The sequence below is a fragment of the Podarcis pityusensis genome, assembly GCF_964106645.2.
Source record: "Podarcis pityusensis genome assembly, chromosome: 2".
NCBI classification, from domain to species: domain Eukaryota; kingdom Metazoa; phylum Chordata; class Lepidosauria; order Squamata; family Lacertidae; genus Podarcis; species Podarcis pityusensis.
Genome location: NC_138029.1, coordinates 124,645,579 through 124,928,601, shown reverse-complemented (window position 1 = coordinate 124,928,601; position 283,023 = coordinate 124,645,579). Strand labels below are relative to the sequence as shown.

Below are 283,023 nucleotides of genomic sequence, written 5' to 3'. Positions count from 1 at the left end.
AGTAAAAACATAATAGGGGAAAAAACCATACCAATTTAAAATACAGGTTAAAATGCAATTTAAAATACAGCCACATTTTTAAAGTAGCCCACAGATCAAAACCATAAGAGGAGGCAAACACAATGGTCAGTCTGAGTCCAAACCAAAGGCCAGGTGGAACAGCTCTGTCTTGCAGGCCCTGCGGAAAGATGTCAAATCCCGCAGGGCCCTAGTCTCTTGTGACAGAGCGTTGCACCACGTCGGGGCCAGTACTGAAAAGGCCCTGGCCCTACTTGAGACCAATCTAACCATCTTGCGACTTGGGACCTCCAAAATGTTGTTATTTGTGGACCTTAAGGTCCTCCACGGGGCATACCAGGAGAGGCAGTCCTGTAGGTACGTGGGTCCTGGGCCGCAATTAAAACAATGCATGTCATGCTGCCATTCCTATAATACTAGTTTAACCAACTCATTTCCGGGTTTGAAATGGTCATAATCCAAAATGTTCATCAACCAGGCTGTTCGTAACCTGAGGTACACTGTACAAAGCCATTTATACATTACTAACTATTGTGATACGCTACCTTGATTACTTTACTACATGAAAGTACAACTTTACATTAAAACACCAGATCATCACATACATGGGACGCATTTAAATTTGATTTCCACCTATAGGAGCCTGTTCATTAGAAGGAAGAAATGAACCCTTGAGAGAGCCAGTGTGGTGTAGTGGTTAAGAGCGGTGGTTCGTAATCTGGTGAACCGGGTTCGCGTCTCCGCTCCTCCACACGCAGCTGCTGGGTGACCTTGGGCCAGTCACGCTTCTCTGAAGTCTCTCAGCCTCACTCACCTCACACAGTGTTTGTTGTGGGGGAGGAAGGGAAAGGAGAATGTTAGCCGCTTTGAGACTCCTTAGGGTAGTGATAAAGCGGGATATCAAATCCAAACTCCTCCTCCTCCTCCTCTTGTTGAGGATAAATCTTTCTACACTCCATACATCTAAATGGTTCCTTCCATATAAGTCCGTAAACATTTTGTAAGTACTCCATTAAACAGAAGCAGTTTCTGCACTCCTGGAATTTAAATGTTTCTTCCTTTGTGAGTCCATTGATGCTTTGTAAGGTGTCCACTCTGACTGAAGTTCTTTCCACTCTCCATACATTTAAATGGTTTCTCACCTGTGAGTCTGTTAATGTACTCTTAGTTTCCTTTAGACTGAAGCTCTTTCCACACTTCATACATTTGCTGTATAAGGTTTCTCCCCTGTGTGAGTCCTTTGATGTTTTCTTAGCATTCCGCTGTGACAGAAGCTCCTTCCACACTCCATACATTTAAATGATTTTTCTCCCGTGCAAGTCTGTTGATGTACTCTTAGAGTTTGACTCTGACTGAAGCTCTTTCCACACTCCATACATTTAAATGGTTTCTCCCCTGTGTGCGTTCGATGATGTAAAGTCAGACGATAACCTGAACAAAAGCTTTTTCCACATTCCAAACATTTACAAGGTCTCTCACCCGTGTGAGTTTGATGATGTCTATTAAGTGATGAACTCTGACTGAAACTTTTTCCACACTCCATACATTTAAATGGTTTCTCCCCTGTGTGACTCCGTAGATGTTTTCTAAGGTTTCCATTATGTGTGAAGCTCTTTCCGCAGTCCATACATTTAAATGGTTTCTCCCCTGTGTGAGTTCTATGATGTAAAGTCAGATGATCACTTGAACGAAAGCTCTTTCCACATTCCATACATTCATATGGTTTCTTCCCTGTGTGAGTCTGTAGATGTTGTCTAAGGTTTCCATTATGTGTGAAGCTCTTTCCGCAGTCCATACATTGAAATGGTTTCTTCTTTGTATGAGCCTGTAGATGTTGTCTAAGGTTTCCATTATTTGTGAAGCTCTTTCCACATTCAATACATTTAAATGGTTTCTTCTTTGTATGAGCCTGTAGATGCAGGGTAAGGTTTCCATTATGTGTGAAGCTCTTTCCACATTCGATACATTTAAATGGTTTCTCCCCTGTATGAGCCTGTAGATGTTGTCTAAAGTTTCCATTATGTGTGAAGCTCTTTCCGCAGTCCATACATTTAAATGGTTTATCCCCAGCGTGAGTCCGTAGATGATTTCTAAGGTTTCCAATATGTCTGAAGCTCTTTCCGCAGTCCATACATTTAAATGGTTTCTCCCCTGTGTGGGTCCGCTGATGGTTGCTAAGGATTCCATTATGTGTGAAGCTCTTTCCGCAGTCCATACATTTAAATGGTTTCTCCCCTGTGTGGGTCCGTTGATGGTTGCTAAGGTTACCATTATGTGTGAAGCTCTTTCCACATTGCATACATTTGTAGCGTTTTTCACCCATGTGAGTTTGATGATGTCTATTAAGTGATAAACTCTTACGGAAGCTTTTTCCACACTCCATACATTTAAATGGTTTCTCCCCTGTGTGAATCTGTAGATGTTTTCTAAGGGTTCCATTACGTGTGAAGCTCTTTCCGCAGTCCATACATTTAAATGGTTTCTCCCCTGTGTGAGTTTGATGATGTAAATTCAGATGACCACCTGAACGAAAGCTCTTTCCACATTCCATACATTTAAATGGTTTCTCCCCTGTGTGAGTCCGTAGATGGCTATTTAGGTTTCTATTATGTGTGAAGCTCTTTCCGCAGTCCATACATTTAAATGGTTTCTCCCCTGTGTGAGTCCGTAGATGCTTGCTTAGCATTATGCTATGACAGAAGCTCTTTCCACACTCTATACATTTAAATGGTTTTTCTGTTGCGTGAATCCTTTGATGTACAGTAAGTTGTCTACTCATACTGCATCTCCATCCACACTGCATACATTTGTAGGGTTTCTCACTCATGTGAGTTAGACGATGTAAAGTAAGAGATGAAGTTTGTCTGAAGCTCTTTCCACACTCCATACCTTTAAACGGTTTCCCCACTCTGTGAGTTTATTGATGTGAGTTTATTAACTGTACACATGGACTGAAGCACATTCCACATTCACCACATTTAAATGGTCTCTTCGTATTTCCAAATGAAATTACAGATGACACACTGTCTTCTCCATAACCTGCTTGGAAATGAGAGGGGAGGAAAACCCCTGTTAGTATTTCAAGGAAGAGAACAAAGACTGTAACACACATCAAATGCAATTAGCACCTTCTCTTATTTCAACCTATTGTACATTCCTCCCTGTCTTCTTTATGTTCCAAATTTTAAGCAAATGAGGGGAAACAATGCCAAATAATAGGAATGCATCATCAACCTTCCATAATACTAAATCATCATTAATAAAGTAGTTTCATCTAAGAATACAGTTGTGGGATTGCCTTTTTAAATAAGGACCTGCCTCACAGGAAAGGGAGTTGTTCTTCCACGAACGTGCCCTCCATTTCTCAGAATCAGAGTTGCTAATGACATTTTTCATTCTCCGTGTAATATTATTCCACCTCTGGGGCACATTTTAGCCCTTTGGACCTCTGGATATTTATCAATCACCCCCACAGTCCATTGGGCCCCAGGAGGTGCAACTGTCAGTGTTTGTAAAAAGCAAAAAAAAGGAGGTAAGGGTTCTGACCTCCCTTTGTCTCTTCAGCCTGGTCCTCGGACCCTTGTCGGCACAAAAGAGTCCATGAGAATATCCTTGCAGAGTTTTATTCTTAAAAGTCTTTGTTCAAAAGCAACCGAACAACTATACACACTAGCACTAACCAACCCAAACACCAGCAACCAAACTAACATTTCTCACTCTATATATACAACTTGGTGCAAGCCGCTGAGTCATGCTGACCCAGCTTTATTTGCATTAAAGAAACAGCGGCCATTTTAGCCGTGACACCCCTTCTGTTTCTTAAATGCGAAAAACCCCAACAGAAACAATACATACATACAATACATACATACACTATATACATAAACCCAGTTTTGTCATCAATTCATTATGACATGTTGCTGGCAAAGGCTTGGTAAACAAATCAGCAATATTATCTTGTGATTGACAATACTCCAGTTTGATTACCCCATTGTGTACACCATCTCTCACATTCGCATGACGGATAGCAATACGTTTTGATGCGGATTTCATTATTTCCGAGCCCGCTAATGCAATGCACGATTGGCTATCTTCATACTCTTGGATAGGCAAATCTACTTTACAATCTAGATCTTTTAGTATCTGTATAAACCATATGATTTCATTGCATGCTATCGACAGGCTCCCATATTCTGCCTCACAGGATGAGGTTGCAACAAATCCTTGTTTCTTTGACCTCCATTCAGTTATGGAATTGGCAAACATCATAACCATTCCACTTGTAGATTTTCTAGTAGCTACACAGCTTCCCCAGTTCACATCAAAAAATACTTCTAGTTTTTCATCTTGTGTACTAGATATCTTTAAACATACATTTAATGTCCCCTTTAGGTATCTGATAAGCCTTTTCAAAGCACACCAATCGGCAGTACTGGGTTTAGATACACGTTGGCTCAGAACATTTGTAGCACGTGCAATGTCTGACCTTGACCACTGGCTTAAATACAACAGTGATCCTATTTTTGAGTGATACAACTCAAGCTGATCAAATTCATCATCACACACTGTCTTTGGGAAATCTGGTGTCATGGGAGTCTGAACTGGCTTGCAGTTTTCCATGCCAAACTGCTCTATCAAATGAAGAATTTTCTCTTTCTGGGTTAATAGAAAGCTTCCATCAGCTTCCTGCCTTACTTCTACTTCCAAGTAATTGCTTACAGGCCCCAAGGCTTTAAGCTTAAACCTCTTTTCCAGTTGACTTGTGAGCTTCTGGATCTCATCTGTGGAACTCCCTGCTACAAGCAAATCATCAACAAAGACTAAGAGCATTAGATATTTGTTGCCTGTCCCCCTGGTGTACAGGCATGGATCAGCCACATTCCTTTTAAAACCAAGTTTTACAAGGGCTTCATTTAAACACTGGTTCCAACACCTTCCATTTTGTTTGAGACCATAAACAGCCTTTCTCAAACGCCAGACTGCACCATTCTCCTCTTCAAAACCAGGGGGTTGTCTCATTAACACTTCATGGTCTAAATTTGCATGCAGATATGCAGCATCAACATCAAAATGGTGCACTGCTAGTTGTCTTACAGCAGCAATAGAGAGCATTAAATGAAAAGTTTCACTCTTTGCAGTGGGAGAAAACACTTCATCATAACTCTCCACTTTTATCTGAGTGAACCCTCTGGCTACTAATCTGGCTCGAAAACGTGGTTCCCCAGATGCAAGGGTTTTCCTTTTGTAAACCCACTTGCATGACACCACTCTGCCACTTGGAGGCGGCATTATGACCTCAAACACTTTGTTACGTTTAAGAGTCCATTTCTTCTTTCATAGCTTGTTCCCACAAAGCACGTTCTTCAGGGGGTAAGTCTAAGACTTCATTATAACTTTGTGGTTCCACACAACTCACATTGCATACTCTCACTCCTCCTAGGGTCAAATGCTGAGAAGGTACACCCTTGTTTGAACGCTGGGAGCGCCTAGGCACAACTACTTCTCTCCCCCCCCCTTATCTCTGGCTCTTCTTCCTCTTCCTCTAGAGAAGATTATCTATTGCCACATCCTTTGGGGAAATCTGTGCCTCCTCCTCCTCATCCTGCTCCTGCGTTTCCAATGGCTGAGAAGAAGCCTCTTCTCTTACTTGCAGGGGCAGTAGGCAATCTGGGTTGGCATGGATCGCAGTCCATCTGTCCTGGTCAGCAAAGTCTGCACTTCGTGACAGAACCACGCGTCCTGGGCATAAATTGAAGCACCACCCTTTGCCATAGGACTGATATCCCACAAACCGCAGTTTCTGTGCTCTAGCGCCCCCCTTTCTGGTGCTGAGCTTTGGGAATATTTACATGTGCCCAAGAACCCCAGTTATGGAGCATTGCCCACTCTGGTTCTTTCCCAAACAACAGACGATAAGGAATATATTTTATAGAGCTAGACCAGGTTCTATTAATCAAAAAGTTCGCTGTAAGGAGAGCCTCGCCCCACAGCCTATGGTTGTGGCCCAATCCTGCATCCACTAGCAGGCAGTCCTTTACTGACTGTATTACAGCCCCACGTCTTTCACACAGACCATTTTCAGCAGGGCTATAAGGGTTAGTCAAACGATGAGTGATCCCCTTACGCCGCAACCATGCCCCAAATTGTTTGTTCAGAAATTCTTCACCCCTATCTGTTTGCAACTGCACAACAGGGCGAGCAAAGAGCTTTTCAGCTTGGGCAACCCATTCTCTGAATGTGGGGAAACACTCAGATTTCTGCTTTAACAAAAACAACCAACTAAAACGTGATTTATCATCTATTACCAGAAAAGCATATCTGGCGACCCCTTCAGTCTTCTGTGGAAAAGTGCCTATCACATCACAATGGACAAGTTCTAAAACTTCTAGATACTCTGTCACTTTTAGAAGCCACAGGCTTCCTCTTAGATTTGGCCATTTTACATACATTGCAATCTAGGAAACAGTTACAGCTATTTACTTTTAGGTTCTTGCACACCTTTTGCATTTCTGAAAGCAAACGGAAATTGGCGTGACCCAGTTTTCTGTTCAGTTCATGTACACACCCCTTATGAACTGGCAAATTATCCTGAACCACCTGGGCTGCTTTAACAGGCTTGTCCTGCATTACATATAACCCATTTTCCAACTTTGTATGGCCACATACCTGAGTTCCATTCTTTATCAGACAACCATCCCGTGTGAAGTTAACACTATATCCTGCATTAATCAAACAGCTTACAGACAGTAAACAATAGTCCAAACTACTGACAAACAGAGTCTCTGGTAGAGTAATGTTCAAGCACTGCAGGAAACATGTTCCCTGGCCATCAATCTTGCTTCTACGACCATCAGCAAGATAGTCTTTCCCATCAGCTGGCTTCCCCAGGGTCTTAAAGTCCTCCTGACTGTTGCAGATAATCCTGCTGCTCCCGGAGTCCAGCAACCATGTTCCTCGATGTATCTTCCTCTCCTCCTGAGAAAATGCAGACACAAACTGAGCAGAACGCGTGTTCTTCACTGAAGAGAACCCCTTCTGCTTACGTTTCTGCGTCGATTGCTGTCTCTGTTCCACGTTGTCTCCTGGAAGTCTAGCCCTGCATTGACGTTGGAGATGCCCGGGTTGGTTGCATCTATAACACCTCCTCACCGCCATGGCCAAGTCCAAACCTTGGTGTTGCTCCATGGACAGATTCTGCTGCTGGCCCCCTTGGCTATAACTCCTCCGCTCTTGGAGTTCAGCTTGTTTATCTGACCTTCTTTCTGCTTCTTCAGTCAATCTGCCAACCACATATACTCAAGGGTCAGATCTCGGGGACGCATACTCTCCATGCTGTTAATCACGGGCAACCAGCTTTCAGGCAAACTTGAAAGGATAATGTAGGTTTGGTCAGTCTCATCATAATGCTTACCTCTCTGTTGTAGTTGAAGAAACAGAGATTTCAGCGTTTGAAGATGAGTTGCCAAACTCTCACCTTCCCTCATAACAGTCCTGAACAGCCTTCTGGTCAGAGAAATTATAGTTCCAGCAGTTTCTCTGACTTGCCCTTAATAAATTACAGCACTCAAATGTTGGAATGAATCCACGACAGACGAGTGGCAGGTGTCATATGAGAGGCGTCTGCCGGGGCAAGCCCCGGGAACTCTCTTTTATTGAATATTACAAACATTGCCACAGGTGTGCTTGTGGCTGATTGGTTGATACAAACACAAAGCAACTTGTTGCTGATTGGTTAACATAGGTACAAGGCGGGAATTACATATAACCATTTATCACTGATAGATTAAAGGCTGGGAAACGGAGCTGGAACTAGACAGGCATGAAACCTCCTAATTAAATTATAACTAAAGATTAATATAACATGACTAAAACAATTACTAATGATTGATTATAACATGAAAGAGTATAATAATCGAGTTCCGTAGATGTGGTCAGCTATGCATTAAGAACAGATCATATTGTTTGTTCATGAACTTGAAATGAACTGAAGAATGAGAGAATGTCTTGGTGTGTTTGGAACAGGTTTGTACAGTGTGTGCAGAAGCAGAAGCGAGACTTCCCAGAATGCAAGAGAAAAGAAGCAATAGTTCCCATAGTAAGACTTCCCACAATGCCACAGTTATGTGCGGTAAGAGAACTGCAGAAAGAGAACTTCCCTTTACTCAAATGCTGTGCTGGCATTTGCTACATGCAATAACTGAGAGTTGCTCAAACATAGCACGAGCCCTTTCATCCAGCCATTTTTTCTCAGCAGAGTCAGTTCTCAAAACCTCAGTTTCAACACAGTCCCATAGTCCATCTCTCCTTAACAACTGCTGCATTTTAATTGACCAACTCAGCCAGTTGTTTTCTGAAAGAAGTTCAAAAGGGATGCCTCCCCCAATATTTACAACTTGGGAAGCCTGGAAATCTGCCATCTCTGCTGGTGCTTGCTGAGCCCCTTCTGTGGTGTCTCCAGCAATCTCTCCTGACTCTCTCTTTAGAGTCCAACTGGATGGTCCTGGCTGGCACTCACCGGCTTCTAGCTGCTGCCTCTGTTGACCTTCAGGTCCCGCCTGGCTCTGCAACTGGTGTAGCCGCTACTGTGGTGCTCTAGCAGTTCAAACTTCCAGTAGCCGAAGTAGAGTGCTTTCCTTAGCCTCAGATCCTAGCCGCTCCGGCGTCACTGCAGACAGTTACAGCTTGCCACCAACTGCTCCAACGCACAGCCACTGGCTCCATACACCACCAGGACTCGCCAGCTCCCTGCTGAGATGCTGTCAGTCGTTTTTGCACTCTGCACATGCTCAGAAACACTGGGCCCATAACCTATCAGTGTTTGTAAAAAGCAAAAAAGGAGGAAAGGGTTCTGACCTCCCTTTGTCTCCTCAGCCTGGTCCTTGGACCCTTGTCGGCACAAAAGAGTCCCTTGCAGAGTTTTATTCTTAAAAGTCTTTGTTAAAAAGCGACTGAACAACTATACACACCAGCACTAACCAACCAACCCAAACACCAGCAACCAAACTAACATTTCTCACTCTATATATACAACTTGGTGCAGGCCGCTGAGTCATGCTGACCCAGCTTTATTCGCATTAAAGAAACAGCAGCCATTTTAGCCGTGGCAGCAACCATATTGGGAGACCCAGGGTTCAGGTTTTTCTAGGGACTGTAGCCTGGAACTAGTGAGAAGGCTTGGCGCTTGGAATAAACTGAAGGTGTGCTCAGGTAGGCTAATGTCCTTGGAGCTGGACCTCCATCTGTCAGCCTTGCAGTGCAGAGGGAGAGCTGGAGATGCAGGAAAAGGCTGTTGGAGCCTGGCTGCTGGAATCCCAGATTGAAACACTCACCCCAATTTTTATTTATTAGATTTAGAAACCACCCTTCTAAGTTTGAGTGTGAGGGGGAGGCCAGGAGTCCTGTCTCATGCTGTGTGTAGGAGCAAGAGACATGGATGGCGAGGGAGCTGCTGCAGTGACCAGCAACACCTGTGCCATGTTTGTCCTCCTGCCTGAGAATGCGCAGAATTACACCTGCAGCAGATGCAGGAAGAGAAGGAACAGCAAGCTGAGGTCCGCCTATCTGCCCTACGAGCTCCTGAGCAAGATGAGGGATTTCTTGAAAGAGAGCAGAGTGGATGGTCCTGGGACAGCAACACAGGTGGGGTTGGCCACAGGCAGGAGGAAGATCGCTGGTTGCAGGAAACGAAAACCTGGAGGAATGCGGTACAGAGAAACGGGGCTGTTAGGAACCCTGATGTGTCACTCGAGCTGCAAAATCAATTCTGGGACAGAGGAGCAAGATGCAGACCTCAGAACACACCAAGGTGGCTGTGGAAGGGGCAGGGTATGGAGCAATTCCTACCACTCCCCAGAGGAGGAAGAGGGATGTGATGGTGGTACGTGACTTCCTACTAAGGGGGACAGAGGCAGCAGTGTGTGGAGGTAACAGGATCAGTGTTAGAAACTCATATATATAAGCTAGGTGCCAAATGTCTTGTTAAATCAAGGTTACAGCCGCCCAAAATTGAATGTCTAGGAGTCATGAGAAGAGAAGACTCCCTGGAAAAGACCCTGATGTTGGGAAAGATGGAGGGCACAAGGAGAAGGGGACGACAGAGGAAGAGATGGTTGGACAGTGTTGTCGAAGCTACCAGCATGAGTTTGACCAAACTGCGGGAGGCAGTGGAAGACAGGAGTGCCTGGCATGCTCTGGTAGAATCATATAATCATAGAGTTGGAAGAGACCACAAGGGCCATCGAGTCCAACCCCCTGCCAAGCAGGAAACACCATCAGAGCACTCCTGACATATGGTTGTCAAGCCTCTGCTTAAAGACCTCCAAAGAAGGAGACTCCACCACACTCCTTGGCAGCAAATTCCACTGTCAAACAGCTCTTACTGTCAGGAAGTTCTTCCTAATGTTTAGGTGGAATCTTCTTTCTTGTAGTATGGATCCATTGCTCCGTGTCCGCTTCTCTGGAGCAGCAGAAAACAACCTTTCTCCCTCCTCTATGTGACATCCTTTTATATATTTGAACATGGCTATCATATCACCCCTTAACCTCCTCTTCTCCAGGCTAAACATGCCCAGCTCCCTTAGCCGTTCCTCATAAGGCATCGTTTCCAGGCCTTTGACCATTTTGGTTGCCCTCCTCTAAACACGTTCCAGTTTGTCAGTGTCCTTCTTGAACTGTGGTGCCCAGAACTGGACACAGTACTCCAGGTGAGGTCTGATCAGAGCAGAATACAGTGACACTATTACTTCCCTTGATCTAGATGCTATACTCCTATTGATGCAGCCCAGAATTGCATTGGCTTTTTTAGCTGCCGCGTCACACTGTTGGCTCATGTCAAGTTTGTGGTCAACCAAGACTCCTAGATCCTTTTCACATGTACTGCTCTCAAGCCAGGTGTCACCCATCTTGTATTTGTGCCTCTCATTGTTTTTGCCCAAGTGCAATACTTTACATTTCTCCCTGTTAAAATTCATCTTGTTTGTTTTGGCCCAGTTCTCTAATCTGTCAAGGTCATTTTGAAGTGTGATCCTGTCCTCTGGGGTGTTAGCCACCCCTCCCAGTTTGGTGTCATCCGCAAATTTGATCAGGATGCCCTTGAGTCCATCATCCAAGTCGTTGATAAAGATGTTGAATAAGACCGGGCCCAAGACAGAACCCTGTGGCACCCCACTAGTCACTCTTCTCCAGGATGAAGAGGAACCATTGATGAGCACCCTTTGGGTTCGGTCAGTCAGCCAGTTACAAATCCACTGAGTGGTAGCATAGTCAAGACCGCATTTTACCAGCTTCTTTACAAGAATATCATGGGGCACCTTGTCAAATGCCTTGCTGAAATCAAGGTAGGCTACATCCACTGCATTCCCTTCATCTACCAGGCTTGTAATTCTGTCAAAAAACGAGATCAGGTTAGTCTGACATGACTTATTTTTCAGAAATCCATGCTGACTATTGGTGATCACAGCATTCCTTTCTAGGAGCTCACAGACTGTTTGCTTAATGATCTGCTCCAGAATCTTCCCTGGTATTGATGTCAGACTGACTGGGCGGTAATTATTTGGGTCCTCTCTTTTCCCCTTTTTGAAAATAGGGACAACATTTGCCCTCCTCCAGTCTGCCGGGACTTCGCCTGTTCTCCAGGAATTCTCAAAGATGACTGCCAGTGGTTCTGAGATCACATCTGCCAGTTCTTTTAATACTCTTGGATGCAGTTCATCTGGCCCTGGAGACTTGAATACATCTAAACTAGCCAAGTATTCTTGTACTATCTCCTTAGTTATTCTGGGCTGTGTTTCCTATGCTGAATCATTTGCTCCAAATTCTTCAGGTCGGGCATTGTTTTCTTTATCGGAGAAGACTGAGGCAAAGAAGGCATTGAGGAGTTCAGCCCTTTCTGTGTCCCCTGTTTGCATTTCACCATCTTCTCCTCTGAGTGACCCCACTGTTTCTTTGTTCTTCCTTTTGTTACAAACATACCCATAAAGGCCTTTTTTGTTGCTTTTAACCTCTCTAGCAAGCCTGAGTTCATTCTGTGCTTTAGCTTTTCTGACTTTGTGTCTACACGTGCTGGCTATTTGTTTGAATTCCTCTTTGGTGGTTCCCCCCTTTTCCATTTTTTGTACACATTCTTTTTTAATCTTAACTCAGTTAAAAGTTCTTTAGATAGCCACCCTGGCTTCTTTAGGCACCTTCCATGTTTCCGTCTCATTGGTATTGCCTGAAGTTGTGCTTTTACTATCTCCCTCTTAACAAACTCCCAGCCATCATGAACTCCCTTTCCTTTTAGTATTACTGTCCATGGGATCTCACCCAGCACTTCCCTAAGTTTTATGAAGTCGGCTTTCTTAAAGTCAAGAAATTGAGTCCTAGTATGCTTGGCTGCTCCTTTCCGCTGTATAGTAAACTTCAGAAGAGCATGATCACTCACGTCTAATGATCCTTCCACTTCTACCCCACTAACCAGGTCATCAACATTGGTTAGGACCAGATCTAAAATGGCTGTTCCTCTTGTTGCTTCTCCCACTTTCTGGACAATAAAGTTGTCTGCAAGGCCAGTGAGGAATCTGTTTGACCTTATGCTCTTGGCTGAGTTTGACAACCAACAAATATCCGGGTAATTGAAGTCCCCCATTACTACTATCTCCCTTCCTTTTGCATGCTTGGCCATCTGTTCCAGGAAAGCATCATCTATGTCCTCCGTTTGGCTTGGGGATCTATAGTAAACTCCCACAATGAGTAAAAAAAATCCTTCCAGTAGCACCTTTAAGACCAACTAAGTTAGTTCTTGGTATGAGCTTTCGTGTGCAAGCACACTTCTTCAGATACACACTTCAGTGTGTATCTGAAGAAGTGTGCTTGCACACGAAAGCTCATACCAAGAACTAACTTAGTTGGTCTTAAAGGTGCTACTGGAAGGATTTTTTTTATTTTGACTATGGCAGACCAACACGGCTACCTATCTGTAACTGGCCCCACAATGAGGTCACTGTTATTCTTCTCTCCCTTAATTTTGACCCAAATGCTCTCACTTTGGCTTTGAGGTTCTAAATCTTGGATCTCTTCAGAGGTATACACATCCCTGACATATAACGCCACTCCTCCTCCTTTCTTGTCTGGTCTGTTTCTCTGAAATAGATTGTATCCCCCCATTATTACATTCCAATCGTGGGACTTATCCCACCAGGTTTCAGTGATGCCTATTATGTCATATTTAGTTTGCTGTACCAAGAGCTCAAGCTCATCTTGTTTATTTCCCATGCTTTGCGCATTAGTGTACAGACATTGAAGTCCATTAATCATTCCCCCGTGACTCTTATTTAAGGATTTTTTCCTCCCACCACTAGGTCTGCGTGCTGTTTGCTCCATTTGGTCTATGACATTTGGATGATCATCTTCATCAATTGATAGACTCCTACCTTCAGGAGCACTGTCTCCCTCCCCCACATTAGTCAGTTTAAAGCCCTCCTGATGAGGTTTCTGAGATTTTTGGCAAAAACATTTCTCCCAACCGTTGTGAGGTGCAGCCCATCGCTTGCCAGAAGTCCATCTTCAAGAAACTGCAGTCCGTGATCTAAGAATCCAAACCGTTCCTGTTTACACCATTTGCGAAGCCAGCTGTTCACGTCCACTATTTTTCCCTCTCTCCCTGGGCCACGTCGTTCAACTGGGAGGACAGATGAGATGACAATTTGTGCATTTAATTGCTTCAATTTCCTGCCCAGAGCCTCGTAGTCTCTTTTGATCTTCTGGAGGCTATTGCTTGCAGTGTCATTGGTTCCCACATGAACCAAGAGTAGGGGGTATTTGTCAGTGGGTTTTATGATTCCTTGCAGTCATTCAGTTACATCTTGGATCTTAGCCCCGGGGAGACAGCACACTTCCCGAGACATCTTGTCAGGCCCACAGATCACTGCTTCTGTTCCCCTCAGTAGGGAATCCCCTATCACCACTACACGCCTCTTCTTAGGTTTGGTCGGGGTTCTTCCATGAGCTGTCCGTTCCAAGGTCGCCTGCACATTCCCTGACGACTGACTTTGCTGCTCGTCTTCATATACCTGATCGACTGTAATGAGGGAGAGATCCTCAAATGGAGTCTGCTCTTCATCTTCCATGCTAGGGGAGAGGACCTCAAAGCGACTGTGTATTTCTAAACAATCAGAGCGAACCCTGGGCCTCCTACTTCTTTGAGTCACATTTCTCCATATATCTGGCTCCTGTGTTGGTGAACTAGCCTCCTTCTCAGGGGAGTCCCCTGTCTTCTCCTTGGTGGAGATGGTGTGCTCTGTTGCTTCCAAGAAGAGCTCCAGCTCTCTAATTCTTTGGAGCGTAGCTACACGTTCCTCCAGTTGCTGGACTTTGTCTTCTAAGAGGGCAATCAACATTCAATTGCTGCAGGTAAATCTGCAACCTTTGGCAAGATGGCAAACATTGCGCAGGAACCGCAGGCGACTGCAGCTGTTCCCTCCCCCTCCATCTTGAGAACGTGTCGTTGGGGGTGGCTACAGCAGTCCTCCATCATAAAAAGCGTGAAGACAGGACAAATAACTCCCCCCCCAAAAAACCTAGGTCTCCCCCAACAAACGTTTGAGACTAGCTCCCCTAAATCTAAAAGATGGATCAAACTGCGCGCGCCATTAGGCGTGCGCCGCTGCCCTGCAAGCTCTGATAAGCTCCTCCCACAGCTAATCACCTGCCTCAACAGAAACCCTGCCCCCTCTGACCTTTGCACAGGGAGAGCAGCTAATCAGCCACAAAGAAACACACACACAAGAAAACCCTTTTTGCACCTTCTTCAGCTGCTGCCCTGCAAGGGGGTCATGAAGAGTCGGACACAACTAAACGACTAAACAACAACAACAGTTGCCATTTGGGGTAGGATGGCTCTAAAGTCTTATTTTTCAAATGATGGACAGATTGTGATTGATTCTCAGTTAAACATCTGGCTAGTTCAAAGGACAACCTTGTGCTAGGTTTAAGAACTTCTGAGAACTTAAAGAAGAAATGTCCTTTGATCCAGGGACAGTACACATAGATATTGGCCTATTCTGCCTTCTTTTTCTTAATGGTGACACAGACCATTCATAATGAAAGATGATTCTTCACAACAAGTGTGAGAGGGCAGTGAAGACAAGAGACGTCAGTTCACTATCACATTGTTCACTGCTGCTGTTCATTGGATCAGTGATTTTGTTTAAATGAGCTACACATACTGTAGGGTCTCATTGCATACTGAAAGGACATCCCCCTCAATTTTTCCTGCTCAGTGTTTTTCTTTTTTTGGTTTTGGGCAAGGAGATGAGCTCAGACTCATCCTACCAGAGTCTCTCGTTTGTCAAATAAGTAAAGCATAAGTGTTATTGATGCTATTATGTTACTGTAAAAATCTTCAAAAAAGTTCATCTTGTGAAGAAGCAAAGACAACACAAACCTGGGAGTCTCTGTAGATTTTGCATAGTTATTTTAAGGTGGGGGCAGAGAGAATTTAGCGTGCTGCAAGGGAAGTGGGGGGACCGGAATCCTCTCCTGAAGACCCCCCCTCGCTCGACTTGAAGGAGACCCTACTCCTCTCTCCTGCGCTTTTGCCCCCTTTCACCCCTAGCCCTGCGCGCCGAATCTTTTCCTAGCGCCCCAATCTCTCCATCCAGAGGGGCCTCGCAAGACCAGCAGGGAGGCGGGGAAAGAGGTGGGACAGGACGGGTCTCCATCCATAATTCTTTCGGTTCCCTCAACCCTTCCGCGGACTCCCTCACTCCGTCTCTACCACCAAAAGGGACCCACCCGGGGCACCCCGGACAGGCCGCAAGTCCCGAGGGATTTCTGCAAGGGCGAAACCCGAATGAAGCCCTGTATATCAGCCAGCCCTGCTTGGGGGTGGGGGCGCTGCGGTCACCCGCCTCCTCCCCTCTTGATGGGCATTGCATTTCAATTCCCGCAAGGGCGCCCAAACGGGTGGGGAGCAGTTGAGCGTCTCTTGGCCGTCCCGGACCAGTAACACGGTGCAATGCAAACCCTGCAGCTGTTGAGTCCCCACTTTGCAGCCGGATTGCATAGATCCGGGCCCCCTCGATGGGTTCTAGGAAAGGAGCGTTTTTGGAGAGAGCGTCTCTCATCATTCCCCCCCCCCCGCAACCGCCAATTACCTCTTCCCTAACACGCCGCATCTTTACCTCTTTGTTCTCTCCTGGCCATCCGCCTCCCCTGCTCCCTGCTCCGATTTCGTTTCCTGCAATATAATGGGGAGGTGGGAGTTGTCTACCGACGCCCCTCTTCCCCTTTCCAAAATCTTCCGCTTCTCCAGCGGCTGCTTTTGCCCCCTTGCCTGGGAACATCCGACACGTTTTCGAAGGAGGGGGGGGGGAGGCCTCGCAATTTCAGTCGCAGAGCAGCCCCCGCTTGTGTAAGGAGGGGAACCGGAGGTGACGTCACGAGAAGTGTGACAATTTTGCCATTTCCTTAGCTGAACACACGCACGCACACACACACGCGCACGCGCGCGCGCCAAGGGCGCAGATGCACCCTGCAGGCGGATCCACAAGAAGGCGGTTTTCTCCTTACTGGGACCAGAGGCGAGACACGCACCCCCGATCCCGTACATGCCCCAAGTCAGGCTTTTACCTTATGCACCTTCACCTGGAAACAAATTTCATGGCTTCCGTCTGAGAAAATGCACATCAAACTACAAAGCTAGGACACACGACCAATGCAAGCTGCTGCGATTAGTTCTGCGTAAATACAGTTTTTTGTTTTGTTTTGTTAAAGCATCAAACTACCTGCCCCCCCCAGCTCCGGCAGCGGCTATGACGAAATGAATAGAGGTCCGGGAAAAGAGAACCAATCAGAAGAGCCGGAACGAAGAGGCGAACCAATCAGGTGAGCCGGAAGCTGGGAAACCCATTGAAGAAGTTGCGGCTTGGTCATTCAGCTTTTTCTGTTGAGCTGCCGCTTCCGTATTCCGCAGCCTGAGGCTCCCACTTCAGTCAGCCTGATGGTTCCGGATTAAAAGTTCGCTGGGGAAGTTGGGAGAAATTACCTGGAGAGGAGGAGAAAGAGGTGCAAGATATTTATGGGTGGTTTGCTTTTACTCTCCCTGAATCTACAAACGGGGCAGCTAGGAGGGGAAGGGAGGAGGGAGGGAAATGAGATTTCTTGGGGGAGGGGGACGAGGAAGAGCCCCCCCTTTCTCTCTGGGAAGCAGTATTGGGGGTTGGGATCAAGGCAATCCAGATTAAAAGTGGTGGTGGTGGGTCTCCTGCCCAGCAAATCTTGCATTCCAAGATTCTCTTTGAAGTGCGGAGATCTGGGCAGCCCAGCTTTTGATGCACTGCCTTGCTGCACATGGGGGAGCGGGGCCAAAATTTAATGCCCCCCCCTCCCGCCGTTCCAAGGTGGATGTCTGGTGGGTGCCATAGCAGTTTATGGTTTTTTGAAAGGGTACCTTGTCACAGTACTTTTTCCAGCTAAGGCTTAACTGCCTTTGCCAGTTTTTCTGACTTTCTGTTTCTATCTGCAAATGTTCCAGACTTTCTGTTGAGTTGTTGAGCAGCAAATAAAGAAAATGTGATTAGTTCTTCATATCTCAGATTAGCATTGTCTTCTTTAAAAATGGCTAACAATACCAAGGGGTGGCACTGTGGGTGAAACCACAGAGCCTAGGACTTGCCGATCAGAAGGTCGGCGGTTCGAATCTCCGCAATGGGGTGAGCTCCCGTTGCTCAGTCCCAGCTCCTGCCAACCTAGCAGTTCGAAAGCACGTCAAAGTGCAAGTAGATAAATAGGTACCGCTCCGGCGGGAAGGTAAACGGTGTTTCCGTGCGCTGCTCTGGTTTGCCAGAAGCGGCTAAGTCATGCTGGCCACATAACCCGGAAGTTGTACGCCGGCTCCCTCGGCCAATAAAGCGAGATGAGCACCGCAACCCCAGAGTCAGCCACGACTGGACCTAATGGTCAGGGGTCCCTTTACCTTTACCTTTAACAATACCAAACTTCAGGTAGATAGGATGTTTAGTTTTCACTATATGTGTGTGTGTGTGTGTGTGTGTGTAAAGGGACCCCTGACAATTAAGTCCAGTTGTGAACAACTCTGGGGTTGCAGCGCTCATCTCGCTTTACAGGCCAAGGGAGCTGGCGTTTGTCCACTTCCGCAGACAGTTTTTCCTGGTCATGTGGCGAGCATGACTAAGCTGCTTCTGGCGAAACCAGAGCAGGAAACACTGTTTGCCTTCCCACCGGAGCGGTACCTATTTATCTTCTTCCACTGTGTGCTTTCGAACTGCTAGGTTGGCAGGAGCAGGGACCGAACAATGGGAGCTCACCCCGTCGTGGGGATTCGAACCGCTAACCTTTCGTTCGGAAAGCCCAAGCGGCACAGTGGTTTAACCCACAGCACCACGCACATTCCTAGATAGATAGATAATCTGTGTTTGGATTCTGCATTAGTATTTGTGATTAGAATTTCAACTGGAGTTTATGGACCTAGAGGCATATGCAGTAACTTTTGGGTTCGTTAGAAAATGTGTAGATAATTCCAGATGTTGCCTAGCTTTACTTAATATTTGTTCCCTGGTCAAAGGTATACTATCTGTGTAAATGTCTCCCACCCTACATAAATCCGTTTTTCTCCATTGTTCTCATTAGAGAGCTGCTCCCTGCTTTGAAGTTCATTGTGGCAACAGCGGAGTCCTGGAAGTTGCCCAGTTTCACCTCCTTGTCCTCTGTCTCTTCCAAAGGCAGCACAATGGCCTCAGAGGCACCATCGCTTGCACTGTCTCTTCTTAAAGATGGAGTGAAAAGAGGAGCCTGGCATCTTCCTCAGGTAGGGAAAGAGCAACAGGAGCAGGGAGGAGGGAAGAGGCACAGATGGGACAACCCAGCCTCCCTCTGTGTTGAGTGGGGATGATGGGGATCTAAGAGAAGCTCTGTTTTCTTCCTCTTCCTCTTCCAGGCCCTCTTGACCTTTGAGGAGGTGGCTGTGTTTTTCACGGAGGAGGAGTGGGCTCTGCTGGATCCTGGCCAAAGAGCTCTGCACAAGGAAGTCATGGAGGAGAATTATGAGATGGTGGCCTCTCTAGGTAAGGATGCATTTTTTATGCCTCTTGGCTGCTAGACGTTGGAGGTGTGAATCTCCTGTTTGAGCCATTTATTCATGCTGTGTAGGAACAACATACCTTGTACGGATAGCCTGCTGGATCAGCCCAGTGGCCCATTTCATCCAGCATCCTGTTGCCTGTGGGAAGCCAGCAGGATTTGAGCATAGAAGCATCACTCCCCTCCTGTGGTTTCCAGAAACCACTGCCTCCGACTGTGGAAGCAGAGTAGAGCCATCTTGGCTAGTGGCCATTGGTGGACCTCTCCTCCTCAATGAATTTAGAGCATTAGCAATTTCCCATCTGACTTCTTTGTAAACTCTCAGGCGGATGCCGCGTGGACCTGGAGTTTTATCTGTTTTAATTTTGTCTATTTGACCGAGAACTTCATATCTCACCACCACTATCCATCTTATCCAGCTTGGCCTCAAGGGAGATTAATAATAATAATAATAATAATAATAATAATAATAATAATAATCCCCTCTCTCCTGACTGGTTTCCCCAGCCACTCTGGGCAGCTTCCAACACATATAAAAACATAATACAGTGGTGCCTTGATTCTCGAACATAATCCGTTCCAGGAGTACCTTCGACTCCCAAAACCATTCGAAAACCAAGGTGCAGCTTCCGATTGGCTGCAGGAGCTTCCTGCACTCAAGCGGAAGCTCGTCAGAGTTTGGCTTCCGAAAAACGTTCGCAAACCAGAACATTTAACAATTTACCTGTGTAAAACATAAAACATGAAAAGGCTTCCCTATACAGGGCTGCCTTCAGGTTATAAGGGAAAATGCTTTTTAAATTGCATCTTAACCTGTCTTTTAAATTGGTTTTCCCCCCCCTATTATGTTTTTACTGTAATTTTACTGGTGTTAGCTGCCCTGAGCCCGGCTCTTGCCAGGGAGGGCGGGGTATAAATATATATATTTTTTAAAAAATATTATTATTAAATATTTTGTTTTTTGTTTGTTTGCAAGAGTGGGGTGCCCTGGCCTCCTTGCCCTCCTGCAGAGCTCACGTGTCTGTCTTACTCGGAGCTAAGAAGTTCGTCTGCCCAGGCTCCCTCTGGCTGACAGAGTGCCCTTCTTGGCTGCCTAGTTCCGCATTTAAAGTCCTAGCTACTTCCTTCTAGCTATTGCCTTCTAGCTTACTTTCCATAAGACTCCTGAAATAAGAGCTAACTAGTTACTTTTCTATTTACTGGCATCGGAACACTTTTCAAAGTACCACTTACCCTGTAGTTCCTTACTTTACTTTAGTGTGGGTCTGTGGCAAATTGTTGTCAGGAGCCGGAATCAGGAGGAGGTCAGCAATAAAACACCCAGTGTCAGTGAAGTTATCCCTTTATTCAAAGAACCCCAAACAGTGCAGGCCTAGTGGTCACTCTTCCCAGTAGGTCTTGCCCCAATGAGGCAGGTGCGAGGACTGATGTTCCCTGCCTTCCCACTGCTCTCTAAGGCCCTCCCCTGGTTCTTTCCCCAGCAGCCTAAGGCTCCTTCGTCTTGTCTCTCTTTGCTTCACCCTCTTCATTCCTCTGTGTGTTCTGGGAGATCAGTGGGGAGATGAGCTGGTCAAAGCAGGAGGGGGAGCTTCCCTGGCTTCTTATCCAGGTTGCCTCTACTTTGCTTCTTGATATCGGCCTCTGCTTTCGCCTCCCAAGGCTGGACTGCTCTCTTCCACAGCCTCCTCCTGCTCACCAAACCCTCCTCAGCTTCCAACACCTCCTGCTCCCGGACTGCTCCCTCTTTTCCTTCTGAAAGCCCCTCGTCATCCCACCACCAATCCCCTGGCTCTGAGCCTTCTTCCCCAGGGGTTCCCCCCCCACCTCATGCCTCTCACTATTCCTCTGCATCCAGCCAGTCCATGTTGATTGTCAAGGCTCTCTCTCTTTAGGTGGTTGATAGGGGTCCTTCTTTTACTCTTTAGATAAAGATTTTTGCAGATTTGCTGTCTGAAGCAACATTCACAAGGTGTGTATGTTCACATAAACACACCTTGTGACAGTGGGGACCATGCGGCCCCCTCCTACTCATTCCGTGCATCTTTATAGGATCTGAATACATACAGTGGAACCTCGAGTTACGTTGCCTTTGGACTACGTAAACTTGGGTTGTGCACTGCAGGAAACCCGGAACTACTGGAATGGGTTATTTCTGGGTTTCGTCGCTCACGCATTCACAGAAGCACTAAACTGCACCGCGTGTGTGCGCAGACGCAGCACTTTGAGTTGTGAAAGTTTTATGTTATGGATGGGCCTCTGGAACGGATCCCGTCCGTAACACGAGGTACCACTGTAATCCGAATCTATGACCTCAAAGGCGAGAGAATAGATTAATTTGAAATGGCCGGTTGTGCCCCAAAGTAGCTAATATTATCTCTTTCCTTGACAGAATCAGACCTCAATTCCTGTTGGGAAGAAAGACAAGGTCCATTTCTCCAGAATCCCAAAGAAGGGGAGATGTCAGCAGGTAGGTACTTAGATGTGTCGTGGGGCCCTCCAGGAAGTGAGGGAGAAGCCGGATGCCAGCATGGTGTGGTGGTTAAGAGCGGTGGACTTGTGATCTAGTGAACCGGGTTCGCTTCCCCGCTCCTCCACATGCAGCTGCTGGGTGACCCTGGGCTAGTCACACGTCTCTGAAGTCTCTCAGCCTCACTCACCACACACAGTGTTTGTTGTGGGGAAAGAAGGGAAAGGAGATTGTTAGCCGCTTTGAGACTCCTTAGGGTAGTGATAAAGCAGGATATCAAATCCAAACTCTTCTTTTTTATGTCCTGCTTCTTATCAGCATTCCTTTGGCCCCTGGGGGCTCTTGGAGTAAACAGGCCAGCGAGACAAATGTGGTTTTCAATGCCTTTCCATTGGGCCTTGGGACTCTCTCCTCCCCAGGCCCTGACCCTTGTTGACCAGTGCTGCTTCACATCCTCCTCGAGTCCTTTTTCCTGGCTGGGTTGTTTCCTTGAAATGGGGCTTCTTCCTTGCCTGGATGGGAGGAGAGAGAAGGGTGTGTAGAAAACGTGCTCCTGTCCAGAGCTGACATTTGCATCCATTGATACACCCATGTCTGCCTCTGGCCCCACAAAGTGTGAATATGCGGCTCTCAAGCTGTAAAAAGTTGCTCACGCCTGAGAGAGACCATTGGTCTGATCCAGCAGCCCTTTTCTAAAGAGTAGAGTCGGCCTCTAGGTTGAGGTTTCCTTTCCGCATTGCTAGTATATGCCCCAAATTAAAATAGCCTCCGCGGTGCCTCTGAACTGAGGTCAATGTACAGTGAGATCCTCTTCACAAGTGCCAGAGCGATTCTGCTGGGTTCACATGGCCCTCTGCTTTCCCTCAGCAGGACAATTAAGACTTTGCCTTTCCCTTATTTTGGCAAGAGAGCCATGGCAGCCGTAGTGCTAGGAGTGTTTGGGTATTTTGTATTCCAAATTAACTCTTTGAAACCATTTCCCAAACCAGACTTCATCACTTGGGAGAATGGAGAAGATCCAGTTGGATGGGGCTCTGGGAAAGTGGAGAGATCAGCAGACACAGCTCTGCTTAGTGACAGCATGTGGAACAGGAAGGGACTTGTTGTCTTGAAACTGTTGCATATTCAGAAGCTAACTTCAGATTCAGTTGGGTAGGAAGAAAAGGAGGGGGGGGGGACATACTTGAAAACTGTAAAATCAGAGAAGCAGAGAACTGGGCTTGATCCATGATTCTGCCTTGCAATTTGAACAATATTTTCTTTTTCTCCTTCCCTCAAATCAGGTAACTGGCAGAAGAGTGAGAATTATGGTGAGCCATCCGTAGTGTCATTAGAAAATGTGGAGAGTGAAACAGCGGACGAGATATTTGTAAATCAACAATCACCCCCAAAGCATGTAGAAAACATGTTGAAAAATGGGGAAAGCACACCTTCCACTACTCAGGACATTAGTGTTCATGTACCCTTGAATTCACAGGAGGAATGCACAGGAAGCAGCAATGTGGAGTGTGAACAGAGGTTCAGTCATAGTGGAAGGCTTAGTTTACATCAGAGAACCCAAACAGGGGAGAAAGCGTTTCAATGCACGGAGTGTGGAAAGAGCCTCAGTAGTGCTGGTAACCTTGTCAAGCATAAAAAAATCCATGCGGGGGAGAGACCCTTTAAATGCATGGAGTGTGGAAAGAGCTTCAGCCAGAGCGGAAACCTTATGGCACATCAAAGAATCCACACTGGGGAGAAACCATATAAATGTATGTTGTGTGGTAGGAGTTTCAGTCTCAATCACCATCTTACTTTACATCTAAGAACCCACACTGGGGAGAGACCTTACAAATGTATGGAGTGTGGAAAGAGCTATTGCCAGAGTGGACACCTTGCTGCACATAAAATAATGCACACGTGGGCAAAACAGTTTAAATGCATGGAGTGCGACAAGAGTTTTCTCAGAAAATTTGACCTTACTGTGCATCACAGAACCCACACAGGAGTGAAACCTTACACATGTATGGATTGTGGAAAGAGCTTTTGCCAGAGTGGACACCTTGCTGCACATGAAAGAATGCACATGTGGGCAGAACAGTTTAAATGCATGGTGTGCAGCAAGGGTTTTCTCAGAAAATTTGACCTTACTGTGCATCAGAGAACCCACACAGGAGTGAAACCTTTTAAATGTATGGAGTGTGGAAAGAGCTTTTCCCAGAGAGGACACCTTGCTTCACATCGAAGAATCCATACAGGGGAGAAACCCTTTAAATGTTTGGAGTGTGGAAAGAGCTTTCACAGGAACTGTGACCTTACTGCACATCGGAGAACCCACACAGGAGTGAAACCTTACAAATGTATGGAGTGTGGAAAGAGCTTTAGCCAGAGTGGAAACCTTAATGCACATCAAAGAACCCACACAGAAAAACCCACCCTTTAAATGTTTGGAGTGTGGAAACAGCTTTAGTCACAATTACCACCTTACTTTACATAAAAGAACCGATGCCAAGGAGAAACCGTATCAATGTATAGCGAGTGGAGAAAGCTTTGGAGGGAGTGATGGCCTGACTGTGCATCTGGGAACCCATGCCGTGGGTAAACCCTCTATAAGTGAATGTGAAAAAAGCTGCAGTAGGAGCAGCAAACGTATTTCATGTAAGGGAATTATTTGCTGTTTTGTTTTCCCCTTAAACTGAGGGTTAATTGGATGCTGTTGGAGCTCCTTGGCCTGGGGTGGGAGCTCCAAGTTTGAATCCAAAGGAAGTCAAATTGGGTAGGAGAGGCAGACGGTTTGATGCTCACCACCCAGCCAAGGCACGTGGCCCCAATCCACAGGTCGTTCGCCTCCTTCATCAAATTCTTTCGGTTTAGTGACCTGACCTGATTGGAGTGATTTGCCTAAAATCTTTTGTGTGTTGATGCCCGAAAAATTTGGGGCTCATTTTAGAGCAAGTCCCTTAACCTGAGTTCCTTCACTGGGTCCCCCGTCAGAGTGAAAAGTAAAATGGAAGGCAACCAAAATCCGAAGCAAATTGGACTGTTAAGCCTTTGATTGTTTATTTGTCGTGACAAATATTCAGCCTCTATAAAAGCAAAGGAAGGAGAACCTCGTGACTAAGGGTGTCCTGCCTTTTAAAGGTTTACAGTTCCCGCGAAACAGCAAGGAATCCCACCGCACAAACGTCAGTGATAGGTAGGTAAATGTCAAAGAGGCATCACGGAATTAGGAGGGGTTGCAATATGTCAATCGGAACATTTGGGAATTGCGGGTCTTACACCTTTCCAGGCAGAATTTACACGAAGCATTGTTACTGCAAGCCGCATTGGGATGGCAACAAGAGCAACCCGTGTTCTATTCATCGGACAGACGCAGGCAGACATTTGCCATTATATCTCATCCATCGCCTCCATCCAGAGGGAGAAACTTTGTCCTGGGATTCTTCCCCCTGCATGACTCTGTGCTTCGGAGATTATGATGAGAGAGAGACTTCCCACAACGCAGGAGTGTCTGTGTGATTCTAGAAGTCTGTTACAAAGAATAAATCATTTACGAACCCTTTTACACCGTGTTTCTTTCATCTATATACAATTTCCCTAGTAAAGCGAGCTTAATCATTTGTTTCCGCTTTATATGGTAAGTATTATCTCTAACAAAATGCATTTCAATAGGGACAAATGTAAGGTTTTGCACAAAAATAGGATTGGGGGGCATCTGGCTTTCTGGCAGTACATGCGAAAAGGGTTTGGGCGTCTTGGTGGACCACAGTCTTAACATGAATCAACACTGTGATGCAGCAGCAGAAAAAGAGAATGATATTCTAGGCTGCATCAACAGAAGTCTAGTGTCCAGATCAGGGGAGCCGACTTGGTTCCAGTGCACACAACATGACGTCATGATGTCACACACACACACACACACACACGGCCTTGGAACTGGACTTCCAGTAGCACCAGGTTCCAAGGGCTCGCAAGGCCTCAGACAGCATCTCCAAGGTTTCACGAGACCAAGGCAGTCCAAGGGTGTTTTGACCTTGAAGCACAATGAGCTCATTCCAGCTGCATCTCTGTCCCCAGGGAAACCTTGGAACCTTTCCAGGCACACTAGAAAAAAACTAGAATATTTATGTTAGCTTCTATGGCTTCTGCACCTCAGAAACGGCATTATACCTTACAGATATATCATCCAGACCATCATTTAGTGTGGGAACCTTGGATTTATACAGTGGTACCTCGGGTTATATACGTTTCAGGTTACAGACTCTGCTAACCCAGAAATAGTACCTCGGGTTAAGAACTTTGCTTCAGGATGAGAACAGAAATTGTGCAGCAGCGGTGCGGCGGCAGCCGAAGGCCCCATTAGCTAAAGTGGTGCTTCAGGTTAAGAACAGTTTCAGGTTAAGAATGGACCTCCAGAACAGTGGCGTAGCGTGGGGGGTGCAGGGGGGGCCGGCCGCACCGGGCGCAACATCTGGGGGGGCGCACTCGCAGCTCTCTGCCCCCTGCTAAAATCCACGGGTTAGGGGGCGCAAATTACTTGCCTTGCCCCGGGTGCTGACAACCCACACTACGCCACTGCTCCAGAACAAATTAAGTACTTAACCCGAGGTACCACTGTATAGTGAATACATGAGAATGAAACTGCCCTGCTCCAGCTGATCTCTCCATGATCTCCCGTGGGCTAGAGACAGAGGGGACTCGTCTCTATCCAGGACTCTTTCGCTTCCCTTAACCCTTCCGTGGACTCCCTCGCTCTGTCTCTACCGTTTATCAGCCAGCCCTTATCGAATTACAACAAGAAGGCGCCCTACTCCCAGAGACGTATAGATGTTTAAAAGCTTGGCCTAATTTTGCAGCTGCCCCTTACTTAACTAACATCACTAACGAAGCCTATAGATGGGCTTTCTCTAGAGCCCGCTTTGAGACAATGCCCTCAGCAGTGCTGTACGGCAAATTGACGCGGGTTCCAATGCATGCGCGTCTCTGCCCTTGTATGTCTAATAAGGTAGAATCTGTCACACACATTCTTCTATCTTGCGAATTCTATAGTGAAGAACGAGTTCAACTTATTTTACCGCTTCTATCAAAATTTATACCCCTTCAATATTATTTGGAATCCTCCCCTGAAATTCTTCGAAAATACCTCCTGGAAGATTCCTCAAGCTCAATATCATATGAGGTGGCTAAATTTTGCACTTTAGTAATTAAGAAGCGTAAATCTCTTCTGTTGAATGGCACACTGCGAAGTTCCCTTGTGTAACCTTTTTTCTTTTCTGAAGTTGTTGCTGATTTCTTGTTGTCTGATCTTGTGGTGTTTAGTGTCACTGGCTTTGGCCGCAATAAACTTGAACTTGAATCAGCCAGCCCTACTTGGGGGTGGGGGCGCTGTGGTCACACCCCCCTTGACAGGCATTGCATTTCAATTCCCGCAAAAGTGCCCAAAGGGGTGCGGAGCAGTTAAGTGTCTCTTTGCCCGTCCTGGACCAGTAACAATTTGTGTGTGAGAGCGCGCACTTCAAAGGAGATGGCGCAATGCAAACCCTGAAGGTGTTGAGTCCCCACTTTGCAGCCAGATTGCATGGATCCGGGCCCCCTCGATGGGTCCTAGGAAAGGAGCGTTTTTGGGGAGAGCGTCTCTAATCATTCCCCCCCCCCGCACCCGCCAATTACCTCTTCCCTAACACGCCGCATCTTTACCTTGGTTCTCTCCTGGCCATCCGCCTTCCCGCTCCCTGCTCTGATTTCATTTCATGTAATAAACATCTGACATGTTTTCAAAAGGGGGTGGGGGTGGGACTCTCGCAATTTCAGTCGCAGAGCAGCCCCTGCCTGTGTAAGGAGGGGAACTGGAAGTGACATCACTAGAAAAGTGACAATTTTGCCATTTCCTTAGCTGAGCACACACAAACACGTGCCAAGGGTCGGATCCACAAGAAGGCGGTTTTCTCCTTACTGGGACCAGAGGCGAGACACGCACCCCGATCCTGTACATGCCCCAAGTCAGGCTTTCACCTTATGCACTTTCACCTGGAAACAAATTTCATGGCTTCTGTCTGAGAAAATGCACATCAAACTACAAAGCTAGGACACACAACCAATGCAAGCTGCTGCGATTAAAAAGGTAAAGGGACCCCTGACCATTAGGTTCAGTCGTGGACGACTCTGGGGTTGCAGCGCTCATCTTGCTTTATTGTCCGAGGGAGCCGGCGTACAGCTTCTGGGTCATGGGGCCAGCATGACTAAGCCGCTTCTGGCGAACCAGAGCAGCGCCCAGAAACGCCATTTACCTTCCCACCGGAGCGGTACCTATTTATCTACTTGCACTTTGACGTGCTTTCAAACTGCTAGGTTGGCAGGAGCAGGGACCTAGCAATGGGAGCTCACGCCGTTGCGGGGATTCGAACCACTGACCTTCTGATCGGCAGGTCCTAGGCTCTGTGGTTTAACCCACAGCGCCTCCCGCGTCCCACATTACTTGTGAATAGGCTATGCTTAATCCAGGTATAGAGCTACAAGCACTCTGCTTTATTTTGAAATCTGTTCAACCTGGAGTGGTGGTGTTTTTTGGGGGAGGGGCTTTTTTTGGCCTCCTACCTTTTATTCGAAATAAAGCTTCACAATCCTGAACAGCTCTTCAGTTTGTCCTGTCAATGAAACTCTTTTGAGTACCAACATTTAGTCTGCTCACAAGCACATCAAATATCAACGTAAAGGTTGTCTAGATCAAAACAGCTGGATGTATAGCCTTCATCTTAGAACCATTGCTCTTAGGGTGTTTGCATAATTTGTATTATTAAAACGGAAAGGGGTTAAACCATCACAAGAAGTGTTGAAACTTTGGGAGGTTGGATAGTTATAATGGAATGGTCTTGGTGGTGGGGTACACATTTTTATTCCTATTAACGTATGATCATTTGTTAATTTAAGAAAGAACTATTGCTTTTTGACCTATATTGCCTTTTCACCTATAGAGGTTTCCCTAGAAATCAGATTTCCTTTGATCTAAAAGAAATTTCCCTCTGGGAAATTGTAAAGATAAGCAATCGTTTTGGATGCCTATTATAAAGGTCTCCTCTTCAGAGGAGAGATGGGCCACAGGTATTGCCAAACAGGGTCTTCTCTTGCTGAGAGATTCAGGTTTGCATTGAGCTTACAGATGAGCTGAGATTTAAGAAGGGCATGAATAAGAGACGGATTTGTAGCTGGTTGGCTCACTGAAGCCTAAGAGCGTCAGGGAAAATAACTTTCCACTTTGGCAGTGGATTGGACTCTCTCAGGTGGTGGACTCTCCTTGAAGGGAGATTTTCAAGAAGAAATTGGGTGTGGCCACCTGTCTGGGATTCTTCGGCTGCCATCCAACAGAGGAAGGCGCTGCTTTGAAGACCCTAACAGGGGTCAGCAAACTTTTTCAGCAGGGGCCAGTCCACTGTCCCTCAGACCTTGTGGGGGGCCAGACTATATTTTGGGAAAAAATATATGAATGAATTCCTATGCCCCACAAATAACCCAGAGATGCATTTTAAATAAAAGGGCACATTCTACTCATGTAAAAACACCAGGCAGGCCCCACAAACAACCCAGAGATGCATTTTAAATAAAAGCACACATTCTACTAATGTAAAAACATGCTGATTCCTGGACCATCAGCGGGCCGGATTTAGAAGGTGATTGGGCTGGATCCGGCCCCCAGGCCCTAGTTGCCTACTAGGGCCTTTAGAGCAGTGCCTTCCTGTGTTCAGATGGGAACCGGAGGTGACACCATAATAAAAAGGTATTTTGGGCCGTTTTAAAAAGCATCAAAAAACCAGCACCTCTCCAGGGAGGCAGCAGGGGACGCGAAATGAGTGGGAGCTCTGGAAAAGAACCAAGCAGAACAACTGGAAGAAGGATGCGTTGGCAAAACCAGCTTGAGGATTGGGATTGCAATTTATGTGGGGAGAACTTCCCCACTCTTCACTTAGTCAAGAATGAGGCAGGCGTTGTAACATCAGTGATTTCATAGAATCATGGTCCCTGCTACCCATGTGCATTTGCACAGTAATAACAGGAACTTCCATGCAAATCCTCAAGACTCCTCTGGAAAAATAGAACAATTTGCACAGCTCTACAATGGGGAATAAGGGACGCGAGTGGCGCTGTGGGTTAAACCACAGAGCCTAGGACTTGCCGATCAGAAGGTCGGCTGTTCAAATCCCCGCGATGGAGTGAGCTCCTGTTGCTCGGTCCCTGCTCCTGCCAACCCAGCGGTTCAAAAGCACGTCAAAGTGCAAGTAGATAAATAGGTACCGCTCCGGCGGGAAGGTAAACGGCATTTCTGTTTGCTGATCTGGTTCGCCAGAAGCGGCTTAGTCCTGCTGGCCAATGACCCGGAAGCTGTACGCCGGCTCCCTCGGCTAATAAAGCGAGATGAGCGCCGCAACCCCAGAGTCGGCCCCTAATGGTCAGGGGTCCCTTTACCTTTACAATGGGGAATAGACTGTTTAGTTTAGATTAGGAATCCTTTCTGGGCACTATGCTGCCTCATCCCTTGTCACAAACGACTAGTCCAGACTTCCTGCAAGCATAGAAACGTTGCTTACTTGCAGGGATCCTGTGTCCTTCAGTGCAACATCAAATGCAGGTACACCTCCATCTTAGAGGGAAAAGTTATCCTCAAGAGACTCTCTGTGTGTCTCCAACCTTGCAACCTGAGGAGGGGGAGAGAAGGGAGGAGAAAGGGGTCACAGCCAATCAGAGCCAACCTACAATTTCAGGAAGCCCCGTGGTTCTTGACCCCTTAATTACTGGTAAAACAGGAACAGCTTCGTTTTCCAGCATCATTCCACAAACAATACGGAATACGTTAAAATAGCAATAATAAGTAGCAGTAGTAGCTGTTGTTGCTGCTGCTCTTGTTGTTGACAACTCTTTAATAGCAGAAACAAGGTCTGGTCCTGGGAACCAGGACTAAGGGGCACGGCAACTCTTCTGGGTAGGTCTTGCCCCTATGAGGCTGTTGCAGAGGCTGCACATCTGGTGGCCCTTTGCGGTTCTACTGAGAACTAAGCCCTGCAGAGTTTGTGGGGGACGCAGACTGATCAGGGTCCGCGGCAGAGACCCTTAGGAAGGAACAAAACGGGGGAGGTGAAGTAGGGAAGAGGAGACGCTTTTGCAGTAAATTGTGATAAATTCCTCACCACCAGCTCCAAACATAGGAAGCTGCCTTATTGTGAGCCAGACCCCCTGGATCACTATTGTTGACACCGACTGGCTGCAATGTCTCTCCGGGGATTCAGAGGGATGGAGTCTGCTTCAGGAGTCTGAAGATTGGACCTGGGACCTTCTGCGTGCAAGAAGGTGCTCTGCCCCTGAGCTGCAACCCCTTCCTTTATTTTAAATAATATTTTCATTGATTTTCACAGTAACCAACACCACAAAGAGTAAATATCAAAGTAGAAAATTTAACAACAACAACAAAACCCTCTTTACATATTCAGTATCAAATCCAAGTGTGGGACTACTTGAACCCCCTGACTTGCCTCCACTCCTGGTTCCATTGTTACCCTTATTAATTTATGCATGTCCATATTACCTTGTTTCTCTATTTGCTTCCAATTTTATACGCCTTCGTAACATTACAAGTGTTTCTAAAACCATGCTAATGTATTTAATTGATTTGGTTGGCATGCATATTTATTCATGAAATTGGTCTATAATTTTTTACCTCCTGCAAGTCTGTCCTTTGCTTTGGAATTCAAGTGGTGAGGGCCTTTTTCCAAGTATTTGGTAATCTGTCCTGCATTTAGTATTTCATTCATCACATTTTGTAATGGTTGAATTAAATAATTTTGCAATCTTTTATTATAGATAATATAGCCCATTTGGACCAGGTGACTTTCCCACCAACTGCCAAACTATTTGGCCTTATCTACACTTATATACCTCAAGTAAATTATATAATAATAGAAAGAAATGGATATGTGAGAAGACAGAATGACTCAAAAGGAGTCTGAATATCAGCCTTTTACCTAGACTGTTTGGTATAAATCAAAGTAAATCAGCCGAAGACTTTCAGTTCCAATTAATTCAGAAGAATATGAAGAATATGAATAGGAAAAAACCAAACACTTAGTCCCATTTGTTAATTTCCAGTGTCCAACAGAGATAAATTTTGATAGTTCAATGAACTTCCATATAAATCCAAAATGTTCTTGCCGGAATGAAGTTATAATCCACATGTATAAATTGTTAATGACTTCCCATATTGTTAGTAAAGACAGTTGTTGTTGTTTAGTTATTTAGTTGTTTAGTCGTGTCCGACTCTTCGTGACTCCATGGACCAGAGCATGCCAGGCACTCCTGTCTTCCACTGCCTCCTGCAGTTTGGTCAGACTCATGCTGGTAGCTTCGAGAACACTGTCCAACCATCTTGTCCTCTGTCGTCCCCTTCTCCTTGTGCCCTCCATCTTTCCCAACATCAGGGTCTTTTCCAGGGAGTCTTCTCTTTTCATGAGATACCCAAAGTACTGGAGCCTCAGCTTCAGGATCTGTCCTTCCAGTGAGCACTCAGGGCTACCAATGTATCGTTGGTATTTAAAGAAAAGGTAAAAAAAAGCAGAGACATCACCTTGCCAACAAAGGTCCGTATAGTTAAAGCCATGGTTTTCCCAGTAGTGATGTATGGAAGTGAGAGCTGGACCATAAAGAAGGCTGATCACCGAAGAATTGATGCTTTTGAATTCTGGTGCTGGAGGAGACTCTTGAGAGTCCCATGGACTGCAAGAAGATCAAACCTCTCCATTCTTAAGGAAATCAGCCCTGAGTGCTCACTGGAAGGACAGATCGTGAAGCTGAGGCTCCAATACTTTGGCCACCTCATGAGAAGAGAAGACTCCCTGGAAAAGACCCTGATGTTGGGAAAGATGGAGGGCCCAAGGAGAAGGGGACGACAGAGGACGAGATGGTTGGACAGTGTTCTCGAAGCTACCAGCATGAGTCTGACCAAACTGCGGGAGGCAGTGGAAGACAGGAGTGCCTGGCGTGCTCTGGTCCATGGGGTCACGAAGTCGGACACGACTAAATGACTAAACAACATCAACAAAGGGACCCCTGACCATTAGGTCCAGTCATGACCGACTCTGGGGTTGCAGTACTCATCTCGTTTTATTGCCTGAGGGAGCTGGCGTACAGCTTCCGGGTCATGTGGCGAACCAGAGCAGTGCATGGAAACGCCATTTACATTCCCGCCGCAGCGGTACCTATTTATCTACTTGCACTTTGACATGCTTTCGAACTGCTAGGTTGGCTGGAGCAGGGACCAAGCAATGGGAGCTCACCCCGTCACAGGGATTCAAACTGCCAACCCTCTGACCGGCAGGTCCTAGGTTCAGTAAATCAGCAAAAATATATAAAACAGGGTCCAATATGTGTTGGAAATGTAAGGAAAAAGAAGGCACTTTTATCATATGTGGTGGACATGTAAGGTAGTAAAAGAATTTTGGGAAATGATATATAATGAATCGAAAAAATGTTTAAACAACTTTTTCTAAAACCCCTGAAGCCTTTCTTTTAGGAATTCTAGGTGCCAAAATTTCAAAGCAACAAAAAAGACTATGTATGCGAAGACAGCTGCACGAATGTTATTGGCCCAGAGATGGAAAGAAAATAAAGTCCCGACCGAGAAGAATAGCAGATGAAGTTGATGGATTATGCCGAAATGGCAAAAATGACCAGAAGAATTAGAAATCAGGAACAGTAAACTTTAATAAGGAATGGGGAAAATTTACAAACTATACTAAAAACCATTGTAAAAAGCTAAAATTGTTTCTAGGATTGGAATAAACTTGTAGTTTCATGGTGCACTTTGGGCATAATAGAGATGTAAAAGATTTGGATTATTATAAAAGATGCAGGAGGAAATGATTTACAATAGGACCAACAAAGGGGAGGAGGGAAGATATCTGATATTAAATTTATCTTATGAAAAACCACACACACACACTTTCCACACCGTACAATACAGTGGTGCCTCGCAAGACGAAAAGAATCCGTTCCGCGAGTCTCTTCGTCTTGCGGGTTTTTTCGTCTTGCGAAGCAAGCCCACTAGCAGTTTAGCGGATTAGCGCTACAGTATTAGCGGCTTAGCGGATCAGCTGATAAGCGGCTTAGCGATCAGCTGTTAAGCGGCTTAACGATCAGCTGATAAGCGTCTTAACGATCAGCTGATAAGCGGCTTAGCGATCAGCTGTTAAGCGGCTTAGCCGATCATCTGATAAGCGGTTTAGCGGCTTGGGAAAAAGGGGGGGGGAAAGGAAAAAAACCCCGCAGGAACTCACAAGACATTTTCGTCTTGCGAAGCAAGCACATAGGAAATTCGTTTTGCGAAGCACCTCCAAAACGGAAAACCCTTTCGTCTAGCGGGTTTTCCGTCTTGCGAGGCATTCGTCTTGCGGGGCACCACTGTATATTGGTTTTTCCATTGTGTGAGTTTGTTGATGTATTCTAAGGATATCATTGCAACTATAGGTCTTTTCACACTCAATACATTGGAATGGTCTTCACCTTGTATGAGTCTGTTGATGCGATGTAAGCTTATCTTTACGACTGAAGGTCTTTCCACACTCCGTACATTTAAATGGTTTCTCCCCTGTGTGAGTTCGTTGGTGTAATCTAAGCTTATTGCTTCTTCTGAAGGTCTTTCCACATTCTATACATTTATATGGTTTTTCTCCTGTGTGGATTCGATGGTGAATATTAAGTGCTGAACCTGTACTGAAAGTCTTTCCACACTCCATACATTTATATGATTTTTCTCCTATATGAATTCGTTTATGTTTTCCAAGGCCTCTCTTTTCATGGAAACACTTTCCACACTCCATGCATTTATATGGTCTTTCCCCCATGTGTGTTCGTTGATGTAACTTAAGGTATGCATTCTGGGTATAACTGTTTCCACACACCATACATTTAAACGGCTTTTCTCCTGTGTGAGTCTGTTTATGTCTTCTTAAATTTTGCCTATCAGTGAAGCTCTTTCCACACTGTATACATTCAAATGGTTTTTCTCCTGTGTGAATTCGTTGGTGTCTTCTAAGGTTATTACTCAGACCAAAGCTCTTTCCACACTCTATACATTTAAATGGCTTTTCCCCTGTGTGAGTTACTTGATGACTTTGAAGGGTACTGTTTTGAATGAAGCTCTTTCCACACTCCATACATTTATATGGCCTTTCCCCTCTGTGAGATACCACATGTATTCTGAGGTATCCCCTATTAGTGAAGTTCTTTCCACACTCCATACATTTAAATGGCTTTTCTCCTGTGTGAGTTTGTCGGTGTCTTTGAAGGGCACCCTTTCGCCTGAAGCTGTTTCCACACTCCAAGCATTGATAGGGTTTCTCCCCTGTGTGAGTTCGTTGATGACTTTGAAGGGCACCCTTTTGCCTGAAGCTGTCTCCACACTCCAAGCATTGATAGGGTTTCTCCCCTGTGTGAGTTCGTTGATGACTTTGAAGGGCACCCTTTTGCCTGAAGCTGTCTCCACACTCCAAACACTGATAGGGTTTCTCCCCTGTGTGAGTTCGTTGATGACTTTGAAGGGTACCCTTTTTACTGAAGCTGTTTCCACACTCCAAACATTTATAGGGTTTCTCCCCTGTGTGAGTTCGTTGATGACTTCGAAGGGTACCTATTTGCCTGAAGCTGTTTCCACACTCCAAACATTTATAGGGTTTCTCCCCTGTGTGAGTTCGTTGATGTACCTTTAGGTTTCTACTATCATTGAAGCTCTTTCCACATTCCATGCATTTAAATGGTTTCCCCCCTCTGTGAGTTCGTTTGTGAATTCTAAGCTTTTCTCTATGACTGAAGCTCTTTCCACTCTCCATACATTCATATCGTTTCCCCCCTGTATGAGTTTGTAGATGATTTCTAAGCTTTCCAGTATCCATAAAGCTCCTTGCACATTCCAACAGTTTCGTTGTTATTACCGGTGAAATTACAGGTCCTGCAGAGTTCTGTCTGTCATCTCCACCTGCTTCAGAGCGAGGAGAAAGAAATTCCTATTAGGGTTTCAAGGATAAGGAGGAAGGAAGTTAACATACACAAAGCTCAGTCAGCACTTTCTCTTACTGAAACATCTCCTAGATTCTCCCTTACCAGCTTTACCTTACAATCTAAACTGGTAAGTTACATGCCATTATTATCTCGTTACTAATTTGCTGCATCCCCTTCATGGATTGCCGTGACGAAGGGGCTTGAATAACTCAGAGTAGCTATGAGCTATGCCGTGCAGGGCCACCCAAGATGGACAGGTCATAGTGGAGAGTTTTGACCAAACGTGATCCACCTGGAGCAGGAACTGGCAAGCCACTCCAGTATCCCTGCCAAGAAAACTCAACGGACAAAGACAACAGGCATATAAAAGTTATGACGCTGGAAGATAAGCCCCTCAGGTCGGAAGGCGTCCAACATGCTACTGAGGAAGAGCGGAGGACAAGTACAAGTAGATTCAGAGCTGATGAAGCGGCTGGGCCAAAGCCAAACGGTCACTCAGTTGCGGATATGCCTGGAAGCGAAAGGAAAGTCCAATGCTGTAAAGAAAAATATTCCATAGGAACCTGGAATGTAAGAACCATGAACCTTGGTAAGTTGGATGTGGTCAAAAATGAGATGGCAAGAATAAATATTGACATTCTGGGCATCAGTGAACTAAAATGAACGGGAATGGCCGAATTCAGTTCGGATGACCATCATTATCTACTACTGTGGGCAAGAATCCCGTAAAAGAAATGGAGTGGCCCTCATAGTCAACAAAAGAGTGGCGAGAGCTGTACTGGGATGCAATCTCAAAAATGATAGAATGATCTCGATACGAATCCAAGGCAGACCTTTTAACATCACAGTAATCCAAGTTTATGCACCAACTACTGGTGCTGAAGAAACTGAAATTGACCAATTCTATAAAGACTTACAACACCTTATAGAAATGACACCAAAGAAGGATGTTCTTCTCATTATAGGGGATTGGAATGCTAAAGTAGGGAGTCAAGAGATAAAAGGAACAACTGGCAAGTTTGGCCTTGGAGTTCAAAACGAAGCAGAGCAAAGGCTAATAGAGTTCTGCCAAGAGAACAAGCTGGTCATCACAAACACTCTTTTCCAACAACACAAGAGGCGACTCTACACATGGACATCACCAGATGGGCAGCATCGAAATCAGATTGATTATATTCTCTGCAGCCAAAGATGGAGAAGCTCTATACAGTCAGCAAAAACAAGACCTGGAGCTGACTGTGGCTCAGATCATCAGTTTCTTATAGCAAAATTCAAGCTTAATCTGAAGAAAGTAGGAAAAACCACTGGGCCGGTAAGATAAAATCTAAATCAAATCCCTTATGAATATACAGTGGAAGTGAGGAACAGGTTTAAGGATTTAGATTTGGTGGACAGAGTGCCTGAAGAACTATGGATGGAGGCTCGTAACATTATACAGGAGGCAGCAACGAAAACCATCCCAATGAAAAGGAAATGCAAGAAAGCAAAGTGGCTGTACAACGAGGCCTTACAAATAGCGGGGGAGAAGAAGAAGAAGGAGAAGAAGAAGAAGAAGAGGAGGAGGAGGAGTTTGGATTTGATATCCCGCATTATCACTACCCAAAGGAGTCTCAAAGCAGCTAACATTCTCCTTTCCCTTCCTCCCCCACAACAAACACTCTGTGAGGTGAGTGGGGCTGAGAGACTTCTCTGAAGTGTGACTAGCCCAAGGTCACCCAGCAGCTGCATGTGGAGGAGCGGGGAAGTGAACCTGGTTCACCAGACTACGAGTCCACCGCAAGCAAAATGCGAGGGAGATAGTGAAAGATACAGGACATCAAGAAGAGGTGGCAAGAATAGACAGAGGAATTATACCAGAAAGATATGGATGTCTCGTACACCCCAGGTAGTGTGACCTTGAGCCAGACATCCTGGAGAGTGAAGTCAAATGGGCCTTAGAAAGCACTGCTAATAACAAGGCCAGTGGAAGTGATGATAATCCAGCTGAACTATTTAAAAATTTAAAAGATGATGCTGTTAAGGTGCTACACAAAATATGCCAACAAATTTTGAAAACTCAGCAGTGGCCAGAGGATTGGAGAAGATCAGTGTACACCCCAATCCCAAGGAAGGGCAGTGCCAAAGAATGCTCCAGCTACTGCACAATTGCACTCATTTCACATGCTAGCAAAGTTATGCTTAAAATTCTACAAGGCAGGCTTAAGAAGTATGTGGACCGGGAACTCCCACAAGTGCAAGCGGGATTTCGAAGGGGCAGAGGAACCAGAGACCAAATTGCAAACATGCGCTGGATTATGGAGAAAGCTAGAGAGTTCCAGAAAGACATCTACTTCTGCTTCATTGACTATGCAAAAGCCTTTGACTGTGTCGACCGCAGCAAACTATGGCAAGTTCTTAAAGAAATGGGAGTGCCTGATCACCTCATCTGTCTCCTGAGAAATCTCTATGTGGGACAAGAAGCTACAGTTAGAACTGGATATGGAACAACTGATTGGTTCAAAATTGGGAAAGGAGTACGACAAGGCTGTATATTGTCTCCCTGCTTATTTAACTTATATGCAGAATTCATCATGCGAAAGGCTGTGCTGGATGAATCCCAGGCCGGAATTAAGATTGCCAGAAGAAATATCAACAATCTCAGATATGCAGATGACACAACCTTGAGGGCAGAAAGTGAGGAGGAATTAAAGAACCTTTTAATGAGGGTGAAAGAGGAGAGCGCAAAATATGGTCTGAAGCTCAACATCAAAAAAACGAAGATCATGGCCACTGGGCCCATCATCTCCTGGCAAATAGATGGGGAAGAAATGGAGGCAGTGAGAGATTTTACTTTCTTGGGCTCTATGATCACTGCAGATGGTGACAGCAGCCACAAAATTAAAAGACACCTGCTTCTTCGGAGAAAAGCAATGACAAACCCAGACAACATCTTAAAAAGCAGAGACATCACCTTGCCAACAAAGGTTTGTATAGTAAAACCACTACTGGTTTTCCCAGTAGTGATGTATGGAAGTGAGAGCTGGACCATTAAGAAGGCTGATCGCCGAAGAATTGATGCTTTTGAATTCTGGTGCTGGAGGAGACTCTTGAGAGTCCCATGGACGGCAAGAAGATCAAACCTATTAATTCTGAAGGAAATCAGCCCTGAGTGCTCACTGGAAGGACAGATTGTGAAGCTGAGGCTCCAATACTTTGGCCACCTCATGAGAAGAGAAGACTCCCTGGAAAAGACCCTGATGTTGGGAAAAATTGAGGGCACAAGAAGAAGGGGACAACAGAGGATGAGATGGTTGGAGAACGTTCTTGAAGCTACCAGCATGAGTCTGACCAAACTGTGGGAGGCAGTGGAAGACAGGAGTGCCTGGCGTGCTCTGGTCCATGGGGTCACGAAGAGTCGGACACGACTAAACAACAACAACAACAAATGCAACAAACCACTTTGCAGTTTTCTTTTTAAAAAAATATTAAATAAATAAAATATAAATATAAATAAAACAACACAAGCCAAAACACAATCCATCCTGTAGATTTAAGTATCTGTCCACAGTCACCTACTTGTTATCGGAGGCCCCAAATCCACATTCCTTTGTAAGAAAATATGAAATAAAGTCAAACCATTTTTGCTGGCAACTCCCCCAAAAAACCACCAGTGTGTGTGACAAGAAATTTGCCACACCGGGTACCACCCGGCATTCCTACGCTTCTGTATATAAAGTAAATAACTGAATATAATAACTTTCTAGAAAAAAACAATAGTGGTAGAAATGCTTGAAATATACATTATAAATAGTTACTGGATTTGTCACTGTCAATGAATCATGCTGTACAAAAAACTTGTAAAACCTGAATTCCCCTTTCTTCTTCCTGTTAGGAACCTCCTGCCTTTTCTCTCCTCTCCCACTTTTCCTATTGCCAGGGAGGTTCCCCACTTCCAACATCCATCCATCCATCCATCCATCCATGTCCTCTTCTCCCCTCCCCTCGAACTCACCAGATCTCTCTGAGGGTCCTGGGAGAAAACACCCAGAGGTTGTGGGGAGGGATGCAGGAGACAGCCGAACCAGGTCAACCGTCCACCTTCCTCCTTCCATCCTTGATAGGATTGCAAGATCTGACTCTTGGATCCTTAGAAGCCTAAAGAAGAAGCGGATTCCTGGGAGATAGAAGCAAATGGAGACTCAGAGCCCCTGCAGGGATTTTCCTTTCAGAGGGGAAGCCCCCTCCCCATCTGTGCTTCTCCCACCCGCAGCTTCCATGGTAGAAGGGGGGTACCTTCCTCCCGAACCCCACCTTGCAAGGAAAGTGGAGCCATGTCTGAAAGAGGATCTTCTTCACAACTGTATTAAAAACTTTCCTTTCCTGTCCACCTTTTCTCCCTGTCATCCTCTGGCGTTGCAGGCTCCTTCCATTTTTCCTTCTGCTTCCCCCCTCAATTCCCCCCGCCCCCAGGTTACAGAAAGGACTTGCAGCTCAGGGGCAGAGCATCTTCTTGTAGGCAGAATGTCCCAGGTTCAATCCTCAAAGGTAGGCCTGAAACAGACTCCATCCCTCTGAAACCCCAGAGAACCACTGCTACCAATCCGGGTCCTGACCCAGGGGGTGTTTCTCAGCATCAGACCAAAGCTTCTCCTCTTCCCAGTTTTAAAGCCTTCCCTCCTTCACTTCCCCACAGACTCTGCCCCCCCCCAACTCCACAGTGGTTACTTCTCAGTAGAACTGCAAAGAGCTGCGCTGCAGATTCCTCCGACCAGATTTGCAGCCTCTGCAACTGCCTCATAGGGGGGGAAAGAAATACCCAGAAGAGTTGTTGCGCCCATTAGACCTGGCTCCCCGGACCAGGCCTTGTTTCTGCTACTAAAGAGTTAACAACAATTTTAACTTCACCTATTTCGTGTCATTTTTTGCTGGCTGGCTCTCTGACAAATTCTATGATTCCATGAATCCAGCTTCTAGGGAGGGAAACGGGGGTGGGGGTGGGAATAGGGCTCCCCCCCTCCCGCTTTATGGATGCCTCTTAAAGGAGGCTGCTGAGCGGGAAGCAAATGTCAAGGTAGCGCCGCAGCCTCTCCGGCGCTGAAGACGCACACAGTTTCCCCCCCAAAACCGTGTCTCTGCCCCCTGCCAATGCTGTGCTTCCCTCCCCCAGGGATGCCTCCATTCCTCCCTCAGCCCCCCCAACTTCCTCTGCCCTCCTCCCTGAGTCTCCCCTGCGCCCAAAGGCCCCCCCTTTGGCACGGCTCACCCCTCGCCCTGCGCTGCGCGCCCTGCCTCTCCAAAGCGCACCGTCTGGAGGGACTACCCAAGACGAGTAGGGGAGAGGGAAGTGATGGAAGGGGGTGGGTCTCTATCCACGGCTCTCGTTCTCTCGCTTCCTTTAACCCTTACATGGACTCCCAATGTCAGTCTCTCCGGCAAATGTGACTCACCGAAGGGGTGGGGGTGGGGACCGGGCTATGCGGCGGCGACACTTCGGGTTCTTTTTGGAAAGCGCTCGCCCCTAGAGCTACGATCGCAAAGCAGCCCCTACCGGTGTTTGGATAGAAACAGGACGTGACGTCTCAAGAAAAACAAAGGTTTTGTTGGGTTTGTTTCATCAGAGCTGAACACATACACGCATACTGATACTCTCTCTCTCTCTCTCTCTCTCTCTCTCTCTCTCTCTCTCTCTCTCTCTCTCTCTCTCTCACACACACACACACACAGAGCAACCATGCGCTGCAGCCTGAACCACAATAAGCGCTAGTACACTAGTGGGACCACGAGTGAGATGTGCATCTCAATCCTATACAATTCTATGTGCAAGTGCTCCAAGTAAGCCTTTAACTTTTTGAACTTTGAACTAGAAACAAATCTCATTGCAAGCATCTGGGTTCACTTCTCAGACAATGCTGTTTTTGTTAAGTTGTGGGTGAACATATCAGATGACACAGCGATTCTTCAAACAGCTCTTGTTTATTCACAGGCCAGAACAGAACTGAACTGAAGGGTTTAGCCAGCCTGCTTATATAGAGCTCCACTAGAACACAACAGTTACCATTTTCTGTAACTATCCAATCACTGAATGTCACTTTCGATCCCTTATTTGCATATGTGGACCTGAGTGAAAACTATCTACAGTATCTCCCTGCTGGCCCAGGGTGAGAATTTCAGTAAATAACAGTTTATTATTATTATTATTATTATTATTATTATTATTATACCACCCTATACCTGAAGGTCTCCAGGTGGTTCACAGAAAAGATCACAACATATATAATCAAAATAAAACCAGCAACCCAATAGCACCCTCCAGAAAAGAGCCACATTTTAAAAGGGTATAGGATGCAGACCAGGACATTCATCCATCAACCTCTGAGGGATGATTTAGAGAGGATTGGGTCAAGCATCACTTTCCCTGCATGTGTGTGCCAGAGCTACACCTCAACCTTCCTCGGGGTTGAAGGTACACACAGTAGGCAATATGGGCGCCATAAAGATTCAGTCAAGTGTAGACCTTGACTTGACAGGCATAAAAGCTTATCGGTAGCAAATATGCACAGACATTCACCATTGCTATCCATGGTCAAGGCATGCTTAGAGCCCAACAAGAGTCCAAGACTCTCTCTCTGCTTCTCTCAGCGCAAGGCGCAAGCAAGAGACTCACAACAACTTACAGCAAGTTACCCAGAACCGTTGTTACACACTGCGCATGCCCAAAGAACAGTTCCTGCAGAAAATGTCCTTGCATAGACAAAACAATTTCAGCCTTCTGTTGCTTCTTGAAACTTCTTCTCTGTTTCTAGAAGAAATGATTCCCTTTTACACAGGGAGAATATCCAACATGTACAACTGCACCCTAACTCTACATGTCAGAGGTTTCCAGGCTGGAGAGCAAAAGGAGCCCGTAGAGAAGGGGGAGGAGGGTGGGGTGTCAGTGGACAACAGCCCTCCCCCATCTTTATACTGCAGTGAATTGGAATAGCGAAAGAGGAGGCAGAAGGGCAAAGAACAAAGAAGTAAAAATGCATTGTGGGTAATTCAGGGATAAATGTGTATTATGTACTGGCTCAATGGGAAAACTCAATTCATTTAGGACCCAGGGAAGTGAGGTTTAAGGGGAGGGGTGAGTGAGCCCACCATAATCAGGTCTGCAGGGCCTTCCGAAGAGTGTCAGAGAACCATCTCAATCACAATGCCTACCCACCCCATAGTGGGATCAAGGCCAGACAAGACAAAGGGGTGTTTTGACTTGATTCAGGGACCCTTCCTTTGCACTGTGATGAAGTAAGTGTGGAAAACTATATTTGAGTGACAGGGGCATGCCTGGGTCTCAGGTTCTACCTGAGAACACACCTTTTCTGTGACATACCTATGATGTCTTGATGATGTTTCTGGAAATGTATTATGGAAAACTTTGGAAAAATGCGAAATACTGATGTAACCATTGTTTGGAGCTTTTATCTGCTTCTTCTGTGTGGTAGTTTGAAGTCTTGTTGGAACAATAAAGATCAGGCCTACTAGCTGCTGTTTTGCTTCTATCTCTTGACTCCTTCCTGAGGCGCTTAGAAGCCTAAAGAAGATGCGGTTTCCTGGAAGAAAGAAGCAAAGGGAGACTCAGAGCCCCTGCAGGGATTTTCCTTTCGGAGGGGAAGCCCCCTCCCCATCTGTGCTTCTCCCACCCGCAGCTTCCATGGTAGAAGAGGGGTACCTTCCTCCCGAACCCCACCTTGCAAGGAAAGTGGAGTCATGCTTGAAAGAGGATCTTCTTCATAACAGTATAAAAAGCATTCCTTTCCTTTCCTGTCCACCTTTTCTCCCTGCCATCCTCTGGCATTGTAGGATCCCTCCATTTCTCCTGCTTCCCACTCCAACCCCCCAGCCCCATAGAGGAAGGGGCTGTAGCTTAGACAGAGCAACTGCCTACATGCAGACGGTCTGAGGTAATCAGCAGAGGGTCTGTCTCAATATAATGCAGCCTTGTTTGTTTGGAGCTGGTGTTGAAGAATTTATAACAATTTACTGCCAAACGTTCTCCTCTTCTCAGTTTTGAAGTCTTCCCTCCTCACCTCCCAGCCACCCCTTCCTTCCTTCCTTCCTTCCTTCCTTCCTTCCTTCCTTCCTTCATCTACCCTGCTATGGAGCCTGATCAGAGTCTGTGCCCCGCAGCCCCCCACTGTTTTAATGTCAATCAACTTTTTTTGGGGGGGGCGTGGGCCTCTCAAATATTTTATTTGAGCAGGGGGTGACGGGACCTTGGCGACTAGGAGCTGGCTCCTATGTCTCTTCTCCCCCCTTCTCCCCTGGGAGTCTCCCCTGAACCCAGAACGACTTCCAAGGAAGTCTTTTTGGGGTGGGGTGGGGGTGGGGTGTCTCTTCGTGCTTTTCCTCCCAGCCCCCCCCCCCAAACCCCACGCTGCATTTTTTACCTATTTGCTCTTTCTGCCCACCCCTCCCCTTGCTCGCTATTTTGGTTTCCTGCAATGTAAAGATCCGGGAGTGGGTGGGGGCTGTTGTCCACTGACAGCGACACTTTGGGTTCTTTTCCGAATGCAGCGCCAGCTCCGGTCGTAGAGCAGCTCAATAAATTTTTAATAAATTAAAAAGCATCAAGAGACCAGCGCCTCTCAGCACTGGAAGCAGAGGACATGAAATGAATGGAAGCCTCAGAAAAGCACCGACTTGAGCAGGGGTCAGCAAACTTTTTCAGCAGGGGGCCAGTCCACAGTCCCTCAGACCTTGTGGGGGGCCGGACTATATTTTGAAGAGAAAAAAAATGACCGAATTCCTATGCCCCACAAATGACCCAGAGATGCATTTTAAATAAAAGGGCACATTCCACTCATGTAAAAACACACTGATTCCCGGACTGTCCGCGGGCCGGATTTAGAAGGGGATTGGGCCAGATCTGGGCCCCGGGCCTTAGTTTACCTACTCATGGACTTGAGTGTCAGGATTGTAATTGATGAGGGGAGAACTAGCCCCCTTTTGACATAGCCAAGAATGAGGCAGAATGATTTCATAGAATCACGGTCCCTGCTACCCATGTGTGTTCACACAGTAATAACGGGAACTTCCATGCAAATCCTTGAGGCTTGGCTTTCGCTTCAAGGCTCCCCCGGAAAAATAGAACAATTTGCACAGCTCTACAGTGGGCAATAAAGGGACGCGGGTGGCGCTGTGGGTTAAACCACAGAACCTAGGACTTTCCGATCAGAATGTTGGCGGTTCGAATCCCCGCGACGGGGTGAGCTTCCGTTGCTCGGTCCCTGCTCCTGCCAACCTAGCAGTTCGAAAGCATGTCAAAGTGCAAGTAGATAAATAGGTACCGCTCCGGCGGGAAGGTAAACGGCATTTCCGTGCGCTGCTCTGGTTCGCCAGAAGCGGCTTAGTCATGCTGGCCACATGACCTGGAAGCTGTACGCCGGCTCCCTCGGCCAATAAAGCGAGATGAGCGCCTCAACCCCAGAGTCGGTTAGGACTGGACCTAATGGTCAGGGGTCCCTTTACCTTTACAGTGGGCAATATGACTGTTTAGTCTAGATTACGAATCCTTTCTGGGTACCATCCTGGCTCTACCCTTTTCCAGACTTCCTGGAAGCATAGAAATGTTGTTTACTTGCAGGAAACCTGTGTCCTTCAATGAAGCATGAAATGCAGACAGAGGTACTATGTGCTTGGCTGAGGATCCAAGCACACAGGCACACTTGCATCTTAGAGGGGAAATGTAGAAGTTATCCTGAAGAGGCTCTCTCTGTGTGTCCTAGCCTTGCAACCTGAGGATTGGTGGGGAGGGAGGCGGGGAGAAAGGAGGAGAAAGGGTTGAGATGTACAGACTCCCTCTGTGTGAAACCCCCGAGAGCCATTGCTGCCAGTCCAGGTAGGCAGCACTAACCCAGGCAGACTGATGGTGTGACTCTGAATAGTGCAGCACCCCACGTTTGGAGCCCCCAGTCTCCCATGCAGAGGCGCTTCAGCTTCTCTTACACATGGGGCAGGGGCGGGGACAGGAATCCAGCTTCCAGGGAGCAAGGCCCTTTCGACCTGGCCTGGGGGGCAGGACCCACACTCACCAGCCCTACTGAAGAGGCTCCTCATAAGGCTGGAGGAACATCACCCGGCTATTGTTTTATTGATTTATTGATCTTATTGCATTTATTGATCTTATTGCAGAGAGGCGGAGGGTTTGGGGCTCTGTTTAACAGCCAACCCTCCTCGGGGATGGGGGCCTTCCCATTTCAACTCCCTCAAAGGCCACCCAAGGGGTGCAGGGCAGCTGAGCATCGCCTGATCCTCAACGAGAAAGAAACACGTGTGCGTGTGTGACGGCATTTGTTTAGTCGTTTAGTCGTGTCCGACTCTTCGTGACCCCATGGACGCTAGGCACTCCTGTCTTCCACTGCCTCCCGCAGTTTGGTCAGACTCATGCTGGTCGCTTCGAGAACACTGTCCAACCATCTCGTCCTCTGTCATCCCCTTCTCCTTGTGTCCTCCATCTTTCCCAACATCAGGGTCTTTTCCAGGGAGTCTTCTCTTCTCATGAGGTGGCCAAAGTACTGGAGCCTCAGCTTCAGGATCTGTCCTTCCAGATGGCATAGTTGTCAACTTTCCCCTTTTCTTGCAAGGAGTCCTATTCGGAATAAGGGAATAAGGGAAAAGGGAATAAGGGAAAAGTTGACAGCTATGGTGTGATGGGGCTTCAAAGGAGATGCTGCATTGCAAGCCCTGCAGATGCCGCTGGATTGCATGGAAATGGGCACCTCATGGTGGATCCCAGGAATGGCGCTTATGGGAAGCATGGGGTGACTTTACCCTTTTCTTCCTTGCCCCTCCCCTCCCTCACCCCTCCCCTGCTTTCCATCTCACTGCTGGCATCTGTCATGGCTGCTTTAGTTGAGTTTCCTGCATTGCGGAACTCTATTAGTCTTTGATTCTCTGAAGCTGACCAGTGGTCCCTCCACCTCTAAGCTAACATACAGCGGCTCTCCAGGGTCTCCCTGCCTGGATCTGCCATTGGGGATTGACCCCTGGGACCCTCCTGCACCCAAGGCAGTTTCTCTAACCACTGAGCTGGAAGAACATCGCTCACAGGTGTTAAGCGCGCCATTCCCACACTTAAGGCTGACCAGAAGGACAGGGAAGTTGTGGAAGGCATGTTAATACTGTGTTTTAATTTGTTGGAAGCTGCCCAGAGCGGCTGGGGCACATGGGCGGCACAGAAATAATAAATAATTCTTATTCCTATAATCTGATTTTCTCTTTGTTTCCTTGTACACACATGCACACCATAGGTGCCAACTCCCCCTGGGGGCCTGAGCCACCCACAAAATTCCCCATGAAGGTGGTGGGCACCCACAAAATTCAGTGCCAGGGCCATGTGCGCTGCATGGCACCCACGGCCCCAGGCATTCATGGTTGCGGGGTCAAGTTGGCACTCCTGATGCACACAAACACACACACGGAACTTGGAAGGAGGAACAGAGGAAATGCTTGCATGCATTTGATAGGCTGCTGCTCGTATCTGTAGGTCTTTATGCAGAACTTGGATTTTAGGACGCTCCATGTGCCACCCTCATGTGCCAGCCATGGTAGCTTTAACGTTTCACACGGCTCCAGAAATAAATAACTTTGAAACTTTGAATTACTGAAAGAGCACTTTCACTACAATTGCAATTGCTAGGGCTGCCCTGCCCCCTCTTGGTGTTGCCATGAATTACAGGGACCTCCACAGACTCTCCAACTGGACAGAAGGGCTATTCAATGCAACTATAAAAGCCTTGAAAGTAATTAACCAAGAAATGTCCAATATTCGTGAGGTTTCCCTGCAGAACCGCTATGCTTTGGACACCATTTTGGCCTCCAAGGGAGGGGTGTGTGGGTTAGTGTTATCACACTGCTGTATGTATATAAAAGATTATAATCTTAGTATTTCCACAACTATTAATGAAATGGAAGCCATGGTTAAACAAAATCCGATCTCACATCCTCCCATTCCTGACCCTTGGGAATGGCTTTTTTCCTGGCTTCCCGATGGATTTTGGTTTCGTCATTTATTGCTAATAGGCTTAGGATTGGTTATAGGATTTGTGTGTATTTGTTGTTGCATACAATGTGTTCCCTCGCTGATCACCCAATGTATGGGGTGGTGGTCTTCGCGACGCACTTCCTTAGGTGTCCCCCGCCGAGCATATGTTGCCAGATACACGCGCTTTCGCAATGAAATTTATGACTCTGATTAAATAAAATAAAAAAGGAGGGCATGTGGGGATGCAATAAAAAAATAGCACCCTTGTGCAAGATTGTGCAAGAGGAAGCATCTGCTGACTTGTTCCCCCACACGCCTGGGTCAGTGTCGCGCTGCCTAACCGCAAAGCTTACGCGGCTGTCATGCTGTCTGGTAGAGAAGTTATTCTAAGAAATGCAAACCCTAGCTGTTTTCCACCCGAGTGCTACACGTGTATATGCAACATGATGTAATGTGCGCAAGGCTAATAAACATGCAAGGCTGCTGGGGGAGAGAGCTCACTCCTTGCTTAAACCTTCACCCATGACTCTTCGTCATTTTTCCTCCGCACCTGGTGGGCTGGTTTCCCGACATAGTACCTTGGTTCTCAAATGCCTTGGCAATCAAATACCTTGGTTCCCAAATGTCAAAAACTCGGAAGTAAGTGTTCCGGTTTTCGAACGTTTTTCAGAAGTTGAAAGTCCGATGCGGCTGTCGGCTATTGTTTTTGGGGTGCCTGCACCAATCAGAAGCTGTGCCTTGGTTTTTGAACATTTCAGAAGTCAAACGGACTTCCAGAACAGATTAAGTTTGAGAACCAAGGTACCCAGGGCCATCTGTACCCGGGGGTTCAGGGCACCCGGGCGCCAAATTCTGGGGGGTGCCAGGCACCTGCTGCTGAAACTGCCTAAGCTCTGCTTGGCACGGGCTGTGTTGGCGAGAGGACAGAGGAGCCCTTTCTCATAGGATGTCTGGATAACTTTATCCTTGATACTTTAGAGTTGAAGAGTACCAGGCAGTCACCTGGAAAAAAATTATTTTCTGCATATGGTGATTTAACCCTGAATGCATAGCTTTATCCACTTCAGCTGGTTGCAACAACTCTAACATGGTTGCAAGCGCCTCCGTTATTTTCCCATCTGAAGCAGATATTTTTCTTTTAAAGGGCATCCGTCTGAAATTTATAGTCCTTTCTCTTCTTCAAGAGTCTTACTGGAATCTCTTGTAGGACAGAGGAGCAAATGAGCTGAGGACGAGGTGGCCTTTGGCGTGCCCGAGGTGTCACCACGGTTTTGTGACATAAATGGTGTCAGAAGTGGAATCCGAGGATGAGTGATATATACGTGTTGAAGGACGAGTAAATAGAGGCACGGGGAGTGAATGCTGAGGGGATGCTCTCAGCCAGGTTTTGTAAAAAGGAGAATATTGCAGCAATCTCTTTTTGATCTGGAGTTATAAAATGGAGTCTCTCCTTCACTAGATACCTCCCATGTGACTAATGTTAGCCAATCACATGAGAACTACTAGAGAACTCTCTAGAATTCAGTTACCAACCAATCAAATTTAAAACACATAGTAATGCATACAAGCATTTCTCGGTAGTTTTTGTTGGCTGCATATTCTATTATTCCACCCATTTTCGTCTCAAATCTTCCTTTATTTAATGTTATCTGCTGCTCATATGTTCATTCTTACTTGTAGGTTATATTGACTATTATACCCTCTAAGATACTCTTCAAAGCACTTCCACTCATCTCTCTTCCGTGATTCATCCTTATTTCTTAGTTTCACAGTCATAGTTACTAATTTTGTGAATTATATCAATTTATTCTGCCAAATTTCTTCCATGGGTATCTCTTTTTTCTTTCCAGTTGTGTATAAAAAGAGATTGAGTGTCTTTTTCGGGATTTCATCACTTGTTATCCCTAACAGATATGCCTCTTTGGGGAAATGTGATCTTAAGAATCTTTTTAAATTTTGTATGAATAATCTCCCAGCATTCTCTAGCATATTTACACAACCACCACATTTACACAACCACCACATCCCTCTACCTCGTGGCACTTCCAGCATCGATTTGAGAGGGGCAAAATTGCACTCAGCTGCCTAATTTGGGTTTGTGGGGACAGCTCCTGTTGTTTTAAAGAATTTGAAGTTAGGGTCACCACTCTGAAGGTGTAAGTTTTATCAGACAGAGATGTCAAATGACAGGCAGCTTCTTCAGCTATCATACAGATTCTAGATTTAGAGTTTGCATGCTAGTTAGACAATAACATAAGACACCAGAATTTGATTAGAAAATGAGGTTTTATTATCAGAGTCCTTGATACAGAAAAGAAATCTAAACAGCAACAGATATGATTGAAACAGCAAGACCACAAAGCTGCTTCCAGAAAACTGGACCTCTCCCCAGATTCAGCTATTTCTGAAGAGGAGACAACCTATTTGCCTAAAAACACCTGCTTGTATACTATAAAATTGCCTCTGCCAAGCACACTTTGTAATGTCAACCTGTTAAACATTTCCTTTGGTTAGCGTTGATTCCAGGGCATATTTCCAGAAGGTCCTTAGCATCTGCACCCCAAATTCTGTTGGTGGTGCAAAACCTAAGCCCATTTCCCATTTCTTCATGACCTAGGATTTCAACTGTACACCTAAGGCAAATCTTAGTCTGGTCAGCAGAATCATTAATGATCAGTACTGGGGGGGGCGGAATCAACGTTCATTGTGGATGCATCAGTTAGGAGTTGGTCAGAGAAAGGAGGCATGGGAGTCATTGGTTGGAATGAATCTACACAAAATGCTAATGGTCATTTTTCAGTCCTACTATGTGTATCCGTTTTCCTTATATAATACTATTATTATTATTATTATTATTATTATTATTATTATTATTATTTAAAAAGTCATTCCCTTTGGAGCCTTTTGGGAAATAATAAGCCTGGGTTCCAGGTTTTTTCTTTTTAAATTCCCAATTATTTAACATCTGTAGTGCTAAGAATTAAATGCAATGTTTAGTCTTTTGTCTTCAGGTGCTCCTTCATGTTCAGATCAGGCCTCAATATAATAATGTAGCACTTGGGAATGAAGATGCAGCCCAGAAGCCCAGCACTGGAGGCCAAGATGGAGAAGACCTGAACGGCCACCATATACTTCCCCTTGGTGCTCAGGTAGGTGGGGACAAAGGACACCCAAACACTGCAGAAGACCAGCATGCTGAAGGTGATCAGCTTGGCTTCATTGAAGGCCCCAGGCAGCTTCCTGACCAGGAAAGCCACTGTAAGGCAGATGGCAGCCAGGAAGCCCATGTAGCTGAGGGCAGTGTAAAACATGGCAACAGACCCTTCATTGCATTGCAAGGTAATCTCTCCAGGCTGGGAGTGCTTGTCAGAGTCTGGGGATGGGGGAAAGATCCCCAGCCAAGTGGCGCAGATAAGAACTTGTACACTGGAACAGGAAATGACAATGGAGTTGGCTAAACCCTTCCCCAACCATTTCCTCACCCTACTCCCTGGCTTTGTGGCCAGGAAGGCCAGCACCACAGCAATGGTTTTTGCCAGGATGGAGGAGACGGCAACTGAGAAAATGATGCTGAAGGCTGTTTGTCGCAGAAGGCAGGTCATTTTTGTTGGCTGGCCGATGAAGAGGAAGGAGGACGAAAAGGAGAGAAGGAGCGAGATGAGAAGGGTGTAGGAGAGATCCCGGTTGTTGGCTTTGACTATTGGGGTTTCCTTGTATTTAATGAATATTCCAAACACAAGGCCAGTAGTTAAGGATAAGAAGAGGGCAAAGGATGTTAGGAGGCTCCCCAGAGATTCTTCATAGGACAGGAACACGATTATTTTGGGGACACATTGATCTCGCTCCTTGTTTGGATGCTGATCTTCTGGACATTTGATGCATTCCTTGGCATCTGCATAGAGAAAGAGACTTCAATATCCTTATAGCATTAATACATCTACAGCAGTCTGAATGTTGTCACAATTGTGGGGAATGGTTGCAATATGGGAGAGATCAGGGAAGAACACTGTGTTGTTGGGAAGGAGAGAGATGCAGTGGTTAAGGATAAGAAAACACCAAAGGATGTCGTGAGGATTCCCAAATGCTCTTTATAGGCTAGGAAGGGAATAACCTTGGAAACACATTGATCTTTGTCATTGTTTAGATGCTGATCTTCGGGACCTTTAGTGCAATGTCCTGCATCTGAGAAGGAGAGCGACTCCAGGGTTATTGACATCAAGCTTACATCTACAACTATCTTTGCTGTATTACATTCGATGGTATTTGTGTCAGAAAACAGGAAGGAGCAGAAGCGATAGCAAGAGGAAGATATCTACTGGTAGAGGATATGCTTTGTACACAGAAGCCTATATCTGACATAAATTTAGACCTACTTGCACCCATTTCAACTGGTGTACCCTGAACATTGCACAATAGGATTCCTTCTACAAATTTGATTTACGTTTTTCATATCTGCCCCAAAGTGCAGCCCCAAAGTGTGGAGGATTCACTGTGCATGATAAAGACTAGAACATGTCTTTAAAGACTGACCTGTTCCCCAACCACATATAGAGCAGAGGTTTAAACCCTTCACAGAAAATGTAAACAAATTCAAAATAAAGCCGGAACAGGCAAGAGCTTTTGTCTTCCCAGGATTCAGACTCAGGTTATTGGCTCTCATCCTGTCCACCACTATCTTAAGGCACCCATCCAGAAGAACCGGAAGAAGAAAACCTCATTCATGACAAGACCCCGGGCCCCACAGTTCCCTTATATGATAAACACACATGGACATAAATAATTTAGGTTAATGGGCTAATCGGATCCTTTTAACAGGATACCCTTATCGAGGAGGGGCAGGCAGAGGCTACAACCTCCCCTCCCATCACAAAGGCCTACCCAATGCCTAACCTTACAAAATTGTGACGATTGCTACACGGTAGGCGAAAACCAAATGGCTGGTGCCAATTTGCCAAGTGAAACAATTCCTACCCCGCCCCATCAATATGGCAGTCGACATATGTCCATAGCAAGGTCGCTGTCATAGCAACGCATAAAAACAGGGCAGGTGGGCTGGGCGAGATCCGGCGAGGAGGCAAAAAGAGGCCACCCCCTGGCTGCGCGACAGTTTAAATGGCCTACTGCCATGCTCCCAGCCATGGCGATTGGATGGCCAGGGGCGTGACGTGGCTGGGAATCCCCATGATGTGGGTGGCATCCTCCATCCCCAAGCCGGGTCACTGGGGGTTCCGGATGCTGGTCCGCAACACTCCCCCCCCCCCCAGGGAAGGGGAACGGATATATGAAAACCACAGACAAACAAAGCACAGTACAACAGCATCAACATTCAGCAGACTGGAGAGAAGCATTGATAATGGCATGGCCATCATTAAAACTACCAGCGCATTGTACAAACTGAAATAATAAATTTTTAAATGTAAAAAAATCTCAGAACCAAGCAAAGGGCACCAGCATTCTAGAGAGCAAGTCGTTAAACCAGACAATGCGCTGGACTGGTTGAACAGCTAAAGATTTGTTCGCCTGATGCTGGAATCACATCACAGCTAGCGGCAGCTGAGGCTCCCTGGAAAGGCCATCCCATTCACTGTTGTTACCACTTTGTACTTGCTTTATGAACACAATTTTATGTTCTTCTCTGCCATGGTATTTCCCCCCTCCCCCTTTAACATCAGGCTTACAGGGGTTTTTTGTTCGTTTTGTGTTTTGCAAACAAAACAAATGGAATACCTTCCTGAGTCGAGATGGTCCCTTCTGCGCATGGAGTGCAAGCATAGCAACAAACTGGCTTTCCTTCCTGAGTCTCCTTGGCGTATCCAGCATGGCAGCTTTTGGTGCACCTGGAGCGAGGAACGGTCTGTCCAGAAAGAGATGGAGCGTCACAGGAAAAGAATTAGAAGTATTTGCAGTTGGTGGTATACATTCAAAGATTTGTGCTTCAGACACCGTGAAAACCTTGCTGGGCAGCCTCTTTCAAATGTTCTGGGCCAGCCATGGCAGAACCTGTCCTTAATCCCCGCAAACAGGGCAGGTTGGGGGAGCTAAACACTCATTGGCGGCTGCTGATATGGGAAGGTTCCTTTGTACAGTGCAGCCCTGTAGATCAGGGATGGAGAACCTGCGACTATTTAGATCTTGCTGGGCTACAGCTCCCATTATCCCAGGCCATGACTGTGTTAGAATTCCTGATCTCTGATTACAGTCATGGGATTTTTGTTTTTCACATGACGTGATATGTTTTGACACCACAGAGTGGGAAGTGACAGGATGTTTGTGTTACTATGTTCCGTGAAGTGGGACTATTGACTTTTGTTCTTTTTCTCTTTGCTGTCTGATGCTAGAGAGAGAGGGAGCCATGTTGCAGTGCTCCGTGTGTGTTTATATGTAAATAAAGTAGATTAGACAACATGCTGAGTTGCTGGGGTCTGTCATGTGAAATGCGCAAACTCTGCGGATCCCTAAGTGTGCCGGTGTCGGTTGGCATCGGTCGCTGTGATGTTCGGACTGAAGAAAGCTTATGAAGCTCCCGAACGATTGACCAGGAGGGAGAGAACATGCCAGTCGGGCATGTGTCTCTGCCAGAGTCCTGCTCGAGTGTAGGCTGAACTCCTGACAGACTGTACTGGCAGGGGCTGATGAGCGTTTGAGTCCTACAACATCTGGTTCCTCATCCCTGCTGTATGTGTTTACATTGCATCCCAGCATGCTCAAATTACTTGGAATCATAGAATCATAGAATCATAGAGTTGGAAGAGACCACAAGGGCCATCGAGTCCAACCCCCTGCCAAGCAGGAAACACCATCAGAGCACTCCTGACATATGGTTGTCAAGCCTCTGCTTAAAGACCTCCAAAGAAGGAGACTCCACCACACTCCTTGGCAGCAAATTCCACTGTCGAATAGCTCTTACTGTCAGGAAGTTCTTCCCAATGTTTAGGTGGAATCTTCTTTCTTGTAGTTTGGATCCATTGCTCCGTGTCCGCTTCTCTGGAGCAGCAGAAAACAACCTTTCTCCCTCCTCTATGTGACATCCTTTTATATATTTGAACATGGCTATCATATCACCCCTTAACCTCCTCTTCTCCAGGCTAAACATGCCCAGCTCCCTTAGCCGTTCCTCATAAGGCATCGTTTCCAGGCCTTTGACCATTTTGGTTGCCCTCCTCTGGACACGTTCCAGTTTGTCAGTGTCCTTCTTGAACTGTGGTGCCCAGAACCGGACACAGTACTCCAGGTGAGGAACTGGACACAGTACTCCAGGTGAGGTCTGACCAGAGCAGAATACAGTGGCACTATTACTTCCCTTGATCTAGATGCTATACTCCTATTGATGCAGCCCAGAATTGCATTGGCTTTTTTAGCTGCCGCGTCACACTGTTGGCTCATGTCAAGTTTGTGGTCAACCAAGACTCCTAGATCCTTTTCACATGTACTGCTCTCAAGCCAGGTGTCACCCATCTTGTATTTGTGCCTCTCATTTTTTTTGCCCAAGTGCAATACTTTACATTTCTCCCTGTTAAAATCCATCTTGTTTGTTTTGGCCCAGTTCTCTAATCTGTGAGCTTGACACATGTCACAGATTTGACTTGAGCTTGACACATGTCACAGACAATAAAATGATACACATCTCCCCAACCTTCTTAAACCTCTCGGGCCATGAAATAGCATCTGGGTTAATGGTGAACTTCAGGTTTGAGGATGTGCATCCCTCCATACTTCCAATCTTCACTCTGCCACGAGACTTATTGGGAAACTGCACCCAATTGATGATGTCAAAGCTGGCTGGCAGCTCCCGACTCTCATCCAAACATTGCCCCTCGATGGAGGTATTAGTCATCTGGACTTCTCTTAAGAAAGGGTGAAGCTGAAAGGACAGGAGAAAGAGCAACATGTGTGGTAGGTAAGACAAATTCACAGAGAACAGTGCTATCGATAGCTACTAGCCATGGTTAGCTAGCTAGCTAGAAACTTTATTTGCATTAGCCAATAGCAATAAAGTAAAATATACTGGAAATCGAGCTAAACAGTTAGCTTTAGCCACAGATAAAACATGTGAGCCAGTAGGCTTTCTTTTGATTAAAAGAAAAAGGGAAACCTGAGGAATGTTAGAAAGTTAATCACATAATAGATCTTACTCTAATTGCCCCTGCTAAAAATATTATTTTTACAGTTATACTAAAATTAAACTAATCCCCAGCCCCATCTAAACATTTATCCTACCACCCAACAGAGCAAAAACAAAAACAGAAATTTAAAATACCACAGGTTAAAAACTATTTTAAAACATTGAAAAGCATTTTCGACATTTGCCCCAACCCCAGAGTTTGTTTCAGTGAGTCTGGGCTTCTTCAGGACTCGCAACAGGGCAATATTCAAAAAATATTGTTAGTAGCAGTGACTACATTATTACATGAGCACTGTTCCACAGCATTTGATATTTTCATTTATAGACATTCATTCAAAATAAGATGGGGTATGTACTCTTTTTCATTACTGTTTGTATTATAGTTTATATTTTTTGTAAAGTGATATGTCATGCAATTGTCTGTAAAATTTACTCGCTTCATTTAAAGATTTGCAGAGACTTTGAGATGAAAGATTTCATTTTGTACTTGTTATGGTTTGAAGGAATTCTATAAAGATTGTCTACTACGTATGTACATGGTCATCATGTTGCCTAGACATTACTGGCGTTCTCTTTGCAACACAGGGGTTTGTTTGTTTGGTTGGTTGGTTGGTTGGTTGGTTGGTTACTCCCAGGAGTCTAAAGCAGAGCAGGTGAGCCTGGTCCCCACTCTCTAGGCCAGGTGGAAAAAAGTATTGTAGGGAGTGGCCTTCAGCACTCACAGCAGGCTGCTTCATATTGGGACTAGCGCACAACTCATCTGGACTCCTACATATTTCTATTAGAAGTAACCCTCACTGAATTCAATGAGCTTACTCCCATGTAAGTGCATATAGTACTGCAGCCATAGTGGCTGATCATGGTTGCTGCTGTTTTCTGCTGTCACAGCTTAGTAACTTCCTTCTCTTCAGCATTTTAAGGCTGGCTACTCATTATCATTACAGGTGTAAGCTCAGTTCTATGTTCATTTCATTTTTGAAAGAGAGCATATTCCACTGTTAGGCAAAATGAGATTGGCTACTCAAAGTGATAGATTTGGGGCACTACTGAAGAGAAATACCTGCCAAGGGTGCAGCCTCTGATGTTCCAGCCCACGTCCTCCACCCACCCTCAAGATCTGTCTGGATCTCGATGAATGAGCCATGTTCAAGGCCCGAACCACTGCTTGGACACTGTTGTACGTGCTGTAGCTGTCCTGGGAGAAAACTCTCTCAAACTCCTCCTGCTGCAAACTCTCCAGCTTTTCTCCCTCTGTGCATCTTGTCCAGCCTTTCACAGACAACACACGCTTTGAATATGAACAATGAAATGCTCTTTTCCAAAATCGTTCAAGAACAGGCGAGAACGGATTATAGTAGTCATATTTCATCCTTATGCGGGTCTTCATTACAAAGGACAAGGAACCCCAGAGGTAACGGAAATCAACAAACAAGTACATGTTGATGTCCCAGAAAGTTGTTGTGATCCAGAGCTTTGACCCAGCGTGTATTGTTTCAAGTAGGGTTTGCCAAATTGCAATCAGATCAAATTCGTGTTGAGAGTCTGCATAGTAAACAAGTACGCTAACTTGTCTCCACACGTCACGGGATTCTCTTTTGAGTAACTCATAGTACGGCATCATCCTGAGGACTCTCTTTGAAACGGCAACACAAATTCCATTGTGGGTCAGCAGAGGTTTCAAGGCGCTCATGAACCTCTCTCCATTGTCAGTGTCTGGAGCGACGAGACCAACCCATGTCCACTGGAAGTGCAGGAGCAACTGGACAATCCCCAAGCACTGCGCCTCTTCTTTTGGGACCATCCGGTAGACAAAAGGGAACTGAGTTTTATAATCGAGAAGAAAGCCGTAACTGACCTAGTGAAGAAGGGGGAAAAGATGGATGATACCTTTCCAGGACAATGATCAAATACTTGTTAATCTGGAGTTACTAACATGTATCAGCAACCTCCAAGGGGACTCTGTGGTGTGCTTGTCAGTGAGTGCCAGTCTACTCAAGCCACTGTGCCCAGCATCCCCAACACAGTGCTTTACTTTCCCCCATAGGACTGAATGGTGATCTTTACTCCAAAGCAAGTGATGAACAGAGATGCTCAGCATCAATATACTTCGGTCAGGGTTGTTTAGCAGCACAGTCTTACATATATATAGGAGAGAGAAAGAGGCAAGTATACCCAATGGGGTGCGCAGGTGTTGAGTTGCACCTAACATTGGGGGGCCCGTCTCACATGCATGATGTCAGATGCGTGGCTCACAATGTGCATGCCGCCCCTCCTAATCCAGCCAGGCCAACTCAACCCGCCATCCCCCACCCATCGCCCAGCACCCGCTGCCTTACTTTCATTTGCAGCTGCCACCACAAGGCTGAGACCACCTTGGTGAGGTCTCCTTCTCCTTCTCCTTCTCTTCCTCCATGAGGTCCAAGGAGGCACCTGAGAACATTTTGAGATCTCCAGCACTCCTTCCTGGAAGGCACCCTGGTGACCCCCAAAGGGACACGCTGGGCCAAGACACCTTGCCCTGCCGTGTCTCTGACATTGTGGGGGCTGGGGACCCTGCCAAAAGATATTGAGGGGACACCTCAGCCCCCTGGAGCTGCCACGGCTGCTTGAGAGCAGCTCCTCTATGAAGAAAGGGACCTTTTAGTTTGGAGAAGAGGCAAAGAAAAGGAGACACATATAATTTTTGGAAGATTCAGGACAGATCAAAGAAGGAACTTCTTCACAGAGTGCATAGTTTAACTTGGATGGTTTTAAAAGGCAATGTTCTGCCTCCACTGTTCAAGACAGTATGCACTGAATATCAGTTGTGGTGAGTCACGTCTGGAGAGTGTTATTGCAGTCAAGTTCTGCTTGTGAGCTTCCCATTGGGACAGCAGGTTGGCAACTGTGAAAATAGGATGCTGAATTAGATTGGCCTAATCCAGGCAATTCTTAAATGTTGTTAATTGCAAAATAATGGCAATGTAATAGACAGATTCAGGGGAGTTGTTACAGGTAAAGTTTCCTTCAGAAAAATGGAAGTCTTGCTCCAAATAGGAGAACAAAAAGGAACATAAACTTCGGCAAAATAAATGTTGCAAGTCACCAAAGGATCTCTAGAATTATACACAGTTGATTTTCTCCCAATCCATCATACCTGTGGGATTTTGTAGATGCCTGACACGGTTGAAATCTGGCTGAAGATGTCAGAATTAGCACGTTCAAGAACTGCCAACAGGTTGTTCCGTCTTCCGCAATTGTAGTTCGGAATATTGATTTCCCCACCAGCCAGCAGGTCTAGTATGACATCAGAAGTGATTCTGCTATTACAATAGTTCTCATAGATGTTGTAGCCCAGGGTGATGTTGGGTAAAATCCTAGAATCCTGATTGATTTTCTGAATGGTGAAGAAGAAGGACAACATATGCCAGTACCTTCTGAATTCAAACCTGCAATACAGCAAGTATTTATAGTTTACCCTGAGATCAAAATGACACTTAATTCAGGCAATATTTCCAATTACAAAACAGCAAATTAAAAAAACAACAGTAAATTTAATTCATGTTGGACTTTGGTATATATATATATATATATATATATATATATATATATATATTGCTGCAGAGTGCAGAAATAAGTGGTTTGGCAAGACTGCTGGTTGAAATAAAAAAAGGAACATTATGAGTATATGCTTGCCTGCAGCCATCACCACAAAAGGTCCAAAATGAAGGTCCAACACTGACTGGAGAAGGAAGAAGGAAGGAGGAAGGAGGAAGGAGGAAGGAGGAAGGAGGAAGAAGGAAGTAAAACCTGAGAGAAAGTAATCTGCATGGAGTTACTTAAGAAGGAATTGGAGAGGGAAGAATACCGTATTTTTCGCTCTATAACACGCACCAGACCATAACACGCACGTAGTTTTTAGAGGAGGAAAACAAGAAAAAAATAGTAAAAAATTCTTTCCTGTAGCACCTTAAAGACCAACTAAGTTAGTTCTTGGTATAAGCTTTCGTGTGCATGCACACTTCTTCAGATACACTGAAACAGAAGTTTCAGTGTATCTGAAGAAGTGTGCATGCACACGAAAGCTTATACCAAGAACTAACTTAGTTGGTCTTTAAGGTGCTACAGGAAAGAATTTTTTACTTCGACTATGGCAGACCAACACGGCTACCCATCTGTAACAAGAAAAAAATATTCTAAACAAAACAGTGGATGTATGATTTTTGTGGTTCATGCTGTGGCCACAGACATGTGATCTGACGGTGAGTTTGGGGTAGCCCAATGCAAAAATCCTGAGGATCCATGTGGATCCATGCTAAAGTCGCCCTAAAGTCGCAGGGGTGCTGGGGGAGTGAACGGGAAGCAAGAGAAGGAGAACGATCCCTCTCACACAAACACACACACACAGAGTATCAATCCTAAAGTCGCAGGGGCGCTGGAAGTCAAAGGGGCGCTGGGGGAGTGAACGGGAAGCGAGAGAAGGAGAACGATGCCTCACACACACACACAGACACACAGAGTATCAATCCTAAAGTCGCAGGGGCACTGGGAGAGCGCAGGGGCGCTGGGAGAGCGAACAGGAAGTAGTAGGAGGAGAACGATAGCTCAAGCACACACACACACAGCCCCTACAGTTGCTAATCCAAAATCGGACAGCAAAAAACTGCAGACAGGGACAGAGAGCACGGGGTTGTTTTAAAGCGGCCAACACCGCTCTGCTTCTCTCCCTCCTCCCTGGTTTGGCTCGCTGACAGGAGCCGCTTACACCCGCTTTGCTGTTTCAAAGCGAGCCACGGACTGCTCACGACTGCAGCAGATTCCCCCTCCATCCATAGGCATTCGCTCCATAACACGCACAGACATTTCCCCTTACTTTCTAGGAGGAAAAAACTGTGTGTTATGGAGCGAAAATTACGGTAGATTGTCTTTCTGCGTACCAACCCCCAGTGGTTTAGGTAACTTACTGGATGCATTGCACCTTTGCTCTCAACAATTTTAAAACACAGGTGACAACTACCACAATTGTAAGCTGTAGGATTAACAGTTCTTAAACAGTTCAGATAGAAGAGTTTGGATTTGATATCCCGCTTTATCACCACCCTAAGGAGTCTCAAAGCGGCTAACATTCTCCTTTCCCTTCCTCCCCCACAGCAAACACTCTGTGAAGTGAGTGGGGCTGAGAGACTTCAGAGAAGTGTGACTAGCCCAAGGTCACCCAGCAGCTGCATGTGGAGGAGTGGAGACGCGAACCCAGTTCACCAGATTACGAATCTACCACTCTTAACCACAACACCACACTGGCTTTCTAATATCCAAGTTGAAGCCTGTCTGTGAAATTAAACCAATGTTGGTGGCTGTGGGACCTCAGAGGACAGGGCTTTTCACAATGCAGAGATAATCATTTGCACAGTGGATTTTGTCCTACTTTCTATAGAAAAGCTGCAACTCGGTGCTCTCTCAGGAACATTTACTCCCATTCTATTAAGAAGCTTTGTGGGAGGAGAAAGAGGGGAGGCTGAACCTTCATTTAGATGCTAGATAAACCACATCGTCACATAATATGTTATATCAAGCTGTTCAAAATGAGCCCTCTGGCTGGAGAACCCCAACGGGGCGCAGTTGTGTTCATGGGGCCCATCAAAGGGCAATTCAAATCCAAAGTTGGGAGAGTGTTTGACTAGAAGTTTGGGATTGCCAGGTAGCAAGGAACATCAGGTGAAGGAGTGTGAAATCAAGCAGCGTATAGTTTCTTACTCAGAAATCCTTGTTAAGGGGGGGCTGGAGAAAATGTATGGTTTAATTCCAGCACCTTTTGGACATATGACGCCCCCAATGAGGTAGTCTCCTGGCCTGTAATAATTCCATGGGTCACTTTCATCCCTGATCAAATTCAATGGGCATTTTGCCTTCAGCATCCCACAAACTGCCTGGGGCATTGGCAGCAGCAGGAGCAGTAGGAGCAGCAATATCATTCTGAATCTGCCTGCAACAGTTGCCTCCCTTCTGACAGCAATAATTTTAGATATACAAATCGAGTCCTGATATTGAAAGGTACCAATAGTAAACCTCACCCACTTGTCCCTACCTGCTCCAAATATCAGTGGTAAATGATATATTTCTGAAACTGTTCCTCCTTCAGGCTTAGTGCAAGAACTTGCCTCATTGCCCTTAATTATGGTGTTTTCAGCCATTGGGGAAATCCTTGGTAAGAAGAATGGTGTGAATCACTGTAATTTTAATAATTATAAGGAAGAAGAATCGCCCAGCCCTTTGGTCCATCTGCTTGTGTGAAGGAAAATGTTCAGAACTGGAGGAAAACGTGTCTTTTGGAACTCACTTGGGGCAGAGAGGGAGGGCAGGTGGCATTGACAAGCTTTCCATGAGAAACATCTTTGGAATTGCTAGGACCAAAATTTCCTCCCTCCCTTCCTGTATACAAAGAATGCAAAGCAGTTGTCACACTGCAATTCATGTGGCTGCCAGTAGGTGGCCAGGTGAATGAGAAAGCAGAGCAGGTGCCCAGGCAAGCTGTTTCTTTCTTTTTTTTAATTTTTTAAATTAATTTTCCTTCAATAAAACAAACAACAATAAGCAACAATAGCCTAAATTAGACAACATAAACTAGCCATTACAATTTTTCAATAATTACAACATCTTATTAATGTCCCTATTATCTACGCATGTTGACCTCCCTCCCTCCCGATTTCGGGCTTCTTGGTAAATCTTCCTTTTTTGCAGTTTCGTGGTTAATACAACACACGTCGTAAGATTTATGTGATACCTGCTGTGGTTTTTAGATTTCTGAAATTTCCTTCAATGTATGTTATAAATTTGTTCCAATCACTAATAAACTTTGTACCTTTTTGGAATCTAATTTTTTGTGTCATTTTTGCTAATTCGACATATTCAAATAGTTTTATTTGCCAATCTTTAACGGTTGGGATGTCTGGGTTCTTCCATTTTTGTGCTATTAATATTCTAGCAGCCACTGTCGCATATTGGAATAGTGTCTGATCTTCTTTTTTAATTTCGTCCCCAATTATTCCCAGTAGGAAGGCTTCCATTTTTTAAGAGAAGGTATATTTGAGTATTTTTTAAAAATCATTATATGTGAGTTCCCAAAACTTTTTAATTTCTTCACAAGCCCACCACATGTGGCAGAAATTCCCTTTTTTAATCTTACATTTCCAGCATATTTTATTTCCCATTTTATACATTTTTTCTAATTTCACCGGCAAGCTGTTTCAAGGAGTATGGCAGGTCCTTAATTTACATCAGAGAATCTATACAATATATTTGCCTAGAGTGTGGGAAGAGCATCCATAACCTAATGATGTCACCAGTGCTTTTTTCAAGAAAAATAGGTGCTGGAACTCACCATGAAGTTGTTACAGTAAGTCGCCAGACGACTCCGGGCAGCCATGAACAGATGCTGGTGCATCTGGTTCTGGAGCAAATCAATTAAATGCACCCCACCTCCCTTGTTTTCTTAGATTCAGGCAGATGGTTAGGGCAGCTTGGAAGGGCCCCGTGTGCACGCAATGATAGAGGTCTGGCTGGTAAGCTTAAAGCCTACTGCTGCTAAACGGGAGGGAGAGTGAAGAAAAGGAAATATTAATTGATCCCATCCTGTAGCTTGACTACTCATCGCTAGGAGAAGCTAGGAACTAGGTGGATTCACAGATATAATAAAAGCGTAGGCTCGTGCACTCTGGCCAGCTTCCGTTTAAATGTTGTTTAGGCTTCTCAGAAGTATGTAAAGGCATGCCCACCTGAAAGGACTGAGGTGACTGGGAGCGGCCACCGAAACAATATAACACCGGTCCTGAAAGACCTACATTGGCTCCCAGTACATTTCCAAGCACAATTCAGAGTGTTGGTGCTGACCTTTAAAACCCTAAATGGCCTCGGCCCAGTATACCTGAAGGAGCATCTCCACCCCCATTGTTCTGCCTGGACACCAAGGTCCAGCTCCGAGGGCCTTCTGGCAGTTCCCTCACTGTGAGGTTACAGGGAACCAGGTATAGGGCCTTCTCAGTGGTGGTGCCCACCCTGTGGAATGCCCTCCCATCAGATGTCAAGGAAATGAACAACTATCTGACTTCTAGAAGACATCTGAAGGCAGCACTGTTTAGGGAAGTTTTTAATGTTTGATGTTTTATTGTGTTTTTAATATTCTGTTGGGAGATGCCCAGAGTGGCTGGGGAAATGGGTGGGGTATAAATAAATTATTATTACTATTATTATTATTATTATACCGGAACTGCACTCTGCAGTGCTCCAGCTGTATAAAAGCCACTGGAAAGAAATCATACAAATGCTCACAGTGTAGAATGTGTTTCAGTCACAGCTCTAGCCTTAGTGAACATCCAAAAGTCCACACAAGAATCAAGCCATATATATTGTTATAAGTTTTGGGTGCCAGATTCTAACGTTTCTAAAAGTTAGAAATTAATAAGTGCTTGAGTGCCAGATGTTGGATGTAGCAGTGTAAAAACGCAGGTTAAATCAGTTTTTCCTGACTAGAAAATCCCCTGTGGAGAAGAACCAACATCTAGAACAACAAAAGAAGGCAATAGGAAATTAACAAAATAGTTACTCTGTGCCAGACAGCGGAGGAGTGTGAGGCCGCTGATGAGCAGAGTCACAGGCTGGGTTTAGGATTTCAGTCCAGTAATATTCCATATTATTCCATAATGTTCAATATTCAATATTCCATAATATTCAATATTACTGGTGCTAAGAATCAAATATTATGTTTAGCTTATTGTTTTCAAGTGCTCCTTCATGTTCAGATCTGGCCTCAGTAAAATAATGTAGCACTTGGGGATGAAGATGCAGCCCAGAAGCCCAGCACTGGAGGCCAAGATGGAGAAAACCTGAACGGCTACCATGTACTTCCCCTTGGTGCTCAGGTAGGTGGGCACAAAGGACACCCAAACACTGCAGAAAACCAGCATGCTGAAGGTGATCAGCTTGGCCTCATTGAAGGCCCCAGGCAGCTTCCTGGCCAGGAAAGCCACTGTGAAGCACATGGCAGCCAGGAAGCCCATGTAGCCAAGGGCACCATAAAACATAGCAACAGACCCTTCATTGCATTGCAGGATGATCTGTCCTGGTTGGGAGTAAATGTCAGCTTCTGGAAAGGGTGGAGAAAATCCCAGCCAGATGGCACAAACAGCAACTTGTACACTGGAACAGGAAATGACAATGGAGTTGGACAAACGTTCTCCAAGCCATCCCCTCACCCTGTTCCCTGGCTTGGTGGCCAGGAAGGCCAGCACCACAGTGATGGTTTTTGCCAAGAGTGAAGAGACAGCAACAGAGAAGATGATGCTGAAGGCTGTTTGACGGAGAAGGCAGGTTATTTTTCTTGGTTGTCCAATGAAGAGGAAGGAGGACAAAAATGAGAGAAGGAGGGAGATGATGAGGATGTTGGAGAGATCCCTGTTATTGGCTTTGACTATGGGAGTTTCCTTGTACTTAACCAAGATTCCAAACACAATGGCTGTGGTGAAGGATAAGAAGAGGGCAAAGGAAGCCAGGAGGCTCCCCAGAGATTCTTCATAGGACAGGAAGGTGACTACTTTGGGGACACATTGATCTCGCTCCTTGTTTGGATGCTGATCTTCTGGACATTTGGTGCATTCTTTGGTATCTGCATAGAGGAAAATAGACATCAGTATCCTAATATCAGGGATATGCCTACAGGAGTCTGAATGCTGCTGCAATTGTGGGAAAAGGTGGACATATGGGAGAGATCAAGAAGAACACTGTTTTGTTGGGCAGGAGAGAGACGAAAGTTCTCAATCTATGGTCTCCTTCCCAAAAGAGGATCTTATGAAAGGCTGGGGATTTAACAATTGGGAACATATGCAAGGCAGACTGCAATCTGCTCAGCAGCTGATGTGTGGTGTATGCATGTATTGGTTAAGAAGTGGAAAGCTGTTTCCAACCAGTGGAAACTGCCTTCCCCTACCAGTGACGCTCTTTGAACCTCCCAAAACTAGAGAGGCATTCCATTCATGGTGCATTCCATTAATGTGTCGCCATTACAAGCATCATGTTTGGACTGGCTCAAATATCTGCCCCATCCTCCCATTAAAGGCCCTTTCCTCTGAGATCCTCTCCTACCTTCCAGAGTAGAGATTGTCCCTTCTGAGCAGGGAGCACAATCATAGCAGCACACTGGTTTTCCTTCCTGAACCTTCTTGGCATATCCAGGGTGACAGCTCTCTGTGCATCTTGAGCGGGGTGTGTTCTGGGCATAAATAGAAGGAATATCAAGGAAAAAGTGATGTAACTGCAACAGAACTGAATAAACTACAATGCCAGGATAACAATAAGAGCAAATAAGAGCGTGGAAACAACAAGCATAAAGCACTCATATGAACAGAAGCAATAACACAATTCCTCACACTGCTGCCTTGGCATCTGCTCTTTTGTTGCACAGTTGTGAAATATGGACAAAATATGTCACTAAATGGGCCACCCTGAGGTTAGCTGTTTTCATGCTGTCCTCTTGATCTACTGAAGGGATGGGGAATAACTTATTGTACCCCAGCTTTGCCCAACCATGTGCCTCTCAGATATTTTTGTCCAATGCTGGACTGGGGGGCGGGGAATGGGAATTGTAGTCCAAAATATCTGGAGGGCACCAAGTTAGGGAAAGCTGTTCTACGTTGCTTTGTGAAGTCTGCTATTACTGTGACAACTTATACCTTCTTAAGGGCAGGCTCCATTAAATTTTATGGGATTTCATTCCAGGGAAGTATCTATAATATTGCCATCAAAGTCTCCTATGTACTATTGAAAAAGTGATTGGCGCTTAGCAGATATGGTTAATGAAATGACACATGTAATCTCCCCATACCTTGTTAAACGGCAAGGGCCATACAATTGCTTCTGGGTTAATGGCGATCTTCAGATTTGAGGACTTCTGTCTCTCTACACTCCCAATTTTCACTCTAGCCTTAGAGTTATTAGGAAACAGCACCCAGTTAATGATATCGAAGTCAACAGCCAGTGCCCCATTCTCATCCAAGTACTGTCCATCAGTCGAAGTATTAGAAGACGGATGGACTTCTTTCAAGAATGAATGAAGCTAGGAAGACAAAGGAAACTCCAGTACTGAGAGAACATGCAACCATGTGTGATATTTCATCCCTGCTTACTCTGAATCCTAATCTCATCTGAATAAGGACTAGGGAATCTGTGATAGATTTTTAGGTCCCTGTATTCTTTTTCAGTCTTTGGGAGAGGGGGATTATCAAAGTCAAAATAATTACATATATTGTTTAAGTTTTTGGGAAAATATGTAAAGAATGATTAAAGGAAGAACGCTAAGTTCACAAAGAACAATAGTCACCTTCCTATTGCAGGGTCCTCTTTTTGTATATCAAAAAATCTCAAGGGAAACTGTGTAAAGATCACTAGCAAATGGGCATTAGTAGCCCTGGAAATCAATGATCATAAGGAAGCTTGGAGATGGAAAGTGCTGGTTGGAGACTCCTTCCATTTGTCACAGGGCTGTATCAGAAAAAAAGCAGTTTTGGAGCTGTGTGGTTGAAATTGTAAGACGGAAGCTTGCAAGCATATTGATTTCTAATGATCATCTAGAATGGTTGTGTTTGCATCACTGAAGTAATTCATGTTTTCTGAGTTAAATCTAGCCACAATCTACCATTAACATTTTGTAAAAAGTCAGCCCTTATATTGATATTAGATTCTGATTCCACATGTGTTCACCTTTCAAAACTGCAATAATAATAATAATAATAATTTATTATTTATACCCCGCCCATCTGGCTGGGTTTCCCCAGCCACTCTGGGCGGCTTCCAAAAGAATATTAAAATACAGTGATACATCAAACATTAAAAGCTTCCCTAAACAGGGCTGCCTTCAGATGTCTTCTAAAAGTCTGGTAGTTGTTGTTCTCTTTGACATCTGGTGGGAGGGCGTTCCACAGGGAGGGCGCCACTACCGAGAAGGCCCTCTGCCTGGTTCCCTGTAACTTGGCTTCTCGTAGTGAGGGAACCGCCAGAAGGCCCTCGGTGCTGGACCTCAGTGTCCGGGTAGAACGATGGAGGTGGAGACGCTCCTTCAGGTATACTGGACCGAGGCCGTTTAGGGCTTTAAAGGTCAGCACCAACACTTTGAATTGTGCTCGGAAACGTACTGGGAGCCAATGTAGGTCTTTCAAGACCGGTGTTATATGGTCTCGGCGGCCGTTCCCAGTCACCAGTCTGGCTGCTGCATTCTGGATTAGTTGTAGTTTCCGGGTCACCTTCAAAGGTAGCCCCACGTAGAGCGCATTGCAGTAGTCCAAGCGGGAGATAACCAGAGCATGCACCACTCTGGCAAGGCAGTCCGCGGGCAGATAGGGTCTCAGCCTACGTACCAGATGGAGCTGGTACACAGCTGCCCTGGACACGGATTTAACCTGTGCCTCCATGGACAGCTGTGAGTCCAAAATGACTCCCAGGCTGCGCACCTGGTCCTTCAGGGGCACGGTTACCCCATTCAGGACCAGGGAATCCCCCACACCTGCCCGCCTCCTGTCCCCCAGAAACAGTACTTTTGTCTTGTCAGGATTCAATCTCAATCTGTTTGCCGCCATCCATCCTCCAACCGCCTCCAGACACTCACACAGGACCGTCACCGCCTTCACTGGTTCTGATTTGAAAGAGAGGTAGAGCTGGGTATCATCCGCATACTGATGAACACCCAGCCCAAACCCCCTGATGATCTCTCCCAGCGGCTGCATGTAGATGTTGAAAAGCATGGGGGAGAGGACAGAACCCTGAGGCACCCCACAAGTGAGAGCCCAGGGGTCTGAACACTCATCCCCCACCACCACTTTCTGAACACGGCCCAGGAGGAAGGAGCGGAACCACTGTATGACAGTGCCCCCAGCTCCCAGCCCCTCAAGACGGTCCAGAAGGATGTTATGGTCGATGGTATCAAACGCCGCTGAGAGATCCAGCAGAACTAGGAAACAGCTCTCACCTTTGTCCCTAGCCCGCCGGAGATCATCAACCAGTGCGACCAAGGCAGTTTCAGTCCCGTGATGAGGCCTGAATCCCGATTGGAAGGGATCCAAATGGTCCGCTTCTTCCAGGCGTGCCTGGAGTTGTTCAGCAACCACTCGCTCAATCACCTTGCCCAAGAATGGAAGATTTGAGACTGGGCGATAGTTGGCCATCGTGGCCGCATCTAAAGATGGTTTTTTAAGAAGCGGTTTAATAACCACCTCTTTCAGCGGGTCTGGGAAGGCTCCCTCACGGAGGGAAGCATTCACCACCCCACGAAGCCCATCGCCCAGCCCTTCCCGGCTAGCTTTTATAAGCCAGGATGGGCAAGGATCAAGGAGACAGGTGGTTGGTTTCACTCGTCCAAGCAGCCTGTCCACATCCTCGGAGGTAACAGATTGGAATTGATCCCACGCAATTTGACTAGACAGGACTCTAGCACTCTCCCGCCCCGGCCCTGCTCCCACGGTGGCGTCTACCTCTTCCCGAATCTGAGCGACTTTATCTGCAAAAAACTTTGCAAAATCATTGCAGGAGATCATGTGGCCCGTACTGGGCCCCGATGTAGCAGGTGGTTCCGCTAAATTGCGGACCACCTGAAAAAGTCTCCTGCTGCTGTTTTCTGCAGATGCAATAGAGGCGGCGAAGAAAGCCTTCTTCGCCGTCGCTACCGCCACTTGGTAGGCTCGACACTGAGCTCTAACCTGTGTCCGGTCAGCTTCAGAATGGGTCATCCGCCACCGGCGCTCTAGCCGTCTCAACGATTGTTTCATTGCCCTCAGATCCGTGGAAAACCACGGGGCTGTCCGGGCTCCATGCAATCGGAGAGGGCGCTTCGGAGCCAAACAGTCAATAGCCCTGGTTAACTCTGCATTCCAGCGGGCCACCAGGGAATCAGCTGAAAGGCCATCAACATGGGATAAAGCATCCCCTACCACTCTCTGGAAACCATTTGGATCCATTAAGTGGCGGGGGCGGACCATCCGAATCGGTCCCACCTCCCTGCAGAGGGGAAGGGTCGCGGCGAAGTCAAGTTGCACCAGGAAGTGGTCTGACCATGGCACTTCTTTTGTTTCGCTTTTACTTAGTGTCAGAACACCAACATCCATGGAGGTAAACACCAGGTCCAAGGCATGTCCGCGGCTATGGGTTGGGCCAAACTTATTCAGGGACAGCCCCATGGAGGCCATGCTTTCCACGAAGTCCCGAGCGGCCCCTTGTAAGGTCGTGTCGGCATGGATATTAAAATCCCCTAGGACAACCAAACTAGGTGTCTCCAGGAGAACATCCGCCACGACCTGAAGCAGCTCGGGCAGGGAATCCTTGGTGCAGCGGGGAGGTCGGTACACCAAAAGGAATCCTGTACTGCCCCTATTGCCCAACTTCCAGAACATGCACTCAGAGAACTGGGTCTTCCCAATAGGACGCCTGGTGCAAACTAATGACTTCCTAAAAATCACTGCAACCCCCCCTCCCCGCCCACAAGGCCTGGGTTGCTGTGCGTAAGAGAAACCTGGTGGACAAGCAGCGGCAAGAACAGGCCCATCTGCTTCACCCAACCAAGTCTCTGTTACACAAGCCAGGTCAAATCCTCCATCCATGATCAAGTCATGGATGGCAGTGGTCTTATGAATCATTGACCTGGCATTGCACAGCAGCACCTTCAGGCTATGTGGGTATCCCTTGCTGATTCTAGTATCCGTCCGGATAGGACCAGACCCGGAGGCAGGGATAGTCCTCAGACAACGACTAAACCTGCCTCCTCTGTAATGACATGGTCTGGTCTTAGCGTAACTCCTCCTCCTACCCGTGATCACTGAGATCGGTTGTCCCAGCGCATCCCCCTCTGTGGAACATACCCCAGCCATTTTGTTGCCTGGGACCCACTCCCCGGCAGCCCTAACCCTTCCCCTTAAGAACAAAATAAGACCTTAAAACAATAAAAAACCCCAGAAAACAAAAAACAATACAAATGAAAAACTATAAAAATTACAAATCCATTAAAATCAAACAAATTCCCAACTAAACATCCATCCCACCCCCATCCCCGTCCCCACATATACAAAAAATAAAAAGAAAAGGAAAGGGAACATTTTAAAACATTTTAAAAAGAACTCTGCGCCCCTCCGGATCCCCCTGGGCCGCAGCAGCAGTGACAGCAACCGTCCCTGTGAGTCCTTCAGGCCCCGCCCTGGGCCAGGTGGTGAGTGGCAGGAAGGAGCAGGGCCCTCAGACACCCACACAGGAGAGTCCTCCTGGGCAGCAGACGCAGCAGCAATGATTCGCAGCCTTTGGTTTTTTTAATTTCTGAGGAGCACATGGTTTGAAGCTGATGATAAGTGGATCACTGCTGAGTCAGGGCATTGTTCCAATTAGTTCTACACTGCTCTCTATGTTGTGCTACCTTTGGTGGCGCTCTGTGGGCTGCCCATGGTGCAGAATGCTGCCTGCAAATCACTGGGCATAGTTCAATTGCCGGAGCACCTGGTTTCCATGCAGAAGGTCTCAAGTTCCATCCTTGACTGCAACTCTGTGGAGGGTTGGGAAAGATTTCCTTCCAGACCCTACTGAGAACCACTGCCAGTCCACTGGGCAAGAGATTTTGGTTACAATACAGAGTTTTCTTCATGGGAAAAGTTACGGAAAGAGGATTTGAAGTTTGTAGCCTGCTGTTCATTGAAAGAAATTTATATGAAAATGATGTACTGCTGGTATCTGACACCTAGTAAAATTGCAAAAATGTATAGAACCTGCTCAAATTTGTGCTGGAAATGTAAAAGGAAAGAGGTACGTTTTATCATATGTGGCGGTCATGTGGGGTGGTAAAAGCTTTCTGGGAAATGATATGTAATGAGTTGAAAAAAATGTTTAAGATAACTTTTGTTAAAAAACCAGAGGCTTTTTTGTTAGGCATTATAGGTGCAGAAATACTAAAAGAAAACAAAAGACTGTTTATGTATGCAATAACAGCAGCAAGGATGCTTCTTGCCCAGAGATGGAAAGAAGAAGAAGCACTGACCAGAGAAGAGTGGCAGACCAAGCTGATGGAATATGCAGAAATGGCAAGATAGACAGGAAAGATCAGAAATCAAGAAGACCAAGTATTTTTAAAAGACTGGAATAACCTTTTAACATATTTGAGAGATCACTGTAAACAGTTGAAATAATTGGCAGGACTACAAGGACATTTGTAATGTTAACATGGATTTTGGATACTATGATTACATAACAGATTGTTGTTGTTTAGTCATTTAGTCATGTCCGACTCTTCATGACCCCATGGACCAGAGCATGCCAGGCACATAACAGATAGGTTACAGTAAAAGATGCAGGGATAAAATTTAGAATTGGAACCCACTGAGAAAAGGAAGAAGATCTCAAGGTTTGAAAGAACCCTTTTCCTTTCTAAGGTGTGAAAATGTTATGTTTACGGTGTAGAATTTTTATAACACACACACACACACACACACACACACACACACGAGTACCACTGCAATGTAGAGGAAACTAAGGTAGATAAACCAATGGTATAACTCCTATGTTTCTGCTGATAATGAGTGTAGACAATACGGAACTACATGGATTATTCCTCTGATTGGTATAAGGCTGCTTCCCATGTTCCTATCGTGATGATTCCAGAGCTGTGATAATGAACTGCAGTTTGAAAAGGACATACCTGCCATGGCTGTAGCCTTTGACGTTCCAACCTTCCTCTTCCTCCTCCCATTGACATGCGCTGTGATCTGGATGAATATGCTTCATTTATAGCTTGAGCCACGGCTAGGATACTGAAGTAGTTGACATAGCTGTCTTGGCATAGGACTCTTTCAACCTCTTCCTGAGGTAGTACCGTCAGATTCTCCTTCTCCCTGCATTTTTCCCAACCCCTCACGGACAAGGGATGTTTTGAATATGAGCAATCAAACGCATTGTTCCAATGCTTTTCACTAGCAGAGGTTATTGGCTCACAGTAGTTATTTCTCCCCCTTTTTGGGGTCTTCATTACAAAGGACAAGGAGCCATGGGCATACTGGAAGGATTTAGTTTCATACAACAAGATTGTGTCCTGAAGAGCTGTGGCTATCCAGACTTTCTGCCCAATTTTCACCCTTTCAAGTAAGGTTTGTACCTCTAGGATTATAAAAAGTCCATATTGAGAGTCTGTAGAGTAGACAAATACATTGACTTGTCTCCAAATGGCAGGTGGTTCATGGGGTATCCACAACCAAGTTTGTTGTACTACTCTTTGTGTGAAAGCAACACAAATTTCCCTTTTGATCATCAGAGGTGTCAAGGTACCCAGGAATCTTTCTCCATTGTCATTATCTGGAGCAAAGAGGCCGACCCACGTCCATCTGAAATACTGGAGGAGTTGGATAATCCCCAGGTATTGAGTTTCTAGGTTTGGGGCCATCCGGTAGACGAAAGGGGAATGGACTTTATCATGAAGAATGAAGCCGTAACTGAGCTGCTGAGGAAAGCAAAAGAGACTGATGTGCTGTTTTTCAGGGCCAAGATCATATACTTCTATGTGAAAGATGATGACACATTTTATTAGGGCAAACATGAAAATTTTATGTAATTTTGTAAACAGTTTACAAAGGTGCAATACAAAAAAATCAAGATGGTAGAAGTATAAAGTCATACTTCAATTAATATGCCTTCTGAAATAATAATAAAAAACCCCTCAGTAGTTCCTGGAAAGGGGTCTGTCTGAGCTCAACTGGAAGGGTATTTCCTAAAATTAGGATACAAGCTGAGCCTCTTTCCGTTATTCCCCCCAACAGGGTAAAAGGGATTATGTTATAAGGGATTAGGCAGTTCCACAGGCATCCTGGACCCAAATTGTTTACTTATTTAGCTGCTCTAACAGCTATACACTACTTGATTGTAAAACAAACCCTCAGATTGGTTTATGAAAGATAAAACAGTAAAATCAAGAAGATTTTGCAACCATATTTTAAATATACAAAAACAGAAACGCTAAAACAGATTAATATTATGTCAATTTTCTAAGCATCATTGCAGGCTTGTCAAAACATGAATATTTTTAGCACGTGCCAAAGAGAGTACAGTGAGGTATCTGGTTGATCTCAATAGGCAGGCAGTTCCAGCAGCCAGTGCAGATCTCTGAACTCGGGTGCTATATGCTGACAAGGCCTCACTCCTGTCAGCAATCATGCTGCAGCATTGTGAGCTAACCGCAGCTTCTGGATCAAGCGTGAGGGAAGACCCACATAGAGAGCATCGCAGTAATCCAATCTTGAAATAACCCAATGCATGAACTACTGTGGTAAAGGCTGTTCCAGTCCAGGAATGGCCATATCTGCAGAACCAGTCACAGTTGGTATAAGGCACTTCTAGCCACCGAAGCTGCCTGACCCTCCAGCGAGACAGGTGGATTCAGAAGCACTCCAAAACTGTAAACCTGCTCCTTCGGGGAGAACATAACCCTGTCCAGGTGTCAGGGACTGGGCAGATGAGGAGGAGCGGTGGAGATCGTTGCCCCAAGAAGCTTCCAGTCAGGAGGCAGATGAAGAGAGTATGGACCCAGGTCTGTGGTGGTGGCAGATGGGGAACATCCCAGAAGAAGAAAAGAGCTGCAAAATAATGGATAGTGAAGAACAGGAGCAAGGTGGCAGGTGTACTAGCCCTGAACAGAGACAGGAATCAGATGCATTAGAAACAGTACAGCAGCCAGTTGACGTGATGTCCCTTGAGAGTCAACAGCTCAATCTTTGAAGAAGTACATTCCATGGTCTCCGTGTATTTCTGTTTACTACTGATATAAGTACTGAAAAGAAGCTCTGTGTGTGTCTGGTTTCACTAGGCCAAGTGAGTTGTTTGAAGTCTTCATCATGACACCTGAGGGTAGGCAATTGACCAATTTCTTGGAAATGGGAGCTACTCACCAGAAGTGCCTCCATCTTGCTGGGATTCAAGCTCTGCTTGTTTTTCCTCATTTACTTCATCACTGTGCCCACACATCAAAAGCTGATGAGAAGATAACTAGAACCAGAATAAGCTCTGCCTTAAGTGACACTGTACAAACATCAGTTCCTTCCCTGCTACCCGCATTCAGAACAAAAAAGAGGATGTTCTCAGCACAATAAAATGGGGGAAAAGGCTGAAAATAACATCCAACCAACCAACCAACCAACCAACCAACCCATTCATTCATTTATTCATTCATTCATAAATAAATAAAATGAGGGAAAGGGTCATAGCCCAGTGGTAGAATATCAGTTTCACATGCAGAAGATCACTTTATTTAAGAAAATATTTCTATATGACTCTTCACTTCATGAAAAGCAGTGTTTCAATTAGGTGTATAAAGTAAGCAATACAGTCAGTTGCATTAAGGTAAGCATAACCTGTTCTTTTACGAGATGGCAAATGTTTCCAGGTGTGCTTGACTTGAACCTAATTCTTACTTGTGGGGTTTTGTATATGCCCAACATGCTTGCAATGTGCGTGGAGATGTCAGATTCACCCCCTTCAAGAACCGCCAGCAGCTTTCTCCATCTTCCACACTTGTAGTTTGGAATGTTGATTTTCCCACCAGCAAGGAGGTCTGTCAGGGCATCAGCAGTTGTTCTTCCATCAAAATAGGTATCATAGATGCTGTAGCCCAGGGTAATGTTGGGTAAGAGACTCGGGTCCTGATTAATCTCTTGAACTGTAAGTGAGAAGGAAAGAATGTGCCAGACCCTTCTAGTCATCCAGCTGCAAAAAAGTGTGTCATAAAGTGTGTCAAAAGTGTGTCACCCATGGTGCAGTGAAAATGATAGTCACATACATTTTGTTACTAGATGAAGGAGGCTGGGAAGTAGGGCAGCATTGGGTGGTGACCCCTTAGGGCACCCAAACAATTTTGTAGTTATTAGCTGCCACTGTGTCAAAAGAACACTCCAGGCATTATCTTTCTCACAAATCTGGTCCCCAAATAATGGTTTGCATGTTTGTAGTGGGGTGTGGGAAGAGTAACCCTTCACATCAGACAGGAAGTCTTAGGGATGTTGGGCTCTGCTGAGCACTACCAAAAATGTCTCCTGAGCCAAACTTAGCCCCACAGGCTGCATTCAAGTGCTGTAAACATTTACAGTTTCCAGTTGCATAGTTTGCGTTTAGCCAGGGGGAAACAATTGTGCAGTTCCTGCTGAAAATGGTTCCCTCCAACTATTTTTGAACCCAGCTATAAAGGAGGATACATTGGGCAATAGATATTGGTTATAATATAGATATGAAAGCATTGCAGCAATTGTGGAATATGGATATAAAATCTACAGCATGCTATGGTTTAAGAGAAAACTATAAGAGGGCGTATTTTGCTTTTCTTGAACATTATGCTTCTACTCAGATTTTCAAATTGCATTTGATCCCATTGACTGAGACGTTCCCCCCATCTTCAAACAAAAAACAGGCAATAGTAATTTATCAGGGGTACCTGAAAATAGGGGGTTGACCCTTGTAGAGCAAGAGAATTGGAGAGTAATTTAGGAAGGAGAAATATGCCAATACACCATTACTTACTTCAGAAATGCGCTTACTGGGGTGCTGGAAAAGCTAAACGGAAGTTGACTTCCAATTAATCTTGAAGATATGACTCCACTAATGAGGAGGTCTCCTTGCCGGTGATAATTCACAGCCAGATTTTTATCCTCAATCAGATTCAGTGGACATTTTGCCCTCTGCTGCATTTCGTAGGTTGCAAGAGGCAGCAATAAAAGCAGTGTTATCATTCTGTGGTCTGCCTGCTACACTTCCCTTCTGACCGTTCCTCTCAACGCAAGTCACTAATTAGAAACACCCCCTCAAATTCTTGCAAGACAGAGGCTTCATTGACTTGACAAAGGCAAGGTTGTTCAGCTCTGGCTTCAGAGCTAAAAAGAGACTGAAGGGAAGGGTGATAGCTCAGTGGTGGAGCATCTCTTTTCCACCCAGAAGGTGCCAGGATCCACCTCTGCTAACTGCTCCAGGTAGGACTGAGGATGTTCTTGACCTGGAGAGCTGCTGCCAGCCAGAAGATAGCACTGAGCTAGAAGGCAGCTTCCTATTGATTACGCTCCACAATGACCTATCTCCTGCGCCCTATCACCTGCCCTATATCTTGACTGCATGGATTCTGTGGCACGCAATATATTTTATACATCAAACAATATATTTTATACACCAAACTTTTCAAGCACAGTGGAGTAATAACCTCCTGCTGCCCTTAATTGTGATGTTTGCATTGTTGTTCCCAAAGGTAACATTTGAAGATTATTTGATTATGGGAAGGATAATAATAGATCACTGTTGTTCTGATGATTGTAAGGGGAAGAAACTTATGGGAGCAGGTGGAGAACAGGAGAAAAACATGTTGACTCAGGAATCTGACATGGTTCAAGGAGGAAGAAAGTGCTGTATGATGGACAGCAGAAGAGCCCTGAAGGTGGATCAGGCCTAAGGCCTATAAAGTCCAGTATCCCGTTCTCAAAATGGGCAACCACCTGCCCCAAACAGAAGCCCATAAGCTGGAGATGAAAGCGCAGCAGCACTTTCTCTACACGTGTTTCCCAACAACTGGTAGTCAGAGCATCCTGTCTCCAATATTGGAAGGGGAAACATTTCTTCAATTGCCAGGAGCTATTGTCGAATGAAATTCCTCTCCTAGTCCCCCTCAATTTTTCTCAACCAAGTAGCCCAATTTAGGGTTTGGGTGGGCAAGGTCTTGTTGTCGTCATTGTGAAGAATTTTAATTTAGGGTCATTCCTCTGACAGTATGAGGATAATCAAACAGAGATTTCTGACTGCAGACAGCTCCTTCCAGCTGTGCTACAGACTCTAGATTGGTGAGTGGTTTGCCAGCTGTTAAGACTATACAGGAAGGCACCAGAAATAGGTAATAGAAGGATATTTTATTTCAAGAATCAGAGTCCTAATACAGAAAATAAATCTGCAGGTAGGTGTGACCAGAAAATAGGGGGGGTGCCTGTAACAGCCCGACTCCCTGTTAAAGGACTCAGAGCCCCTCAAGTTCATGTTAGGTCAAAGAAAAATGAGCTGAGGCAAGATCCTGTGAAAGCAAGGCAGATCTTTATTATTCTGTTGCAACAGAAGTTCCCCTACCAGCTTTGATAGGAGGTGAGGACCCAGGACAAAGATGTGCAAGAACTTCTAAAGGTTTTAGAAATTGCCTGGTCCCTTAGCCGAGGACCACCCAAGAAAGCATCATACACATGTCACAGTAAACGGTGTTCTACAACAGAAATGTGAGAGTAAGGCTTGTCTCAGAAGAAGATGCTCTATTGACATGTCTGCTCTGCTTAACAGATACCTGCCAGACTGGTTTTGCATAGAAGCAGGCCTCTTCATTCCAAATAGTTTATTTATTTATAGGATTTACATGAGAAAGTGAACTATTTGAAAAGGTCCTTGCCAAGAATGCTGTTTTTGTTTCAAACACTGCAAATTTTGGACAAAATGGACTGTTTCAAGAAGTGGCAGAGAGATATCTCTAGATTTGTCTGGCAGGGCAAGAAGCCTCGTATAAAATTTAAGATATTAACTGATGCTAAAGAAAGAGGTGGATTTGCCCTGCCAGACTTAAAACTTTATTATGAATCAGCCACTTTTTGTTGGCTGAGAGAATGGATGCTTCTTGAAAACACGGATGTTTTGGATTTGGAAGGTTTCAATAATGTATTTGGTTGGCATGCATATTTGTGGTATGATAAGGTTAAAGCACACAAAGCGTTCAAAAACCATATTGTAAGAAAAGCACTGTTTAATGTTTGGATAAGATATAAGGATTTGTTAGAAAATAAAACCCCAAGATGGTTGTCACCAATGGAAGCAAAGGCTCAGAAAAAACTCAATATGGAGGCCAAATGGCCGAAGTATTGGGAAATTTTGGAACAAGAGGGTGACAGATTAAAACTGCAGAGCTTTGAAAAACTAAAAAACAGAGTACGAGATTGGCTCCATTACTATCAAATAATGGAGGCATATAACTTGGATAAAAAACTAGGCTTCCAGGTGGAAAAATCAAAGTTGGAAACAGAATTGTTAGACCCTAAAGTTAAGAATTTGTCAAGAATGTATAACTTGCTGTTGAAATGGAATACTCAAGATGAAATGGTGAAATCTGCTATGATTAAATGGGCACAAGATGTTGGACATAATATTATGATGGCTGACTGGGAACAGTTATGGACCACTGGTATGAAGTTTACGGCATGTAATGCCTTAAAGGAGAATTTAATGAAAATGATTTATAGGTGGTACATAACACCAGTCAAGCTTGCAAAAATATACCATCTGCCCGATAACAAATGTTGGAAATGTAATGAAACTGAAGGTACATTCTTTCACCTTTGGTGGACATGCCCAAAGATTAAGGCATTCTGGGAGATGATCTATAATGAAATGAAAAAGGTATTTAAATATACCTTCCTGAAGAAACCAGAGGCCTTTCTCCTGGGCATGGTCGGCCAATTGGTGTCAAAGAAGGATAGAACTTTCTTTATGTACGCTACAACAGCAGCAAGAATACTTATTGCAAAGCATTGGAAGACACAAGATCTACCCACAAGGGAAGAATGGCAGATGAAGCTGATGGACTACATGGAACTGGCGGAAATGACTGGCAGAATCCGAGACCAGGGAGAAGAGTCGGTGGGAGAAGATTGGAAAAAATTTAAAGTATACTTACAGAAACATTGTAAAATTAATGAGTGTTAGAAGGATGCTGGAATGAAGCTATATGGTTTTAGTAGAAATGTAACAAAGAATTAAGTAAAAGCTGATTGATAACGGGTTAAAATGAAAAAATGTAAGGTTAGGCCGTTAAGATAAATTATAGAACAAAAATTGAGAAAGATGGGAAGAATTTGCTGAAATAGTGAATTGAACTAGAATACAAAAAAAGGGAGGTGCGAGGAGGTTGATGAAACAAGTAAAGGAAAGGTAAAGATATGGAATATTGGATGTGTGTTTTAGTTTTTTGGGGGGTTTGTTTCTTTTTGCTGTATTGTTGTATTGCTTTTCTATGGTTTTTTTCTTTTTTATTGTTGTCGTTTTCCTTTTTTCTGTAATTTTTAAACTTTTAATAAATATCATTTAAAAAAAAAGAAAAAGAAAAGGTCCTTTCCCCCCAAGACACTTCCTTCTACTGCAGAGAAACATTTGGGGTCATTTAAGGGACCCCTACACCGTTTCTGAATCCAGTTTATGTAGCTATGTTTGTGTGCCCACTCTATATATTTATGAACATTTGTTTTATTATTTGGACACCTTAGAATTAGGGAGGATGGGCAGTATGCTATGGTAGATTCTCGTGTAACGTAAGAGAAAAAGGGATTAATATAAACTGGCACATGCAAAGCTGCAAATATGTTTCCAGATTCTGCCCAGGTTCATTTATTTCTGAAGGGGAGAGAACCTCTTCACGCAAAAAGCTCCAGGTTCTGCTGCCTTTGTCCAGCATCATTTGTGATGTCGAACTGTTCAGATTCCCTTCGGTTAGCATAGATTCCAGGACATACCTACACGAGGTCATTATCACATACATCCCACATTCTGCCTGTTAAGTTGTGGGCGAACATAGCAGACGACACAGTGATTCTTCAAACAGCTCTTCTTTATTCAGATGTCAGAACAGAACTGAGCTGAGGGGCTCAGTCAGCCTGCTTATATAGAGCTCCAGAACAATGTAACTGTTGCCATTTTCTAAAACTATCCAATCACTGAACGTCACTTTTCGATCCTTCATTTGCATAACTATCTACAGTATCCCCCTGCTGGCCCAGGGTGAGAACTTCAGTACATAACACTGCCCAAAACTTTAGCCACGTTCCCCTTTCTTTATGTCTGACTTTACTTCTCCTGAGACTACTCATCTCCTTTCTATCTAAAATCAAGGTCCACATCCTGTCCAAAACCAAAACTTTCAGTCACATCTTTCCATGTATTAAGTTTTCTCCCAGCCTTGCACTTTTATTCCTCATCAAGATCCATTTGCTGAAAATATTTATCTTCCGCAAACTCTTTGTAAATGAGCATCAACTTTGCAGGTTCCCAGAAGACCTTATACCTGTGTCCTTGATGGTGAGCGAGGAGAGACTTTGTGCTGGTCATCAGGCAATGGTGTTTCCACTGCTTTGCGTTACCCTCCAGCCCTAGGAGCCTTCATGAGGGAGCTGTTTCCAGAGGAAGAACTGTGAGGGGGGAGAGATTTGTCTGTCATCCTACAGTGCTTGGTTTCACCTGTGCTGTCACACCTCCAGCCCAAGGAACCTGCAGATTGGAGTTGCTACCATAGGCATTATGTGTCTGTGTCTTTTAATGGACTGAATAGAATGATAGATTTTGGGGTGAGGGGAATTAAAGAGTGCTTTGCATTTTTTGAGTTGCTATTATGTTACTGTTGTTAATATTGTTTTATAAATTATAAATGCTATAGTACTTTGTGAATCCTATAATATAATATTTTTAAGGTGTTTTGTTAACAGTGTTTTATAAATTGTAATTGATTTACTGATTATTAGTAATGGTTTCGCCAATGAGCTGTAATTGTTATACCAATGAATTGTTCATTATTCTCTGTAAGTCTATATTTGTGATGTTCTATTACACTATTGTTTGTTGTTGTTGTTGAACTATGTTGCATACACAAACAATTAGAACAAAACTTACAGTCGTCAAACTGATTAAGTAGATAAAAGAAGAATCAATAATTAATAAGGAAAAGTAAAATCATAATATAGAAGAAGAAAAAAAGAAAGGAGAAGTATGGAAGAGAAGAAAAAGAGAAAAAAGGGAAGAAAACGGGGGGGGGGAATGTGTGTGTGTGTGTATCTAGGATAACAGTAAATCATTCATTGTTAGACTAATATTTTACAAAGAAGAAGAAGAGTTTGGATTTGATATCCCGCCTTTCACTCCCCTTCAGGAGTCTCAAAGCGGCTAACATTCTCCTTTCCCTTCCTCCCCCACAACAAACACTCTGTGAAGTGAGTGGGGCTGAGAGACTTCAAAGAAGTGTGACGGGCCCGAGGTCACCCAGCAGCTGCATGTGGAGGAGCAGGGAAGCGAACCCGGTTCACCAGAGTACGAGTCTATCGCTCTTAACCACTACACCACACTGGCTCTCGACGAACAGATTCTTAAATTAAAACACAGAGAACCACATACAAAGCTACCTACAAAACAACAAATAAAGACTTCTGCCAATACCGCAACAGTTCATTGTTCTTAGTAAAGATACTTTCCTGTATTTCAATTGATTCCTCATCTTGGTATCAGGACTTTATTGCTTTTGCAGTGTTATTCTAGGCACAACCAGATCTTAGGTGCTGAACCTTGATTCATCAGGTAGTTGTTTAAATGATCCCATTCCTTCTTAACTATTTTATTAGATTTGTCTCTTAAGACATCTGCTAGCTTCGCGAATTCCAAGTACTCAGTCAGCTTGCATAACCATTCTTCTTTTGTGTCTATTGTTATTGTTATTCTGTTGTTATTTATTGTCTATAAACTGCTCTGCGATTCAATCTAATAAAGAGTGGCATAGAAATGTAATTAATCAAATCAAATGTAGCTGTCTTAATGTGACTTTATTCTAATTTATCTAAGTTTATTTAGTATTTTAGCAATTCAGTTTGCAACTTCTAAAGCAGCTTATGCAATTCAGCTCAGAGTAATGAGCAGTTTAACTCAAGAGAAAGGAGCCTGGCACAAGAATGATCTCAAACAACAATGCGGATCTCTACAGTTGCTGTTACTGAAGAACGAGGTATCAGAACCTGTTAGAGGTCTTCTGAATATAATCCAGAGATCCACCAGTAGATGTTTACCTGCTTTCCATTACATGTGAGGCTAAGGGAACCATGGTAAGCACACTATTGGATCTTTGCCTCACCATTTACATGGCTAGCTGCACAGTGCAGTCAATATTCTGGTGTGGACTTCTAACTCTACGGTTCCATGATATCCCTAGACCTAATAATCAAATATCATATTTAGCTTTTTCTGGTCTTTCTCATGTTCAGATCTGGCCTCAGTATAATAATGTAGCATTTGGGAAGGAAGATGCAGCCCAGAAGCCCAGCACTGGAGGCCAAGATAGAGAAGACCTGCACTGCTACCATGAATTTCCCCTTGGTGCTCAGGTAGGTGGGAACAAAGGACACCCAAACACTGCAGAAGACCAGCATGCTGAAGGTGATCAGCTTGGCTTCATTGAAGTTTCCAGGCAGGTTCCTGGCTAAAAAAGCCACCATAAAACAGATGGCAGCCTGGAAGCCCATGTAGCCCAGGGCACCATAAAACATGGCCACAGACCCTTCATTGCATTGCAGGATAATCTCTGCAGGCTGGGAGTGCATGTCAGACTCTGGGAATGGGGGAGAGGTACTCAGCCAGGTGGTGCAGATGAGAATTTGGACACTGGAACAGGAAATGACAACAGCATTGGCCAGACTTTCCCCCAGCCATCTCATCGCCCTGCTCCCTGGCTTAGTGGCCAGGAAGGCCAGCACCACAGTGATGGTTTTTGCCAAGACGGAAGAGACAGCAACTGAGAAGATGATGCCAAAGGCTGTTTGGCGCAAAAGGCAGGTCCCTTTTCTTGGCTGGCCAATGAAGAGGAAGGAGGACAAAAATGAGAGAAGGAGGGAGATGAGGAGGATGTAGGAGAGATCCCTATTGTTGGCTTTGACTATGGGAGTGGCTTTGTATTTAATAAAGATTTCTAACACAAAAACTGTGGCTAAGGATATGAGGATGGCAAAGGAAGCTAGGATGCTCCCCAAAGGTTCTTCATAGGACAGGAAGGTGATTGTTTTGGGTACACATTGATTTTTGTCTTTCTTTGGATGCTGATCTTTTGAACATTTGGTGCATTTGGCAGTATCTGCAGAGAGAAAAAGAGACTTCAGTATCCTAACAGCAGTTGTAAACCAAGCTAGGCATATGGGGAAGGTAGGCATATGGGAGAGATAAAAAAAGAACAGTTTTGTTGGGAAAGAGAGAAGCAAAAGTTCACTGGCAAAAACATCTCGATCCATGGTCTCATCCACCAAAATAGATCATGTGGAGCATGGCTAGAAAAGCTTGGCCTGTGAGATATTTCAGAAGCGCTTCTATTAAGTGTAAACTGGTGCTGGGAACCTCTGGCCACTGGATTAAACTTAGCTCAGCAGGTCACCCCATTTGGTGATGCCACTTTTTGAGTTGTGTGATGGGTAGGGCCTCAAAGGCATAATTGTCAGCTGATGACCTGTGCATGTGTGCATTGGTCAAAGAGGTGGACATGCTTTCCCCCCGTTAAAACTGCTTATCCCTCCTAGTGCTGCTCTTTGAACCTCCAAAAACCTGAGAGGCATTTCACTCATGGGATGCCATTACAAACATCATGCTTAGGCTGGCTCGAACCTTTGCCCCATCCTCCCAGGTAAGACGGTTTTTCCTGAGGTCTTGGCCTACCTTCCTGAGTGGAGATGGTCCCTTCTGAGCAGGGAGTGCAATCATAGCAGCAGGGGGGCTTCCCTTCCTGAATCTTCTTGACATATCCAGGGTGACAGCTCTGTGAGCATCTTGAATGAGGCATGGTCTAGGCAGAAATTGAGGAAGGAGAATCAATGAGAAACGATTAGGAGCATTTGTGCTTTTGGAAACAGATCGCAGTGTTTTGGCAAGATTGTGGAAAACATATATTTGCTTCCAATGGCCATAAGTGACCCCAGGCCCTATTTTGGCAGGTGATTAATAATTGCCAGTTCTGATTAATATTTGTGGGTGGGTGCAGGGTGTCCCTGTTAGAATTCCTGCTACTTGATTTCAGTCATAGGATTGTTGTCTATCACATGACGGTATATGTTTTGACACCACAGTGTGGGAAGTGACGAAGACAGGATGTTTGTGTTACTGTGTTCCGTGAAATGGGACTATTGTCCTTTGTTCTTTTTCTCTTTGCTGTCTGATGCTAGAGAGAGAGGGAGCCATGTTGCAGTGCTCAATGTGTGTTTATATGTAAATAAAGTAGATTAGCCAAAATGCTGAGTTGCTGAGGTCTGTCACGCGAAATGCACAAACTCTGCAGATCCCTAAGTGTGCCAGTGTTGGTTGGCATTGGTCACTGTGATGTTCGGGCAGAAGAAAGCTTTTGAAGCTCCCGAACAATCGGCCAGGAGGGAGAGAACATGCCAGTTGGGCATGTGTCTCTACCAGGATCCTACTCGAGTGTAGGCTGAACTCCTGACAGTCCCTACAGGAAATACATGCTGTCCTCTGGATATTCTGAACAGATTGGGAAGGCCTTACATTTGGGAAACTATTTGACTGTGCTTAGGAAAGTCTCCTATTCACTGTGAAATCTTATACATACTCAAGAGGCTGTTCCATTCATCTCAATGACTTTGTTCGAGGGAAGTACAGTGGTACCTCGGTTTAAGAACAGTCCTGTTTATGAACTATTTGGTGTATGAACTCCACAAAACCGGTTTCATAGCTTTACCTTGGTCTAAGGACGAATTTGAACAGTGGAAGAGCACCAGCGGCGGAAGGCCTCATTAGGGAAAGCGCACCTTGGTTTAAGAACAGTTTCGGTTTAAGAATGGACTACCAGAATGGATTAAGTTCGTAAACCGATGTACCACTGTATCAGTAAAATCACAGTCAAAGTCTCATATGTGCAATTCAACAAGCTATTAGAGCCTAGCAGATGTCACAAGTAATAAAATGACATATCATTTCTCCATACCTTGTTAAAGGCCAGGGGCCAGACAATTGCTTTTCGGTTGATGGTCAACTTTACCTCTGAGGATGCCTGTTTCTCTACTTCCCCAATCTTCACTCTACCATGAGAGGTATTGGGAAACAGCACCCAATTCACAATATCGAAGTCAATGGCCAATGCCCCATTCTCATTCAAGTACTGTCCATCAGGTGAAGTATTAGAATAGAGATGCACTTCTTTCAAGAATGGATGAAGCTACAACGACAGAGGAAACTCCAGCACTAAGAGAACATGAAAACATTTGGGATAATTCACTTTCCCTGTCTGTCAGTCAATATAGACAATGCTACTTGTTAGACCAATATAGACAATGCTACTTGTGAGACCAATGGTCTGACTCATTTTAAGGCAGCTTCCTATGTTCCTAATATGGTGATTCCAGAGCTGGGACAATGAACAGGAAAAGGACATACCTGCCATGGCTGAATCTTTTGAAGTCCCAACAGGTCTCCTCCACCCATCAGTGACATCCGCTTTGATCTGGATGAATATGCTGCATGTAAGGCCTGAGCAACGGCTAGGATACTGATGTAATGAACATAGCTATCTTGGGAATGAACCTGTTCAATAAATTCCTGCTGGATCATCACATTCTCTGTCTCCCTGCATCTTGTCCAACCTCTCACAGACAAGGCATGTTTGGAATATGAACATTCAAATTCTTCTTGCCAAAGATCCAAAACAGAAGGGAATATTGGTTCGGAGTCGTCCATTTTCATCTTTTTTTTGGTCTTCATTACAAAGGACAAAGAACCATGGGCATACCGGAAGGATTCCGTCTCATAGAACAAGACTGTGTTCTCAAGAGCGGTGATTATCCAGACTTTCCCCCCAGTTTCTATCCTTTCAAGCAAGGTTTGTACCTCCATGATTGTGAAAAGTCCATATTGAGAGTCTGTACAGTAAACAAAGACATTGACTTGTCTCCACATGGCAGGGGCTTCATGGGGTAACCACAGCCAGGTTTGTAGTAGTACTCTTTTTGTGAAGGCAACACAGATTTCCCTTTTGATCATTAGGGATGTCAAGATACTCAGGAACCTTTCTCCATTGTCATTGTCTGGAGCAAAGAGACCAACCCACGTCCACCTGAAATGCAGGAGGAGTTGGATAATTCCCAGGTACTGAGTTTCTTCCTTTGAGACCATCTGGTAGATAAAAGGGGACTGGACTTTATCATGAAGAACAAAGCCATAACTGAGCTGTTGAAGAAAAGAAACTGGTGTTTTGTTTCTCAGGACAAAGATTGGATACCTCTGTGTGAATCAAATCAAATCAAATATGATGAAACATTTAATTAGTATAAGCTTCAATGTTTTTTGAAATTTCATATATATGCAATTTATTTATCACCTAATGGCAATTGTCTCTCTGCAGTTTAGAGAAATACAATAGAACAAAATTATGAATGCAAAAGTCTAAAATCACACTTCCATTAAAATGCATCCTGCAATACTATAAAGCCTTCAGAAGGACTGGGAGGTCAGTCTACCATGACACCCAGAGGGGTTTCTACATCATGCACAGCTCCTCCATATTGAAATCTTATGAAAAATTAGAGTTGTGTGTTATCAGCATGGACTGCAGCATTAGGACTGTTTTCCAATGGTCCCTTTTGAATATAACCACCTCATCTCCAATATCTTTTTCTGAACTTATTTCCAATTCTATAATACATTTGGTCATTTGATTGCCCTTTTTACCCATTGCTGTCTTTTTATTTGTATATATTGCTTGTTTTATGTTGCCATTGCTGTTGGCTAATGCGAATAAAGTTTAACCTGTACACTGTTTGAGGTGTGTCAAAAACCAATGTACACAGTCTTCCAAAGGCAGCAGCCCCATAGGTCTGTATAACTATATTATGAGATTGACAGTTTTATTTTTAATTCCTTTCCTGATGGTGTACTTAGCATGGAATTTGCTTTTACATGACAAATGCTGAAGAGGCAACATATTCATTGATCTATCTACCAAGACCCTGTGGTCTCATTTCTGTTCAGTCAATGCCAGTTCAGAACCCAGAAGCAAACATGTGAAATTAAGGCTGATTTCCCCCTCAGCGTGCATAAATTCACACTTGTTTATATTGAATTGCATGTGCCTTTTTATCTGGAGAAGTTATTTGGAGCTCTTCACAATCTGCTTTTGGTTTAACAATCTAGAACAATTCAGTATGATCAGAAAACTTGGCCATCTCCCTCTTCACTCCTAAATCATATCAGTCTTGAGGTACTCCACATTCAACATCCCTCTGTTTGGAGAAATTCCATTCACCTAGTTGCTGGGTGGCAGTTGTGGCACCATGCGGCTCATTACTGGTGTCATGCCATTTCAGTCTCCATTAGCCAGAGGTTGTTTGCTGGAGACAGATTCACAAATCCATTCTCTTCAGTAGCTTCAAACAAAGGGCACACACCCAAACATGGATATCTCCCAGATTAACATAGGCATGGACCTCTAATACTATCTTTTTCATGTGATTGAACCAGTAGACATACACATACAGTTCCATGATACAACCCCATTAATGATTAACCTAGCAAGCTCTTCTTCAGCTTCAGTGGAAATTTCCAACCATGCCTCGTGGTATACAATACAGGCACACTATAAATTTAGTTCCCATTTCAATGTACAGTGGTACCTAGGTTTACGAACTTAACGTTCTGAAAATCTGTTCTTAAACCGAATCCATTATTAAACCAAGGAGTGCTTTCCCTATTGAGGCCTCCCACTGAAGGTGCTGTTTCACCATTCGGCTTCTGTTCGTAAACCAAGGTAAAGTTTGCAAACCGGAACACTGCTTCCGGTTTTGCGGAGTTCGTAAACTGAATAGTTCGCAAACAGAACTGTTCAGAAACCAAGGTACCACTGTACATTAAACAATTTTATTTAACAGTTCCTGGAGCTGTAAGAAGAGGTAGCAGCCTCGTGGAACAGTGAAGGAAACCTTTCCCGTGCCAAGCTCAATAACAGCACTTGAAAGCGCCAATTTCCGGTAGGGCAAAATTTATGTAGCAACGTGCTACAGAGGCTGCAACTGGTTGGGGGGCAGGGAGCAATAAAATAAATTGCACTAAGCTAAGCATACCTTGCTTTTCTTATGAAATGGCAAATGTTGCTGGGTATGTTTGACTTGAGCCCAGTTCTTACCTGTGGTATCTTGTAGAAGCCCGACATGCTTGCAATGTGCATGGAGATGTCGGTTTCACCCCCTTCAATAATAGCTAGAAGGTTTCCCCGTCTTCCGCAGCTGTAGTTTGGAATGTTGATTTTCCCACCAGCAAAGAGGTCTGTCAAAGCATCAGTAGTTATTCTTCCATCAAAATAGGTATCATAGATGCTGTAGCCCAGGGTGATGTTGGGTAAGAGCCTGGGGTTACGATTGATCTCCTGAGCAGTAAGTGAGAAGGAAAGAACGTGGCAGTTCCTCACATCCATCCAGCTGCAAAAAGGTGTGTCACATAGTCACCCACCATTCAGTGAAAATGAGTTGCGTACTTGTTTGTATAAATCAAGGCAAACGTGAAAGGAGGCCAGAAAGTAGGACAACGTGGGGCTGAGGTGTACCAGTAATAGCGTCTGCAGTACCTTTACAAAGGAGGAGGATGGAGGCCCATGTTCTGGTAACGTCCTTGGCCCTCTGACCAGTTCTGTGGCTACTAGCTGCCCCTGTATCAAAAGATCACTCTAGACATTATATATCTCACAAAAACTGGTCCCCCAATCATGGTTTGCATGTTTGTAGTGCTATTTGGGAAGAGCAACCACTCACACCAGCCAAAAAGACTTACGGCTGTTCAGCTCTGCTGAGCACCTCAGAAAATGTCCCCAGAGCCAATCTTAGCGCACAGGATGCATTTCAGCTGTCTAAGGATAGCAGGCATCTGCAGTTTGAAGTTGCATAGGTTATGTTGTGCCTGGGGGAAATAATTGTTCAGTTCCTACCGAAGATGGTTTGCTCCAATTATCATTGCACAAATCTATAAAGGAACAGCCTGCCATACCCTGTCTTCATTCTCCTGGTAAGGGTAGTGAGTCAAACCTGGGAAACTAATTCTGTGGATAAACATCTAGAAGATTATTGTATATTGAGAGTAGGAAACTTCCCATTATTCATGCCAAGGGCCATGGTCAGAGCATTCGAATTTCCACAATGTTTCACGAGAGACAACGAGACAACTACAGAAAAGCTGCGACGTAAACACCCTTCACAGCTTTTTAGCTTATAGAAAACACATTATAGAAAACACATTTAGCTTATAGAAAGCACATTGATACACTGCTTTTCACCAAGTAAAGTGCCGTACAGAAAACTTTAATAAACAAATGGAACAAATAACAGGTCTCCATCCAATGGTATTATTGTTTAGACCTCCAGGAAAAATAGACAGACGGATGCCTGCAATACTCCTACTCAGAGATAATTGCATTCTCCGGCAGCCTTGGAAGCAGCCTTCGACTTACTGGTTTTCCGCCAGCTCACATCCAGTTGTATTTCTATTTCTACTACCTTTTATTATCTTTTAAGCACTGCTATTTTAAAAGACTCATAACGATGGGCCAAGGCAAACGCCTAAGGGATTGTGACGAGGCTCTGCCCTCCCCAAGAGCCAAACAATTAAAAATCGACCCCCCCGTGTCTGACAAACGGAGTGACCCCATTGAACTCTGCTATAGGGTGAAAACTCAGAACCGTTTCTACCCTCTAATGTCTCCAGAAACAACGTCAACACCAGAGGAATTATTTTTACCTCAGACTAAAACTGCGGACGGCAAGCTTGGAGGAAGAGGGAGTGTCCCATTGAGGGTGGTGCAGGACGCTGGAACTGAGGACTGCGCAAGACAAGAACAACATGAACATCTCCATCTTGTGGTCAGAACCCTTAATTGTATATTCAAGAAGATTGATGTGCTAGCCTCCCAGTTATGTAACCTCGAACAGAAAATGGATAACTTCTGGTCAAAGTTTAAACCAACTGTAGATACGGGGGAATTGAAGTGCCAGAGGTCCTTGCCTTCTACCAAAAAAAGAAGTGTGATCCCTAAATATAAACCAAATCCTGCACTGAAACATCAAGCATTGTCCCTGCAACCTAAGAAAATCTGCCTAAACATCGGGGCAGGGTCACCAAGGTGGCTTACTCTGAGTGGGGTTAAAAAGCACCTAAGCAATCTCCTAAACATAGAAATCTCACAATGCGATCTCATTGCAGTATTACCTTTGAACCAGCACCTCGGGCAACAGAAAGTGATGCTTGCGTTTTACTCTCCAAGGATCCCTTCAGCTATCATCAGGCAGAAACCACTCTTGGCAAGGTACGATATCATCCCAACAAGAGTTTTTATGGATAGCATGATCCACCCCCTCCTACTTGTTGGTCACGGTACGGAGTGGACTCTGTCGGAGAGGTCGGGCGTACCTCGGGACATCGAGCCTCCTCTCCCGGAGGATATCCATCCGCACCGAAACTGGACTCACCCTACGTCCCCACGAGCTCTAAAGAAACCCACTGGCGCAAGTAATTCTCTGACCCCGCTGGAGGAAAGAGAGCTTTTAGCCACCTTTGGCGACCTTCCACCGAGAGAACAACAAGAAATAATTGATAGACTAGAAGTACTTAATCATCAGCTCATACATGTCCAGAAGAACAGAAAAGTCCTGCCCACTTTTCAGGATAACTCTGCCAGCTTTTCGGAGTCGTGGTTTAAGGAAGCAGGAAGTCTTCCATACCTTAGTCCAGCTCCTAAACCCATGCCTCCCCCACTTGTGGGCAAAACCCACCGACGCTTGGCAGACCCAGGTTTTGCCTCTCAAGTTGGCCCCTCATCCCAACTCTTGATAAATTTTGACTCGCCCTCCAAGAGTCCCCCGCTGAGGAGTGTAACTCAGAGTTCCTTCCACCAAAACAACTCCTTACCATCTAATCCATCAATGCCGGAACTGGAGTCCTCATACTCCCCTGAGCGGCATAGACCCGACATACAAACGGTACCAGTACGCCGAACATCCCCTGTACCTTTGCCAGCATCAGGTCAGGGGAGTGTCCCACCTACATCAAAAAATGGCCCGGATTTGATTGAAGACCCGACCGGACATATAAACCAAATGGTTTCATCGGCGACCTATAGACCTTGCGGTGGGGCAGTCTCAGCAAATCCTGTGGAGTTCCCCACTGACCCGTTTTGTCGCCCCAGTCAGAATACCTCACTACCAACTTCAAGACTAGGTACCTTCAGCAGGTGCCTGCTATGCAAAGTAAAATAACTGACTTTTTCGCGGGGTCTGCCTTGCCTCCAAAGGACTCACATCCCTCCCCGAAATGACAGCGAATTGGTTACAACAGGAACTCCCCCCTATCAGTCCTCAGCTGGAACATTGCGGGCTGGAGGGGGGAAAAACTTGACCCAGAATTCTTGGAGTATATTAACCTGTTTCATATCATCTTGTTCCAAGAATCGTGGGAAGTAGAGAGAATTGATCTAAATGGCTTTGAGCTTCTAGAACTCCCTGCCTGCCCCTCCCTGAAAGGAGGCCGCCCTAAAGGGGGCCTAATAATAGGCATCTCCCTCAACTTACATTCTAAATTTACTCTGATTGCGGGGGGAAAGATCTCACTTCTAGTTACAAATGTTTACTTGCCACCCGGGGGTTCTTCCTCCGAACTGGGCTCTAAATGGGGCTCGCTAGAAGAGCATTTGCTCTCATGCTATGTCAAGTTTCCTAACATCCCGGCCATAATAGGTGGCGATTTTAATGCCCGCACAGCAGCAAATTGGGACTCGCTGACCAAAGCCAAATGGTGGGTTACCCCAAACCTTGATAATTATGATCTGGAACATATCATGAGGAGAACTTCTAAAGACCAACGAGTTAATGAGGCTGGAGTATTCCTCTACCAAATGGCCATCCGTTTAAATCTGGTCCCCCTAAATGGCACATGCCTCCCTGATATTCCAGGGGATTTCACTCACCTGAGTGTTAAATCAAACAGCGTCCTCGATTACCTGCTGGTCTCCAGTGATCTACTTAAGTGTATTTCCACCTTTAAGATCGAGAATGTACAATCTAGTGATCATCTTCCCCTTGTAGCCAAGCTTTCCCTGAATTGGCAGTCGGAGGCCTATAGACATGCGACCCAGATGGTAACCAACGTATCTCTCCAAGTAAGAGGAATCAAATGGTCGGAGACCCAGGCTCAAAGGTATCAGGAATTCTTTCAAAAAGAAATCCTCGGGCCCCATCCCTACATAGGCTCTGCCTCAGACGAGCATAGCATAGTGTTGAAACGCTTCCACCATCATACGACTGATCTTACGTCCTTCTTCAGGTTACCACCCAAAATATTAAATCGAAACGAGTATACTTACGGTGCCCCCTGGTATAACTCTCAGTGCAAACAAGCAAGACAGCGCCTTCGTGCTATATATAATGTATATAAGACCTCCGATGCATCTACTCTGCCAGCTAGTTATGCACAAGCCAAGCAAGTTTACAAACGCACGCAGAAAATTGCCAAACGTGAGTGGCAACATAATCGCTGGCAGGCCTTGATTACTGCTTCAAAATCACATAGATCCAGGGAATTCTGGTCTCTGATTAACAGAAGGGTGAGGAAATACCCAAGGGCAGTCATCCCTGCACCGACATGGGAATTGTTCCTGAAGAAATGTTTCTCACAGGCAGATGCTCCCTCCGACCATCTGATGCATCTGTTTTCCCACCTACCTATTTGGCCTCCCACCGATCCTGACGAAATAGCCAAGCTAATAGCCCAGCTGAAATCGGGCAAAGCCCCAGGGCCCGACCTGATCCCTGCTGAAGCCATCAAACTACACCCAAAATGGTGGGCTGGCATCTTGGCCAAAACCTTCGACGCAATCAACGCTTCTGGTCTCATCCCCAAAATATGGAAGGAGGCCATTATAGTACCAATTCATAAAAAAGGTTCTCCAATGGAGCCGGAAAATTACCGTAACATCAGCCTCCTTTCGATCATAGGGAAAATTTATGCCAGCTTTTTGCTGACGAAACTATTGCGATGGGTAGATGAGACCAACCAGATTGGCCACGAACAAGCAGGGTTCAGAATTAAACGCTCTACAACTGATCATGCGATAGTTCTTTACCATCTGGCATGGAAGTACTCCTCCCCTCCCCGGGGCTACCTGTGTGCTGCCTTCTTAGATCTTAAGGCAGCCTTTGACAGCGTTCCTAGAAATATTCTTTGGGAGAAACTTGCGAAACAGGGCATCGATAGAAGACTCTTATGGCTTATAAGTCAGCTCCATGAAGGTACCCTTGCCAGAGTGAGACTTACTCCTGCGGGCGACCTCACAAATTCGATACCAATAAACAAGGGAGTGCACCAAGGATGTATATTGGCTCCCTGCCTATTCAATCTATTCATCAGCGACATGCGAGCACCCCTAGTCAACTCATCTCCAAGTACACATGCGCCTAGACTAGCGGATTACCGCTGTCCACTCCTTTTATATGCGGACGACGCGGTAATTCTATCTTATACACGTGTTGGACTAACCAGAGCTCTGAAGATCTTTGCCACGTATTGTCAACTCAATCAATTAACCATCAATCATGCTAAATCTAAGATTCTGATTTTCGCCAGAAGTCGGAGATTATACGAATGGAAGCTTGGTGGAGCAAAAATAGAGCAAGTCCTAAAATTTCAATACCTAGGAGTTATTTTTCAATACAATTTGGGGTGGAAAGCACATATTCAACACCTACTTAACAAGGCCAAAACTCTGTCATATGCGCTCCTCCGATTTTTCTTTTCGGATGGAGCTTTGCATGTTCCCTCGGCCCTAAAGGTGTTCAAGGCAAAAGTGGTTCCCGTGCTTGCTTATGCTGCCCTGCTCTGGGCCGTGATGACAGACCTTGCTCCTCTTGAGACTCTGCAAAACCAATTCCTACGTCGGCTCCTAATGCTCCCCCTGTGCGTAAGCAACGCAGCCATGCGACTAGAATTGAAGATCGCATCCTTAGAAACTTGCCTGTGGAAGCAAGTCTTCAATTATTGGTTATCATTGTGGCATAGATTACCAGACCATTATCTTGTCCAATGCTTATGGCGAGATGAATTCTCCAGCCTTTGGACTAGTAGAATTCATGCCAAACTCCTGAGTTATGGAATCTCTCCCTTAGATTCCCTAAAACTAGATCAAATCACTGCTCAAAGACTGATCCGCCAAAGACTGGATGACATCGATTTACAGCGAAATTATACGCTGGGGGGAGGTGTTTGTTCGCCCCAGAACATTGGTATCACTTTAACTTACTGCGTTCCATCATACCTCTCCTCCCTTTCGACTGTTACCCATAGGCTGGCCTTCACCAAAGCGAGGTTTAACGTTTTTCCCTCCAATGTCCTGAGACATAGATTCTCAAAGGGCCAAGCCTCCGCCATGTGCGAATGTGATAAGGAGACGCCGGAGTCGCTTCAGCACATTATGTTCACTTGCCCCTTATTCAAGGTGCCACGGGCAAATTTGTTGGGATCAATCATACAGAAACTAGAGGGTACCCCACCAAAATTCCACCTTGCCCAAATCTTGCAGGATAAGGATACCCATACAACCTTGAAAGTGGCTAGGTTCCTGGTCGCTGTCCTTACCCAAAAGCGTTGCCAAGGAGCACCACAAGCTAATTAAGGCGTAGTATGCCATTCCATCTTATACTATTTTACTGTTATAGTAGTGTTTTAGCGGCTGTTCTTTCCCACGTGCACAGGCTGTTATTTATGTCTTGTTTTTATCTGTATGGGCCTACGGCCGTAATAAATTATTATTATTATTATTATTATAACTCCTACTCAGATTTTCCAGCTGTATTTGATTCCAGTGGATGAGATGCTCCCTTAATCTTCAAACAACAAATATAGTGATTTATCAGCACAGCAAGGGAAGTGGAGAGTAGTTTAGGAAGAAGGAATACAGTGGTACCTTGGGTTACATACGCTTCAGGTTACAGACTCTGCTACCCCAGAAATATTGCTTCAGGTTAAGAACTTTGCTTCAGGATGAGAACAGAAATCGTGCTCTGGCGGCGTGGCGGCAGCAGGAGGCCCCATTAGCTAAAGTGGTGCTTCAGGCTAAGAACAGTTTCAGGTTAAGTACAGACCTCCGGAACGAATTAAGTACTTAACCCGAGGTATCACTGTATGGCAATACACCATTACTTACTTCTCAAAATCGCTTACTGGGGTGCTGGAAAAGCTAAAGGGAAGTTGATTTCCAATTAATCTTGAAGATACAATTCCACTAATGAGGTGATCTCCTTGCCGGTGATAATTAACAGTCAGATTTCTATCTCTGATCAGATTCAGTGGACATTTTGCCCTCTGCTGCATCCCCTGTGTTGCTAGAGGCAACGAAACAAGCAGCGGTATAATAATCATCATCATTTTGGGTCTGCCTGCTACTCTTTTCTTGTGACTGTTCCAGTCCACACAAGCCGCTACTTAGAAGAAACCCCAAATATTTGCAAGACAGAGGCTTCAGCGACTTGACAAATACAAGGGGTGTTCAGCTCTGCCCAAATTAGGATTGAAGGGAAGGGCCATAGCTCAGTGATGGAGCATCTTTTTCCCACCCAGAAGGTGTCAGGTTCAGTCTCTGCTACCTGATAACAGGTAGAGCTGAGGATGTCCTCTACCTGGAGAGATGCTGCCAGTCAGTAGATGGTACTGAGCTAGAAGGCAGCTTCCTATGTTTTGATTGGGTTTTATACTTTCTCCTTCAAATGCTCTATATCTTGGCCCCAAGGTATTTTATACATCAGACTTTTCAAGCATAGTTGAATAAACAACCTCCTGCAGCCCTTAATTGTGAAGTTGACATTATTGTTCCCCAAGGCAATATGTGAAGGGGTGTGGAACTATTTCTTGGACTCTGCAGAGAATAAGAATAAATCACTGTGGTTCTGATAAATGTAAGGCGGTAAATATCTCTTCTGAAACCTTTATGGGAGCAGCTGCATAGAAGAAGAAGAAGAAGAAGAAGAAGAAGAAGAAGAAGAAGAAGAAGAAGAAGAAGAAAGTTTACTCAATACATGGTTCAAGGATTGGCTGATCTTTATTGACGCTAGATCAGGTCAAATTTATATAACACTTTAGTGTAAATAGACCCTCCCAGTGGTTTATAAAAAGTAACAAAAATTATAAATTTTCAATAAAAGACAATGTTGAAAACAGCTATTTTAAATATTCAAAATATTATAAAATAAACAATGAAGCTAGCAATAGATAAAAACACTTGCCAACTTCCACATATCTGAACCCTGAATAAAAATGGTTTCCCCAGGGACAAAAAAAGAGACTCCAGTAAAGATTTCAATAGGCAGGGAGTGGCAAAATGTATGGGCTGTCAAATTAAATTATTATCAGTACAGAATGAGTATTAAGTGGTAACAGTGCCAGTTCTACAAACTGAATCAGTTGAGTGGACGTATACAAAGTGAGGCAATTCCACAAGTCAACTGGTGCCGAGATCTTAGGATTTTTTTTTGTAACACTTTGCATTTGGTCCAGTAAGAAACCAGCAAACCACTAAAGGGCTGGATCAACACTGATCTAAAAAAAGCTAAGAAAAACAAGTTATATAGCTCTCAGTTCAATTTTGCATTGACTGCTGTACAGAGCCCCCTGGTCACATTTTTATAACACATTTATAACGTTATAACTCACCAGTCTAAATTAGCCCTAGATCTGAGGATAGAATTATTATAAGCTGACAAGGTCTTACTCCTGACAGTCACTTCTGAACTGACTGCTTTCTGAATCAGACACAAAGGAAGACCTACATAGAGTTCATTGCAGTAATCCAGTCTTGAACTCAAGGCTGTGCGCTGCCTGATGCTATGTGCTCGATATGTTAGACTAAAGACCATGTGAGACAGTCCAAGGGTTGCCATGGAGGTCCCAATGTGGATCCATGGCAACCTCTACATGATTATGGTCCTCCAACATCATGCCAGAGACCACCTTAGCCAAGAGAGAATGGCAATAGTCATTTATAGTGCATTTTTCTAGTCTGCTTCTGACCCTTGTAAGCTGCCAACTCTGGCCTGGCTCCCCAGTAGCTGAAGAAGCAGCTCTTGGCTTGGAGACCACCACCGCTTCCTTCAAGTTTGTGTCCCATACTTTGGGGAGCATGTCACTTCCAAGTCTCAGAGACAAATCATTCTTTAGTTGAATTCCACTGGAATTAGGGTGACCACCTTTCTTGACAGATCAACAGGCAAACATTAAGCAAACATTTGAATCCACCTTCTCCAGTTCAAAGCAGCCTCTATGGCCAAGGGTCAGGAGGATCAGGAAGGTAGCGTTGGGTAACACCTTGCAGGAGTCAGGTTGGGGAAGCTTGTATAGTATGTTTTGCAGATCCCTGAAGCAGTTGTATGACTGCAGCTGCGTTCACTTTACAGATTAAATAGCTTTATAGCACATGTTGATTTCCCCTCTTTTTCCTTGGTTTGTCCATTAACCGTTCAAATTATTGATTGCTGAAAATTTAGGGGCCGTAGGTGGCAAAGTCCCAAAGACACCAGTAATCAACCATTTGAACCCCCAACAGAAAGAGTCCAACTTTTATACACATTATGAGATTTCTATACAATAATCAACTGTTCTCTGTTAAACAACTAAAATTAATTTTGTCAAACCTTAACACATACTAGATTTATTTTAATTAAATTCATAGTTTTATTATAAAAGAACATGCAAAAACACAAGCTCTAATACCCTTAACACAATCTGAATATTGATTAAGTATAATGAGTAGAGAGGGGAAAGGATTCTGGTTCTCAATTGTACTGTAGATTATGGAAACTTGCATATCTATGAAACCCCTTTAAAATATATGGAACTAGATGTTGGTACACAAATTCTTCCCAAGGATTGGAATAAACCTGGGAAATCATGACCCATACCGTCTGACATCTCTTCAATTCAAATAGGGATGTCCTAAGAAAAAGTGGGACATTCTGGGATTTTCCGGCTTCTGTAAATTCTGGACTGTCCCTTGAAATTTTTGTTTCTCTGCGAATGGCCCGGTCCTCTAACACTCTGCACTTCAATCAGGAGAAAGACGCACTTGCAGAGCTCAGGCGATGCTGGATTTCAGCATTAATGTTGGCCCTTGTGGAAAGATAACTGCCTAGGTAGTAGAAGTGGTTGACATTTTTCAAAGTTATGCCATTGAGTTGGATTTGTGGCGCTACAGAGGGGTTATTTTGTACTTGTTGGTGCAGCACTTTGGTTTTTTTGATGTTGAGTGATAGGACAAGCTTTTCGTAAGCTTCTGCAAAGATACTTAGGATGGTTTGGAGGTCATCCTCTGAGCGTGCACACACGACATTGTCATCAGCATACTGAAGCTCTATTACGGAAGTTACGGTAACCTTAGAATCATAGAATCATAGAATCATAGAGTTGGAAGAGACCACAAGGGCCATCGAGTCCAACCCCCTGCCAAGCAGGAAACACCATCAGAGCACTCCTGACATATGGTTGTCAAGCCTCTGCTTAAAGACCTCCAAAGAAGGAGACTCCACCACACTCCTTGGCAGCAAATTCCACTGTCAAACAGCTCTTACTGTCAGGAAGTTCTTCCTAATGTTTAGGTGGAATCTTCTTTCTTGTAGTTTGGATCCATTGCTCCGTGTCCGCTTCTCTGGAGCAGCAGAAAACAACCTTTCTCCCTCCTCTATATGACATCCTTTTATATATTTGAACATGGCTATCATATCACCCCTTAACCTCCTCTTCTCCAGGCTAAACATGCCCAGCTCTCTTAGCCGTTCCTCATAAGGCATCGTTTCCAGGCCTTTGACCATTTTGGTTGCCCTCCTCTGGACACGTTCCAGTTTGTCAGTGTCCTTCTTAACTGTGGTGCCCAGTACTGGACACAGTACTCCAGGTGAGGTCTGACCAGAGCAGAATACAGTGGCACTATTACTTCCCTTGATCTAGATGCTATACTCCTATTGATGCAGCCCAGAATTGCATTGGCTTTTTAAGCTGCCGCGTCACACTGTTGGCTCATGTCAAGTTTGTGGTCAACCAAGACTCCTAGATCCTTTTCACATGCACTGCTCTCAAGCCAGGTGTCACCCATCTTGTATTTGTGCCTCTACCTTACTCTTTGCTTTCAGCCTGCTCAGATTGAAGAGCTTTCCATCTGTTCGATATATGATTTCTACTCTGGTGGGGAGTTTCCCTTCCACAAAGTGTAGGATCATGGCAATGAAAATAATGAATAGAGTTGGGGCAATAACACAACCCTGTTTAACACCTGATCCCACTGTAAATGGTTCACTTTGAAAGCCATTGTTATCTGCTACTTTTGTTGACATATTATCATGGAGGAGCTGAATGATGTTTACAAATTTATCTGGGCAGCCAATTTTCAGAAGGACAGTTCACAGGGCATTACGATTTACAGTGTCGAAAGCCTTAGTCAGATCAATAAACGTCATATACAGGGGTTGGTTTTGCTCTCTGCATTTTTCTTGAAGCTGTCGAGCGGTGAAAATCATGTCCACTGTCCCCCTAGAAGGCCAAAAACCATTTTAGGATTCAGGAAGGGTCATCTTGGATATTGTTAAGAGACAGTTTGCTAAGATCCTTGCAAGAATTTTGCTGGCCACAGCTAATAGAGAGATGCCTCGATAGTTTCCACAATCAGTTCTGTCACCTTTTTAAAAGAGATTTATAATTTTGGCATCCCTAAATCCTGCTGGGATCTCTTCTCTTTCCCAGATTTTTTTGATGAGCTTGTGAAGTTGTTGTGTAAGTTCAATTCCACCCACTTTGAAGATTTCGGCAGGTATCTCATCAGATCCACTGGCTTTGTTGTTTTTTATTTGGTTAATAGCTGTACACAACTCTCCCAGATTTGGATATACTGCAAGCGGGTTACAAACATCTCGGGTTACAAACACTTCAGGTTACAAACTCCGCAAACCAGGAAGTAGTACCTCGGGTTACAAACTTTGCCTCAGGATGAGAATGGAAATCGCGCAGCAGCGGCGCGGTGGCAGCAAGAGGCCCCATTAGGGAAAGCACGCCTCAGGTTAAATACTGTTTCAGGTTAAGAATGGACCTCCGGAACATATGTTTTGCAGGTCCCTGAGTGATTTGCATGACTTGAACTGTGTCCACTTTCCAAAATAAATCTGTTTATAGCACATTTTCACTTCCTTTCCTTCACTTGGAATAATCAACAGGTGCGTCTATTACAGGTTCATATTATTATTAATTTTTATCATTATCATTATTTAAATTTGTTGGTCACTTTATCTTGCCCAGGGTAAAGCAACTTACAGCTAAACATACAGACTGTGAGAAGAGGATACCATACTTGATGGGCCTTCTGGACTCTTCAGGTCTCAATAAAGTTCACCCAAAGTCAACTTTTTCCCTCTGTGATCCATGTTAATCTATTGAGTCAACATGTTTTTCTCCTGAACTGCACCTATTCCCATAAGCTTTCAGGTGGGAGATTGCTTCCCTGAACAATTAACAAACCACACCGATCTATTCTTGACCCTTATTCTTAACATTTCCAGAGTCAAAGAGTTCTCCTCGCACACCCTTCAAATGGTGCCTTTAGGAACAAAAACGCAAACATCCCAATCAGGGGCATCAGGTGGTTATTTGCCTGAAAGGCTTTGTGTATAAAATATATTGTGTGCCACAGAGTCCTTGGGGGCAAGATGTAGGCAGGCAAATGGCCTGACATTCTCAGCCTTAGCTGGGACAGTTAGCAGAGATTCAACCTAGCATCTTCTGAGTTGCAAAACACATGCTGTACCACTGAGCTGTGGTTTTTCACCTTTCACTCTAGAGACAGAACTGTATTTGTCAAGCAACTGCAATTGCTTGCAACAGTCTTGCAACAGTTTAGGGTTTCTTCCAATTAGTTGGAAGTGTAGCAGACAGACCCAGAATGATACCGCTGCTGCTGCTGCCTCTTGCAACCTACGGGATGCAGCAGAGGACAAAATGCCCACTGAATCTGAACAGGGATCAAAATTCTCCTGTGAATTTTTACAACTCAGGACATCACCTCATTGGTGGAGTAATATCTTTAAGTTTCATTACCGACGAAATTTCCTTCACCTTTTCCAGCCCACCCTTAAGTAAGGTTCACTTGTAAGTAATGACTTATTGATGTATTTTTGTTTCCTGCCCACTCTCCAATTCTCTTGATCTATCTCAGTCAGTCTTTTCCCCCCTGGATTCCCTGATAAAGGGTTTTGCTTTTAAACCTGTGAGATGAAACTGACTGAAGGTAAGACGGTCTCTCTTGGGGGCCTGAGCAAGAATGGTGTTGCTGTGGGGTCCTGTGATTTATTTCATTTATTAATTAAAAGATTTCTTTGCATCCTTCCACTTCTTGAAAAGTAGCATTTCAATGCCTTTTGACTTTTAATAACAGTAAAAGATTTCAGTCAGACTTGCTCAAGTGTATTATATAAGATAGAAAAATATGTGAGGTATGTTTGTTGCAGTAAGAAAAAAAAGGAAATTGATTCTCTCATTGTCTCTCACGGAGCACTGGAGCATGAAAATTGGGAAGTTGCCCACACTCAACTGGAAATAATATTCTAGAGGAGAGATTGGTTCTCTCACAGAGAAAAGTGAATAAGGCAACTCTCCTTCCACAGTAGCAACAACACCATCTATATAAACTGCAAACTTCAAATGTCCACTCTGCTTATTTTTTTTTTTTAATAAAATTTTTATTAGGGTTTTCAAAAGGTTTTTTAGACAAACACAAAAACATACAGACACAACACACAACACACACGTAACACATATAATTTTAAAATCTTAGTTTCTTAACCACTTTCCCGGACTTCCCCCACCTCCCCTTCTTGCATCCCTATTCCAATAATTAACTCAGCAAGTTCTTGTCCCCAAATTTTCCCTTATTAACATTTTACTTAAATTATCTTAATTTATCGAATTTAAACTTCTAAACCTCATTTTAATACATAACATTTACCCCTTTTTCTAAGGTCGACCCAAGTTCCCTTTCACGAGTTTCCCAATTTTTATAATTGTTACCCACTCTGCTTAGGCCAGTCTAATGCAGTCTGTGGAAGCAATTTGGCTCTGTGGACTTTGTCTCTGGTGCCCTACAGAACCCAACTTCACAAAGACTCTTAGCTGCTGTGAAGAGCTACTCTTCCCGTGCCTCCCTTAGAAACATGCAAACCATTATCAGAGTCCAATTTTTGTGAGCTATGCAATGCAAGGAGAGGTGCTTGGAAAAAGTGGCAACTGCTAACCATGGGAACTGATGGGTTGGCCAAAGAGGTCTCTAGAAAAGGGGCTGGTTTGTGTTCTTGTCTTCCCTCCATCCTCCTCCTTTCCAAAGATACTGTGGAAACTGATATTGGTAGACCTCTGCCCCACTTTGCCCTTCATATTAGCTTCCTTTCATATTTGTCTTGATTTACACAAAAAAGAATGTAACGATCATTTTCATTGTGACACACTTTTTACAGTTGGATGAGTGGGAGAGTCTGGCAGATTCTTTCCTTCTTGCTTGCCACTCAAGAAATCAATCAGAACCCGAGTATCTTACCCAACATCACTCTGGGCTACAGCATCTATGATACCTATTTTGATAGAAGAACAACTTCTGATGCTCTGATAGACCTCCTTGCTGGTGGGAAAATCAATATCCCAAACTACAACTGTGGAAGGTGGAAAAAGCTGATGGCTGTTTTTGAAGGGGGTGAATCTGACATCTCCATGCACATTGCAAGTTTGTCAGGCATCTACAAGATCCCACAGGTAAGAACTGGGTTTGGGTCAAACACACTTGGCAATATTTGCTGCCTCATGGAAAAGCAATTATTATTATTATTATTATTATGTTGTTGTTGTTGTTGTTGTTGTTGTTGTTGTTGTTGTTGTTTAGTCGTTTAGTCGTGTCCGACTCTTCATGACCCCATGGACCAGAGCACACCAGGCACTCCTGTCTTCCACTGCCTCCCGCAGTTTGGTCAAACTCATGCTGCTAGCTTCGAGAACACTGTCCAACCATCTCGTCCTCTGTCGTCCCCTTTTCCTTGTGCCCTCCATCTTTCCCAACATCAGGGTCTTTTCCAGGGAGTCTTGTCTTCTCATGAGGTAGCCAAAGTATTGGAGCCTCAGCTTCACGATCTGTCCTTCCAGTGAGCAATCAGGGCTGATTTCCTTAAGAATGGATAGGTTTGATCTTCTTGCAGTCTATGGGACTCTCAAGAGTACATCTGTCAAATTCAGGTTCTTTGTCATATTGCAAAAAGTTGCTGGTAATCTGCCTTCTTTAGTATCTTTCCCCCCTAATTGTTCTGTCCATGTCAAGTGAAATTACACTATTTAAATCCCCCATTTCTGATCAGCAAATTCAAGTTAATCAGTTTCCTTTAAAAAAAAAAAAAAAGAATTCTGCCTTTTTCATTTGGGGTATAAATTCCAATTAAAAGAAGTTTTTCACCTTGTACTGCAATCTGCACTACACTCTTCCTAGATCATCTTTTAAGATTAATTTAGGCTCAATTTTTGGTTTTACAAAAATGACAACACCTCTCTGTTTTGATTTGTCTGCTGTGATGAACTCTATTCCCAAATTTTTATTAATTAGGACTCTTCTATGCCTTTTTGCAATATGGGTCTCTTGTAAGCATATTACATCTGAGTTCTCTTTTACCATTATATGTTCAATTTTATATCTTTTTGTTTTATTATTCAAACCATTTACATTCCAACTGCACATTTTTAAATCTGCTCTTTGTTTCCCTTTCCTGTTTTGTTTTTTCCTAAAGTCTTGTCTTTTCTTTGTCTTGATTATCTAAAATATCTAATTCCTCCCTGTTCCCCCCCACACCTGTTGCTCTCTCTTCCACACCTCTGGTCACTCCTCACAGTTCGGGTGGTATGCGTGTGTTGTCAAAATCTCTGCCATATCTTAACCAAAATTCTTGCACCTGCTTCTCACTTGTCAGTCTACGTCTTTGTTTCCTGTATGTAAAAGAGATTCCTTCTGGGAACTCCAGTCTGATTTTTATGTTTATTCTGGTTAAGGCGCTTGTCAGAAATTTTTATTTCTGGTGTTTTTGCAAAAGACGTGGGGGACCATTTTGTTCATATACACCGGGTTTCCATCAACCTGGAGTTGCCTACCCTGGCAACACTTTTTGAGGGGGCGCCCTGAACCCTCTGCAAACTCCGGGCTGATCGGATGATCGGCACTGCACTGCTTTTCAAGTTGGCAGGAAACTGGAAGTCACATCATACACAACTTTGAAACATTGCTTTCCGTGAAGTGAAAAGCCATATAGAATTTTTTAAATAAATAAATGGGTATTTTCTGCATGTGAAATAAATGCTTGACTACTGAGCATTGATTGATTGCAAGAGGCCATCGCTGGAGGAGGAACTACCCCTCACTGATTTACAGCAGCCAACCTGGACACTGGAGTTCTGGGTAGGGTAGGGAATTAAAAAGAAAAAGACTATATAAAAAAACTATTTTATTTCAAAGAAAAAGAAACCTTCTGAGATTGCACTAACTAAATTTGTCATCATTTGCATAGAAGTATCCAGTCTGGGTCCTGAAAAACAAAGCATCCATTTCTTTTCATTTACTTTCCAGTTCAGTTATGGCTTTGTTCTTCATGATAAAGTCCAGTCCCCTTTTGTCTACCAAATGGCTCCCAAGGAAGAAATTCAATACCAAGGAGTGGTGCAACTCCTCCTGCATTTCAGGTGGACATGGGTCGGCCTCTTTGTTCCAGACAATGACAATGGAGAAAGGTTCCTGAGTACCTTGACACCTCTGATGATGGAAAAGGAAATCTGTGTTGCCTTCGCAAAAAGAGTAGTACATAAAACTTGGCTGTGGGCACCCCAAGAACCACCTGCCATGTGGAGACAAGTCAATGTATTTGTTTACTCTGCAGACTCTCAGTATGGACTTTTTATAATCATAGAGGTACAATCCTTACTGGAAAGGATACAAACTGAGGGGAAAGTCTGGATAACCACAGGTCTTCAGAACAAAATGTTGTTACTTGATGACGCCTGCTTTCAATATGCCCATGGCTCTTTGTCCTTTGTAATGAAGACCAAAAAAAGGATGAAAAAGGACTACTATTGGCCAACGTCTTCAGCCAGTCTAAGCTATTCGAGAAAAGCATTTGATTGTTCATATCCAAAACATGCCTTATCTGTGAGGGGTTTGACAAAGTGCAGGGAGAAGGAGAATCTGGAGATGTTGCCCCAAGAAGAGAATGAAAGAATCCTGTCCCAAGACAGCTACGTGAATTACTTTAGTATCCAAACTGTGGCGCAGGCCTTGAGCGCTGCATATTCTTCCAGGTCAAAGAGGATGTCGATTGTGGGTGGAGGAGGCAGCTTGGACCTTCCAAGGCTAGAGCCATGGCAGGTATGTCCTTTTCCTTTTGCAACCTGCAATTTGTTGTCCCAGCTCTGGAATCACCATGATAGGATCATGGGGAAACTGTCTTGCACTGAGTCAGACCATTGGCCTCTCTAGCTTAGCACTGTCTACATTGACTGACTAGCAGTGGTTCTCTACTGTTTCTGGAAGGGTATCTTTCCCCGCTCTCCTCACCCTGGAGATGCAATTGGGGATTGAAGCTGGGACCTTTGGTGTGCAAAAAAAGATGCTCTGAGAATTGGGCTACCCTTCTTCACTCATCAATTTGCATTCAGAGTTAAGCATTGCAGTGATGCATTTTATTCATTTATTCATACAAATTTATAAGCCACCCTTCATCACATCAACATGATCCCAGGGTGTTTTTCATGCAAATGCAATGAAAAGAAAATACAATACAATGTTAAAATAATACAATAACTTTTTTTCACCTGCTGGCAGAAATGAGTGTTTTTCCGATCCAGGTTCCTAGGGGACAGGAATCTTCCTAGAGTTGAAGGTGGGACACAACAGAAATGGCCCATCATTGTACAGGAAGCCAGGTTCACAGATTCAGTGCTATATTCCTGCAGACTTGCAGACAGCAACCTACAGACAGACTTCAAAGTCAGCTCAACATAGAGAGAGCTGTAGAGCTAGTTGGAACAAAACTCAGATTCAGAAATTCAGAAATTATCTACTTATTATCAGCCTCATACACTGCATAGCGTGGCAATTCAGAAAGGTTCCCAAATCAGGGCAGTTTTGAAATGTCACAATATGCAGAATCTAGATCTAATATGGATATTGGAGCTGACTTTTTACAGAATTTAATAAGCAGGCTAGGACTAGAGGAAAATACTTCAGTGAAGAAGAAGAAGAGTTTGGATTTGATATGCTGCTTGATCACTACCTGAAGGAGTCTCAAAGTGGCTAACATTCTCCTTTCCCTTCCTCTCCCACAACAAACACTCTGTGAGGTGAGTGGGGCTGAGAGACTTCAAAGAAATGTGACTAACCCAAGGTCACCCAGCAGCTGCATGTGGAGGAGCGGAGACACGAACCCGGTTCCCCAGATTACGAGTCTACCGCTCTTAACCACTACACCACACTCATGCAAGCACTACCATTTTAGACTATCATTAATCAATATGCTTGCAAACTTTTAATAAAGCCATCTTCGTCATTCTTTACATATTTTCTAAACACTATATTCAACCTTTCCTAATATATGTAATTATGCTAACTTTGGTCATCCTCAAAATTCTGAAGCAGAATGCGGGGACCTAACAATCTAGAATGGTCACTACAAGTCCAGATGAGAGAGACAGTGGTTCTTGTTCAGAGAAGTTTAGAAAGCAGAGTAAGAAGGGCTGAACATGGTTTGATGTTCTCTCGGTGCTGGAGACTCCTCTGTCATTACAGCTTCATCCATTCTTGAAAGAAGCCCAGTTCTATTCTAACACTTCAGTTGACGGACAGTACTTGGATGAGAATGGGGCACTGACCATTGACTTTGATATTGTGAATCTGGTGCTGTTTCCTAATAACTCTCTTGCTAGAGTGAAAATTGGAAGAATAGAGAGACAAGGGTCCTCAAATCTGAAGTTCACCATTAACCCAGAAGCAATTGTCTGGCCCAAGCTATTTAAGAAGGTAGGAGAAATGTTATGTTATTAACTATGACATCTGCTATGCTCTAACACCATTTTGAATAGTACATAGAAGCATAGAATCTTAGAATTGTAGAGTTGGAAGGGACCCTAATGATCATCTAGTCCAGCCCCCTGCAATTCAGGAATCTCAACTGAAACATCCATGACAGATATAATAATAATAATAATAATAATAATAATAATAATAATAATAATTTTTATTTATACCCTGTCCTCCCCAGCCAAGGCCGGGCTCAGGGTGGCTAACAAGCAATAATAAAAACAAGTTGAATGAATACGACTTAAAAACAAGGTTAAAATACAACATTAAAATATTGAAAAATTAAAGTATTAAAATGCACCCTCAACACAGGAGGAAAAAGAAGAAAGAAATGACCATCCAAGCTGTTTAAAAACCTCCAAGGAATGAGAACCCACCACCTTGACCAGTTGATAGGCACCTGGGTCTTCTTTTTTCTCATTTTTGAAGATGGGGGCAACATTTGCCCGCCTCCAGTTTGCAGGGACCTCACCTGTTATCCTAGAATTCTCAAAGATTATAGACAAAGGCTCTGAGGTTACATCTGAAAACTCTTCTAGAACCATTGGATGCAGCTCATCAGGCCCTGAAGACGTGAATTCATTTAAAGTAGCTACATGGTCCCAAACCATTTCTTTTCCTATCTTGGACTTGCATCATTTATTATTATGTTATCACCAGGTTGGGTGCTGCTTTCCTTCTGAGTGAAGACAGGAGCAAAGTAGGTGTTGTGCAGTTACACCTTCTCTGTCACCCAACAGCATTTCTCCATTTTCTCCTCACAGAGGACCTACTACTTGCTTGTTTTTCCTCTTGCTTCAAACATTGCAGAATTTTTTTTTTTATTAAAAAGAATAGCTTTAACTTCTCTTGCAAGCCTGACCTCATTCTGTGCTTTGGCTCACCTGACCTACTTATTGCCGACATTATCACTCAAGAGGACCCTTCTGAAGACTCCTTCCAGTTCCTACAGAATATATTGAACCATTGCCCCTTCCGACTGTTTTGCTTCCTGTCTAGCAGCCCTCCCATTCACCAACTTCAGACTTATTGAATCAGCTCCAGCCTCTTCCTGTATTGAAAGACTGTCTCTGTGTCTGTTCGTGCCTGTTGAAGCCTCCTGAGAGCTTTGACTGTGTTTCAGCCTGCTCTCAGTTGCTCCCTTGGCAACAGGCATTCCAAGGGGCGGGGGAGTTGGAGCTGTCCATTGTTCAGCCTGCGTCAATTCTAAACCTCTCTGTTCTGCATCTGGCTGTAAAGTTCCACTTGGAGCTGGCTCATTCCTGACAGATATTGGGCTAGTTGAAGCCTCCCATGACTACTATATCCTTTTTGAATGTTTGGTCATCTGCTCTTGAAAGGCATCACCTAATTCTCCAGTCTAGCTTGGAAGTCTAAATCAGACTCCCACAGTAAGGTCATGGTTATTTCCCTGTCCTATGATCTGTGTCCAAAGGCAGAAATATTACTAATATTTTCTCCTTAGTGCTCAATCTTCTCTTTATACCTAGGCTGTGCCTCGCTCAAGATGCACAGAGAGCTGTCTCCCAGGATATGCCAAGAAGATTCAGGAAGGAAAACCAGTGTGCTGCTATGATTGTGCTCCTTGCTCAGAAGGGACAATCTCCACTGTGGAAGGTAGGAGAGGATCTCAGAGGAAAGGGCCTTTGATGGGAGGATGGGGCAAATGTTTGTACCAACCCAAACATGATGCTACCAATAACACCCCATAAATGAAATGACATTCCCAGAGAGGTTTCACCTGTTGCCAGCCTGCAATGTTTCCCCAGAAGCAGGAAAATTTATTTGCCCACCAGCTCACACATGTAGAATCATTCTGGATTTTTTTTTTAAAATCACCTCCAATGTTGCAGGGAGTCATGTCAGTGAATCTGGTCCTGGGAGCTATTTTGATGGGTGAGGGACAAGTGCACAAGACAGTCAGTATTGGGTTCACCAAATGTGTGACCTCAGGAGGCTTATTGGTCTGCCATGGAGTCAGTCGGCACTATTGCCAGTGAGAGGACCTGCCTATTTCTCAGAGGTCTCCAGCAGTTCAGGAATGGTGGTGGTGATGAAAAATTATACTACCTCAAGTTCCTTGGAGGAATAAGATCCAAATGTAATATGCGATTTTTTATAATAAAATATATAATATAATAAAATGAAGTTGGGCTTCACACATATGCTTCTCAATACTGGGACATGACAAGAAGCTGCATTTATACTGAGTCAACCCATTGATCCCTTTAACCGGTCTTCATGCTAGATCTTCATTTCCCAGGCCAAAAGTAGCAGCTGGGTGCTGCTGCCAATTTGTCAGTCACCTGATGCAATAGCGATGTCAGCTGAATTCATGCTTTAAAGCCCTGAGTGTCAGCAATTCAACGCACAGTGAGAGGCTGTCTGAAAATTCTTTGCAAGCAGCTTCAAACTGCTCCATAATCCTCTGGTGCTTAGGGCTCCAAAAAGTAGCACATTGGCATTTGAAAGAGACTTCCCAACAAACCCCACACTGTTACTTGAACATGTAATTTTTCAAGGTTTCAATAACTACATTGAGAAGGAGAAGTCGTTTCCAATGGATGGAAACCACTTCCGCCTACTTAACCAATACATGCTCACAATACATCACCTGATGGGTGGATTGCAATGCACCTTGCTTAAGCTTCTAATTGATCCCTTGAAGCCTCACCCATCTGACATCTTACAAAAATAGTATCACCCAATGAGGAGACATGCTGGGCCACATTTGACCTAGTGGTCTGATGTTCTGATTCCCTGGTCTGAAACATCTCACACAGAAAGTTTTTCTAGCTATGCTGCACAAGATGATTTTGTGGGAATGAGTCACTGGATTAAGATTTTTCTAGCAGTGAACATTTGCCTCTCTTCTTCCCAACAAAACAGTGTTCTTTCGTGATCTCTCCCTTCTGCCTACTTTTACTTCACAACTGAAACAACATTCAAACCATTGTAGGTGTGTGACTGATATTAGGAATGATGTTAGGATACTGAAGTGTGTTTTTCTCTACGCAGATGCTAAGGAATGCAAAAATTGTCCAAAAGATCAGCATCCAAACAAGGACCAAGATCAATGTATCCCAAAAGTAATCACCTTCCTCTCCTATGAAGAATCTTTAGGCAGTCTCCTGGCTTCCTTTGCCCTCTTCTTATCCTTAACCACAGGCTTTGGGTTAGGAATCTTCATTAAATACAAAGAAACTCCAATAGTCAAAGCCAATAACAGGGATATCTCCTACATCCTCCTTATCTCTCTCCTGCTCTCCTTTCTGTCCTCCTTCCTCTTCATCGGCCAGCCAAGAAAAGCAACCTGCCTTCTCCGACAAACAGCCTTTAGCACAATCTATTCAGTTGCTGTCTCTTCTGTTCTGGCAAAAACCATCACGGTGGTGTTGGCCTTCTTGGCCACTAAGCCGGGGAACAGGGTGAGGAGATGGCTAGGGAAGGGTTTGGCCAACTCCATTGTCATTTCCTGTTCCATTGTACAAGTTCTCATCTGCATCCTATGGCTGGGACTGTCTCCCCCATTCCCTGACTCTGATATGCACTCCCAGCCTGCAGAGATTATCCTGCAATGCAATGAAGGGTCTGTTGCCATGTTTTACGGTGCTCTTGGCTACATGGGCTTCCTGGCTGCCATCTGCTTCACGGTGGCTTTCCTAGCCAGGAAGCTGCCTGGAAACTTCAATGAAGCCAAGATGATCACCTTCAGCATGCTGGTCTTCTGCAGTGTTTGGGTGTCCTTTGTTCCCACCTACCTGAGCACCAAGGGGAAGTACATGGTAGCCGTGCAGGTCTTCTCTATCCTGGCCTCCAGTGCTGGGCTTCTGGGCTGCATCTTCATTCCCAAGTGCTACATTATTATACTGAGGCCTGATCTGAACATGAAGGAGCACCTGACAAGAAAAAACTAAGCATGGCATTGTATTCTTAGCTCTAGGGATGTCATGGAATCATAGAAATGTAGACATATTATTATCCAGAAGGTTCCAGTGAGTGCCAAAAATATTGGGTGTCTGTATATATATTCAAACACTTTCCAGATAAGGCTGGAGAAGGTGATTCTTAGCCTGAGATCTGAGATCTTGGGGAACCCCTACTTGTCACTGTAGATGAAGGTGGTGCAATGAAGGCGTATTCTCACTCAGCAGAAGGGACAGTTATGAGCTTATAAATGCTCAGCAGTAATTATTTATTTGGTAAAGTGTTTCCTTCCTACCACCTCACAAAACATTAGGCCAGTTTACATTTTTAAGAGTTGAGTAACATCCGGAGGGAGTCAGGCTGAGGAAGCTAATAGCATACGGCTTTGAGTAATGATTTGTAGATCCTGGAAGTGTTTGTATGACCTGAACTGTGTTCACTTGACAAAATAAGTTTGTTTGTAGCTTATACTGTTTCTAGGTTGCATATCAGCTTGTCATGAATGTGTAGTATGAATGTTAGGCCCAAAAGAAAATGGAGAATTCGTAATGCATGATATGCTGACAAGCGAAGCGAGAAACCAGTTTTATCAAAGAGGAATGTATGGCTGTGGTGTTGTTTACTGAAAGCAAAAAGCCCAGGACAAAACAGGGCGGAACTGGCAATGGGCCACGGACATGAGATAAAGGTCCGGAACATACTGTCTGTCGTACATACTGTACGACTGTGAAGGGTTTTTTTTTATGATGGTCCAGGAGGCGAGCAGGAGGAGAGAGGTGGAGATAGCTCTTCTGCAGACAACCCATGGATGGCAATGAGAAAGAAGACTATATAAAGGACCCTTTTGCATGCCCTCAGTGCTGCTGGGATTAGCGCTACAACTCGACACACATAGCTCTTGCGTGAGGCTTGATCAACCCACACAGAGGGCCCTTGTGAGTACGGATAAATGAATGTGAGTGTGAATGTTTGATCCTCTTGGTACCAATGTATTAATGTATACTTGACTATATGAAATAAATGTTACATGAAAGCTGTGCAAACCCAGAACTGGTCTCCAACATGTCTTGTTGAAAGTCCTATAGCATACGGGATATAACTTGTCTCTCTGGATTGCAAAAGAACAAAGTTACCACAGTATGGTGACAATCTCAGTGATCAGAGTAATTCACAATCAACAAGCAGGTTAATGCAGATTGGGCACTTCGTTGATCTTACAAAAGGATGATTACGGTTAGGATTATTTATTGCTGGTTATTTTGGGACCACACAGCCTTTTCAGCTGTCAATGATTTGAACCCCTACTATATCTTAACGCACATGTTTGCTTGTTTTAAAAATCCTGTGTTTTTTTCTTTCTATTAATCTATATCTGTCCCTTGGTAGTATCCCACCAAAACATCTACAGTAATATATTCCGGAATCTATGCTAACCAATGAGAATGTTGAACATCACAAAGGGTGCTTGGCAAAGGCAATATGAAAGTATATAAAGAGGTCTTTTTAGACCAAGAGGTTTTATCCTTGTCGGAAGCAGTTGTTTCGAGGGAGAAGCCCCATTCTCTGGATACATCATTGCTGATGTATATATTGATTTCTATTGCTCTTATCTTTTGATTTATTTAAGTATTAGGGACTCTGATTCTTTTTCAAAAAAATCTCTTCGTTAACCTATTTTTGTGTGTCTTCTGGTATAGTCTAACTAGCTGGCAAACCTTTCACCAGACTGAGTCCTGATAACAGGAAGCTACAATTTGCAATCAAGCTGATTAATCTCACACTTTTAGAAAGCTGACCTTAAATTGAAATCCTTCACAACAATCAAAAGGCCTACCCTCATCCTACTCCTCTCCTAAATTATGCTGCTGAGATACCGTAAATAAAACTTTAGCAGGGAACCATATTGAGGTTATTAATATTGTGCATATGGAAGCAGTTGGATGAATAAAAATTAGCTATTTTTGAAACTCTTGAGAGTCCCATGGACTGCAAGAAGATCAAACCTATCCATTCTTAAGGAAATCACCCTGAGTGCTCACTGGAAGGACAGATCGTGAAGCTGAGGCTCCAATACTGTGGCCACCTCATGAGAAGACAAGACTCCCTGGAAAAGACCCTGATGTTGGGAAAGATGGAGGGCACAAGGAGAAGGAAACGACAGAGGATGAGATGGTTGGACAGTGTTCTTGATGCTACCAACATGAGTTTGACCAAACTGCGGGAGGCAGTGGAAGACAGGAGTGCCTGGCGTGCTCTGGTCCATGGGGTCACGAAGAGTCGGACACAATTAAACGATTAAACAACAACAACATACAGAGTAAGGCAATTCCACAAGTCAACTGCTGACAAGCTCTTAGGATTTTTTGTAACACCTTGCATTTGGTCCAGTAACAAACCAGCAACCGCTAAAGGGTTGGATCTACACTGATCTAAAAAAAGCTAAGAAAAACAAGTTATGCAGCTTTCAGTTCAATTTTCCTCGTGTTGCGTAACCTCCAGGTTACAGAATCTTTGAGTTATGGCTGCGGCAAACCCGGAAGTGTATACTTCTGGGTTTCACCGCTCGCGCATGCACAGAAGTGCTCTGCGTGCACGGCACCCCAAAATGAATTAAATCCGTAACCAGAGGTACCACTGTAATCCAATCTTGTACTCATGGCTGTGCCCTGCCTGATGTGACCATTTGAGACAGCCCAACGGTTGCCATGGAGGCCATGAAGTCCCAGTTTGGCTCTATGGCAACCTCTACATGATTATGGTCCTCCAACATCATGCCAGAGATCATCTTGGCCAGGAGAGTCCCTGGCCAATAAGGGGATCAATAAACCAGCAGCATCCCCTGTCTATCTGTCCTGCCCAGATAGAGGTTTTGAAGTTTTGTGGTAAAGGGGATAATAATTCTATGGACACTAGTGGCATCACACTGTCCTTTAACCCCATGGTCAAGCCTATACTGAGTATCCAGATGAGATCAGTTGTGTTAGGTCAGGCTCATTCAGTTTACACATCCAGTTTTCAGCAATGCAGCCCAGATCAGCAGCCACTGTATCCATGATTAAGTTGTGGATTAATATGGTCTTTCTATGACCTGGCATTCAAGAACAGCACAGCTACATCTGTAGGGGTCACCTAACAACTCTCAGAACCTTAAACAAACAAACAAACAAACAAACAAACAAACAAACAAACAAACAAACAAACTACTGTTTTCAGGATTCTTTGGAGAAAGTAATGAGTGTTGGCCAAAGAATGCTTTCAATGTATGGTGCGGAAGTGACTGTGTCCTGTGCCAAAGTGAAGCATTGGGACAGACACAATGTTGAGCTCCTTTGCACTAGGGGTGCAGGTATTTCATTTTGTGTGGCTTGATTTTTAGTTTTGAATGTTCACTCACCGCCATGTTCAACTATCTTTTTTCATCAGAAGGTTGCAAAATAAAACAAAGGGTTTTATTAGCATCATAGAATTGTAGGGTTGGAAGGGACCCCAAGAGTCATCTAGTCCAACCCCCCACAATGCAGGAAACTCAGCTACAGCATCCAGGTCAGGTGGCCATCCAACCTCTGCTTAAAAACCTCCAGGAAGGAGAGTCCGCAACTTCCAGAGGGAGAACGCTCCACTTTTGGACTGGATAATTTTTATTTCAAAAATTGTTGTCGTTTAGTCGTTTCCAACTGTTCGTGACCCCATGGACCAGAGCACGCCAGGCACTCCTGTCTTCCACTGCCTCCAACAGTTGTAGCTTCATGTTGGTAGTTTGCAGAATCAGGGTTCAGATATGTAGAAGTTAGCATGTGCTTTTATCTATCTTTAGCTTCATTGTTTATTTTACAATATTTTGAATATTTAAAATAGCTGTTTTCAACATTGTCTTTTATTAAATTATTATTTTTGTTACTTTTTATAAACCACTGGGAGGGTCTATTTACACTAAGGTGTTATGTAAATTTGACCTGATCTAGCGTCAATAAAGATCAGCCAATCCTTGAACCATGTATTGAGTAAACTTTCTTCTTCTTCTTCTTCTATGCAGCTGCTCCCATAAAGCAGCTTCAGAAGAGATATTTACCGCCTTACATTTATCAGAACCACAGTGATTTATTCTTATTCTCTGCAGAGTCCTAGAGATAGTTCCACACCCCTTCACATATTGCCTTGGGGAACAATAATGTCAACTTCACAATTAAGGGCTGCAGGAGGTTGTTTATTCAACTATGCTTGAAAAGTCTGATGTATAAAATACCTTGGGGCCAAGATATAGAGCATTTGAAGGAGAAAGTATAAAACCCAATCAAAACATAGGAAGCTGCCTTCTAGCTCAGTACCATCTACTGACTGGCAGCATCTCTCCAGGTAGCTCTACCTGTTATCAGGTAGCAGAGACTGAACCTGACACCTTCTGGGTGGGAAAAAGATGCTCCATCACTGAGCTATGGCCCTTCCCTTCAATCCTAATTTGGGCAGAGCTGAACACCCCTTGTATTTGTCAAGTCGCTGAAGCCTCTGTCTTGCAGTTTTTTTGGGTTTCTTCTAATTAGCAGCTTCTATGGACAGGAACAGTCACAAGGAAGAGTAGCAGGCAGACCCAAAATGATGATGATGATGATTATACCGCTGCTTGTTTTGTTGCCTCTAGCAACGCATGGGATGCAGCAGAAGGCAAAATGTCCACTGAATCTTATCAAGGATAGAAATTTGGCTGTAAATTATTACCAGGAGGGAGACCACCTCATTAGTGGAATTATATCTTCAAGATTAATTGGAAGTCAACCTCCCTTCAGCTTTTCCAGCACCCCAGTAAGCGATTTTCAGAAGTAAGTAATGGTGTATAGCCATATTCCTTCTTCCTAAATACTCTCCACTTCTCTTGCCATACTGATAAATCACTATATTTGTTGTTTGAAGATTAAGGGAGCATCTCACCCACAGGAATCAAATACAACTAGAACATCTGAGTAGGAGTATTGCTGGCATCCGTCTGTCTGTCAACAAACACCACCTTTGTTCTTAAACCTGTGAGATGAAAGTGACTGAAGCTAGGATGAATTCTTCCTGGCAGTCTAAACAATAATGCCATTGGATGGAGACCTGTTATTTGTTCCATTGGTTTATTAAAAGTTTTCTGTACATCACTTTACTTGGTGAAAAGCAGTGTTTCAATGTGCTTTACACTATAATTTAAGTATTAAAAAAAATAAGTCATGCTCTCTAAAATAAACTTATTTTCTATAAGCTAAAAAAGGTGTGTTAATGTTGCAGATTTTCTGTAGTTATCTCATTGTCTCTCATGAAACATTGTGGAAGCCTGAATGCTCAGGCCACGTCACTTTGCATGAATAATGGGAAGGCTCCTACTCTCAATCTGCAATAATCTTCTAGACGTTTATCCACAGAATTACTGTCCTAGGTTTGACTCACTACCAGTTTTTGTGAGATATATAATTCCTAGAGTGATCTTTTGATACACTGACAGCTAGTAGCCACAGAACTGGTCAGATGGCTAAGGAGGTTACCAGGACATGGGCCTCCATCCTCCTCCTTTGCAAAGATACTACAGATGCTATTACTGCTACAGTAATAGCATCCCCAAATCAGCCCCACATTGCCCTACTTACTGGTCTTCTTTCAAGTTTGCCTTAATTTATTTATACAAACAACTTTGTGACTCATTTTCACTGAATGGTGGATGACTATGTGACACACGTTTCTGTAGTTTGATGAATGGGAGGAACTGGCACGTTCTTTCCTTCTCACTTACTGTTCAGGAGATCAATCGTAACCCCAGGCTCTTACCCAACATCACCCTGGGCTACAGCATCTATGATACCTATTTTGATGGAAGAATAACTACTGATGCTTTGACAGACCTGCTTGCTGGTGGGAAAATCAACATTCCAAACTACAGCTGCGGAAGACGGGGAAACCTTCTAGCTATTATTGAAGGGGGTGAAACCGATATCTCCATGCACATTGCAAGCATGTCGGGCATCTACAAGATACCACAGGTAAGAACTGGGTTCAAGTCAAACATACCCAGCAACATTTTCCATTTCATAAGAAAAGCAAGGTATGCGTAGCTTAGGGCAATTTATTTTATTGCTCCCTGCCCCCCAACCAGTTGCAGCCTCTGTGGCACGCTGCTACATAAATTTTGCCCTGCCAGAAATTGGCACTTTCAAGTGTCTTAGTGATATTGAGCTTGACATGGGAAAGGTTTCCTCCGCTGTTCCATGAGGCTGCTACCTCTTCTTACAGCTCCAGGAACTGTTAAATAAAATTGTTTAATGTACATTGAAATGGGAACTAAATTTGTAGTGTGACTATTGTATACCGTGTGGCATGGTTGGAAATTTCCACTGAAGCTGAAGAAGAGCTTGCTAGGTTAATCATTAATGGGGTTATATCATGAAACTGTATGTGTATGTCTACTGGTTCAGTCACATGAAAAAGATAGTATTAGAGGTCCATGCCTATGTAAATCTGGGAGACATCCATGTTTGGGTGTGTGCCCTTTGTTTGAAACTACTGAAGAGAATGGATGTGTGAATCTGTCTCCAGCAAACAACCTCTGGCTAATGGAGACTGAAATGGCATGACACCAGCAATGAGCCGCATGGCGCCACAACTGCCACCCAGCAACTAGGTGAATGGAATTTCTCCAAACAGAGGGATGTTGAATGTGGAGTACCTCAAGAATTGGTATCAGGACTGATCTGAATTTAGGAGTGAACAGTGAGATGGCCAAGTTTTCGGATCATACTAAATTGTTCTAGATTGTTAAACCAAAAACAGATTGTGAAGAGCTCCAAATAACTCCAAATAAAAAGGCATATGCAATTCAATGTAAACAAGTGTGAATTCATGCACGCTGAGGGGGGAAACAACCTTAATTTCACATGTTTGCTCCTGGGTTCTGAACTGGCATTGACTGAACAGAAATGAGACCACGGGGTCTTAGTAGATAGGTCAGTGAAGATGTTGACTCAATGCACAGCAGTCATGTAAAAGCAAATTCCATGCTAAGTACACCATCAGGAAAGGAATTTAAAATAAACCTGTCAATCTCATAATATAGTTATACAGACCTATGGGGCCACTGCCTTTGGAAGACTGTGTACATTGGTTTTTGACACACCTCAAACAGTGTATTATAGAATTGGAAAAAGTTCAGAAAAAGATGTTGGAGATGCAGTGGTCATATTCAAAAGGGACCATTGGAAAACAGTCCTAATGCTGCAGTCCATGCTGATAACACACAACTCTAATTTTTCATAGGATTTCAATATGGAGGAGCTGTGCATGATGTAGAAACCCCTCTGGGTGTCGTGGTAGACTGACCTCCCAGTCCTACTGAAGGCTTTATAGTATTGCAGGATGCATTTTAATTTTGTTTGATTTTAGACTTTTGCATTCATAATTTTGTTCTATTGTGTTTTTCTAAACTGCTTAGAGACAATTGCCATTAGTTGATAAATACATTGCATATATATGAAATCTCAAAAAAACATTGAGGCTTATGCTAATTAAATATTTCAACATATTTAATTTAATTTAATTTAATTTAATTTAATTTAATTTAATTCACATAGAGGTATCCAATCTTTGTCCTGAGAAACAAAACACCAGTTTCTTTTCTTCAACAGCTCAGTTATGGCTTTGTTCTTCATGATAAAGTCCAGTCCCCTTTCATCTACCAGATGGTCTCAAAGGAAGAAACTCAGTACCTGGGAATTATCCAACTCCTCCTGCATTTCAGGTGGACGTGGGTTGGTCTCTTTGCTCCAGACAATGACAATGGAGAAAGGTTCCTGAGTATCTTGACATCCCTAATGATCAAAAGGGAAATCTGTGTTGCCTTCACAAAAAGAGTACTACTACAAACCTGGCTGTGGTTACCCCATGAAGCCCCTGCCACGTGGAGACAAGTCAATGTCTTTGTTTACTGTACAGACTCTCAATATGGACTTTTCACAATCATGGAGGTACAAACCTTGCTTGAAAGGATAGAAACTGGGGGGAAAGTCTGGATAATCACCGCTCTTGAGAACACAGTCTTGTTCTATGAGACGGAATCCTTCCGGTATGCCCATGGTTCTTTGTCCTTTGTAATGAAGACCAAAACAAGGACAAAAAAGGACGACTCCAAACCAATATTCCCTTCTTTTTTGGCTCTTTGGCAAGAAGAATTTGAATGTTCATATTCCAAACATGCCATGTCTGTGAGAGGTTGGACAAGATGCAGGGAGACGGAGAATGTGATGATCCAGCAGGAATTTATTGAACAGGTTCATTCCCAAGATAGCTATGTTCATTACTTCAGTATCCTAGCCGTTGCTCAGGCCTTGCATGCAGCATATTCATCCAGATCAAAGCGGATGTCACTGATGGGTGGAGGAGACCTGTTGGGACTTCAAAAGATTCAGCCATGGCAGGTATGTCCTTTTCCTTTCGCAAACTACTGTTCATTGTCCCAGCTCTGGAATCACCATATTAGGAACATAGGAAGCTGCCTTAAAATGAGTCAGACCATTGGTCTCACAAGTAGCATTGTCTATATTGGTCTAACAAGTATATTGACTGACAGGGGAAGTGAATTATCCAAAATGCTTTCATGTTTTCTTAGTGCTGGAGTTTCCTCTGTCGTTGTAGCTTCATCCATTCTTGAAAGAAGTGCATCTCTATTCTAATACTTCACCTGATGGACAGTACTTGAATGAGAATGGGGCATTGGCCATTGACTTCGATATTGTGAATTGGGTGCTGTTTCCTAATACCTCTCATGGTAGAGTGAAGATTGGGGAAGTAGAGAAACAGGCGTCCTCAGAGGTAAAGTTGACCATCAACCGAGAAGCAATTGTCTGGCCCCTGGCCTTTAACAAGGTATGGAGAAATGATATGTCATTTTATTACTTGTGACATCTGCTAGGCTCTAATAGCTTGTTGAATTGCACATATGAGACTTTGACTGTGATTTTACTGATACAGTGGTACATCAGTTTACGAACTTAATCCATTCTGATAGTCCGTTCTTAAACCGAAACTGTTCTTAAACCAAGGTGCGCTTTCCCTAATGAGGCCTTCCGCCGCTGGTGCTCTTCCACTGTTCAAATTCGTCCTTAGACCGAGGTAAAGCTATGAAACCGGTTTTGTGGAGTTCATACACCAAATAGTTCATAAACAGGACTGTTCTTAAACCGAGGTACCACTGTACTTCCCTCGAACAAAGTCATTGAGATGAATGGAACAGCCTCTTGAGTATGTATAAGATTTCACAGTGAATAGGAGACTTTCCTAAGCACAGTCAAATAGTTTCCCAAATGTAAGGCCTTCCCAATCTGTTCAGAATATCCAGAGGACAGCATGTATTTCCTGTAGGGACTGTCAGGAGTTCAGCCTACACTCGAGTAGGATCCTGGTAGAGACACATGCCCAACTGGCATGTTCTCTCCCTCCTGGCCGATCGTTTGGGAGCTTCAAAAGCTTTCTTCTGCCCGAACATCACAGTGACCAATGCCAACCAACACTGGCACACTTAGGGATCTGCAGAGTTTGTGCATTTCGCGTGACAGACCTCAGCAACTCAGCATTTTGGCTAATCTACTTTATTTACATTTAAACACACACGGAGCACTGCAACATGGCTCCCTCTCTCTCTAGCATCAGACAGCAAAGAGAAAAAGAACAAAGGACAATAGTCCCATTTCACGGAACACAGTAACACAAACATCCTGTCTTCGTCACTTCCCACACTGTGGTGTCAAAACATATACCGTCATGTGATAGACAACAATCCTATGACTGAAATCAAGTAGCAGGAATTCTAACAGGGACACCCTGCACCCACTCACAAATATTAATCAGAGCTGGCAATTATTAATCACCTGCCAAAATAGGGCCTGGGGTCACTTATGGCCATTGGAAGCAAATATATGTTTTCCACAATCTTGCCAAAACACTGCGATCTGTTTCCAAAAGCACAAATGCTCCTGATCGTTTCTCATTGATTCTCCTTCCTCAATTTCTGCCTAGACCATGCCTCATTCAAGATGCTCACAGAGCTGTCACCCTGGATATGTCAAGAAGATTCAGGAAGGGAAGCCCCCCTGCTGCTATGATTGCACTCCCTGCTCAGAAGGGACCATCTCCACTCAGGAAGGTAGGCCAAGACCTCAGGAAAAACCGTCTTACCTGGGAGGATGGGGCAAAGGTTTGAGCCAGCCTAAGCATGATGTTTGTAATGGCATCCCATGAGTGAAATGCCTCTCAGGTTTTTGGAGGTTCAAAGAGCAGCACTAGGAGGGATGAGCAGTTTTAACGGGGGGAAAGCATGTCCACCTCTTTGACCAATGCACACATGCACAGGTCATCAGTTGACAATTATGCCTTTGAGGCCCTACCCATCACACAACTCAAAAAGTGGCATCACCAAATGGGGTGACCTGCTGAGCTAAGTTTAATCCAGTGGCCAGAGGTTCCCAGCACCAGTTTACACTTAATAGAAGCGCTTCTGAAATATCTCACAGGCCAAGCTTTTCTAGCCATGCTCCACATGATCTATTTTGGTGGATGAGACCATGGATCGAGATGTTTTTGCCAGTGAACTTTTGCTTCTCTCTTTCCCAACAAAACTGTGCTCTTTTTTTATCTCTCCCATATGCCTACCTTCCCCATATGCCTAGCTTGGTTTACAACTGCTGTTAGGATACTGAAGTCTCTTTTTCTCTCTGCAGATACTGCCAAATGCACCAAATGTTCAAAAGATCAGCATCCAAACAAAGACAAAAATCAATGTGTACCCAAAATAATCACCTTCCTGTCCTATGAAGAACCTTTGGGGAGCATCCTAGCTTCCTTTGCCATCCTCATATCCTTAGCCACAGTTTTTGTGTTAGAAATCTTTATTAAATACAAAGCCACTCCCATAGTCAAAGCCAACAATAGGGATCTCTCCTACATCCTCCTCATCTCCCTCCTTCTCTCATTTTTGTCCTCCTTCCTCTTCATTGGCCAGCCAAGAAAAGGGACCTGCCTTTTGCGCCAAACAGTCTTTGGCATCATCTTCTCAGTTGCTGTCTCTTCCGTCTTGGCAAAAACCATCACTGTGGTGCTGGCCTTCCTGGCCACTAAGCCAGGAAGCAGGGCGAGGAGATGGCTGGGGAAGTGTTTGGCCAACTCCATTGTCATTTCCTGTTCCAGTGTGCAAGTTCTCATCTGCACGATCTGGCTGGGGACATCTCCTCCTTTCCCTGACTCTGACAAGCACTCCCAACCTGGGGAGATCATCCTGCAATGCAATGAAGGGTCTGTGGCCATGTTTTGTGGTTCCCTCAGCTACATGGGCTTCCTGGCTGCCATCTGCTTCACAGTGGCTTTCCTAGCCAGAAAGCTTCCAGGATCCTTCAATGAAGCCAAGCTGATCACCTTCAGCATGCTGGTCTTCTGCAGTGTTTGGGTGTCCTTTGTCCCCACCTACCTGAGCACCAAGGGGAAATTCATGGTAGCCGTGCAGGTTTTCTCCATCTTGGCCTCCAGTGCTGGGCTTCTAGGATGCATCTTCCTTCCCAAATGCTACATTATTATACTGAGGCCTGATCTGAACATGAGAAAGACCAGAAACAGCTAAATATGATATTTGATTGTTAGCTCTAGGGATATCATGGAACTGTAGAGTTAGAAGTCCACAGCAGAATATTGGCTGCAATGTGCAACTAGCCATGTATATGGTGAGGCAAAGATCCAATTGTGTGCTTACCATGGTTGCCTTAGCCTCACATGTGATGGAAAGCAGGTAAACATCTACTGGATAATATTCAGAAGACCTCTAAGAAGTTCTGATACCTGGTTCTTCAACAACAGCAACTGTGGAGATATGCATTGTTGCTTGAGATCATTCCTGTGACAGCCTCTTCTCTCTTGAGTTAAACTGCTCATTACTCTGAGCTGAATTGCATAAGCTGCTTTAGAAGTTGCAAACTGAATTGCTAAAATACTAAATAAACTTAGCTAAATTAGAATAAAGTCGCATTTAGACAGCTACATTTGATTTGATTAATTATATTTCTATGCCCCTCTTTGTTCGAATGAATCGCAGGGCAGCTTATAAACAATAAATAACAATAGTTTAATAGAACATCACAAATATAGAATTATAGGGAATAGTGAACAATTCATTTGTAAAACAATTACAGCTCGTTGGTGAAACCATTACTAATAATCAGTAAATCAAGTACAATTTATAAAACACTGTTAACAAAACACCTAAAAATATTATATTATAGGATTCACAAGACACATAATGCCTATGTCAGCAACTCCATTCTGAAGGTTCCTTGGGCTGGAGGTGTGGCAGCACAGGTGAAACCAAGCACTGCATGATGGCAGACAAATCTCTCCCCCCTCACAGTTCTTCCTCTGGAAACAGCTCCCTCATGAAGGCTCCTAGGGCTGGAGGGTAAGGCAAGGCAGTGGAAACACCATTGCCTGATGACCAGCACAAAGTCTCTCCTCGCTCACCATCAAGGACATAGGTATAAGGTCTTATGGGAATCTGCAAAGTTGATGCTCATTTACAAAGAGTTTGCGGAAGATAAATATTTTCAGCAAATGGATCTTGATGAGGAATAAAAGTGCAAGGCTGGGAGAAAATTTAATACATGGAAGGACGTGACTGAAACGGTTTTGGACAGGATGTGGACCTTGATTTTAGATAGAAAGGAGATGAGTAGTCTCAGGAGAAGTAAAGGTGTGAGAGTCAGACATAAAGAAAGGGGAACGTGGCTAAAGTTTTGGGCAGTGTTATGTACTGAAGTTCTCACCCTGGGCCAGCAGGGGGATACTGTAGATAGTTATGCAAATGAAGGATCGAAAAGTGACGTTCAGTGATTGGATAGTTTGTATGCAAATGAAGGATCGAAAAGTGACGTTCAGTGATTGGATAGTTTTAGAAAATGGCAACAGTTACATTGTTCTGGAGCTCTATATAAGCAGGCTGACTGAGCCCCTCAGCTCAGTTCTGTTCTGACATCTGAATAAAGAAGAGCTGTTTGAAGAATCACTGTGTCGTCTGCTATGTTCGCCCACAACTTAACAGGCAGAATGTGGGATGTATGTGATAATGACCTCGTGTAGGTATGTTCTGGAATCTATGCTAACCGAAGGGAATCTGAACAAAATAAAAAAATCCTTCCAGTAGCACCTTTAAGACCAACTAAGTTAGTTCTTGGTATGAGCTTTCGTGTGCAAGCACACTTCTTCAGATACACTGAAACAGAAGTTGCCAGATCCTTCTATATAGTGAGAAGGTGGGGAGGGGTATTACTCAGAAGGGTGGTGGGAATTGGAGATTGGCAGATAGCTGAGATGAGCCTGCTGACGACTCTTAACGACTGTAATAGGTCTTACAGGAAAAGGCAGGGGGTGAGAAGGTGAGAAATGGCTTAGTCATGTATAATGGGATAAGAATCCAATGTCTTTGTTCAAACCAGGTTTCTCCATGGTTTTAAGTTTGGTAATGAGTTGCAATTCAGCAGCTTCTCTTTCCAGTCTATTTCTGAAATTCCTTTGTAGTAAAACAGTTACTTTGAGATCTTGTATAGAATGTCCTGGGAGATTGAAGTGTTCTCCTACTGGTTTCTCTGTTTTGTGATTCTTGATGTCAGATTTATGTCCATTTATTCTTTGGCGTAAGGTTTGGCCTGTTTGTCCAATATAGAGAGCTGAAGGACACTGTTGGCATTTGATGCCATACACAATGTTAGATGATGAGCAATTGAATAGTCCCGAGATGGTATGTGTGATGTTGTTGGGGCCGGTAATGGTGTTGTCCGGGTGTATGTGGCAGCAAAGTTGGCATCTGGGTTTATTGCAGGCTCTGGTGCCAGTGTCCGTGTTAAGTCTGGTTGTAGTATTATTGTGGGTTAGGAGTTGTTTAAGATTGGGTGGCTGTCTGTAGGCAATGAAAGGTCTTCCTCCCAGAGCTTGAGAAAGAGAACTGTCATTGTCCAGGAGAGGTTGTAGATCTCTGATGATGTGTTGTACTGTTTTAACTTGGGAGCTGTATGTGATGACTAGAGGTGTTCTGTTATTTTCTTTTTTGGGTCTGTCTTGCAGCAAGTTCTCTCTGGGTATAAGTCTGGCTCTGTTGATCTGTTGTCTAACTTCATCTGCTGGGTATTTTAGTTCTGAAAAGGTTTGCTGTAGATCTCTTAGGTGAGAGTCTCTGTCTGTAGAATTGGAACAGATGCGGCTGTAACGTAGTGCCTGGCTATATACAATGGACTGTTTGGTATGTTTGGGATGGTAGCTAGAGGCATGTAGATATGTTTGTCGGTCAGTTGGTTTACGGTATAAGGTGGTGTCTATGCACCCATCCTGTATTTTTATAGTAGTGTCCAAAAAATGTATTTCTTGCATAGATTGATTCATTGTAAGGTTGATTGTGGGGTGAAAATCATTAAATTTCTGGTGAAAGGTGTCCAGGGTCTGTTGACCATGTGTCCAGATGATAAAAATATCGTCAATGTATCGTAGGTACAAGAGAGGTTTGAGTGGGTAGGAGTTTAGGAAACGTTGTTCTAAATCTGCCATGAAGATGTTGGCATACTGTGGGGCCATGCGGGTGCCCATTGCTGTGCCGCTGATCTGAAGGAACAGGTCATCACCGAATTTGAAGTTGTTGTGGGTAAGGACAAATTGGCAGAGTTTGGTGGCAAGGTCCGCTGTGGTTTTATCTGGAATGGTGTTCCTTATAGCTTGTAAACCATCGTTGTGTGGGATGTTGGTATACAGAGATTCCACATCCATAGTAGCTAGTATAGTATTGTTGGGAAGATTATTTAAAGATTGTATTTTCCTCAGAAAATCTGTGGTGTCACGTACATAGCTGGGAGCACTGATGGCATATGGTTTCAGAACAGAGTCCATATAACCGGAGACACCCACTGTAATAGTGCCAATACCTGAAATGATGGGGCCTCCTGGATTTCCTGGTTTGTGTATTTTAGGTAGAAGATAGAAAGTTCCTGGTCGAGGTTCTGTTGGTGTGTTGGTGAGGATCTGTTCTTGGATGTGTGGGGGTAGCTCCTTAACAATCTTGTTCAGTTCTTTCTTGTATTCTTGTGTGGGGTCTGAGTCCAATTTTGTGTAAAAGGCGGTATTGGAAAGTTGTTTGTGAGCCTCCTGAATGTAGTCAGTTTTGTTCATGATGACGACAGCTCCACCTTTGTCTGCTTCTTTAATTATAATGTCTGGGTTGTTTCTGAGATTATCTATGGCTCTCCTTTCAGCATGGTTTAGATTTTGTTGTAAGCGATGGTGTTTTCTGGTCACATCTGTTTGGATTCTGTGGCGGAAGCAGTCAATGTACAAGTCCAGTGTGGTATTGCGTCCGTCAGGAGGGGTCCATGTGGAGTCCCTTTTTGTGTAACACTTTTTCGGAGGTAGTTGGTGGTCAGTGTTCTGTTGGGAGGGTGGTTGTTGTTCTCCAGTGGGTTGAGAGGTGTTGTGTTGTGAAGTTGTTGTTTGTTCTGATTTGTCTTGTTGTTGTGTGTGTTGAAAATACTCCTTCAGGCGTAAACGGCGGAAAAATGCTTCCAAGTCCCCGTAGAACTGAATCATGTGTGGGGATTTGGCAGGGCAGAATGACAGTCCACGTGAAAGGACTGATTCCTCGGCTGGGCTGAGTGCTTGCTGTGAGAGATTGACAATATTGTTGATCTTGTTTTGATTAGTAGCCTGTAGGTTGGAAAGGTTAGAGAGTTTCTTGTTTTTCTGTTTTTTCAGTAGCTCCAGTTGAGAGTGGTAAATATTTTGTTTTTCCTTTTGGAACTCTTGCCAAGCTTGGTGGTTCCTGATAGAGTTGTCTAATACAAGGAGTTCCTCCTTTATTAGCTTCTGTTTAGAGTAGAGAATGCTGATCAGATGTTTGAGCAGTTTCTTAGAGAAAGTGTTGCATAGTTTTCTTGCATATTCAGTGGGATACGTGGATTGTAGAGGGTTCTTAATTCTAAGACCCTTGGGTATAATGTCCAGGTTCTTGCATTTAGTAAGAAAGAAGATATCAGTCTGTACCTGTGCAAGTTTCTTGGTGAGGTTGATGGACTTCCATTTCATGCGGCTCAATGTGTTGCCTTCCATGGTTCCAGTTACAGATAGGTAGCCGTGTTGGTCTGCCATAGTCAAAATAAAAAAATCCTTCCAGTAGCACCTTTAAGACCAACTAAGTTAGTTCTTGGTATGAGCTTTCGTGTGCAAGCACACTTCTTCAGATACACTGAAACAGAAGTTGCCAGATCCTTCTATATAGTGAGAAGGTGGGGAGGGGTATTACTCAGAAGGGTGGTGGGAATTGGAGATTGGCAGATAGCTGAGATGAGCCTGCTGACGACTCTTAACGACTGTAATAGGTCTTACAGGAAAAGGCAGGGGGTGAGAAGGTGAGAAATGGCTTAGTCATGTATAATGGGATAAGAATCCAATGTCTTTGTTCAAACCAGGTTTCTCCATGGTTTTAAGTTTGGTAATGAGTTGCAATTCAGCAGCTTCTCTTTCCAGTCTATTTCTGAAATTCCTTTGTAGTAAAACAGTTACTTTGAGATCTTGTATAGAATGTCCTGGGAGATTGAAGTGTTCTCCTACTGGTTTCTCTGTTTTGTGATTCTTGATGTCAGATTTATGTCCATTTATTCTTTGGCGTAAGGTTTGGCCTGTTTGTCCAATATAGAGAGCTGAAGGACCTGGTTTGAACAAAGATATAGAGATATAGAGAGCTGAAGGACCTGGTTTATAGAGAGCTGAAGGACCTGGTTTGAACAAAGACATTGGATTCTTATCCCATTATACATGACTAAGCCATTTCTCACCTTCTCACCCCCTGCCTTTTCCTGTAAGACCTATTACAGTCGTTAAGAGTCGTCAGCAGGCTCATCTCAGCTATCTGCCAATCTCCAATTCCCACCACCCTTCTGAGTAATACCCCTCCCCACCTTCTCACTATATAGAAGGATCTGGCAACTTCTGTTTCAGTGTATCTGAAGAAGTGTGCTTGCACACGAAAGCTCATACCAAGAACTAACTTAGTTGGTCTTAAAGGTGCTACTGGAAGGATTTTTTTATTTTGACTATGGCAGACCAACACGGCTACCTATCTGTAACTGGAATCTGAACAGTTCGACATCACAAACGATGCTGGACAAAGGCAACAGAACCTGGAGCTTTTTGCGTGAAGAGGTTCTCTCCCCTTCAGAAATAAATGAACATGGGCAGAATCTGGAAACGTCTTTGCAGCTTTGCATGTGCCAGTTTATATTAATCCCTTTTTCTCTTACGTTGCACAAGAATCTACCATAGCATACTGCCATCTCCTCTAATTCCAAGGTGTCCAAATAATAAAATAAATGTTCATAAATATACAGAGTGGGCACACAAACATAGCTACATTAACCGGATTCAGAAACGGTGCAGGGCTCCCTTAAATGACCCCAAATGTTTCTCTGCAGTGGAAGGAAGTGTCTTGGGGGATAAAGGATCTTTCCAAATAGTTCACTTTCTCATGTAAATCCTATAAATAAATAAACTATTTGGAATGAACATCAAAAAAACGAAGATCATGGCCACTAGGCCCATCACCTCCTGGCAAATAGAAGGGGAAGAAATGGAGGCAGTGAGAGATTTTACTTTCTTGGGCTCCATGATCACTGCAGATGGTGACAGCAGTCACAAAATTAAAAGACGCCTGCTCCTTGGGAGAAAGGCAATGGCAAACCTAGACAGCATCTTAAAAAGCAGAGACATCACCTTGCCAACAAAGGTCCGTATAGTTAAAGCCATGGTTTTCCCAGTAGTGATGTATGGAAGCGAGAGCTGGACCATAAAGAAGGCTGATCGCCGAAGAATTGATGCTTTTGAATTATGGTGCTGGAGGAGACTCTTGAGAGTCCCATAGACTGCAAGAAGATCAAACGCATCCATTCTTAAGGAAATCAGCCCTGAGTGCTCACTGGAAGGACAGATCGTGAAGCTGAGGCTCCAATACTTTGGCCACCTCATGAGAAGAGAAGACTCCCTGGAAAAGACCCTGATGTTGGGAAAGATTGAGGGCACAAGGAGAAGGGGACGACAGAGGACGAGATGGTTGGACAGTGTTCTCGAAGCTACAAACACGAGTCTGACCAAACTGCAGGAGGCAGTGGAAGACAGAAGTGCTTGGCGTGCTCTGGTCCATGGAGTCACGAAGAATCGGACATGACTAAACGACTAAACAACAACATTTGGAATGAAGAGACCTGCTCCTATGCAAAACCAGTCTGGCAGGTATCTGTTAAGCAGAGCAGACATGTCAATAGAGCATCTTCTTCTGAGACAAGCCATACTCTCACATTTCTGTTGTAGAACACCGCTTTCTGTGATACATTTATGATGCTTCCTTGGGTGGTCCTTGGCTAAGGGACCAGGCAATTTCTAAAACCTTTAGAAGTTCTTGCACATCTTTGTCCTGGGTCCTCACCTCCTATCAAAGCTGGTAGGGGAACTTCTGTTGCAACAGAATAATAAAGATCTGCCTTGCTTTCACAGGATCTTGACTCAGCTCATTTTTCTCTGACCTATCACAAACTTGAGGGGCTCTGAGTCCTTTAATGGTGAGTCGGGCTGTTAAAGACACACCCTTCTTTTCTGGTCACACTGACCTGCAGATTTATTTTCTGTATTAGGACTCTGATTCTTGAAATAAAATATCCTTCTATTACCTATTTCTGGAGCCTTCCTGTATAGTCTTAACAGCTGGCAAACCACTCACCAGTCTAGAATTTGTAGAACAGCTAGAAGGAGCTGTTTGCAGTTAGACATCTCTGTTTGATTATCCTCACACTATCAGAGGGATGACCCTAAATTAAAATTCTTCACAATGACGACAACAAGACCTTGCCCACCCAAACCCTAAATTGGGCTACTTGGTTGAGAAAAATTGAGGGGGACTAGGAGAAGAATTTCATTCGACAATAGCTACTGGCAATTGAAGAAATGTTTCCCCTTCCAATATTGGAGAGAGGATGCTCTGAGTACCAGTTGTTGGGGAACACGTGTAGAGAAAGTGCTGCTGCACTCATCTCCAGCTTATGGGCTTCTGTTTGGGGCAGGTGGTTGCCAATTTTGAGAACGGGATACTGGACTTGATAGGCCTTAGGCCTGATCCAGCTTCAGGGCTCTTCTGATGTCCATCATACAGCACTTTCTTCCTCCTTGAACCATGTCAGATTCCTGAGTCAACATGTTTTTCTCCTGTTCTCCACCTGCTCCCATAAGTTTCTTCCCCTTACAATCATCAGAACAACAGTGATCTATTATTATCCTTCCCATAATCAAATAATCTTCAAATGTTACCTTTGGGAACAACAATGCAAACATCACAATTAAGGGCAGCAGGAGGTTATTTACTCCACTGTGCTTGAAAAGTTTGATGTATAAAATATATTGTTTGATGTATAAAATATATTGCGTGCCACAGAATCCATGCAGTCAAGATATAGGGCAGGTGAAAGGGCGCAGGAGATAGGTCATTGTGGAGCGTAATCAATAGGAAGCTGCCTTCTAGCTCAGTGCTATCTTCTGGCTGGCAGCAGCTCTCCAGGTCAAGAACATCCTCAGTCCTACCTGGAGCAGTTAGCAGAGGTGGACCCTGGCACCTTCTGGGTCAGGTATGTCCAAAGTCCGTTTCGGGGCCTGATCTGGCCCGCTGGTTGGTTTAATCTGGCTCCTGTGGCAGTTTATCTGGGAAGTAATAGTGCCACTGTATTCTGCTCTGGTCAGACCTCACCTGGAGTACTGTGTCCAGTTCTGGGCACCACAGTTCAAGAAGGACACTGACAAACTGGAACGTGTCCAGAGGAGGGCAACCAAAATGGTCAAAGGCCTGGAAACGATGCCTTATGAGGAACGGCTAAGGGAGCTGGGCATGTTTAGCCTGGAGAAGAGGAGGTTAAGGGGTGATATGATAGCCATGTTCAAATATATAAAAGGATGTCACATAGAGGAGGGAGAAAGGTTGTTTTCTGCTGCTCCAGAGAAGCGGACATGGAGCAATGGATCCAAACTACAAGAAAGAAGATTCCACCTAAACATTAGGAAGAACTTCCTGACAGTAAGAGCTGTTCGACAGTGGAATTTGCTGCCAAGGAGTGTGGTGGAGTCTCCTTCTTTGGAGGTCTTTAAGCAGAGGCTTGACAACCATATGTCAGGAGTGCTCTGATGGTGTTTCCTGCTTGGCAGGGGGTTGGACTCGATGGCCCTTGTGGTCTCTTCCAACTCTATGATTCTATCTCCTGTTTATCCTAAAACAAAGCTCAACAAACTCAACCCTAAAAAAAGGTCAACCACAAAGGTCGGCCCTTTGGTCGGCCCTCCACTTCGTCCAATCTGGCCCTCTTTGAAAAAAGTTTGGACACCACTGTTCTGGGTGCAAAAAAAGATGCTCCACCACAGAAGCTATGACCCTTCACCTCATTCCCCTTTTGGCTTTGAAGCCAGAGCTGAACAACCCCATATTTGTGAAGTCAGCGAAGCCTCTGTCTTACAAGAATTTGGGTGTTTTTTCCCCTAATTAGTGGCTTGTGCTGAGAGGAATAGTCAGAAGGGAAGTGTAGTAGGCCGACCACAGAAATGTAGCAGAGGGCAAAATGTCCACTGAATTTGATTGAGGATAAAAATTTGATTGAGGATAAAAATCCATAGCTTTTAATGTTTCCCCTTTTTAAAGGGAAATTCCCTTATTCTGAATAGGATTCCTCGCAAGAAAAGGGGAAAGTTGACAGCTATGTAAACATCTGGCTGTGAATTATCACCAGCAAGGAGATCACCTCATTAGTGGAGTCATATCTTCAAGATTAATTGGAAGTCAACTTCCCTTTAGTTTTGGAAGGGGCCGCGAGGGTCATTGTATTCATCCCCCTGAAATGCAGGAACCACATCTTAATAATCCCTGACAGATGGTCATTAAGACTGCACCTGGGACTTCCTTCTGCATGCAAAGCATTGCATCTGAGGCCTTCTGCATGTGAAGCAACTGCTCTGAGAGCCAGTGTGGTGTAGTGGTTAAGAGCGGTAGTCTCGTAATCTGGGGAACCAGGTTCGCGTCTCCGCTCCTCCACATGCAGCTGCTGGGTGACCTTGGGCCAGTCACACTTCTTTGAAGTCTCTCAGCCCCACTCACCTCACAGAGTGTTTGTTGTGGGGGAGGAAGGGAAAGGAGAATGTTAGCCACTTTGTGACTCCTTAAAGGGAGTGAAAGGCGGGATATCAAATCCAAACTCTTCTTCTTCTTCTTCTTCTTCTTCTTCTTCTGCCACTGAGCTTCGCTCCCTCAAAGCAAAGCCTAACCTTGTCCATTGGCCCCCACTTTTTGAAAAAAGGTACGCATTGTAAAGACACCGGACCACCCCATACCCACTGGCATTTCTCCGAATAGAGACGTCCTATTCAACAGTAGGGTTTCCATATGTCTGGAATTTCTCAGACATTGAAATTAAAATACTTTATTGTCACTTGTACAACTTGTATACAGTGAGATTACACGAGCACCCCCCACTCAGCTCTCTTAGTCTTAATTCTCCTCGTTTACTGAAACACACACACACCAAACCCGAAAGTCAGTTGCCCTGTTATCTTTCCATTCAGCAGCCTAATAGCCCACGGATAGAAGCTGTTCTTTACCCTGTTGGTGCGACTAACCATGCTTCTATATGTTTTGCCTGAGGGCAGGAGATCAAGAAAATGCCAGCCAGGGTGTGAATCACCCCTGAGAATTTTCCTCACTCTCCTGAGGCAACATTCTTCCGCTATTTCATCCAACGAATTCACGGGACAGCCCACAATATCTTGTGCTGTATTCACCACCCTCTGTAGGCACTTCCTATCGGTTGATGTCAAACCAGCATACCACACCGTGATGCAGTATGAAAGGACACTTTCTATTGTGGATTGGTAGAAGGAGATCATCAAATGTTGATTGACATACCCATGATACTGTAGTTCGAAGCAGTGGATGGGTGAAAATCGGCAAAATGTCCCATGTCGGCAGTGCCATTTTTGCAGATTTTGCTAAAAGATAGCTCAAAATAGCTCAAAAACTGCATTATTATTATTATTGCAAAATATGTTCAAAAACTTTGGGCAAAACTAAAGAAAAAGCTTGACTGCTTTTGTGTCCGGATTTTCCCTTTTTGAAATATGGCCACCTAATCATCATCATCATCTTCCAACATATATAAAAAACATAATAAAACATTAAACAGCTTTGCTATACAGGGCTGCCTTTCAGATGTTACTTATTTCTTTGGTTCAGGGATCACATAACTCCCTTCAAAATTTATCCAATGGATATAGGGACGTCATATGGAAAACATGGACGTTCCGGGATTAAATGAGAAACCAGGATGGCTTCTGTAAATCCAGAGGTGTCCCTTGAAAACCCTAACCCCCTATAATATTATTGTAAGTTGCTGCTCTGAACCCCTTCCACCCTCTTTTCCCCAGGGGGGGCCTTTTCAGAAGTAAGGTGTGCGTTTCCTCTTTCGCTGCTGGGGATTGAACCTGTGACCGTCTCACCAAATAAATGGCAATACAGAGCTTCTCTGACACCCTAGGAAAACAGGTCTTCCCCAGAATTGGGAAGGGCATTTCTGTTTGCAGGGAGGGGGAGGCGGATCTCCTGCCACTCCCCCTCCCTTTGGGCCAATGAGCTCCGTTTCCTAAAGAGGCAGGAAGTGTGGGGGGGGGGGTTGACGGGGGAAGTAGAAGCAAAGTTGGAGGGGAGGGGTCTCCATGCACAACCCCGGAAGGGAAGCGGACTTGGAGAAGAGGAGAAAGAGGTGCCGCATTTTGGGGGGTTATTTGGGGAGGGGGGGTGGGAGACGGATTTGCTTTCCCTCCCCCTGAATCTGCAAACAGGGCAGCAGGGAAAGGAAGCGGGAGGATTGAGGGGAGAAAGGAAAGCAGGAAGGGGATCCGTCCTTTCCCTGTGAGAATCGGCGGGGGGGGGGGCGGAATGGAGGGCATCCTGTTGCAAAGTGGGGTCCCCCCCCCAAACAGGGTTTGCATTGCAAGATCTTCTCTGAAGCGCAGAGATCCTGGCAGCCGCCCATGGTGGGGGGAGGGGGGCGGCGAAGACACTTGAGACGAATCACAAAAGGCCCCCCCCCCCAGTGCAACTTAACTACAAGGGGATTTGCAGCCCCACCCTCTGCATGTTGACTCAGCAGCCAGTCCTCCTCCGTTCAAAGGGGGGGGGGGCAGCCCCATTCCACCTAGTGATGCTCCTCTCTGCTTAACACCCTCCATTTCCCTTCTCACGGCTGCCCCCTCCTGCCCCCCATCGCTCCCCCCGCGCCCTGCCTCCTGCGTCAGGGAGCCGGTTTGGAGGGGAGGGGAGGGGGAGGGCTGAGCTCCTCCAGGACCCTGACCTGCCCCCCTCTGAAATGTGCGGCTGAAGCCCCTGCCTCAGTGGGGCGGAGATCGGGAGGGCAAGCAGGTGAGAGGAAGTCTGTTTTGGTGCAGTGGAAGCAGCTGGAGAACAGAGTCGCCTCTGGGTTGAGGGAGATTTGGAGTGGAGGGGTGAGAGATGGACAATGTCAAGGGAAATTGGCCTCCGGAGCTTCCTGAGTAAGAAAGAGGCTGATCTGAGAAGGAAGGGGGGTCCCCCCCCAGCTCCCCTTTCAGAAATCCTAGTCTGGCAGGCTGGAAGGCTTTGGCACAATGATTACAACCAGTTTAGTGTTTGGAACAGGGGTGGAGACTGTTCTCCAGCCTGAGGGCCACATTCGCTCCTGAGCAGCCTTCCAGGGTCCACTTTCCATTGATGGGCAGGGCCAGAGGACAGAGTTTGTGGAGCTATGGGGCTGACTCTGAGCTTTGTCCAGGAGCTGCCTGCCTTCCAGGGATTTTTTCCAGCCACACAAAAATACCTCAGGAGGCAGCTGGGAAGCCTTGGAAAGAGGGTGTGGCACTGGGGAAGTTCCTGAGGGCCAGAAAGAGAAAGAGGGGGGACTTGAAGGCCAATTTAGCCCCAGGGTCTGAGGTTCCACACCCTGCAGTTCAGGTGCTGGGCTTACACCAAGGAGACCCAGTCTCACATCCCCATGCTCTGGGAGGATGCCTCATCCTGTACTTCCTCACAGTGTAGGGGAGATAAAAGGTATATACACAAACACACACACGTTCCTAAGAGAAAGGACTAGGGGGCCATAAGCCACTGAACTTCCTATTTCTGTCCCCTAAACTACAGTCCATGTTAGCGCTCTAAATATTTCCATCTGCTCCCCTTGGAGGGAGCTTCTGCACCCTGGTGCCCTCCAGGTGTTGCTTTTCTTCCAACTGCAGATTTAGGAGTTTCCCTTATTTTCTATACAGTATTCTAAATGTATCAAAGGGTCAGAAACTGGTTTCCTGGATGGCTGTTTGGAGGAAAGGAAAAGCGAGGTCTGCAGAGGTACTGACCGTAATGCGTTCTGTGAAGCTTCATTAAGAGTTTGGGATTTGATCCTAGAACTTTTCAATCCGAAGCTGAATGTCCCCTAAAGACTGAGGCAGCTTCTATTATTATAAAGTTCCTGTAGAAAGGATTATATCCTTCCAGTTCCTTGCCTTGCACTTCCTGGAACAGACCCACAGGAGATCTGGTCCCTGGTTTACTTCCTTTAGTGTTTGTGTGTGTGTGTGTATATATAATGGTGTGAGTTAATATGCATGTCAACCAAACCTATTCTCCTGACCTTCAAGGTCTAATATATCTAATATATTCTCTAAGACAGCATAAGCAGGACGCCTCATAATATAATATAATCGTAAATCTGGCAGGGAGAAGCCGCCCCTATCTTTGGTATCCGTTAGTAATTTCTATTTCATTGTAAATATTAATGCTATCTGTGTAAATGTGTCCCACCCTAAATAAATCTGCCTTTCTGTAAACTGCCCTGAGAGCTCAGGGTATAGGGCGGTATATAGAATCTAATAATAATAATAATAATAATAATAATATTTTTTGCATTGTTATCCCTGTGTTGAAGTGCATCGTGGGAACAGCTGAGAGAGTCCCAAAAGTCACTGGTTTATGATTCCTCCTCCTCCTCCGTCTTTTCCACTGGCAACGCAATGGTCTCTGATACACCCTCTGAACGGTCTCTTCTTAAAGATGGAGTGGAAAGAGGAGCCAGGCAGCTTCCTCAGGTAGGAAAAGAGCAACGGGAGCAGGGAGGAGGGAAGAGGCACAGATGGGACCACCCAGCTTCCCTCTGTGTTGAGTGGGGATTATGGGGATCTAAGAGCAGCTCTGTCTTCTTCCTCTTCTTCTTCCAGGCCCTCTTGACCTTTGAGGAGGTGGCTGTGTTTTTCACGGAGGAGGAATGGGCTCTGCTGGATCCTGGCCAACGAGCTCTGCACAAGGAAGTCATGGAGGAGAATTATGAGATGGTGGCCTCTCTAGGTAAGGGCAGATTTTTATCTCTCTTGGCTGTTAGATGTTGGAGGTGTGAATCTGCTATTTGAACCATTTATTCATGCTGTGTCTTCTACTTTGGTGACCCCTCGTAGCCGAGTAAGATTGTCATCCATGAACACGGTCTTAATGGTGTGTCCGTAAGGGACTGTGGAGTCCAATTCTGGATCCACACATCCTTCCACAGTAGGGACATAGGTTTCCAGGCAGGAGTTAATTACAGTGAGGGTTTGCCAAATGTACTTTCCTCTTAGTTTGTTTGTCCCTTTCGTCCGGAGTTTGTGTTTCTTCAAAGTCCATTACACCTTTGGTAAAGGATATTTTCCAACTGGAGCACTCGCAGGCCAGTGTTTCCCAATTTTCTGTGCTTATACTGCATTTCTTTAGATTTGGCTTGAGAGCATATTTAAACCTCTTTCATTGTCCTTCGGTATTTCTCTTTCCATTCTTAAATTGGGAATAGAGTAATTGCTTTGGAAGATGATAATCAGGCATCCGAACAACATGACCAGCCCACCGAAGTTGATGTTGAAGATTGTAGTTTATATCAATGCTGTACTTTTGTCAGTAGACAACTGTTCATAAACTGATATTGTGGTATGAATTCCCCGCAAAAACCTATGTAGAATCTACAAAGAGAGTCACAGGCATGGGCCTTCCTGGTCCGTGTTATTTATTAGCTTTTAATGGGCCACCAAATACTTTGCTGTCTTTGTTTCCCAAGATTAATATTTTTGAATATTTTTACAGCCACATATGACATAAACAACATTTCTGCTTTACTTATTCCACATAGCAGAGACTCTGATACCCAAGTCTGAGCTCATCTCCTCGCTTGGAACAGAAAAATACAGGGATGTTGTCCTGGACCAATTGAGTGGTACATACCTCCACTTTGCTGTGAGGCTGTGCCTTTGTATGTCTCCTTTCAGTGTGTACAAATATAAAAAGAGCCCTTTTGGATCAGAACGAGGGCCCATTTTCTCCAGCACCTTGGTGCAGGTTTAGGTGATGTGAACAGTTTCCTGGAATGTATCAGTGAGATATTACAGATCAGGGAGGAAGGAGAAAACTGAATACAGAGTCGTAGCAATTTCACAAGAGGGGGAAGATGGGGAAAGTGTGTCCCTTCAGAGGTTGCTGCACTACAACTCCCATCATCCCTGGTCATTGGACTTCTTTACTTGGGTTGATGCTACTTAGAGTCCAACCACATCTGGAGGGCCATAGATGCCTCGCCTCAGCACAGAAGGTATCTCTTGGTGCTCAGTGTTACATGGGAGTTGAAGGTAGAACTGGATACTAAGGTTTCTGGAGATTATTTTCAGATTTCCTTTTCTTTTCCAAAAATTTGGATCATAGGAGAGGGAGGAATGCTGGAGGTGTTAAAATAAGAGAAAGTGCTGACTGGTCTTGCTGTATCTTAAGTTCTCTTTTTGTTTTTCTTGAATACCTAACAATATCCCCCCCCCCCCACTTTAAACCAGGTGATGGAGAAGGCAATCAGAATTTTGAGGGGCCGTCTGTAAAGTACTTCAGCGTGAGTGAACACCTTAGTACACAACTACAAACTAACACAGAGGAGAAACCCTTTAAATTTATGGAGTGTGGGAAGGGTTTCATTGAGAATGGAGGTCTTACAAGACATCAACGAACTCACACAGGGGAGAAACCATTTCAATGTATGGACTCTAGGAAGAGCTTCAGGGATATGGGAAAACTTACAAGACATCAACGAACTCACACAGGGGAGAAACCATTTCAATGTATGGACTGTAGGAAGAGCTTCAGGGATATGGGAAAACTTACAAGACATCAACGAACTCACACAGAGGAGAAACCATTTAAATGTATGGAGTGTGGTAAGGGTTTCATTGGCAGTGGAGCTCTTAGAGTACATCAACGAATTCACACCGGGGAGAAACCATATAAATGTGTGGAGTGTGGAATGAGCTTCTGTCATAGGGAATCCCTTAATATGCATCAGAGAAATCACACAGGGGAGAAACCATTTATGTGTATGGAGTGTGGGAAGGTTTTCAGTCAAAGGGGAAAACTTACCGTACATCAACGGACTCACACAGGGGAGAGACCATTTCAATGTATGGAGTGTTTGAAGGGTTTCATTGACAGTGGAACTCTTACAAGACATCAACGAATTCATACTGGGGAGAAACCATTCAAATGTGTGGAGTGTGGAATGAGCTTCCGTCATAAGGAAACGCTTACCGTACATCAACGGAATCACACAGGGGAGAAACCATTTCAATGTATGGAGTGTGGGAAGGTTTTCACTCAAAGGAGGAAACTTACTGTACATCAACGGAATCACACAGGGGAGAAACCATTTCATTGTATGGAGTGCGGAATGAGCTTCAGTGAAAATGGAAGCCTTACCCGACATCAACGAACTCACACGGGGGAGAAACCATTTAAATGTATGGAGTGTGGGAAGGGTTTCAGTCAGTGTTCACAACTTACTATACATTGAAGAACTCACACAGGGGAGAAACCATATAAATGTTTGGAGTGTGGGAAGGGTTTCAGTGAAGGGGGGAGACTCATTGTGCACCGACAAAGTCACACCGGGGAGAAACCATTTAAATGTATGGAGTGTGGGAAGGGTTTCATTGAGAGAGGAGCTCTTACAAAACATCAACGAACTCACACAGGTGAGAAACCATTTAAATGCATAGAGTGTGGGAAGGGTTTCATTGATAGAGGAGCTCTTACAAAACATCAACGAACTCACACAGGCGAGAAACCATTTAAATGTTTGAAATGTGGGAAGAGCTTCTGTCAGACTGGAGCTCTTACAACACACCTACGAACTCACAAAGGCGAGAAACCATTTAAATGTATGGAGTGCGGAAGGAGCTTCAGTCAGAATGCAAACCTTACTATACATCAACGAACTCACACAGGCGAGAAACCATTTAAATGCTTGGAATGTGGGAAGAGCTTCAGTCAGAATGGAGCTCTTACAGCACATCTACGAACTCACACAGGTGAGAAACCATTTAAATGTTTGGTATGTGGGAAGAGCTTCAGTCAGAATGGAGCTCTTACAGCACATCTACGAACTCACACAGGCGAGAAACCATATAAATGTTTGGAATGTGGGAAGAGATTCAGTCGGAATGGAGTTCTTACAACACATCTACAAACTCACACAAGCGAGACACCATTTAAATATTTGGAGTGTGGGAAGGGTTTCAGTCAAGGGGAAAACTTACTGTGTGAGGCTGAAAAGGTGTTTTTCATAAACTCTGTATGAATAAAGTAATTATGTTAGTATTAAGGGTGTTCTTTCAAAATAGTTGTTTTTGAGTTTCCCAGGGTATCAAACAACAGCATTGATGTACGGTTGACGCTGTTCTTTCAGTTATGAAACAGATGCTTGTTTTATATTTTGACAAGAATATGAAGGGTGCCTTTTATGAAGGATGCCATTCTTATGTAACATTTATATGTAACTAATGTAACATTTATATGTAATGAATGACACAATATTAATACTAATGTTCAGATATATAGTTAATTTCTTAAAGAATATATGTGGTTTAGTGAAATGTCTTTATTCAATCATAGGAATAGTCAATCAGGGATAGTCTGTGAGGACCACAAGTGATCTCATGGTATAATTGATGATATATTTAGTATGCTTAATGGTATGAATGGAGGATATGAATGGAGAAGTGTCTGAAGTGAGTGAGATCAGATGGCACTATGACTCTGAAGACAAGATAAAGAAATGATTCAATGGAAGATGAAGAATTATTGAGTTAGCCAGTGGACCAGGCGAAATCAGGATGGACAAAAATAATTGGGTGAAAATATGACATAAGCAGGATGACAGCATGTCTGGGTGAAGTAGGACAACCTGAAAACTAAAAATATGATTGATTGATGAATGAGTGATGAATGAATGAGTCCTTATTGCTTATTACTTGTTAATCAATAAAGATTGGTAATCTGAAGAGAATTGTATCATTTTATCTTTCTTGAAAACACTATGATAAAGGTGAAAAGGGACTTAACTCTGTTTTCGTTACACCTGTACATCAACGGACTCACACAGGGGAGAAACCATATAAATGGAGTGTGGGAAGGGTTTCAGTCAAGGGGGAAAACTTACTGTACATCAACAGCCTCACGCGGGAGAAACTATAGAAACGGAGTGTGAAGAGTGCTTCATTTGTAGTAGGAAACTCAATGTGTACTGACAAAGTCACACCGGGAGAAACCATTTAAATGTAAGAATTGTGGGAAGGGCTTCAGTGAAGGTAGAAAACTTACAAGACATCTACAAACTCATACAGAGGAGAAACCATTTAAATGTATGGATTGTGGGAAGGGTTTCATTCAGCGTGGAACTCTTACAAGACATCAACGAACTCACATGGGTGAGAAACCATTTAAATGAATGGAGTGTGGGAAGTGCTTCAATTATAACGGAGTTATTAATAAACACCTATGGACTCTCACAGGGAAGAACCCATTTAGTTTTATGGAGTGTGCCAAGTTTTCCCCACTGAGTTCACTTTGTCCCTCATATCAACAAACTCATATAGGGAAAAATCCATTGTAAATGCATGGAGTGTATTTGATGTTCTGATGTTTGTGTGGAAAGTTGTACATATATGTATTAAAGCAATGAAGGTAATGTCTCCTAATAGCAAGTATAATGAAAGAATGTACCATTAGGTGTTTGTAGAACATAACTCTGGAGGGGTCATTTTGAGTGAACATGTGCTGAGAGTCACTTGATATCTGATCTTTGGCAGAGAGAGTTGGGAATGGAGAGTTGTGAAAAGTGGAGCACGCAGGATTGGCTCTAGAATCATAGAAGTGTGGAGTTGAAAGGGACTCCAGGGTCTTCTAGTCCAACTCCCTGTTATAAGAACAGCAGCACAAAACCCATTTTTCTAATTGCAATAAAGGAACAATGAAAACACAGAAATACTGGAAAGTCATCTCCAAAGCACCCTATGTTGTTTATATTTTATGAATTCATTGTTTTACAATACCTTCATGTTCATGGCTACATTAATGGCAAAGTGGATAAAATCCCTGGTGGCAGCCGGAATAAAGGAGGTGCCGCGGGGAAGAACCAATCTGGGGAGGGAAGGTGGCACAGGGAAATGTGGGCATTGCCAGTGGTTTCAGGAGGACCGCCTGAGGGAAGCCTGAATGTGGGATATGAAGCTGTCAGTCAAGTCCAACATTCTGAGAGGACTAACTGCCTCTATGTGGCAGGCAGTTTTGTCCGCTGGTCAGTTGCTGCAAGGAGTGTTAAGTGGTAGCTGCTCGGATGCAGTCTTCTCATGAGTCACTACTATCTAGTATATAGTTTATCTGTTATGTAACCGAAGACTGCCTTCAGGAACAACTCTGTCAACCTGAATAAATCTGTTAGTAAAGTAGTTTATGTTAATATGATTCAGATTCATGTGTGCTTTCTTTAAGAGGGACAGAAAGGGATTATTTTTTATGGGCTTAGCAGAAATGTTATAAGGAGTTAAGCATATATAAGTATTTTAGTTTTAATGGAAAAGAAGGTTAAAGAATACGTTATTTACAATATCACAGAAAATGGAGAAAGATGGAAAGGATTTGCTGAAACAATTAATAGAAGTGGAATACAAAAAGGGAGGTGAGAGGAGGTCGAGGAAACAAGGGAATGAAAGATAGAGTATGGAAAAGAGATGATGTATGTTTTTAAATTGTTTTTGTTTTGTTTCATTTAGGGTTAAGGTTAGGGAGTGGGGTTTGTTTAGTTTAGTTTAATGTGTTTAGTTTTGAGTTTAGGTTGTGTTTTGTATTGTCTATATATTGTATTGTATTGTTTTGTTTTTTTCTTTTTGCTTTTCTCCTTTGGTTTTTTCCCCTGTTTTTTTCTTTCTTGTTTTTTCTCTCTTTTTGTAATCTATAATAGTAATAAACATTATTTAAAAAAAAGAAAAGAAAGGGATTATCAACCAGGAAGGTATAATTATAGATAGGACTCAAACAAGTTAGCAACCCGCTTGTCCCTGCATAAACTCAAACAGGGGCTCGTTTAAACTCTGCTAAATTATATAAACGTTCCCACACTGAAGGGACTTGCCCTGCCTCTTTCCACCTGGCTTGGGGCTTCATAGTTTTCTGTTTGTTTCTATTGTTTTATATACCGGTAGTTTGTATCTGGTTCTTAAGGGGAGAGGGTCAGGGCAGCTGGGGAGTGGGTCCCAGCCAGCAGAATTGCTGGGGCAGGGTCCACGGGTGGGGGGGATGTGCTGGGACACCCAATCTCAGTGATGGAGGAGTTATGCTAAGACCAGACCATGTCATTACTGAGGAGGCAGGTTTAGTTGTTGTTTGAAGACAATCCCTGCCTCCGGGTCTGGTCTTGACCAGATGGATACCAGAAACAACAAGGTAGATCCACATGAACTGAAGTTGCTGCTGTGCAATCCCAGGTCAGTGATTTATAAGACCACTTCCATCCATGATCAAGTAATGGATGGAGCACTTGCCCTGGCATGTGTGACCGAGACTTGGTTGGATGAAGCAGATAGGCATGTCCTTCCCACTGCTTGTCTACCAGGTTTCTCGTACGCACGCAACCCAGGTCATGTGGGCGGGGAGAGGGAGTTGCAGTGATTTTTAGGAAGTCACTAGCTTGCATCAGGTGTCCTACTGGGAAGACTCAGTTCTCTGAGTGCATGTTCTGGAAGTTGGGCAATAGGGGCAGTACAGGATTCCTTTTGGTGTATTGGATGTTCTCCTGGAGACACCTAGCTTGGTTGTCCTACCTAGGGGATTTTAACATCCATGCCAACACGACCTTACAAGGGGCCGCTCGGGACTTCATGGAAAACTTGGCCTCCATGGGGCTGTCACTGAATAAGTTTGGCCCAACTCATAGTCACGGACATGCCTTAGACCTGGTGTTCACCTCTATTGACATGGGTGATCTGACACTAAGTAAAAGCGAAACTAAAGAAGTGCCATGGTCAGATCACTTCCTAGTGCAACTGGACTTCTCCTCAACCCTTCCCCTCTGCAGGGAGGTGGGACCAATTCGGTCCCCCCCCCCCCCGCCACTTAACGGATCCAAATGGTTTACAGAGAGTGGTAGGGGATGCTTTATCTCATGTTGATAGCCTTCCAGATGATTCCTTGGTGGCCCGCTGGAATGCGGAGTTAACCAGGGCTATTGACTGTCTGGCTCTGAAGTGCCCTCTCTGATTGCATTAATCCCGGACAGCGCTGTGGTTTTCCCCGGAGCTGAGGGCGATGAAACAATCACTGAGACGGCTGGAGCGCCAGTGGTGGAAAACCCATTTTGAATGTGACCGGGTTAGAGCTCAACATTGAGCCTACCAAGTGGCGATAGTAACGGCGAAGAGGACTTTCTTCACCGCCTCTATCGTATCTGCAGAAAATAGCAGCAGGAGACTCTTTCAGGTGGTTCGCAATTTAACGGAACCACTTTTGCCACTGGGGCCTGGTAAAGACCCCAATATCTTTTGCAATGATTTTGCAAAGTTTTTCGCAGATAAAGTGCTCAGATGCGGAAAGAGGTAGACTCCACAATGGGAGCAGGGCCAGGGCGGGAGAGTGCTAGAGTCCTGTCTAGCCTTGTTACATGGGATCAGTTCCAATCTGTTACCTCCGAGGATGTGGACAGGCTGCTTGGACAAGTGAAACCGACCACCTGTCTCCTTGATCCTTGCCCATCCTGGCTGATAAAAGCGAGCCAGGAAGGGCTGGGCGATGGGCCAGATTGTGTCAAAGGTGTCTTTTTTGGAGATAACTTTGATTAGACACTAATGGCATGTGAGGCATTATGACAGAGTAATGGTCCAGATGTTATTGATCCAAACCTCTATTGTTATTTTAGAGGTTTCCTTCCATCATGGGCTGTGAACAGAAAGGAAATTAATTCTTTAGTTTGAAGCATAGAATATGGGGTCAAATATGGTTATAATAAGGTAAGTGCTGAATAAGGACAGATAGATTGTTTAGAGATTTTGGAGGTCAGATAAAAAGCTCTTCCCCAGATGTCATGGACCATGGTACACCCCCACCAAACGCGAAAGTAGGAATCCGAGACCTTCGGCATGCAAAGAAACTGCTCTACCACTCAGTTGCACCCCCCCCCATACTATAACAAAGTCTAAGTTTCTCCATCAGCTCCCTCTTTTTTTAAAAAAGGTACCCATTGTAATGACACTGGACCACCATTTAGGGTTGTCTTGTTACTGTTCTAAACCCCTTCCCAGGAGGAGGCTTTTTAGAAACTGGGGGGGGGGGGGGGTGTCGTTTTTCGCTACTGCTGCCAGAAATTGAACCCATGAATTTCTCACTAAATAAACGGGAACATAGAGCTTGCCTGCTAGGAAGGGCATTTCTGTTTGCAGGGAGGGGGAGGCGGATCTCCTGCCCCTCCCCCTCCCTCTGGTCAATGAGCTCCGCTTCCTAGAAAGGCAGGGAAGTTTTTTTTTGGGGGGGGGAGGCAATTTGGAGGGGAGGGGTCTCCATCCTCATTCGCGGAAGAGAAGCGGGCTTGGAGAAGAGGAGAAAGAGGTGTCGCATATTTGGGGGTTATTGGGGGGTGGGGGTGTTGTGGGAGAAGGATTTGCTTTCCCTCCCCCTGAATCTACAAATGGCAGCTGGGAAAGGAGGCGGGAGGATGGGGGGGGGGGACAATGAAAGGAAAGCAGGGAGAGGCTTCGCCCTTTCTCTGTGGGAATGGGGGGTGGGCGAGATGCAGACCACCTGGCTACAAAGAGGGGTCTCTCCCCCCCCAACAGGGTTTGCATTGCAAGACCCTTTTCGAAGCGCAGCGAAGAAGAAGAAGAAGAAGAGTTTGGATTTGATATCCCGCCTTTCACTCCCCTTCAGGAGTCTCAAAGCGGCTAACATTCTCCTTTCCCTTCCTCCCCCACAACAAACACTCTGTGAGGTGAGTGGGGCTGAGAGACTTCACAGAAGTGTGACTGGCCCAAGGTCACCCAGCAGCTGCATGTGGAGGAGCGGAGACGCGAACCCAGTTCACCAGATTACGAATCTACCACTCTTAACCACAACACCACACTGGCTCTCGACACTTGAGACGAACCAGAAAAGGGTGCCCCCCCCCCAGTGGAACTTAATTACAAAGGGATTTGCAGCCCCACCCTGGGCATGTTGACTCAGCAGTCAGTCCTTCTCCGTTCAAAGGGGGGCAGCCCCATTTCACCTAGTGATGCTCCTCTCTGTTTAACACCCTCCATCTCCCTTCTCACTGCTGACCCCCCATCGCTCCCCCCAGGCTCCGCCTCCTGCGTCAGGGAGGCGGTCTGGACGGGAGGAGGGGGTTAGCTTCTCCAGGACCCTGACCTGCCCCCCTCCGAAATCTGCTGCTGAGGCCCCTGCCTCAGTGGGTCGGAGATCGTGAGGGCAAGCAGGGGAGAGGAAGTCTGGTGCAGTGGAAGCAGCTGGAGAGAGGGAGATTTCGAGTGGGGGGGGGTGAGAGATGGACAGTGTCACGGGAAATCGGCCTCCGGGTGGGAGATCTGGCCTGTCTTGCAGGATTGGCCCAGCGCAGAGGTGCTGAGGGACTTTCTCTGCCGGTGCTGCCAGCCTCGCTCCTGCCTGGCCTCATCCCCATCCACGTTGCCAGGAGGGCCTTTATAATACTGTAGGTGATCTAAAACCCACCACCTGGGCAATGCTCACACAAGAACCCTGCAAGGCGGGCCAGGATGACAGCCAGATTGATGAGCAGGGCAGAGGACAGAGTTGGTCAGGCTATGGGGCTGACTCTGAGCCTTGTCCAGGAGCTGCCTGCCTTCCAGGGATTTTTCCCAGCCCCACAAAAAAAAACCTCAGGAGGCAGCTGGGAAGCGTTGGAAAGAGGGTGTGGTGCTGGGGAAATTCCTGACGGCCAGAGAGAGAGAGAGAGAAAGGATTTGAGGGCCAATTTAGCCCCAGGGTCTGAGGTTCCCCACCCTGCAGTTCGGGTGCTGGGCTTCCACCAGGGAGACCCAGTCTCCCATCCCCCTGCTCAGGAGGGATGCCCTGTGCCCAGTTCGGACCCCCTGATTATTTCTCCTCCTGTCCATCCTCCCAGTGTAGGGAAGATAAAAGGGGACACACAGAGAGAGAGAGAGGGGGGTGTTCCTAAGAGGAAGGACTAGGGGGCCATAAGCCACTAACTTCCTATTTCTGTCCCCTAAACTACAGTCCATGTTAGCGCATGGAGTGCTCTAAATATTTCCTCTCCCCTTGGATGGAGCTTCTGCACCCTGGTGCCCTCCAGGTGTTGGTTTTCCTCTGACTGCAAATACTGCCCATTATTTAGGAGTTTCCCTTATTTTCTTTATTCTAAATGTACCAAAAGGTCAGACTGTTTGGGGGAAAGGAACAGTGAGGTCTGCAGAGGTACTGACCGTAACACTTTCTGCGAAGCTTCATTCAGAGTTTGGGATTTGAAGCTGAATGTCCCCTAAAGACTGAGGCAGCTTATAGTATTATAAAGTATAAAGGGATTACATCCTTCCAGTTCCCTGCCTTTGAAATTAGAATCTTTGCGTACTAGTTTATTAGTATTGATATTTGCAGTTTGTAACAGGTATGCTATCTGTGTATATGTATCCCACCCTAATTAAATCCATCTTTCTGTGAACCGCCCTGAGACCTCCGGGTATAGGGTGGTATATAAATTTAATTAATAACTATTATTATTATTATTATTATTTCTTCATTGTTCTCCTAAAAGGGCTGCTCCCTGCATTGAAGAGCATCGTTGCAACAGCTGAGAGAGTCCTGGAAGTGGCCCAGTTTACGCCTCCTCCTCCTCCGTCCTTTCCACTGCCAGCGCAATGGCCTTCGAGACAACTTCTGAACAGTCTCTTCTTAAAGGTGGAGTGGAAAGAGGAGCCAGGCAGCTTCCTCAGGTAGGGAAAGAGCAACGGGAGCAGGGAGGAGGGAAGAGGCACAGATGGGACCACCCAGCTTCCCTCTGTGTTGAGTGGGGATTATGGGGATCTAAGAGCAGCTCTGTCTTCTTCCTCCTCTTCTTCCAGGCCCTCTTGACCTTTGAGGAGGTGGCTGTGTTTTTCACGGAGGAGGAATGGGCTCTGCTGGATCCTGGCCAACGAGCTCTGCACAAGGAAGTCATGGAGGAGAATTATGAGATGGTGGCCTCTCTAGGTAAGGGCAGATTTTTATTCCTCCTGGCTGTCTGACGTTGAAGTTGCGAAACTACTGTTTGAGCCATTTATTCATGCCGTGTCTTCCTCTTTGGCAAATCCTCGTAGCCGAATAAGATTGTCTTCCATGAACATGGTCTTAACAGTGTGTCTGTTAGTGACTGTAGAGTCCAATTCTGGATCCACACATCGTTCCACAGTGGGGACATAGGTTTCCAGGCAGGAGTGAGGGTTTGCCAAACCTACTTTCCTCTTAGCTTGTTTCTCCCTTTCATCCAGTGTGGTGTAGTGGTTAAGAGCGGTAGACTTGTAATCTGGTGAACCGGGTTCGCGTCTCCGCTCCTCCACCTGCAGCTGCTGGGTGACCTTGGGCTAGTCACACTTCTTTGAAGTCTCTCAGCCTCACTCACCTCACAGAGTGTTTGTTGTGGGGGAGGAAGGTAAAGGAGAATGTTAGCCGCTTTGAGACTCCTTCGGGTAGTGATAAAGTGGGATATCATATCCAAACTCTTCTTCATCCTGAGTTGGTGCTCCTTCAAAGTCCATGATGCCTTGGTAATGGCTATTCTGCAATTGGATGATGATGATGATGATGATGATAATTTATTTATTTCCCACCCATCTGCCCGGGTTTCCCCAGCCACTCTGGGCAGCTCCCAACAAAATATTAAAAATAGAATCAAACATTAAAAACTTCCCTAAACAGGGCTGCCTTCAGATGTCTTCTAAAAGTCAGATAGTTGTTTATTTCCTTGACATCTGATGGGAGGGTGTTCGACCGGGCGGGCGCCGCTACCAAGAAGGCCCCCTGTCTGGTTCCCTGTAACCTCACATCTCACAGTGAGGGAGCACTCGCAGGCCAGTGTTTCCCAATTTTCTGTGCTTATACTGCATTTTTAAGATTTGCCTTGAGAGCATCTTTAAACTTCTTTTGTTGTCCACCGCCATATCAATTTCCATTCTTAAACTGGGAATAGAGTGGTTTCTTTGGAAGACGACAATCAGGCATCCGAACAACATGAGCAGTCCAATGAAGTTGATGTTGAAGATTGTACTTTATAGCAACACTGTACTTTCGTCAGTAGGTAACTCTTCATAAGCTGATATTGTGGTATGAATTCACACAAAAAAACCTATGCATAATATACAAAGAGATTCACATGGTAAAAATGGTGGCATGAGCCTTCCTGGTCGGTGTCATTTATTAGCTTTTAATGGGCCACCAGATACTTTGCTGTTTTTCTTTCAAAAGATTAAAATTTTTGAATATTTTTTTAGTAACATATAACATAACCAACACTTCTGTTTTACTTATTCCACATAGCAGAGACTCTGATACTCAAGTCTGAGCTCATCTCCTCACTTCGAACAGAAAAATACAGGGATGTTGTCATGGACCAATTGAGAGGTACATACTTCCACTTTGCTGTGAGGCTATACCTTTGTATGTCTCCTTTCAGTGTTTACAGATATAAAAAGATCCCTTTTGCATCAGAATGAGGGGCCATCATTTCCAGCATCCTGGTGCAGGTTTAGGTGATGTGTGTTAGAATTCCTGCTGCAAGATTGCAGACATAGGATTGTTGTCTATCACATGACGGTATATGTTTTGACTCCACAGAGTGGGAAGTGACAGAGACAGGATGTTTGTGTTACTGTGTTCCGTGAAGTGGGACTATTGTCCTTTGTTCTTTTTGTCTTTGCTGTCTGATGCTAGAGAGAGAGGGAGCCATGTTGCAGTGCTCCGTGTGCGTTTATATGTAAATAAAGTAGATTAGCCAAAATGCTGAGTTGCTGGGGTTCTGTCACAAGCGGCGCAAACTCTGCGGATCTCTAAGTGTGCCGGTGTCAGTTGGCATCGGTCGCTGTGATGTTCGGGCAAAAGAAAGCTTTTGAAGCTCCTGAACAATTGACCAGGAGGGAGGGAACATGCCAGTTGGACATGTGTCTCTGGCAGGGTCCTACTCGAGTGTAGGCTGAACTCCTGACAATGCATACAGCTGGTTGGAATGTATCAGCGAGATATTACAGATCAGGGAGGAAGGAGAAAACTGAATACAGAGGCGTAGCATTTTCACAGGAGTAGGAAGATGGAAAAAGTGTGTCCCTTCAGATGTTGCTGCACTACAACTCCCATCATCCCTGGTCATTGGCCATCTTTACTTGGGTTGATGAGTCCAACCACATCTTGACAGCCATAGATGCCTCATCTCAGCATAGAAGGTTTCTCTTGGTGCTCAGTGTTACATGGGATTTGAAGGTAGAACTGGATACGAAGGGTTCTTGATATTATTTTCAGATTTCCTTTTCTAAAATGTGGTACAAGGGGGGGAGGAATGCTGGATTTGTTGAAATAAGAGAAAGTGCGGATTGGTCTTGCTGCGTGTTAATTTCTCTTGTTTTCTTCCTTGAAGACCTAACAATATTTTCTTTCCCCCAACTTTCAACCAGGTAATGTAGAAGACAATCAGAATTATGAGGTGCCACCTGTGAAATACTTTAGTGTGAGTGAACACCTTAGCACACATCTACAAACTAACACAGGGGAGAAACCATTCAGATGTATGGAGTGCGGAAAGAGCTTCAGACAGTCTTCAAACCTTACTAGACATCAACAGATTCACACAGGGGAGAAACCATTTAAATGCATGGAATGTGGAAAGAGCTTCAGACAGTATTTACACCTTACTGTACATCAACGAATTCACACAGGGCAGAAACCATTTAGATGTATGGAGTGTGGGAAGGGTTTCATTAGGAGGGCAAGCCTTACTCAACATAAACGGACTCACACAGGGGAGAAACCATTTAGGTGTATGGAGTGTGGAAAGAGCTTCAGGCAGAGTAATAACCTTACCAAACATCAACAAACTCACACAGGGGAAAAACCATATAAATGTTTGGTGTGTGGAAAGAGCTACACTGAAAATCGGTCACTTGCAAAACATCAACAAACCCACACAGAGGAGAAACCATATAGATGTATGGAGTGTGGGAAGGGTTTCATTAGGAGGGCAAGCCTTACTCAACATAAACGGACTCACACAGGGGAGAAACCATTTAGGTGTATGGAGTGTGGAAAGAGCTTCAGGCAGAGTAATAACCTTACCAAACATCAACAAACTCACACAGGGGAGAAACCATATAAGTGTTTGGCGTGTGGAAAGAGCTACACTGTAAGTGGGTCACTTGCAAAACATCAACAAACCCACACAGAGGAGAAACCATATAGATGTATGGAGTGTGGGAAGGATTTCAGTGAAGCTGGAAAACTTAAAAGACATCACCGAACTCACACAGGGGAGAAACTATATAGATGTATGGAGTGTGGAAAGAGCTTCCGGCAGAGTAATAACCTTACCAAACATCAACAAATTCACACACGGGAGAAAGCATATAAATGTTTGGCGTGTGGAAAGAGCTACACTAAAAGTGCGTACCTTGCAAAACATCAACAAACCCACACAGAAGAGAAACCATATAGATGTATGGAGTGTGGGAAGGGTTTTAGTGAGGGTGGAAAACTTACAAGACATCACCGAACTCACACAGGGGAGAAACCATATAGATGTATGGAGTGTGGGAAGGGTTTCCGTGAAGGTGGAAAACTTACAAGACATCACCGAACTCACACAGGGGAGAAACCCTTTAGATGTACAGAGTGTGGAAAGAGCTTTATTCACAATGGAGCACTTATTGTACATCTACGAACTCACACAGGGGAGAAACCCTTTAGATGCATGGAGTGTGGAAAGAGCTTCAGTCAGAAAGGAAACCTTAAAAAACATCAACAAACACACAGGGGAGAAACCATATGAATGTATGGATTGTGGAAAGTGCTTCAGTAAGAGCATAACTCTTAGAAAACATCAACGATCTCACAGAGAAGCAATGGTTTAAATGTTTGAAGTGTGGAAAGTGTTTCAGTTATAATGGAGTTCTTAATAATTACTTGCAGACTCACATAGGGGAGAACCCATGGAGATGTCAAGTTTTCCCCACAGAATTCACTTTGTCCCTCATATCCACAAACTCTCATAGGGGGAAATCCATTCTAAATGCACGGAGAATATTTGATGTTCTGGTGTTTGTATGGAGTGTTGTGCATATATGTATTAAAGCAACAAAGGTAGTGTCTCATAATAGTAAGTATAATGAAAGAGATAATGTACTGTTATGGATGTGTAGAATTTGACTCTGGAGTGCTCATTGTGAGTGAGCATGTGCTGAGAGTCCATTGATATTTGATCTCTGGCAGACAGAGCTAGGAATGGAGAGTTGTGAAAAGTGGAGCACGACAGTGGTGTTTAGGAAGCAGGATTGGCTCTGCAGTCCTAGATCTGTAGAATTGAAAGGGACTTCGGCCTTCTAGTGCAACTCCCTGTTATCAGAGCAGCAGCATAAAACCCATTTTTATAATTGCAATAAAGGAACAATGAAAACACAGAGAGGCTGAAACCATCTTCATGCAGAAAGTAATCTTTAAAGCATCATATATTGCTTAATCTTGGCTACGACATGGGGGAATGTGGGCATTGCCAGTGTTTATATTTAATTTATTTATTTATTTATTTATTTATACATACATACATAGATACCCTGCCCATCTGGCTGGGTTTCCCCAGCCACTGTGGCGGCTTCCAACAAAAGATTAAAAATACATTAAAACATCTGTCATTAAAAACTTCCCTAAACAGGGCTGCCTTCAGATGTCTTCTAAACTTCAGATAGTTGTTTATTTCCTTGACATCTGATGGGAGGGTGTTCCATAGGGCAGGCACCACTTCCGAGAAGGCCCTCTGCCTGTTTCCTGTAACCTCACTTCTTTGCAGGGATGGAACCGCCAGAAGGCCCTCGGCGCTGGACCTCAGTGTCCGGGTTGAATGATGGGAGTAGAGACGGTCCTTCAGGTATACTGGACCGAGGCCGTTTAGGGCTTTAAAGGTCAGCACCAACACTTTGAATTGTGCTTGGAAACATGCTGAGAACCAATTCAGGTCTTTCGGGGGGTCATTTGCCTGTGGGGAAAGAAATCTCTGTGCCCACATAATTGGCCCTGTTTCAGAAATCAGGTAGTATAGGAGGCCACACTAGTCATGTTAGACTGGTGGGGAAGAATAGGCCTATGAGCGGCAAACAAATTTAGTCCTCTTTATGTTGTGGTAAATCATCTTCAGCAAGGGTCCAGATTGACAACATTCTCAGCCGAATGCCTCTTAGAAATAGGTTAATGATTTTGTATGAACTTTAAAACTTGGAATGGCCAATCTAATAGCAGCTACCACAACTGATGACTTATGATCTTACTGACTGGATAGTTTGTTGGTCTGTGTGGTGCTCTGAGTCCTGAGAGTTGTTTGGAGTTTGTTAAGAGAGAACTGGTTAAGATCCGTATCTGTTCCTGTATACAGTAACTTGTAGAGTCCGCTGTAAATAATAAACACATCTAAGTAACCAAGTTACCATTAGCAGCGTCTTGTTCCTGCTTCGTCCATCCTGCCTGCAACTGATTGCTTTCTGGAACTCTGCATATGCTCTGCTAAGGTCCTGCAACAGGTCAAAGTTGCAAAACACCAATAGGAATCACATCTTAATAATCCCTGACATGGTCATTAAGATATGAAGACTGCACCTGGGACTTCCTTCTGCATGCAAAGCATTGCATCTGAGGCCTTCTGTATGTGAAGCAACTGCTCTGCCACTGAGCTTCACCCCCTCAAAGCAAAGCCTAACTTTGTCCATTGGCCCCCACTTTTTGAAAAGTACGCATTGTAAAGACACCGGACCACCCCATACCCACCGCAATTTCTCCAAATAGGGACGTCCTATTCAACAGTAGGGTTTCCATATGTCTAGAATTTCTCAGACATACCCAGGATACTGTAGTTGGAAGCAGTGGCTGGGTGAAAATTGGCAAAATGTCCCATGTCGGCAGTGCCATTTTTGCTGATTTTGCTAAAAGATAGCTCAAAAACTGCATTATATTTTTTTTGCAAAATAAGTTCAAAAACTTTGGGAAAAACTAAAGAAAAAGCTGGACTGATTTTGTGTCTGGATCTTCACTTTTTGAAATATGGCCACCTAATCATCATCAACATCTTCCAACATACATATATAAAAACATAATAAAACATTAAACAGCTTCGCTATACAGGGCTGCCTTTCAGATGTTACTTATCTCTTTGGTTCAGGGGTCGCATTTCTCCCTCCAAAATTTAACCAATGGATATAGGGACAACCTATGGAAAACATGGACGTTCCAGGATTAAATGAGAAGCCAGGATGGCTTCTGTAAATCCAGAGGTGTCCCTGGAAAACAAGGACGCTTGGTGGCACTCGTGGGGAGGGGTCTGTGCACCCTATAATATTATTGTAAGTTGCTGCTCCGAACCCTTCCACCCTCTTTTGCCCAGGGGGGGCCTTTTCAGAAGTAAGGTGTGCGTTTCCTCTTTCGCTGCCAGGGATTAAACCCGTGACCATCTCAGCAAATAAATGGCAATATAGAGCTTCTCGGCCACCCTAGGAAAACAGGTCTTCCCCGGAATTAGGACGGATAGATTGTTCAGTGATTTTGGAGGTCAGATAAAAAAACTTTCCCCCAGAAGACATGGACCACGGTACACCCCCACCAAATGGAACGTGTCCAGAGGAGGGCAACCAAAATGGTCAAAGGCCTGGAAACGATGCCTTATGAGGAACGGCTAAGGGAGCTGGGCATGTTTAGCCTGGAGAAGAGGAGGTTAACGGGTGATATGATAGCCATGTTCAAATATATAAAAGGATGTCACATAGAGGAGGGAGAAAGGTGGTTTCTGCTGCTCCAGAGAAGCGGACACGGAGCAATGGATCCAAACTACAAGAAAGAAGATTCCACCTAAACATTAGGAAGAACTTCCTGACAGTAAGAGCTGTTCGACAGTGGAATTGGCTGCCAAGGAGTGTGGTGGAGTCTCCTTCTTTGGAGGTCTTTAAGCAGAGGCTTGACAACCATATGTCAGGAGTGCTCTGATGGTTTTTCCTGCTTGGCAGGGGGTTGGACTCGATGGCCCTTGGGGTCTATTCCAACTCTATGATTATATGAAATGTGAAAATAGGAATCCAAGACCTTCTGCATGCAAAGCAACTGCTCTACCACTGAGCTGCAACCCGCCCGCCCCCCAATAACAAAGCCTAACTTTCTCCATCAGCTCCTGGTTTTTTAGAAAAGGTACCCATTGACACTGGACCAGCCTTTAGGGTTGTCATAAGTTACGGCTCTAAACCCCTTCCCAGCCGGAGGCTTTTCGCCTTTCGCTACCGCTCGCAGGAACTGAAGGCATTGATTTCTCACTAAACACTGTAAATGGGAATATACTGTACAGTAGATATTGCTGGCTGGGAAGGGAATTTCTCTTTGAAGGGAGCGGGAGGCGGATCTCCTGCCACTCATCCCTCCCTCTGGGCCAATGAGCTCCGTTTCCTAGAGAGGCAGGAAGTGGGTTTTTTTTGGGGGGGGACTAGAAGCAAAGTTGGAGGGGAGGGATCTCCATGCACAGCCCCGGAAGAGAAAGAGGCCCGCAGAGGAGGATGAAGAGGTACCACGTATTTTGGGGGGCGGGGGGGGGGCGCGATTTGGGGTTGGGGGTCGGCTGCAGAATTTGCATTTCCTCCCCCTGAATCTATAAACAGAGCAGCTGGGAAAGGAGAGTGGGGGGGGAGGGGAGAGCAGGGAAGGGCTCCCCACTTTTCCTCTGAGAATCAGTGGGGGGGGGGCGTGATGCAGGCCATCCTGTTGCAAAGTGGGGTCCCCCTCCCCAAACAGGGTTTGCATTGCAAGATCCTTTTTGAAGCGCAGAGATCCAGGCAGCCGCCCATGGTGGGGGGAGGGGGGGCGAAGACGCTTGAGACGAACCAGAAAAGGGTGCCCCCCCCAGTGCAACTTAACTACAAAGGGATTTGCAGCCCCACCCTGTGCATGTTGACTCAGAAGTCAGTCTTCCTCCGTTCAAAGGGGGGGGGGCAGCCCCATTCCAACTAGTGATGCTCCTCTCTGCTTAACAGCTTCCATCTCCCTTCTCACTGCTGCCCCCCATCGCTCCCCCCAGGCTCTGCCTCCTGCGTCAGGGAGCCGGTCTGGGCGGGAGGGGAGGGGCAGAGCTCCTCCAGGACCCTGATCTGCCCCCCTCCGAAATCTGCTGCTGAAGCCCCTGCCTCAGTGGGGCGGAGATCGGGAGGGCAAGCAGGGTAGAGGAAGTCTGCTTTGGTGCAGTGGAAGCAGCTGGAGAATCGAGTCGCCTCTGGATTGGGAGAGAGGGAGGAGATTTTGAGATGGACAGTGTCAAGGAAAATCAGCCTCTGGAGCTTCCTTAGTAAGAACGGGCTGATGTGAGAAGGAAGGGGGAGACCCCCCAGCTCCCCTTTCAGAAATCCTAGTTTGGCCTGTTGATATTGCTTTGGCATAAAGTAAAGAGTCATGTTGGGTTTCCCATGTTGGGACAATTTGCTATGCTGCTTTTGTGCCCCAAAACTGGAGGGAAGAGCCACATTTTCCATTTCCTGAAGTATGAAAAAGGACCTTGTCGGTTTCCCTCCTGCTTGGCAAGGGAACTGGGCCCATGGATGGCAGGATTTGAAACTAATCCAGGTCTCAGGAGCCCTTTAAAAACCTTCAAGGCAAAGATTGGAGGAATTAAAGAAATGCCCCCTCCCCAGCTGGACTTGAGGGGAAGAGGGGGGGGATGAGATTAATCCCCCCCCTGCAGATTTTGATGCTGTTACTTTCCAAAAAGAGGCTTCTCCAGATATCCTCTTACGACTTTTTTGGGAAGGAGAATCAAAGCCCCCAGGGGTGGGGAGATCTGGCCTGTCTTGCAGGATTGGCCCAGCGCAGAGGTGCTGAGGGACTTTCTCTGCCGTTTCTGGCAGCCTCACTCCTGCCTAGCCTTGTCCCCATCCAGGTTGCCAGGAGGGTCTTCTAACACTATAGGTGATCTAAAGCCCAATTCCGGGTATAGGGCGGTATATAAATTCAAATAATAATAATAATAATAATAATAATAATAATTTATGCATTGTTCTCCTGAAAGAGCTGCTCCCTGCTTTGAATTGCTTCATGGCAACAGCTGAGTCCTGGAAGTGGCCTAGTTTCTGCCTCCTTGTCCTCCATCTCTCCCACAGGCAGCGCAATGGCCTCAGAGGCACCGTTTGGACCATCCCTTCTTAAAGATGGAGTGGAAAGAGGAGCCAGGCAGCTTCCTCAGGTAGGGAAAGAGCAACGGGAGCAGGGAGGAGGGAAGAGCCACAGATGGGACCACCCAGCCTCCCTCTGTGTTGAGTGGGGATGATGGGGATCTAAGAGCAGCTCTGTCTTCTTCCTCTTCTTCTTCCAGGCCCTCTTGACCTTTGAGGAGGTGGCTGTGTTTTTCACGGAGGAGGAGTGGGCTCTGCTGGATCCTGGCCAACGAGCTCTGCACACGGAAGTCATGGAGGAGAATTATGAGATGGTGGCCTCTTTAGGTAAGGGCAGATTTGTATCCCTCTTGGCTGGTAGACATTGAAAGGGTGAATCTCCTGTTTGAGCCATTTATTCATGCCATGAAGGAGCAACATAGGAATTAGGCCAGTGACCCATCTAGTCGAGCATCCTGTTCTCACACTGGCAAAACCAAATGCCTCTGGGAAACCAACAAGCAGGATTCGAACACAAGAGCACTCTTGCCTCCTGTAGTTTCCAGTATTTAGGAACATTGCTGTCTTCTGACTGTGGAGGCATTGCAGTGGGAAGGTAAACGGCGTTTCCGTGCGCTGCTCTGGTTCACCAGAAGCGGCTTAGTCATGCTGGCCACATGACCCGGAAGCTGTACGCCGGCTCCCTCGGCCAATAAAGCGAGATGAGCGCCACAACCCCAGAGTCAGTCACGACTGGACCTAATGGTCAGGGGTACCTTTACCTTTACTTATGATGTAAATAGCACTTCTGTTTCACTTATTCCACATAGGAGAGATACTCAAGTCTGAGCTCATCTCGCCAGAAACAGAAATACATGGAGATGTTGTCCTGGACCAATTGAGAGGTATGTCCTTCCACTTTGTTGTGAGGCTGTATCTTTGTGTATCTCATTTCAGTGTGTAGGAATATAAAAAGAGCCCATCAGGATGAGGGCCCCTCTTTTCCTGCATCCTGTTCTCAGAGAGACTCTCAAGGAGAAACCCACCAGCAGGGCCGGAGGGCAACAGCAGTCTCTTGACTCACGAATTTTCTCTTAAGCAATAACATGCTGTAAATTTTATATCCATATTCCATAATTGTGATAGTTGTTCCCCAAACCCCCACTTCATATCCTTTTTAAATATTTCATTCAAATGATATCGTAACCATGTTGTCAACATTCCTGGTAAATCCTTCAACCCTTTTAATTTAAATTCTCCACCCACCACTCTTAATAAATAAGTCACCCAACTTTCCGCCATAGTTTTATTTTCACCACTATGGCTTCCAAAGGTGAAAGTCAAAGTGGTGTTTTAGCTCCCAATAAATTTCTATATATGTCCCATATTCCAGGGACCTCCAACTTCCAAGAGACTGCAATCTACTCACGGTATAAAAATACTGGCAGTGATCTACTCATTGTTAGAGTTGTTGAGCTTTTTTTGGGAATATGATAAAAAAAATACCTACTTTCCCCTTTCATTTCCAGCAGATACCTAATTCAGTTTTGTACATCTTAGCTAAATTGCTCGGTGTCAGATACCACCTGTACATCACTTTCATAAAATTCTTCTTCAGTGTGCAACATGCTGTAAATTTTAAATCTCTTCCATATTTCTCCCAAGCACTTATCTCTATATTATGGCCTGTATCTCTTGCCCAGTGAATCATAGCTGGTTTTACCTGTTCATCCTGTTCTCATAACAAATAGAATTGAGTTGTGATCAGAAATAGTCCTTGGTCGTCTTTAAAAAAATTGTTACGGGTAAAAACCATGTTTATATGCATTACCACATTGATCTTTTTAGTTTATCACTGGTTATAAACTCTTCAACAAATATTTTGGTTACTAATACTCCGGTGTGTCAACTTGCAACATGTGTCTCCTGCAATAAGAGACTATTTTCTGGGATTATTTCCTTTCCTTAAAATGTGGTATATAGGAGAGGGGAGATTGTTGGAGGTGTTGAAATAAGAGAAGGTGCTGATTGGTCTTGCTGTGTATTCTCTTGTTCTGTTCCTTGAAATCCTAACAATATTTTCTTATCCCCCACTTAAAACCAGGTCATGGAGAAGGCAATCAGAATTCTGAGGGACTATCTGTTAAGTACATCTGTGTGAGTGAACACCTTAGCACAAATCTACAAAATAACACAGAGGAGAAACCCTTTAAATGTATGGAGTGTGGAAAGAGCTTCAGTAAAAATGGAAATCTTACTGCACATCAACGAATTCACACAGGGGAGAAACCATTTAGATGTATGGAGTGTGGGAAGTGCTTCAGTGAAAGCGGTAATCTTACTGTGCATCAACGAACTCACACGGGTGAGAAACCATTTAAATGTATGGAGTGTGGAAAGAGCTTTCGTGAAAATGGAAAACTTATTATACATCAACGAACTCACACCGGTGAGAAACCCTTTAGATGTACGGAGTGTGGGCAGAGCTTCAGTCAGAATGGAACTCTTACAACACATCTACAAATTCACACAGGGGAGAAACCTTTTAAATGTATGGAATGTGGGCAGAGCTTCAGTCGGAATAGAACTCTTACAGCACATCTACGAATTCACACAGGGGAGAAACCCTTTAAATGTACAGAGTGTGGGCAGAGCTTCAGTCACAATGGACGCCTTACTCTACATCAACGAACCCATACAGGGGAGAAACCATTTAGATGTTTGGAGTGTGGGAAGTGCTTCAGTCAGTGTTCACACCTAACTCTACATCAACGAACTCATACAGGAGAGAAACCATTTAAATGTATGGAGTGTGGGCAGAGCTTCAGTTCGTGTTCACAACTTACTCTACATCAACGAACTCATACAGGGGAGAAACCATTTAAATGTATGGAGTGTGGGCAGAGCTTCAGTCGGTGTTCACAGCTTACCCTGCACCAACGAACTCATACAGGGGAGAAACCATATAAATGTTTGGAGTGTGGAACGAGCTTCATTTGTAGTTCAAGACTCACTGTGCACCAGCAAAGTCACACCGGGGAGAAACCATTTACATGTTTGGAGTGTGGGAAGTGCTTCAGTCAGTGTTCACACCTTACTATACATCAACGATCTCACACAGGGGAGAAACCATTTAAATGTATGGATTGTGGAAAGTGCTTCAGTCATAGTGGATCTCTTGCAAAGCATCAACAAATTCACACAGGGGAGAAACCATTTAAGTGTATGGAGTGTGGAAAGAACTTCAGACAGTGTTCACACCTTACTAGACATAAACGAACTCACACAGGGGAGAAACCATTTAAATGTATGGATTGTGGGAAATGCTTCAGTCATAGTGGAGGTCTTACAAGACATCTACAAACTCACACAGGGGAGAAACCCTTTAAATGTTTGGAGTGTGGAAAGAGCTTTAGTGAAAATGGAAAACTTACAATACATCAACGAACTCATACAGGGGAAAAACCATTTAAATGTATGGAGTGTGGAAAGAGCTTTAGTGCAAGTACAAAACTTACAGTACATCAACAAACTCACACGGGTGAGAAACAATTTAAATGAATGGAGTGTGAGAAGTGCTTCTGTTATAACTGAGTTATTAATAAACACCTATGAACTCTCACAGGGGAGAACCCATTTAGATGTATGGAGTGTGCCAAGTTTTTCCAACAGATGTTGGACACTTTGTCCCTCATTTCAACAAACCCATATAGGGAAAAATCAATTGTAAATGTTTGGAGTGTATTTGATGTTCTGGTGTTTGTATGGAATTTTGTGCATATACGTATTAAGACAGTGAAGGTAATGTCTCATAATAGTAAGTATAATGAAAGATACAATGTACTGTTTGGGGTATTCAGAATGTGGCTCTGGAGTGCTCATTGTGAGTGAAGATGTGCTGAGAATCCATTGATATTTGATCTTTGGCAGACATAGTTAAGAATGGAGAGTTGTGAAAAGTAGAACACAACAGTTGTGTTTAAGAAGCAGGATTGGCTCTGGATTCCTAGAACTGTAGAGTTGAAAGGGACTCCAAGGGTCTAGTCCAACTCCTTGTTATAAGAACAGCAGCATAAAGCCCATTTTTATAATTGCAATAAAGGAACAATGAAAACACAGAAAGACTGAAACCATCGTCTTATGTGCATGGCTCCATTAATGGGCAAAGTGGATAAAATCCCTGGTTGCAACAGGAATAAAGAGGTTCTGAGGGGAACAACCAATATGGGGAGGGAAGGTGGCACAGGGAAATGTGGGCATTGCCAGTGGTTTCAGGAGAGTCATTTCCTCCCTAAATGGTGGTCCAGTGTCATTTCAGTGCGTACCTTTTGTAAAAAGAGGGAGCTGATGGGAGAAAGGCTTTGTTATGGGTTGGGGGGGCACAGCTCAGTGGTAGAGCAGTTGCTTTGCATGCAGAAGGTCTCAGATTCCTGTTTTCACGTTTGGTGGGAGTGTAGTGTGGTCCAGGTCTTCTGGGGCAAAGTTTTTTAATCTGACCTTCAAAATCTCTAAACAATCTATCCATCCGAATTCAGCACTTGCATTATTATAACTAGAGGAGGACTGCCTGCCGGGAGCCTGAGGGCCCTGCTCTGGCTCTCTGCACCCATAGCTGTCAACTTTTCCCTTTTCTTGCGAGGAATCCTATTCGGAATAAGGGAATTTCCCTTTAAAAAGGGGGGAAGTTGACAGCTATATCTCCACCTGGCCTAGGGTGGGGCCTGACAGGCTTCACAAGGACTGTGGCTGCTGCTCAACAGAGAGGCCTCCTCTAAATTGTTTCTAAAATACTTTTTATACTTTTAAAAATTCTGCTTTAGTGTTTTAACTGCTTTTAACTGGGCTGCAAGGGTATTCAGTAGGAGGGGCTTGGGAGGAGAGGAGTTGGGGAGAGCCTGGGAGACCAATTACAGTGGTCCTGGTTAGGGGGAGGTATTGCGTGAGAGGAGGGGCAGGCCAGGTATGGGGCGGGAGGCTCAGGCACTTAATGACTCTTCTGTGTGCCAGCCCCTTCTCCAACTCTGGGAATTGTGGTTGTCATATCAGCCAGCTGTTGGGTCTGCGACTGCTACTGCTGAATGCCAGGTCCACCCAGAATAAAATTTCCCTCATCCATGATCTGATTTTAGATGACGAGTCTCACGTGGCATGTAGTACTGAAACCTGGGTGGGTCAACAGGGTGGAGTTGGTCTCACCCAGCTGTGCCCACCTGGGTACCCAGTGCACCATCAGGCCAGAATCGAGGGTTGGGGAGAAGGAGTTGCTGTAGCCTGTAGAGATTCTTTCTCCAGGCTCTCTGTCCAGTTGAGAGGGAATCTAGAATGTGTGTTCCTGGCACTGGGCAATTGGGACAGATTTGGGATTCTGCTGGTTTATCGCTCATCTCGCTGCCCAGCAGTCTCCCTGCCTGAGCTGACATAGCTGGTTTCAGAGGAGGTGTTGAGGACTCCCAGACTGCTGGTTCTTGGAGACTTCAACATCCATGCCAAGGCAGCTGGCTCTGGGCTGGCTCAGACTTCATGGCTGCCATGACAACCATGGGCTTGTCCCAACATGTCACCGGTCCAACAAACATGGCAGGCCACACTCTGGACCTTGTTATCTCTACTGGGAAGGAAGAGGGTGATCTGAAGGTGGGAGCGTTGACATCAGTCCCTTGTCATGGTCTGATCACTTCCTGTTGAGATTAAGATGTCAGCACCTTTTCCCTTTCAAAGCCCTGGCCGACCTGTGGAACACCAGAATGCCTCAGGCTATTGACATGATCACCCCTGAGCACTAACTCCCACTTTGTGGAGCCCGATTGGCCCCTGGTATACTCCAGAGTTTAGGGCGAAGAAAGTAGCTGGGAGATTGCTCAAATCCAAGTGGAGGAAAGATCCAAATGAATGCAACTGAACACTGGTAAGGGCTCATTATTGAGCCTACCTAGTGGCAGTGAAAGCAGCAAAGAAGGCATACTTTGCTGCCTCCATTGCATCCTCATTTGACACCCAGCAGAGCTTCTCCGGGTTGTACGGGACCTTTTACAGGCTGGCCCAAAAGCGGTGGAAGAACCAACGGTAGCTCGCTGTGACTTGTATGCAAAGCATTTTGAGAAGATCGCTTGCTTGTGTTGGATGAGTTTCAGTTGGTAAGGCTCAAGGATGTGGACATGGTGCTCAGATCAGTCAGGGCAACCACTGGATGGATGGCAGCTAATGGATTGAGGTTGAATCCTGACAAGACAGAAGTACTGTTCTTGGGGGACAGGGGGCGGGCTGGTGTGGAGGACTCCCTGATCCTGAATGGGGTAACTGTGCCACTAAAGGACCAGCTGCGCAGCCTCGGAGTCAGTTTGGACTCACAGCTGCCCATGGAGGCGCAGGTCAATTCTGTGTCCAGGGCAGCTCTTTACCAGCTCCATCTGGTACGCAGGCTGAGACCCTACCTGCCCGCAGATTGTCTTGCCAAAGTGGTGCATGCTCCGGTTATCACCCGCTTGGACTACTGCAATGCGCTCTACGTGGGGCTACCTTTGAAGGTGACTTGGAAACTGCAATTAATCCAAAATGCAGCAGCTAGACTGGTGACTGGGAGTGGCCGCTGAGACCATATAACACTAGTCCTCCCAGTAGGCTCCCAGTACATTTCCGAGCACAATTTAAAGTGTTGGTGTTGACCTTTAAAGCCCTAAACGGCCTCAGTCCTGTATACCTGAAGGAGCGTCTCCACTCCCATCATCCAGCCCGGACACTAAGGTCCAGCTCCGAGGGCCTTCTGGCAGTTCCCTTGCTGTGAGAAGTGAGGTTACAGGGAAGCAGACAGAGGGCCTTCTCGGTAGTGGCGCCTGCCGTGTGGAACGCTCTCCCAGCAGATGTCAAGGCAATAAACAACTATTTTACTTTTAAGAGACAGCTCAAGGCAGCCCTGTTTAGGGAAATTTTTAATGTCTGATGCTGTATTGCTTTTAATATTCTGTTGGGAGCTGCCCAGAGTGGCTGGGGAAACCCAGCCAGATGGGCGGGGTATAAATTAATAATAATAATAATAATAATAATAATAATAATAATTACTTGTGCTCTAGACCCTTGCCCCTCTTGGCTGATGAAAACGGGAGGGAACAGCTGGCTGGGCCAGGGAGGTGATCAATGGTCCCTGCCTGGATGAAGGAGGCAGTGGTAAAAACACTCCTGAAGAAACCTTCCCTAGATTCATAAAACCTGACAAACTACCGGTCAGTTGCTAATCTCCCTTTCTTGGGCAAAGTTCTGGAAGAAACTGCTTTTCTGGATCCATTTCAATTGGGGTTTAGGCCCAGTAGTTTTGACACAGAACCTGTTTTGGTCGCCCTGTATAATAGCCTCTGTCAAGAGAGAGACAAGAGAAACATGTCCCTGTCAATTCTCCTCTTTTTTGTTGCCTCTTGCAAGAATTGAACCCATGAATTTCTCACTAAATAAACGAGAATATAGGGCTTGCAGGCTGGGAAGGGTATTTCTGTTTGCGGGGAGGGGGAGGCGGTTCTCTTGCCCCTCCCTCTGGGTCAATGAGCTCCGTTTCCTAGAGAGGCAGGAAGTTTGTTTTTATGGGGGGGGGGGGAAGGCTATTTGGAGGGGGAGGGGTCTCCATCCTCATTCGCGGAGGAGAAGCGGACTTGGAGAAGAGGAGAAAGAGGTGCCGCATATTGGGGGGTTATTTGGGAGTGGGAGAAGGATTTGCATTCCCTCTCCCTGAATCTACAAACAGGGCAGCTGGGAAAGGAGGCGGGAGGATGGGGGGGGGGTGTTTAGAAAGGAAAGCAGGGAGAGGCTCCACTCTTTCCCTGTGGGAATAAGTGGGGGGGGGGCGTGATAAAGGCTGTCCTGTTGGAAAGTGGGCTCCCCCTCCCCCAACAGGGTTTGCATTGCAAGATCCTTTTTGAAGCGCAGAGATCAAGTCAGGCTCCCATGGTGGGGGGAGGGGAGTGAAGACACTTGAGAGGAACCAGAAAAGGGTGCCCCCCCGTGCACCCTAACTACAAAGGGATTTGCAGCCCCACCCTCAGTGCTCGAGGGGCACTGAGGCCTCACTATCTTGCCCCCCCCCAGGAAAAAAAAACAACTGATGGTACATTTCCAAAATCTAAGATAAAAAACAAAATAAAACCTACATGTTGTGTTGTGTAGGCTCCTATGATGTCAGTAATGAGCTCCGCCTGCTTGCCTGCTCCCTAAAATATCACTGGTTTGCTCATTTCTATATATAGGATGCCCGCATTCTGCATGCACTGGTTGCATGGCAACAAGTGCAAATGGCTTAAGATACCTATTAGGTCCATAAATTACCATATAGCATATATCCAACACAAAAAAACAGCGACAATTTGTTGTTGACAAAGGAGCTGGACATATAAAGGGCCCCTACTCCATTCAAAGGGGTGGAAGCCCCATTCCACCTAGAGATGCTCCTCTCTGTTTAACGGCTTCCATCTCCGGGAGAGAGGAAGGATATTTCGAAATGGGTGGGGGGTGAGAGATGGACAATGTTAAGGGAAATCAGCCTCCGCAGCTTCCTGAGTAGGAAAGAGGCTGATATAAGAAGGAAGCAAAAAGAAACAAGAATTTGCTTATTGGGAAGGGGGAGCCCCCTCCCCCATGTTGTCAGAGTGGTGAACAATGGGGGAGGATTTGCTGTCCTGTTTATGTGCCCCTGAAGTGGAGGGAAGAGGCACATTTTGGATTTCCTGGCGCTTGGAAAATGGGCGCATGAGTGACAGGATTTAAAACTACTCACGCAGCTTCAGGTCTCTGCTCATGAGGGGCCAGTTTTGTTTTTCGTTTTTCCTTCTTTTGTTTTTTTTGTTAAATAATTTTTATTAGTTTTCAAGTACAGTGGTACCTCAGGTTACATACGCTTCAGGTTACATACGCTTCAGGTTACACACTTCACTAACCCAGAAATAGTGCTTCAGGTTAAGAACTTTGTTTCAGGATAAGAACAGAAATCGGGCTCTGGCGGCACGGCAGCGGCAGGAGGCCCCATTAGCTAAAGTGGTGCTTCAGGTTAAGAACAGTTTCAGGTTAAGAACGGACCTCCGGAACGAATTAAGTACTTAATCCGAGCCTAGGACTTGCTGATCAGAAGGTCGGCGATTTGAATCCCCGTGACGGGGTGAGCTCCCGTTGCTCGGTCCCAGCTCCTGCCAACCAAGCAGTTCAAAAGCACGTCAAGTGCAAGTAGATAAACAGGTATCACTGTGGTGGGAAGGTAAACGGCATTTCCGTGTGCTGCTCTGGTTTGCCAGAAGCGGCTTAGTCATGCTGGCCACATGACCCGGAAGCTGTACGCCGGCTCCCTTGGCCAGTAAAGTGAGATGAGTGCCGCAACCCCAGAGTCGGTCACGACTGGACCTAATGGTCAGGGGTCCCTTTACCTTTACCACTGTACCAAACTCCCAATATATGCCACATTGTATCAATACCAGATTACCCCGCACATTTCTCATTAACATTAAAAAATAACCAAAAAGAAGACATTTTTACCCCCCCCCCCAAATCCTCGGACTTCCCTCCACCCCCTCTTCTCGTTCTTTAACTAAACCAAATCATCTTACATTCTGGATCCCTTTACACAATTTCCCAACTACTGAACAATTAAACTTGTGGTATACTGCACAGATATTTTAAACATTCAGACCGCTTTATACATTACGCATCTATGCTTACAGACTATTTCCCCTTTTAAAATGATCCTTATTGTTGCTTTTTGCAAGCATTTAATCCATGTTTGCTGATGTCCCAATTTGCCAGACTGTTACCCATTCTTTTTTCTTACTTTGGCATATTTAAATCTCCTCCGGAAGAGGCTTCCCATTAGGACAATTCCCAATTTGAGCCCTCCTTCCTTCCAAATTTCTCTCTGTCTCCACAGTTGTGATTTCACCCACATTTCTCGTAACTATTTCCTGCCTGTGCTCATGTTTAAAGCTCCTCAAGAAGCTGCTAACAATTAGGACCATTTCCAGTTTCAACTCGCTCTTATCTTAACATTGGTGATTTTACCAATACTTCCTCAGATGTTTTCTGCGTGTGCTGCCCTTCAAATCCCTGCTCTTTCCTTTTGGATTATCTTCATAACAATTAGCTGTTCCCCCTTTACAAACTTTCCCACCTGTCTTTGCCCAAGAGTCTCCCCTGTGTCTCTTGTTTCTGGTTCTTCCGCCATGTTGTTATATTGATCCAACCTGGTACTGATGGTCTCTGATATCTTGGCCATACGTTCCATAAATTCTCTTTTCCATTGATACAAAAATGCCATAGTTTCTCTGGCTGACCTTTCATGTTTTCAGAACAGCCAGTTTCCTCTACCAGTCATGATTACGTCCAAGGCCATTCAGTACACTTTCCCAGTAAACACCAAGGGAGATCCAGTACTTTCCCAGCGAAAGCGTATTAAAACCGCTTGTCCGCTTTTCCAAAATGTCTCAGAGTGGGGTACCAAGTCACTTGCAAACTGTTTCTTAAAGTCTCAGTTGTGTTTGTTGAGCCAACTCCAAGCGTCTTCCTTCTTTTATTCCTCCCAACAGGAAATCTTATAATCCTCAGCAGAGTACTTCATATATCTTAATCCAAGTCTCTTCTGCGAAAAGTTTGATACAGTGGTGTTAGGGCTCCCTGATGCTCCCAGGACTCTGGCACCACCTTCCCTTTTCTGTCTCTCAACACAGCACCGTAGCCACTTTTAAAATCTCCTGATATTGACAACCAGTAAATAATGGGTTTTGGTGGCTCATCAGCAGGCATGTGTCCATAGGCATTTTTTAGTAAAATAAGTTCTCCTACTTGCAACTTTTCTCCATGTAACGTAATTTACCCGGAAAGCGAAGGGTGGACCTCCTGTTTTAACCCTTCGTGTATCGCCAAATTCAGTCTAATTAAATCTAATCTGATTATATTTCTTTCTTCAATCAAAATGGTAGAAGATTAAGAATTCTTCTTACCCTTTTATTTCAACTTGAATATTTTTAGTTGGAAGTCTCCTGCCGACAGTAGGCAGCTCAAGGCTTCGGCCCACAGAGTCACGGCTCTCAATCGCTCCTGGCCCCCCCTCCCTCTGCTTTCCCTTCGTGAGCGGTTGAGGTCTGTGCTCATGAGGGACCAGTTTTGGCCCCCTGTTTATTTATCACCCTGTCCTACCACACAGAATTGGGAAGATAAAAGCGCAGCTCCTTGCTTTGAAGTATAACTGGGAAAGTCCCAGAAGTGCCCAGTTTTACGCCTCATCAGAATCTCCTACAGGCAGCGCAATTGGCCTCAGAGGACCATTTGGACCATCTTGTTTTTAAAGGTGGAATGGAAAGAGGAGCCAGGCAGCTTCCTCAGGTAGGGAAGGAGCAATGGGAGCAGGGAGGAGGGAAGAGACACAGATGGGACCACCCAGCCTCCCTCTGTGTTGAGTGGGGATGATGGGGATCAAAGAGAAGCTCTGTTGTCTTCTTCTTCTTCTTCTTCTTCTTCTTCTTCTTCTTCTTCTTCTTCATCTTCTTCTTCTTCTTCCAGGCCCTCTTGATCCTTGAGGAGGTGGTCGTGTTTGTCACAGAGGAGGAGTGGATCCCAGACACTGAGGTCCTGTGCCGAGGGCCTTCTGGCGGTTCCCTCACTGTGAGAAGCCAAGTTACAGGGAACCAGGCAGAGGGCCTTCTTGGTAGTGGCACCCGCCCTGTGGAACGCCCTCCCACCAGATGTCAAAGAGAAAAATAATTACCAAACTTTTAGAAGACACCTGAAGGCAGCCCTGTTTAGGGAAGCTTTTAATGTTTAATAGGTTATTGTATTTTAGGGATTTGTTGCAAGCTGCCCAGAGTGGCTGGGGAAACCCAGCCAGATAGGTGGGGTATAAATAAATTATTATTATTATTATTATTATTATTATTATTATCCAGGCCAAAGAACTCTGCACAAGGAAGTCATGGAGGAGAATGATGAGATGGTGGCCTCTCTGGGTAAGGATGCATTTTTATTTATTTATTTTGCACATTTTTTACTCAATTTATTTTAATAAATCAATTAAATTTAAATACATTTGCATATTGACTAAACCTCAATATAGTTTCCATTATAAGATAATGAAAGATGTAAGGTAAGTTAAACTTTAATAAATAAGAACTAAAACAAGGTGATTTTTCCTCCTGTTCATTATGTTTATTTTATTTACGCCGTTTGTATCTCATCCTTCGGCTAGGATTTTACCAGGTGGGTAAAAAGCAAAATTCAGAAAACTACCATATCCATATAAAAGATAATAAAATGCAGACGCAAAACTACAACAAATTAATCAGTCTCTTTTATAGCAACAGTTAGAACTCTGCAAATCGTAAAGAAAACCTTGCCCCCACATTTCCAAACTCTCTTAGATACTTTACATTTTTTAAACGGCACAATTATTTCTTTTCTAGAAATAAGGATGCATTTTTATCCCTCTTGACTGATACACGTTGAAGGTGTGAATCTCCTGTTTGAGCCACTTATTCATGCCGTGAAGGAGCAACATAGGAATAGCCTGCTGGATTAGGCCAGTGACCCATTCTAGTCCAGCATCCTGTTCTCCCACCGGCAAAACCAGATGCCTCTGGGAAACCAGCAAGCAGGAATCGAACACAAGAGCACTCTTGCCTCCTGTAGTTTCCAGTATTTAGGAAAAACATTGGTGCTTCTGACTGTGGAGGCATTGCAGAGCCATTGCGACAAGTGGCTGGCAATAGACCTCTCCTCCATGTATTGGGGCCATCATTACTCCCTGTGGGATCGAGTTCCCTAGTTTAACTATGTGCTGTGTGAAGGAGGCTGATCTTTTATCTGTGCTTTATATTCTTCTTCTTATTATTATTAGAGTGGTACCTCGGGCTACAAACACTTCGGGTTACAAATGCTTCAGGTTACAAACTCCATTAACCCGGAAGTAGTACCTCGGGTTACGAACTTTGCCCCATAATGAGAACGTGCGCCGGCAGTGCGGCGGTAGCAGGAGGTCCCATTAGCGAAAGCACACCTCAGGTTAAGAACGGTTCGGGTTAAGAACGGACCACCGAAACGAATTAGGTTCGTAACCCGAGGTACCACTGTATTTTCTGGGATTATTTCCTTTCCTAAGAATGTGCTACATAGGAGAGGGGAGATTGTTGGGGGTGTTGGAATAAGAGAAAGTGCTGATTGGTATTGTTGTGTGTTAAGTTCTCTTGTTCTGTTCCTTGAAATCCTAACAATATTTTCTTATCCCCCACTTTAAACCAGGTGATGGAGAAGGCAATCAGAATTCTGAGGGGCCTTCTGTTAAGTACTTCTGTGTGAGTGAACACCTTAGCACACATCCACAAACTAACACAGAGAAGAAATCCTTTAAATGTATGGAGTGCGGAAAGAGCTTCAGTAAAAGTGGAAATCTTACTGCACATCAACGAATTCACACAGGGGAGAAACCATTTAGATGTATGGAGTGTGGGAAGTGCTTCAGTGAAAGCGGAAATCTTACTGCACATCAACGAACTCACACGGGTGAGAAACCATTTAAGTGTATGGAGTGTGGAAAGTGTTTCCGTGAAAATGGAAAACTTATTATACATCAACGAACTCATACAGGGGAAAAACCACTTAAATGTACGGAGTGTGGGCAGAGCTTCAGTCAGAATGGAACTCTTACAACACATCTACGAATTCACACAGGGGAGAAACCCTTTAAATGTATGGAGTGTGGGCTGAGCTTCAGTCGGAATAGAACTCTTACAACACACCTACGAATTCACACAGGGGAGAAACCCTTTAAATGTACAGAGTGTGGGCAGAGCTTCAGTCGGAAGGGACGCCTTACTCTACATCAACGAACTCATACAGGGGAGAAGCCATTTAGATGTATGGAGTGTGGGAAGTGCTTCAGTGAAAGCGGAAATCTTACCGTACACCAACGAACTCACACGGGTGAGAAACCATTTATATGTGTGGATTGTGGGAAGTGCTTCAGTCACAGTGGAGGTCTTATAAGACATCTACAAACTCACACAGGAGAAACCCTGTAAATATTTGGAGTGTGGAAAGAACTTCAGTGAAAATGGAAAACTTACAGTGCATCAACCATCTTACACAGGTGAGAAACCATTTAAATGAATGGAGTGTGGAAAGTAATTCAGTTATAACGGAGTTCTTAATAAACACCTACGGACTCTCACAGGGGAGAACCCAATTAGTTTTATGGATTGTGCCAAGCGTTTCCCACAGAGTTCACTTTGTCCCTCATATCAACAGAAAGCAGAGACATCACCTTGCTGACAAAGGTCCATATAGTTAAAGCTATGATTTCCCCAGTAGTGATATATGGAAGTGAGAGCTGGACCATAAAGAAGGCTGATCGCCGAAGAATTGATGCTTTTGAATTATGGTGCTGGAGGAGACTCTTGAGAGTCCCATGGACTGCAAGAAGATCAAACCTATCCATTCTGAAGGAAATCAGCTCTGAGTGCTCATTGGGAGGACAGATCCTGAAGCTGAAGCTCCAATACTTTGGCCACCTCATGAGAAGACAAGACTCCCTGGAGAAGACCCTGATGTTGGGAAGGATAGAGGGCACAAGGAGAAGGGGATGACAGAGGACGAGATGGCTGGACAGTGTTCTCGAAGCTACCAGCATGAGTTTGACCAAACTGCGGCAGGCAGTGGAAGACAGGAGTGCCTGGCGTGCTCTGGTCCATGGGGTCCCAAAGAGTTGGACACGACTAAACAAGAACTACAACATATAGGGAAAATCAATTGTAAATTTATGGAGTGTATTTGATGTTCTGGTGTTTGTATGGGAAGTTGTACATATATGTATTAAAGCTATGAAGGTAATGTCTCATAATAGTATAATGAAAGAGATAATTTACTGTAAGGGATGTATAGACTATGACTGGAGTGCTCATTGTGAGTGAGCATGTGCTGAGAGTTTGTTACTATTTGGTCTTTGGCAGACAGAGTTAGGAATGGAGAGTTGTGAAAAGTGGAACGCGACAGTGGTGTTTAGGAAGCAGGATGGGCTCTAGAATCATAGTACTGTACAGTAGTACCTCTGGTTGCGAACTTAATTTGTTCCGGAGGTCCGTTCTTAACCTGAAACTGTTCTTAACCTGAGGCACCACTTTAGCTAATGGGGCCTCCCACTGCCACCACACCGCCGGTGCATGATTTCTGTTCTCATCTGGAGGTAAAGTTCTTAACCCGAGGTACTTCTTCTGGGTTAGAGGAGTCTGTAACCCAAAGTGTTTGTAACCCGAGGTACCACTGTAGAGTAGAAAGGGACTCCAAGGGTCTTCTAGTCCAACTCCCTCTTGTAAGAACAGCAGCATTAAACCCATTTTTTATGATTGCAATGAGTGAACAATGAAAACACAGAAAGACTGAAACCATCGTCTTATGTGCACATGGTAATTTTTAACCCATCCTACATTGTTTATATTTTATAAATTCATTGATTTTACGATACCTTCTCATTCATGGCTACATTAACGACAAAGTGGATAAAATCCCTGGTGGCAGCCAGAATAAAGGAGGTGCTGAGGCGGACAACCAGTATATGTGCATTGCCAGTGGTTTCAGGAGAGTCGTTTCCCTGTGGAGCGACGAATCTCTGCCCCCATAACTGGCCCATCTTTCAGAAATCCATAGAAAGAGCAGGCAGTATAGGAGGCTGAAAGCAGAGTTCATCTGGATCTGCTCCTCCCTCTGCTGGCATTGAGCATTTGCCCCTGACATGAAGCAGCCACAGCAGGTGCTGCAAACTGCCCACAGTTGGACTTAGCCCCCAAAGGCCCCCTCCTCCATTGCCTCCCGAGAAAGACGGATGCCAACAGGGTCTCTCTGCCTGCCAGGATTGCACCTGGGACAGTCTTCTGCATGCAAAGCATTGAATTTGAGACCTTAAAATAAATAAATCATTTACTCAAAATAAATACAGCTTTGTCCACTGCCATAATATCACAGATTGATCACTCCAATCCTCAGTCCCACATCACAGTCATGTTGGCTCCCCCAATGCCCTCAATAGGAACCCAACTACTGATCTGCTTGGCTATACATTTCAAATCATTGTATCCCATCCACAAATACCTCCGTGGTGATGGTGGCGGCATTAAGTAACCTGTTCTTCAATCAAGGGAGGAGACTAGATGGCGTCAAAGGTATCTTTTTTGGAGATACTTTTGATTAGACATTGAAGGTGAGGTGTTCTGATGGAGCAGGGGTGGCCAACTCCGAAGAGACTGTGATCTACTAAAAACTCGCAGTTGTTGTTGAGCCTTTTTTAGGGGAGCCAAACGTTTAGGGAGCTTCTTTGGTGGGGAGCCAGTGATCTACCAGTGATCTACCTGTTGAACATGCTTGTGAAAGTATTCCCTGCCCAAGCTGCTTCAGTGGTGCATTTTCTCCTGGAGACACCTAGGGGATTTTAACATCCATGCCGACCCGACCTTACAAGGGGCCACTTGGACTTCGTGGAAAGCATGGCCTCCATGGGGCTGTCACTGAATAAGTTTGGCCCAACTCATAGTCACGGACATGTCTTAGACCTGGTGTTCACCTCTATTGACATGGGTGATCTGACACTAAGTAAAAGCGAAACGAAAGAAGTGTCATGGTCAGATCACTTCCTGGTGCAACTGGACTTCTCTGCGACCCATCCCCTCTGCAGGGAGGTGGGACCAATTTGGATGCCCCCCCGCCACTTAATGGATTCAAATGGTTTCCAGAGAGTGGTAGGAGATGCTTTACCATTTTGAATCTGACCGGACGTGGGTTAGAGCTCAACATTGAGCCTACCAAGTGGCGATAGTAACGGCGAAGAGGACTTTCTTCACCGCCTCTATCGTATCTTGAGAAAATAGCAGCAGGAGACTCTTTCAGGTGGTTTGCAATTTAACGGAACCACTTTTGCCACTGGGGCTGGTAAAGACCCCAAGATCTCCCACAACGATTTTGCAAAGTTTTTGCAGATAAAGTTGCTCAGATTCAGAAGGATGTAGACTCCACCGTGGGAGCAGGGCTGGGGCAGGAGAGTGCTAGAGTCCTGTCTAGTTGAGTTGCATGGAATCCCTGTTACCTCCGAGGATGTGGACAGGCTGCTTGGACAAGTGAAGCCAACCACCTGTCTCCTTAATTCTTGCCCATCCTGGCTAATAAAAGCTAGCTGGGAAGGGCTGGGTGATGGGCTCTGCGGAGTGGTGAATGCTTTCCTCTGTGAGGGAGCCTTCTCAGACCCGCTGAATGAGGCAGTCATTAAACCGCTTCTTAAAGAAACATCTTTAGACCCAGCTAATATGGCCAACTATCGCCCAGTCTCAAATCTTCCATTCTTGGGCAAGGTGATTGAGCGTGTGGTTGCTGAACAACTCCAAGCACGCCTGGAAGATGCGGACCATTTGGATACCGTCCAGTCGGGATTCAGGCCACATCATGGGACTGAAACTGCCTTGGTCGTGCTGGTTGATGATCTCTGGTGCGCTAGGGACAAAGGTGAGAGCTGTTTCCTAGTTCTGCTGGATCTCTCAGCAGCTTTTGATACCATCGACCATAACATCCTTCTGGACCGTCTAGAGCAAGCCTTCAGAGGTCTTGAGACTATAATTCCCATCATCCCTGACCACTGGTCCTGCTAGCTAGGGATCATGGGAGCTGTAGGCCAAAAACATCTGGAGGGCTGATTTTGAGGAATCCTGGTCTAGAGGAGCTGGGGGCACTGTTATACAGTGGTTCCGCCCCTTCCTCCTGGGCCGTGTCCCGAAAGTGCTGTTGGGGGAGCCTCAAGGTTGCGTCCTCTCCCCCATGCTTTTTAACATCTACATGAAGCCGCTGCGAGAGATCACCAAGGGGTTTGGGCTGGGTGTTCATCAGTATGCGGATGATACCCAGCTCTACCTCCCTATCAGATTGGAACCAATCTGAGACCTTCTGCATTCAAAGCAAATGCTCTACCACTGAGATGTGCCCCACACACTATAAAAAAAGCCTAACTTTCTCCATCAGCTCCCTCTTTTTACAAAAGGTACACATTGTAGTGACACTGGACCAGCCTTTAGGGTTGTCTTAAATTACTGCTTTAAACCCCTTCCCAGAAGGAGGCTTTTTAGAAATGCGGTGTGTGTGCGTGTGTGTGTGAGTGTGAGTGAACTTTCGCTGCCGCTGCCTGGAATTGAACCCATGAATTTCTCACTAATTAAGCGGGAATATAGAGCTTGCTGGCTGGGAAGGGCATTTCTCTTTGCTGGGAAGGGGAGGCGGATCTCCTGCCCCTCCCCCTCCCTCTGGGTCAATGAGCTCCGCTTCCTAGAGAGGCAGGAAGCTATATTTCTGTGGGGGGGGGGGAGAGGCAATTTGGAGGGGAGGGGGTCTCCATCCTCATTCCAGGAAGAGAAGCGGACTTGGAGAAGAGGAGAAAGAGGTGCCGCATATTGGGGGGGGAGAAGGATTTGCTTTCCCTCTCCTTGAATCTACAAAGAGGGCAGCTGGGAAAGGAGGCGGGAGAATGTGGGGGGGGGGTAGAAAGGAAATCATGGAGGGACTCTGCCCTTTCTCTGTGGGAATGGGGGGGGGGGGCTGGATGCAGGCCTTCCTGTTGCAAAGTGGGGTCCCCCTCCCTCAACAGGGTTGCAATGCAAGACCCTTTCTGAAGTGCAGAGATCAAGCCAGGCTCCCATGGTGGGGGGACTGTGGGGGGGGGGAAGACACTTGAGACGATCCACAAAAGGGTGCCCCCCCCAGTGGAACTTAATTACAAAGGGATTTGCAGCCCCACCCTGTGCATATTGACTCAGAGGTCAGTCCTTCTCCGTTCAAAGTTGGGGGCAGCCCCATTCCACCTAGTGATGCTCCTCTCTGTTTAACACCCTCCGCCTCCCTTCTCACTGCTGCCCCTTCCTGCTCCCCCATCGCTCCCCCCAGGCTCTGCCTCCTGCGTCAGGGAGCCGGTCTGGGCGGGAGGGGAGGGGTGAGCTCCTCCAGGACCCTGACCTGCCCCGCTCTGAAATCTGCTGCTGAAGCCCCTGCCTCAGTGGGGCTCCTGGTAGAACCATCTCCATGGGGGGAGATATGGAGAGCAGGCAGCAGCTGATGTGAGAAGGAGACTAAAGGAAAGGATTTGCTTCTTGGGAAGGGGGCGCCCCTCCCCCCATGTTGTCAGAGTGGGGAACAATGGGGGAGGGTTTGCTGTCCTGTTTATGTGCCCCTGAAGTGGAGGGAAGAGGCACATTTTGGATTTCCTGGAGCTTGGAAAAAACACCTGACTGGTTTCCCTCCTGCTAATCTAAGCAAAGAAAATGGACACATGAGTGTCAGGATTTAAAACTAATCAGGCAGGTTCAGGTCTGTGCTCATGAGGGGCCAGTTTTGACCCCCTGGTTATTTTTCACCCTGTTCTATCTCGCAGAGTTGGGAAGAAAGAAGGGCAGCTCCCTTCTTTGAAGTACAACTGGGACAGTCCCGGAAGTGGCCAGTTTTACCTCCTCCAGATCTCCTACAGGCAGCGCAATGGCCTCGGAGGCACCGTTTGGACCGTCTCTTCTCAGAGGTGGAGAGGAAAGAGGAGCCAGGAAGCTTACTCAGGTAAGGAAAGAGCTTCGGGGAATCGGATAGGAGAGAAGAGCGGCACAGATGGAACCACCCAGCCTCCCTCTGTGTTGAGTGGGGATGATGGGGACCAAAGAGAAGCTCTGTTTTCTTTTTCTTCCAGGCCCTCTTGACCTTTGAGGAGGTGGCTGTGTTTTTCACAGAGGAGGAGTGGGCTCTGCTGGATCCAGGCCAAAGAGCTATGCACACGGAAGTCATGGAGGAGAATTATGAGATGGTGGCCTCTCTAGGTAAGGGCAGATTTTTATTCCTCCTGGCTGTTTTACGTTGAAGTTGCAAAACCACTGTTTGAGCCATTTATTCATGCCGTGTCTTCCTCTTTGGTGACCCCTCTTCCTCTTTGGTTTTACGCCTCCTCCGGATCTCCTACAGGCAGCACAATGGCCTCGGAGGCACCGTTTGGATTGTCTCTTCTTAAAGGTGGTGTGGAAGGAGGAGCCAGGCAGCTTCCTCAGGTAAGGAAAGAGCTTTGGGGAATCGGATAGGAGAGAAGAGAGGCACAGATGGGACCACCCAGCCTCCCTCTGTGTTTTGTGGGGATGATGGTGATCAAAGAGAAGCTCTGTCTTCTTCTTCTTCTTCTTCTTCTTCTTCTTCTTCTTCTTCTTCATCTTCATCTTCATCTTCTTCATCTTCTTCCAGGCCCTCTTGACCTTTGAGGAGGTGGCTGTGTTTTTCATGGAGGAGGAGTGGGCTCTGCTGGATCCAGGCCAAAGAGCTCTGCACAAGGAAGTCATGGAGGAGAATTATGAGATGGTGGCCTCTTTAGGTAAGGGCAGATTTGTATCCCTCTTGGCTGTTAGACGTTGGAGGTGTGACTCTGCTGCTTGTGCCATTTATTCATCCCGTGCCTTCTTCTTTGGTGATCCCTCGTAGCTGAGTTAAATTGCCTTCCATGAACACGGTCTTAACGGTGTGTCAATTTGGTTTCTATTTTGGATCCACACATCCTTCCACAGTGGGGATATAGGTTTCCGGGCAGGAGTTAATTACAGTTAGCCTTTGCCAAATGTGCTTTCCTCTTAGCTTGTTTCTCCCTTTTGTCCTGAGTTTGTGCTTCTTCAAAGTCCATGATGCCTTGGTAAAGGCTATTCTCCAACTGGATGATGATGATGATGATGATAGTAATAATATTTATTTATTTATTTTCCGCCCATCTGCCCAGGTTTCCCCAGCCACTCTGGCCGGCTCCCAACAAAATATTAAAAATAGAATCAAACCTTAAAAACTTCCCCAAACAGGGCTGCCTTCAGATGTCTTCTAAAATTCAGATATTTGTTTATTTCCTTGACATCTAGTGGGAGGGTGTTCAACCGGGTGGGCGCCACTACCGAGAAGGACGTCTGCCTGGTTCCCTATAACCTCACATCTCACAGTGAGGTAGTGCTCGCAGACCAGTGTTTCCCAATTTTCTGTGCTTGTACTGCATTTTGTAAAGATTTGCCTAGAAACCTCTTTGGTTGGCCATTGGTATTTCCCATTCCATTCTTAAGTTGGCAATAGAGTACTTGCTTTGGAAGACAATAATCTGACATCCGAATAACATGACCAGTCCAACGAAGTTGATGTTGAAGATTATATTTTGTCAGTAGGTAATTCTTCATAAGCTGATATTGTGGTATGAATTTACAAAAAAACCGCTATGTATAATATACAAAGAGACACCATACAAATAATGGTGGCATGAGCCTTCCTTGTCCACGTCATTTATTAGCTTTTAATGGGCCACCAGATACTATGCTGTCTTTGCTTGACAAGATTAATCTTTTTCAATATTTTTACAGTCACATATGACATAAACAGCACTTCTGTTTTACTTATTCCTCATAGCAGAGACATTCATACAGCGGTATCTTGGGTTATGAACTTAATTTGTTCTGGAGGTCCGTTCTTAACCTGAGGTGCGTTTTCGCTAATGGGGCCTCCTGTGCCGCTGCCACATGATTTCCGTTCTCATCCTGGGGCAAAGTTTGCAACCCAGAGCAACTACTTCCGGGTTAGCGGAGTTTGTAACCCAGAGCTTTTGTAACCCGAGGTACCACTGTATTCAAGTCTGAGCCCACTTGGAACAGAAAAATACAGGGATGTTGTCCTGGACCAATTGAGAGGTACATATTTCCACTTTGCTGTGAGAATGTACCTTTGTATGTCTCCTTTCAGTGTGTAGGAATATAAAAAGAGCCCTTTTGGATCAGAACAAGGGCCCATCTTTTCCAGCACCCTGGTGCAGGTTTAGGTGATGTGAACAGTTTCCTGGAATGTATCAGCCAGATATTACAGATCAGGGAGGAAGGAGAAAACTGAATACAGAGTCATAGCAATTTCACAAGAGGGGGAAGATGGAGAAAGTGTGTAAGTCCAGAGGTTGCTGCACTACAACTCCCATCATCCCTGGTCATTGGACTTCTTTTCTTCAGTTAATGCCACTTAAGAGACCAACCACATCTGGAGGGCCATAGATGCCTCAACTCAGCATAGAAGGTTTCTCTTGGTATTCAATGTTACATGTGAGTTGAAGGTAGAACTGGATACTAAGGGTTCTGGAGATTATTTTCAGATTTCCTTTCCTTTCCTAAAAATGTGGTACATGGGAGAGGGAGGAATGCTGGAGGTGTTAAAATAGGAGAAGGTGCTGATTGGTCTTGCTGAGTGTTAAGTTCTCTTGTTGTTTTTCTTGAATACCTAACAAAATTCTCTTTCTCTCCCACTTTTAACCAGGTGATGGAGAAGACAACCAGAATTTTGAGAGGCCATCTGTAAAGTACTTCAGCATGAGTGAACACTTTAGCACACAATTACAAACTCATACAGGAGAGAAACCCTTTAAATGCATGGAGTACGGAAAGAGCTTCAGGGACAGTGGAAATCTTACAAGATGCCAACGAAGTCACACAGGGGAGAAACCATTTAAATGTGTGGAGTGTGGAAAGAGCTTCAATCAGAATGCACACCTTATTGTACATCAACGAACTCACACAGGGGAGAAACCACATAAATGCATGGAGTGTGGAAAGACCTTCAGTCAGAATGCACACCTTATTGTACATCAGCGAACTCATACAGGGGAGAAACCATTTAAATGTATGGATTGTGGGATGGGTTTCAGTGAAGGTGCAACACTTACAAGACATCTACGAACTCACACAGGGGAGAAACCATTTAGATGTGTGGAGTGTGGAAAGAGCTTCACTCGTAGTACAAGCCTTGCTAGGCATCAACAAATTCACACAGGGGAGAAACCATTTAAATGTATGGAGTGCGGAAAGAGCTTTACTCGTAGTGCAAGCCTTAATATGCATCAACGAATTCACACAGGGGAGAAACCATATAAATGTATGGAGTGCGGAAAGAGCTTCAATCAGAATGTAAACCTTACTATGCATCAGCGAACTCACACAGGGGAGAAACCATTTAAATGTATGGATTGTGGGATGGGTTTCAGTGAAGGTGGAACACTTACAAGACATCTACGAACTCACACAGGGGAGAAACCATTTAGATGTATGGAATGCGGCAAGAGCTTCAGTCAACGTTCATACCTTACTATACATCTTCGAACTCACACGGGGGAGAAACCATATGAATGTTTAGAGTGCGGAAAGAGTTTCAATCAAAGTGTACATTTGAGAATACATCAACGAACTCATACAAGGGAGAAACCATATAAATGTTGGGAGTGTGGAAAGTGCTTCAGTAAGAGCGTAACTCTTAGAAAACATCAGCAATCTCACAGGGAAGCAACGGTTTAAATGTTAGGAGTGTGGAAAGTGTTTCAATTATAATGTAGTTCTTAATTAACACCTATGGACTCTCACAGGGAAGAACCCATTCAGTTTTATGGCGTGTGCCAGGTTTTCCCCACAGAGTTCACTTTGTCTCTCATTTCAACAAACTCTTATATGGAAAATCCATTGTAAATGCATGAAGTATGTTTTATGTTCTAGTGTTTGTATGGAATATTGTACATATATGTATTAAAGCAATGAAGGTAATGTCTCATAATCATAAGTGTAATGAAAGATACAATGTACTGTTAGGGATGTGCAGAATGCGACACTGGAGTGCTCATTGTCCGTGAACATGTGCTGAGAGTCCATTGATATTTGGTCTTTGGTAGAGAGAGTTGGGAATGGAGATTTGTGAAAAGTGGAGCATGACAGTGGTGTTTAAGAAGCAGGATTGGTTCTAGAATCATAGAACCAGAGTTTAAAGGGACTCCAAGGGTCTTTTAGTCCAATTCCCTGTTATAAGAGCAGCAGTGTAATGGCTTGGGTTTCTCCTACAGAAACGAGACATCTCCGGTAGTAATTATCTCAGATTTATTGCTGCAACACGTAAATCACTGCGGAGCTCAGTCCTCGGCGTCTTCTCCCAAGTTTGCAGTTGCCGCCTGAGACCCGCCCCTTCCTTCCCCACTTTCGCTTTCTCTCTCTTTTCTGCCTCTCACATATTCTCTTGAGCCTACACGTTTTTTGGCAGGCTATTTCTGCAATTGGAGCTCGCACGGACAGTCTGTGTTTCCCCCCTTTCCTGCTCTTCTTTGAGGAGGCTCCTACTGCAGCTTAGCTTCACATTCCAGCCTAATCTCATCTCCCTGTATCCCAGCATTCTCAAGACACTGTCAGCAGAGGCACGAAAGGTAAGGAGCTGGCAAGCAGCATAAACCCCTTTTTTATAATTGCAACAAAGGACCAATGGAAACACAGAAAGACTGAAACTGCCATCTTGTGTCACAAGTAATCTTTAAACTGTCCTACGTTGTTTATCTTTTAAAAATTCGTTGTTTTACAATACCTTCTCATTCATGGCTACGTGTCATGTTTGGGATTTCCCCCCTCCTTTTGAAGAAGAAGAGGAGTTTGGATTTGATATCCCGCCTTTCACTCCCTTTAAGGAGTCTCAAAGTGGCTCACATTCTCCTTTCCCTTCCTCCCCCACAACAAACACTCTGTGAGGTGAGTGGGGCTGAGAGACTTCAGAGAGGTGTGACTGGCCCAAGGTCACCCAGCAGCTGCATGTGGAGGAGCGGAGACGCGAACCCGGTTCCCCAGATTACGAGTCCACTGCTCTTAACCACTACACCACACTGGCTCTCAGTGTGGCTCACCGATGAGAATTAATGAGCAGTTGGTAGATTTCTAGTCTTTTTATTACAGGATCATGTTGCTAGCACAAACAGGCAACTCTTCGCAAGGATAGCAGTACTCACCCACTTCCAAAGAAGTGTCCCTCCTTCCCGGCTTCTCCTTTGTTCTCTGACAGTCACATATCTCAGAGAGTTGGGGGGGGGAGTTTCCCCCCATTCTGATTGATGTATTGCCCAGCTGCTTCCCTCCATCCTGTTGCCTAGCTACTATCTCAACTCTGGGTAGCTTCTGTCTCAAACATGCAGCCTCTGAATCTGCCTGTCTCTCTGCTTCATGAAACTCTGGAAGGGGGGGAAGGGAGGCCCGAATCTTCCCTCTCCTCTTCTGTTAGAAGCTGATCTTCCTGAAACTGCATTCTCCAATCCTCCTATTCAGACCAGCCCCTGACACTACTTTCATGGCATAGTGGATAAAATCCCTGGTGGCAGCCGGAATAAAAGAGGTGCTGAGGGGAAGAACCAATATGGGGAGGGAAGGTGGCACAGGGGAATGTGGGCATTGCCAGTGGTTTCAGGAGAGTCATTTCCCTGGGGACAGGGGAATCTCTGCCCCCATAGCTGGCCCATCGTTCAGAAATCTGTAGAAAGAGCAGGCAGTATAGGAGGCTGAATGCAGAGTTCATCTGGATCAGCTCCTCTCTCTGCGGGCATTGAGCATTTGCCCATGACATGAAGCAGCCACAGCAGGTGCTGCAAGCTGCCCACAGTTGGACTTCACCCCCAAAGGCCCCCTCCTCCATCGCCTCCCGAGACAGACGGATGCCAACAGGGTCTCTCTGCCTGACGAGGATTTCACCTGGGACCTCCTGCATGCAAAGCATTGAATTTGAGACCTTTATTAAAACAACAATATTCATTTATTCAGAGTAAATACAGCTTTGTCCACTGCCATAATATCACAGAATGATCACTCCAGTCCTCAATCCAAAATCATGGTCATGTTGGCTCCCCCAATACCCTCAATAGGAACCCAACTACCCATCTGCTTGGCTAGACACTTCCAATCATAATATCCCTTCCACAAATACCTCTGTGATGATGGTGGTGGTGGCATTAAAATATCCTGTTGTTCTTCAATCAAGGGAGAAAAAGGGAGACCAGACTGTGTTAAAGGTATCTTTTTTGAAGATACCTTTGATTAGACACCAATGGTATGTGAGGCGTGACAGAACAATGGTCCAGATGTTATTGATCCAAGCCTCTATTGCTCTTTTAGAGCTTTCCTTCCATCGTTTCGCAATAACTGTAGTCTAGCTGCTGTGAACAGAAAGGAAATTAATTCTTTAGATTGAAGCGTAGAATATGGGGTCAAATACGGTTATAATAAGGTAAGTGCTGAATTAGGACAGATAGATTGCTGAGAGATTTTGGAGGTCAGATAAAATGCTCTTCCCCAGAAGTCATGGACCATGGCACACCCCCCCAAAACGTGAAAATGGGAATCCGAGACCTTCTGCATGCAAAGAAACTGATCTACGACTGAGCTGACCCCACCATAACAAAGCCTAACTTTCTCCATCTGCTCGCTCTTTTTAAAAAAAGGTACACATTGCAATGACACTGGACCACCATTTAGGGTTGTCTTAAATTACTGCTCTAAACCCCTTCCCAGAAGGAGGCTTTTCAGAAATGCGGGGGGGGGGGTCCGTCTTTCGCTGCCTCTGCGGGGAACTGAACCCAATAATTTCTCATGAAATAAACAGAAATATAGAGCTCTGTTGCTCTTAATGGAATTTCTGTTTGCAGAGAGGCGGAGGCGTATCTCCAGCCCCTCCCCCTCCCTCTGGGTCAATGAGCTCCGCTTCCTAGAGAGGCAGGAAATTTGTTTTCCTTTTTTTGGGGGGGGGAGAGGCTATTTGAAGGGGGAGGGGTTTCCATCTTCATTCCCGGAAGAGAAGCGGACTTGGAGAAAGAGGAGAAAGAGGTGCCGCATGTTGGGGGGTTATTTGGGAGTGGGGGTGTTGTGGGAGAAGGAATTGCTTTCCTTGAGTCTACAAAGAGGGCAGCTGGGAAATGAGGCGGGAGGATTGGGGGGGGGTGTAGAAAAGAAAGCAGGGAGGGGCTCCGCCCTTTCTCTGTGGGAATCAGTGGGGGTGGGGTGGATGCAGGACATCCTGTGGGTTCCCCCTCCCCCAAAGGGGTTTGCATTGCTAGATCCTTTTTGAAGCGCAGAGATAAAGTCAGGCTCCCATGGTGGGGGCAGGGGCGGGCCAAGAAACTTGAGACGATCCACAAAAGGGCGCCCCCCCCCAGTGGAACTTAATTACAAAGGGATTTGCAGCCCCACCCTGTGCATGTTGACTCAGAAGTCAGTCCTTCTCCGTTCAAAGGGGGGGCAGCCCCATTCCGCCTAGTGATGCTCCTCTCTTCTTAACACCCTCCATCTCCCTTCTCACTGCTGCCCCCCTTCCTGCCCCCCCCATCGCTCCCCCCCAGGCTCTGCCTCCTGCTTCAGGGAGCCAGTCTGGAGGGGAGGGGAGTTGTGAGCTCCTCCAGGACCCTGACCTGCCCCCCTTTAAATCATCTGCCGAAGCCACTGCCTCAGTGGGGCTCCTGGCAGAGCCGGCTCCATTGGGGAAGATATGGAGAGCGGCTGATTGTGAGAAGGAGACTAAAGGAAAGGATTTGCTTCTTGGGAAGGGGGCGCCCCTCCCCCCATGTTATCAGAGTGGGGAACAATGGGGGAGGGTTTGCTGTCCTGTTTATGTGCCCCTGAAGTGGAGGGAAGAGGCACATTTTGGATTTCCTGGAGCTTGGAAAAAACACCTGACTGGTTTCCCTCCTGCTAATCTAAGCAAGGAAAATGGACACATGAGTGTCAGGATTTAAAACTAATCAGGCAGGTTCAGGTCTGTGCTCATGAGGGGCCAGTTTTGACCCCCTGGTTATTTTTCACCCTGTTCTATCTCGCAGAGTTGGGAAGAAAGAAGCGCAGCTCCTTTCTTTGAAGTACAACTGGGAAAGTCCCGGAAGTGGCCAGTTTTACCCCTCCTCCGGATCTCCTACAGGCAGCGCAATGGCCTCGGAGGCACCATTTGGACCGTCTCTTCTCAGAGGTGGAGAGGAAAGAGGAGCCAGGAAGCTTACTCAGGTAAGGAAAGAGCTTTGGGGAATCGGATAGGAGGGAAGAGGCACAGATGGGACCACCTAGCCTCCCTCTGTGTTGAGTGGGGATGATGGGGATCTAAGAGCAGCTTTGTCTTCTTCTTCTTCCAGGCCCTCTTGACCTTTGTGGAAGTGGCTGTGTTTTTCACGGAGGAGGAGTGGGCTCTGCTGGATCCTGGCCAAAGAGCTTTGCACAAGGAAGTCATGCAGGATAATTATGAGATGGTGGCCTCTCTGGGTAAGGGCAGATTTTTATTCCTCCTGGCTGTTTTACGTTGAAGTTGCAAAACTACTGTTTGAGCCATTTATTCATGCCGCGTCTTCCTCTTTGGCGAAGCCTCGTAGCCGAATAAGATTGTCTTCCATGAACATGGTCTTAATGGTGTGTCCGTAAGTGACTGTAGAGTCCAATTCTGGATCCACACATCCTTCCATAGTAGTGACATAGGTTTTCGGGCAGGAGTTAATTACAGTGAGCCTTTGCCAAATGTGCTTTCCTCTTAGCTTGTTTCTCCCTTTCATCCTGAGTTTGTGCTTCTTCAAAGTGCATGACGCCTTTGGTAAAGGTTATTCTCTAATTGGATAATAACAACAACAACAATAATTTATCATTTATACCCCAGCCATCTGGCTGGGGTACCTCAGCCACTCTGGACAGCTCCCAATAATTTTTTAAAAATAGAATCAAACATTAAAAACTTCCCTAAACAGGGCTGCCTTCAGATGTCTTCTAAAAGTCAGACAGCTGTTTATCTCCATGACATCTGATGGGAGGGCGTTTGACAGGGCAGGCGCCGCTACCAAGAAGGCCCTACCTGGTTCCCTTTAACCTCACATCTCGCAGTGAGGGAGCGCTCGCAGACCAGTGTTTCCCAATTTTCTGTGCTTGTACTGCATTTTAAAGATTTGCCTTGAGAGCGTCTTTTATCCTCTTTTGTTGTCCACCGGTATATCAATTTCCATTCTTAAATTGGGAATAGAGTGGTTTCTTTGAAAGATGATAATCAGGCATCCGAACAATATGACCAGCCTACTGAAGTTGATGTTGAAGATTGTACTTTATAGCAACACTGTACTTTTGTCAGTAGGTAACTCTCCATAAGCTGATATTGTGGTGTGAATTCGCAAAAAACCTCTTTATGTATAATATACAAAGAGACACCATACAAATAATGGTGGCATGAGCCTTACTGGTGCACGTCATTTATTAGCTTTTAATGGGCCACCAGATACTGTGCTGTCTTTGCTTCACAAGATTAATCTTTTTCAATATTTTTACAGTCACATATGACAAAAGCAGTACTTCTGTTTTACTTATTCCTCATAGCACAGACATTGATACAGCGGTATCTTGGGTTACGAACTTAATTCGTTCGGGAGGTCCGTTCTTAACCTGAGGCGTGTTTTCGCTAATGGGGCCTCCTGCGCCGCTGCCACATGATTTCCGTTCTCATCCTGGGGCAAAGTTTGCAACCCAGAGCAACTACTTCCGGGTTAGCGGAGTTTGTAACCCAGAGCTTTTGTAACCCGAGGTACCACTGTATTCAAGTCTGAGCTCATCTTCTCACTTGGAACAGAAAAATACAGGGATGTTGTCCTGGACCAATTGAGAGGCCCATACTTCCACTTTGCTGTGAGAATGTACCTTTGTATGTCTCCTTTCAGTGTGTAGGAATATAAAAAGAGCCCTTTTGGATCAGAACAAGGGCCCATCTTTTACAGCATCCTGGTGCAGGTTTAGGTGATGTGAACAGTTTCCTGGAATGTATCAGCCAGATATTACAGATCAGGGAGGAAGGAGAAAACTGAATACAGAGTCATAGCAATTTCACAAGAGGGGGAAGATGGAGAAAGTGTGTAAGTCCAGAGGTTGCTGCACTACAACTCCCATCATCCCTGGTCATTGGACTTCTTTTCTTCAGTTAATGCCACTTAAGAGACCAACCACATCTGGAGGGCCATAGATGCCTCAACTTAGCATAGAAGGTTTCTCTTGGTATTCAATGTTACATGTGAGTTGAAGGTAGAACTGGATACTAAGTGTTCTGAAGATTATTTTCAGATTTCCTTTCCTTTCCTAAAAATGTGGTACATGGGAGAGGGAGGAATGCTGGAGGTGTTAAAATAGGAGAATGTGCTGATTGGTCTTGCTGAGTGTTAAGTTCTCTTGTTGTTTTTCTTGAATACCTAACAAAATTCTCTTTCTCTCCCACTTTCAACCAGGTGATGGAGAAGACAACCAGAATTTTGAGAGGCCTTCTGTGAAGTACTTCAGCATGAGTGAACACCTTAGCACACAACTACAAACTCATACAGGAGAGAAACCCTTTAAATGCATGGAGTACGGAAAGAGCTTCAGTGAGAGTGGAAATCTTACAATATATCAACGAAGTCACACAGGGGAGAAACCATTTAAATGTGTGGAGTGTGGAAAGAGCTTCAGTCGTAGTGCAAGCCTTACTATACATCAACGAACTCACACAGGGGAGAAACCATATAAATGTATGGAGTGCGGAAAGAGCTTCAATCAGAATGCAAACCTTATTGTACACCAGCGAACTCATACAGGGGAGAAACCATTTAAATGTGTGGATTGTGGGATGGGTTTCAGTGAAGGTGGAACACTTACAAGACATCTACGAACTCACACAGGGGAGAAACCATTTAGATGTATGGAATGTGGCAAGAGCTTCAGTCAACGTTCATACCTTACTATACATCTTCGAACTCACACGGGGGAGAAACCATATGAATGTTTAGAGTGCGGAAAGAGTTTCAATCAAAGTGTACATTTGAGAATACATCAACGAACTCATACAAGGGAGAAACCATATAAATGTTGGGAGTGTGGAAAGTGCTTCAGTAAGAGCGTAACTCTTAGAAAACATCAGCAATCTCACAGGGAAGCAACGGTTTAAATGTTAGGAGTGTGGAAAGTGTTTCAATTATAATGTAGTTCTTAATTAACAGTTACGGACTCTCACAGGGAAGAACCCATTCAGTTTTATGGAGTGTGCCAGGTTTTCCCCACAGAGTTCACTTTGTCTCTCATATAAACAAACTCTTATATGGAAAATCCATTGTAAATGCATGAAGTATGTTTTATGTTCTGGTGTTTGTATGGAATATTGTACATATATGTGTTAAAGCAATGAAGGTAATGTCTCATAATCATAAGTATAATGAAAGATACAATGTACTGCTAGGGATGTGCAGAATGCGACACTGGAGTGCTCATTGTCCGTGAACATGTGCTGAGAGTCCATTGATATTTGGTCTTTGGCAGAGAGAGTTGGGAATGGAGAGTTGTGAAAAGTGGAGCACGACAGTGGTGTTTAGGAAGCAGGATTGGCTCTGGAATCCTAGAACTGTAGAGTTTAAAGGGACTCCTAGGGTCTTTTAGTCCAATTCCCTGTTATAAGAGTAGCAGTGTAATGGCTTGGGTTTCTCCTACATAAATGAGACATCTCCGGCAGTAATTATCTCAGATTTATTGCTACAACACGTAAATCACTGCAGAGTTCGGTCCTCGACGTCTTCTCCCAAGTTTGCTGTTGCCGTCTGAGCTCCGCCCCTTCCTTCCTCAGCAATGAAAACCCCATAAATCCACTACAGCATGGCCATAAACCTGTACATTCAACTGCTAAAATATACACCCAATATGTACCAATTGAGATTTATGTTACTGCTTTATAAATGAACACTGTGTTTTATGAATGGACTCTGTATTTTGTGAATTACCTAAGAGCCATCAATAGGGAGCTCTAGAGTGTGACAGCTAACCTATCGGGTACTACCAAACAGCGACCCCTATTGCTGAAAGCAGGTAACCAGCAGGGAACGCTTCAGCTCAGCCTTTGCACTGTTAACTGAACACCCCCTGCTGTGCAGATAATGAAGAAAGCTTATAAATTCTACCCCTTCTGGTTTTGATTGGCAAAACATGTTACATTGTTGCAAGAAAGTGTCAAAATTGTATTCCCTTGTAATTGACAGTGCTGATGGACTACTAACCTTTGAAAAATCACATAAAAGCAATGCCATAACCAATTCTCCCCATTTCAGTGACATTTTGCTTCAAAAGGAAAGGCGGACTTGGGCTTTGCCTTCCTCCATAATCCTCTAAGTGACAGGTCACATACTCAACTTGGATACTACCCTCCTCCATAATCCTTAGGATATACAGTCAAGTACAGAGCACCCCTCCCTTGAGGGGAAGAATGAACATCCGTTGATGGGTTTCCTGAGGCCACGTGTTCCCACAGCCCATACTCGGGAAGGCTAGAAGGCAAGGATATGCATAGATAGTTTTATTAGTCTTTAGGTGGTGGGTACATAAGGTGTTAGAAGGGACACGGGTTGCGCTGTGGGTGAAACCACAGAGCCTAGGACCCGTCAATCAGAAGGTCGGCGGTTTGAATCCCCGCGACGGGGTGAGCTCCCGTTGCTCGGTCCCTGCTCCTGCCAACCTAGCAATTTGAAAGCACGTCAGGTACAAATAGATAAAGAGGAACCGCTCCGGCGGGAAGGTAAATGGCGTTTCCGTGCACTGCTCTGGTTCTCCAGAAGCGGCTTAGTCATGCTGGCCACATGACCCGGAAGTTGTACGCCGGCTCCCTCGGCCAATAAAGCGAGATGAGCGTCGCAACCCCAGAGACTCATGACTGGACCTAATGGTCAGGAGTCCCTTCACCTTCACTTAAGGTGTTGGGAACTTGATCTGATAACCAGGGTGTCAGGAGTCCAGTTCCTGGCTTGATAACACAGCATAGTTCATTAAAGGATGATTTATTGTCACAACGAACGGCTGGCCATCGCCATGATTAATCATGATGACCCTTCAGAAGTCTGCTTCCGGCAAGACCAGAAGCAACTGAACTTTCCCCTCTAACTTCTTTTGCCCTGCCTCCTATCCTGTAGCCCTCCCATTTGCTGAGACCTGGGACTAAGAGGGTCAGCTCTCTCCTCCTCATTCTCTGAGGGACTGTCTCTTCGCTCCCCCCCCCCATGAACTGTTTCCTTCTCTATTTGCTGCATTTTGCGCTGGCAGCTTGCCCTCCTTCATTCTTTTATCAATTGCCATTCCTAAGGGCGGGGGAGTTGGCACTAGGCTATGCTCACCCTGTCTGGCAGTTAACCCTCTCTCTTCCTGGCTACTTCCTTCACTGGGAGCTGTCTGCAAACCTTCCCTGCTCACTGGCTCATTCATGACACCCCCCCCCAGGTCCTCTCCCTGCTCCCCCTCCTTGTGAGGGGCGCTGCCAAAGCCTCCCCACCATTCATCCTCACTCTCTTCCCAGTAACCTCCCCCTTATAGGTTTTCCTGTACTTCCAATCCCCGATCTGCCTCACTCTCTTCATCTTCTCCCCGCACCTCATACTCTTGGTTTGGGTTTGTTGGTGTACCAGTGGTGAAACTCCACCTGCAACCTAAGGGCTTGTACGTTCCCAGAGTCCTCCCATGAATTTTCCTCATCCCCGTACCCCTTCCAAGACACTAGATACTGCAATCTTCTCCCGCTCCAGCGAAAGTCCAGCAGTTGCAGCACCTCATATTCAGGTTCCCCCTCTACCATTATAGGAGGGGGTGGCAACTCTTCTGGCGGTTGATACTGGTGCAAAGGCGTCACGGGAGACAACAAGGACAAATGAAAGACAGGGTGTATCTTCATGGATGTAGGTAGTTGAAACTTGAACGACACAGGGTTAATTTGCTCTACCACTTCATATATCCCCACCCTCTGAGGATCCTGCTTACCACTCTGCCCCTTACTCGGCAAATCCTTGCTAGACAACCACACCTAGTCTAATACAGACTCTCACAGGGGAGAACCCATTTAGATGTATGGAGTGTGCCAAGTTTTCCCTGCAGAGTTTACTTTGTCCCTCATATCAGCAAACTCATATAGGGAAATTGTAAATTTATGGAGTGTATTTGATGTTCTGGTGTGGAAAGTTATGTCAGTATCTTCTTCAGCTCACAGGCAGAGGTACCTGGCCTCCCCCGAGGCAATTGAGCGAGATACTGTTGTTTACCGTCCGTCTGCGACTCCCGGCAGGCTAGGTAAACAAACCCGGTGATCCTCCTCAAACGTGAGCAGGACACACCCTCCTCCTTCTCTCCCTCCCTGCACTCCCCCAGGGAGGGGAAGAAAGACAGACAGGAGTCCTTTCTACATGTTTTATTCCTGTCACTCAACAGTACATAGAAATGTGACTGTTCCCTTCAGACTCCATCAGAAGAGTCACACACTCCTCCCCTGTACTTCCAGCACAGGTCATATGACACACTGAGCTAACATCCGGTGCTCAGTACAGAGAATAGGCTCCACCTTTTCCCCAACAGTACATCTGCACTGTTTTGCATTCCAGCCATCTGGAGCTGGCTTTTGCCTTGGTGCTTTTCCCCAACATCCTCCCCCAAAAGCATCAATTGGCAAAACATGATCCAGAGAAGAGAACAAACAGTTGTTATACATATAACAGTCCCCTGTTGTTTCAGTTCCACCCTTGGAACTTCCCACCACTGGTTTCACCAGTGTACCTCTCTGGTTGTCTGGCTTCCAAGGAATGAGTGCTTCTGCATTACCTTGGCTTGCTACCCTCTGTTGTGTCTTTGTCTCTGACTTAGACACTGCTTCAACCTGCTTTGAGTTGTTAACAATAGCAACACATGCAACAGCTAAGTTAGCAAACTCTTTTGAGTACCTCTTTGATGGTACACCCTTTGTGACTCTCCCAGACCTGCGTTTGAGGTTCTGATCCTCTGTGCTCACTGGTTCAACCTTTGGACTCTGTTGAGAACCAGTAGCAATCAGTGGTTCTTCCTTCACCTGTGAAGGTCTATCCATTGTGTGAGATTTCCTCTCAATGACTGTTACAACTGAACTCTCTGAGCTCTCACTGTCATCATCATCAGTACCACTGTAATCTGTGACATCAGAAAAATCATCATCATCATCTGAATCGTTTCCTGTGGGAAATGTGTGTTCTACAACCCGCTCTTGCTCTGGAGCACTCTCTAGGAACTTTTTGAGAATCACCTGACCAGATTCAGACAAAATTACTCTGTAGAGACCTTTTTCATAACCCACAAAAATGCCTCTGGCATTCTTTACTCCACCTGGAGCTTCTGTTCTCACATGAGACCCGAAAACCTTAAAATAGGCAACAGAAGGTTTTCTATTGAACAGCTTCTCAAAAGGAGAACATCCCAACTCTGTTGAGACCTTTCTCAACCACACATGAAGATAGGACGCTAGCGATTCGGCCCAATATTCATGTGGCAAATGTGAACTCAGCAATTGCGCATTCATCCCCTTTTGCAATTCTTTGTTCACTCTCACACAGACCCCCCTGTTCCACGCTTCTTGCGAAACTGCAACTTTGTGGTCTATCCCTTTTCCATCCAGGAACTTCTGAAACTTCTGTAACAGAAAAACTTGTTTGTCATCTGTGAAAAGACAATCAATGTTAGCATCATGCATATTTTTAACCTTGTCACAAAACTCCTGAAACTTTTCTAAAGTTTCTTGCGGTTTCTCCATCATATAAACCCAAGAATAATTAGTGAAACAATCCACACACAAAAGGTAATACTTTGCACTGCCTCTAGATGGTTCTAGAGGACCAATCACATCAGCATACACCCGCTGAAAAGCTCTGTCAACCTTCTTCGTCACCTTCCTGGTGCTCACACCTGCAAGAGAGATTTCGTTAGAAACATCAGAATTACATTTCATGTAATCACTTTGATCAAAAGTCAACAAATACAGTCCATCTTTCTCTTTGGCAGTAAGAAACAGTTCTCCATCTTTGTAGATCTTGCAGCTTTTAGCATCATAGGACAGTTTCAGTCCTTTCTTTGCAATCCGCGACACGCCCAGCAGATTAAATCTCAGTTCTGGAACCAGGTAAACATCACTTATAGTCAAGTTCAGACTCTCAAGATACACAGTCCCAATTCCGGTCGCTTCCAACTCTTGACCGTTGGCCTGTTTCACAGTGAAGCTTTGCTTCCTCAACGTCGAAAACAGTCCTCTGTGCGGGCACATATGAACCGTGGCGCCCGTGTCAATTATGAACGAGTTCCCAACATCTGGCGTGGTTCCTTTCGCCATCATAGCCTTTGCAGGTTTCACCTGGCACTTGGAACGGCTTTTGCCTGACGCCTCAGAGCTGCTCTTTGCTCCTCTTGACTGGCGCGGCTTCTTACAGTTTCGCTGTAGATGCCCAGTCTGTCCACAATTGTAGCATCGGACAGCACTCAATGCTACTCCATGCTTCCCAGTAGATTCAGCAGTGGGGGAATTAGAACTCTGTTCTTCCCTCCCCCTGTCAGCAACACCCATTGCACCTTGTTCAGGAACACCAACAGTTCCAACAGCCACAGTTCCTGCACTCTCCCCTCTGGGGTCAAAGCTCTCCTCAGCTTTCGTTGAGCTCTTAGGAACTTGGCCAGCATCATCTTGGCTCACCCCTTCTGGGGTAGTTATCCATCCAGACCCTGATGAATAACTGTCTCTGGTCAGGGGAGATGAGTTAGGCAAGTCTCCCCCCCTTTTTGGCATCCATCTTGAAGCCAAGCCTCTCTCACACTGTCAAACAAACTGTAAAATCCAACAGTTGTTTTTTTCTTTCTCACGCAGGCAAAACTGCAAGTTGTTTACGCTTTTTGCACCTGGCAGCTAAACTCAGGCTGCTATTGAAAGTCCCTTCCAAGGGCACGTGAACTTGTAGCCAAAACATTCTCTGATTTTGTTTCGCTTTTCTCAAGCTTCATAATCACAGTCCAGCCCCTTTGCCAGTAACTTTCCAACTTTCCGTTACCTAGCAACAATGCATTTCAATAGGACATCTTATCTTAACCACAAAAATTTGTGGAATGCAGGCCTCTTCTCCCGGAGCTGTATTTTTCCAAAACGCAGCTCCCCGTGAACCAGTGAATTAATCGAACTGCGTTCACACTTTTAGCCCGAAATGCAGCATACCTTGAACTCCGTTGCTTGGAAAACACCTCTTCTTTCCACCAGCTGTCTGTTGAGCCTCTGGCATTTCTCAGACGCTTTTCTCTTCCTCCTTGGAGCAGAGGAGGACAATCCACCAGCCTCTCATGCAGATGTCCGATGAATCGCAACCATCCGAAGGCTGCCATATGTCAGTATCTTCTTCAGCTCACAGGCAGAGGTACCTGGCCTCCCCCGAGGCAATTGAGCGAGATACTGTTGTTTACCGTCCGTCTGCGACTCCCGGCAGGCTAGGTAAACAAACCCGGCGATCCTCCTCAAACGTGAGCAGGACACACCCTCCTCCTTCTCTCCCTCCCTGCACTCCCCCAGGGAGGGGAAGAAAGACAGACAGGAGTCCTTTCTACATGTTTTATTCCTGTCACTCAACAGTACATAGAAATGTGACTGTTCCCTTCAGACTCCATCAGAAGAGTCACACACTCCTCCCCTGTACTTCCAGCACAGGTCATATGACACACTGAGCTAACATCCGGTGCTCAGTACAGAGAATAGGCTCCACCTTTTCCCCAACAGTACATCTGCACTGTTTTGCATTCCAGCCATCTGGAGCTGGCTTTTGCCTTGGTGCTTTTTCCCAACAAGTTATACCTATATGTATTAAACCAATGAAAATGTCTCATTATAGTAAGTATAATGAAAGAGATAATGTACTGTTAGGGATGGGTAGAATTTGACTCTGGAGTGCTCATTGTGAGTGAGCATGTGCTGAGAGTCCATTGATATTTTGCCTTTGCAGAGAGAACTGGGAATGGAAAATTGTGAAAAGAGGAGCACGGCAGTGGTGTTTAGGAAGCACGACTGGCTGTGAAAACTTAGAACTGTAGAGTTGAAAGGGACTCCAAGTGTCTTCTAGTCCAATTCCCTGCTATAAGAACAGCATAAAGCCCATTTTTATAATTGCAGCAAAGGAACAATGAAAACGTAGAAAGACTGGAAAGTAATCCTTAAACAATCCTACATTGTTAATATTTTATAAATTATGTAACGCGGTTAATATTTTATAAATTTTCCCATCATTTCGCAATAACTGTGGTCCAGCTGCTGTGAACAGAAAGGAAATTAATTCTTTAGACTGAAGCGCAGAATTTGGGGTGAAATCTAGTTATGATAAGGCAAGTGCTGAATTAGGACAGATAGATGGTTGAGATTTTGGAGGTCAGATAAAAAGCTCTTCCCCAGAAGTCATGGACCATGGTACACCCCCACCAAACGTGAAAGTGGGAATCCGAGACATTCTGCATGCAAAGCAACTGCTCTACCACTGAGCTACACCCCCCATAACAAAGCCTAACTTTCTCCATCAGCTCCCTCTTTTTACAAAAGGTACACATTGTAATGACACTGGACCACCCTTTAGTGTTGTCTTAAGTTACTGGTCTAAACCCCTTCCCAGGAAGAGGCTGTTTAGAAATGGGGGGGGGGGGTCGTCTTTCGCTGCCTCTGCGGGAATTGAACCCATGAATTTCTCCATAAATACACGGGAATATAGAGCTTGCTGGCTAAGAAGGGAATTTCTGTTTTGCAAGGAGGGAGAAGCGGATCTCCTGCCACACCCCCTCCCTCTGGGTCAATGAGCTCCGCTTCCTAGAGAGGAAAATCCACTTCAGCAGGGCGCACTTTCTAATCTGTGCAGCCTTCTCTTATTGACAACATTCGCTGCCTAGGACTGTTACAGAAATGTTAGTAATTTTGTATTAACAAGGGCCAATCCTCTTCCAATAGCAGCAATCACCACACAGTCATTCCTCTTTCGTATGTGTGGAAAAACCCTTCCTGCGCAAAACTCAGACAAATTTTGTTTTTTTTTTTTTTTTTATAAAATTTTATTGATTTTTCACAATTTTTATAAACACAAACAATACACAATACAAACAAACAAACACATAAACAAACATGTATAATTTCAAATCCTTTTTTTTCTTTAGCCTTACTTCACCGACTTCCCCATACCTCCCCTTTCTGCATCCCAATTTCAACTTTGTTTCAGCAAATCCTACCCCTTGGTTTAATCAAATTTTCCCTTATCCTTTTCTTTTACTTAATCTTTTACCGCTGTAATCCTCTTTTTTCTTAAACCTTAACATTTTAGCATTCATTAATTTTACAATATTTCTTAAGATAGATTTTAAATTTCTTCCAATCTTCTTCCGCCGTCTCTTTCCCCTGGTCTCGGATTCTGCCAGTCATCTCTGCCAGTCCCATATAGTCTATCACCTTCGTCTGCCATTCTTCCAGAGTGGGTAGATCCTGCGTCTTCCAATACTTTGCGATAGGAATTATTGCTGCTGTAGTAGCATACATGAAAAAAGTCCTGTCCTTCTTTAACACCAGTTGGCCGGCCATACCCAAAAGGAAGGCTTCTGGTTTCTTGGGAAAAGTACATTTAAGTACCTTTTTCATTTCATTATATATCATTTCCCAGAAAGCCTTAATCTTCGGGCACGTCCACCAAAGGTGATAAAAGGTGCCTTCAGTTTCTTTACATTTCCAACACTTATTATCAGGCAAATGGTAGATTTTCGCTAGCTTGACTGGGGTCATGTACCACCTGTAAATCATTTTCATAATATTCTCTCTTAAGGCATTACATGCCGTAAATTTTATACCGGTGGTCCACAACTGTTCCCAGTCAGCAAACATAATATTATGACCAATGTCTTGTGCCCACTTAATCATAGCTGATTTAACTATTTCATCTTGTGTATTCCATTTCAGCAACAAGTTATACATTCTTGATAAGTTCTTAGTATTGGGTTCTAACAGTTCTGTTTCTAATTTTGATTTCTCCACCTGGAAGCCAATTTTCCTATCCTGTTTATAAATCTCCATTATTTGGTAATAATGGAGCCAGTCTCGTACTTTAGACTTCAGTTTCTAAACTCAGACAAATTTTGGCTGTTCTGTCCTGGTTGCTCTGCAGTTCATAAGACTGAACTTCTATTGTCTTCAGGGTTGACAGCATATGAATCAATATGGCCGATGTCTCTGAGAGTGAGGCTGACTCTGAGAATGAGAGTGGCAGCCACCAGCAGGAGGGAGGAGAGGGTGAAAATGCTATGTAAGGGGAAGGGGGGAAGGACCGGATATCACTGGCCTTTGTGTTGTCTGGGAAACGGAAACTGAGACTGAGCACTTCGTATCCGAGAATGGCAGGTGTTTCCTGCGCTGAGATTATTACAGCTGACTTGACCCAACAATCCCTTGCCCTCACACACACAAACGAAACCCACTGCAGCCCATGTATCAGTTTGCATTTTGTAGTACGTTTCCGAGCACAATTCAAAGTGTTGGTGCTGACCTTTAAAGCTCTAAACGGCCTCGGTCCAGTATACCTGAAGGAGCATCTCCACCTCCATCGTTCAACCTGGACACTGAGATCCAGCGCCGAGGGCCTTCTGCTGGTTCCCTCACTGTGAGAAGTGAGGTTCCAGGGAACCAGGCAGAGGGCCTTCTTGGTAGTGGCGCCCACCCTATGGAACACCCTCCCATCAGATGTCAAGGAAATAAACAACTATCTGACATTTCGAAGACATCTGAAGGCAGCCCTGTTTAGGGAAGTTTTCAATGTTTGAAGTTTTATTCTGTTTATAATGTTCTGTTGAAAGCCACCCAGAGCGGCTGGGGAAACCCAGACAGATGGGTGGGGTATAAATTATTATTATTATTATTATTATTATTATTATTATTAATCTGATGTGTAGAGATCTTTACTGTTCTGATTAGTTTAAGAAGGTTCAAGAAGCTTCTCTGTGTGAAAAAAGGTTTATTTCTATGTGAGAGAAGCAGGAAGAAGGTGCATGATTGGGTTATTTCTCTGGGAAGCTGAGTGCAGCTGTTTAAACTGGTTCTGTTATCTGTTCTGTAAGGTCATGCTGACTATAATAGTAAGACCAGGAGCAGCCTGGGTTCTCACTCACTTTCTGTTTTCTGTCTCTTTGTTCTAGTGTTCTGTTTCTGTATGCTGTGGTGTTAAGGTTTAGACTTAGTATAAGTTTTGTAAGTTTTATTGTAAGTGCTTCAACTGGATTTTTATGGACTGCGCCTGATTGTATTGGATTTGTGACCATTTATGCCCATTTGCCTTCAGTACCAGTAAAGCTCTGCTGGATGAAGTACAATTGCCTCTGGTCTATTTTTTGGAAATTCTGCTACGTGTTTTTTTCTCCTCTGGCACTGATGCGACAGTATATACTTTTGTGACTCAGTAGAATATTTAATAAAAAAAAATTAAACAAAAAATGCCAGTATCTGAGATAGGCTAGATCAGTTCTGGCCTCTTATTGAGGGGAAACCCAACTCAGATGAGCCGCCAGAATCCCAGGAGGAAGCCCTTTATATCCTCAAGACTCATTTGCCTAAAATGTTTATTTTATTGTTTGGTAAATGTGTGTCAACTTTGTAGATTCCCGTCATACCTTTTACCTATCTCCATGATGTAGCAGTTTTCATGTTACCTTTCTCCTAATTTAGCTATATTCATTTTATACTTAGCCAGCTATGTTTGCAACATCTTAAGCAGCTTCTGAAATTCATCTATGAGTAATGAGCAGTTTAACTCAAGATACAAGAGCCTGGTACAGGAATGATTTAAAGAAATAACAGGGTCCCCTGGTCTCCACAGTTGCCATTGCTGAAGAACTGGGAGTCAGAAACTCTTTGAGGTCTACTGCAAATCGTCCAGATATCTACCAGTAGATCTTTTTCTGTCTCTTTCCCATCACAAATGTGTCCAGGATCCAGATTTCTTCTTAAAGATCCCCACAACAAGCTTTGATCAAATGTCACATTTAATTTTTTATTGTCAGGTGCTCCTTCATGTTCAGATCAGGCCTCAGTATAATAATGTAGCATTTGGGAATGAAGATGCAGCCCAGAAGTCCAGCACTGGAGGCCAAGATAGAGAGGACCTGCACGGCTACCATGTACTTCCCCTTGGTGCTCAGGTAGGTGGGCACAAAGGACACCCAAACACTGCAGAAGACCAGCATGCTGAAGGTGATCAGCTTGGCTTCATTGAAGGCCCCAGGCAGCTTCCTGGCCAGGAAAGCCACTGTGAAGCAGATGGCAGCCAGGAAGCCCATGTAGCCAAGGACAGTGTAAAACATGGCCACAGACCCTTCATTGCATTGCAAGATAATCTTTCCAGGCTGCGAGTGCATCTCAGATTCTGGAAAAGGGTGAGAGATCCCCAGCCAGGTGCTGCATATGATAACTTGGACACTGGAACTGGAAATGACAATGGAGTTGGCCAAACACTTCCCTAGCCATCTCCTCACCCTGTTTCCTGGCTTAGTTGCCAGGAAAGCCAGAACCACAGTGATGGTTTTTGCCAAGATAGAAGAGACAGCAACTGAGAAGATGATGCTGAAGGTTGTCTGTTGGAGAAGGCAGGTCACGTTCCTTGGCTTCCCAATGAAGAGGAAGGAGGACAAAAAGGAGAGCAGTAGAGACATGAGGAGAATGTAGGAGAGGTCCTGATTGTTGGCTTTGACTATTGGTGTTTCCTTGTATTTAATGAAGATTCCTAACACAAAACATGTGGCTAAGGATAAGAAGAGGGCAAGGGAAGCCAGGAGGCTCCCCAAACATTCTTCATAGGACAGGAAGGTTATTACTTTGGGGACACATTGGTCTCGGTCCTCATTTGGATGCTGATCTTCTGGACATTTGGTGCATTCATCAGCATCTGCATAGAGGAAAACACACTTCAGCCTCCTAACATCAGTCACAGGCCTACAATGGTCTGAATGCTGTTTCAGTTGTGGGGAAAGGTGGGTCTATGGGAGAGATCAGGAAAGAACACTGTTGTGTTGGAAAGGAGAGAAGCAAACATTCACTGCTTGATAAGTCTCAGTCCACTGACTTAGTCCCCCAAAATGATATTGTGCAGTGTGGCTGGAAACACACCCTTTGTGAGATACTTCAGAGCTGTCTCTATGAAGGTTGCCACAATTTCTGTAGTTGTCACATGAGTAAAAGTGAGGCTTCGAAAGAACAATTGGCACCTTAAGTAAGGTACACTATCATCCACCCATCAGCTTATATATTGCAATGATCAAGGAGGCAGAAGTGGTTTCCATTCCATAGAAACCACTTCTCTTTTTCAGTGGTGTTATTGTGGATCCGAAGGAAGCCCCCTGGCACTGCCCAAGTCCCAGCCTGCATCCCCATTTGCCAAAGCAGGGTGCAGGCTAGGATCCGGTTCCTGATAGGCAGCGGGGGCTTATGCCCTCACCGCCTATCAGGAAGGGCACCAAAGTTCAAGTTCTCTTGTTGGGACTCCAGTGAAGCCTCTGCCGTCCTGCAACGCTGCTGCACCAAGACGGGTGAGCGGACTTATTTCAACCTTCCAAAACCACAGGTTCAAATACTAGTGTGGGGCTGTTAGAGAGTTCCTGGTAAATACAGCTGTGCTGCTTTTTGGACCCTGAAACACCAGAGGTTTTTGGAGCAGTGTTCAGCCCCTTCTGAAGGGTGAAATCAGCTGAAATCACTACTGCATTAGGTGATTGACAAGTTGTCAGCAGCTCCCAGCTGCTAATTTTCGCTTGGGAAATTAAGATCTAGTGGAAAGGTCAGGGGAAAAAAATTCTGGACCCCTGGATTAGACAATAGTAGGCTTCCTGGCTTAATGAGCTGACTAGATATAAAGGCAACTTCTTGTCTCCTAATGTCATTCTGCGCTTCTGTGCACGCACGAGCGGTGAAATCCGGAAGTAACCCTTTCCGGTACTTCCGGGTTGCCGCGGGACGTAACCTGAAAGAACTTAACATGAAGCGGACGTAACATGAGGTATGACTGTATAAAAATCATAAACCAGAGTTCTGCAGAGCAGCTACCATTAAATCCAGATTTATTGTTCACGTGTGAGCTAGTGGGCAAATAAAATTTTCTGGTGCTGGGAGGACATTGCAGACTAACAACAGCTGAGCCCTCTCTGGGAATGACATTCCATACAAACATTATGTTCAGCCTGGCTCGGAAATTACCCCCATCCTCCCATCAAAGGCCATTTTCTCCGAGATCTTCTCCTACCTTCCTGAGTGGAGATTGTCCCTTTTGAGCAGGGAGCGCAATCATAGCAGCAGGGTGGCTTCCCTTCCTGAACTTTTCTGGAATATCCAGGGAGACAACTTTCTGTGCATCTTGAACGAGGCACCATCTAGGCATAAAGAGAAATTGAGCACTAAGGAGAAAGTGATAGGTGTATTTGTGCCTTTGGACACAGATAATAGAATTTTGGAAGGATATCAGAGAAGATATATTTACTTCAAATCCCTATTTGGGGGCAGTTACATTTTCCTTTGGTTTTTGCAGACCAGCATGGCAGAGAAACTCTTGTGGCGTTTCTTCTCTTTTATTTTAACACTGATAATCTCGCTTTTCTATAAAAGGCAGCATGAAAAATACAAAGAACAAGAACTTAAGTAACTAATCTACAGTGCTAGGATAACAGGTAACAACAAAGAGGAGCATGAAATAAACCACCTTAAAAAGAACAGCAGCAATAAAACAAGTCCTCAAGCTGTTGCCATCACATCTGCTACTGGATTACAGAGTTTTGAAATAAGGAATGGCTGGCTGGCTGATTTCTGCCACTCTGAGGTTAACTGTTTTCATGCTGCCCTGTTGATTGACCAAATAGATGAGGAAGCCCTTACTATACGTCAGCCTCACACAATCTGATGCCCTTCAGATGCCTTCAGCCAATGCTGGCTAGGGCAGATGCAAAAATTCTGGAGGGCACCTCTTTGGAAAGACGCCTATCCCACCGCGAAATCTTATTGATGCATACCCATGGAGCTCCATTAAGCTCAATGGGACTTAGCTCCAGGGAGGTATCTAGAGCTTAGCACATGTCACAGGTAATAAAATGACACATAATTTTCCTACTTTGTTAAAAGGCTTGGACCATGCAATTGCTTCCGGGTTTATGGTGAACTTTAGATCTGGGGAAGTTTGTCTCTCTATGCTCCCGATCTTCACTCTAGCACGAGAATTATTAGGAAACATCACCCAATTCACGATATCAAATCCAATGGCCAATGCTCCAGTCTCATCCAAGTTCTGTCCACCAGCTGAAGTATTAGAAGAGAACCGGACTTCTTTCAAGTAAGGATGAAGCTATAATGACAAAGGAAACTCCAACATTGAGAGAACATGAAACCAAAACCATGTTGGATAATTCAGCCCTGCTTACACTGCATCCTGATCTCCTCTGAATAAAACCTACAGTGACTCCCAGTACATTTCTGAGCACAAGACCAATTTTTGGTGCTGACCTTCTAAGCCCTGAACAGCTTTGGCCCTGAATACCTGAAAGGTGTCTACACCCCCATCGTCCAGCCTGGACACTGAGATCCAGCTCTGAGGGCCTTCCGACAGTTCTCTCCTTGTGAGAAGTGAGGTTACAGGGAACCAGGCAGAGGGCCTTCTCGGTAGTTGTGCCCGCCCTGTGGAATGCAGCTTTGAAAAAGGGAGTGAAATATATCAGATAATTCCCCAACATCTTTCTCCACAAACCTCTCTCACAACAAACACAGTGCTGTTGGATTATTTTAATATTCATTTTTAATATGCATTTTTAGGGAAACTTCCCTGGGGTCATATTGTTATGTGATGGAGGGTGGCTTATAAGTTTGTGGAAATAAAATGTACCACTGCTGTGTCTGACTCACTGTAAGGCAGCTTCCTCTATCTTTGCTGCTAGTCAGTGTGGAATATGTTAAACTAGGTGGATCATTGGTCTGACACAATATAATGAGCTTCCTAGGCTCATATCTTGATGATTCTGGAGCTGTGATAATGAATGGAAGTTTGCAGAAGGCAAAAGACGTACTTGCCATGGCTGTAGCCTTTCAAGTTCCAACTTGTTTCCAGCACCCACCGTCAACATCCATTTTGAGCTGGATGAATATGCAGCATTCAAGGCCTCAGCCACGACTTGGACACTGTAGTAATTGACATAATTGTCTTGGGACTGAATTTTTTCAATCTCCTCCTGGGGCAGCATCTTCAGATTCTCCTTCTCCCTGCACCTTGTCCAACCCCTCACAGACAAGGCATGCTTTGAATATGAACAATCAAAATTTTCTGCCCAAATGTTTAGACTCGTACCAGACATTGGCTTATAGTAGTCCTTTTTTGTCCTTCTTTTGGTCTTCAGTATAAAGGACAAAGAGCCATGGGCATAACGGAAGGATTCGGTATCATAGAACAAGATTGTGTTCTGTAGAGCTGTGGTTATCCAGACTTTACCCCCAGTTTGTAACCTTTCAAGGAAGGATTGTACCTCAATGATTATATGAAGTCCATATTGAGAGCCTGTGTAGTAAACAAATACATTGACTTGTCTCCACACTGCAGGCTGTTCATGGGGTAACCATAGCCAAGTTTGTAGTAGTACTCTTTTTGTGAAGGCAACACAGATTTCGTTGCTGGTCATCAGGGGTGTCAAGGTACTCAGGAACTTTTCTCCATTGTCATTGTCTGGAGCAAAGAGACCAACCCACGTCCACCTGAAATGCAGCAGGAGTTGGACCATCCCCAGATGCTGAGTTTCTTGCTTTGGAACCATGCGATAGACAAAAGGGGATTGGACATCATCCTGAACTAAGCCGTAGCTGAGCTGTTGAAATGAAAAGAGACTCATGCATTGTTTTTCAGGACGAAGATTGGACACTTCTGTGTGAAAGATTCATTGACTTCCTCCCTCTCAAAGAGTCTGGGAACAAAAACTCAGCCACTACCCTTCTAATCTGGTGAATTTCTATATATTAATCACCTGATCTAAGGTTAAACACTCACGTGTTAGCTAGCAGAGAATAACAACAGTTAATTATCAACTCAGTTAGAACTCCCAAGTTCCCTTTTGCTCTTAATTTTGCATCAGTGGCATCTTCCAGTTAAACCCTTTCACCAATACACATAGCCATTCCCATTTCAGTGTCAATTAAACCAATTCTGCTTAACACACCACACAACAAAATTGCCGAAGAGCCATGCCGAAGAGCATCCGTTTTCCATGCAGAAGAACTAGCATCAATTTAGTTATTGAAATATTTCTATATGGCTCTTCACTTCCTGAAAAGCAATGTTTCAAAATGATGTAGAATGTAAAGTAAGCAGTAAAATCAGTTGCATAATTTGTTCTTTCACGAGGTAGCAAATGTTGCCAGATGTGTTTGTTATGAACCCAGTTCTTACCTGTGGGATCTTGTAGGTGCCCAGCATGCTTGCAATGTATGTGGAGATGTCGGATTCACCCCCTTCAAGAAATGCCAGCAGTTTTCCCCGCCTTCCACAGCTGTAGTTTGGAATGTTGATTTTCCCACCAGCAAGGAGGTCTGTCAGGGCATCAGAAGTTGTTCTTCCATCAAAATAAGTATCATAAATACTGTAGCCCAGGGTGATGTTGGGTAAGAGCATGGGGTTATGATTGATCTCCTGAACAGCAAGAAGGAAGGAAAGAATGTACCAGTCCCTCCCATTCATCCGGCTGCAAAAAAAGCACGTCACATAGTCATCCTCAATTCACTGAAAATGAAAGTCAATTGCTTCTCTTTGTACTAATTGAAATAAAAATGAAAGGACACCAGAAGTATCTTAGAAAGAGAGAAGGATGGGGTGGGTGAAACAGAACATGAATCAGTCCTTTTCCTGGTGACCTGCCTTGGATGCTTTAGTTGAGATTCCTGTGTTGCAGGGGGTTGGACTAGATCAGGCTTCCTCAAACTCGGCCCTCCAGATGTTTTGAAACTAGAGTTCCCATCACCCCTGATCACTGGTCCTGCTAGCTAGGGATCATGGGAGTTGTAGGCCAAAAACATCTGGAGGGGTGAGTTTGAGGAAGTCTGGACTAGATTGTCCTCAGGGTCCCTTATAACTCTACAATTCTACGCTCCTATGACCTCCTTGGCCACCCCATCAGGTCCAGTGGTTAGCAGCTGCCACTGTATCTGAGAACCTCTCCAGGCATGGTATATTGCACAAAAATTGGTTCCCAAATAATGGTTTGCATATTTCTAGTGGGAGCATGGGAAAAGCAGCCCAGGATAGTTTCATCCCTTTCATATCACAGATTTTAAAGCAAGGAGGGTGTTTGTTGCTTTTGTATAACACTGTAATCCTACCCACATTTTCCAATTGTAAGTGATCCCACAGAATGAAATGCTCCATCAGTCTTCAAACAAAAAACAGGAGATAGCGATTCATCAGGAAAAATAGAAAATATATTGCTTCATGAGAAAATAGAGGCTGACCTGGGTACATCAAGAGAATTGGAGAGTGTCAGTGCCTTATTACTTACGACTGAAGCTTGCTATACGGGGTGCTTGAAAAGGTGAATGGAGAGAGATCTTTAATATATTTCAAAGGTGTGACTCCACTAATGAGGTAGTCTCCTGATCTGTGGAAATTCATAACAGAATTTTCATCCCTGATCAGATTCAGTGGACATTTGGCCTTCTGCTGCACTCCGTAGGTGGCAAGAGGCAGAAGCAGAGGCAGAGTTATCATCCTGGGTCTGCCTGCTACACGTCCCTTATGACTTCCTCCCAACTCCATAGCCAGCTAATATGAAGAAACCCCAAACTCTTTTGAGAAATACAGGACTTGAGAAATACAGCTCTGATGCTAGGTTCAATCCCACTAAACTCTGCACGTAGAGCTGGGAATGTTCTCTATCTGGAGAGCTCTCACTCAGTAGATAGTACTGAGCTACATAGCTCAGCTTCCTGTATTCTGAGTAAGCTTCACGCACACTTATCTCACTCCTTCACCTGCACTGTATCTTGGCCCCAAATATTCTATGGCACATGAGGTATTTTATGCATCAGGCATAGTGGAATAAATAACATCCTTCTGAGCCTGACTGTGATATTTACATTATTGTTCCCATAGGTAACATTGAAAGGGGGTGTGAGGGAGTCATTTGGACTCTGGAAAGAATAAGCATAGATAACTCTAGTTCTGATAATTATTAAGGGAGAAAGATCTCCTCTGAACTTTATGGGAGCAGGTGCAGAGTAGGGGAAAAACATGTTTACTCAATACCCTGAGGTGGATCATGGAGGGAGAAAGCTGAGTTTGGCTAACTTTTATTGACATCAGAAGAGTTCTGAAACTGGATAGGACCAAGGGCCCATGAATTCCAGCTTCCAGTTCTTACAGTGACCAATCAGGTGCCCCAAAGGGAAACCAACAAGCAGGAAATGAGGACAGTGGCAATTCCAGATATGTGATTCCCCTAAACCTGCACAATCCTACCTCCCACTGTGGAGGGGGAATATATCCACCTCCATGAATTTGTCTGAACCTCTGTTTTTATTTTTAACAAGATTTATATATCACTTTATTGTAAACACACCCTCCAAGTGGTTTGTGGCCATGTTTTATGTTGCCCCTGGCTACATGGGCTTCTTGGCTGCCATCTGCTTCACGGTGGCTTTCCTAGCCAGGAAGCTGCCTGGGGCCTTCAATGAAGCCAAGCTGATCACCTTCAGCATGCTGGTCTTCTGCAGTGTTTGGGTGTCCTTTGTGCCCACCTACCTGAGCACCAAGGGGGAAATCATGGTAGCTGTGCAAGTCCTCTCTATCTTGGCCTCTAGTGATGGACTTCTGAATCTTCATTCCCAAGTGCTACGTTATTATAATGAGGCCTGATCTGAATATGGAGGACCACCTGAACACACACAAAAAATAAACATGGCATTTGATTTCTAGCACTTTGTTTAGTCGTTTAGTCGTGTCCGACTCTTCATGACCCAATGGACCAGAGCACGCCAGGCACTCCTGTCTTCCACTGCCTCCCGCAGTTTAGTCAGACTCATGTTTGTGGCTTCGAGAACACTGTCCAACCATCTCGTCCTCTGTCGTCCCCTTCTCCTTGTGCCCTCCATCTTTCCCAACATCAGTGTCTTCTCCAGGGAGTCTTCTCTTCTCATGAGGTGGCCAAAGTATTGGAGCCTCAGCTTCATGATCTCTCCTTCCACTGAGCACTCAGGGCTGATTTCCTTAAGAATGGATACGTTTGATCTTCTTGCAGTCCATGGGACTCTCAAGAGTCTCCTCCAGCACCAGAATTCAAAAGCATCAATTCTTCGGCGATCAGCCTTCTTTATGGTCCAGCTCTCACTTCCATACATCACTACTGGGAAAACCATGGCTTTAACTATATGGACCTTTGTTGGCAAGGTGATGTCTCTGCTTTTTAGGATGCTGTCTAGGTTTGCCATCGCCTTTCTCCCAAGGAGCAGGCGTCTTTTAATTTCGTGACTGCTGTCACCATCTGCAGTGATCTTGGAGCCCAAGAAAGTAAAATCTCTCACTGCCTCCATTTCTTCCCCTTCTATTTGCCAGGAGGTGATGGGCCCAGTGGCCATGATCTTCGTTTTTTTGATGTTGAGCTTCAGACCATATTTTGCGCTCTCCTCTTTCACCCTCATTAAAAGGTTCTTTAATTCCTCCTCACTTTCTGCTATCAAGGTTGTGTCATCTGCATATCTGAGGTTGTTGATATTTCTTCCGGCAATCTTAATTCTGGCTTGGGATTCATCCAGCCCAGCCTTTCGCATGATGAATTCTGCATATAAGTTAAATAAGCAGGGAGACAATATACAGCCTTGCCGTACTCCTTTCCCAATTTTGAACCAATCAGTTGTTCCATATCCAGTTCTAACTGTAGCTTCTTGTCCCACATAGAGATTTCTCAGGAGACAGATGAGGTGATCAGGCACTCCCATTTCTTTAAGAACTTGCCATAGTTTGCTGTGGTCGACATAGTCAAAGGCTTTTGCATAGTCAATGAAGCAGAAGTAGATGTCTTTCTGGAACTCTCTAGCTTTCTCCATAATCCAGCACATGTTTGCAATTTGGTCTCTGGTTCCTCTGCCCCTTCAAATTCCAGCTTGCACTTCTGGGAGTTCTCGGTCCACATACTGCTTAAGCCTGCCTTGTAGAATTTTAAGCATAACCTTGCTAGCGTGTGAAATGAGTGCAATTGTGCGGTAGTTAGAGCATTCTTTGACACTGCCCTTCTTGGGGATTGGGATGTAGACTGATCTTCTCCAATCCTCAGGCCACTGCTGAGTTTTCCAAATTTGCTGGCATATTGAGTGTAGCACCTTAACAGCATCATCTTTTAAAATTTTAAATAGTTCAGTTGGAATATCATCACTTCCACTGGCCTTGTTTACTTGCAGTGCTTTCTAAGGCCCATTTGACTTCACTCTCCAGGATGTCTGGCTCAAGGTCAGCAACCACACTACCTGGGGTATACGAGACATCCATTTCTTTCTGGTATAGTTCCTCTGTGTATTCTTGCCACCTCTTCTTGATGTCTTCTGCTTTTGTTAGGTCCTTTCCACTTTTACCTTTTATTATGGTAATCTTTGTACGAAATGTTCCTTTCATATCTCCAATGTTCTTTAACAGATTTCTGGTTTTTCCCATTCTATTGTTTTCCTCTATTTCTTTGCATTGCTCATTTAAGAAGGCCTTCTTGTCTCTCCTTGCTATTTTTTGGAAATCTGCATTCAATTTCCTGTATCTTTCACTATCTCCCTCACATTTTGCTTGCCTTCTCTCCCCCCGCTATTTGTAAGGCCTCGTTGGACAGCCACTTTGCTTTCATGCATTTCCTTTTCATTGGGATGGTTTTAGTTGCTGCCTCCTGTATAATGTTACGAGCCTCCATCATAGTTCTTCAGGCACTCTGTCCACCAAATCTAAATCCTTAAACCTGTTCCTCACTTCCACTGTGTATTCATAAGGGATTTGACTTAGATTGTATCTTACCGGCCCAGTGGTTTTTCCTACTTTCTTCAGTTTAAGCTTGAATTTTGCTATAAGAAGCTGATGATCTGAGCCACAGTCAGCTCCAGGTCTTGTTTTTGCTGACTGTATAGAGCTTCTCCATCTTTGGCTGCAGAGAATATAATCAATCTGATTTCGATGCTGCCCATCTGGTGATGTCCATGTGTAGAGTCGCCTCTTGTGTTGTTGGAAAAGAGTGTTTGTGATGACCAGCTTGTTCTCTTGGCAGAACTCTATTAGCCTTTGCTCTGCTTCGTTTTGAACTCCAAGGCCAAACTTGCCAGTTGTTCCTTTTATCTCTTGACTCCCTACTTTAGCATTCCAATCCCCTATAATGAGAAGAACATCCTTCTTTGGTGTCATTTCTATAAGGTGTTGTAAGTCTTCATACAATTGCTCAATTTCAGTTTCTTCAGCACCAGTGGTTGGTGCATAAACTTGGATTAATTTGATGTTAAAAGGTCTGCCTTGGATCCGTATCGAGATCATTCTATCATTTTTGAGATTGCATCCCAGTACAGCTTTCGCCACTCTTTTGTTGACTATGAGGGCCACTCCATTACTTTTACGGGATTCTTGCCCACAGTAGTAGATATGACGGTCATCCGAACTGAATTCGCCCATTCCCGTCCACTTTAGTTCACTGATGCCCAGGATGTCAATATTTATTCTTGCCATCTCATTTTTGACCACATCCAACTTACCCAGGTTCATGGTTCTTACATTCCAGGTTCCTATGCAATATTTTTCTTTACAGCATTGGACTTTCCTTTCGCTTCCAGGCATATCCGCAACTGAGCGTCCTTTCGGCTTTGGCCCAGCCGCTTCATCAGCTCTGAATCTACTTGTACTTGTCCTCCGCTTTTCCTTAGTAGCATGTTGGACGCCTTCCGACCTTAAGGGCTCATCTTCCAACGTCATAACTTTTATATGCCTGTTGTCTTTGTCCATGGAGTTTTCTTGGCAGGGATACTGGAGTGGCTTGCCGGTTCCTGCTCCAGGTGGATCACGTTTGGTCAGAACTCTCCACTATGACCTGTCCATCTTGGGTGGCCCTGCACGGCATAGCTCATAGCTTCTCTGAGTTATTCAAGCCCCTTCGCCACGGCAAGACAGTGATCCATGAAGGGGTTTCTAGCACTTGGGATATGGGAAAATCCCCCACCAGAAGTTGGACTTGACCACAGCTTATAGTGAGGAGTGGGGGGTGAGTGAGTGAGTTAGTTAGGAGTTTAAAAACCCTAGAATCCAGACCTATTATTTCCCAGAAGGTGCCGTTTGGCATTCCTTGTCTTTTGACATCATCCCTTTATTATTTTTTGGTGCCTGGGAAAACCATATTTATTCAGGGAAGCTTGTTCAGATATATATAAGCAGATATGTTTTTAAACCTATTTATAGCTTAACTGCTTATTTTAAGCATTAATTTATTAAGAATTTTTGATTTTTGTTTTGTTCTTGTATACTCCTAAGAGAGTCTACTTATAATTAAGTGTGCTTAAAAGAAAAGCAGGTGTTTAGACAAATTTACAGAAGCAGAAAGGGCTATCAAAGGCTCCTAGGCCTTACTGATATCTTCCCTTTCCACCGTTGGAGAGAGGGTGCCTTTGGGGAATAACATGTAGGGAAAGTGCTTCTGCCCTCATCTTCTGCTTGTAGGGTTCATTTGGGGACATCTGCTTGGTCATTGTAAGAACAGGATTGTTGACTTCATGGGCCCTTGGCCTGATCCAATCTCAGGGCTATTGTGATGTCAATAAAGTTCAGCCAAACTCACCTTTCTCCTTCAACCACGTCAGTCTACTTAGTAAAGATGTTTACTTCCTGCTCTGCACCTGCTCCTGTAGTTTCAGGGGAGATCTTTCTTCCCTTTACAACCATCAGAATCACAGTAATCTATTTTTATTCTTTCCTGAGTCCAAGTTACTCCCCAACCCCACCTTAAATACTACATTTGGGACCAATAAGCTAAACATCACAATCAAGGGCAACAGGGGGTTGTTTATCCCACTGTTCCTGAAAGGTCTGGTGTATAAAACACCTTCTGGGTGCAGAACAGATGCTCTTCGACTGAGCCATGATCCTTCCCTTCCCCTTTGTCTCTGAAGCCTGATCCAGTAACCCCACCCTCACCCCACCCTCATATTTGTCAAGTCCCTGAAACATCATTCTTTCAAGAGACGGGATTTCTTCTGAATAGCTGGCTATGAAGTCAGGAGGAACAATCAATAGGGAAGTGTAGCAAGTAGACCTGGAATGACACCACTGCTTCTGCTGCTGCCTCTTGCAACCTATGGGATGCAGCAAAGGACTAAATGCCCACTGAATCTGATCAGCGATCAAGATTTGGCTGTGAATTTTTACAAGACAGGAGACCACCTCATTAGTGGAATTGTATCTTCACAAATGATTGGAGGTCAATATCCATTCACCTTTACCAGCACTCCCTCAACACAATTTGAGTAGTAAGTAATGCTGCCTTCAGGAATGTTTTTTCAGCAGGAGGTAATCAAGACTCAGTTCCGACACCTCCCTGGTTTTCCTCAAGCACCTGGTAGAAAATGATATATGAATAAATGAGTCATTGGTCTGATCCAGCAGGCTATTCTTCAGAAGGTCGGCGGTTCGAATTCCCGTGACGGGGCGAGCTCCCGTTGCTCGGTCCCTGCTCCTGCCAACCTAGCAGTTCAAAAGCACGTCAAAGTGAAAGTAGATAAATAGGTACCGCTCTGGTGGGAAGGTAAACAGTGTTTCCGTGCGCTGCTCTGGTTTGCCAGAAGTGGCTTAGTCATGCTGGCCACATGACCTGGAAGCTGTATGTCAGCTCCCTCAGCCAGTAAAGCAAGATGAGTGCCGCAACCCCAGAGTTGGTCACGACTGGACCTAATGTTCAGGGGTCCCTTTACCTTTTTTAAGAGAATTGGAGAGTAGGTAGCAATACATTCATACAGTCAGTGCTATTTTTCTAGAAAAAGAGGTGCCAGAACTCACCACTAATGTTTCGGGCACTACTCAATATTAAGTCCAAGGTCACTGCCCTTCTTGTCAGTTCCAACATCAAGTACACAGTCATTTGGGGTGTCTAGAAATGTCACCTCTTTGCCATGACTGGAAAACATACTGTATGTAGCCAGTCTACGTAAGGGTAGTTGAAGTGACCAGTTATCACAACGTCTCTCCCCTTTTTGATGCTACACTGATTCATTCATCATCTGAAGGTCCCATTGAGCATTTTTATCACTTTTGGGGGCCTATATCACCACCTACAAAGATTCTGTGAAGGTGTACAATGCTTTCAATATTTCTAGTTTCCTGGGCTCAAGGCTTTCTTTGAAATACAGAGTAATACCACCTCTGGAATGCCCTTCTGGTTTATATCCAGAGATAACCATGACCCACTGGTTCTCTCCATTCCACCCAATTTCCCTTGTGCTCAGTATATCCATGTTGTCCTCTAAGACCAAGAACTTCAGTTCACCCATCTTGGCTTGGAGGCTTTCAGCATCCAACCCATCAATCCATATTTGACTTCCAGGAAGTTGAGACTACATTTCCCCTTTTCATTCTTATCCACATGCCCCAGCACTATCTACCTATCTATCCTACCTAGAAATTCATCTTGCAGACTGCATGATTTGTTGTCGCTGGTTCAGCCCCTATTTTATTGTACCCCTAATAAATAAATATCTCCTATCTTATGTCTCCAGACTGAGGGAGTGTCTCATTCATTGGGATCAAATACAACAGGGAACTCTGGATAGGAGCATAACGTTTTAAAAAAGCAACAAACACCACCTTTGCTATTAAAACTGGGAGATGAAATTGATTGAAACTAGGATGGGTCTTTTCTGGGGCTGTAAACCAGAATGTCACTGCGAGGGGACCTGTGATTTATTTCATTTATTTATTAAAATATTTCTATATTTCTTTTCATTTGGTGAAAAGCAGCGTTTCAATGCATTTTGCATTGCGATTTAAGTTTTAAAATTCAGCCATGCTCCCCAAAGCAGAACTTGTTTTCTCAAAGGTAGAAGAAACTGTGAGATATGTTTGAGTTGCAGATTTTCATTCGTAAGCAAAATGTAATTCAAACATATGTTTGAAACAGGAGCAGGACACCTGATTAGAAGAAATTGTATTCAATTAAAGTAATTTGGTCTGATTTGTAATACTTTGGAAAAGTAATGAAAATAATTTTTTAAAAATCCCAATAAGAACAGTCAAAAAGAAAAATAACTCATTCCCTCATTGCCTCTCTCAGAATATCGGGAAAGGCTGGATACTGTGGTCAAGATCCATAGCATGAAAATCAGGGAGTTTCACACTCTCAATTTGAAATTATTTTCTAGAAGTTCATAGAATTAGTGTCTCTGGTTTGAGTCATTGCCCTTGCTCGGAGTTGGAAGAAAAACTGGTTCTCTCATGGATAAAACTGAATAACAACAACAACAACAATAATGCAACTATTATGTATTTTGGATTCTCATTTTGTGTTTTTATGCTGTGAACCACCCTGTGATGTTTGCATGAAATGTGTTCAACAAATTTAATAAATAAAAAAAATTGAACTGACACAGTCCCCTCCCCCAAGTTGGTTTGATGGGGGAGTCTGGCATGTTTATTCTTTTCCACCTGCCATTCAGGAGATCAGTCATAACCCCAGACTCTTAGCTAACATCACCCTGGGCTACAGCATCTATGATACCTTTTTCGAGGCAAGAACGACTTCTGATGCCCTGACAGACCTCTTTTCTGGAGGGAAAATCAACATTCCCAACTACAGCTGTGGAAGATGGAAGATGCCACTGGCTGTTCTTGAAAGGGCTGAATCTGACACCTCCACACATATTGCAAGCATGTCAGGTATCTACAAGATCCCACAGGTAAGAACTGGGTTGATGTCAAACATGCCCGGCAACATTTGCCACCTCATAAAAATGCAAGTTTGTTTTCTTTTCCCCATTAGCAAAACAATATAACCTATGATAAATTATCATTATGTTATTCCACCCCATTCATTTCGGTGCAGAAAAAATGCAGTGCAAATGGCAGGGCATGAATTTCATATGGAATGTGGACTGAAAGCAACAACAATAACCGCCAAGAACAATAGTATTCACTGGTTTGATATTTGTTATGGACATGCCTTGAAGGAGCAAAGAATGCTCAGATGTGCAGCTCGTATCAAACAGGAGTTGTGTGTTTAGTACTATGGGGCCCATTTTAGGGAACCCCCTTCCAGCTGACATCAGATAGAGCCCCACCCAAACTTCCAGTGAGGCACTTGGGGTCTGGGGGTCTGTAAAAGCCCCAAATGAATGAGACATTGGGGTTTTGTTAAAATCCTTGGTTCATAATGTTAGAATCCTTGGTTCATATTAGTTCCCTTTTGTTCAGAAAAGACACATAGTCCAATTGCTGCTTGGCTGCTGGAGACACCAGATAAGAATGGCATTTGTGGAGTCAACATCTGGAGAAGTAAGTTTTTGGGAGTCTGGCCGTTGTGAGCCTGGCTGTGCCAGCTTACCAAAGACAACACACCCTTATGTAGACTTGTTATCTATGTAAACATAAATCTCAGGCTACAATTCTCTCTTTTAGTATATAGGCTTCAGAACTTTAGTGAGAAGCAAGGGGCCCTCAAAGGTCTGCCATGACAAGGTGCAGATTAGGCATGGCAAAGAGTTGTATCCAATGAGTGTTTTGCCAGCTACCCTCTGCAGATGTCTGGGTCTTTTTGACTGGATTTTATATGAATTCTTTGTCTGAAAACCCTATAAAAAGTCTAGGTGGATAACACCCCAGGGTTCAGCCTTTGGGGAAAACATCCCGCTGAATCTGTTGGTTTTGATTGATTGATGGTTTTTGATTGATGGGGTCTGTGTGGAGAGGGTAACAACGTTCAGATTTTTGGGCATTGAATTACAAGAGGATCTGTCCTGGGGTGTCAACACAAGGGGGCTTGTGAAGAAGGCGCAGCAGAGACTGTACTTTTTGAGAATACTAAGGAAAAACCATGTTCCGCAGAAACTGCTGCTTGCCTTCTATCACTGTGCCACTGAGAGCGTGCTCACTTATGGCTTATGTGTGTGGTACGGAAGCTGTACTACCCAGGACAGGATGGGGTTGTGCAGGGTTGTTAAGGCAGCAGAGAGCATTGTTGGCTGCCCACTCTCCACCTTAGAGCAGATTTATGCCACAAGGTGCCATAGGACATAGTAAAAGATCCATCGCATCCTGGTCACTGTCTCTTCGAGCTCTTGCCGTCGGGACGGAGATACAGGACGATGAAGACAAGAACGAGCCGTCTTAAGAACAGCTTCTTCTCCAGAGCGATCTCGGCCCTGAATGGGAAGGCCAGACTTTGAAAGTCATCTAATCTCCCTTGCTGTATTATACTGTATTGATTAATTAGTGTTTTTATGGAGCAGTCAAGTAATTTCGTTGTCCCCGAAGGGGGCAATGACAATAAAGATATTATTATTATTATTATTATTATTATTATTATTATTATTATTTTACACAAACCAATAAATGCTGGATTCTCTCTTCTCCTCATCTCCTGTGTCTCATTGGCCAGGAAAAGCAATATTTTTGCTGGCTGCATGAGGGCCTAAAGAAGACTTTTTCAAAAAAAATTGCAGCAGTGTTACTTTCTCAATTTTTTGTATTGCATCTCTGAAAACTGTTGCCGTTAAGCAGCTGTATAAATAGCTTAAATGAAGTATATAGAAGTACAGTATTCAGTCATTGCCCTGAAAAACAAAACCCCAGTCTCTTCTCCTTTCCTCACCAGCTTAGTTATGGCTTCGTTCTTCATGATAAAGTCCAGTCCCCTTTTGTCTACCGCATGACTCCAAAGCAAGAGACTCAGTACCAGGGGATGGTCCAACTCCTCCTGCATTTCAGGTGGACATGGATCGGGCTCTTTGCTCCAGACAATGACAATGGGGAAAGCTTCCTGAGTACCTTGACACCTCTAATGAACAAAAGGGAAATCTGTGTTGCCTTCACAAAAAGAGTACTACTACAAACTTGGCTGTGGTTACCCCAGGAAGCCCCTGCCATGTGGAGACAAGTCAATGTGTTTGTTTACTGTCCAGACTCTCAATATGGACTTCTTATAATCATGGAGGTACAGTCCTTACTTGAAAGGGTAGAAACTGGAGGGAAAGTCTGGATAATCACAGCTCTTCAGAACACAATCTTGTTTCATGATACCGAATCCTTCTGGTATGCTCATGGATCTTTCTCCTTTGTAATGAAGACCAAAAGAATGAAAACATATAAATACTATGAGCCAGTAGACTTTCCTACTCGACCTGCTTGGAACCTTGAATTTGATTGTTCATATTCAAAGCTTGCCTTGTCTGTGAGGGGTTGGAAAAGATGCAGGGAGAAGGAGAATCTGAAGATGCTGCCCCAGGAAACGAATGAAAGAATCCAATCCCAAGACAGCTATGTTAATTACTTGAGTATCCATGTTGTGGCCCAGGCCTTGAATGCGGCATATTCATCCAGATCAAATCAAGTGTTGACGGTGGGAAGGCTGGAACTTCCAAGGCTACAGCCGTGGCAGGTATGTCCCTTCCCTTTATCACAGCTACAGTGGTACCTTGGGTTAAGTACTTAATTCATTCCGGAGGTCCGTACTTAACCTGAAACTGTTCTTAACCTGAAGCACCACTTTAGCTAATGGGGCCTGTTGGGTGTAGTGAAGGGTTAACCTTCTGTGTCTCGAGGCTGAGAGGAGGCGCGTACAAGGGAAGTACGCCAGGACGTGATGAAAGCAGCTTGGAATGCTGTGAACTGAGTGAAAAGTGAAAGCAGTTTGTTGCGCAGCTGCAAACTGAGAGAAGCACGCAGAGAAAATGCAGCTTGATTCTGCTGGCAGTTATTGATTGTAAATATGCTACTTTTGAGCAAATAAAGGGATATTAGGACAGAAGAAACGTGTGGGACTTGTTTACTGCTCTTTCAACACACACCGCTGCGTAATTTCTGCTAATTGCTTTACGACCGCTACAAAGCCACCCTGCGTAAACAGAAGCTACAGAGGCTAGCAAGGGAAGCGTGGCTGGGCGCCGAACAATAAAACAATAAATCTACCTAACAGGGCCTCCTGCTGCTGCTGCGCCGCCGGAGCACAATTTCTGTTCTCATCCTGAAGCAAAGTTCTTAACCTGAAGCAATATTTCTGGGTTAGCGGAGTCTGTAACCTGAAGCGTATGTAACCTGAAACGTATGTAACCCGAGGTACCACTGTATATGGAATCATCATGACAGGAACTTAGAAAGCTGCCTATTCAAACCAATAAAGTAATTTCTTTAAGAAGCATTTTGTATATATATATTGGATGAGATGTTTTATTTAGATTTTTTTTTTTTTAAGATGCCCTTCATCACATTGATGTGATTCCACTGTGGTTTCCCTAAAAAGATGTTGAGGCTGTGTGAAGATTCACTATGTGGAGTTTTTAGAGTTGGAAGCCAGTGTAGGTCTTTGCTATTAAAACATCGTTTTCCGAAAGAACGAAGTGGACTAACCTGAGAGAGAACAAAGACTGTTTTGTGCTTCTGAGTCCCCTCACGCTGCCCAAGAATGAGCTCATAACCAGGGGACTTGCTTAAGCTGCCTGTTCAGCTTACCCCTTTCATGCACATGAAAGGTTGAGACAGAAACTATCCCACAATTTTCTCCTGCTGGCAAAAAACCATGACTGACACCCATGCTCCTGAGGCAAGGGAATCCTCTGAGAGTCATGGAAGGGCATCACTTTACATGTTTCCCCAAAGTAGAATGAGGGAACCTAAAAAATCAACATGGTGCCTATGAGCCCTGATGAGAGAAGCTGTGATCCTTATTCAGGGGAGATTAGGATGCAGCGCAAGCCCAGCCAAATAACCCAAAATAGTTTCTTACTCTCTCAATGCTGGAGTTTCCTCTTTCATTCTAGCTTCATCCTTTCTTGAAAGAAGTCCAGTTCAATTCTAATACTTCAGCTGATGAACAGTACTTGGATGAGAATGGGGCACTGGCTGTAGACTTTGATATTGTGAATTGGCTGATGTTTCCTAACAACTCTCGTGGTAGAGTGAAAATTGGGAGCATAGAGAGACAGACATCTTCAGATACAAAGTTCACCATTAACCCGGAAGCAATTGTGTGGGCCAAGGCATTTAAGAAGGTAGGAGAAGTTATATGTGTAATTTTATTAATTGTGACATCTGCCAAACTCTGCCAGCTTGATGACTAGAACATATAAGACTTTAATTGCTATCTTGTAGATACTTCTCTGGAGCTCAGTCTCATTGAGCTTAATGGAGTCTGTTCTTGATTAAGCATGTATAAGATTTTACAGTGAATACAGAGACTTTCCAAAGCAGAGCAGAACATTTTCCCACCCAAACTTGGTACCCTCCAGATACTGTGGACTACAACTAGCATCTGCCTCAGTCAGAATTGGGCAAATATATCTGAGGGGCAACGGGTTGGGTAAGACTGGAATGGAGTAAGTTCTGCTCCATCTGTTTGGTAGATCAAGAAAACAAAATGAAAACAGTGGAGCTCAAGGTGGCCTGTGTAGTTGAATACACATTCAAATAAAAAACCTAGGAGCAGATACAATAGCAGCAATCTGAGGACTTTTGTTATTGCTACTGGTCATAGGAGTGTTTTATTACAGCTGTTTGCATGGTTCTGAGATGCTGGCATTTATTTATTTAGGTTATTGTTTATTGTATTTTTCATGCTACCTTGTATACAAAAATGATGCAGGGGCGTTATATAATTACAAACATCAAAGAGGTCTGTTTCCCTAATGAGCTGCTCTGCAAAAGAAAAACAAAACAATAATTTCCACAAAATAGGGCCTTTAGGCCATTGGAAACAGATATGCTTTCTGTTCATGTCTAGACTATTCCTCGCTCAAGATGCACAGAGAGCTGTCAGCCTGGATGTGCCAAGAAAATTCAGGAAGGGAGGCCACATTGCTGCTATGATTGTTCTCCGTGCCCAGAAGGCACAATCTCAACACAGGAAGGTAGGACAGCACCTCAGAGGAAAGGGCCTTCAATGGGAAGATGGGGCAAATATTTCAGCCAGGCTCAGGCTGATACTTGTAATGGTACTCCATTTTGACTACATCCTTTCTTGACCTCACCTATGGGCCCACCTTTCCCCACAAATGTAACAAGTTAGGATTCTCATTTTCTCTATGCAGATGCTGATGAATGTTTTAAATGTCCAGAAGATCAGCATCCACATGAGGACCGGCATCAATGTATCCCTAAATTAATTACCTTCCTGTGCTATAAAGAATATTTGGGGATCCTCCTGGCTTCTTCTGCCGTCTTCTTGTCCTTAATCACAGGCATTGTGTTTGGAATCTTTATTAAATCCAGGAAGACTCCCATCGTCAAAGCCAACAACCGAGACCTGTCCTACATCCTCCTCATCTTTCTCCTGCTCTCCTTTTTGTCCTCTTTCCTCTTCATTGGACAACCTACAAAAGCAACCTGCCTTATGCAACAAGTGGCCTTTAGCATCATCTTCTCAGTTGCTGTCTCTTCTGTCTTGGCAAAAACCATCACTGTGGTTCTGGCCTTCCTGGCCGCTAAGCCAGGAAACAGGGTGAGGAGATGGCTGGGGAAGGGTTTTGCACACTCTGTTGTCATTTCCTGCTCCAGTGTCCAAGTTCTCATATGCACCATCTGGCTTGGAGTCTCTCCCCCATTCCCAGACTCAAACATGCACTCCCAACCTGGAGAGATCATCCTGCAATGCAACGAAGGATCTGTGGCCATGTTTTATGGATCCCTTGGCTACATGGGCTTCCTGGCTGCCATCTGCCTTACAGTGGCTTTCCTAGCCAGGAAGCTGCCTGGGGCCTTCAATGAAGCCAAGCTGATCACCTTCAGCATGCTGGTCTTCTGCAGTGTTTGGGTGTCCTTTGTTCCCACCTACCTGAGCACCAAGGGGAAATACATGGTAGCTGTGCAGGTCTTCTCTATGTTGGCCTCCAGTGCTGGGCTTCTGGGCTGCATCTTCCTTCCCAAGTGCTATATTATAATATTGAGGCCTGATCTGAATATGAAGGAGCACTTAAGAATAAAAAATTAACATAGCATTTGATTCCTAGTACTGGGGATATGGGAAAATCCCCCACTAGAATCTGGACTTGACCACAACTTATAGTGGGGAGTGAGTTTGTTAGTTTGTTAGTTTGTTTTGTTTGTTTGTCTAGATCCCAGGCCCATTGTTCTTCAGAAGGTGCCAGTAGACTTTAGAATTATTTCTGTATGTGTGTCCAAGTGCTTTACTCCTCCTGCAATGTACAGCTTACCAGGATCATTGTCAGCTTTCTCTGTTGCCTTCACCTCATCTGTTACTACACACACATGCCTCTTTCTTTTATTTATTTGCTGCCTCCGTTTCCTCAGCATGCTTCAAAAAAACCTCCTAGTAGCATGTTTCTTATGACAGTAAAAATTTAAACTGGTTCATTTGAGGAGGGTGGTTATATATGTTAGAGGAACCAGATAAACCTACTGGTGACACAGAGGTGACTGTGGTCCATTGCTTTACAACTAAGTTAGTCGCTTACTCCAGACAATGATTTCCACTCCTCCTTTCTTCAAGCGATTCCTAGTTGACCTGATTGACTGATTGTTCACTGTTGAACTAAATGGAACGTCCAGCCAACCAGACAGAGATTTGCCTGCTCTTCTGTTTGCCTGTCCCCACTTACGAAATGCCAAAGCAGTCTCCCTCTCCTCTGCTGGAACCTGGCACCTTGCAACCACTGCCATACATTCTCATCCCATTATAAAAATGCATGTCCCATTCTACTGGAAGGAGGCGGAACATATTTCATGGTAGATCAAATGACAAACATTCAGCAGCCATGTGAATCAACTGTACCCAGTTCCCAGCAGCCACTATGGCCAAGGATGAGGAGTGATGGGAGGTGGAGTTGTGTAACATATTGAGAGAGCTTTTATTGGTTATGCAGATTGATGAAGAGGTTGTATGGATAGTACTGATTACTAGGAGGATGTTCAGGCAGGAGCATACATGCTATATATAGGTTTGGTGAGGTTGCTGGAAACTTGCAGACTCTGCCCCTACGAAGAGATCCAGACGGAGGCAACGTGACAACGGGTCTTTTCTGCAGTGGCCCCCTCTTTGTGGGATGCTTTCCCCAAGTAGGCTGTCCTTGCACCTTCCTTACACATCTTCTGGTGTCAGGTGAAAATGTTTCTCTTCAACCAGGCATTTGACTTTTTAATTTTTTTGTAGGAGGGGGGTTATTGGTTTGTTATTCTCTTTTTGTAATTTTCTGTAGTGAACAACCCTGTGATCTTTTGATAAAGGACGTTGTACAAATTTAATGAATAATTAAAAAATTCAGAAATCAGTAATTTGTGCCACTGACATGTGTTATTAACATATAATGAAAAAGTACACTAAAAACTACATGAAGACTGGTTATCTTAATTGTTTGTATTTATATCTATTCTGTATTTATTCTGTATCTGTATTTATATCTATAAATTAGAAAAAAGTGACATTAAAACCAGATACTTCAAAGATCTCATGGAAATCTGAAAAGCATAGACATTTTTTAAAAAAGCTTTTGGAACGAAAATATATTGGGCAAACTGATCTTTATGAGGCTTAAACTACAAAGCTGGGAGAAAGCTTGGTACATTTAAGGTTTTGAATGAATACTGTGGTTTTGGACATGGCATGGACAATTATTTTAGGTGGTCAGAAAGAATGTGACTGGTCTTAGCAGAGGTAAAGTTGTTGGACCCAGACAATAAGAAAGGGCAACTTGACAAAAGTTTTGTGCCATCTACAGAATTTGGAATCCACATGTTCATGGCCCCATGTAGGTATGTCTTGCTGTCTATGCCTACCAAAAGGGAATGGGAGCAGTTTGACATCACAAATGATGCTTGATGTTAGGAAACCAGCTTATTATAGACTAAGCGGCTGTCTCCTCTTCAGAAACTGCTGGCTCTGGATAAAAGTCCCATTCCCTGGAAACATCTTTGCTCTTTGAATGCTTCAGTTTATCTTGATCTCTGTTGCTCTTCGGTCCAGATTTCTTCTTGTTTTAGGGACTCTGATTCTTACAATAAACCTCTTGTATAACCCATTTCCTGTGTCTTCTTGTATGGTCCTTATAGCTGGCAATCTCCTCACAAATTAAGAATCCGTATTACAGCCCAGCTGGAGGACTTACCAAAGCTCTTAACAGCTTGCCTTACTTCCTATATGGCCACTCAACTGATTCAATTTGCAGAACCGGCAACGAGTTATCGGTGCCATATGATACTCGTTCTGTCCTGGTAATAAACCCATCATTTAGAGTAGCAGAACATATAGTTTGGCATTCCTTGTCTTTTTTTTTTTTTTTTTAAATAATTTTTATTAACCGGCCAATCAAATCAAATCAAATCAAATCACATCACATAAATTCCGAATTACAAAGCCGAATTTTAAATTTTGTTGAGGGGACCCATATTTCAAGATCCGAAGGGGGATTCTGATCATTTTCTTGCTGCTGCGTTAATGTCCAAATCAGTCCAAACAAAGTTCATAATTCTATCCCATCTTATCTTGCTGTTTCCACATCACAACTTGTTCATATATTTTGTCTTTTTTCTTTATGATCTCTTCTGATAGTCTCCTTAAGCCGATAAACACCAATAATAATCCTGTGTGAATTTTTCCGTTCTTCCAATCCTCAAATCGAGAAGGTTTCCATATATCATCGCCTTCATAGATAACATCGCTTTTTCCATCATTAATTACAGAACTGTCGTTCTTAAGTCCCTCCGAGGAGTTTCACCCACAATATAAAAACAGCTCTATTTCTCTATTTCTCCTCCCAGACTTAAGTCCTCCGACAGAACTTCCCAATATGGCGACGGTATTTTAACTGCGTTATTTCAAAGCCCTTATACATTCCACGCTCTTCTTAAAACATGCTTTGCTTCGAATGTTTATCTCCACACAGCCTTAAATCCACAGCTTAAGTCCTTAAAATGACATTTCTGACTTGTGAGGGGGGGGGGATTCTTGTTTAATCATATAAAGGAAAGAAAGGAAAGTTTTTTCCCCCTCCCCCATCAGTCCCTTTGCCATACCGAGTCTTGGCATATCTTCTCATGATTTATACTTGTTCCTCCGACTCGTCTTGTTTTATCAGAGATCTCTTCTGTTAGCAGTCTTTACTCCCTCTCCTTCCTTGAAATATGTGCATTCGCTTCATCCAAATTGTTTCTTTTGAAGTTCTTGCAGCTAGTGGCGCGGATCAGAGACGGCGTCCAGGAGCGCCGAAATCCCACAGGAGGGCATTGTGCCTAGTGCCCCCATCCCCACAAATTCGGGGGTGGTATAGGGCACAGCAGGCAAGGGCAGTCCCCCCCCACAATCCTGGGGGGGTAGGGAGGCTATTTACTCCCATCACAGCCTCCAAATTACCTTGTGTGGGTCGGAGAGATGTTATTGTCAGCCATCTTCTGATGCGCCCCTAGTGGCCCCTGGCATTCCTTGTCTTTTGACATCATCCCTTTATTATTTTCTGGTGCCTGGGTAAACCATATTTATTCAGGGTAGCCTGTTCAGATATGTAGAAGCAGACATGTCTTTTAATCTATTTATAGCTTAACTGCTTATTTTAAGAATATTTTGCATTTATTTATTAAGAATTTTAAATTTTTGTTTTTTCTTGTATACTTCTAAGAGGGTCTATTTATAATTTATAGTGTGCTTGAAATAAAAGCAGGTGTTTAGACAAATTTACAGAAGCAGAAAGGGCTATCAAAGGCTCCTAGGCCTTATTGATATCTTCTCTTTCCACCGTTGGAGAGAGGATGCCTTTGGAGAATCACATGTAGGGAAAGTGCTTCTGCCTTCATCTTCTGCTTGTAGGGTTCATTTGGGGGCATCTGCTTGGCCATTGTAAGAAAAGGACCGTTGACTTCATGGGCCCTTCATGGGCCCAACCTCAGGGCTATTGTGATGTCAATAACATTCAGCCAAACTCACCTTTCTCCTTCAACCACATCAGTCTACTTAGTAAATATGTTTTTTCCCTGCTCTTCACCTGCTCCTGTAGTTTCAGGGGAGATCTTCATTCCCTTTACAATCATCAGAATCACAGTAATCTATTTTTATTCTTTCCTAAGCCCAAGTCACCCCAACCCCCCCTGAAATACTGCATTTGGGACCAATAAGCTAAACATCACAATCAAGGGCAACAGGGGGTTGTTTATTCCACTGTTCCTGAAAGGTCTGATGTATAAAACACCTCCTGGGTGCAAAACAGATGCTCTTCGACTGAGCCATGATCCTTCCCTTCCCCTTTGTCTCTGAAGCCTGATCCAGTAACCCCACCCTCACCCCACCCTCATATTTGTCAAGTCCCTGAAACATCATTCTTTCAGGAGACGGGATTTCTTCTGAATAGCTGGCTATGAAGTCAGGAGGAACAATCAATAGGGAAGTGTAGCAAGTAGACCCGGAATGACAACACTGCTTCTGCTGCTGCCTCTTGCAACCTATGGGATGCAGCAGAGGACTAAATGCCCACTGAATCTGACCAGGGATCAAAATTGGGCTATGAATTTTTACAGGCCAGGAGACCAGCTCATTAGTGGATTCATATCTTCAAAGGTTATTGGAGGTCAATATCCGTTCTCCTTTACCAGCACTCCCTTAACCAAATTTGAGTAGTAAGTAATGGTGTATTAATGTTTTCCTGTCTACTCTCCAACTTTACAAACAAACAAAAGAATTGCCTGCTGCATCTGATTAATTCCGCATTTATTGAAACATCCTTTTCCCACACTGCCCTACCAGGTGCTTGTGGAAAAACAGGGAGCAGAATACTCTTCTTCTTCTTCTTCTTCTTCTTCTTCTTCTTCTTCTTCGGCAAAAGCAGGGATCAGAAAATGACCACAAACACACTCTCCCCTCCTGTGCCTTCCAGAACTGATATTCAGAAGCATTTCCATGAATTTGCCTTATCTTCTTTTAAAGCTAACTTGGCCACCATCACTGTCTTCCGGGGCAGCAAGTTCCACAGCACTGTGCAAAGAAGTCAGTTTGCATCTGTCCTGAATAGTCTCCAGTTTTAGTGTTTTTAGAGAAGGAGAAAATTGTTTATCCGTTTTCTCCACAATATGCATAATTTTAAAAAATCATGTCCTGTCCTTTCCTGCTCACCGTTTCTCAACTAAAAAGAACAAAACATTGCAATGTGTCCTCATTTATTTTCAATTCCTTTCCTGATGATCCATAGCTCAGAAATTCCCATTTTTACAGCCACCTAACATGGATTTGACTACTATGATCCCAAGGTCTCACTCCTGGTCCTTCCCTCCCAGTTCAGAATCCATGAACATGTAAAACTCTAGATCATTTATGAACAAGATAAAAAGCACCGGTCCCAATACCGATCCTCAGGGGACTCCACTTTCTACTCCTCTTCATTTGGAGAATTGTCCATTTATTCCTACATTTTGCTTCCTGCAACTTAACCAGTTCCTGATTCACAAGAGGACTTCTCTTCTTATTCCTTGACTTCTAATCTTGCATATGAGTCTTTGGTGACATACTTTGTCAAAAGCTGTTTGAAAGTCTATGTACATCATGTCAACAGGATCACCAGACAAATTTTCAGTTTTTCAAAAGAAGTCTTCTTGCTTCAAATAGCTTCTTTGGCTGTACTCATTAACCAAGCTGATATGATCTCGGCCCTCATGGTATCTTTCCTTATTTGGTGTATATACTCAACTTGAGTCTCTACTACAGTGTTCTTAAACAACTCCAAAGTGTTTGGGAGCGATTGACCCTCTTGATTTTGCCTTTCAACTTCCTTTTTACCAAGCTTTGTGGTGTGTATGCTTTGATGTATCTGAATCAGCCCCTATTTTCTGGTACTCCTGGTAAATCAATATCTTTTTTTTTTTGAAGAAGGAGGAAGCATCTTGTTCAGCGAGATCAAATACAATGGGGAAATCTGAATTAGGTATAATATTTTTTAAAAGCAAGAAGCACCTCCTTTTGCTTTAAATCAGTGAGATGAAACTCACTGAAACTATTCTGAGTATTTGCTGGGGCATTAAACGAAAATGTCAATGCATGGGGACCTGTGATTTAATTCATTCATTTATTAAAACATTTCTAGACATTTCCCATCAATATAACCCCTACACAGACACCTCTGTGATGATGATGATGATGATGATGATGATGATGGCCTTAAAATATCTCGTTCTTCTCCAATAAAAGAGAAAGAACTAAACCAGATATAGTTGGGTTGTATGTGGCATGTCAAAATGACAGAGATGTGGAACTGAGGACTGGAGTGATCATTTTGTGATATCATGGCAGTTGACATAGCTGTATTGTAACATTTGAATAATTTGATTAAAAAATCTATATGTATGTTCACTTGGTGAAAAGCAGTATTTCAATGTGTTTTACATTACAATTTAAGTTAACAACATTCAGCCATGTTCCCATGTAGAACTTGTCTTCTCTAAGAAGCTGTGATGTATGTTTGAGTGGCAGCTTTTCAGTAATAAGCAATATGAAATACATTCTCTCATTGTGTCTCATGGACCCTTAGGGAAGGTTGAATGCTGAGGCCATGATCCTTAGCATGAAAATTGGGGAGTTTCCTATTCTCAATCTGAAATGATTTTCTGGAAGTCTATCCATGGAATTAGCACCCCAGGTTTTTACTCATTGCCCTATGCTTGGAGTTGGAAGAGAGACTGGTTCTCTAATGGAGAAAAGTGAACAATAAGGTAACTCTCCTTCCCCTGTATAAGGCAGGCTTCTCCTTTACAGCTGGGTACAATTTTAGATGGAAAGAATGATTTTCAGTGGGAAGTGCACAATTCTTCCACCACGGCACAACATAATCTATGTAACTGAATGTGACTTCCATTTTCTCTGAATCAAGGGTGACTATGTGACATACTTTCCTCCGCAGCTGGATGGGTGGGAAGGACTGGCACATTCTTTCCTCCGCACTTGCCACTCAGGAGATCAATCTTAACCCCAGGCTCTTACCCAACATCACCCTGGGCTACAGCATCTACGATACCTTTTTTGAGGCAAGAACAACTACTGATGCCCTGACAGACCTCTTTGCTGGTGGGAAAATCAACATTCCAAACTACATCTGTGGAAAACGGAAGACACCACTAGCTGTTCTTGAAGGGGGTGAATCCGACATCTCCATGCACATTGCAAGCATTTCAGGAATCTACAAGATCCCACAAGTAAGAATTGGGTTCAAGTCAAACACAGCTGGCAACATTTGCCATCTTGTGAAAAACAATACAAAAACCAAGTTTTTCTTATGATAATGAATTTATTGCTTACTTTACATTGTACGTTGCTTTGAAACATTGCTTTTTATGCAATGGGAAGCCATACAAAGATATTTCAGTTTCAGGATCATTAGAAAAAAAGTGGATTGGACAAATTCACGGAGGATGGCTACTAGCCGGGATGCCTATTGCAGAGCTGGAGACACTGTTGGCATCTGTCTGGCTAAGTATAAAAGGGAGTGCACCTCCGAAGCGAAGTCAATCCACTGTGTTAGCAGAATCAAAACCAGATTCATAAGGCCCTTAATTATTTGGGTCCAGGACATCTCAAGAATGACATAATCCCTTGTACATGTCCCCAATCACTGAACTCTTGGGAGGAGTCACTCTTAGTGGCTCAGATGAACAGCTCATTTCCAACAAGAGCCACAATTGTGGAACTCATTTCACAGAACTCTCTTCCAGCTGAGGTCAGACAAGGTTACTTAAAAACCTTCCAGAGCCTAATGAAGACCTTTATTTTTAACAGCATGCAGTAGCCAGTTCAAATGAAATATGATCTTGTAGTTTTAACTTTTGTCTTTTTTAAATCGAACCTTTGAAAACTGCTTAGAGTCCATTCTCATCCTGAGGTCAAGTTCTGAAGCCGAGGTACTACTTCCGGGTTAGCAGAGTCTGTAACCCAAGGTACCACTTATAAATTGCTTAAATAAAAAAAGGTTATTTTAAAAATATTTGATGTTTATGCTAATTAAAAATTAAGTATGTCATAATCTTTCACATAGAAGTAAAGTATTCAATCATTGCCCTGAAAAACAAAACCCCAGTCTCTTTTTCTTTCCTCACCAGCTTAGTTATGGCTTTGTTCCTCATGATAAAGTCCAGTCCCCTTCTGTCTACCAAATGACACCAAAGCAAGAGACTCAGTACCAGGGGATGGTCCAACTCCTCTTGCATTTCAAGTGGACGTGGATCGGTCTCTTTGCTCCAGACAATGACAATGGAGAAAAGTTCCTGAGGACCTTGACACCCCTGATGACCAGCAACGAAATCTGTGTTGCCTTCACAAAAAGAGTACTACTACAAACCTGGCTGTGGTTACCCCACGAAGCCCCTGCAGTGTGGAGACAAGTCAATGTGTTTGTTTACTCTGCAGACTCTCAATATGGACTTTTTATAATCATGGAAGTACAGTCTTTACTTGAAAGGATAGAAACTGGAGGAAAAATCTGGATAATCACAGCTCTTCAGAACACAATCTTATTTGGTGATATTAAATCTTTCCGTTATGCCCATGGTTCTTTCTCCTTTGTAATGAAGACCAAAAAAATGACAAAATATAAATACTACGAGCCAATTTCATTTTATAGTCTAAACGTTTGGGAAAGAGTATATGTTTGTTCATATTCAAAGCATGCTTTTTCTGTGAAGGGTTGGGAAAAATGCAGGGAGAAGAAGAAGTGGCTAAGGATGCTGCCCCAGGAAAAGATTGAAGGAATCCAATCCCAAGACAGCTATGTGAATTACTTGAGCATCCAGGCTGTGGCTCAAGCCTTGAATGCAGCATATTCATTCAGCTCAAAGAGGATGTCGATTGTGGGCAAAGGAGGCAGGTTGGAACTTCCAAGGCTACACCCATGGCAGGTATATCCTTTTCTTTTGCAAACTGAAATTCATTATCCCAGCTATATGGAATCACCATGATAGGAATTTAGGGAGCAGCCTTAATACCAAATCAGACCAATAGACCATGTTGTTCAGCATTGTCAACACTGACTATTAGCAGTAGCAAAAGCCATTACAGAAAAGATGCAATAAAATGTGTTACACAGTTAAAGGAATTAATAAAAACAGGCACTTTATCATATAAGAGTTTTCTTCCCTGTAGAATTAAATTTATCATCCCTAGAAACATTTCTCATGAAACGTCAGAACAGGCCACTCTTTCAGAGACGTAGTAGGATAAAGGTAATATTTCTCAATTTTGTTCACTTTGGTCACCCTGGAAATGCTGAAGCAGAATGAGAGGACCTAATGAGCACCTTTGAGTCCTAGTTCTCTGGTCCTTATTAAGAGGCTATCGGGATGCATCATGGTTTCATGTTCTCTCAATGCTGGAGTTTCTTCTGTTGTAGCTTCATTCATTCTTGAAAGAGGTTCACCTCTATTCTAATACTTCATCTGAAGGACAGTACTTGGATGAGAATGGGGCACTGGCCATTGACTTCGATATTGTGAATTGGGTGCTGTTTCCTAATAACTCTCGGGCTAGAGTGAAAATTGGGAGCATAGAGAGACAGAAGTCCTCAAATCTGAAGTTCACCATTAACTCAGAAGCAATTGTGTGGCCGAAGCTGTTTAAGAAGGTAAGAGAAATTGTTATTCCCTGCGACATCTATAATTGTCTAATAACATGTTGAATAGTACAGATGATTGATTGCAGTCTTAGACATCCTTCTCTGGAGCTTAGTCCCATTGAGTTTAATGGAGTCTGTCTTGAGAAAACGTGTATAAGATTTCACAGTGAGTAGGAGACTTTCAGAAGCAGAGCAGAAGACCTTCCCCCCAACTTGGTGCTCTCCAGATATTGTGGACTACAACTCCCATCTGCCAAGGCCAACATTGGGCAAATATATCTGAGGGCAACAGGTTGGGTAAGACTGGAGTGAATTCTGCCCCATCTGTTTATTAGATCAAGAAAACAGAATGAAAACAGTGGAGCTCAGGGTGGTCTGTGTAGTTGAACACACGTTCAAATAAAAAAATTCTAAATGAACAGCAGAGGTCAAGACTTTTTCATCCAGTTGAAAAAGGCTTCTCAAAACAGGATTTTCTGCAGTTGATTCCAATAAGTGCAGATATGACACACAAGCAATCTAGGCACCATGTTCTGCACTAGGAGCAGCCTTTGGTGCCAACCTCAATGGCACTGTGGAGCCTTGGGAGTAAAATAGGAACCAGACAGTCCTCAGTCACAGCTGTGCAACCTAGCAGAAGATAGAGTGGCAGCAGTCTAAGGACTTTTGTTATTGCTGCTGGTCATAGGAGTGTGTGCGTGGTTCTGATATACTACCATTCATTTATTTAGTTAGGTTATTGTTTATTTTTCATGCTCCTTGTATTTTTCATGCTACCTTGTATGAAAAATGAAGCAGGAATCTTTAATAATAAATAAATAAATAAATAAATAAATAAATAAATAAATAAATAATGATTTATACCCAGCCCATCAGGCTGGGTTTCCCCAGCCACTCTGGGCGGCTTCCAACAAAATATTAAAATACTATAGTCCTTAGATATTAAAAGCTTCCCTAAACAGGGCTGCCTGCAGACATCCTCTAAAGGTCTGGTAGTTGTATTTATTTATTTAGTTAGGTTATTGTTTATTGTATTTTTCATGCTACCTTGTATACAGAAATGAAGCAGGTTGTTAAATAAGTAGAAACAACAAAGAGGTTTGTTTACTTGACGAGCTGCTCTGCAAAAGAAAACAAAAACATTAATTTTCATTAAAAAGGGCCTTTAGGCCATTAGAAACAGACATGCCTTCTGTTTATGCCTAGACTATTCCTCGCTCAAGATGCACAGAGAGCTGTCAGCCTGGATATGCCAAGAAAATTCAGGAAGGGAGGCCACATTGCTGCTATGATTGTTCTCCGTGCCCAGAAGGCACAATCTCAACACAGGAAGGTAGGACAGCACCTCAGAGGAAAGGGCCTTCAATGGGAAGATGGGGCAAATATTTCAGCCAGGCTCAAGCTGATACTTGTAATGGTATTCAATTTTACTCCCTCCTTCCCAACAACACAATTTTCTTTCCTGACCTCTCCTATGGGCCCACCTTTCCCCACAAATGCAACAAATTAGGATTGTTGTTTTCTCTATGCAGATGCTGATGAATGTTTTAAATGTCCAGAAGATCAGCATCCAAATGAGGACCGGCATCAATGTGTCCCTAAATTAATCACCTTCTTATCCTATGAAGAATCTTTGGGGATCCTCTTGGCTTCTTCTGCCGTCTTCTTGTCCTTAATCACAGGCATTGTGTTTGGAATCTTTGTTAAATCCAGGAACACTCCCATCGTCAAAGCCAACAACCGAGACCTGTCCTACATCCTCCTCATCTTTCTCCTGCTCTCCTTTTTGTCCTCCTTCTTCTTCATTGGACAACCTACAAAAGCAACCTGCCTTATGCAACAAGTGGCCTTTAGCACCATCTTCTCAGTTGCTGTCTCTTCTATCTTGGCAAAAACTATCACTGTGGTCATGGCCTTCCTGGCAGCTAAGCCTGGGAACAGGGGGAGGAGATGGCTGGGGAAGGGTTTTGCACACTCTGTTGTCATTTGCTGCTCCAGTGTCCAAGTTCTCATCTGCACCATCTGGCTTGGGGTCTCTCCCCCATTCCCAGACTCAAACATGCACTCCCAACCTGGAGAGATCATCCTGCAATGCAACGAAGGGTCTGCTGCTATGTTTTATGGTTCCCTGAGCTACATGGGCTTCCTGGCTGCCATCTGCTTCACAGTGGCTTTCCTAGCCAGGAAGCTGCCTGGGGCCTTCAATGAAGCCAAGCTGATCACCTTCAGCATGCTGGTCTTCTGCAGTGTTTGGGTGTCCTTTGTTCCCACCTACCTGAGCTCAAAGGGGAAGTACATGGTAGCCGTGCAGGTCTTTTCTATCTTGGCCTCCAGTGCTGGGCTTCTGGGCTGCATCTTCCTCCCCAAGTGCTATATTATAATATTGAGGCCTGATCTGAATATGAGGAAGCAGCTGAGAACAAAAAATTAAACATGGCATTTGGGATATGTGAAAATCCCCCACTAGAATCTTGACTTGATAAGCTTATAGAGGGAATGAGTTTGTTTGTTTTTCTAGATCCTAGGCCTCTCATTCTTCAGAAGGCGCCAATACACTCTATAATTATTTCTGTATGTGTGTCCAAATGCCTTCCTACTACTGCAATGTACCGCTCACCAGGTATAAGGTAAGTCAGAGATCTGAAAAGATCATTGTCAGCATTCCCTGTTTCCTTCACGTCACTTGTTTCTACACGCACACATGCTTCTTATTTTAATTTATGTGCTCATGGTAGCATGTTTCTTAGGTTGGACATGAGATGAGTCTACCACTAGTGACAGTAGAAATTTAAACTGGTTCATTTAGGGGGGGTTTATATCTGTTAGAGGAACCAGATTTGCACAGAGGTGACTGTGGTCAGTTTCTGTACAATTATGTTAATCCCTTACTCCTGACATTGATTTCCACTTCTCCTTTTTCCAAGCAATTCTTAGTTGACCATCCCTCAGTGGCTGTTAACTCAAACTGATTGTTCACTTTTCAGCTGAGCGAATCAGACATAATCATGCATTTCTAGTGCAGTTCTCCGCTCTCTGACCCTTTAAAGCTGTTGACTGTGACCTGGCTCCTCAGACTGGGCAATTGATGTAAACTAAAAAGCTGATCCTTTTCCTCCAGCAAGGGGCGTGGAGACCAATAGCCCAAGTATGTGTCACGTAACCATCATGTCTCAAAGATGAACTATTCATTGGTTCAATTCTGCTGCAAGGAAGCGGAACATGTTTCCTGTCAGATCAAATGACAAAAATTAAGCAGCCATCTGAATCAACTGTACCTAGTTCCCAGCAGCCACTATGGCCAAGGATGAGGAGTGATGGGAGGTGGTATTGAAAGAGCTTGTAATGTGGGGCATTGATTGTGCAGATCACTGAAGAACTTGTATGGCTTGAACTGTGTTCACTTTGTAGATTAAATACATTCATAGTAGAAATGATTTCCCCCCTCTTGCCAGGGCGATATTCATCTGTTTTTCTGCTAAGGGTTCAAATTCTTGATTGCTGAAATTTCATGGGCTATATGTGGAACAGTCCCAAAGTTGCCAATTATCAACAATTTGAACTCTCAAAAAGAAATGGTGTTTTTGGAGAAATCTGAAAAGTATAGACACTTTTTTAAAAAGCTCATGGAACGGAAATATTTTGGTCAAATGGATCCTGATGAGGCTCTAAACTGGAAAGCTAGGAGAAAGCTTGGTACATTAAGGATTTGAATGAAGACTGTGATTTTGGACATGACATGGACATTTATTTTAGGTGGTCAGAAAGAATGTGACTGTTCTTAGCAGAAGTAAAGTCATTGGACCCAGACATGAAGAAAGGGCAACTTGGCAAAAGTTTTGTGCCATCTACAGAATTTGGGATGCCCGTGATCATGACCCCATGTAGGTATGTCCTGCTATCTATGCTAACCACAGGGAATGTGAGCAGTTTGACATCACAAATGATGCTTGACATAGGCAAATTGAAATTATGAAACCAGGTGTTTAAAGATCAAGCGGTTGTGTCCTCTTCAGAAACTGTTGGCTCTGGATAAAAGTCCCATTCTCTGGAAACATCTTACAATAAATCTCTTGTATAACCCATTTCCTGTGTGTTCTTATATGGTGCTTATAGCTGGCAATCTCCTCACAAACCAAGAATCCGTATTATAGCTGGTAGGAGCTGTCTGCAGCCATAGGTAAAGGTAAAGGGACCCCTGACCATTAGGTCCAGTCGTGACCGACTCTGGGGTTGCGGCGCTCATCTCGCTTTATTGGCCGAGGGAGCCGGCGTACAGCTTCCAGGTCACGTGGCCAGCATGACTAAGCCGCTTCTGGTGAACCAGAGCAGCGCACAGAAATGCCGTTTACCTTCCCGCCAGAGCGGTACCTATTTATCTACTTGCACTTTGATGTGCTTTCAAACGGCTAGGTTGGCAGGAGCAGTGACCGAGCAACAGGAGCTCCCCCCTCGTGGGGATTCGAACCGCCGACCTTCTGATCGGCAAGTCCTAGGCTCTATGGTTTAACCGACAGCGCCACCCACGTCCCTTTTTGTCTGCAGCCATACATCTCAGTTTAATTAAAATAAACTTGTTAAGAGTGGTGACACTAAATTAAAAAAAAACACATGAAAATAAAGAATATCAATTACCCTTGTGTCTTACAAATTTATCAGTAACCAATTATCAACAACTGTTTTGCAGAGCCAGATTAAATGTATTTCCATGTGAAATTCTAAACAGCAGACTGACCGGTATAACTTATCAGAATAGACTCTGCTTACGTTCTCAGGCTGTCAATTGTATGAAGCATATCTTACTACACTGTGATCTGTATAAACAAGCCAGGGGTCAATTAATTAAACCCTTATTGGTAAATTTACCTGGAAATTCTAAAACCTTCCATCTCAAGAATATTATAGAAGATAAGACAAATGATATTACCCTGGCCATGGCAAAAATTTTCTTGGATGTATTAAGAATTAGAAATCAACATGCTCTGGATAAAACATAGTGACTGCCTTGGGAAGTTTTCTCTGTATGTTGCTTTCAAAACCGCTTTTGTGTGTCTTTGGACCATAAAAAGGAATGTGTGTGTAAAATTAAAATCTTTCACAACAACAAAGATCCTCTGCCAGCCTATCCCTAAATTAGGGTGCTTTGATGAATAAACATCGATGACAGTGATATAAACTCTTGTTCTGGTGCTAAACATGAATTCCTTATCTGAATATGGGCTAGGCAGAATGCTTAGCTTAGCTCTGAATTACATGTGGTGAGAGCTCTCTAGAAATCAGGTCCTCTTTGCTTACTAGCTTCCTTTGGGACATCTTCCATTGCCTACGCTGCCACAAGGAGTACATAATAGAATAACAGAATCATAGAATTGTGGAGTTAAAATTTACAGCATGTACATCGTTAAAAGGAAATACATAAAAATTATGTATAGATGATACCTCATGCCAACTAAATTGTCCAAGATGTATAAAACAGGAAACAAGAATTGCTGGAAGTGTGGGGTGAAAGAAGGTGGTTTTTTCCACATATGGTGGTCATGTGATAAGGTAAAAACTTTTTGGGAAAGTACGGTATATACAATGAATTAAAGACGATCTTTAGGTACACATTTCTAAAAAATCAGAGGCATTCTTGTTGGGAATGCTGGGAGAGGATATTGATAAGAAGGATCAGAAATTGTTCCTATATGCAACAACTGCTGGCTCAGGTGTGGAAACAACAGCAAATGCCAACAGTAGAAAAGTGGCAGTACAAGGACATGGAATATGCGGAAATAGCCAAATTAACGGGGAAATTCAGGGCGATGAAAAACAACAGGGCGATGAAACCTTTCAAAAAGAATGGGGAAAATTTATGTTAAACATAGGATAAGGTGAAATAGTGAAATCAGTAGAATGGAAATAAACCTCATAATGGGAAATTAAAAGAAACTTTTTTGGATGTTAATGACAATATGAATTAAAATGTAAAGTACAATCAAGGTAACTAATTGTATCTGTAAATGAATATAGACAAACAACAAGACGTGTATATACAGAAAGATTTATTTGTATATAGACACTGCACGGATAAAGTTGAAAGAAGAACAACAATATACAAAATCAATAAAGACAATGCGAAAAACTTAGAGACAACATAAAAAAGGCAGAAGAAGGAAGGAGGGAAGTCAACTCTTAGGAGTAAATGTAAACTAATGTGTATATGTATAGTATGTAATCATAAAATCAATAAAGATTATCTTAAAAAAAAAAGAATTGTGGAGTTGGAAAGGACCCCTAGGGTCATCTAGTCCAACCCCTGCAATGACTAAAGCATCCATGGCAGATGACCATCCACTTAGAAACCTCCAGTGAAGGAGAGTCCACCAGCCTTGAAGGGAGTACAGTGGTACCTTGGTTCTCAAACCACTTGGAACCCAAACACTGCAAACCCGGAAGTAAGTGTTCTGGTTTGCAAACTTTTTCTGGAAGCCGAACGTGCTTCCATTTTGAGTGTTATGCTGTCTTTTTTGCGTCCTTTTTATTTTGTTTTTTTGACTGTGTGGAACCCAATTCAGCTACTGATTGATTGATTGATTGTGTGACTGCAGTACATTGTTTATTGCTTTCATTTTATGGATCAGTGGTCTTGTTAGATAGTAAAATCCATGTTAAATTGCTGTTTTAGGGGTTGTTTTTAAAAGTCTGGGATGGATTACTCCATTTTGCATTACTCTCTATGGGAAAGCGCACCTTGGTTTTGGAACAGACTTCCGGAACGGATTAAGTTTGAGAACCAAGGTAAACATGTTTTTCTCCTGCTCGGCACCTGCTCTCATAAGGTCTCAAAGGAAATCCCCCCTCCCCCCCTTACAATTATCAGAACCACAGTGATCTACACTTATTTTTTTCCGGAGTCTGAGGGATGCCCTCACACATCATTCAAATATTGCCTTTGGGAACATTACGGTAAACAACACAATCAAGGGTGCCAGGGGTTTATTTATTCCATTGTGCCAGAAAAGTTCGATGTATAAAATATGTTGCATGACACAGAGTCACTGGGACCAGGGCATCTGGCAGGTGAAGAGGTGGGGGAGAGAAGTCTGTGTGACTCTTAACAGGAAGCTGCCTTCTAGTTCAATACTGGCAGGCAGCAGCTCCTCAGCCCTACCTGGAACAGTGAGCAGAGACTGAACTTGCCACCTTCTGGTGTGAAACAGATGCTGAGCTATGGCCCTTTGTCTTTAGCCCTGAAGCTGGGAACTGTCTTGCAAGTATTTGGGTTGTCTTCCAATGAACTACTAATGGAGTTGGGAAGAACAATCACAAGGGAAGTGTAGCAGGCAGACCCAGAATGACAACACTCCTTCTCTTGCTGCCTCTTGCAATTTGCGGGATTCAGCAGAGGGCAAAATGCCCACTGAATCTGATTGGGGATCAAAACGGCGCACTGAATTTTTACAGGCCAGGAGACCACCTCATTAGTGGAGTCATATCTCCAAGATTCATTGGAGGTCAATATCCCTTCACCTTTTCCAGAACCCCCTTAAGCAGTCTTGAGTCGTAAGTAGTGATGTATTGATTCTGCTTCCTACCAACTCCCTGGCCCCTGCTTTCTGGTACTCCCTTGCTATCCCTTGTTTTTTGGGTAAATTGCTATCCCTTGTTTTCTGGTTTGCTTTTTTTGTTCCCTTTTTCTCATGGGCATCATAACTGAGGAAGTATATCATTCAGTGGGATCAAATACAACGGAAAAATATGGAGTATAGTTTTAAACGAAAGCAACAAACTCTCTTTTCTTGCAAACCTGTGATATGAAGATGATTGAATTAGGTTGTGTTTTCTTGGAATGTCTAAAGAAGAATGCCCTCATTCATTCATTGAGTGATTGAAAGATTTCTGTATGTCTTTTACATGTTTCAATGTGTGTGTGTGCTTTTTAAATTAAGTAATAAATTGAGTGAGGCCCTACAAAGCATGACTTGTTTCCTATAAGGTAGCAAATGCTGTGAGGTGTGCTTGAGTTGTAGCTTTTCTGAAGTAACCAAAATAACATTCATTCCCTTATTTGTCTCCCATGGAACATTGGGGGAAGATTGAATACTCAGACCATGTTCCTAGAAATGAAAATTAGATAGCAGGTGGAGAGAACCATTTCCAAGGGGGAGCAACGCATTTCTTTCTCCTTCCGGCACAACAAAATACACGCAATTGCAAAATATAAATGACTACTATGCTTAAGGAAGTGCAGTTCAGCGAGTATGACTCAGATAACTTTTTATCTAGTGCTCAGCAGAGCCCCATATCCCTAAGACTTCTTTTATTTATTAGTATTATTTATTATTAAATTTATAAACCACCCTTCATCAAAAGATCTCAAGGCAGTTCATCTTGGCTGCATTAAGGGCTGCTCTTCTCATACGCCCATTGTTGTTGTTTAGTCGTTTAGTCGTGTCCGACTCTTCCTGACCCCCTGGACCAGAGCACACCAGGCACTCCTGTCTTCCACTGCCTCCCGCAGTTTGGTCAAACTCATGCTGGTAGCTTCGAGAACACTGTTCAACCATCTCGTCCTCCGTCGTCCCCTTCTCCTCGTGCCCTCCATCTTTCCCAACATCAGGGTCTTTTCCAGGGAGTCTTCTCTTCTCATGAGGTGGCCAAAGTATTGGAGTCTCAGCTTCACGGTCTGTCCTTCCAGTGAGCACTCAGGGCTGATTTCCTTCAGAATTGAGAGGTTTGATCTTCTTGCAGTCCATGGGACTCTCAAGAGTCTCCTCCAGCACCATAATTCAAAAGCATAAATTCTTCGGCGATCAGCCTTCTTTATGGTCCAGCTCTCACTTCCATACATCACTACTGGGAAAACCATAGCTTTAACTATACGGACCTCTGTTGGCAAGGTGATGTCTCTGCTTTTTTAGATGCTGTCATACGCCCATTACAAACATGCAAACCATTATTTGATAAACAATTTTTGTGAGATACACAATGCCTAGAGAGGTCATTTGATACAGTGGCAGCTGCTAACCACTGATCCTGGTGGTAAACAAAAAAGGGCTGATTTCTGGTTTTCCCAACATCCTTCTCCTTTGCAAAAAAAGTGCTGCAGACATGGGTACTGGTAGACCTAGGTCCCACTTCGCCAAACCTACTGGTCTCATTTCATATTTGGTTTTATGTATACGGGGGGGAATGTGACTTTCATTTTCACTGGTTCAGGGATGACTATGCGATGCATTTTATTTGACAGATGGATTGGTGGAAGGAACTGGCACTTTCTTTCTTTCTCACTTGCCATTCAGGAGATCAATCATAACCCCAGGCTCTTACCTAACATCACTCTGGGCTACAGCATCTATGATACCTATTTTGATGGAAGAACGACTTCTGATGCCCTGACAGACCTCCTTGCTGGTGGGAAAATCAACATTCCAAACTACAGCTGTGGAAGACGGGGAGAACTGCTGGCGGTTCTTGAAGGTGGCAAATCAGACATCTCCACACACATTGCAAGCATGTTGGGTACCTACAAGATCCCACAGGTAAGAACTGGGTTCATGTCAAGCATGTTAGGATAGTTCCATTCCACCTTTAGAACAGATGTGTGGATTGTTGTATGTCACATGTCTGTTTACTTCCAGCACAGTCTGCTGGGAACTTCCGCTTGTATACTGCTGTTTGCTTGGACATGAAGGGTAGCAGACATGTTTTTCCGTTGTTCCTGAACTATGCTGAATAAACGCCTGTAAATAATGCTTACACATGTCTCTGTCCGCCACTTCTGTTGTGAGAAGTTATTCACTCTGCTGATAAGAGCGTGCTCAGTCTCTAAAGGTTTCTGAGGCTCGAATTGCTGATTGATGCTATTCTGAGAACTGGAGTTCACCCAGCTGCCGGCTGGTGGCTGGGTGAATGCATTGATGAATGTTTTATATTTGGCAGGAAAAGACATTCCAGCAGATTTGTTATCTAAACCTGTGAATAGATAGCAACATTTGAATTAGGCAAAAATGTTACAAATGTATGAACAACCTGGCTGCTGAATTCTGCACTAAATAAGTTTCCAAACCATCTTCAGAGGCAGCCCTATGTATAACACATTGCAGTAATTTAACCTTGGGGTTACCAAAGCACAGACAATAGTTAGGCTATCCCTGTTCAGATAGGGGCAGAGCTGGGCCACCAGTCAAAGCTGATGGAAGGCACTCCGGGCCACTGAGGCCACCTGATATTTGAGTTTTACCTTAATTAAATTTGTCATCATATTTCACAAAGAAGTATCAAAGCTTTGTCCTAAGAAACAAAACACCAGTCTGTCTACCTTTCCTTACCAGCTCAGTTATGGCTTTGTTCTTAAGGATAAAGTCCATTCCCCTTTTGTCTATAGAATGGCCCCCAATGAAGAAACTCAGTACCACGGGATGGTCCAACTCCTCCTGTATTTCAAATGGACATGGGTCAGCCTCTTTGCTCCAGACAACGATAATGGAGAAAGGTTCCTGAGCACCTTGACCCCTCTGATGACCAGCAATGAGATTTGTGTTGCCTTCTCAAAAAAAGTACTACTACAAACTTGGCAGTGGATACCCCATGAACCACCTGCCATGTGGAGACAAGTCAATGTCTTTGTTTACTATGCAGACTATCAAGATGGACTTTTTATAATCATGGAGGTAGAATCCTTCCTTGAAAGGATACAGACTGGGGGGAAAGTCTGGATAACAACAGCGCTTCCAAATAAAATCTTGACATATGAGACTGGAGCCTTCCGGTATGCCCATGGTTCTTTGTCCTTTGTAATGAAGACCAAAAAAAGGACAAAGTATGACTACTATGAGCCAGTGTATTCTCCTACTTGGTGGAAAGGATTCGATTGTTCATATTCAAAGCATGTATTGTCCGTGAGGGGTTGGGACAGATGCAGGGAGAGGGAGAATCTGGAGATGCCGCCTCAGGAGGAGATTGAAAGAATCCTGTCACAAGATAGCTACATCAATTACTATAGTGTTCAAGCTGTGGCTCAGGCCTTAAAAATAGCATATACATCTGGATCCAAGAAGAGGCAGATGGTGGGTGGAGACATTGTTGAACCTCCAAGGCTACAGCCATGGCAGGTACACCATTTTCTTTTTGCAAACTATAATTCATTGTCTAGAATTGACATGATAGCAATTCCATAAGCTGCCTTACACCGAATTAGATCATTGTTCTACCTAGGGAATATTTCCCAGCACTACTCAGAGATGCCACCGGGAAATGAAGCTAATACCGTCTGCATCCAGAGCAGATGCATTCCCCCTGAACCCTTTCCTGCATCCAGAGTCAAGCATAGCATTTCATTTATTGCTACAAATTTACAAGGCACCCTTTAACACATGAGCATGATCCCAGGCCATTTTGCAAGAATGCATAAGAACACTCACTAAATGCTGGCGTTTTCCATGTCATATTAGCTTCATCCTTTCTTGAAAGAAGTGTGGCTCTCTTCAAATACTTCAGATGCTGGACAATACTTGGATGAGAATGGGGCAGTGGCCATTGACTTCGATCTTGTGAATTGGGTGCTGTTTCCTAATGATTCTCGTGGTAGAGTGAAAATTGGAAGCATAAAGAGACAGAAGTCCTCAAATCCGAAGTTCACCATTAACCCAGAAGCAATTGTGTGGCCCAAGCTGTTTAAGAAGGTAGGAGAAATTATGTTATTCCCTATGGCGTCTATTATCTGAAAAGGTCTTCAGATCTAAATGTCACCATCAACCCAGAAGCAATTGCATGGCCCTTCTGCTCTAACAAGGTAGGCAAAATTATTTGTGTCATTTAATTAACCAAGACATAGTTTGTTGAATATTACAATTGGGACTTGCTATTTCTGGTCAGTGACCAAAATAAATAAATTCATTCAGGCTGCAATAGATTGTAATGGATTGCTTTAAAGTCATTCAGCACCAGATGAAAAGAAAAAAATGACCCCAAACCGCCCTGTCTCAAACTATTCTGTATTTTTAGAACAAAGGCAGCAACCCTACTGGTGACATATCCCCCAAATCTACCCTGAAGGGTCACATGGGTAGGCAAACTAAGGCCCGGGGGCTGGATGCAGCCCAATCACATTCTCAATCCGGCCCGCAGACGGTCCAGGAATCAGCGTGTTTTTACATGAGTAGAATGTGTTCTTTTATTTAAAATGCATCTCTGGGTTATTTGTGGGGCATAGGAATTCATTCATTATTATTTTTCAAAATATAGTCTGGCCCCCCACAAGGTCTGAGGGACAGTGGACCGGCCCCCTGCTGAAAAAGTTTGCTGACCCCTGGGTCAGTACAACCTATAGAACAGCTCACAGGAGCAGGAGAGTGGGTCTTGCTCCATCTGGTGGGCAGAAATGCTTGTATTGAAGGCACAATCCAAAAACTGAGGTGTTGAAACCCTACCTTTAGAGGTAAATATCCCACTGTGCTCTTCTCAAAAGCTGTGACCTGATTCCATAGACACAAATGCTCCTAACACTTTCTCCTCGATGTTCCTTCTCCTGTGTGGTGTAGTGTTTAAGAGCGGTAGACTCATAAACTGGTGAACCGGGTTTGCGCCTCTGCTCCTCCACATGCAGCTGCTGGGTGACCTTGGGCCAGTCACACTTCTTTGAAGTCTCTCAGCCCCACTCACCTCACAGAGTGTTTGCTGTGGGGGAAGAAGGGAAACGAAAATGCTAGCCGCTTTGAGACTCCTTCAGGTAGTGATAAAGCGGGATATCAAATCCAAACTCTTCTTCTTCTTCTTCTCTTCTTGTTGCAAACCACAGAGCCAGAGGAGAGCATGTGTGAGCCGTGAGTCTTCTTCTTCTTATGCTTACAATGTGCCGTGTTCAAGATGCACAGAGAGCTGTCGCCCTGGATATGCCAAGAAGGTGCAGGAAGGGAAGCCACCATGTTGCTACGATTGTGCTCCCTGCTCCGAAGGGACCATCTCCACTCAGGAAGGTAGGAGAGGACGTCAGAGGAAAGGGCTTTTCCTGGGAGGATGAAGCAAAAAGTTGAGCTAGCCCAAACAAGACATTTGTAATTCGAGTTTAGCTTACAGCTCCCACCACTGTTTCGCTGGGCACGGGGTAGCTTTTTGTTATTGCTTCCTATGAATGGAATGGCCTTCCCAAGGAGGGCTAATCTGTTGCCAACTGCATGGTCCTTCTGGCACCAGGAGAAGAAGCCTTTATTTACTCACTCACTCCATCATGTAGAATCTGGATTTAATGATCCACTCTACAGCATTTTATTCCATGATTTTTAACTTCTACCAGTAATATTGCAGGTAGTACACATATTTGAATCTGATGTTTCTGGGCTATCTAGGTGGGTTGAGAGAAAGTGGAAAAGATAAGTCAGGGTGCATTGGTTTCACCAAACCTGTGGACTTTTAAAATGGGGCATCTTCCAGACAGTGATTTCATAGGAGGTATTGTCTTGCTCTGGGGCCCAGTCAGTCCTAGGGCCAATGAGGTAAAGGTAAAGGTACCCCTGACCATTAGGTCCAGTAACAAACGACTCGGGGGTTGCGCGCTCATCTCGCTCTATAGGCTGAGGGAGCCGGCGTTTGTCCACAGACAGCTTCCGAGTCATGTGGCCAGCATGACTAAGCCGCTTCTGGCGAGCCAGAGCAGCGCACGGAAACGCCATTTATCTTCCCGCCGGAGCAGTACCTATTTATCTACTTGCACTTTGACGTGCTTTCAAACTGCTAGGTTGGCAGGAGCTGGGACAGAGCAACGGGAGCTCACCCCGTCACGGGGATTCGAACCACAGATCTTCTGATTGGCAAGCCCTAGGCTCTGTGGTTTAGACCACAGCACCACCCACGTCCCATAGGGCCAATGAGAGGGCCCAGCTATTTCACTGTGGCCTCTATCAGTTTAAGGCAGTGTTTCCCAAACTTAGGACTACAACTCCCATCATCCCTAACTAGTGGGACCAGTAGTCAGGGATGACGGGAATTGTGGTCCAAACTCTAAAGTGTCTTCAAACTCTGGCTTTGTCTTCAAACTATCTAGGAGCTGGAGGAGGAGGCACACCAATTGCCCTCAGCCACAGAGCCCCTTTTCCTTGGTTTTCATAATGGCTCACCACCTTTCTTTTGTTCTTCTAATGGTTCATCTCCCAGGCGATTACTTAATGAGGAAAGTAGCCTGGCTTTTTAAGATTTTCATACTTCCTGGGTCTGGGGATTAAGTATCTGGCAGCCACAAACTCATAACATTAAGGTTTAGCCATAATACACTGGAATCTGCCTTTATACGAAGTCATTCCAATGATCTAACTAACCCAGGTGTCTAGAACTTTTTCTTACTGGTGGGCCAGATCTTAATTTCCCCAAATCTTGGCAGGCCAGGCCAAATTTAGCAGCTGGGTGCTGCTCACAACCTGTCAGTCACCTGTTGCAACAAAAATGTCAGGTAATTTCCATGCTTTAAAGCCCCAATTGCATTTCAGAGTACAGTGTAGGCTTTGTTGAAAATTGTTTGGAGGCAGCCCAGCACTGTTCCACTAACGTCTGATATTTGGGTGTCCAAAATGCAGCACAGTGATGTTTACAAGGGGCTTTCTAACTGCCACATGCTGTGGTTTGTACCTCTGGTTTTTGAGTGTTGAAAGAACAGCAGTGGAAACAGAGAAGTGGCTTCCCTTCCTAGAGCAATGCATGCTGCCACCCAGTAAATGGAAAACGAGGGAGCAATCTTTGAGCTCCCAATAGTTCCTTTCAAGCCCTACCCTGATGTCAGGTGTAGTGTACATGAGGGTCACTTCCCAAAATTGGATTTGCAGGTCAAATGGAGAGTCCAAGTGGGCCACGTATCACCCATGGGCTGGAGGTTGCTCTTCCCTGGTCTACATTAGCTGGAAGAGGCTCTGACACATCTTACAAAGTCTCTTTTTCTCTATGCAGATGCCAATAAATGCACCAAATGCCCAGAATATCAGCATCCAAACAAGGACCGAACTCGATGTGTCCCCAAAGTCACCACCTTCCTCTCCTATGAAGAATCTTTGGGAAGATTCCTGATTTCCTTTGCCCTCTTCTTTTCCTTAACCACAGGCATTGTGTTAGGAATCTTCATTAAATTTCTTGACACGCCTTTAGTCAAAGCCAACAACCGAGACCTCTCCTACATCCTCCTCATCTCCCTTCTGCTCTCCTTTTTGTCCTCTTTTATCTTCATCGGCCAGCCAAGGAAAGTGACCTGCCTTTTCCGACAGATGGCCTTCAGCATCATCTTCTCAGTTGCTGTTTCTTCTGTCTTGGCCAAAACCATCATGGTGGTGTTGGCTTTCCTGGCCTCAAAGCCAGGAAGCAGCATGAGGAAATGGCTGGGGAAAAGTTTGGCCAACTCTATTGTCATTTCCTGTTCCAGTCTCCAAGTTGTCATCTGCACCCTATGGCTGGGTCTGTCTCCCCCATTCCCAGAATCCGACATGCACTCCCAACTTGGAGAGATTATCTTGCAATGCAATGAAGGATCTGCTGCCATGTTTTATGTTGCCCTCAGCTACATGGGCTTCCTGGCTGCCATCTGCTTCACAGTGGCTTTCCTAGCCAGGCAGCTGCCTGGGGCCTTCAATGAAGCCAAGCTGATCACCTTCAGCATGCTGGTCTTCTGCAGTGTTTGGGTGTCCTTTGTGCCCACCTACCTGAGCACCAAGGGGAAATACATGGTAGCCGTGCAAGTCTTCTCTATGCTGGCCTCCAGTGCTGGGCTCCTGGGCTGCATCTTCATCCCAAAGTGCTACATTATCATACTCAGGCCTGATCTGAACACAAAGGAACAGATGATGGCCAAAAACTAAGCATGGCATTTAATTCTTAGTACTAGAGGTATGGACAAATTCTGCACTAGAATATGGACTGGACCCCTAGATAAGGATGATTACACTGTAGGTGTGAAGGCTTCGTTGGACTCCCAACATCTGGATGAGCAGCCCCAATAATGTTCTGTTTTTATATGCCACTGCAACCCAAAATAAGTTTTGAGCTACTCCAAATAATATATATTTATAACCAACAGACCTGTCTCCTTCATATTTCTTTCCATTCAAATCCATTGTTTTAACTGAACCTTCTTCAATTCATTTTCACCCCAGCGCTCTCTCTCTCTCTCTCTCTCTCTCTCTCTCTCTCTCTCTCACACACACACACACACACACAGAGAGAGAGAGGGAACCACATGAGGATTCTGCCTTAGAAATCATTTTTTTAGGATTTAGGATTTAAACTGCCCTAGTGAAAAAAGAGAAACATTACTACATGACCTAGCCTGCAAGAATAAATGGTTTGCTAAAATTCTGCTTCCATGTGTCCATGCAGTTTAGAACAAGAAAGTAATATTGTACAAAGCTGAACTAAGGGACGAACAGTTTTATTTAGAAATGTTAATACATGCTGAAACTTGCTTGTACTTTTTCATTTCCAGTGGTACTTGTGTGTCAATTTATGCATAAATATTTGCTGGGTCCTCAGAGTCTCCATGATGCCGATAATGTTTGGAGAATCTCCATGTGCTTGAATAAAAAGAGCTTTTGAGATGAATCTGAGTGTGATTATTGATTTCCACAACAAAACTAAAAATCAGGCCGTGCCAAATCATGTACGTGAACCTCTTGCACTAGAGAGCTCACCATTGTGTGTTTCCCAAAGCTTCACCTTGGCACATGACAGAGTTAGGTAAAGGTAAAGGTAAAGGTACCCCTGCCCGTGTCCGACTCTAGGGTTGTGCGCCCATCTTACTTAAGCACTTAAGAGGCCGGGGGCCAGCACTGTCCGGAGACACTTCTGGGTCACGTGGCCAGCGTGACGAAGCTGCTCTGGCGAGCCAGCACCAGCGCAGCACACGGAAATGCCGTTTACCTTCCCGCTATAAAGCGGTACCTATTTATCTACTTGCACTTAGGGGTGCTTTCGAACTGCTAGGTGGGCAGGAGCTGGGACCGAACGACGGGAGCTCACCCCGTCGTGGGGATTCGAACCGCCGACCATGTGATCGGCAAGCCCTAGGCGCTGAGGTTTTACCCACAGCGCCACCCGCGTCCCAATGACAGAGTTGCCTCCACATAATACACTGAAAACACTCTTATACCAACACTTTTGGCCCCCCCCCCAAAAAATAATGAGAACTATAGTTTTTTAAAGATCCTGAAAGTTGTTAGGTGACCCCTCAGATATATTTGATCTGGTGATGCTGTTCTTCAATGCCAGTCCAGTCCAAAGTAAGACCATAGACATCCACACCGTAATCCTAGGTGCAGGGGCTGACCTGGGCTGCATTGCTGAAACTTGGATGTGTTAGCTGGGTGGACAGGACCATATTCAGATCAACTGGGTAGTCAGCACAGGCCTGCCAGTGGGGTCAAAGGGCTGTGTGTTGTTGCTATTGTCCATAAAAGCATCACCTGCTTTAACAAAAAAAACCTTGGGGTGGGTTAAGAGGGTTTGCTGGGCTTGATGAACAGACAGGGAATGCTGATGGTCTGTCAACTCTATAGTATATAACAGCTCTGCTGAGAGAACTTCACTGCTTGCTCTTTTGTTAGTGGTCTGATATTCAATGTGTCACCAAAGCCCTTAAGAGCTTTGGGCCATTTTATGTGAGGTATCGCCTTACCCAACCTTTATTCTCTCATCTGCTTCAAACTGTGGAACTGGCATTGTTACAAGGGCTACATCATACTCATTCTGCCCTTGTAAGTTGTTGATCCTTAAGCGTGGCAACACATGTACTTTGGAACTCCTTGCCTTTTGACACTTTAGCTGAATTCTTTCCAGCACCTGACAGAACCATTTTGGTTTAATGAAGCCTATTGGGATGTTTAGAAATTTGCATGTTCTTTAATCTACGTTTAGTGTTAAGTTGTGGGTGAACATATCAGACGACACAGTGATTCTTCAAACAGCTCTTGTTTATTCACAGGCCAGGACAGAACTGAACTGAAGGGTTCAGCCAGCCTGCTTATATAGAGCTCCAGTACAATGTTACTGTAACAACTTTCTAAAACTATCCAATCACTGAACGTCACTTTCAATCCCTTATTTGCATAACTATCTACAGTATCCCCCTGCTGGCCCAGGGTGAGAACTTCAGTACATAACATTTAGCATAACTGTTTATTTGAACTATACTTCGAATCTTCAAAATATATGTTTGCAGCTTTGTCTTTCATTGAGTTTTAATTTTTTAGTTGGTTTTTGTAAGCAACTCAGAGGGTCTGTCTATAATAAAGTGCTGTATTAATTTTGTTTAAAATAAAAGGAGAGACTTAGACAAATTCATGGAAACAGATATGGCTGTCGTCAGCTACTAGTCCTTATGGCTATGTTATCCCTCCACTGTTGGAGGTGGGATGCCTCTGAGTGGAGAATTCACAAGTATAGAAGCTCCTTCTTGTGAGCTTCCCATTGAGGCACCTGCTTGCCCATTATGGAAACAGAATGCTGAACTCTTATGATAGAATACCTGCAACTAGCAAAACTGACTGGAAAAAATTAGAGGAATGTCAAACCAGAAGGTATATAGGGAATGGAAAACATTCAAAGAATATCTAAAATCGTACTGTACGAACAATAAGATACTTGCAGAAGTAGAGTGATACTGGTAAGCAAGAAATACATAAAATATTATATTGGATTATATATATAAATACACAAAACAAAATAATATGAATCTGTGCAAAGAATACAGATAAGTAGTATAATGAGAATTATTGGAAGTTATATATTTTAATCTGTCATGTAAGTGTAATATATCATATTTGTTTATGTCTGTTTCTTTATCCTTTCTTACTTTATTGTTTTTATTCATTTGTAGTGTTTTTTTTGTTATGTATGTTATGTAATTCATGTATATTTGTTTATGTGAAAATTAATAAAGATTTTTATTTTTTTTAAAGGAAACAGAATGCTGGACTTTGTGAGCCTTTAGCCTGATCAACTTTCTCCCTCCATGAACCATGTCAGTACCATATTTACGCGAATCTAATATGCCATCGAATCTCATGTGCACCTCAATTTTCAAAACCTTGAAACCAAAAAAGCATTTGTTGGCAAATGTAGATGCGCCATCAAATCTAATGTGCACCCTAATTTCACGACGTAATTTGTCCAAAAAATGCGTGCATTACATTTCAGTAAATACAGAATCTTGAGTAAACCTATTTTTCTCCTGCTCCCATAAAGTTCTGAATGGGATTGTTCTTCCTTTTACAATTATCAGAACCACAATCCCCAGAGTCCACCCTTCAAATATTGCCTTTGGTAACAATTATGTAAACATCACAATCAAGGGCAGCAGGAGGTAATTTACTGCACTGTGCCTGAAAAATTTCATGCATAAAATATATCGTGTGCTACAGAGTCCTTGGGGCCAAGATATGGAGCGGGAGATGGAGAAAGATAGGTCTCTGTAAAGCTTAATCGGAAAATAGGAATCTGTGTTCTAGGTTGTGGAGTCTCCTTTCCTGGAGGTTTTTAAGCAGGGGTTTGGATGGACATCCGTCATGGATGCTTTAGTTGAGATTCCTGCATTGCAGGGGGTTGGACTAGATGACTCTACAGTTCTATGGTTCTATGGTTCTGTTCCTACCCTACCTAGAGAAGTTAGCAGGGATTGAAACTGACACATTCTGAGTGCAAAATAGATGCTCTACCTCTGAGCTATGGTCCGTTCCCTTTGGCCCTGAAGCCAGAGCTGCATTTGTCACATCACTGCAACCTCTGTCGTTCAAGTGTTTGGGGTTTCTTCTGATCAACTGGCTATGGATTTGGGAGGACCAGTCAGGAGGGAAGTGTAGCAGAGAGACCAAGAATGATAATGTTGCTCCTGCTCCTGCCTCTTGCAACCTCTGGGGTGCAGCAGAAGGCAAAATGCCAGCTGAATCTCATCCAGGATAAAAATCTTGCTGTGAATTATTACCGGCCAGGAGACCACCTCATTGCTGGAGTCGTATCTTCAGGATTAATTGGAGGTCAATATCCCTTCTCCTTTTCCAGCACCCCCTTAAGCAGGCTTGAGTCGTAAGTAATGCTCTACTGCTGTATTTCTGCTTCCTACCTACTCTCCAATTCTCCTCTTATACCAGGCTCATTTCTGGTACCCCCTGATAGATCACTATCCCATTTTTGTTGGCTTGTTTCCCTTTAATTCTGAGCACCATGACCACTGAGGAGTTCAAATATTTGGAAAATCTGGGTAGGAGTATAACTTTAAACAAAAGCAACGAGTGCCCTCCTTGCTTTCTCACCTCTGATATGAAACTTATGGAAGCTAGGAGTGGCCTTTCTTGGACTCTAAACATTAATGGAATGTTGCTTCTTAGATTTCTATAAGTCTTCTCATTTGGTGAAAAGCAGTGTTTCAGCGTGTTTTACGATGTTATTTAATTAATAAATTCATTGACAGTACCCTAAACTTAACTTTTTCAAATAATGATGATGATGATAATGTAGCAAATACTGTGGGGCATGTTTGAATTGTGGTTTTTCCATAGTGAGTAAAGTGAAATTAATTTTCTCAGTGTATATCATGGACCCTTGGGGAAGGTTGAATGCTCAGTCCATGTTCCTTGGCATGAAAAGTGGAGAGTTTTCCCACTTTCAATCTAGAATAATCTCCTGGAAGTTTATTCACATAATTAGTGTCCCAGGATTGACTCACTGCCCTTGTTGGGAGATAGAGGAGAGGCTGCTTCGCTCATGGAAAACAGCAAATGATAAGGCAACTCTCCTTCCACTATGAAAGTCAGGCTCCTCCTTTATAACTGGGTGCAACGACAGTTGGAGAGAATTGCATGACTCCTTTCCCCCCAGGCACAATGTAATCTATGCAACTGTAGTCTACTATGCTTAGGCAGGTGCAAAGCAGCCTGGGGGTTCAGTTTGACTTCATGGACTTTTCCTCAGGTGCTCAGCATAGCCCAGCATCCCTAAAACTCCTTGGATATTGTGAGGATATGCTCTTCCCAGAGTCCCACTACAGACATGTAAATCATTATCTGGTGACCAATTTTTGTGAGATATATAATGCCTGGAGTGGTCCTTTGATAAACTGACAGCTATCAACCACTGGTTCTGGTGGAGCAGCCAAGGAGGTCTACAGAAAAGGGCTGATTAAGGTTCTGGCAACCTTGAGATTAGGTTTCTGTGCCATCTGAGCTATCCCAGAGCAATGTGACTTTCATTTTCACTGAATTGAGGGTGACAATGTGACACACTTTTTTTGCAGTTGGGTGATTGGGAGAGATTGGTACATTCTTTCCTTCCCACTTGCCGTTCAGGAGATAAATCATAACCCCCAGCTCTTAACCAACATCACCCTTGGCTACAGCATCTATGATACCTTTTTTGATGGAAGAACAACTTCTGATGGCTTGACCGACCTCCTTGCGGGTGGAGAAATCAACATTCCAAACTATAGCTGTGGAAGATGGAAAAATCTGCTGGCTATTCTTGAAGGGGGGAAATCCGACATCTCCATGCACATTGCAAACATGCTGGGCATCTACAAAATCCCACAGGTAAGAAGTAGGTTCAAGTCAGACACACCCAACAACATGTTATTCTTAGGATAATGTAACTGATTTTACTGCTCACGTTGCTTTGTACATCACATCATTGTACAAACACTGCTTTTCATGAAGTGAAAGCATAGTTAAATGATGGACCTTGCTCCCACTGGAGGTAGTGGTGGCCACCAACTTGGATGGCTTTAAGAAAAGGATCAAATAAATTCATGGAGGAAAGGTCATGATGGCTGTGCTCTGCCCTCACACTTAGAGGCAGTGATTCTTCTTAATACCAGTTTCTGGAAACCACATAAGGAGAGAATGCTCTTGCGCTCAAATCATGCTTGTGGGTTTCTGGAGGATATTACTTTCAAGGATCCGTTTCAGTCTGGGTTCAGGTGCAGTGCTAGGATTGAATCAGCCCTGGTCACCCTGATGGATCATGTGTATGAAGAGTTGGCTCACTTGCTGGATCATCACCTTGTCGTGGTGAGTGGGCTTTCACATTCCCATGGCCCTTGTGAGCGAAGCCATCAGGAGTTTCATACTCCCACTAGGGTCACCTAAGGTGGTAAGGACCGTGGGGAGGAGCTAGACAAAGAATGATCCAAGAAGTCCTTAATGGCAGAGGAGGTGGATGAAATAGTGGAAGAACTTTGCCTCAGGAGAGTGAGGAAAATTCTCAGGGATGATTCACACCCTGGCCGGCATTTCTTGATCTCCTGCCCTCAGGCAGAAGATATAGAAGCATGATTAGTCGCACCAACAGGGTAAAGAACAGCTTCTATCCATGGGCTGTCAGGCTGCTGAATGAAAAGATAACAACAGGGCAACTGACTTTCGGGTTTGGTGGGTGTGCATCAGCAAACCAGAGCTATTAAGACTAAGAGAGCTGACTGGGGGATGCTCGTGTAATCTCACTGTATATAAGTTGTACAAGTGACAATAAAGTATTTCAATTTCAAGATAACAAGTGGTATGTTACAATGGCTGTGAAGGTGGGTGAAGGCTGCAGCAGATAAGAATCTACCGTTCATTGTGACACTAATGTATAGTATGGACATGGTGATCATTGCATTGGAATCCTGAAGTCTTGATTATTGCAATGCAATTTATTTGGACCTAGTCTAGAAGCTCCATTGTGGCTACACCATTGATGGGGACAGACTATTATTAGTAGTGTTAGTATTAATTTTTGTATTGCATCTTTGTAAAATGTTCAGAGGCTATTGCAGTTAAGCAGTATAGAAAATGCTTAAATAAAAAAGTTATACTATTCTATTATTTCTAAAATCCTTGAAGTTAATGCTAATTAAATTGATCATCATCTTTCACATAGGAGTACCCAAAGGTTCTCCTGAAGAACAAAAGCTCGGTCTCTTTTCCTTTCCTTAACAGCTCAGTTATGGCTTTGTTCTTCCCGATAAAGCCCAATTTCCTTTTGTTTACCAAATGGCCCCAAATGAAGAAACTCAGTACATGGGGATAGTCCAACTCCTCCAGCTTTTCAGGTGGACATGGATTGGACTCTTTGCTCCAGACAATGATAATGGAGAAATGTTCCTGAGCACTTTGACCCCTCTGATGACCAGCAACGAGATTTGTGTTGCCTTCTCAAAAAAAGTACAACTCCAAACTTGGCAGTGGATACCCCATGAAGCACCTGCCATGTGGAGACAAGTCAATGTCTTTGTTTACTATGCAGACTTTCAAGATGGACTTTATATAATCATAGAGGTAGAATCATTCCTTGAAAGGATACAAACTGGGGGGAAAGTCTGGATAACCACAGCTATTCCAAACACAATATTCTTATATGAGACTGAAGCCTTCCGGTATGCCCATGGTTCTTTGTCCTTTGTAATGAAGACCAAAAAAAGGACAAAATATGACTACTATGAGCCAGTGTATTCTACTACCTGGGGGAAAGGATTCGATTGTGCATATTCAAAGCATGTATTGTCTGTGAGGGATTGGAAAAGATGCAGGGAGAACGAGAATCTAGGGGTGTTGCCCCAGGAAGAGATTGAAAGAATCCAGTCCCAAGACAGCTACATCAATTACTATAGTGTCCACGTCGTGGCTCAGGCCTTAAACAAAGCGTATTTGTCCACATCAAAGCAGATTCCAGTGGTGGGTGGAGGAGACAGGTTGGAACTTCTAAGGCTACAACCATGGCAGGTATGTCCATTCCCTTTTGCAAACTGCAGTTCATTTCCCCAGCCCTAGAATCGCCTAAGAAGTTGCATTATACCAAGTCAAACCAGTGATCCATCTAGTTCAGTCCTGTCTACAATGACTAGCAGCAGAAACATAGGAGGCTGCCTTAATAATAAATAATAAATTTTATTTATACCCCGCCTTCCCCAGCCAAGGCTGGGCTCAGGGCGGCTAACAACCAATAATAAAAACAAGTTGAATGACTTACTCTAAGTCAGAATGTGGCTCTCTCTCTTGCTTAGTATTGTCTCTTATTGATTGATGGGCAGCAGTCCTCCACTTTTTCTGGATGGTTATCTTTCCCAGGGGTAACTGGAAATGAAATTGGGGGTTAAACCTGGGACCTTTCACATACAAGGCAGATGCTCTAGCAACTGAGTTATGCCCCTTTCCCCAGTATCATGCATTCAGAGTCAAGCATAGCAGGGATGTATGTATGTGTGTGTGTGTGTGTGTGTGTGTGTGTGTGTGTGTTTCTAGGTATAATCCACTCTTCATCACATCAGCAGGATCTGAGAGAGATTTTCAGGAATACAGTGGTACCTTGGCTCCCGAACGGCTTAGTTGCCGAACAAATTGGCTCGTGAACGCTGCAAACCCAGAAGTAAGTGTTCCGGTTTGTGAACGTTTTTTGGCAGCTGAACGTCTGATGCAGCTTCCACTTGAATTCAGGAAGCTCCTGCAGCCAATCGGTAGCCACGCCTTGGTTTTTTAATTGTTTCAGGAGTCGAACGGACTTCCAGAACAGATTAAGTTTGAGAACCAAGATACCACTGGTACGCCTGATAGGAGCAGAAAATATGAATGAGTGTTAAAATAATCCAATAGCATTGTTTTCAAGTACTGGCAGAAATCCATCAGAGTTTCTGCCATCTAGGGCAAGGGAATACCAGAGTTGCAGGAGCAGCACAACAGAAACAGTCCCCAAATCAGTGCAGCTTTGAAAGGGCAAAACATGTCGAATCTGCATATAATAAGAATATAGGGGCAGATTATTATTTTTTCAGGCTTTAATTAGAAGACCAGGAATAGACCTAACTCCAAAAAACATGAATGAATTACTTTATGGATGCAAACACTACTGTTCTAGTATATCTATATCATCTATATCTGTATCTGTATCTGTATCTGTATCTGTATCTGTATCTGTATCTGTATCTGTATCTGTATCTGTATCTGTATCTGTATCTGTATCTATCTGTGTCTATCCCCTTGCAAGCTTGCCATTTCAACTCCAAAACTAAGACAAATGGAAGAAATCTCCAATCAGTGCTTCCCCCCTCTAACCTTCCTTATAATCTCTGACCGGCGCCACTGGATAGGCCTCTTTATACAGATTCCTTTAATAAATCCATCTTGATTAATCTTTACATCTATTCCAAAACTCTTACTTAACCTTTCCTGATGTATGTAATAATGATGATTTTGGTCTCCCCTAAATGTTGAAGCAGAATGAGGGGACCTAAAAATAAATCACAGTCTCTATGAGTCCAGATCACAGCTTCCTCTTTCGTCATAGCTTCATCCATTCTTGAAAGAAGTGCATCTTTATTCTAATACTTCAGCTGATGGACAGTACTTGGATGAAAATGGGGCACTGGCTGTTGACTTCGATATCGTGAATTGGGTGCTCTTTCCTAACAACTCTCGTGGAAGAGTGAAAATTGGGAAAATAGAGAGACAGACAGCTTCAAATCAAAAGATCACCATTAACAAGGAAGCAATTGTATGGCCCAAGCTGTTTGAGAAGGTGGCTTAAATTTTTGTCATTTTACTATGTGCTAATTGTTAGAATTCCTTCTCCGTGATTGCAGTCATAGGATTTTTGTATATGACATGACGGTGTATGTTTTGACTCCACAGAGTGGGAAGTGACGGAGACAGGATGTTTGTGTTACTGTGTTCCGTGAAATGGGACTATTGGCCTTTGTTCTTTTCCTCTTTGCTGTCTGGTGCTAGAGAGAGAGGGAGCCATGTTGCAGTGCTCCGTGTGTGTTTATATGTAAATAAAGTAGATTAGCCAAAATGCTGAGTTGCCGAGGTCTGTTATGCAAGCTGCAAAGACTCTGCGGATCCCTAAGTATGCCGATGTCTGTTGGCATCGGTCGCTGTGATGTTCTGGCTGAAGAAAGCTTTTGAAGCTCCCGAACGATTGACCAGGAGAGAGGGAACATGCCAGTCGGGCATGTGTCTTTGCCAGGGTCCTACTCGAGTGTAGGACGAGCTCCTGACACTAATATCATGTTCAATTGGCGGCGGGGGGGGGGGAGGTTATTGGGTTGTTTATATTTTTATTTTTATTATGTATTTTTGTGTTTTTATACTGTTATTTTATCCTGTGCACTGCCCTGAAACCCGTATAAGGTGGTATACAAATTCAGTAAATAATAATAACAATAAAGCATAATATAGATGAGGCTTTGAGTGTATGCTTACGAACACTTCCCTGGAACTAAGTACCACTGTGCTTAATGGAGTACAATCTTGAGTAAGACTGTATAAAATGTCGCAGGGAACAGGAGACTTTCCAAAGCAGAGTAGAACAGCTTGCCCCAACTTGGTGCTCTCTCAAATGAAGTGGGGAGGGGAGTGTTTAAGAGGGCTTCCTACACTCACTTTGTTGCCCAACAGCAACACAACAGCCCTGCAGTGAGGCCAGTGGGTCTTACCCTCCGGTAGTTACTACCACGACCTTTCTTCTTACTCCTGCAGCCCTGGGTGGGAGGGAACCTGGGGTGCACCAAAGCAGTTTTTTTTTTTTAAAAGCTTCCAAAGCCAGTGACCCCAGCACTCAAGCTACATGACAAGTGTCTTATGGAAACACTCTAATCAAATGTTGTAAACAGCCTTATGTGAGAGTTTAGTTCTCGGTATGACCAATGCCACTACAGTGTTCAAGAATATAAGGCTGAACAAGTTTCTAAGTATTTTCAGGTCTGATATTGTTATAATAAATATGTAAATTATGTTGTCTTTAATATAAAGATACATAACAGCCCAACCTTAATGTGATGCAAGGCTTACTGAGTTCAACCTACACCTTTGTGATTTACTGTCAAAGTGGCCCACACTCTCTCTGAGAATCTCCCAGACCTCAGAAGAGCATGCTGGTCACTTTCAGCTCCATTCCTAAACTACCAGTAGACTGAATGCCAAGCATCCAGGCACAAAGGGATTTAAAAATTCAGAGGCTGGCAAACATACAGTTATGAGTTTTCAGGAGGCCAGATTCCCCTAAATTCCCCTAAAGTCTTATTAGAGGCAAGTTGTTTATTTTAAAGTTATTGTGACCTTTGTGCATTGGATCACACTGTTATTATGTGTGCGATCTTTGCTGTCTATTTTGTTGTGGTTTTCAGCTGGCGGTATACAAATTAAAAGTGAAATGAAATTAATCTTGTTTACCTTGATTGCGTGTATGCATAGAAAAGTGACAGAGCAGTGCTGAGGGAAAGAATCAGATAAACCAAAAAGTTTGTCTGCCATGTTGCTCTGAAGAAAAGAAAAAGGAAAGTAATCTCTCCAAAATAGGGCCTGGGGTCTCTTAGGGCCATTGGAAGCAAAGATGCCTTTTTACGGGACCCTTCCAAAACACTTTGATCTGCTTCCACAGGTACAAATGCTCCTAACACTTTCTCTTCATGTCTAGACCATGCCTCGTGCAAGATGCACGCAGAGCTGTCACCCTGGAAATGCCAGGAAGATTCAAGAAGGGAGGCCTCCATGCTGCTATGATTGTGCTCCCTGCTTAGAAGGGACAATATCCACTCGGGAAGGTAGGACAGGATATCACCCGTCAGCTGATTGGCAGATTACAGCCTGCCTTGCTTAAACTCCACAGTATTCCTTTGAAGCCCCACCCTTACCCACCAGACAATTGACAAAAACAACATCACCAAAGGTGGAGACCAACTGGGCCAAGTTTGACCCAGCAGCTAGAAGTTCCCATCCCTGGTCTAGTCTTAACAGAAGCAGCTTTTAAACATCTCATGGACAAAGTTTCTTTAGTCATGCTCCACAAGATCCTTTCTTGGTGATAAGGTCAAGGATTGGGACTTCTCTACCAGTGAACATTTGCTTCTTTCCTTCCCAATAAAACAGTGTTGTTTCATGCTCTCTCCCACATGCCCAGCATTCCCCCTCAATTGTAACAGCACTCAGACCATTGTAGGTGACTGATGTCAGGATACTGAAGTCTCATTTCCTCTATGCAGATGCTGATGAATGCACCAGATGTCCAGAAGATCAGCATCCAAAGAAGGAGCAGAATCAATGTGTCCCCAAAGCAATAACCTTCCTGTCCTATGAAGAATGTTTGGGAATCCTCCTGACATCCCTTACCCTCTTCTTATCCTTAACCACAGGCATTGTGTTTGGAATTTTCGTTAAATACAAGGAAACTCCCATAGTCAAAGCTAACAACAGGGACCTCTCCTACATCCTCCTCATTTCCCTCTTGCTCTCCTTTTTGTCCTCCTTCCTCTTCATTGGCTGGCCAAGGAAAGCAACTTGCCTTTTCCGACAAATTGCATTCAGCATCATTTTCTCAACTGCTGTCTCTTCAGTCTTAGCAAAAACCATCACTGTGGTTCTGGCCTTCCTGGCCACTAAGCCAGGGAACAGGGTGAGGAGATGGCTGGGGAAGGGTTTGGCAAACTCCATTGTCATTTCCTGTTCCTGTGTCCAAGTTGTCATCTGCATGATCTGGCTGGGGATCTCGCCACCATTCCCCGACTCTGACATGCACTCCCAGCCTGGGGAGATCATCCTGCAATGCAACGAAGGGTCTGTGGCCATGTTCTATGGTGCCCTGGGCTACATGGGCTTCCTGGCTGCCATCTGCTTCACGGTGGCTTTCCTAGCCAGGAAGCTGCCTGGGGCCTTCAATGAAGCCAAGCTGATCACCTTCAGCATGCTGGTCTTCTGCAGTGTTTGGGTGTCCTTTGTGCCCACCTACCTGAGCACCAAGGGGAAATACATGGTAGCTGTGCAGGTCTTCTCTATCTTGGCTTCCAGTGCTGGGCTGCTAGGCTGTATTTTCATTCCCAAGTGCTATATTATTATACTGAGGCCTGATCTGAATATGAAGGAGCACCTGACCACAAAAAATAAGCATGGCATTTGAATCTTAATGCTAGAATGTCTCACCAGTATCTGGACTGGAACCACAGCTTACTTACTAATCACTGGGTTTATTATTTTTCAGAAGGCTCCAGTAGGCATGTTTGTGTGTCCAAGCACCTTCCTCAGACTGCAGTGTGCATCCCAACAGGTATTAAGTGATGAACAGATCCAGCAAGATCCCTGTCAGGGATCCTGCTTCCCTTAGCCTCACTTGTTTTCACACACAAATACACATACCTGTCTTTCTGTCATTAATTCACTGCCACCAATTGCCCCAGAATAGTTCAAAATCTCCTAGTAGTGTTTTTTATTAGGCCTGGTCATGAGATGGGTTCCACCACCAGCCCTTCCTTTAAGTTTGTGTCCCGTTCTTTGGGGAGCACATCACCTGCAAGACTAAGATGAGTAATTATTTTACTTAATTCTGCTGGAAGTAGGGAGACCACGTTTCTTGCTAGATCAAATGTAAGCATGAAACAACCACCTGAATCAACATTCTCTGCAATTTAATCTATATTGATTTAAAATATTGAATCCATACACCACAAAAACAACCAAAGAAAATCACATCAAATGCAAAATAATAATAATGTTACATATAAAATAAAGTTCTTCCATACCTTGAGACTTCCATCACCCTCAGTATGGGTCCTTGGTTTCCTTGTTGACTGCATATTGTATGACCTTTAACTTATCATAAATTAGCTATAATCTTTATAGCATATAACATTGCAGAAGTTAATCAAAGCATGTCAAAGATTTCATATGTGAACAATCTTCTTTTAAATATAATCTGTATGTATCCCATTATTTGTTAAACTTTTGGTTTGTCTGGTTTCTGATTTTTTCCTGTAGTAATAATGATGATAATAATAATAATAATAATAATAATAATAATAATAATAATAATTTGTTATTTATACCCCAGCCACTCTATACCCGCTTTTTTGGTATCTTTGCCAATTCTACATAATCAAATAATTTTGTCTGCCTCTCCATTTTAGTTGGTATTTTGTCTCCCTTCCAACATTCTCTGGTCTCCCAGCAGCCTATGGTCAGGAATGATGGGAGTTGAAGTTGAGTAATATCTTGAGGGAGCCTGGTTGGGCAAGCTTTTATTGGAGAGCTTTTATGAATGTTTTGCAGATCCTTGAAAAGTTTGTATTACTTGAACTGTGTTCATTTTACAGACTAAATGTGTTTAACGTGCATGTTGATTTTCTCCTTCCTTCCTTTGAGATATTGAATAGGTCAGCCTGTTAAGCATTCAAGTTATTGATTGTTGAAAATTTGAGGACCGTAAGTGGCATGATCCCAATGTTTTTAATTATAAACAATTTAAACTCCTAATAAAATCATCATTGTTGTTGTTGTTGTTGTTTAGTCGTTTAGTCGTGTCTGACTCTTCGTGACTCCATGGACCAGAGCATGCCAGGCACTTCTGTCTTCCACTGCCTCCCGCAGTTTGATCAAACTCATGCTGGTAGCTTCGACAACACTGTCCAACCATTTCATCCTCTGTCATCCCCTTTTCCATCATACCGGAGACTAATATTGACATTTAGCAATAATAACAATTGGAGAGCCCCCTTTAACTTTTTGTGTGGAAGGGGAAATGAATGAACTTGAGTTGTCTGAAGATTGGGGAAATATTGCCTAGTGAACATGGGTACCATCCTGGAGTGAGCACTTCAAATATTCTGAATAGCTTTTAAAGATATAATCGATGGACGGAGAATCGGAAGTCCACTCTATTTCTTTCTCTCTTCCCTCTTTTTTCTTTTTCTTTTGAAATTCTTGTTCTCTTCCAGTTTCTTCTTATTTCTTTTTCTCTGGTTTGCTTTTGCTTATGTTTTGTTTTCTTTTGTTTACGTCCTCTACTCTGGTTTAGTGAGGCACATGAAGGTGATGGCTGGCCTGTGTGAAAGACCCTGTGTGACTCCTTTGAGAGAGGGCTTTGTATTTTCTTCTATCTTACTCTTTTCTTTTCTTTTCTTTTCCTTGTTTCATTTTTATTTTTATGTAGATTAGTTTGTTTTTTATACTACAGGCAGTCCCCCATGTATGTGGGGTAACATTCCAAGGCAACACACACATTGGTGTATAATTGAAACACCTAATGTCCGGATTTTCCCAGACATTGCCGGGATTTCAGAGGTGAAATTGACATCCAGGGGGAATTTCTGAAAGGCGGCGCTTTGTCCTGGATCTTAGAGAAGTATCAAAAAATTGCAGACATCAGGGTGTGCTGGTTTTTATTTTTTGAAACATGGCAAGCCTGGTTAAAAGAATTCTGAGGGGAGTCTCTAAGAGAAACCAATGTGGCTTTCCATTACCCATTTAGATGCCATCTCCTCAGATGTCAAATATGGAGGGAGAGAGAAAGAAAGAGAGGAAAAAAGAGAGACTAGATAGATAGATATCATACACACACACACACGATGTGTTATATATATATATATATATATATATATATATATATATATATAAATATATATATATATATAATAATAATACATACTATATATTACATAAAATAATTTATTCATATATATATATATATATATATATATATATATATAAGCAAATATAGTCCAGTATTCCTGAGGAATTATTAGTATTATTATTGAAAAACACCCACCCCCAATATATTACGGCCAAATCCCCGAGCCCATGCATCCCAGTGAGCAATACAAAACATGTGTTTCTTCCCATCAAGCTCCAAAGAGATTCTCCGGAAGTTGGGATTGTTTCTCTCTCCTGGAATTAACAAAATAACAGTCATTCTTGCTGAATCCCAGTGGATTTCCACCCAGAAACTCAGCAACAAAGAAATCCAGAGCAAAACATTATTGTGATAAATACGCCCTGAACTCTTGCAAGGCGGGGGAGTGAGATACCGGACAGACACTCCGACGTCTGGTCATTTCCCCCAATGATCTGAATCCGTGGCTGAGACCTATGGATTTGGTGGCCCCTTAATTCTGTACAAAGTTCAAGTTGGGCAAGGGTCTCTTTCTGCCGTCCATGATTTGGGTTTTAGTTTTTTTGCTCCTTCCTCAGGCTGCCACCAAGATGTCCCTGAGGACCAAGTGTCTCTTGACCAGGCCTTTTGAACTCCAGGAAGACTATTACAGGCCAGGAGATCTCATTGTGGGGGGACATTTACGCTTCAGCAGTGTCATACACACAGATCAGATGTTTGATTTGTCACCCCGAGAACGGGACGTATACATTTCTAAGTACGTACATGGAAACTCTGGGGAGGGATTTGGGTTGCTCTAATATCATTGTAGACTAGAGGGCTTGTTCCAGGGATCTGCATCCAGGGAGCCAGTGTGGTGTAGTGGTTAAGAGCGATAGACTCGTAATCTGGTGAACCGGGTTCGCTTCCCCGCTGCTCCACATGCAGCTGCTGGGTGACCTTGGGCCAGTCACACTTCTCTGAAGTCTCTCAGCCCCACTCACCTCACAGAGTGTTTGTTGTGGGGGAGGAAGGGAAAGGAGAATGTTAGCCGCTTTGAGACTCCTTCAGGTAGTGATAAAGTGGGATATCAAATCCAAACTCTTCTTCTTCTTCTGCATTAGCGATATTGCTTGTTTCCCAGAATGAAAAACAAACCATAAAACAAAGCTTTACAGCTTGTCTTCACCAGATAAGAATCTGACCCATTGCTTCTTTCAGAGACTTGCATAGTCTACAAAGACTTCCAGAGACTTATAGGACTTATGTTTATTTGGTTCTATGTTTTCAAGAGAATCCATCAAGAGTGCCTATTTTGTGACTTTCAGAGACTTATAAGACTTATGTTTATTTCGCTCTATGTCTTCAAGAGAATCCATAAGGAGTGCACGTTTTGTGACTTTCAGAGACTTATAAGATTTCTGTTTATTGGGTCTGCAGAGAGTACATATTTCATATATTTCATATTCTATGTTCCGTATAGATTATATAAAGAGTTTATATTGATTTTGCATTGTTGTACTTGGTCATCGTGTTGCCTTGGATATTACTGAGAATTGTTTGCAACACAGGGGTTTAATTGTCTGGTTACTGAAAAGCAAACCATGGCATCTCCAAATAATTGTCCATACGGGCAGGTGCTTCTGTTTATGGTGGTGAAAGTAACGCCAAAGCATCCCCATGAATCATGATGGGAAGGCTGCTAGGCTCGCCCACAGGAAATATTTATTATTATTATTATTATTACTATTTATTCTATGTAAACATACGGGAAAACAATTCTATCTTCTCCTTTCCACTGATCAAAGTGTTGCCTAAGGTTGCCAAGAGCATTCAGAAGTACAGTAAAACAAATTGGCAATCATTAAACTGAACCTGGAGCAGGGCAGATAATTAAAGCAGTCTGCTTTGAATACCAAAATTAAGGGGAAATCTACTTGAACAAAATGAACCTTTGCTGTAATAAAGCAATAAAGGTAAAAGTAAAGGTACCCCTGACTGTTAGGTCCAGTCACGAACGACTCTGGGGTTGCAGCGTTCATCTCGCTTTACTGGCTGAGGGACCCGGCATACAGCTTCTGGGTCATGTGGCCAGCATGACTAAACCACTTCTGGAGAACCAGAGCAGCGCATGGAAACGCAGTTTACCTTCCTGGCGGAGCGGTACCTATTTATCTACTTGCACTTTGCTGTGCTTTTGAACTGCTAGGTGGGCAGGAGCTGGGAGCTCACCCCGTCACAGGGATTCAAACTGCCAACCTTCTGATTGGCAAGCCCTAGGCTCAGTGGTTTAGGAACACCCCTAGACTTGGAAGTACTAAGCGCTAAATGCACACCAGCTCCAAGTGGTTTCCAAATCTCTCCTCCAACTCCTCCCCAGTGCAGCTTAATTGCACTCTTACACAGAAGTCAGGCAGTGGAAAGCCTGACAAACTGTGCTGTTCTGCCTGCATGGTCTACACCATGCCTTTGCCCTCAAAAGCTGCAGCTTACAGGGAGAGGGAGAATGGACCCACCTGAGGCATTGGCACCCCCCTGCATGCACTCTCAAATGCATGTTGTACTGATTGGACAGCTTTAAAGGGAATTGAACAAATTCATGTTCAAGGTCATAAATGGCTGATAATCATGACGGCTGTGTCCACTACTTCTGGTATCGAAGGCAGAGATTTTAAGGCTGCTGCTTACTTTTCTTCTCCTTTCCTGTTGAGCAACAACAGACAGCCGTTATTTGTTTGGGTTGCTTTTGTTGTAGATAGCAAGTGGGGGAGAGAGGAATGTGATTGTGTGTAAAAGAGATGATTCTGGCTGGTCACTGATTGTAATAATAATAATAATAATAATAATAATAATAATAATAATTTATTATTTATACCCCACACCATCTGGCTGGGTTTCCCCAGCCACTCTGGGCGGATGTAGAAAGAAGAGGCTAGAGAGGTCATAAATTTTGTGTTTTAAAATTTTTATTTTTATATTTCAAAAAAGTTTACAACAAATTACAGTAAATAATCAAATAACTTTGGACTTCTCCTCCACATCTCCATGGTGTCTCCAGCTTCCCAACTAATGCTGCTTATTATAGTTATTCTATACCAGGGGTCAGCAAAGTTTACCTCACCTGGGCCAGTTCAGGGGAGATCCCTCCATGGGCTGGACAAAGCCATGCCGTTTCTTCTTCCTCTTTGGCGATCACTCGTAGCCAAGTAAGATTGTCTTCCATAAACACGGTTTTAACAATGAGTCCGTAAGTGACTGTGGAGGCCAATTCTGGATCCACACGTCCTTCCACAGTTGGGACACTGGTTTCTGGGCGGGAGTCAATCACTGTGTGGATTTGCTAAGCGTGCCTTCCTCCTAGCACGGTTCTCCCTTGCATCCTGAGTTCGAGTGTCTTCAAAGCCCATGACACCTTTGGTAAAGGCTGTTCTCCAATTGGAGCGCTCGCAGGCCAGTGTTACCTAGTTGTCACTGTTTATACTTCATTTTTTTAATATTTGCCTTGAGGGAGTCTTTTGTTGACCACCAGCATTATGCTTTCCATTTTTAATTTCGGAATAGAGTAGTTGCTTTGGAAGAGGATCATCAGGCATCCGCACAACATGACCAGTCCAACAAAGCTGATGTTGAAGAATGTGTGCATGCCGTTAAGCACAAGCATCCTATCAAAGTCGCCAGGCTGCTGCAAAAAATTGAAACTGATCCCACAAAATGTGACTTGATGGAGTTTTGTGGCTGCATCAATCACAGCATCTTGCCATCTGGCATCTAATGAAAGAATAATATGCCTTTTTAAAAAAGTATTTCATTAGAAATGTACTGTGCAATCTTATGCAAGTGATATGGGTAGATTAATTGCCTAAATTCAAGCAGTAAATGGGTGAAAATGTTGTTAATTGGACTGAGGCCAATTAGCCACACTTACCTTTCACTCCTCTCGCTCCAGCCAGAAGTCTGCCCTTAATGCTCTATGTGCAAACATTTTGGGGGATTTTTTGCCCCAACCTTTCCCCACCAAAAAAACCCTCACTCTTTAAAGCTGAATTGGGGCAAATGTCAATTTGGGTTTTCTACAGATGGACATTTGCTCCAGTTGATCCTCAAAGAGTTGGTTTTTGTGGGGAAAGATCCAGAGCGTGGATACGGAACTTTAAATTTAATTTAAATTTAATTTAAACCATGTTTCCCTCCGTCTGGAAAGAACGGATGAAGGTAAGTGGGACATGTCCTCTTTCGGGATTTCCTCGCCTCCTCTGACACAACTCTCCTTACAGTCAAGTGTTGAAGACCTACCAGCACATCCTGGCCTTGGCATTCTCTGTCAGTGAGGTCAACAGGGACCCCGTGCTCCTACCCAACACAACACTGGGCTTCCGTATCTATGGTGATAACAGCGATGCAAAGAGGACCTATGAGTCCAGCCTGTCTCTGCTCTCCACGAGGGGGGAAGTGGCTCCCAACTATCAATGCGACAGTCGGGACAAGCTGTTCTCCGTCATCGGGGGTCTCAGCTCCAAATCATCAATGCAGATGGCATACCTCTTTGGCATCTTGAAGATTCCACAGGTAAGAGAATTTGTCTGGGGACCCGGGTAGCGCTGTGGTCTAAACCTCTGAGCCTAGGGCTTGCTGATCAGAAGGTTGGCAGTTCAAATCCCCGCGACGGGGTGAGCTCCCGTTGTTCGGTCCCTGCTCTTGCCAGCCTACCAGTTTGAAAGCACAGCAAAGTGCAGTTAATGGGCTAAATTGACGGGAATAAGGACTGACAAAACCCGGAACCAGGAGGAAGGGACGCTGGATGAAGATTGGATCTGTTTATACCTCTTTTTTCTACCATTAGAACTGTTTTATAAAATTGATGAATGATAGAAAAATGTTGGAATGAAATTACTTGGCTTTAGTAAAGATGTTTAAAGAATTATGAAAGAATATTATGATTATGAGAAGTTGGTAAGGATAAGATTTAAGTTTTAAGTTTTAAGGTTTATTCTATTATAGGAAGATAAGGTCAAGGATTTGCTGGGATAATTAATAACTAGGATACAAAGAAAGGGAGGAGGAGGAGGTCTAAGAAAGAAGGTAATGACAGTTAAGGATTTGAAAATAATGAATTTGCTTTTAAATGTTTTTAAAGTTTTGTGATTTTTGCATTCTTCTTTTTTTCTTTTTTTTCTGTCATTTTTTCTCATTTGGAATTTTTTCTTATATGGTGGGAAGGGGTTGGTTTTTTTTTTCTATTTTGTCAATTATTTTTATTCTTTGTACTCTCTTCTGCTTGTATTTTATTTTTTTTCTTCTTTGTAACATTTTGAAAATCTCAATAAATATCTTTAAAAAAAACAAAAAACGAAAGCACAGCAAAGTGCAAGTAGATAAATAGGTACCACTCCGGCGGGAAGGTAAATATATATAGAATATAGATATATATGAATATCTATATTCATATAGTATACAGTATGCTGTCTGTTACTATGCTCTGTATTATGTTCTTAACATGATGCTCCATAAAATATATTATTAATGTGGTACACTGCCCTGTAATCTTTTGATAAACAGCAGTATATAAATCCAATAATTAACAATAATAACAGAAATCAAAAGAAGTGGATTACCAATGTAGGAGCAAATGGTTCATGAAACTGGCAAAATTAGCTGCCAAACTATGAGGGCATAATGACGAAGTGTTTAAGGAAGAAGGGAGACCACTGACTGACAATCTATCAAATTATCACCCATATACGTAGTCACGGGCAGGATTTGAAATATAAGCAGTGGATTACTGAAAGGTTTAATGGTAGTGGGGTTTAGATAATAAAAATGTATGCGTTATAAAACAGTTAATAAAAAGAAGTAAAAAAAAAAGCAAACATCAGGAAAGGATGAGAAGTCAAGAAGAGACTTTGGATGTTAAAAAAGATAGTATATGATGATAAATTCTTTGAAACATTTCTGGAGACTTAATAAAAATGATATTTGGGGGGGACCCCAATAATAACATTACTCCGGTTTTGAGAGAACTGTTCTGGTTGCCTGTTCACATCTGAGCCCAATTCAGTTTGGAGCCTGAACTGGGAAACAAATGCATGAAGATACTTCAAGTAATTTTATATCTCTCCTGCACAGCCCTGGAATCCTCGGGAGGAAAAGTGTATTAGAAATATTTCAAAAATTCTAAATAAATAGATACATTTTGAATAAAGGCTTTCTCTTTCCTTCAGCTTGGTTATGGTTCATTCAGCCCTGTTGAGAGAGAGATGCTTCCTTCCTTCTTCCGAATCGATCCCAACGAAGTGCCGCAGTACGTCGGGTTGGTGCGACTGCTCCTACATTTCCGATGGAACTGGATTGGCCTCATCACTTCCGATGACGACACTGGTGAAAATTTCATCCGGACTCTGATGCCAATGCTCACGAAGAATGATATTTGTGTGTCCTCGGTAGAAATGATAAATGAACGGCTAATGAAGCGATTAGCAACTAATCTTTTTAAGAAATCTCTTATTAAGTGGCAGAGTAAAGCCATGATTATCTCTGTAGACTACAAGGAAGCAGCCGTGCTGATACATAAACTCGATTTTCTCAGAAGGGATTTCAGGCCCTCACGTGTGAGGGTTTGGATCGCGACAGCCCGCTGGGATTTTGCTGCTCTGGGGGAACAAATGCATTGGAAGGAACTTAAATTCTTCCACGGTGCTCTGTCCTTCAGAGTCCACACAAGTGATGTCCAGGGGTTTAATAAATTCCTCTTGGCTTTAAATCCAGCCCGGCCCGAGGGAGATGTCTTTCTCCGAAACTGGTGGCAAATGGCATTTAACTGCTGGTTTCCGATAGCAGGTCAAACTTCTAGCAAGAGAAAGTGTACAGGGAAGGAGAAACTAGAAGACCTGCCACCATCTGTGTTTGAAACGAGAATGACTGGCCACAGCTATACCATGTACAATGCCATCTACTCCGTGGCACACGCTTTACATGCCATGTACTCATTGAGACCCACTCGTGCCATGATGAGGGAGGGCAAGAAACCTCTGGCTATTCAGCCATGGCAGGTAACATCGTTCTTTAGATGTATCTCTCTCTTTCCAAAAGTAATGGACCCATTCGTCCTCTAGTGGCTTAGGGCCCTCGTATTTACGGGACCGCCTCTCCTGGTCTGCCCCGCAGAGGACCTTAAGGTCCATGAATAACCATAGTTTAGAGGTCCCGGGCCCTAAGGAAGTCAGACTATCCTCCACCAGGCCCAGGGCCTTTTCAGTGATGGCTCCGACCAGGTGGAATGCTCTGTCCCATGAGACTAGAGCCCTTCAGGATTTAACCTCCTCGTCGGGCCTGTAAGGCAGAGCTATTCCGCCTGGTCTTTAATTTGAATTCAGCCTGATCTTTTATTTCCCTTCTCTTCTCTTCTCTTCCCTCCCCCTCCACTTTTATGAAGATTACCCGCTCTGAAACCCCACAGCTAATTCTCCCCTGGCCTCTTCGCTGGCCCAAGTAGGACCAATTCAGCCAGCTAGCCCTGGTGATTATCTAATGCTTATTTCCCCTAAGTTGATTTTTGATTTTTGAATTTTATTGTTATTCATGTTTTTATACTGTATTTTATGCTGCTTTTACAATTAATAGTTTAAAATTTGTTCTTAGCTGCCCTGAGCCCGGTTTTTGAACAGGGAAGGGTGGGTTATAAATAAATTATTATTATTATTATTATTATTATTATTATTATTATTATTATTAGTGTTTTGTTAGGGGTCGCAATATGGATGGAGACAGATTGGTATTTTAAAACCATCCAAAGATCTCAATTCCTCCTGTTTGATAGCTTCACACTCTTCCTTTCAAAAATGTTGCAACATTCTATAGTTGTTTCCTGGGTGAGGAGAGAGGAGTGGAGGCTTATGATGATAACACCTGTTATCTTTTCCTTTTCCGGGCTACAAATCTAACTGTATTCTGCTCCCACCCAAGTATGTGGGTTGTGTTATAGCAAGTAGACACCAGCCGTGAAAAGCAACCATTACTTGCACTTTCCAGCTATTTGGGGCTGCTGATGAAAATTAATTCTATCCCATGGTTAATTATCTCAATGGATGTAATTCCAAAGTCTTTGGTCTGTGTTTAGTTCAAACGTAAGAACAGCCTGTTGGATTGTGCCAACGGCCCAATTTACACAAAATTATCCTTCAAGTAGGGTCAGGTGGGATAGATTCAGGGGTCCTCATCTCAGACAAAAGCATATGCAAGTTAAAAAAAACCCCAACCCTCTAGATATGTAAATTGTTTATTCTGTTATTGTGTGTGAGCAACCTTGCATACCCAGTGGCGTAGCGTGGGGGGTGCAGGGGGGGCTGGCCGCACCGGGCGCAACATCTTGGGGGGGGCGCTCGCCGCCTCCGGAGTCGCCGAGGAGCCTCGGGCGCAGGCTATAGCAGAGCCCCATGTCTCGGGAAGGAGGAAGCCCCGGCCATGGGCGCTGCCCCCAGGTGGTGCAGCAGGAGCCAGGCGGCGAAGGGGAGCCAAGGGGAGCCCAGGGGAGCGGAGGCGCCGCGGGGACACGGCTCGGGAGCTGCCGCTGAGGAGCCAGAGCATCGTCCCCGGGAGTAGAGGAGGAGCGGTGGCGGCGGCGGCTGCTGCTACTGCAAAGCAGGGAGAGAAGGAGGCGGCGGCGGCGGGGAGCCGGGCAAGGAAGTTGCTGCTGGGGATGAAGAGGCGGCGGCGGGAGGCGGACTTCTCTCCCTCTCTGGTGCTGCTGCTGTGAGGCGCTTGCCAGCCCACCGGCCCCTCCTGAGCGGGATATGGGTGGGCGGACGGGGTGGGTGGGGGAGAGGCGCCGGGCCCGCCTCGTGCCCTGACAGGAGCCGCCGCTGCGCCCGCGGGCGCCCTTGACGCGGCGCCCCTCATGCCGCCTCGAGAGGCGTTGGGGGGCAGCGAGACTCCGCCGGGCCCCGCCCCTCACTCCACGCTCGGCTTCAGGGCTGTCTTGCGAGGGGGCGGCGGGAAAAGGCTCTGAGGAGAACCTCGCTGGCTGTCCCGCCGCGTCGCTTTTCCTCACGTCGTTTTTCCATTCCCTTGAGGGGACGGGGAGGTGAAGGGAGCCCGCACGTGGCGAGTCGTCGGTGGAGGTAGAGAAACCACGCACATTAGATATTCATAATAATAATAATAATAATGGTTTGAAATTTAAGACTCCCCCCCCCCAAGGAAAAGGCACTTTCTTGCCCTGCCCGTGGACCAGGAGGTCGTGGCGGGCGAGGCCTTCAGCAGCGGGGCCCTTATTTGCGCTGCCAGCCTGACCTTCACCCTCTTACATATAGAGAGGAAAGGAGACGCGGAGGTGCAAAGGCTTGCGGGGCAGAAGTAAGCCCCGCTGAGTTCATCAGGGGTGCCAACGTGAATACAGTATGATATTGGGGGGGGGGAGGCAAGTAAACCCCGCCCTGCATAGTTGATCACATTGGCAATGCCCATCAACTGGGGGACTGGCCCCCTCAAATGTTTTATTGGGGGGCCTGAAGCAGCGGCGGTGTGGGGGTGCAGGGGGGGGCCGGGCGCAACATCTTGGGGGGGGCGCGCTCGCACAAGTGCTAAAATCCACGGGTTAGGGGGCGCAAATTACTTGCCTTGCCCCGGGTGCTGACAACCCACGCTACGCCACTGTGCATACCTCCAGTCAACAGAGGGCAGGGTTGAGACTAACACACAGTCAGGGAAAATGCACTTCATGGTCTCTTCCCAAAGTCCCAGGCTCCACCCCTTCCTCTTCTTGCAGAAGGAACTGAGCCAGGATGAGGGAGGTGAAATCAGGGCCTCAATGAATATCTGAACAGGAGGAAGGGACCAGTGATCAGGAGAGTCAGGAGCTGGATCCTGGGAAAGGTTCGAACAGGGGTGTCCCAACCACATTTCTGCTTGGCAAAAATAATGATCTTGCCTCTCCTTCCTCTGCACACTGTTTTGGGGGTTCTTGTGACCCTTTAGAACAGATTTGGGGAGGGTGCAATGGTGCCTGAGGAGGAGAGGGCAAGTCCCGTGGTGCTAGTAGGAATCTTTCCTGTGGCTTCTGCTGGAATGACTTAGTTGAATATGGAGGATACGCCTATCTCAGACTCCCTTCATCAGGCAAAATTGTGTCCCTTGGTCTTAAACTCAACTAAAAACTAGAAAAAATAATACCCCCCTCCCCTCCAAATACCGTTCCAATAGGTCAAGGCTCAGCAGAGTCACTATGTTATCTAAACCTCTCCCCTCCTTTGTTCTTCAGATTCTCTCCTTTTTGAGGAACATCCGATTTAACAACAGTGCTGGAGATGAAGTATCTTTCACGGACAACAGTGTGGTGGGATCTTCTGGCTATGATCTTCTCAACTGGATCTATTTCCGAAATGAGTCAACAGCTTTAGTGAAAGTTGGGAGGATGGATCCAGGAGCCCCACGGGGCAAAGACTTCATCATTAACCCAGATACAATTGTGTGGTCTAGCAAGGTGGAGTGAATGTCCCAGAGCTTGTGAAAGAATTAGAGCATGATGGACTTGAATGCCAGTCAGCTCCAACCCACATGGCCAATGGTTAGGGATGATGGGAGATGTAATCTGGGAATATTTTGGCGGGTGGGGGAAGGCACAGGTTCCCCAACCTTGCTCCATGCAGTGGTTCAAAATAGCTTTGATCCTCTTACCTACATTTATCACCATTTCCAGCATGCAAAGAGGGGGCCACCTTTGAAGACCTCCAAGACCTGCTTAAAACAATTCTATCCATGCAGAAAACCTTTCATTATATCTGCCTTTCTTAGACCCCACCTTCCGCAAGCTGTGCAAAGATCTGCTCTCCAGGGCAAAGGAGAAAAATTCCAGAAGGGAAGCCGGTTTGCTGTAACGTGTGCATTCGCTGTCCAGAAGGGACTTTTTCTAACCAGACAGGTAGTTTCAACCTTCAACCTTATTCTACAGTGCAGAAGTTGCATGTATCCAGGGAGGGTTAAGGTAGGGTTACCAGACGTCCCCGGTTCCCGGGGACCACCCCCGAATTTGCAAATCTGTCCCCGGACAAATTCCATCCCTGGAAATGTCCCCAGATTTGCAAATCTGTCCTCGGGAAACATGGGAGTGGCAGCCTCAGCAGCCCGGAGCCAGCCTGGTAGCGCAGTTGGCTCTGGCTGGCTTCAGGAGCTGCTCGCTGCCGTGGCGCCCACCACTTTTCCTCACCGGAAGTCCCCATATGATGTGTCTTATGCGCAACATATCATATGGGGACTTCTGGCAAGGAAAAATGGTGGGCGCCACAGCAGCGAGCAGCTCCTGAAGCCAGCCAGAGCCAACTGCACTACCAGGCTGGCTCCGGGCTGCTGACTGCCACTTCTGCTGCCACTGCCGGCGAGTGCAGACTTCTTTCATTATGTCCTTTTACTGCTTAGCCCTGCTGGCCTCCACATCCCCCTGAATTTCGCTGTAACTCGAAGAATTTTCAAAACATATTCCAGAATTGCAACGTGTAGGATTTGCTATAGTTCTAAGTAACTTTGCTATAGTTCTAAGTTTCTTTGCAGCTTGCTTCCCTGTCTCAAAAAATGTGTTTTGTAACTTTTAAGATTATGATCTTTTGCAATAAAAGGTCAAAATAGAGCAGAATCTCAGAGATTTTGAGCAATAAGAAGGAGAATAGGGCAGGCCAACACACAAGAATATTTATAACTAGGTTCTACACCTCTGATTTCTTCTCCTGCCATCCCCACCTACCATGTACACCAGCCTGGTGTGTGTGTGTGTGTGTGTGTGTGAGTGAGTGTGTGTGTGTGTGTGTGAAAATAAAGCTATATTAGAGATACTCAAATAGTGCTTGCTAATTCCAGATGCTGCTAACTGTGCCCAGTGCCCAAAAGATCAATACCCAAGCAAGGACCAAGACCAGTGTATTGCCAAGAAAATCAACTTCCTTTCGTATCATGAGGCTTTGGGATTTGTTTTAGCTTCTCTGGCTCTTTTTCTCTCTCTAATCACCTCTCTAATCCTGGTAACCTTCATTAAAAACAAGGACACCCCAATTGTCAGAGCCAATAACCGCAACCTCACTTACATCCTCCTTGTCTCCCTCCTGCTCTGCTTCCTCTGCTCCTTCCTCTTCATTGGTCGACCCCAAAAAGTCACCTGTCTTCTCCGGCAAATGGCTTTTGGAATCACCTTCTCTGTTGCCATTTCTTCCATTTTGGCAAAAACCGTCATGGTAGTTCTGGCCTTCATGGCCACCAAGCCAGGAAACGTGGCCAGAAAACTCTTGAAGACACAATTAGCAAGCACCATTGTCCTGGTCTGTTCCCTCATTCAAGCAGTTATCTGTGCCATCTGGCTGGCAACCTCTCCCCCATTCCCAAACCTGGATTTCTACTCCATGGCTGTGGAGATTGTAGTGGAATGCAATGAAGGCTCCGTCACCATGTTTTATTCTGTCCTGAGTTACATGGGTTTCCTGGCCCTCATCAGCTTCACGGTAGCCTTCCTAGCTAGGAAGTTGCCTGACAGCTTTAACGAAGCCAAATTTATCACCTTCAGCATGCTGGTCTTTTGCAGTGTTTGGGTCTCCTTTGTGCCCACCTACCTGAGCACCAAAGGGAAGTTCATGGTGGCTGTGGAGATCTTCTCCATCTTGGCCTCTGGTGCTGGTCTCTTGGGTTGCATCTTTCTCCCCAAATGCTACATTATTCTCCTGAGACCCAACCTCAACAGCAGAGAGCATCTAATAAGAAAGAAATATCAAGGAGCTTAAGAAACTAAATAACTCATAACTTCCTATACAAAGAAGCTGGTTGAATTATTCTTTAGCTAATGTGATCAGGTTTAACTACTAGACTTTTACAAGACATCTGAAGGCAGCTCTGTTTAGGGAAGCTTTTAATGTTTAATAGACTATTTTAATATTCTGTTGAAAGCCTCCCAGAGTGGCTGGGGAAACCCAGCCAGATGGGTGGGGTATAAATAATAAATTATTATTATTATTATTATTATTATTATTATTATTATTCCTGAAAAATCTTGCAAATATTGTGTATCATTTCTGATTCTTTTTGTTTTGTTCATTCAATAAACATAGTGAAAGAAAGAAAATTGGTTTTGCAGTCCTATATATGTTTTGAACCAAAGATGAATCAGCAGAATTCTGAACCAAAAGCTCCATCCTTGGGAACTTGATCCTTGGGCAGATTAAATTTCCAGCAGCTATCTTGCAGATGTAGCTATAACCTGCCTCTGTTTTGTTTCCCTTTAAATATCAGATCAACACTGGGACCTAAACTAGTTTGAGAACCTGATTGGTGGGTAATGGGACCTTAACCCCTTGTTCTTTGCTGCAACTGCAGGGATGGTGTCACGTACAGATAATCAATAATCTCACGACTGGGGAAAACCAACACCACTATGCTCTCAGAGGAGCTTCCAGAGATGGCATGCCCTTGGCTGTTTAGGGGTAGCCTGCAACCAGGGGTGGTCAGCCTGTAGTCCTGTGAACACATCAGCCCCCAGTTAATTGCATGCAGCCCTTTGTTGTTGTTTTCAAGTCGTTTAGTTGTGTCCGACTCTGCCTCCACACTTAGAGGCAGTGATTCTTCTTAATACCAGTTTCTGGAAACCACATGAGGAGAGAATGCTCTTGTGCTCAAATCATGCTTGTGGGTTTCTGGAGGATATGACTTTCAAGGATCCGTTTCAGTCTGGGTTCAGGTGCAGTGCTAGGATTGAATCAGCCCTGGTCACCCTGATGGATCATGTGTATGAAGAGTCGGCTCTCTTGCTGGGATCATCACTTTGTCGTGGTGAGTGGGCTTGCACATTCCCATGGCCCTTGTGAGCGAAGCCATCAGGAGTTTCATACTCCCACTAGGGTCACCTAAGGTGGTAAGGACCGTGGGGAGGAGCTAGACAAAGAATGATCCAAGAAGTCCTTAATGGCAGAGCAGGTGGATGAAATAGTGGAAGAACTTTGCCTCAGGAGAGTGAGGAAAATTCTCAGGGATGATTCACACCCTGGCCGGCATTTCTTGATCTCCTGCCCTCAGGCAGAAGATATAGAAGCATGATTAGTCGCACCAACAGGGTAAAGAACAGCTTCTATCCATGGGCTGTCAGGCTGCTGAATGAAAAGATAACAACAGGGCAACTGACTTTCGGGTTTGGTGGGTGTGCATCAGCAAACCAGAGCTATTAAGACTAAGAGAGCTGACTGGGGGATGCTCGTGTAATCTCACTGTATATAAGTTGTACAAGTGACAATAAAGTATTTCAATTTCAAGATAACAAGTGGTATGTTACAATGGCTGTGAAGGTGGGTGAAGGCTGCAGCAGATAAGAATCTACCGTTCATTGTGACACTAATGTATAGTATGGACATGGTGATCATTGCATTGGAATCCTGAAGTCTTGATTATTGCAATGCAATTTATTTGGACCTAGTCTAGAAGCTCCATTGTGGCTACACCATTGATGGGGACAGACTATTATTAGTAGTGTTAGTATTAATTTTTGTATTGCATCTTTGTAAAATGTTCAGAGGCTATTGCAGTTAAGCAGTATAGAAAACGTTTAAATAAAAAAGTTATATTATTCTATTATTTCTAAAATCCTTGAAGTTACTGCGAATTAAATTGATCATCATCTTTCACATAGGAGTACCCAAAGGTTCTCCTGAAGAACAAAAGCTCGGTCTCTTTTCCTTTCCTTAACAGCTCAGTTATGGCTTTGTTCTTCCCGATAAAGCCCAATTTCCTTTTGTTTACCAAATGGCCCCAAATGAAGAAACTCAGTACATGGGGATAGTCCAACTCCTCCAGCTTTTCAGGTGGACATGGATTGGACTCTTTGCTCCAGACAATGATAATGGAGAAATGTTCCTGAGCACCTTGACCCCTCTGATGACCAGCAATGAGATTTGTGTTGCCTTCTCAAAAAAAGTACAACTCCAAACTTGGCAGTGGATACCCCATGAAGCACCTGCCATGTGGAGAGAAGTCAATGTCTTTGTTTACTATGCAGACTTTCAAGATGGACTTTATATAATCATAGAGGTAGAATCATTCCTTGAAAGGATACAAACTGGGGGGAAAGTCTGGATAACCACAGCTATTCCAAACACAATATTCTTATATGAGACTGAAGCCTTCCGGTATGCCCATGGTTCTTTGTCCTTTGTAATGAAGACCAAAAAAAGGACAAAATATGACTACTATGAGCCAGTGTATTCTACTACCTGGGGGAAAGGATTCGATTGTGCATATTCAAAGCATGTATTGTCTGTGAGGGATTGGAAAAGATGCAGGGAGAACGAGAATCCAGGGGTGTTGCCCCAGGAAGAGATTGAAAGAATCCAGTCCCAAGACAGCTACATCAATTACTATAGTGTCCACGTCGTGGCTCAGGCCTTAAACAAAGCGTATTTGTCCACATCAAAGCAGATTCCAGTGGTGGGTGGAGGAGACAGGTTGGAACTTCTAAGGCTACAACCATGGCAGGTATGTCCATTCCCTTTTGCAAACTGCAGTTCAATAATAAAAACAAGTTGAATGACTTACTCTAAGTCAGAATGTGGCTCTCTCTCTTGCTTAGCATTGTCTCTTATTGACTGATGGGCAGTGGTCCTCCACTTTTTCTGGATGGTTATCTTTCCCAGCGGTACCTGAAAATCAAATTGGTGGTTGAACCTGGGACCTTTCACATACAAGGCAGATGCTCTAGCAACTGAGTTATGCCCCTTTCCCCAGTATCATGCATTCAGAGTCAAGCATAGCAGGGATGTATGTATGTGTGTGTGTGTGTGTGTGTGTGTGTGTGTGTGTTTCTAGGTATAATCCACTCTTCATCACATCAGCAGGATCTGAGAGAGATTTTCAGGAATACAGTGGTACCTTGGCTCCCGAACGGCTTAGTTGCCGAACAAATTGGCTCGTGAACGCTGCATACCCAGAAGTAAGTGTTCTGGTTTGTGAACGTTTTTTGGCAGCTGAACGTCTGATGCAGCTTCCACTTGAATTCAGGAAGCTTCTGCAGCCAATCGGTAGCCACGCCTTGGTTTTTTAATTGTTTCAGGAGTCGAACGGACTTCCAGAACAGATTAAGTTTGAGAACCAAGATACCACTGGTACGCCTGATAGGAGCAGAAAATATGAATGAGTGTTAAAATAATCCAATAGCATTGTTTTCAAGTACTGGCAGAAATCCATCAGAGTTTCTGCCATCTAGGGCAAGGGAATACCAGAGTTGCAGGAGCAGCACAACAGAAACAGTCCCCAAATCAGTGCAGCTTTGAAAGGGCAAAACATGTCGAATCTGCATATAATAAGAATATAGGGGCAGATTATTATTTTTTCAGGCTTTAATTAGAAGACCAGGAATAGACCTAACTCCAAAAAACATGAATGAATTACTTTATGGATGCAAACACTACTGTTCTAGTATATCTATATCATCTATATCTATATCTATATCTGTATCTGTATCTGTATCTGTATCTGTATCTGTATCTGTATCTGTATCTGTATCTGTATCTGTATCTGTGTCTATCCCCTTGCAAGCTTGCCATTTCAACTCCAAAACTAAGACAAATGGAAGAAATCTCCAATCAGTGCTTCCCCCCTCTAACCTTCCTTATAATCTCTGACCGGCGCCACTGGATAGGCCTCTTTATACAGATTCCTTTAATAAATCCATCTTGATTAATCTTTACATCTATTCCAAAACTCTTACTTAACCTTTCCTGATGTATGTAATAATGATGATTTTGGTCTCCCCTAAATGTTGAAGCAGAATGAGGGGACCTAAAAATAAATCACAGTCTCTATGAGTCCAGATCACAGCTTCCTCTTTCGTCATAGCTTCATCCATTCTTGAAAGAAGTGCATCTTTATTCTAATACTTCAGCTGATGGACAGTACTTGGATGAAAATGGGGCACTGGCTGTTGACTTCGATATCGTGAATTGGGTGCTCTTTCCTAACAACTCTCGTGGAAGAGTGAAAATTGGGAAAATAGAGAGACAGACAGCTTCAAATCAAAAGATCACCATTAACAAGGAAGCAATTGTATGGCCCAAGCTGTTTGAGAAGGTGGCTTAAATTTTTGTCATTTTACTATGTGCTAATTGTTAGAATTCCTTCTCCATGATTGCAGTCATAGGATTTTTGTATATGACATGACGGTGTATGTTTTGACTCCACAGAGTGGGAAGTGACAGAGACAGGATGTTTGTGTTACTGTGTTCCGTGAAATGGGACTATTGGCCTTTGTTCTTTTCCTCTTTGCTGTCTGGTGCTAGAGAGAGAGGGAGCCATGTTGCAGTGCTCCGTGTGTGTTTATATGTAAATAAAGTAGATTAGCCAAAATGCTGAGTTGCCGAGGTCTGTTATGCAAGCTGCAAAGACTCTGCGGATCCCTAAGTATGCCGATGTCTGTTGGCATCGGTCGCTGTGATGTTCTGGCTGAAGAAAGCTTTTGAAGCTCCCGAACGATTGACCAGGAGAGAGGGAACATGCCAGTCGGGCATGTGTCTTTGCCAGGGTCCTACTCGAGTGTAGGACGAGCTCCTGACACTAATATCATGTTCAATTGGCGGCGGGGGGGGGGGGGAGGTTATTGGGTTGTTTATATTTTTATTTTTATTATGTATTTTTGTGTTTTTATACTGTTATTTTATCCTGTGCACTGCCCTGAAACCCGTATAAGGTGGTATACAAATTCAGTAAATAATAATAACAATAAAGCATAATATAGATGAGGCTTTGAGTGTATGCTTACGAACACTTCCCTGGAACTAAGTACCACTGTGCTTAATGGAGTACAATCTTGAGTAAGACTGTATAAAATGTCGCAGGGAACAGGAGACTTTCCAAAGCAGAGTAGAACAGCTTGCCCCAACTTGGTGCTCTCTCAAATGAAGTGGGGAGGGGAGTGTTTAAGAGGGCTTCCTACACTCACTTTGTTGCCCAACAGCAACACAACAGCCCTGCAGTGAGGCCAGTGGGTCTTACCCTCCGGTAGTTACTACCACGACCTTTCTTCTTACTCCTGCAGCCCTGGGTGGGAGGGAACCTGGGGTGCACCAAAGCAGGTTTTTTTTTTTTAAAGCTTCCAAAGCCAGTGACCCCAGCACTCAACCTACATGACAAGTGTCTTATGGAAACACTCTAATCAAATGTTGTAAACAGCCTTATGTGAGAGTTTAGTTCTCGGTATGACCAATGCCACTACAGTGTTCAAGAATATAAGGCTGAACAAGTTTCTAAGTATTTTCAGGTCTGATATTGTTATAATAAATATGTAAATTATGTTGTCTTTAATATAAAGATACATAACAGCCCAACCTTAATGTGATGCAAGGCTTACTGAGTTCAACCTACACCTTTGTGATTTACTGTCAAAGTGGCCCACACTCTCTCTGAGAATCTCCCAGACCTCAGAAGAGCATGCTGGTCACTTTCAGCTCCATTCCTAAACTACCAGTAGACTGAATGCCAAGCATCCAGGCACAAAGGGATTTAAAAATTCAGAGGCTGGCAAACATACAGTTATGAGTTTTCAGGAGGCCAGATTCCCCTAAATTCCCCTAAAGTCTTATTAGAGGCAAGTTGTTTATTTTAAAGTTATTGTGACCTTTGTGCATTGGATCACACTGTTATTATGTGTGCGATCTTTGCTGTCTATTTTGTTGTGGTTTTCAGCTGGCGGTATACAAATTAAAAGTGAAATGAAATTAATCTTGTTTACCTTGATTGCGTGTATGCATAGAAAAGTGACAGAGCAGTGCTGAGGGAAAGAATCAGATAAACCAAAAAGTTTGTCTGCCATGTTGCTCTGAAGAAAAGAAAAAGGAAAGTAATCTCTCCAAAATAGGGCCTGGGGTCTCTTAGGGCCATTGGAAGCAAAGATGCCTTTTTACGGGACCCTTCCAAAACACTTTGATCTGCTTCCACAGGTACAAATGCTCCTAACACTTTCTCTTCATGTCTAGACCATGCCTCGTGCAAGATGCACGCAGAGCTGTCACCCTGGAAATGCCAGGAAGATTCAAGAAGGGAGGCCTCCATGCTGCTATGATTGTGCTCCCTGCTTAGAAGGGACAATATCCACTCGGGAAGGTAGGACAGGATATCACCCGTCAGCTGATTGGCAGATTACAGCCTGCCTTGCTTAAACTCCACAGTATTCCTTTGAAGCCCCACCCTTACCCACCAGACAATTAACAAAAACAACATCACCAAAGGTGGAGACCAACTGGGCCAAGTTTGACCCAGCAGCTAGAAGTTCCCATCCCTGGTCTAGTCTTAACAGAAGCAGCTTTTAAACATCTCATGGACAAAGTTTCTTTAGTCATGCTCCACAAGATCCTTTCTTGGTGATAAGGTCAAGGATTGGGACTTCTCTACCAGTGAACATTTGCTTCTTTCCTTCCCAATAAAACAGTGTTGTTTCATGCTCTCTCCCACATGCCCAGCATTCCCCCTCAATTGTAACAGCACTCAGACCATTGTAGGTGACTGATGTCAGGATACTGAAGTCTCATTTCCTCTATGCAGATGCTGATGAATGCACCAGATGTCCAGAAGATCAGCATCCAAAGAAGGAGCAGAATCAATGTGTCCCCAAAGCAATAACCTTCCTGTCCTATGAAGAATGTTTGGGAATCCTCCTGACATCCCTTACCCTCTTCTTATCCTTAACCACAGGCATTGTGTTTGGAATTTTCGTTAAATACAAGGAAACTCCCATAGTCAAAGCTAACAACAGGGACCTCTCCTACATCCTCCTCATTTCCCTCTTGCTCTCCTTTTTGTCCTCCTTCCTCTTCATTGGCTGGCCAAGGAAAGCAACTTGCCTTTTCCGACAAATTGCATTCAGCATCATTTTCTCAACTGCTGTCTCTTCAGTCTTAGCAAAAACCATCACTGTGGTTCTGGCCTTCCTGGCCACTAAGCCAGGGAACAGGGTGAGGAGATGGCTGGGGAAGGGTTTGGCAAACTCCATTGTCATTTCCTGTTCCTGTGTCCAAGTTGTCATCTGCATGATCTGGCTGGGGATCTCGCCACCATTCCCCGACTCTGACATGCACTCCCAGCCTGGGGAGATCATCCTGCAATGCAACGAAGGGTCTGTGGCCATGTTCTATGGTGCCCTGGGCTACATGGGCTTCCTGGCTGCCATCTGCTTCACGGTGGCTTTCCTAGCCAGGAAGCTGCCTGGGGCCTTCAATGAAGCCAAGCTGATCACCTTCAGCATGCTGGTCTTCTGCAGTGTTTGGGTGTCCTTTGTGCCCACCTACCTGAGCACCAAGGGGAAATACATGGTAGCTGTGCAGGTCTTCTCTATCTTGGCTTCCAGTGCTGGGCTGCTAGGCTGTATTTTCATTCCCAAGTGCTATATTATTATACTGAGGCCTGATCTGAATATGAAGGAGCACCTGACCACAAAAAATAAGCATGGCATTTGAATCTTAATGCTAGAATGTCTCACCAGTATCTGGACTGGAACCACAGCTTACTTACTAATCACTGGGTTTATTATTTTTCAGAAGGCTCCAGTAGGCATGTTTGTGTGTCCAAGCACCTTCCTCAGACTGCAGTGTGCATCCCAACAGGTATTAAGTGATGAACAGATCCAGCAAGATCCCTGTCAGGGATCCTGCTTCCCTTAGCCTCACTTGTTTTCACACACAAATACACATACCTGTCTTTCTGTCATTAATTCACTGCCACCAATTGCCCCAGAATAGTTCAAAATCTCCTAGTAGTGTTTTTTATTAGGCCTGGTCATGAGATGGGTTCCACCACCAGCCCTTCCTTTAAGTTTGTGTCCCGTTCTTTGGGGAGCACATCACCTGCAAGACTAAGATGAGTAATTATTTTACTTAATTCTGCTGGAAGTAGGGAGACCACGTTTCTTGCTAGATCAAATGTAAGCATGAAACAACCACCTGAATCAACATTCTCTGCAATTTAATCTATATTGATTTAAAATATTGAATCCATACACCACAAAAACAACCAAAGAAAATCACATCAAATGCAAAAAAATAATAATGTTACATATAAAATAAAGTTCTTCCATACCTTGAGACTTCCATCACCCTCAGTATGGGTCCTTGGTTTCCTTGTTGACTGCATATTGTATGACCTTTATCTTATCATAAATTAGCTATAATCTTTGTAGCATATAACATTGCAGAAGTTAACCAAAGCATGTCAAAGATTTCATATGTGAACAATGTTCTTTTAAATATAATCTGTATGTATCCCATTATTTGTTAAACTTTTGGTTTGTCTGGTTTCTGATTTTTTCCTGTAATAATAATAATAATAATTTGTTATTTATACCCCAGCCACTCTGGGCGGCTTTTTTGGCATCTTTGCCAATTCTACATAATCAAATAATTTTGTCTGCCTCTCCATTTTAGTTGGTATTTTGTCTCCCTTCCAACATTCTCTGGTCTCCCAGCAGCCTATGGTCAGGAATGATGGGAGTTGAAGTTGAGTAATATCTTGAGGGAGCCTGGTTGGGCAAGCTTGTATTGGAGAGCTTATATGAATGTTTTGCAGATCCTTGAAAAGTTTGTATTACTTGAACTGTGTTCATTTTACAGATTAAATGTGTTTAATGTGCATGTCGATTTTCTCCTTCCTTCCTTTGGGATATTGAATAGGTCAGCCTGTTAAGCATTCAAGTTATTGATTGTTGAAAATTTGAGGACCGTAAGTGGCATGATCCCAATGTTTTTAATTATAAACAATTTAAACTCCTAATAAAATCATCATCATCGTTGTTGTTGTTGTTGTTTAGTCGTTTAGTCGTGTCTGACTCTTTGTGACCCCATGGACCAGAGCACGCCAGGCACTCCTGTCTTCCACTGCCTCCCGCA

At 44.3% G+C, this 283,023-nt stretch overlaps 18 protein-coding genes and 2 pseudogenes across 47 annotated transcripts; 14 read left to right on the top strand and 6 right to left on the bottom strand.

Moving 5' to 3' along the window:
* Positions 1-549: 549 nt before the first annotated feature.
* Positions 550-16,416, bottom strand: LOC308469662 (uncharacterized protein). 2 transcript variants are annotated; one of them, XM_080992442.1, is made up of 2 exons: positions 16,179-16,416; positions 550-3,060 (listed from the first exon to the last, which is right to left on the bottom strand). In XM_080992442.1, the coding sequence occupies exon 2, from the start codon at positions 2,903-2,905 to the stop codon at positions 1,217-1,219; it is 1,689 nt and encodes a 562-aa protein (XP_080848568.1). In that variant the 5' UTR covers positions 2,906-3,060; positions 16,179-16,416; the 3' UTR covers positions 550-1,216. The 2 variants fall into 2 exon arrangements, with proteins under 2 accessions (XP_080848568.1, XP_080848567.1); XM_080992441.1 differs by having other exon boundaries at positions 550-3,057.
* A 105-nt stretch (positions 16,417-16,521) lies between these two features.
* On the top strand, positions 16,522-25,103 carry LOC308469705 (uncharacterized protein). The gene is made up of 5 exons (XM_080992556.1): positions 16,522-16,881; positions 18,646-18,823; positions 18,953-19,079; positions 21,485-21,562; positions 22,846-25,103. The coding sequence occupies exons 1-5, from the start codon at positions 16,817-16,819 to the stop codon at positions 23,982-23,984; spliced, it is 1,587 nt and encodes a 528-aa protein (XP_080848682.1). The 5' UTR covers positions 16,522-16,816; the 3' UTR covers positions 23,985-25,103.
* LOC308469632 (uncharacterized protein) lies at positions 24,577-40,895 on the bottom strand. 3 transcript variants are annotated; one of them, XM_080992369.1, is made up of 5 exons: positions 40,818-40,895; positions 39,567-39,728; positions 34,082-35,555; positions 30,121-30,228; positions 24,577-25,070 (listed from the first exon to the last, which is right to left on the bottom strand). In XM_080992369.1, the coding sequence occupies exons 2-4, from the start codon at positions 39,664-39,666 to the stop codon at positions 30,141-30,143; spliced, it is 1,662 nt and encodes a 553-aa protein (XP_080848495.1). In that variant the 5' UTR covers positions 39,667-39,728; positions 40,818-40,895; the 3' UTR covers positions 24,577-25,070; positions 30,121-30,140. The 3 variants fall into 3 exon arrangements, with proteins under 3 accessions (XP_080848495.1, XP_080848494.1, XP_080848496.1); XM_080992368.1 differs by lacking the exon at positions 40,818-40,895 and adding an exon at positions 40,371-40,658; XM_080992370.1 differs by lacking the exon at positions 40,818-40,895 and having other exon boundaries at positions 34,082-35,580; positions 39,567-40,656.
* Positions 40,896-50,249: 9,354 nt separating this feature from the next.
* On the bottom strand, positions 50,250-59,101 carry LOC308465577 (vomeronasal type-2 receptor 26-like; the record flags this gene model as incomplete). The annotated part of the gene is made up of 6 exons (XM_080985567.1): positions 50,250-50,255; positions 50,822-51,468; positions 53,304-53,430; positions 55,210-55,437; positions 56,759-57,553; positions 58,835-59,101. 6 exons carry the CDS (start codon positions 59,099-59,101, stop codon positions 50,250-50,252), a joined length of 2,070 nt encoding a protein of 689 aa, XP_080841693.1.
* Positions 59,102-64,436: 5,335 nt separating this feature from the next.
* Positions 64,437-80,251, bottom strand: LOC308465563 (vomeronasal type-2 receptor 26-like; annotated as a pseudogene). Its single transcript has 7 exons — positions 80,242-80,251; positions 76,243-76,505; positions 75,144-75,435; positions 72,386-73,177; positions 66,551-66,781; positions 65,812-65,938; positions 64,437-65,335 (listed from the first exon to the last, which is right to left on the bottom strand). The product of its transcript is annotated as a vomeronasal type-2 receptor 26-like (transcript).
* Positions 80,252-81,510: 1,259 nt separating this feature from the next.
* Positions 81,511-109,165, bottom strand: LOC308469410 (vomeronasal type-2 receptor 26-like). Of its 9 annotated transcripts, none has more exons than XM_080991821.1 (7): positions 108,531-109,165; positions 106,405-106,460; positions 88,643-88,934; positions 85,903-86,745; positions 85,454-85,684; positions 84,178-84,304; positions 81,511-83,605 (listed from the first exon to the last, which is right to left on the bottom strand). In XM_080991821.1, the coding sequence occupies exons 3-7, from the start codon at positions 88,928-88,930 to the stop codon at positions 82,713-82,715; spliced, it is 2,382 nt and encodes a 793-aa protein (XP_080847947.1). In that variant the 5' UTR covers positions 88,931-88,934; positions 106,405-106,460; positions 108,531-109,165; the 3' UTR covers positions 81,511-82,712. The 9 variants fall into 9 exon arrangements, with proteins under 9 accessions (XP_080847947.1, XP_080847952.1, XP_080847951.1 ...); XM_080991826.1 differs by having other exon boundaries at positions 85,508-85,684; XM_080991825.1 differs by having other exon boundaries at positions 85,903-86,691.
* On the top strand, positions 103,243-106,172 carry LOC308471935 (vomeronasal type-2 receptor 26-like; the record flags this gene model as incomplete). The annotated part of the gene is made up of 2 exons (XM_080996247.1): positions 103,243-103,320; positions 105,056-106,172. The coding sequence occupies 2 exons, from the start codon at positions 103,243-103,245 to the stop codon at positions 106,067-106,069; spliced, it is 1,092 nt and encodes a 363-aa protein (XP_080852373.1). The 3' UTR covers positions 106,070-106,172.
* LOC308465558 (vomeronasal type-2 receptor 26-like) lies at positions 107,333-112,666 on the top strand (the record flags this gene model as incomplete). Its single annotated transcript, XM_080985548.1, has 3 exons — positions 107,333-107,608; positions 109,159-109,285; positions 110,687-112,666. Coding segments are annotated over 3 exons (1,302 nt in total), but the record flags the coding sequence as incomplete, so codon positions are not given.
* A 3,312-nt stretch (positions 112,667-115,978) lies between these two features.
* Positions 115,979-124,758, top strand: LOC308469371 (vomeronasal type-2 receptor 26-like). Of its 4 annotated transcripts, none has more exons than XM_080991710.1 (6): positions 115,979-116,409; positions 117,309-117,600; positions 119,239-120,027; positions 120,245-120,475; positions 121,625-121,751; positions 122,326-124,758. In XM_080991710.1, the coding sequence occupies exons 1-6, from the start codon at positions 116,186-116,188 to the stop codon at positions 123,216-123,218; spliced, it is 2,556 nt and encodes an 851-aa protein (XP_080847836.1). In that variant the 5' UTR covers positions 115,979-116,185; the 3' UTR covers positions 123,219-124,758. The 4 variants fall into 4 exon arrangements, with proteins under 4 accessions (XP_080847836.1, XP_080847835.1, XP_080847837.1 ...); XM_080991709.1 differs by having other exon boundaries at positions 119,185-120,027; XM_080991711.1 differs by having other exon boundaries at positions 116,274-116,409; positions 117,361-117,600; positions 119,185-120,027.
* A 9,669-nt stretch (positions 124,759-134,427) lies between these two features.
* On the top strand, positions 134,428-161,527 carry LOC308469576 (uncharacterized protein). Of its 8 annotated transcripts, none has more exons than XM_080992244.1 (5): positions 145,627-145,649; positions 147,826-148,003; positions 148,133-148,259; positions 158,236-158,310; positions 159,510-161,527. In XM_080992244.1, the coding sequence occupies exons 2-5, from the start codon at positions 147,929-147,931 to the stop codon at positions 160,964-160,966; spliced, it is 1,734 nt and encodes a 577-aa protein (XP_080848370.1). In that variant the 5' UTR covers positions 145,627-145,649; positions 147,826-147,928; the 3' UTR covers positions 160,967-161,527. The 8 variants fall into 8 exon arrangements, with proteins under 8 accessions (XP_080848365.1, XP_080848366.1, XP_080848368.1 ...); XM_080992243.1 differs by lacking the exons at positions 145,627-145,649; positions 147,826-148,003; positions 148,133-148,259 and adding exons at positions 155,746-155,832; positions 157,324-157,497; positions 157,627-157,753; XM_080992239.1 differs by lacking the exon at positions 145,627-145,649 and adding an exon at positions 134,428-134,454 and having other exon boundaries at positions 147,826-148,259.
* LOC308469849 (uncharacterized protein) lies at positions 135,864-139,566 on the top strand (the record flags this gene model as incomplete). Its single annotated transcript, XM_080992872.1, has 4 exons — positions 135,864-136,070; positions 136,648-136,807; positions 136,937-137,063; positions 138,563-139,566. Exons 1-4 carry the CDS (start codon positions 136,000-136,002, stop codon positions 139,564-139,566), a joined length of 1,362 nt encoding a protein of 453 aa, XP_080848998.1. The 5' UTR covers positions 135,864-135,999.
* On the top strand, positions 139,684-141,060 carry LOC308470085 (uncharacterized protein; the record flags this gene model as incomplete). Its single annotated transcript, XM_080993353.1, has 2 exons — positions 139,684-140,439; positions 140,538-141,060. One exon carries the CDS (start codon positions 139,684-139,686, stop codon positions 140,350-140,352), a length of 669 nt encoding a protein of 222 aa, XP_080849479.1. The 3' UTR covers positions 140,353-140,439; positions 140,538-141,060.
* A 3,478-nt stretch (positions 161,528-165,005) lies between the features above and the next one.
* On the top strand, positions 165,006-188,975 carry LOC308470018 (uncharacterized protein). Its single transcript, XM_080993230.1, has 4 exons — positions 165,006-165,062; positions 185,067-185,244; positions 185,370-185,496; positions 187,482-188,975. The coding sequence occupies exons 2-4, from the start codon at positions 185,170-185,172 to the stop codon at positions 188,174-188,176; spliced, it is 897 nt and encodes a 298-aa protein (XP_080849356.1). The 5' UTR covers positions 165,006-165,062; positions 185,067-185,169; the 3' UTR covers positions 188,177-188,975.
* On the top strand, positions 165,474-181,003 carry LOC308469810 (uncharacterized protein). Of its 4 annotated transcripts, none has more exons than XM_080992778.1 (5): positions 165,474-168,748; positions 177,111-177,237; positions 177,380-177,462; positions 177,650-177,776; positions 179,726-181,003. In XM_080992778.1, exons 1-5 carry the CDS (start codon positions 168,719-168,721, stop codon positions 180,754-180,756), a joined length of 1,398 nt encoding a protein of 465 aa, XP_080848904.1. In that variant the 5' UTR covers positions 165,474-168,718; the 3' UTR covers positions 180,757-181,003. The 4 variants fall into 4 exon arrangements, with proteins under 4 accessions (XP_080848904.1, XP_080848903.1, XP_080848906.1 ...); XM_080992777.1 differs by lacking the exon at positions 165,474-168,748 and adding an exon at positions 176,874-176,983; XM_080992780.1 differs by lacking the exons at positions 165,474-168,748; positions 177,111-177,237; positions 177,380-177,462 and adding an exon at positions 176,874-176,983.
* Positions 188,976-198,030: 9,055 nt separating the features above from the next.
* On the bottom strand, positions 198,031-220,203 carry LOC308469375 (vomeronasal type-2 receptor 26-like). Of its 2 annotated transcripts, none has more exons than XM_080991719.1 (6): positions 220,069-220,203; positions 204,495-204,786; positions 203,128-203,916; positions 202,182-202,412; positions 201,324-201,450; positions 198,031-199,973 (listed from the first exon to the last, which is right to left on the bottom strand). In XM_080991719.1, the coding sequence occupies exons 1-6, from the start codon at positions 220,146-220,148 to the stop codon at positions 199,075-199,077; spliced, it is 2,418 nt and encodes an 805-aa protein (XP_080847845.1). In that variant the 5' UTR covers positions 220,149-220,203; the 3' UTR covers positions 198,031-199,074. The 2 variants fall into 2 exon arrangements, with proteins under 2 accessions (XP_080847845.1, XP_080847844.1); XM_080991718.1 differs by lacking the exon at positions 220,069-220,203 and adding an exon at positions 205,597-206,828.
* On the top strand, positions 210,824-229,670 carry LOC308469935 (vomeronasal type-2 receptor 26-like). Its single transcript, XM_080993057.1, has 3 exons — positions 210,824-210,993; positions 227,123-227,414; positions 228,315-229,670. The coding sequence occupies exons 2-3, from the start codon at positions 227,127-227,129 to the stop codon at positions 229,167-229,169; spliced, it is 1,143 nt and encodes a 380-aa protein (XP_080849183.1). The 5' UTR covers positions 210,824-210,993; positions 227,123-227,126; the 3' UTR covers positions 229,170-229,670.
* On the top strand, positions 219,057-246,426 carry LOC308469397 (vomeronasal type-2 receptor 26-like). 3 transcript variants are annotated; one of them, XM_080991786.1, is made up of 7 exons: positions 219,057-219,145; positions 231,029-231,155; positions 239,104-239,343; positions 240,136-240,915; positions 241,255-241,485; positions 242,601-242,778; positions 244,736-246,426. In XM_080991786.1, exons 2-7 carry the CDS (start codon positions 231,072-231,074, stop codon positions 245,632-245,634), a joined length of 2,412 nt encoding a protein of 803 aa, XP_080847912.1. In that variant the 5' UTR covers positions 219,057-219,145; positions 231,029-231,071; the 3' UTR covers positions 245,635-246,426. The 3 variants fall into 3 exon arrangements, with proteins under 3 accessions (XP_080847912.1, XP_080847911.1, XP_080847913.1); XM_080991785.1 differs by lacking the exons at positions 219,057-219,145; positions 231,029-231,155 and having other exon boundaries at positions 238,957-239,343; XM_080991787.1 differs by lacking the exons at positions 219,057-219,145; positions 231,029-231,155; positions 239,104-239,343 and having other exon boundaries at positions 240,858-240,915; positions 241,274-241,485.
* Positions 246,427-249,591: 3,165 nt separating this feature from the next.
* LOC308465553 (vomeronasal type-2 receptor 26-like) lies at positions 249,592-281,598 on the top strand (annotated as a pseudogene). Its single transcript has 6 exons — positions 249,592-249,850; positions 251,058-251,349; positions 275,849-276,631; positions 277,991-278,221; positions 280,123-280,249; positions 280,688-281,598. The product of its transcript is annotated as a vomeronasal type-2 receptor 26-like (transcript).
* LOC308471934 (vomeronasal type-2 receptor 26-like) lies at positions 252,790-259,058 on the top strand (the record flags this gene model as incomplete). The annotated part of the gene is made up of 4 exons (XM_080996246.1): positions 252,790-253,518; positions 255,077-255,283; positions 257,207-257,333; positions 257,772-259,058. 4 exons carry the CDS (start codon positions 252,790-252,792, stop codon positions 258,680-258,682), a joined length of 1,974 nt encoding a protein of 657 aa, XP_080852372.1. The 3' UTR covers positions 258,683-259,058.
* LOC308471933 (vomeronasal type-2 receptor 26-like) lies at positions 271,136-273,994 on the top strand (the record flags this gene model as incomplete). Its single annotated transcript, XM_080996245.1, has 4 exons — positions 271,136-271,174; positions 271,398-271,604; positions 271,931-272,057; positions 272,987-273,994. The coding sequence occupies 4 exons, from the start codon at positions 271,136-271,138 to the stop codon at positions 273,895-273,897; spliced, it is 1,284 nt and encodes a 427-aa protein (XP_080852371.1). The 3' UTR covers positions 273,898-273,994.
* Positions 281,599-283,023: the final 1,425 nt, after the last annotated feature.

Excerpts from the sequence above, each read along its gene's own strand:
- LOC308469662 (XM_080992442.1), bottom strand. The coding sequence starts at position 2,905 with ATGGAGTGTGGAAAGAGCTTCAGACAAACTTCATCTCTTACTTTACAT.
- LOC308469705 (XM_080992556.1), top strand. The coding sequence starts at position 16,817 with ATGAATAGAGGTCCGGGAAAAGAGAACCAATCAGAAGAGCCGGAACGA. Across the intron at positions 16,882-18,645 it reads CGAAGAGGCGAACCAATCAG|AGAGCTGCTCCCTGCTTTGA; the intron begins GTGAGCCGGAAG and ends TGTTCTCATTAG. Across the intron at positions 21,563-22,845 it reads AGAAGGGGAGATGTCAGCAG|GTAACTGGCAGAAGAGTGAG; the intron begins GTAGGTACTTAG and ends CCCTCAAATCAG.
- LOC308469632 (XM_080992368.1), bottom strand. The coding sequence starts at position 40,392 with ATGGGCGCAACAACTCTTCTGG. Across the intron at positions 39,729-40,370 it reads GGGCGCAACAACTCTTCTGG|GAATCCGCTTCTTCTTTAGG; the intron begins GTATTTCTTTCC and ends TCTATCTCCCAG. Across the intron at positions 35,556-39,566 it reads AGGACCCTCAGAGAGATCTG|CAGGTGGAGATGACAGACAG; the intron begins GTGAGTTCGAGG and ends CTCGCTCTGAAG.
- LOC308469410 (XM_080991821.1), bottom strand. The coding sequence starts at position 88,930 with ATGGATGTGAGGAACTGCCACGTTCTTTCCTTCTCACTTACTGCTCAG. Across the intron at positions 86,746-88,642 it reads GCTTCTACAAGATACCACAG|AGGTATCCAATCTTTGTCCT; the intron begins GTAAGAACTGGG and ends TGATTCACACAG. Across the intron at positions 83,606-84,177 it reads GACCATCTCCACTCAGGAAG|ATACTGCCAAATGCACCAAA; the intron begins GTAGGCCAAGAC and ends TTCTCTCTGCAG.
- LOC308469371 (XM_080991709.1), top strand. The coding sequence starts at position 116,186 with ATGATGATGATGATGATTATACCGCTGCTTGTTTTGTTGCCTCTAGCA. Across the intron at positions 117,601-119,184 it reads GCATCTACAAGATACCACAG|AGGTATCCAATCTTTGTCCT; the intron begins GTAAGAACTGGG and ends TAATTCACATAG. Across the intron at positions 121,752-122,325 it reads GACCATCTCCACTCAGGAAG|ATACTGCCAAATGCACCAAA; the intron begins GTAGGCCAAGAC and ends TTCTCTCTGCAG.
- LOC308469576 (XM_080992239.1), top strand. The coding sequence starts at position 147,929 with ATGGCCTTCGAGACAACTTCTGAACAGTCTCTTCTTAAAGGTGGAGTG. Across the intron at positions 148,260-158,235 it reads TGAGATGGTGGCCTCTCTAG|GAGAGATACTCAAGTCTGAG; the intron begins GTAAGGGCAGAT and ends TATTCCACATAG. Across the intron at positions 158,311-159,509 it reads TGTCCTGGACCAATTGAGAG|GTCATGGAGAAGGCAATCAG; the intron begins GTATGTCCTTCC and ends ACTTAAAACCAG.
- LOC308469810 (XM_080992777.1), top strand. The coding sequence starts at position 176,909 with ATGGCCTCGGAGGCACCGTTTGGACCGTCTCTTCTCAGAGGTGGAGAG. Across the intron at positions 177,238-177,379 it reads TGAGATGGTGGCCTCTCTAG|GCAGCACAATGGCCTCGGAG; the intron begins GTAAGGGCAGAT and ends GATCTCCTACAG. Across the intron at positions 177,777-179,725 it reads TGAGATGGTGGCCTCTTTAG|GTGATGGAGAAGACAACCAG; the intron begins GTAAGGGCAGAT and ends ACTTTTAACCAG.
- LOC308470018 (XM_080993230.1), top strand. The coding sequence starts at position 185,170 with ATGGCCTCGGAGGCACCATTTGGACCGTCTCTTCTCAGAGGTGGAGAG. Across the intron at positions 185,245-185,369 it reads GAGCCAGGAAGCTTACTCAG|GCCCTCTTGACCTTTGTGGA; the intron begins GTAAGGAAAGAG and ends TTCTTCTTCCAG. Across the intron at positions 185,497-187,481 it reads TGAGATGGTGGCCTCTCTGG|GTGATGGAGAAGACAACCAG; the intron begins GTAAGGGCAGAT and ends ACTTTCAACCAG.
- LOC308469375 (XM_080991718.1), bottom strand. The coding sequence starts at position 205,853 with ATGGAGTTGGGAGGAAGTCATAAGGGACGTGTAGCAGGCAGACCCAGG. Across the intron at positions 204,787-205,596 it reads CCGTATAGCAAGCTTCAGTC|CCGGATGAATGGGAGGGACT; the intron begins GTAAGTAATAAG and ends CTTTTTTTGCAG. Across the intron at positions 199,974-201,323 it reads GACAATCTCCACTCAGGAAG|ATGCTGATGAATGCACCAAA; the intron begins GTAGGAGAAGAT and ends TCCTCTATGCAG.
- LOC308469935 (XM_080993057.1), top strand. The coding sequence starts at position 227,127 with ATGGGTGGGAAGGACTGGCACATTCTTTCCTCCGCACTTGCCACTCAG. Across the intron at positions 227,415-228,314 it reads GAATCTACAAGATCCCACAA|CTTAGTTATGGCTTTGTTCC; the intron begins GTAAGAATTGGG and ends TTTCCTCACCAG.
- LOC308469397 (XM_080991785.1), top strand. The coding sequence starts at position 238,978 with ATGTATACGGGGGGGAATGTGACTTTCATTTTCACTGGTTCAGGGATG. Across the intron at positions 239,344-240,135 it reads GTACCTACAAGATCCCACAG|CTCAGTTATGGCTTTGTTCT; the intron begins GTAAGAACTGGG and ends TTTCCTTACCAG. Across the intron at positions 240,916-241,254 it reads CAAGGCTACAGCCATGGCAG|CTTCATCCTTTCTTGAAAGA; the intron begins GTACACCATTTT and ends ATGTCATATTAG.